The sequence below is a fragment of the Lithobates pipiens genome, unplaced genomic scaffold (genome assembly GCF_037356315.1).
Source record: "Lithobates pipiens isolate NorthernLeopardFrog02 unplaced genomic scaffold, aLitPip1_a1.2 Scaffold_8, whole genome shotgun sequence".
NCBI lineage: Eukaryota > Metazoa > Chordata > Amphibia > Anura > Ranidae > Lithobates > Lithobates pipiens.
The window spans coordinates 140,939,925-141,228,282 of record NW_027507903.1 but is presented as its reverse complement, the minus strand read 5'-3'; the positions used below and the strand labels follow the sequence as shown (position 1 = coordinate 141,228,282).

The 288,358-nt window shown below is 43.3% G+C and overlaps 2 protein-coding genes across 3 annotated transcripts in view; one reads left to right on the top strand and one right to left on the bottom strand.

Annotated features, from left to right (window-relative positions):
• Positions 1–104,284: 104,284 nt before the first annotated feature.
• On the top strand, positions 104,285–240,575 carry PODXL (podocalyxin like). The gene is made up of 8 exons (XM_077473266.1): positions 104,285–104,688; positions 194,331–194,762; positions 197,924–198,276; positions 199,664–199,732; positions 209,047–209,215; positions 212,503–212,549; positions 221,782–221,943; positions 230,636–240,575. The coding sequence occupies exons 1-8, from the start codon at positions 104,646–104,648 to the stop codon at positions 230,825–230,827; spliced, it is 1,467 nt and encodes a 488-aa protein (XP_077329392.1). The 5' UTR covers positions 104,285–104,645; the 3' UTR covers positions 230,828–240,575.
• Positions 240,576–280,383: 39,808 nt separating this feature from the next.
• MKLN1 (muskelin 1) overlaps positions 280,384–288,358 on the bottom strand; it is an 83,082-nt gene continuing 75,107 nt past the window's right edge. For both annotated transcript variants that reach the window (XM_077469257.1, XM_077469258.1), the window contains one exon: positions 280,384–281,060. In XM_077469257.1, the coding sequence (XP_077325383.1) occupies positions 280,939–281,060 (122 nt within the window). In that variant the 3' untranslated portion in view covers positions 280,384–280,938. The remainder of the gene's footprint in view (positions 281,061–288,358) is intronic.

Below are 288,358 nucleotides of genomic sequence, written 5' to 3'. Positions count from 1 at the left end.
TAATAATCACCATCCATTAGGGAGAGGGTAAGGGTCATAGATGCTCCAAAACTTAAGCAGAACGTGTTACTGCACAGGAAAGGACCTTTAAGTTGAGACCAACACTCCTGTGGACTAGGACCCCTCAGTAAGCATTGTGGACAGTCAACCATCCCAAATGGGACTTCATCCTATATCCAGACAGAGTCAATGTAAAATCTAATCACAGACAGGCAAGCCTAAAGAAGCAGCTTGATTCACATATACACTCCCCATGCCACAGCTATTATTTATGCCATTTCCCATGATGCTCCACTGCCAAAGAAACTCCAGGTGGTTAGCAGGGAAAAGATATGAGTTATGCCCCGTACACACGACCGGACTTTTCAACATCAAAAGTCTGACGGAATGATTCCGGCAGACTATTCGATCGTGTGTGGGCTGCAACGGACTTTTGATTCACAAAAGTCTGACAGACTTTAGAAATGGAACATGCTTCAAATTTTTCCGCCAGAACTCTGCCGGACCCAGAAATCCGCTCGTGTGTGTGCTAGTCTGACGGACTAAAACCGACGCTAGGGCAGCTATTGGCTACTGGCTATGAACTTCCTTATTCTAGTCCAGTCATACGTCATCACGTTCGAATCCGTCGGACTTTGGTGTGATTGTGTGTGGCCAAGTCCGTTCATTCGGAAAGTCCGTCAGAACTCTGTCAGAACTCCGTCAGAATTCCGTCGAAAGTCTGCCGGACTTAAGTCCTGTCATGTGTACGCGGCATTAGTGTTTACCACAAGGACCCCAGACTGTACTGTAATGGCAAAACTCATGATCAGTTGTAAACCAGGTGTGAACACTGCCTGTCCTAACAAAGGGTAATGAGAGGAAATTCAGCCTGTCCCCTCTTTTTTCCTCCCCTTTCACTTCAAAATTTTTCTGAATAGTTTCCAATCTGCTCTAAGGCTTGCTCCAAAGAAACAACCAAAAAGCTAAGATATACAGTATCTCCCAAAAGTGAGTACACCCCTCACATTTTTGTAAATATTTTATATTAACTTTTCATGTGAGAACACTGAAGAAATTACATTTTGCTACTATGTAAAGTAGTGAGTGTACAGCTTGTATAACTGTATGAATTTGCTGTCCCCTCAAAATAACTCAACACACAGCCATTAATGTCTAAACCGCTGGCAACAAATGTGACTACACCCCTAAGTGAACATGTACAAATTGGGCCCAAAGTGTTAATATTTTTTGTGGCCACCATTATTTTCCAGCACTGCTTTAACCCTCTTGGGCATGGAGTTCACCAGACCTTCATAGGTTGCCACTGGAGTCCTCTTCCACTCCATGACGACATCACAGAGCTGGTGGATGTTAGAGACCTTGCGCTCCACCTCCTTCCATTTGAGGATGCCCCACAGATGCTCAATAGGGTTTAGATCTACAGTATATATATATATATATATATATATATATATATATATATATATATATATATATATGTATTTTTTTTTAGGTATATTGTGGGAATGGGAACATGGCAATTATATAGTGTTTTTTCCACAAAATTTGACAGCAAAAGTGGAGCTACAATTTAAATTCAGATGTCTCAGCAATTGAGTTTCCTAGATATATAAGAAAATATTAGAATTATTAGAAATATCTACCATCTCTTGATTCTCATTTATGTACTGGATGTAAGTTTGTTTTTAAATGCAACTCGCATTGTCCTTTGAATATTATGATTGTGCTAAGCAAGATAGGTAAACGTTGGACTTGGCAGCTCAGACAGGTAATATGTCATTGGAATTTCCGTGTGAGGCATTAAGATTTGTGCCCCACTCGCACAATTCTGCTCCTTGGTCACAACACACACAAGCTAAAGAGTTGTGCAACATTGGTTACTTGAAACAAGCATCCACATGTAGTCTTCACAACTGACAGAGCCTATTTGCTCTAGAACAGTCACAACCATAACTACATACAGTATATATATATCAGAGCCATCTATTTATGGTGCAGCTAGCAATTATCCTATCACTGTTTTGCAGACACCTACTCTTTGTATCTTCAAGTGTCAGCTGAATAGCCACTTCCTACGTGAAACTCTTCACTCTAATATTATAATCTTATCTCCCAACTGTGCTGCAGCAATTAGATTTGTTGTTATCCCTGGCTTGTCTAAGAATACCGCACAGAAGTAGAAGTGGTACCATTACCTACTGCGTATCAGTTAATCCTATTTTTATTCCATCACACATTTTAACTAAAATCGAACAGCAGAAACAGGGAAATTAAAAATGTCACCACTATTTCAGTTTAATGTGGTAAACAAAACTGATTTTTCGAATAAAAATTGGGGATGTCATGAAACTCAAATAAACCTCTGAGCCCAACTCTCGGGCAGACCAAAAAAAAATCCCTTGCAGCATTACCTGGTTTGTAATCTGTGAGGGAAATTCACCTTAGACCACACTCTGGATCAAGTTAAGACGTTTTCTTTATTTGAATCGTAAAAGGAGACAAGTTACAACAAAAGGACAGATATTTGCCCATTGGTTCTGATCTCTATGACCCGTGCAATAGGGCGGCATACATAGAGTTCAGCCTTATGGGCTCCTATTGGACTTGTCTGTCTAACAATTGTAAAACTTGCATTTATATACCTTTACAAACCTTATCTTAGCCATCTCTCCTAGATATGATTGGTTGCTAAGATCTACATCAATGTAACTAAACATAAATCTGACAACTGTTCTACAACCAGACACTTATTCATTCCCAGAATCCCTATATGTTCATTAAAATGATTTATAACTGTTTTTGTCTTTACCCATTAAAATACTTGTATAGAGACAATATGGCACCCAGTCATGTTAAATCAAACCCTACTTATTCTGATAAGACTTCCCCAACTTCAAGGATAACAGATTTACAACTTTGGGAGAATGAACTTTCAATAACCCCACTTTATGTGTTATATGTCTCACTATATAATCCTATATGTATGTAATCATATATTGGTTCTACAAAAAGGTACTGCATCGTGTGTGTGTGTATATATATATATATATATATATATATATATATATATATATATATGTTACTTTTTGCTGTGGCCATAGAAACTGTAGCTATAGCTATTCAGGAGGATCCAAATGTTAAAGGGGTGTTCTGGTGTGACCAGACAGTACTTGGTCCCTACTCGCCTGGCCAGGATGTATGCTACAATTCCTGCAGAGTGTTTTTGAAATTTCAAACTGAGAGCCTCTATAATTAATATATGGTGGCAGTGCCCTAAACTTAGGGAATTCTGGAATAGTGTGTTTTTCCATGCTCCTAAAGCTGACTGGCTTGTCTATTGAACAGCTAAGTTTAGCATTACTTAACGAGTTGCCTCTTCCATTAAAGTGACTGGCGTACTTCATTATCCTAGCTACTAAGATTGTTATTGCAGGGGCATGGAAGTCACCCTCCGCGTCATTTCGAAAGTTGAAACATAAAATTTAGTGGTTTATGATAAAAGTATTGTCAATAACTGTCAGTCCCTCTTTGAACGCACTTGGGAACCTTGGGAAAAATATCTCCATGTTCCTATGTCTCAGGTCGCCAGTGTGGTAGGGTCTCCAGGCTCCACCTCCCCTTCATTGTCCCCCCTTCCTTCTTTTTCTGGTCTCTCCCCTACTCTCTGACCTACTCCCCCCCCTTTTCTTTTTCTTTGCTCTTTTCTTTTCATGTGATTTTGGCTTGCGAGGGCTTGTAGTTATTTCAGTGCAAAACCTGATGTTTACTGGGATCATCTGCATTTAATTGCATTCCTAAGATGCCATCTTATGTGATAAGTTTTTCTGCTACTTCAAGTCATGGACCTATTTTATTTGTTGCCACATTTCATTTCAGTGGTAAGTTTTTTTTCATAATGGGATTTCTGGACTCTCTGACACTACTACTAATGAATCTCTAATGTGTAAGGTACCTCTGCGCCAACCAAGTAAAAAGAGGGAAAAACTGCTGCATGCACTGGAAAGGGTTACTCCTACCCAATAAAATTATTGTCTATGTGTAATAGTGCCGCGCAGTGTATAGGTGGAGAAAGTAAGGAGGAGAGATGAAAGTAAAAAACAGAAAAGGAGGGAGTGGAAGAAAGGGTAGTTCACCAGTGGGATCAAAGAAAAAAGGAATAAATAGAGATATATAAATGAACTTATATTGCAAATATGCTGAATTATTGATCACCTCTTCAAACAAACATTCACTTTAAGTGTCACTATATAGAATGCGTGCTCAGACAAAATCATGCCAAACAATAATCCAAGTAAAGGGGGAGCTGGATACATGTGTACCAAAAAATTATCTTCCCTATATAATATAGGGTCATATGATGCTCCAAAACTGCAAAGAAAGTGCCAAGTGCCATATTTATTTGTGAAAGTAAAAAACACGTATGAATATATGTAACAGCTGATGAGCATGAATTAATTAACTGTGCAATTCATATGATACAATTGTGCAAACTCTCCAAACAAAAATATCAAAGAATAAAGTGCCAGTGCTCTATATTATCATGAGATTGAGCAGTTCATACAAAGTGTATGTGCAAATGCTGCCAGTGCAACCTTCAGAAACAAATCATTCCGAGATTTAGTTATGGTGCTGTATGGATCATGCAAGCAAAGAGGTGCAGCAATCCTTTCTTTCCCTCTGTTCGGTGGGTGGGTGGGTGTCCCCTTATCTTACAGCTGTAAGGTTACAGCATAATCCCAGTAATGGTAAGGGTCTCCTTGCGTCCCCAAACAGAGTATCTCAGGGTGGGTGTACCTCACAGAGCATAAAAAACGGTACTTGATAGTGTCGTAGTTTTGTACTTGAATTAATTTATTCAATAGTAACAGGGTACTCACACTTTGGAGCATAAATCAAACAGCAATATATACATGAGACGAGCGGTGAGCTCAGAGGTCACTTCCGGTGTCTCTCTCTCTTTCTGACGCGTGTTCGTCACCGTCACGTGACTTCATCAGTTCAATGAATCTCTGACACTACAAATTTATATTTTGTACTGTGTTACCTGGCACTGCGATGCCCACTTGTTGTTATTCTATTTTGCCTTGCTACAAATAAACTTTTTGAAAGTTAAAATAACCAGCATGTAATATGTACCTGCTCAGTGCAATGGTTTTACAGCCACCCCAAAGCCAATTGCTTTGGGGGCACTCATAAATACTCACTCCCGAGCCCTGCTCTGTGTCCATAAGAAGCACAGAATTGGGCTCAGCCCCGCCCGCGCTACTCATGATTGACAGCAGTGGAAGCTGGGAAACAGGTTCAGGGAGATAACTGGCAGAGCTGCAAGAACTGGAAAGAGAGCCTGAGAAGCTGGCCAGTACAGCAGGGAGGTTTGGTTCTGGTGGGAGAGCGTTGGGACGTCTCCTAGGCAAGCGTGTTGCCTAGGAGATGCCCCAATGCTCTCCCGCCAATCTGCTACCCATCCAAATTCTTCCTGTCTGCTGAAGTACCGAGCCTACATGCTGCAAACTCCAAGAACCATGCACATGTTCTTCACTCCAGAATCTGCAGAAATTCCCACTATACCTATCTCAGGCTCTCTGCACAGTACCTCTGCATTGTACTATGAACATGACACATAGAAAACAATTATTTCTATGCCTTCTAGAGGAAACAAGCATTTATCCAGTGCTGAAAGATGTCAGTCAATGCAAACGTATAGAAGGGTTATTCCTTTTTTCTGTCTGCGTCCCCTCTGGAAAACTTCCATTGAGGACACCTTTTCTGTTTAGAACTTTCCTGAAGAACCAGCCTGAAAATTTACTCAGTGGGTGGCCCTGCTAGCCTGTCTCTGTTCGAAGACTGACATTCATTTAATTGAATTTCATTGAAGGAGCCTGCTGGAAAACTTTAGGCTGAACAGCAGCTGCATCCAATCAGACGCAGCCAGCTTTCGCATATTTTAACAGCCGGGGGAGTTATTCATTCATTTATGCTGAAACGGTTAATTGTTTTGTTTAGTTCAGTCTGTAGGTGGAACAAAAAAATATAGGTATATGGCCAACTCAAGAGAGAGTTTCCTTTCAAGATATATACTGTACTGTGTCAAGACACGAATTGCGGAAAAACAAATAAAAAACTAACAGGGTTTTTAATTATTCCATATTTTATCCAAAAACATTAATAAAAAATGTAGATACAGGAGAATAATTCATCAAAAGCTAGTTATTTAAGAAAGAAGAGCTGAATAGTTTGACCTTTCAAAGGTGTGAGATTAATATATTTATCTGGACAGATTTGGCAGCATGTGAGCACACTTTTATAATTTCACTTTTTATAGCCTTTTTTGACTCTGAGTACAAAACAAGTACAGATAAGGAATGTTTTTTCAATTTTGTATCCTGAGTCCTCTTTTGCACTCTTGTTATTTGTCCTCTGTTTTAGGTTTTTCAGAATTCTACTTGCTAAATGGTATTCAGCTTATTTGATAAAATACCAAAGACAGTAAATGCTTTGCAAATGTCATGAATTTATGTTTGCATTACTTGTGTTTCAAATTTCTGCATTGTTCCTGTTTCTGTTCTGAGCTGCATTGTGTACACCGGAGGTCGCTTGCTTGGCATGAGCGCTATTCAGGAAACACTTTGCATTTTCTCAGGAAATGTAAAGCCTTCTCTGATTGGATTATGTGGAGATTTGGGACAGAGATGTTACAATCTCCACCTTGTCCACACAGAGAAAACTTTGTCGAGAAAAGGCAAAGTGTTCTCTGAATGGCGCCTACGCTGAGTAGGAACTCCCTATGTTCTGTAAGAAGCAGGGCAGCTGCTTGTGATGGAATCCAGAAGCCAGCAGCAATAGTGGTGGCTACTACAGTGATTTGCTGCTTCCACAGAGATGCCACAGAGATGGACCAATGTAAAAATTGCCAATCCTGGAATACAGATTTAAAGTAGAACTATGGTCTCCCATTAAGAAAAATAAATAAATAAATAATATATATATATATATATATATATATATATATATATATATATATATATATATATATATATATATATATATATATATATATATATGCAATAGCACCTTCAGTTCCTATGAAAAGTCCTACAAATACCTGTTGACCCTGCCAGTGAAGTCAACCTAATGCAGATTGCTGTGATGATCTGGAAACAATGCTGCACTGTTCCTTAATTTGGGGCAGAGTTGCCACTTTTATGTAGGTTGTATATGCTTGCACTACAATGAGATGAAGAAATGGTTGCAGGGGATGTGGCTGTCAGCAATGTCACTGCTGATTTACAAGCCTGTAGTTGTCAATCAGCACCTGTCCACACCTTGTGCTGTCCAAAGCTTTCTGGATTGACAGCACTGCCTCTTTTGCTGGCATACTCCCACTATAAGCGGCACTGTGTGATACACAAATTTGACCCAGTCAGGGAGGTAAACAGTTTATTTGAATTCTAGATTCGCTTAGCCTGTCTTACAGTAGCCTTTAACTGTACTTTAAAAGCGGAGCTTTACCTATAACAACTTGATAAAAATATGTTCTTTGGCAAGGAACATACATTCCACCTTAAATGGGTTGTAAAGGTTCATTTTTTATTTTCTAAATGGGTTCCTTTAAGCTAGTGCATTGTTGGTTCACTTACCTTTTCCTTCGATTTCCCTTCTAAATGTTTTTTTTCTTTGTTTTCTTTGTCTTAAATTCTCATTTTCTGTTCCTCCTCAGTAAGCTGTTCTGGCTGACTAAACACGGCTCGGATGATGGTGTGAAGTTTACTGAGGAGAAACAGGAAGTGAGAAATTCAGACAAAGAAAAAAAAGCATTTAGAAGGGAAATCGAAGGAGAAGGTAAGTGAACCAACAATGCACTAGCTTAAAGGAACCTATTTAGAAAATAAAAAACAAAGCTTTATAACCCCTTTAATAATTATGCTACCAAAATTAGTGTGTGCTATATGTTGCCTCCAGCATTTCTCTTGTTTTTTCTTGCCTGAGGCTGCCATTTTGCTGAAGCCCAGAGCCCCTGAACAAAGAAAATCATAAAGCGTAACGAAACCCATCAATTTAACGGTTTCAAAAAACAGTTACATTTCTGGAATTCTGGAATTGCTAGCTGTCACATTTTCTTGTGTCCTCAACCAAACTGTCAAACCATCAAATGGCTGGTGTCATAACTGGTCACATGCGCAACACCATGGCAGTTGTGGATCAAACAGAAGTAGCTTCTATGGCTGTAAAAGATAGGAGGGTTTAATTCCGCTTTAAGGCTGTCAGCAAATCTCTGCCTGTACAAATTCAGAACTGCCTTAAAAATAGAGAGCAACTGAGCATGTGCAGAGCAGGGTGAGACATGTGCATTACTAGATTTTAAACAGTATAGACACTTATTTTTAATATTTTACATAGCTATACCTGCAAAATGGGCCCTGCCTGAAGTGATCTAGCAGGACATAAGTTCTACTTTTTAGCATTCAGCCTGCTTACATTTGGCATATTTACTGTAAGTTATTTCTTAACCCAACCCCTGAAAACCCTTCAGAAGAGTTGAGTTTGTAGGACTCTATACTAGTAGTCTGAAAAATAATCTGAAAAAATATACTAAACATATTCACTATAATATTGAAAAATATTATATTTTTTAAATCGGGCAAAATTATATTCATTATAAAATATTTTACAAGAAACAATACAATTTGTTCTTTCAGAGACATTTGTGACTTTTAGGCATGAAGCCTCCCTTCCTTAGCTTTACAGTTCTGAAAGGCTTTAATATATTAGCACTACAATTACTAGCATCACAATTGGGTGCTATGGGCTGCTTTATCTACACGCTGAGGAAACACATTGATCTGAGCTCATATTACTTGGCACAGACCCCATAGTCTTAGAACTCTCTGTTTTTGCTTTCAACGTGCTGTATGTCTACCCATGAGGGAATAACAAACTATGGGAAAGTCACTGGAACAGGCTCACAGATAGTTTACAGATGAAGCTGTAGGTGTTGCTACAGAATTAATAAATTTGTTGTATGCATACAGTATCTAGTCAAAGCACATGAAATAGTGTGATAAGTAAATCTTTTAATGTACCGCAAAAAAAAAAAACGTATTACAAGATATAACTAAAGTCTATGTTGTAAAAAGTGCGTCAGAGGTTTATCAGTTAGGACACATGCCAAGTCTCAATCTCTGCATTTTACTACTCGTATTTATAGAAAAAAATATTTTGTCAAGGAAATCATGCAAGTACATGCAAGCCAGTCATAAGCCCCATGTTTTACCTTCCTGCTCCCAGCCCTGGTTCTGTAAACTGGGCAGAACTACAGAAGTTGCATAGGGCACAAATTTTCCCAGGTCCATGAGCTTACTGGACCCAGACAAAACTGTCCCTCCCCTTTATCTCAAGTGGTGTGTTGAAAATAAATTATTTGCTGAATAACAGAGCATTCAATTTTCTGCCACATCCTTTTTTATGTTCAGTTGCCGAGCCTTCTGAATGGGCTATTATGGAAATATACCGATCAGCCATAGTTTTATGACGACTGACGGGTAAAGTGAATAATACTGATTATCTTGTTACAATGATATCTCAAAGTCAGTGGGATACAATGGGTAAAATAAGTATTGAACACGTCGCCATTTTTCTAGGTAAATATATTTCTAAAGGTGCTATTGACATGAAATTTTCACCGTAACAACCCAATGCAATCCATACATACAAAGAAACCAAAAAAAATAGTTCAGAAATGAAGTTATGTGTAATAAAATGAAATGACACAGGGAAAAAGTATTGAACATGCTAACTGAAATGTATTTAATACGGCATATAAAATCCTTTGTGAGTAATGACAGCTTCAAGAAGTTGCTTGTATGAAAAAACTAGCTACATACATTGCTCAGGTGTGATTTTAGCCCATTCTTCCACATAAATAGTCTTCAAATCTTGTAGGTTCCGTGGGCCTGAACTATGATCTTTAGTTCTGTCTAGGGATGAGCCGAACACCCCCCGGTTCGGTTCGCACCAGAACTTGCGAACGACCCCCGCGTTCGGTACGAGCGTTAGAACCCCATTGAAGTCTATGGGACTCGAACGTTTGAAATGGAAAGTGCTAATTTTAACGGCTAATATGCAAGATAGTGTCCTAAAAAGGGTTTGGGGACCTGCCTCCTGCCTCAGGGGACATGGGTCACTGCAAAAAAAAGTTTTAAAAACTGCCGTTTTGGCGGGAGCACTGATTTTAATGACGATTAAAGTGAAAAAAAAAAAGTGAAATATTCCTTTAAATATGGTGCCTGGGGGGTGTCTGTAGTATGCCTGTGAAGTGCCACGTGTTTCCCGTGTTTAGAACAGTCCCTGCACAAAATGACATTTTGACAGGATGCCTGTGGCCAATCATGGCTCTCCTCGCTGCCGGCGCTGCGATTGGCCAAGCATGCGGGGTCACAGTGCATGCTTGGCCAATCATGGGGCAGCAATGCACTGCGCCACCGCAGTGCATTGTGGTCCGCGCGCGCGTCACTCGAATTTTGACGCGAACGGCCCAAACGTTCGGAATTCGCCGAACGGCCGAACAGCCAATGTTCGAGTCGAACGTACGTTCGACTCGAACATGAAGCTCATCCCTAGTTCTGTCCATAGATTTTCTATGGGATTCAAGTCAGGTAAAGCTGGGCCATTCTGGCAGCTTTATTTTATTTCTTTGAAACCAATTGAGAGTTTCCTTGGCTTTGGGTTTGGAATCATTGTCTTGCTGGAATGTCCACCTTTGTTTCATCTTCATCATCTTGGTAGATGGCAGCAGCTTTTTATCAAGAATGTCTTGATACATTTTTCCATTCATCCTTCCTTCAATGACATAACGTTTTCCAGTACCATATGCTGAAAAACAGCCCCACACCATGATGTTCCCACCTCTAAACTTCACTGTTGGTATCACGTTTTTGGGGTGACCTCCAAACATGGTGTGTATTATGGCACCCAAAGATTTCAATTTTGGTCTCATTTGACCAGACTACATTTTCCCAGTATTTTATACGCTTCTCTAAATGTTGTGCAGCAAACTTTAACTATGATGACAAATTACAGGCCTCTCTCATCTTTATAAGTGGGAGAACTTGCACAATTGGTGGCTGACTAAATACTTTTGCCCCACTGTAAGCCATCCAGTCCAGAGGAGCTCTGCCTTCGCCTTGGTCACATCACAAGAAACTATCTCCTGCATTCCTGTTTAAAGACTGGCTTTGCTGACATCTCTTCACGCTACAGATCCTGCTTGCTGTTCCATTACTTTGATCCCCGACTCCTGGCTTGGCTGACGATCTGTTACGGTTACTGAACTTTGGCTATGTTTTGACTACATTTGTTCTTTTTACTTTTATTATTAAACAAGTGTGATTAACTTTACTTTTGTCTCGGTCTGATTTCATGGTTTCTGACAGTAGGCGCAGGCCATAAATTCACAAGATACAGTCAATCCACTTGTTGGTAACATTTTTTCCAGATTGGATGAGCAAGACCACTGGATCAGTTTGCCATAGCATTACAAACGCTCCTGAGTCGCACGACTCACTTGGAATCTCCCACTGTGGCTGCGCCGGTACAATTTGAGTTGCAGGCCATCCCTGCTGCTGAGCCAGTATCTGCACAGGCACTCACCTCGTGTATTACCTCTATAAGAGGTATGTCTGGTTCTACTTCGCTTCCCCATCGATTTGGGGGCGATCCAGTTCAATGCAGAAGGTTTCTCAACCAGGTAGGTTTCATGATATCTTTACTTTCTGAGAGAGCCTTGGCCTGGGCAAACCCTCTATGGGAGACACAAAAACCTGTTGTCTTGAGTTACCCTGAGTTTGTGGCCTCTTTAAAAGTGTATTTGATGTTCCCGCATGCTCCGCTTCTGCTGCCAAGTGCCTCATGTCCATCAAACACAGTAGGAGAACTGTTGCTGACTACACCATTGAATTCTGTACTCTGACAACAGAGGTTGCTTGGACAATGAGGCCCTCGTGGCTGCTTTTTCTCATGGTCCCTCGGATTCCATCAAGGATGAAATAGAAGCCCGAGATATACCCACTGAGCTGGAGAAGTTGATCACGTTTGCCATGCTCATTGCCTCATTGGCTCCAGACTCAGAGAAAGACTCTCTTAAGGAACACTTGCGGAAGCCTCCTGTGTATTTGTCTCCAAGCTTTGCAGTCCCACCAGTGCCTCTCTCACCTCCCATGCCTCCTGGTACCAAGTCAGTCAGTGAAGTTGAACCCATGCACTTGGGCTTCATGCGTCTCTCTGCGGATGAGAGAACCTTTAGGAGGAGGAAGAGATTGTGCCTTTATTGTGGCCAGGCAGGTCACTTTATGAAATCTTGTCCTACCCATCCAGGGAACACCCCAACCTTGAGGTTCTGTCACGGACAAACCTTAGGTGGCGTTGTTTCATCCCCAATTATCCAGAAGGATAAGCCCCTGGTTTTGGTCACCCTTTCTTGGGCTGAGTCGTCCATCTAGATGCAGGCTCTAATCGACTCTGGGGCTGCAGGCCCATTCATTGATGCTGCCTTTATATCGAAGCACTCAATTCCACTGCAGCTGCGTGACACTCCACTTGCCATTGAGGCTCTTGATGAGAGACTCATGAAACGGTTTCATTGTCCATGGCTGCAGGGGCTCTTCACCATGAGATAATCCAATTCCAAGTTATTTCCTTTCCTAAGTTTCCGCTGGTTATTGGTTATCTTTGGTTACAGAGGCACAACCCCTCTTTGATTGGCTCCGTGCTGAGGTTCTCTCCTGGTCACCACAATGCAGTGAGGAGTATCGTGATTTTTGCGTAGACTTTGACAAATGTCAAGCCGGTAGTTTGCCTCCACACCGGCTGTATGATTGTGCAATTGACCTTCAACCTGGTGCCATACCCCCTCGTGGCCTGGTTTACTCTTTGTCGGTCTTGGTGGATAAGGCCATGGAGGAGTATGTTGCAGACGCACTTTCTCAAGGTTTCATCTGCAAATCCTCGTCTCCTGCTGGTGCTGGTTTCTTCTTTGTGAATAAGAAGAGCGGTGAACTGAGACCTTGTATTGATTATAGGGGTCTCAATCGTTTCACGATTAAGAATGCCTATCCAATTCCGTTGATTACAGAGTTATTTGACCGCCTCAAGGGAGCAACGGTTTTCACAAAGCTTCATATGAGAGGGGCATACAATCTCTTGAAGATTAAGGAGGGCGACGAGTGGAAAACTGCGTTCAATACCAGACCAGGCCATTATGAGTACCTGATAATGCCTTTTGGTCTTTGTAACGCCCTGCAGTTTTCCAGGAATTTATTAACCATGTCCTCTGAGATATGTTGCAGTTATGTGTGGTGGTTTATCTCAATGATATCCTCATATTTTCCAAGTCCCTGGAGAGCCACCACACAGATGTCTGCAGTGTGCTTCTTAAACTAAGAGAGAACAATCTCTACTTTAAACTGGAAAATCATGAACAGGTTAAATTCCTGGGCTATGTCATTTCCACTGCTGGTTTTTCGATGGACCCAGTGGCCCCAACCCGTGGGTTTACGTCCTCTGCAGCATTTCCTGGGCTTTGCCAACTATTATCGGAAGTTTATACATAACTTCTCGTCTCTGGTCAAGCCCCTGACTGATATAACCAGAATGGATGGTAACCCACAAAGTTGGTCCATTAAGGCCTTTGAGAGTCTCAAGGCTGCCTTTGTTTCTGCTCCTGTGTTGGCACATCCTGATCCTACGTTACCTTTTATCCTTGAGGTTGATGCTTCTGAAACTGTTGTTGGCGCCCTTCTGTCTCAACGTCCTACCTCTGAGAACGCTATGCATCCTTGTGGCTACTTTTCCAAGAAATTGTCACCTGTGGAGTGCAATTACGAGATTGGTGATAGAGAGCTGTTGGCAATCATTTTAGCAATCATTTTAGCCATGAAAGAATGGAGACACCTCCTCCAAGGTACCACTGTGCCCGTTCTCATTCTTACTGACCATAAGAATCTCACATTCTTGTCTGAGGGTAAACGCCTCTCTCCCAGAAGGGCACGATGGGCTCTTTTATTCTCAAGATTAAATTACATTGTTTCATTCTTACCCGGTACTAAGAATGTAAGGGCTGATGCCTTGTCACAACAATTTTCCTCCACTTCCAAGTTGGAGTCGGTTCCAGTTCCTGTGATTCCTCCTGATTGTATTCTGGCTACAGTTTGCCCTGGTCTCACTTCTCCTTTGGTTGACAACATTTTTTCTGCTCAGATCCATGCTCCTTCTGAGAAACCTTGTGACTGCTGCTTTGTCCCAGAGAGTCTCCGTACTGCCATTCTCCAGACTTACCATTCTCCCAAGGCAGCTGGCCACACTGGGAAGAATCAACTCGTTTGGGCCATTTCCCAAACAATTCTGGTGGCCTAGTCTACGTGCCGATGTAACTGCCTTTGTAGCTGCCTGTTCCGTGTGTGCTCAGAGTAAGACTCCACAACACCTTCCAGTGGGCCTCCTACAACCCATACCCAATGGAGAAAGGCCCTGGCCCACCTGTCTATGGATTTCATTGTGGAGTTACTCAACTCCCAAGGCAACACTCATGGTGGTTGGCCAGTTCTCAAAGATGTGTCATTGCATTCCACTTAAGAACTTGCCCACTCCTAAGGAACTGGTTTCCATTTTTGCTCGTGAGATCTTTCACTTACATGGGCTACCCAAGGTGATTGTCTCAGACAGGGGTAGTCAGTTTGTGTCCCGGTTCTGGCGAGCCTTTTGTGCACAATTGGTAATTCAGCTTGCTTTCTCCTCTGGGGCCCAGAACGAGCCAATCAGTCCTTGGAGCAATTCATACATTGCTATATTTCTGACCATCATAAAAACTGGTCAGACCTATTACCGTGGCCAGAGTTTGCTCACAACAGTGCCTTGAATTCTGCTTCCCGATTGTCCTCGTTTATGGTGAATTATGGTTTGTTCAGCAGAGTATTCCTGCGTTAGAGAAGCATCTCTGTGGTCTTCGTTCCACTTGGGCACAAGTCCAGGAGGCTTTGCGTCATGCTAATGATAGGTACAGACTCCATGCTGACCGCAGACGCCTGCCTGCACCTTCCTACCAGGTTGGGGACAGGGTCTGGCTGTCATCTCGCAACCTCCGACTTTGTGTTCTCTCACTGAAGTTCGCACCTCGGTTTATTGGGCCTTTCCATATTCTTTGCAGGATTAACCCAGTGATTTACGCATTAGACCTTCCTTCTAATATGCGTATTTTGAATGTATTTCATGTCTCCTCTGGTCTGAAACCGCTTTATCACTTCTGTGCCATGTTCACACCCTGTACAGGTTGAGAACCACGAGGAGTATGAAATACAGTGCATTGTTGACTCCTGTAGGTTCTGTGGGCGCATATAGTACCTGGTGCATTGGAAAGGGTATGGTCTGGATGAACACTCTTGGGTCCCATCCTCTGATGTACAGGCCCGTACATGCCCCTGTCCTCCGTGGTTTCCATAGATGCTTTCCCCTCAAGCCTGTGGTCCTCCAAGGGGGAGGAGTCGTTGAGGAGGAGGTACTGTCAGGGCTGGGCTCAGCCCTTCCTTCACTGAGCTGGCCGCTCAGCTGTTGGCTAATTGCCAGCTCCCATCTCTCTCCACAGTTACCCAGCTGTTGATCCCTCTCATCAGTCCTGCCTACTTAAAGAGGAAGTAAACCCTGATGAGTTTACTTCCTCTTTCATTCCCTGTAAAGGCAAAGCATAATGGACTACTATGCATCGCATAGTAGTCCATTATGTGTCACTTACCTGACACAGGAGCCAGCGAAGTCACCGCTGTCCCCTGTAGTTCCGAGCGTCCATCTTCTTGGTGGGTCTCTGTGGGTCTCGCTCCTCTGGCGCTGTGATTCGCCGGAGCAGCGATGACGTCACTCCCGCACATGCGCACGGGAGCCAAGACTCGCGGCATTGCCGTCATCGACGATGCCCCGCTCAGTGCGCCTGCGCGCCGCTGTCTACGGCGCATGCGCCGTAGATAGCGGTGCCCGTCGTCGGGCAAATATCTCCTAAACCGTATAGGTTTGGGAGATATTTCTTGGACCTACAGGTAAGCCTTAATCTAGGCTTACCTGTAGGTCAAATTGGTTTGTAAGGGTTTACAACCACTTTAAGCCGTCCAGTCCAGAGGATGTTTTGACTACATTTGTTCTTTTTACTTTTATTATTAAACAAGTGTGATTTAACTGTACTTCTGTCTCAGTCTGATTTCATGGTTTCTGACAAAATCACACTTGTTTAATAATAAAATAAAAAGAACAAACGCAGTCAAAACATAGCCAAATTTCAGTAACTGGAACAGATAGTCAGCCAAGCCAGAAGTCAGGTATCAATGTAGTGGAACAGCAAGCAGGATCTGGAGCCAGAAGGGAAATCTTGAACAGGATCGCAGGAGATAGTTTCTGTGATGTGATCAAGGCGAAGGCAGAGCTCCTCTGGACTGGACGGCTTAAGTAGGTTGGACTGACGAGCGGGATATCATCAACAGCTGAGTAACTTTGGAGAGATAGGAGCTGACAATTAGCCAACAGCTGAATGGCCAGCTCAGAGAGGGAAGGACTGAACCCAGCCCTGACAGCCCATTACTTATCCAGCCACAGGCCCATCCATCTAGTCCGTTAAGAGTCACTAATTTCATCAGTCCATAAAACTTTTGAAAAACCGATCTTCAGATATTTCTTGGCCCAGTTGTGACATCTCAACTGTTGTGTCTTGTTCAGTGGTGGTCGGGTTTCAGCTTTCCTTACCTTGGCCATGTCTCTGAGCACTTAGCTCCCCAAAGCACCTTGTCCCTATGTTGATGGGCCTCATTCCCACAACCCTTGCCCAGTGATTGTGGGGGTATGTGGGCAGGGGACTTATCGGAATCTGGAATCCCCCTTTAACAAGGGGTCCCCCAGATCCCAGATCTCGGCCTTTCCCCCATTTGAAATGGTAATGGGGTACATATGGACCCCTACCATTTCACAAAAAAAGTGTCAAAATGGTAAAAAAATGACAATAGCTGTTTTTTGACAATTCCTTTATTAATAATGTCTTCTTCTTTCCCCCACTTCTTCCTCCATATTCTTCTGGTCTTCCTTTGGTTTACTCCTTCCTCCATCTTCTTCTTCCCCTGCTTCTTCCTCCATCTTCCTCCAGCTTCTTCTTCCCCGCTTCGTCCTACAGACAATCTGCCTCAATGGGAGGCTCCCGATGTGTGACGCTTTTTCGCTACTGACAGTTCTTATATAACAGAGGATAGGGTCACCCCCTCTGACGCAATGGGGACTTCCCTATGGCTTTCCTGTGGCGTCAAAGGGGGGCGGGTCACCCATTTACTTAAAATCTGCCTCAATAAGCCCCCCACCCGCATACCCCCACAACCACTGGGCAAGGGTCGTGGGGATGAGGCCCTTGTCCCCACTTCATCACGGACAATCAAATGGTAAACAGCCATACCCAATGGCTGTTCATCCCCCTCGTGGTGAGCGGTGTCTCCGTGTCTCCGTGACACTGAAGGAACAGGGATGCGCACACACGATCGCATGCATTTCCTGTTTAAATGGACAGACGTCATAGGATACCCGCCGAACGAGAGCCACACTGCCTGGCCGTCATATGACAGCCAGCGGGCGGCAAGCGGTTAAACACCTCAATGCAGTGCACTTACACCCCCTTCCTGACCAGACCAATTTTCAGCTTTCAGCGCTCTCACAGTTTGAATGACAATTACTCAGTCATGCAACACTGTACCCATATGAAACTTGCATCCTTTTTTCCACAAAAATAGAGCTTTCTTTTAGTGGTATTTAATCTTTTGAACGGTTCATTTTTTTCTAGAAGTTTTTGGAAAATGTGGAAAAAAATTAAAACGCATTTATTTTTACACGAAGTTGTCCATTTATAAGATATTTCTAACACATAACATGTATATAGCAAAAACTACACCCCAAAATACATTCTGCTTTTGTTCCAGAGTATGGCGATACAACATGTGTGATACTTTTACACAGCCTGGCCACATAGAGAGGCAGGACATTGAAGTAGTACCTTCAGGCGAGCTAGAAGAATAAATTACGCATCTCATTTCATTCCTACCCATCACACTTTTGAAGGTCCAGGAGCACCAGGACAAAGCATTTACCTACAAAATGACCCCATTTTGGAAGTCAAACACCCCAACGTATATTCTATGAGGCAATGGCTGCAAATAGGTACTCGGGTACTCTGATGGGCTGGTGACAGGTGCTCGGGTACTCTGATGGGCTGGTGACAGGTACCCGGGTACTCTGATGGCCTGGTGACAGGTACTCGGGGACTCTTATGGACTGTGACAGGTACTCAGGTACTCTGATGGACTGTGACAGGTACTCGGGTACTCTGATGGACTGGTGACAGGTACTCGGGTACTCTGATGGACTGGTGACAGGTACTTGGGTACTCTGATGGCCTGGAGACAGGTACTCAGGTACTCTGATGGCCTGGGGACAGGTATTCTGATGGCCTGGTGCCAAGTACTCAGGTACTCTGATGGGCTGGTGACAGGTACTCAGGTACTTTGATGGGCTGGTGACAGGTACTCAGGTACTCTGATGGACTCTGACAGGTTTTCGGGTACTCTGATGGCCTGGTGCAGGTACTCTGATGGCCTGGTGACTGGTATTTGGGTACTCTGAAGGGGCGGTGATAGGTACTCAGGTACTCATATGGACTGTGACAGGTAATCAGATGAACTGTGACAGGTACGCAGGTACTCATATGGATTGTGACAGGTACTCAGATGGACAGGGACAGGTAATCGGGTACTCAGATGGACTGGGACAGGTACTCGGGTACTCTGATGGACTGTGACAGGTACTCGGGTACTCTGATGGGCTGTGATCGGTACTCGGGTACTCTGATGGACTGTGACAGGTACTGTGATGGACTGTGACAGGTACTCGGGTACACAGATGGACTGTGACGGGTACTCAGGTACTCAGATGGACTGTGACGGGTACTCGGGTACTCTGATGGACTGTGACGGGTAGTCGGGTACGCTGATGGACTGTGACGGGTACTCGGGTACTCTGATGGACTGTGACGGGTACTCAGGTACTCTGATGGACTGTGAGTGACAGGTACTATGATGGGTGGTGACAGGTCCTCTTTATTGGGGGGGGCAATCAGTGTGCTTAATGTGTACTGTAAGCGGTAACGAGATGTTACCTCAATCTCCTCCTCACACATGATCGGTGTGTGAGGAGGAGAACCCGGTAACATCTCGAATACTGCGGCTTGTTTACATTTAGTGATCGGCTGTGAAAGGATCACAGCCAATGACGTGGGTAAACAGCCGGCCAATGGCCAATCGGTGACAGGCACGACGTGCACGCGATCGCGCGAATGCGCCGTTCACAGTGGGGGTGGAACTATCTGTGATCGGCCGTGACTTCATCACGGCCGATCACATGGTAAACAGCCATAACCAATGGCTGTTCACCCCCCTCAGTGGCGAGCGGTGTCTCCGTGACACGCCGCCACCAAAGGAACGGGGATGCGAGCACACGATCACACCCATTCCCCATTTGACGCCCGGCGGTCGGCAAGCAGGAATATTTCATTTTTATTGTTTCATTTTAACACTTGAAAAAAATCACTTGTCCCTGAAAACGGCCATTTAAAAAAAAATATGTTTTCATTGATATATGTCCCCTGGGGCAGGACCCGGGTTCCCAAACACTTTTTATGACAATAACTTGCATAAAAGCCTTTCAAATTAACACCTTTGATTTTTCATGTTAATATCCCATAGACTTTAACGGTGTTCCGGCGGCTTTTGAATTTGCCCCAAACACTGCATATTGTTCGGTGTTCAAGAACATCCGAACAACCAAAGTTCGGCCTGAACTTATGCTCGGGTCAAACCATTCGCCCATCCCTATTGTGCATACAGTAGTGTATGGATTGCATGGGTTGTTACCAACATGTGGCTTAAATTTCATGTGAATGGCCCCTTTAGAAATATATTTACCTAGAAAAATGGTGACATATTCAATACTTTTTTTACCCGCTGTATATCAGACACCATCAAGAAACAACTTGTCCCTGAAGATGATGTTTTGAAAGCAACACAAATGTGCATAGCAGGTTTTTGTGTAGCCACAGGCTGGTCAGGGTGCCCATGCTGACCGATGTCCACAGCCAAAAACTCCTAAAATGGGCATGGAAGCATCAGAACTAGACCATGGAGCAATGGAAGAAGGTGGACTCTGATAAATCACATTTTCTTTTATATCACATGGATGGTTGGGTGCGTGTGCATCGCTTACCTGGGGAAGAGATGGCACCAGGATGCAGTATAGGAAGAAGGCAACGTGGCAGAGGCAGTGTGATGCTTTGGGCAATGTTTTGCTGGGGAACCAGCGATCGCGCTGCGCGTGCACCACGGCATGTTCCCGGGAACACTGCTTGTCACCGATGGTGGTAAACAGCCATTGGCTGGCTGTTTACCCACGTGATCGGCTCATTCATGTAAATGTGGTATTCCATGATGGCAGTTGGCTCTTTCAGCAGAATAATGCACCCTGCTACACTGCAAAAATGGTTCAGAAATGGTTTGAGGAACATAACAATGAGTTTGAGGTGTTGACCCGGCCTCCAAATTCTCCAGATCTCAACCCAATCAAGCATCTATGGGAGGTAGGGACGAGCTTCGTGTTCGAGTCGAACATATGTTCGACTCAAACATCGGCTGTTCGCCCGTTCGGCAAATTCCGAACGTTATGGGCCGTTCGCGCCAAATTCGTGTGGCGCTCACGGCCCACAATGCACTGCGATGGCGCAGTGCATTGCTGGCTCATGATTGGCCAAGCATGAACTGTGACCCCGCATGCTTGGCCAATCACAGTGCCGGTAGCGAGGAGAGCCATGATTGGCCACAGGCAGGATGCCTGTGGCCAATCATAGCTCAGGCTGTGTAGTACACGCCCCACACTATATAAGGCCACCAGCGCGGCGGCCTTGTGTAGTGTGTTGGCACCTGTAGCAGTTAGTGGGTGTTCTGTGTACCTTCAACACAGTATACACCGATCGTTATCGGCCAGATTTTTCGTTCTTGCTCTTCTGTAGTGGTTGTTGTCTGCGTGCCCTGACCGCAGTATACACCGCTATATTCACCTATATAGCTAGCGATATATATATCTTTTATAATAGAGCTTGCAGTCAGTGTTAGGAGCTTGTGCTTGCTGTCTGCGTGCTCTGAACCCAGTATACACCGCTATATCCACCTATATAGCAAACTATCTTGCTCGTTTTAAATAGAGCTTGTAGTCAGCGGTAGGAGCTTGTGCGTGCTGTCTGTGTGCTCTGAACCCAGTATACACCGCTATATCCACCTATATAGCAAACTATCTTGCTCGTTTTAAATAGAGCTTGCAGTCAGCGGTAGGAGCTTGTGCGTGCTGTCTGCGTGCTCTGAACCCAGTATACACCGCTATATCCACCTATATAGCAAACTATCTTGCTCATTTTAAATAGAGCTTGCAGTCAGCAGTAGGAGCTTGTGTGTGCTGTCTGCGTGCTCTGAACCCAGTATATCCACCGCTATATCCACCTATATAGCAAACTATCTTGCTCGTTTTAAATAGAGCTTGCAGTCAGCAGTAGGAGCTTGTGCGTGCTGTCTCCGTGCTCTGAACCCAGTGCACACCGCTATATCCACCTATATAGCAAACTATCTTGCTCGTTTTAAATAGATTATTAAAATAGAGTAAACCGCGCTAATCAACCCTAGGTGTTGGATCGATAAACAAAGGGGGCAGTAGGCTCAGGAAAAAAAAATATATATATATATATATATATATATATATATATATATATATATATATATATATATATATATATATATATATATATATATATATATATATATATATATATATATATATATATATATATATATGTATATATATATATAATTATATATAATTATAGGTTGCAGCCCCCCCACAAAAAGAAAATCCCCAATTGGGGTTTCTTCCAACAATAAAAACAATTTAGCAACCGGGGTAACTGGCGCTACCTATTTAGCACGAACAGATGTTAATTCTCAATACTGGGGAAGATGTATTTTAAAGGAAAAAGTCAGAACAATGCCAGCAAGTCCAGTAAGACCGGCCTATTTCACACCTAATAATTTTCATATATCAATTACAACTAAATAACGGAAAATTTATATCAAATACTTACCGTAATTTTCCTTTCCTGATAGGCTCCATGGCAGCATACGTGTGGGTAGCCCCGCCTCCACGATTACCCAATAGGACCCAACTCCCATAAATCTTTGCTCCTGGCCACTATCAGTGTTCCGTAACTAGCCGACTCCAGACATTTGGGAGGGAACTCCTGCTGCCATGGAGCCTATCAGGAAAGGAAAATTACGGTAAGTATTTGATATAAATTTTCCGTTTTCCTGAAAGGCTCCATGGCAGCATACGTGTGGGAAATAACTCGCCAAACACACCCGGGTGGGCAAAATGTCGAGCAAAGAACAAAAGTTTATTTAGCATTGTCAACCGACAAAACTTGCAAACCAAAATTAACAGAAGACAGAGCCGCTGGCTCTACACAGTAATGAGAAACAAAGGTATTAATAGAAGACCAAGAGGCCGCTCTGCAAATAACTTCAGGCGCCACATGGCGAGAAGCTGCCCACGATGTTGAAATACTCCGTGTTGAATGAGCTGTTAATGCCTCAGGAGGAGCCAAGCCCTTTGCTCTGTACGCCCTCTGAATGATCTGAATGATCCAGGTAGAGATAGATCTAGCCGAAGCTTGCAATCCTTTATTCTTGCCATGAGGGAGAACAAAAATAAATTTCGTTTGTCTAAAGGGAGCTGTGACTTCCAAATATTGTTTCAGCGCGTGTCCTACGTCCAGAGGATGAACATCCTGACTCTCTGAGTTTTTGAAAGTGGGAAGCACAATTTCCTGATTCTCATGGAAGACCGAGGTTACTTTGGGATGCGATCCCAACATGGGAATCAATACTGCCCTATCTGGAAAGAAAGTCAGAAAGGGTTCTTCCGAACCTAGATTCCTAATCTCAGAAACTCTCTTGGCTGAGGTTATAGCTACCAAGAAGATGGTCTTGAGAGTGAGATCCCTTATGGACAGAGGCTCCGTAGAATCCTTTCCAAGGTTTGAGAGAAAATCCAGCACTAAAGGGAGGTCCCATTTAGGAAACCTTGGTTTTCTTTGGGGTCTGAGCCTAGTAGCTCCCTTGAAGAATTGTTGTACCAGTGCATGGTTTGCCCAGGAAATACCCGTAAAGGCTGAAATAGCCGATACTTGGACTCTCAATGAACTGATAGCTAGAGGTAAATCAAGGCCTGTTTGAAGAAAGCTTAGTATGTCTTGTATTGTTGGAGAACTGCAAGAATTTTCTCTGGAGGACATATGGGCCGAAAACTTGGACCATATACGCTCATATACCCTATTAGTACTCCCGCGTCTGGAATTGAGAAGGGTTGGGATGACCTCTTCCGGACAACCAAGAGCTTCTAGCCTTTCCCTCTCAAAAACCATACCTTGAGGTTCAGACATGATGGGCATGGATGTAACCTTGTGCCTTGAGATAGCAAATCCGACCTGAGAGGCAGGGGAACTGGCTCTTGATAACTGAGGAGCAGCAGTAGAGGGAACCAAGGTCTGTTGGGCCAGAAAGGAATTACTGCGAGAATCTCCGCCTTCTCTGACCTGAGTCTCCGAAGGAATTGCAGGATCACCGGAACTGGAGGGAAGGCGTAAGCTGTCTGAAACTTCCAATGTTCTGTGAGGGCATCTATCCCATATGCCTGGGGATCCCTGAACCTTGAGTAATATTTCGGAAGCTTCCGATTGCACGGGGAAGCGAACAAGTCGACTTCCAGGGACAATCCTAAGGTCAGGAGCCAATCGAATACTTCCCGGTGTAGAGACCACTCGTTGTTGTCCAACTCGACACGCGATAGGAAGTCCGCCTGAACATTCTGCACCCCTGGGATGTAGACTGCAGAAAGGTTGGACAAATTCTTCTGAGCCCAATTCATTATTGGCTCCGTCTCCTGTAACAGGGACCAGCTGCGAGTTCCCCCTTGCTTCTTTACGTAAGCCACCGCGGTTGTGTTGTCCAACCTTAGCATGACCGAGGCATTCGCTGTCAGATGATGGAATGACCGAAGCGCCTGGAAGGCCGCTCTTAGCTCCAGAACATTGGAGACGACTCTCTGTGATGGAAACGTCCACCTGCCCTGAGCGACCTCCGAAAGGCAGTGAGCGCCCCATCCTCGGTTGCTGGCATCTGAAGTTACCGTGACCCATGAGATGGGAATGATTGAATGGTGGTTGCGCAGGTTCTTCCCCTGTAGCCACCAAAGAAGAGACGTCCTCATGGCTGGAGTGAGGAATATGCGCTGTGTCTGGCTGGATAAGTCCCACTGTTGTAGAAACCCCTTCTGAAAGGGACGAGTGTGCCACTGGGCCCACTTTACCATGGGAATGGTGGCTGACATTGTGCCAATCACCCTCAGACATTGGAGAGCCGAGAGATGGGATGCTGCAAGGGCTGCATGAATCCTGTCTCGTATGACTCCAACCTTCTCTTCTGGAAGGGCGATAGTACCTTCTGCTGTGTTGAACTGCGCCCCTAGGAAAACAAGAGACTGAGTTGGATCTAGGTGACTCTTTTCTAAGTTCAGAAGCCACCCGAACTCCTGTAGAGTGGAGATGACTAGGTCTTTGTGCTCCAAGAGCTGATCTTTGTTCTGGGATAGCAGAAGAAGGTCGTCGAGATAGTGATGGAGACGAACACCTTTGACTCTGAGAAAGGCCACAACTGCCAAAAGAACTTTGGAGAAGACCCGTGGGGACGTTGTTAACCCAAAGGGAAGACATGTAAATTGAAGATGTTGAATGCCTACTGCAAAGCGGAGGTATTGTTGAAACTCCTTTGCCACGGGAATATGGAAGTAAGCGTCCTTCAAATCGACTGATATCATCCAGTCCCCCAGATACACGGACTGCTGGATGGTAAGCAGAGATTCCATCTTGAACTTCTCTTTGCGAATGAAGGAATTGAGATGGGTCAAATCTATTACCGGCCTCCATGTGCCATTTTTCTTTTGAACCAGAAACAAAGGGGAATACATGCCCTCTCCACGTTCTTCTTCTGGAACGGGAACGGCTGCGCCTTGATCCAGTAAAGAGTTCACGTAGGTCAATAGGACTTGTTTCTTCTCTTTTGATTCTGGAAGATTTGTGGGAATAAATCTTAGCTTTGGGGTGCTGATAAAACCCCACTTGTGACCTGAGGAAATTGTTTTTACAGTCCAAAAATCCCGAATTGAGGCCGCCCAAACATGCCTGAAGTGGAGAAGACGAGCCCCCACCTGACAAGTTTGAGCGGGCCCAATTTCAAAAGGATTTCGCGGAATCCTGCTTGCCGGACGAACCCCCTTTTGAGGTATTTTTGAAAGAAGATTGCCTGGATCTCCATGACCTTGAGAATTCTCGACCAGGTCTATAGCTCCGCGCCTCCCTGGCACGATCAGGGCCTTGTCTTCTAGGAAATGGACGCCTTTGATTTTGAAGACGTCTGTCCTGGGGAAGAAACCCAGATTTCCCACCTGTAGCCCGGGATATGGCAGTATCCAGCTTGTTACCAAACAAAGATGACCCCTCAAAGGGAATACGGCACCAGGCCTGTTTGGATGCTGGATCCGCCAGCCATGGACGGAGCCATAACGCACGGCGAGCTGAGACTGCTGCTAACATATCCCGAGATATCAGGCGGATAACATCAATAGATGCCTCCCCCAAAAAGGCAGACGCCATCCTGATTTCTTGAATAGGGGAGTCTTTTGCTGATTCAATAGAAATACCCCTCAGGAATTCCTCTACAGAATCAGCCCAGGATTCTATGGCCTTGGATACCGCTGCCATTGCAAGCACTGGTTTGCAAGCCATTCCAGAAGTCAGATATATCCTCTTAAGGTCTGAATCGATCCGCCTTTCCAAAGGATCTTTAAAGGATACCGTATCCTCTAAGGGTAGGGTTACATATCTCACCAAACGCATGAGCGCTGCATCCACCAGTGGTGCTGACTCCAGGTGCTTCACATCCTCTTCTTTAAAGGGATATAATTTCAGGATTTTTGACTGCATGGAACCCTTTTTATCCACCTTGCTCCATTCCTCGGTAATAATGTCACCCAACTCTGAAAGGAAGGGAAAAAATTGTCGCTCCTTATTGAGCTGTTTAAAGAACTTTCTCTGCTTTGGTGGGGAAGTAACAGGGTCTTCCCACTTCAGAGCCTCTCTCACTGCTTTGACCAATGAAGGCACCAGTCCATAGTCAAAACCTAAACCAGGATCCTCACAGTCAGATTCACTATCTGAGATGGGAGCAGATAGGCGGCTTGGCTGAGAGGATTCCCATGTCTCCTGCAATGGGTTCTCTCCAGGTGGAGGAGCCAATAATTCTGACGGGGATTCACACAGCTGTAGAGCGTCCCTCTCCTGCAGAGACTCCTTCACAACCCGTCTTACTATTGACTCCAAACGCTGGTCTGCATCATCCCTTTCATCTGCAGCTTTGGAGAAGCAATGATCGCATAAGGATACGTCCGAAGGAACAGGCATCCTGCACCCCCAGCATGATTTTTCCGTACGCTTGCTGGAGTGAGCAGCAGGGGGGTGAGAATAATTCTTATTATGCTGTTCAGATCTTGACCTATGCTGGCTAGATCTTGAGGAGGATTTATGGCGGTGTGATCTTGATGATCCACTGCGTCTAGAAGTGTTAGGTTGTGGATCAGACCCAGAAGGGCTGTAAGGGTAAAACAGACAGAGAGAGAAAAGGATATACAGTCAATCCTACCTATGCCAAACACTCTCTCCAATATATAAAAAGCATAAATACTAAAGACCTACCTAACATGAGCGGGCTGGCCACTAGGAGGCAGTAAGGCGTCCATATTCACAATAAACCCACAGTTTAAGAAACACTGCAACTAAAGAGAAAAATAAAACACACATTTTTTTTTTTTTTTTTTTTTTAAAAGCATTTCCCCAGCCTAAGGGACACGCTCTTACCTTAAACCGCCGCGCTGACAGCCCCGGGAAGTCGCTGCGACCACTGCAAACATTCCCAGGGTTCTGACAGCTTCCAAAGCCTTTTAAATTTGGCGCCCGTGACGTCATCGCCGACGTCAGACGCGAGGCGCTCGCGCGCATGCGCGGGAACCAAGCCTCGGTCTCATACCGGGTTCGCACATGCGCAGAACGCCTGCATAACCCGGAAGTAGGAGAGAGGTTTGCTGGAACGCGGAAGCGAACGCAAACGGCATGGAGGAGACCGCAAGACAAACAAAAGAAATACACACAAATACAATGCTGCCATGGATAGATAAAAGGCTCACCACTCCACCAACGATCACCTGGCCGAACGGACTGGAACACACACGCCATACCTCCAGCAGATAATGGTCACCCATAACAACGGGACACAGACCGTGCGCACTCAGGTAGGAAATCCTTTCTTCAGCGCTACTCTGCAAATACTCTCCATACCCTGCTTAACAGTCAGGGCCTATCGGAGGAAAATTTCTCAGTCAATCAGCCAATCGATCGTCGTGAAGTTTTATTTCCAGGAAAGAAACCATCTGGTCCTACTGGGGAGGACAAAAAAGGAACACTGATAGTGGCCAGGAGCAAAGATTTATGGGAGTTGGGTCCTATTGGGTAATCGTGGAGGCGGGGCTACCCACACGTATGCTGCCATGGAGCCTTTCAGGAAAAAGATAATTACTCCTTACGGAAGGTAATAAATCCTTTAGAACCCACTCATTTCAGTCCAAACCAAGAAAGAACACAAAAACAGCTTCTGCCAAAATCGTATGTAGTCGCATAGATTACCTAATGCGACTCAGACATAGCCGTGGTAAGTGTAATTGTTAATAACCTTATTTTGAAGACTCAATATAATCCCGAAAAAAACCTTACATATATCCTGTAGAACAAAAACTAAATAACAAAAGATAGTGCTTAGTGCGACTTTACCTTAAAGTCGCATCAGTGCTAAACGTGTAATTATACCAACATTCTATAAGATAATATTTGTGAAAATCCAACTCAGTTAATATATGTGAAAATGGGTCTAAAAATACAAATTCTATTAAAGGAATCTATATATATAGAAGTGCATCAAAAAGTGCAAATGGAAAAACAAAAAAGTATGTAAAGAGACACCAAATTAATAACACCGCTCGTACCCAAAATCACAAAGCCTAAACAATGTGTATGTACTAAAAAATCACCTGTGAAAAAACATATATATATATCTATATATATAGATTCCTTTAATAGAATTTGTATTTTTAGACCCATTTTCACATATATTAACTGAGTTGGATTTTCACAAATATTATCTTATAGAATGTTGGTACAATTACACGTTTAGCACTGATGCGACTTTAAGGTAAAGTCGCACTAAGCACTATCTTTTGTTATTTAGTTTTTGTTCTACAGGATATATGTAAGGTTTTTTTCGGGATTATATTGAGTCTTCAAAATAAGGTTATTAACAATTACACTTACCACGGCTATGTCTGAGTCGCATTAGGTAATCTATGCGACTACATACGATTTTGGCAGAAGCTGTTTTTGTGTTCTTTCTTGGTTTGGACTGAAATGAGTGGGTTCTAAAGGATTTATTACCTTCCGTAAGGAGTAATTATCTTTATTTAGTTGTAATTGATATATGAAAATTATTAGGTGTGAAATAGGCCGGTCTTACTGGACTTGCTGGCATTGTTCTGACTTTTTCCTTTAAAATACATCTTCCCCAGTATTGAGAATTAACATCTGTTCGTGCTAAATAGGTAGCGCCAGTTACCCCGATTGCTAAATTGTTTTTATCGTTTTAAATAGAGCTTGCAGTCAGCAGTAGGAGCTTGTGCGTGCTGTCTGCGTGCTCTGAACCCAGTATACACCGCTATATCCACCTACATAGCTCTTCTCTATTTGAGCCATCTGCCATCTGCAGGAGTTAGTGGAAGTTGTGTGTGCCTCCAGCACAATATACACTACCCAATTGCTGGTTTTCCCAACTCCCTTCAGGCCATTACCATGTCTGGAAGGCCAGCAAGGAGAGGCAGACAGGCGCGAGCCGATAAAAGAGGGCAAGCAGGCTCTGGGTCTAGAGACAACAGTGCTGATCGTGGACGCGGTGCATCCTCATCATCAGCAGGTGGCCATGGGACACGCTTGTCCTTCTTTTCGGCAGCTGGACATGTTGAGCCGCAACATGCCAACGACTTGGTAGAGTGGATGACCAAGCCCTCTTCATCCTCCTCATCCTCTCTCACCCAGGCTCAGGGTACTAGCAAAGCAGCTGCCAACGCATCGTCTTCCCTCCTCTCAATGTCATCATCAGTGACTCCTTCCCTAGACCCACCACGTCCTCCTGAGGAGTCTCCTGAACTCTTTGAGCACAGTGTTAGGTACATGCTCCAGGAGGATGCCCAGTGTTTTGTAGGCTCTGATAATGATACTCAGCTAGAGGAAGGCAGTAGCGTGAATGCAGAGAGAGGGGATGCTCAAGAAGGACAGCAATCTGCCAGTCATGTTCCACAAGCTGCAGCATACTGCCAGGTTTGCTCTAGCGATGAAGAGGGAGGGCACATGTCCAACGAGGCAGGATGCCCTCCGGGGGCCAGCTTAGGGGTAGCACACCGACTGAATCACACCGCAGAGCTCCGACTGTGCAGGGCGCTGGCTCTGCGCGTTATTCTAAAAGTTCTTTGGTGTGGGCCTTTTTTGAGACGAGTGCATCAGATCGCACAGCTGCTATTTGCAACATATGTCTCAAGCGTATCTCGCGTGGCCAAAACATCAGCCGCTTGGGCACCACATGCTTGACCAGACATATGTTGACCTGCCATGCAGCTCGTTGGCAAGCGTACCTCAAAGACCCACACCAAAGAACAAAGCGGACCTCTCCTTGCTCCTCATCAGCTGGGATCTCCAACCCCATTAGAGCTTCAGTCCTCTCTGAAACCTGCTCTGAGAGGAATGAAGGTGTAGAATTAGGTGTGTCACAGCCAAGTGCTTCCGGGCACTCTGCTAGCAGTACACCCACGTCCAATTATAGCAGGCAAATGTCCCTGCCCCAGCTGCTGGACCGACGAAAGAAGTTCACTCCCAGCCATCCACATGCCCAGCGGTTGAATGCTAGCTTGGCTAAATTGCTAGCACTTCAACTGCTGCCTTTTCAGTTGGTAGACTCGGCCCCCTTCTGTGAGTTTGTACAATGTGTGGTTCCTCAGTGGCAGGTCCCAAAACACCACTTTTTCTCACGGAAGGCGATTCCGGCTCTCTACCGGCATGTGGAAGGCAATGTCCTTGCCTCGCTGGACAGGGCGGTCAGCGGTAAGGTGCATATTACCGCTGACTCATGGTCCAGCAGGCATGGACAGGGACGTTACCTGTCTTTCACGGCCCATTGGGTCACTCTTCTGGCAGCTGGGAAGGATGCAGGACAAGGTGCAGTAGTGTTGGAGGTTGTTCCGCCACCACGCCTTCAAAATGCTACTATTGGTTGTGACACACCTCTCTCCTCCACCCCCTCCTCTTCTTCTTCCTCCATGGCCTCTTCCAGTGCTCTGTCCTCAGAACCAGCGGTGCTCCGTAGGCGTTCCAGGGGCTACGCAAGTACGCAGGCAAAATGATGCCATGCCGTGCTTGCGCTGGTTTGTTTGGGGGACAGGAGCCACACTGGGGTGGATGTTTTGTCAGCTCTGCAGGGGCAGGCCGAGAGGTGGTTGATGCCACGCCAGCTTAAGCCAGGAATGATGGTTTGCGACAATGGCACCAACCTCCTCTCCGCCCTCCGACAGGGACAACTGACCCATGTGCCCTGTGTAGCTCACGTCCTTAACCTGGTGGTGCAGCGGTTCTTGGGCAGGTACCCGAGCTTACAGGATGTCCTGAAGCAGGCCAGGAAAGTCTGTGTGCATTTCCGCCGATCATTTAATGCCTGTGCTCGGCTGGCTGAGCTCCAAAAGGAGTTGAACCTGCCCAAGAACCGCCTTATATGTGACATGCCCACCAGGTGGAACTCAACGTTGGCCATGCTACAGCAGCTGCACACGCAACAGAGGGCCATCAATGAGTACCTGTGCGACTACGGAACTAGGACAGGGTCAGGGGAGCTCGGTTTTTTATCACCACGCCACTGGGGCATGATCAGGGATGCATGCACTGTCCTGTCACCGTTTGAGGAGGCCACAAGGATGGTGAGCAGTGGCAGTGCATGCATCAGTGACACTGTACCTCTTGTCCACCTCTTGGAGCATACGCTGCATGGAATAATGGACAGGGCACTTGAGGAAGAACAGAGACAGGAAGAGGAGGACTTCCTTGCCTCTCTAGGCCCCCTTTATCCAGACAGTGTTCCTGCTGTGCCACCCATCACACAGGAAGAGGATGAGGAGGAGGAGGAGGATGATTGTGTCAGCATGGAGGTGAAGGCTGGCACTCAGCATCAGCAGCAGCAGCAGTCTTGTAGGGATGATTTACAGTCCCAAGAAACCCGTGGACTTGTACGTGGCTGGGAGGAGGTAGCTGCGGATCATGCTGTCCTTAGTGACCCAGAGGACTCCGGACCGAATGCCTCAGCTAACCTACGCTGCATGGCCTCCCTGATCCTGCAAAGCCTGCAGAAGGATCCTCGTATTCTTCGGATCAAGGAGAGGGACCATTACTGGCTGGCCACTCTCCTTGATCCACGGTACAAGGGTAAGGTTACCGACCTTATCTTGCCATCGCAGAGGGAGCAGAGGATGAGACATCTCCGGGAGGCCTTGCAGAAAGGTCTGTGCAACGCGTTCCCAGAGACTGGGAGGTTACAAACTCCTGGTCCTGGACAACCTGTTGCTGAGGCATCAGTCAGAAGGAGCGGTGGAGAAGGTGGCCGTCTGACCGATGCTTTCAGACAATTTTTTAGTCCGCAGCCCCAAGGTATGATCGGTTCCAGCAACCATCGCCAGCATCTGATTTACATGGTGCAGGAATACCTAGGGGCAAGGTCAGACTTGGACACCTTTCCCCACCGAAAATCCTCTGGCTTACTGGGTCTTGAGGATGGATCACTGGCCAGAGCTTGCACAGTATGCAATTGAGATACTGGCCTGTCCTGCATCCAGCGTTCTTTCCGAACGCACCTTCAGGACTGCTGGTGGCTTTATTACCGATCACAGGGTGCGCCTGTCCACCGAATCAGTTGATCGACTGACCTTCATCAAGATGAATCAGTCTTGGATCACCCACAGCTACCAAGCACCTGAAGCTGATGTAACCGAATAATTTTTTTTGAAATATCACATCCCTTCAAGACTGCCTATGCTGATGCTGAGTGACTGTCCTGTTATGTTGATTGTCTATCCTCTTCCTCCTCTGCTGATATGTTGGAAGAACATTTCTGGTTCTGGGTGATGCCATCAGCCCAATTTTTCTGCCCCTGTTTAACAGGGGCGTTTAATTACAATTTTTGATGCAATGCTTTGCAGCAGGGCTAATTCCTGCACTACAACTAGAGTATTTGGGAGAGGTTGCAGTGTGGTGGCACCAGCACCAGTGCCTAAGGCCCAATTTTTCTGCCCCTGTTTAACAGGGGCGTTTAATTACAATTTTTGATGCAATGCTTTGCAGCAGGGCTAATTCCTGCACTAAAACTAGAGTATATGGGAGAGGTTGCAGTGTGGTGGCACCAGCACCAGTGCCTAAGGCCCAATTTTTCTGCCCCTGTTTAACAGGGGCGTTTAATTACAATTTTTGATGCAATGCTTTGCAGCAGGGCTAATTCCTGCACTAAAACTAGAGTATATGGGAGAGGTTGCAGTGTGGTGGCACCAGCACCAGTGCCTAAGGCCCAATTTTTCTGCCCCTGTTTAACAGGGACATGTAATTACAATTCTTGATATAATATTTCACAGGAGGGCCCGTTCCTGTGCCCACCCAGAGTAACTGTGAGGACTTATAGTGTTGTGGCACCAGCACCACAACCACCAAAGGTCAATTTTTCTACCACTGTTCAACAATGGCATGTAATTACAATTCTTGATATAATCGTTCACAGCAGGGCGCTCCAGTGCCCACCAAGAGTCACTTTGAGGGCTTACAATGTTGTGGCAAAACCAACACCTTGTTCCGCCATTTCTGCAGAGCATATAAGGCAGGCCCCTACTTTCAAACATCCAACTTACAAACATCTCCTACTTGCAAACGGAAGGAGACAACAGCAAGTGAGATGAAAAAAGATGGACAACAAAACAAATTATACAGGGGTGATAACCCTTCCCTATGTTTTCCAAAAAGCTTAAAAATAGTTTTTTTGACTGGAGCTACACTTTAAAAATGTACCAGTTGAAAATTACAAACAGATTCAACTTAACACAACAAACCTACACAGTCCCTGTCTTGTTTGCACCGCCTGTATACTGCTGTTCTGAGTATATAGGGCCTGGGGGCCACACGCATTTCCTTTTTTTAATATGGGTACGGGGTTCCCCTTAATATGCATACAAGACCCAAAGGGGCTGGTAATGGGCAGGGAGGGCTACCCATGCCATTTTTCTCAATGATTTTCAACCATATTGCAGGAACCAGATATAACATTAAAACCGCAAGCAGTTTTAAATTATGTTTTTTCCGTTAAATGTCATTTTGCGCAGGGACTGTTCAAAACACGGGAAACACGTGGCACTTCACAGGCATACTACAGACACCCCCCAGGCACAATATTTAAAGGAATATTTCACTTTTTTTTTTTCACTTTAATCGTAATTAAAATCAGTGCTCCCGCCAAAACGGCCATTTTTAAAAACATTTTAGGCATTGACCCATGTCCCCTGGGGCAGGAGCCAGGTCCCCAAACCCTTTTTAGGACAGCATCTTGCATATTAGCCATTAAAATTAGCACTTTTAATTTCAAACGTTCGAGTCCCATAGACTTCAATGGGGTTCTAAAGTTCGTACGAATTTGGGGTCCGTTCGAAAGTTCTGGTGCGAACCGAACCGGAGGGTGTTGGGCTCATCCCAAATGGGAGGTGCTAGAAAATCAAGTCTGAGCCATGGAGGTCTTACCTCATAACTTACAGGCCTTAAAGGATCTTCTACTGATGGCTTAGTGGCAGATATCACAGCATACCTTCAGAGATCTAGTGGTGTCCATTCCTTGATGGGTCAGTGCTGCTTTGGTGGCACAACAGGCTGTTTTGGAGGCAAAAGGGGGACCTACTTAATATTAGGTGGACAGTCATAAAGGTATAGCTGATCGGTGTATGGTTTGTACAGATAATTAATATTATAATTTATTTTTACAATTTCATTATTCAGGAAATCAACATATCTGTTTTAAATGTCTTTTTCCTTTTGAAATGAATATGTTATACAAGTGTAAGAAGACAGAACATGATTCTCAAAAGTTTTTGTATGACTTATCAGGGTCACTTACATATTTTTCATTAGGGCCCAGTGACATTTAGTTGTACCTCTGGCATGCATGCATCAGGGTTATATGTTAGATACTTGGCAGCAATGCCAATCCATGCTCTGCACTGTATTCCTTGCCATTATTATTACCAATAGCCAAAAGTAGTTTTATTGTAAATTCTCTACATGCCTTAAATAGCCATCAGTGGACTGCTGGCAGTATTTTGAATACATTCTGTACCATTGTTGCTGCCCACACAAGACCGAGTAAAAGAAACAGGAACATGTTCTGCATAAATCACTTTTATACCTATGCCTATGGCAGCAGGGCAGAGATGGGCTGTAAGAGAATACCATATAAAGAGTTTGAGTTTACTCTTTTCCTTCATCTTCCCAGGACAATTTTAGACACCTGTAGATAAATCTATATGTAGGTAAAACTTAAGAGGAAGAGGTGCAGCGATTGATGAGAATAGTCACAACACTCTCTGTAACTCAGAAGCTAACTTCACTTTTGTCCACTAGAATATTCTGGTTTGCTATAAAATACACTAAATATAATTAAAGACTGTACAGAAGTAGAAAATGAATTGTCAATATTTTTTGATACTGTGGTCTCTAAAGAATTGGATAATAGAAAGGTTGGTGGGGAGGTGGGTGGGGGGTATCCAAAATTTGTCATTCTGCTCTTAAGCCCTATACACACGATCAGAATATCATACAAAAAATAACACTTTTCGAAGCGATCGTACGATAATCTGACTGTTAGTATAGTACTTTCACTGGAAATTTTCTGAAGGGACAAACATGAAAATGTTTCTTATATGATACCGGATCTTACTATTTTTGTTTAATCAGTACAGTTTTCATCTGAAAATACAATACAACTACATTACATAACTTACAAATTTGTATTCTGTTGTACAAGCATTTTCTTACTTTGGTAACCTATTTGTGCAAAACAAAACAGACCATCATTTGTTTGATAATCTCATCGTGTGTACTAGGCTTTAAGCTCTGTATAATGCTTGTAGGCTCATATAAAAGTGGTTCCTAATATACTTTTGACCATTTCTCATTAAGCTTGTACTATTAGCCTTGGTGAGCAATTGTGTTTACAAACATATACCAAAACCAAATAAATTTACCAACCCGTACCTTGTAAGACAGGGGTGCCCAACCAGTGGCCTGGGGGCCACATGTGGCCCGCGGAGCCCTCTGATGTGGCCCGTGACATCCTGCTCTGGGGTGGCTGGTTGGCAAGCCCAGAGCAGCAGTGTTGTGAATGAAGCCGATGGTAGAGGAAGCCAGCAGTTGTGTAGCACAGTGGTCGTCAACCCTGTCCTCAGAGCCCACTAACATTCCAGGTTTGCAAGATACCTGAAATACTTCACAGGTGATATCATTAGCGATTGCAGTATTCTAGTCTGCATCTCTCCAAGGTAATACATAAAACCTGGCCTGTTAGTAGGCCCTGAGGACAGGGTTGATGACCACTGGCATAGCAGAGCCACATAAGACGATGCTTACTGTATAGCGTCACCTCCTGTCATAGGCAGAAGACCAAAAGACTGTTATTAAAGGTATGTTTATATCTATAATCAGAGTGTATATGTGGGCATATCTGTTCTGCAGTGGTTAACAGGCTGCTTTCAAACTGCACTGAGCCATAGACTTCTGTTATTACCTACTGGTTTGGTGCACTTTCAGAAAGTGCACAACACCTGCAGGATATAATAGAATTCTATGGCAAAGTGCAGCTAGCCCACAGGAAAGCCAGAGGTGCACTGCTCTGGGTAGACCACAGCACATCAGTGTGAAAGCAGCTTTAGGCCCCTTTCGCATTATTGGTCCAACCCAATCAGACCTTCTATTCACCTCTAAGGAGCAGCAAATGTAAACAGACTTGTGTCCGTTTACACCTGCATACCTTCAATCAGACCCGCTAAAAGAAAAAAAACAGAAGGGGATTTGTCTCCTTACATATTGGTGGATCGGAGGGCCCATAGAGTAGAGTTAGCTGTGCCCATGTCCGTGTCCGCTCTGCATATGCGGAGTGTACACAGACCTGTTTTGGTCGCCCACTTCGCTCATTGTGGCCCACGACTGGTTACCAAGTCACTTAAGTGGCCCTTACTCTTCAAAAGGTTGGGCACCCCTGTTGTAAGGCAACCCACAGTTTAATAGTAATGTGATGGGGAAATTTCTATTTCATATTTTGCTTACGCCAATTTACACTGGCACGAAGGCAGCAGTGGGCAAATGGGCATACCTGTACGTCCCCTTTAATTGGCGGGGTTAGTAAGCGTGACCGTGCCTGGGGGACCCGCGGACCCGATGTCTGCTGGTCCCGATTGTGTTTTACGGAGCCGCAGAATGGGGAAGGGCCTATTTAAACAAGGCATTTCCCCATTCTGCCTTATGACATGACAGAGATCACTGCTCCCTGTCATCGGGAGCAGTGATCGCTGTTATGTGAGTTGTAGCCCATCCTCCCACAGTTAGAATCACTCCCTAGGACACACTTAACCCCTTCCCTGCCAGTGTCATTTACACAGTAATCAGTGCATTTTTATAGCACTGATCGCTGTATAAATGACAGTGGTCCCAAATTAGTGTCAAAAGTGTCCGATGTGTCTGCCATAATGTCGCAGTCACAATAAAAATCGCAGGTGGCAATCAAGGGGTTACGTGTGTCCTTCAGAGTGATTCTAACTGTAGGGAGGATGGGCTCACTACAACATGACAGAGTTCACTGCTTCCGATGACAGGGAGCAGTGGATCCCTTTCATGTTGCTAGGCAGAACAGGGAAATGCCTTATTTATATAGACATCTCCCCGTTCTGCACTCCGAGACACGATCGCGGGACACGGACGGGCATCGAGTCCATGAGACCCGCCGGCACGGCCACGGAGTACGCTGCGGGCGTGCACCCACAATGCCCCATCTTAAAGAGGACATACCGGTATGCCGATTTGCGCAGCCATGCCATTGTGCTGACGTACATCATTGTGCGCTGGTCGGCAAGCGGTTAACCAACATGCTTTTTTAATATACTTTATTTAAAAGCATCTGTATAAAAAATGAAGAAGAGCTATCAGGAGTCTCATTTACAAGAATGCTGTTGACTCCCACACCCTACCCTCAGATTTAGGGAGTAACAAGCAAACCTATCAGGCTAGCATCCACCCACTCACTGCTTGTTGAAAAGGAGAAAACACATTTACCCTTTAACTTGTAGCAAAGAGAAAAGAAAGGAAATATAAGAGTGCTACGCTTCAGTACAGATACTGTATCTGTTTTGTACTCTCGCAATCAGTGGCGGCTGGTGTTTTTTTTTGTTGGGGGAGCGGCAAACAACCATCCCCCCATAGCACCTCAACCCAGGGCAACTGATAGGGCAGTACAACCAGCCCTGTTGTACCGGGCCCAGCCAGCAGGGGGGGGCCTGAGCAGTTTTTAACTTCTAGCTAAAAAAAATAAAAAATAAAGAAAAAGCGAAATAATTATATTAACCCGCACCCACTTGATTACCAAGGTATATAAGGAATATAAATTCATTTCCTGGGCCCCATCAGGTTACCAAAGGGGCCCAGGAGGTGAAAGCAGAAGAGGGACTTTTTTTCCATTTTCGGGTGCAGGGATACAATTCCGTGCCGCATGCTGCTCTCAGTATACCTGCACAAACTAAAGTTCTTCCTGCTCACTGTGTGCCTCTCCGGCGGATGGATATTACTGTTATACGGCTCCCTTCATTCAGTAAATGCTGCAGCTTGAGGGACTTATCACTGAGGCGGCTGAGACAGAGCAGCAGGAGTAATCTGGTCAGCGGCAGTGGTGCACAGGCAAGCAGTCCCCTGCACAGACACACACACTGACAGGTCACACTATTGTAGAATGTGCAGTCCCCAGACTCTATGTGCTCATGGTCATTATCATTATGATGATCAGGGCACAGCAGGTGCTGTATGGCTCTGTCAGTGTAACATGGCTGTGTGGTGCTGACTTTCCAGATATATGGCTGTACTGTGTGTTACAGACTATAACTCAGCACAGCCATAACAAAGTCAGCACCACACAGTCATGTTACACTGACACAGCCATACAGCACCTGTGCTTTTATCATCATAATGATAATGACCATGAGCACATAGTGAGATGCTACTTTTACCCATGTGATGGGGGGAAAGGGACAGTACAAACACACAGCCAAGCTGCATTTTTACCACCCCCAAACCACTCCCCTTTGATAACCTTTCACCCAAGCTTTGCAATTAGGTCCTTTTTCATGCAGACCTGATTGAAAGCTCGATGTAGGTTTACAGGTATGAACTGACTTGTGTGCATTTAGATCCACCTTCCTCCGTGTCCATTCAGGTGGGGAAAAAAAATTGGAAAAGAATATCCTTTTCTATTTTTCCAGACCTAAATGTGACACATCAGAGGTAGCCTGATGTAAATGCACACAAGTTGGTGGTGTATGAAGACACAAACTGAATGGGCACAGATGTCAAAACACTGACATCTCTCCCATTCAGATGCAGTTATGATTGGTGAGGCGCTGTAAATGTTAAATGTTCCAGCTTCTGCCTCCAGACACCCCCCCCCCCCCCACCCTGACAGCGTGGAGGCAGGGGTGGAAGGAGGGGCGGGGTTGTGGGTGGAGCCATGGTGGGTTGTGGGTGGGGTCAAGGGGGCCTCGTCAGGTAGGCTGTATGGGGCCCCATGATTTCTAACAGCGGCCCTGCCTCAACCCCCCCCCCCCCCCCCCCACTGTTTGATGGTCCACGGCACTTACATAATCGGCGGCATATTGGGAATCATCGGCACATCGGGCAGGGGGACAGGCATCTTGCAGCATCTTCTTCCCTTCTGAGATCACAGCGGCTTCCGCCATGCTTCTCCTCCCCTCCTCCTAGGCATCCAATAGGATCGCATAACCTTTTAGCCAGGAAACGGGTAACAGACCCTTGCTTCCTGATTGGCGAAGAGGCAATTCAGTGTTAGAAAAGCAAATATTAATTTGCTTTTCTAACATATCTGGGTGGACTCCAAGCACAATGCTCTGTGCTCCGAGTCCCCCCTATTTTGAAGCCTATTAGAGCCTATGGCTCTAATCAGGTGCTTTAAAAAAAACACGCCCGACATCCGAAAAGGGGCCTGATGCCTGAATAGGGGGTGGCAGTGGCAGCCATGGATAGTTCATGCAATGCATGAATCTATTCATTATGCATATAGGGGGGCGGCGCCCTTAATGCACAGGCCACCCCTGCTCGCAATAAAAGGGTAAAACTCTCTACTTCTTAAAAATATATATCTATAGATATATATATATATACATATCTATATACATATCTCTCTCTTTCTCTCTCTCTCTCTCTCTCTCTCTCTCTCTCTCTCTCTCTATCTCTCTCTCTCTCTCTCTCTCTCTCTCTATATATATATATATATACATATACATATACATATATATAAAAGAGCAGAAGAGGGATTGCTGCACAAACAAAAGTAAATGTATTGATAAAATTTACATCACATCAGGTATAATTCAGGTATTCAGGCCAGGTATGTGGTCATGAGGAAGGGCGATATCATGCTTAGCCTGAAACGTCACCTGAATACCTGAATTATACCTGATGTGATGTAAATTTTATCAATAAATGTACTTTTGTTTGTGCAGCAATCCCTCTTCTGCTTTTTTATATTGAATCTTTGGAACAGACTCGATTGCTGGCATACCTGTTTCACTGACCGTGTGTGCATCTCACCTACTACCTATACATACAGTGGTGTGAAAAAGTGTTTGCCCCCTTCCTCATTTCCTGTTCCTTTGCATGTTTGTCACACTTAAGTGTTTTGGAACATCAAACCAATTTAAACAATAGTCAAGGACAACACAAGTAAACACAAAATGCAATTTGTAAATGAAGGTGTTTATTATTAAAGGTGAAAAAAAATCCAAACCATCATGGCCCTGTGTGAAAAAGTGATTGTCCCCCTTGTTAAAACATACTATAACTGTGGTTGTCCACACCTGAGTTCAATTTCTCTAGCCACACCCAGGCCTGATTATTGCCACACCTGTTCACAATCAAGGCATCACTTAAATAGGAGCTGCTTGACCCAGTAAGGTCCACCAGAAGATCCTTAAAAGCTACACATCATGCCGAGACCCAAAGAAATTCAGGAACAATTGAGAAAGAAAGTAATTGAGATCTATCAGTCTGGAAAGGGTTATAAAGCCATTTCCAAAGCTTTGGGAATCCAGCGAACCACAGTGAGAGCCATTATCCACAAATGGCGAAGACATGGAACAGTGGTGAACCTTCCCAGGAGTGGCCGGCCGCCCAAAATTACCCCAAGAGCGCAGCGACGACTCATCCAAGAGGTCACAAAAGACCCCACAACAACGTCCAAGGAACTGCAGGCCTCACTTGCCTCAGTTAAGGTCAGCGTTCATGCCTCCACCATCAGGAAAAGACTGGGCAAAAATGCCCTGCATGGCAGAGTTCCAAGGAGAAAACCACTGCTGAGCAAAAAGAACATCAAAGCTCGTCTCAATTTCTCCACAACACATCTTGATGATCCCCAAGACTTTTGGGACAACATTCTGTGGACCGATGAGACAAAAGTGGAACTCTTTGGAAGGTGTGTGTCCAAGTATATCTGGTGTAGAAGGAACACTGCATTTCATAAAAAGAACATTATACCAACAGTAAAATATGGTGGTGGTAGTGTGATGGTCTGGGGCTGTTTTGCTGCTTCAGGACCTGGAAGACTTGCTGTGATAAAAGGAACTATGAATTCTGCTGTCTACCAAGAGATCCTGAAGGAGAATGTCCGACCATCTGTTCGTGTACTCAAGCTTAAACGAACTTGGGTTCTGCAGCAGGACAATGATCCTAAACACACCAGCAAGTCCACCACCGAATGGCTGAAGAAAAACAAAATGAAGACTTTGGAGTGGCCTAGCCAAAGTCTTGACCTGAATCCTATTGAGATGTTGTGGTATGACCTTAAAAAGGCTGTTCAATGCTCGAAAACCCTCTAATGTAACTGAATTAGGACAATTCTGCAAAGATGAGTGGGCCAAAATTCCTCCAGGACGCTGTAAAAGCCTCATTGCACGTTATCGCAAACGCTTGGTTGCAGTTGTTGCTGCTAAGGGTGGCCCAACCAGTTATTAGGTTTAGGGGGCAATCACTTTTTCACACAGGGCCATGATGGTTTGGATTTTTTTTTTCACCTTTAATAATAAACACCTTCATTTACAAATTGCATTTTGTGTTTACTTGTGTTGTCCTTGACTATTGTTTAAATTGGTTTGATGTTCCGAAACACTTAAGTGTGACAAACATGCAAAGGAACAGGAAATGAGGAAGGGGGCAAACACTTTTTCACACCACTGTATCTATATACATATACAGTGCCTTGCAAAAGTATTCACCCCCTTGGCATTTTTTGTGTTTTGTTGCCTCACAACCTGGAATTAACATGGATTGTTTGAGGATTTGCATCATTTAATTTACAGAACATGCCCACAACTTTGAAGATTTTTTTTATTTTTTTATTGTGAAGCAGACAACAAATAGCACAAAATAACATAAAAAGTCAATGTGCATTACTATTCACCTCCCTAAAGTCTAAACTTTGTAGAGCCACCTTTTGTGGCTATCACAGGTGCAAGTCGCTTTAGATAAGTCTCTATGAGCTTGCCACATCTTACCACTGGGATTTTTGCCCTTTCCTCCTTGCAAAACTGCTCCAGCTCCTTCAAGTTGTGAACAGCAATCTTTAAGTCTGACTACAGATTTTCTATTGGATTGAGGTCTGGGCTTTGACTAGGCCATTCCAACACATTTACATGTTTCCCCTTAAACCACTCGAGTGTTGCTTTAGCAGTGTATTTGTGGTCATTGTCCTGATGGAAGGTGAATCTCTGTCCTCGCCTCAAATCACACACAGAGTGGTACAAGTTTTGCTCAAGAATATCCCTGTAGGTAGCACCATCCATCTTTCCCTCAACTCAGTTTCCCAGTCCCAACTGCTGCAAAACATTCCCACAGCATGGTGCTGCCACCACCATGTTTCACTGTGGGGATGGTGTTCTTTGGGTGATGGGATGTGTTGGGTTTGCGCCAGACATAGCATTTTTGATGGCCAAAAAGTAAAATATTAGTCTGATCAGACCAGAGCACCTTCCTTTATACATTTTGGGAGTCTCCCACATGCCTTTTCACAAACTCAAAACGTGCCATTTTGTTTTTTACTGAAAGTAATGGCTTTCTTCTGGCCACCCTGCCATAAAGCCCCACTCTATGGAGCTTGCGGCTTATTGTCGTCCTATGTACAAATACTCCAGTCTCTGCTGTAGAACTCTGTAGCTCCTCCAGGGTTACCAGTGCTGCCTCTCTAATGAATGCCTTCCTTGCCCGGTCCCTGAGTTTTGGTGTGTGGCCGTCTCTTGGCAGGTTTGCTGTTGTGCCATGTTATTTCCATTTGGTTATGATAGATTTGATGGTGCTCCTAGGGATCATCAAAGATTTGAATATTTTTTATAACCCAACCCTGACTTGTATTTTTCAACAACATTGTCCCGTACTTGTTTGGAGAGTTCCTTGGTCTTCATGGCAGTGTTTGGTTAGTGGTGCCTCTTGCTTAGGAGTTGCAGCCTTTGGGGACTTTCAAAAAGGTGTGTATTTGTAATGACAGATCATATGAGACTTAGATTGCACATAGGCGGACATAATTTCACGAATTGTGTGACTTCTGAAGGTAATTAGTTGCACCAGAGCTTTTTATGGGCTTCATAACAAAGGGGTGAATACATACGCACGTGCCAATTTTCAGTTTTTTTTTTCTGAAAAAAATTGTTTTATGTATATATTTTTCTAATTTTACTTCACCAACTTAGATTATTGTGTTCTGATCCATCACATATAATTCAGATTAAAAAAACTTTGAACTAAAGGCTCTAATGTAACAAAATAGGTAAAAAGCCAAGGGGGGTGAATACTTTTGCAAGGCACTGTATATATCTATATCTATATATACATATCTCTCTCTCTCTCTCCATCTCTCTATATATAGATATATAGACACCCCATGATCATATCGATGCACACAGCTACTGGCTGAATACCTACATGACAGTTTCTGAATTCTGTTTGGCACTGCAATTTCACAGAAATTGTGGGAATAAATTGTATCCAAAATTTTTAGATGAGGCAGTCCATTTATGTCCCTACCTTTACCCATGGTCTTGAGCATTGGGTACTGTGGAAACAAGGCAAAGTTAAAGGATATCTGTTGAAGATAAGGTCTCTCCTGTGGATTGTTAGGCTTACTTTATGTGATAGGTGGATTTGCTGTCTGGAGTTGCCTTAGTAATGCTGTTACTACTTCAAAAATGACAGATCATACTTGAGGTGGCTTTAGGCATCTTATCGGGTGGCCTTGGGAAACTTTCCTATGAACTTTTCCAGACACAACCAGCTGGGAGGAGGCCTTGGATAAGGACCAAAATATTCTGACCTATACACCTTCTAGCTGAACTGTAATCATCCTACAGTCTCTAAGAAAACTGGAAATCCTGGCTAGGCAAAGGGTAACCTGGCTTATACAACCTGCTACCGCTATGACTTCTAAAGATACGAATCTGTGTGGATATGCTGTACTATGCATATAACAGTTATGAATATGGATAGACAGCACTTGATACAAATTGTAATAAGGTTCATATTTCTGAAACAGTACATGCACACAAGTAGTAATTAGAAATAAGTGATAATGACCATTTTTATTTTGCTGAAATCTCACTATATTGGCAAAATGCATTTCAACAAATAGAGAGGGAATAATTACCAACCGTTATCATGAAATCAGTAGCCACGTATTGAGCATTTTCTTGCTTGATCTGCAAAACACATGTTTATTGTTTGTAAGGGCAGTTGTAGAGTCGGTGTAAATTTCCATTTTTAGGCAAAAAATATAAGTCAGTGGACAAGAATGTTTTTGTGTTTGTTTTTTGTTTTGTTGTATTTTATTACCTGATGTTTTTAAAATATAGAAATAAATTATACTAAAAAGATAAGCAAACAAAAATGTGTACTGTCTCTCCGCGTACACACGGGCGGATTGTATGGCCTACTTAGTCCGTCGAAACACATTTCAGCGGACAGTCCGCTCGTGTGTGGGCTTCAGCGGACTTTTTCAGCGTGCAGTCTGGCGTACTAAGTATTTCGGAATTTCCGTAATACTGTCCGTCATACTTTGGTTTCAGCAGACAATCCGCTCGTCAGTAGGCTAGTTCGACGGACTAAGAATGGCGCATGCTCAGAAAGGATTTACACGGCGAAAGGTTGCATTGCTGTGTATTGGACTTCCTATTTCTAGTCCCGTCGTACGTGCTGTACACGTCATCGCGCAAGCTTTCGACGGACTGTTTGTGCATCCGTGTGTGGTCAAGTCCGTTCATTCGAAAGTATGAAGGACTGTCCGTCGGATTGTATGACGGACTAAGTAGGCCATACAATCCGCCCGTGTGTACGCGGCTTAAGTTGTTATTTGGACTCTAAAATGGATTAAACAAACCCGTGTTTTTTTATATTGTCTATAAATATCTCAAACAACAACAAAACACACCTTAAATGATGATTTGGATAACGCACCTTCTGTGCAGTAAATTTTTCTTGCAGGAGTGACCACAGGACTAAATGGGTGATAGAGACTAAGGTAACACTGGCAATTAAACACCCCGTTGCAAAAGTCCTTGATTAAAAAAAAAGAAAAAAGATTCCAGCGATGGTAATCCACTCTTGCTATCCAGCAATGGATGATCATCTCTCCGGTGTCCAGCGATGGCTGATCTGATCCAGCAATGGGTGATCTCTCCCTCCAGCGCAGCGCATCCATCCTCTGTCTCCACCGGAGACACTGTGGGCATCCGCACTTCTTCCCCTTCTGATGTAACGGAAACCTGCGTTCTTCTCCCCTCGCTCGCTGAAACAATTTTACAAAAACTCCAGCCTCCCAGCTGTGTCATCCATTCACAGTATTCTGTGAATGTGAAAACAGCCTTTGGGGCTGTCTACTTTTAGTTCTCGGTGAACTACCAGGGTGCTGTTGAGCGCTCTAGGTAGTTTGAGTCTTTCTGTCAGGGTGTAACTGCCTGTCTGTATGAGGAACAGACAGCTTACAGACTGTATGTAAGAATCCTGCATTGCCTGCAGAAAGATGTGCATTTATTATTTTTTTGCAAAGGTGAACTTCTCCTTTAAGAACATGAATGTGAATAGGTACTTTTTTTATTGTGTACTTGTTCCAGATCCTTGAATCAGAAAGCACTGAAGCCATTGGTTCAGCATACCAGCCAGTCCACTTACATTTTTAGAAGTTTGCAAGCAATACAGCCTCCATACATGATATACTTAAAGTATAACTAAAGGCTAGGGATGAGCTTCGAGTTCAAGTCAAACTCATTTTCAACTCGAACATTGCCTGTTCACCGAACAGCGAACAATACAATATATACCATATTGAATTTATATAAAATGATATTGATACTTATCCGGTTCCCGACCGGCGCACGCCGATGTACGTTGGCAGAATGGCACGGGCAGGCATATTGGCGTACAGGTACGCCCGATCTTTAATGCCGCCCTGCCATCGCGAGTGCGCAGCCAGTCGCGGGTCCCGCAGACTTGATTGCTGTGGGCATACCCGCGATCGTCTCACGGGGCGGCTGAACTGAGAAATGCCGTTGTAAACAGCATTTCCCGTTCTGCCTAGCAACTAGTGACGCTGATCTCTGCTCCATGTGATTGGAGCAGAGATCAGTGTTCACTAAATGAAAGCCCAGCCCCCCACAGTTAGTAACACACCCCTAGGAACACTTAACTCCTACACTGCCACCCACTGGTTAACCCCTTCATTGCAAGTGTCATTTAAACAGGAATCACTGCATTTATATAGCAGTGATTGCTGTATAAATGACAATGGTCCCAAAAATGTGTCAGAAATGTCTGATGTGTCCGCCACAATGTCGCAGTCACAATAAAAATCGCTGATCGCCGCCATTACTAGTAAAAAAAAAAATTATTAATAAAAATGCCATAAAACTATCCCCTATTTTGTAAACGCCATAACTTTTGCGTAAACCAATCAGTAATCGCTCAATTGTCTGTTAAAGCGACGCAGTGCCGAATCGCAAAAAGTGGTCTGGTCTTTGACCAGCAAAATGGTCCGGGGGCTGAAGTGGTTATACAGTTACCACTAGACTTTGGAAATCTGGCCATTCCTTTTTGCCTTCTTATTCCATTGAGGGTCCCCCCCGCACTTGATACACTATCAAGATACCTATTTTATGTATTCATTCCCAGTACCACACTATGTCTCTCTTCTTTTTCTCCTTTTTCAGGGTCCCCTGCCTTTTGTCGCCTCAGTGTATTTCCTGCCCCTTTCCAGTTCCATTCTCCCATCGATTGGAGTAGGGGAGGGGTGGTTCTTACAGGGCCCCCCTTTTTTGTTACCATCTTTTCTAATCAATGGAATTTATCAGTTACTGATTCACATATGGGAAGCCCTATACACTGGAAGGCCATGCCATTTGATTACTTGACTTAATTGTTTTTAATTCATAAGATACTGCATGTCTACTTTATACTCTGCTATTTAAGTACTGGGAACAATTTTTTGAGTAATTTGTATTGCTTATATGTCCGTTTCTTTTCCTAATATCCTGTAATTTGTGTTCTTTACTAGAATTATGTTTCATATACTCTACACCTACCCCTGATGAAGGAGTTTACAATTTCTCTGAAAAGTGTAGGGCAACAAGTGCTTTGGTCCACCTTATTTTGTATGGGTGCTCAACTCATTATAGACATTGCTTTCTTATTTTTAATTGCTTTGTGTTATACTTTTCTTACTGTTTTTTGTGATTATGTGTATACATATTTTGTACAAATAAAAATATAGTTTTGTACTTTACTATATGGTTGTACATGCCTCTAAAGTCCACCAATAGGGATTTCCTTCTTTTTTGAAGTCTTTATAGGATGTGGCACAACAAATTTGCACAGACATGCCAATCTATACCTTTGTTTTTTATCAGTAGGAAGTGAGCATTGGAAGCCTCCATGTATTCTCTCCATCGTCTTTAAGGCTGGGTTCACACTGCTGCGATGCGGGAACACTGCGAATCCGCTACGGGTTCCCGCATCGCATGCCTCCCAGCGGCAGTTCACACTGCCCTATGCGAACTGCTGGGAGTGTCAGTGAAAAGTTAATGACGCCTCCAAATCAGTTCGCATATCGCAGTGCGATCTGCAAACTTGGACAGGAATCAGATCGCATGGTGTAAACACCCATGCGATCCGATTCTGCTGCAGACCAAAAAAAGGGTCCTGTGCGAGTTTGGGCAGGATGCAATGTGAATTCAGCCATACTATCTGTATGGCTGAAATTGCATCGCACAGAGATCGCATGTGATTTGCACTGCAGTGCAGTGCGAATCACATCCGATCTCATACACCGCAGCAGTGTGAACCCAGCCTAAAGCACACCTGTCAGAAGTGTCACTTTAATTATATAGGCTCAGCACAGCTGCCCGAGGCCCACTGGTCCAAGTGGCTAACCAGAGCCAGGGCCATTTTTAGCCCTAGGTGATCTGTGGAGATCATAAGGTTTGGGATGTCAGGCCACATCTGGCTCCTGGAAGATTTTACTCAGCTCACAGCAACTCTAGTGAGATGGGGGGCCTTCTGATGTGAAAGAGAGCAAAATATGCATAAAACTACTGTAGCACTAACCCCCAAAAGAATAGCTGGTTTGATTGGGCTTACCATTACTTTCTTCACCTCGATTAGTGTCTAGGGGTTTCCCGTGGTAGATGGCCCATAAACTTTAGAGACTGACGACAGATCTGCTTAAAGGGATTTTTATTTGCAAAAAACATAGTTAACAAACAAAAAAATTCTCTACACATGATCGGAGTATGTCCGATCGGCCCAGTTGGTCGGGAAATATTTCCAAAATCTCTTAGTATAGGATCAGAGGGTTAGGAGGAAAGTCCAGGTACTCTTAGTGTCAAAGTCAATTTGACTAAATCCAGAGAATAGCCATTCACAGCTGGATGTTCACTCAAGTTGGATAGTCCCTCTCTCACAAGGCCTAGCAGCCAACAAGGTGCTTAAATCAGGAACAAATCTCTGCCACAGACATTGTTGTAGAACATGTAGGAAACTAGAACTTGTAGAACATTCGTGTGGTACCAGTATCTTTCAGCCAGTTCAGCGATACCCACGAGATTGGATTCACTTAGGTCCCTCAGCCTCACCAGGCTCTTGCTAAGAAGCCAACCCATATGTGGCCTTCTTCTGAAGAGTCCTCCCCTGGATAGCTACGAAGTTGCTGGGCCTCTCCGCAACCGGAGACGGCACTGGACCACCTCGGAATCCTTTCTTTAGTTTCCTTGCCTCGGGCTAGCCAGCCCCGAGACATAAAGTCGGGTGGATCCGCACCCCAGGCCATAGCCTTCCTGGGGGCTGGTCAGGAGGACCAGGACCATGAAGTCAGAACATACTTCTGGACCAGAACCCTGAACCACGTGACAACCGCATCTTAAGTCCCCTCTCCCAGAAAGCACAGCAAGAGTGATACTCCCACTGGGCTGGCTCAGAGAGAAAGTAACCTTAAAGCACCCAACTGGACTGTGGTTCCATGCCTGCCAGAAGAGACAGTGCCCCTATGGCCAGGTTGAACACTGTATAGTCCAGTCAGGCTGATGCTGAGGTCCAAATTTGGAATAATTATACCCAAATCAAACTGCAGGTCAGGTGTAACATTAAATTTCAAAAAACATAGCGCGTGCTCTTCAGGAGCCGGCGCTACACTACATTTTAATCAAACAGCCAGGTAAAATGTAAATAAGCAAACAGCAAGAAAATATAACAATTTGTATGCATTTCATTGGCAGGAAAACCATGTCTACAGACCAGAATTAGGACAAAAGTGATCTTCATATTAGTATTCCTAGACGCAGAGCATGAAGCAATGGGGAAAACACTTCAAGAATTCTTCAAATATTCAAGCTTAAAGAAGCACAGCCTTTTATAAAGCACCTGTACATCACTTTATATTTTATTGTATAATTTAAATAAATGCTAACAGAATTTTATATAAAATATCACCTATAATGACTATGTGGCTATATAACTATTGATATTGTTATGCTAAATGTAAATATAACCTCACATTTTGTTAGATGAATGTTCACGGTTTTAAAATGTCTGCAAGTGAATGTAACATTTTTTAATGAATGAATGGGGAAATCAAAAATGAAAGCACAATGTCACAAGGACAATTTATAACATCAAAGTATTCCAACAGTTTCCTGGCATTATAAAGAGATCAAAGGCACCCACAGCATGACATTAAACGTAAAGCTGTTTGGTCATTGCACCAAAGACACAAGACAGCTCTCATGGCTTTAGATCAAGGGAGCATTGCTTGTAATTAATATGTTTTATTTAATAAATCACAACTTTTAGCTTTAAAAATTATAACATTTCTTTTTTTTCATTTTACAAAGTTATTTGACGGCATTTCTTCATGTTTCTTCTATACTAAGGTTGTATTTTGACATTCCCAGAGTGTACAATGTTTCTTTATGGTAAAGCAGAGCTCCATCTTAGATAGCCACACACCCCTTCTAGCATTTAAAAAAATAATTTACACATGCAGTATATACACTATATTGTCAAAAGTATTGGGACACAAGCCTGCATTTATAGGCACCTAAATTTAATGGCATCCCAGTCTTAGTCCGTAGGGTTCAGTGCTGAGTTGGCCGACCCTTTGCAGCTATAACAGCTTTAACCCTTCTGGGAAGGCTGTACACATGGTTTAGGAGTGTGTCTATGGGAATGTTTGACCTTTCTTCCATTTGTGAGGTCAGGTACTGATGTAGGACGAGAAAGCCTGGCCCGATGTCTCCACTCGAAATCATCCCAAAGGTGTTCTATTGGGTTGAGGTCAGGACTCCCTGCAGGACTTGCTTTTTGCACTGGTCCAAATCCTTTGGTGGAGGGGGGGTTATGATGTGGGGTTGTTTTTCTGGGGTTGGGCTTGGCCCCTTAGTTCCAGTGAAGGGAACTCTTAAGGTTTCAGCATAACAAGACATTTTGGACAATTTCATGCTCCCAACTTTGTGGAAACAGTTTGGGGATAGGTCCATAAAGACATGGATGAGCGAGTTTGGGGTGGAGTCCTGACCTCAACCCATTAGAACATCTTTGGGATGAATTAGAGTGGAGACAGCTAGCCAGGACCTTCTTGTCCACATCAGTACCTGACCTCACAAATGTGCTTCTAGAAAATGGTCAAACATTCTCATAGACACACTCCAAAACCTTATGGAGAGCCTTCCCAGAGGAGTTGAAGCTTTTATAGCTGCAAAGGGTGGGCCAATTCAATATTGAATCCTACAGACTAAAGCTCCATACACACTGGGGGTTATTTACTAAAGGAAAATCCACTTTGCGCTGAAAGTGCACTTGGAAGTTCAGTCGCTCTAAATCTAAAGGGGTAGATCTGAAATGAGTGGAAGCACTGCTGATTTTATCATCCAATCACATGCAAGCTAAAATGCTGTTTTTTTTATTTTCCTTGCATGTCCCCCTCAGATCTACAGCGACTGCAAAGTGGATTTTCCTTTAGTACATAACCCCCACTATCAGATTTCCTGCTGATTTTTTCCTTCAGATTTACCAAAACCATATAATATGAGGTCAAACCTTAGGAGTTTCAATTTGTATGCAATCAGGCAGGCCCATAGTGTGTATGGGGCATTAGACTGGGATGGCAATAAAGTTTATGTGTATGTAAAGTCAGGCGTCACAATACTTTTGGTAATATAGAGTATATGTCAGCCCAAAAAACTTTTTTTACAAAGTTATATTTGTTAGTTTCATTACATCACCAGTCCTTTCACTTCTCCTGCGGTGGCTAAGAATGCTCTTATGCCGTGTACACACAGCTGGGCTTTGACAGCAAAAAGACAGATGGAACGAATCTGTCGGAAACAATTCGACCATGTGTGGGCTTCATCGGACCTTTCCTGTCGAAAAATCAGACAGACTTTACATTTAGAACATGTTTCAAATCTTTCCGACGGACTCGAGTCTGGTTGAAAAATTAGTTTGTCTGTATGCTAGTCCGACGGACAAAAAACTACCCTAGGGCAGCTATTGGTTACTAGACATGTGCAGAGTGAAATATTTTGTTTCGGAATTTCGTTTTCGTCCGAAAAATAAATTTATTTAGTTACTCCCGAAATTCACTTTTATTTATTTTGTTTTTCGTTCAAAAATTGCATTAGTCTGAAAATCCACATGAATTACGGTCGAATCTGTCTTTGAAGGCTTATGGTGTCTGTCAAATGTATAAAGAAGATTCAACGGAGCTGCTAAACTCTATATAGTCTATAGGCGGAGCATTTGACTCCGGAAATGTACGATGGCAGCTTCGTACAGTTTCGACGCTCCGTCGAATATTATTATAAACGTGTGTGTTTTTCGTTGCTTTGTTGAATCTCCGTCGTTCATGTCGAATGAATGGTCTAGGTCTCACAGTGTAAGGTGTCAGATAGTGAGTGACTGATAATAACGAAAATATGGTGGCAACCCATTGTGAGAGCTACATGGAGGCATTGGAGGACGTTCCTGGGCCATCTACAAGTGTTTCTGTATATATATTATATACTCGTTCAAACAGAAACTGGTGGACTGGTGATAGCGATCACTGATCAGACAGGTAACAAGATTCTATAATAATAAATCCTCCCCACAACACCGGCAGCCTCTGAGGCTATCACAACAACATTAGCAGGAACACTAGTATCACTATAAGGTTCTCACACTAACACAATAGCAGCAGATTATTAGGAAAAAGCTAAGTTGAACTGTAGCTTGCTTCGCCATTGTTCTGCTGCTGTGCTTATGCTTAATAATAATTCGGGTTCTCTGACAAGTGACAATTCAAACGGACCAGCTAAGATTGACTGTCTTCTGAAATGATTCAGTGTGTGTGTCTCTCTCTGCTAGCAATCATAAGTGAAAGTAAGTTGGCTGTACGTGTGTACTTAGTTCTAGCTATTTTACTGCTCCTCCTCTTTGGTTACAATCAGCCAATAACATTCATCGTCATCATTATTTTTATTTTACTTCCCCCACCCAATTCCGGAATCTTTTCTCTCTGTCGCATCTTTTCTCTCTATGTCGAATATTTTCTCTCTGTCTAATATTTTCTCTATATAATCTTGGACTAATAGAGGTAAGGTTAGGCACATTCGACCACAGCTTCAATAGACACAGACTGTTATTGTCAGAGTCATGTCAAATCTCCTATTCCATCGAACTGTTGTAAGAACAAAAACAAAAATAAAGCATTTATTTATGTCGGATCTTCTATCTATCTATCTTCTATCTATCTCCTATCGAACTGTTGTAAGAACAAAAACAAAAATAAAGCATTTATTTATGTCGGATCTTTTGTTTTTCAGATTCTGTGCTTTCATTATCGTTTGTGAAAACAAAAACGAAAATACCTGAAATTCGGACAAAAATGCATTCGGACGAAAACAAATGCACATGTTTATTGGTTACAAGTTTTGAACTTCCTTATTCTAGTCCAGTCATCACATTCGAATCCGTCCGACTTTGGTGTGATTGTCTGTGGCCAAGTCCGTTAGTTCGGAAAGAAGTACCAGGTACACGGCATTAGAATTTGGTGGGTGATCAGATTATTGAGAATGAACAACAAAAACTCAACTATATTTGAAAAAGCTAAGACTGGAAAATAAAAATAAAGTAAATAAAAAGGTGGAATGCAGTTAAAAAAAAAACTACTAGAACTAGTACTTCTGGCTTCTGTGCACTAAAATTGGGGAATTGCACATTGTTGAGGATGGGGTAAACTATCAGCAAAAGCCCAGGCACATAGTTTTAGATTGATTGGATAAAAGTATTTATAAATTGTGTTCAGTTGATCATTTTCACATTTGTCACAATATGGTAGAATTTGTTTAAAAAATGACCCAGAACAGCCTTGTAAATAGGCCAGACTGTCAGAAAAGATACATCCATTGACAAAACCTGCAAAATATCAACACTTTAAAAAAGTAAATATCAATTTTGGATAACTGTAGATTTAAATAAAAATAGATATCATAGGAAACTACTTTTGTCATGACTTTGCATCACTGCCTGCATAGACAAGAATGGGTCTGCTCGAAAGACCTGTTCAACTTCAGCTAAAAAATAAATGAAGATATTTTAAGTGGTTGTTTGTAATATAAAGCAGATGTCTGGGTGTCAGTGTCTTTCTCCTGCCTCTGACCCTCTGTATTCTCTCAGGTTAATTACCAAAGTATTACTCCCTCGGCTGCTATGACACATATCAGTGTTTATTTACATAGAGCTTTTAAGTTATATAAATGACATCTGAGGAGCACAATGCAGCCTTCTTAAAATAGAAAGGATCTGCATGGCTAAGGGGTTTCTCATCATTGTAGGATAGAGGCTACAAATCAGTCCTTAATTCCTATTAGTCAATTGTGAATTCAGCTTACAGCACAGAAAATCTTTTGAATAAAATCTAGTTTAGACTCAACCTAAGGCCCCTTTATACCAAAACAGGGTCTACAAAAATTCCGTATCAATAAACATTCAATGCCCCATCCAAACATAGCTTTATTATACATAGACAAAACAACAAGCAATATATATATATTTAAAAAAAAGATCTATATCATATTTCAATTTCATATAATACTGTTGTGAATATTATTATTATATTTAGACTAGAGCTCAGGAAGGACTTGTAGCTCAGATGAAAGTAAACACAAAGTATTTGGATCCATCCATAACATAGCTTACATATGATGATAAAAGAGTCACCAGGGCCCTGAGGTCTCTTTTTAATGTGTAGTTGAGCATACACACAAAAATGATAGATGATCTTTTTGGCCATACAATCCCAGGCTTGTGACCAATGGCTTAAAAGTCCCCGTTGATGAATGGCATCTCAATGGAATCCCATATTGTTGTGTTTAATAAAGGCATAGTCGACAAGCTGTTTGGAAGGTATGGTCTAGACTAGAGGAGAGCACAAGGAAAACATGATTTCACGATATACAGTATTCTACTTGTCTCAACACATATATATCCTCCCAAGTGCACTCTCCCTTGCACACCAACATAACATATGAGAGTGTTTCTCAGACACCGAAGGCAACCAGCTCGTAAATCAAGACAGAGAAAGAAAAAATGCCAAATGTGGTGTATCCAAGATAGAAAGAGGTCAATACTGCATATACATTAGTCCAAATAATTATTGGCAGAGTTTCAAAGGAGTGTCGGCATTATACTTAACCTCCTGAGTCCTTCCCCAGGTTAAACCCAAGTACACACTGCTAGTTCTTTTTTAGTTTAACCCAGTGGGCTAAAAGAAAAAACCTGACAGCTTAGGTCGGAGCTGCTGTACTAGCAATCCGAGCAATCTCCTCTGCTGTTCTATTGTATTCTGACAGGGGGGCAGCCCCCAAGCAAGAACACTTCGGTCAGCACACTCAGTGCTCAACCTTTTTCAGTCATGCCCCTTCGACAGAAGCCGGCCTGGCTGCAGTACACACACATTAAACCAGGTGATGCCGCCCCAAAATTTGGCCTGTGTTTACTGGGCTTAAGACTGGGCTAGTCATGCCCTAGACATTTATAATATGACATTTCTGGTTTGGGATTAATGGCTGGGGATCCGCCTCATCCCGGGAGCTGCGATGTATTGAGGACACCTCTTTTTGCTGCCCATGCCTACTCATGTGAGACATCATGTCTGCGCTCAGTGTGTGATGTCAGCATGTTTGTGGTGTCATCACACCGGTGCACCCTATTTCCATCCTGTTGCAGCTTGGAGAGGGATTGCGCTTGCGGCGCCATGTTGCCCATGTAGTGGTGGACGCTGACCTATTGAGTGCTTCCCCTTTTTGACTGCACACACATGGTGTTGGGAGGGACTGGCAATTGGCCCATGGGGATAAATAGTGGAAGCAGAGTGGAAGTAGATGGGGTTTTTTTTCTTTCTTCTTACAGGGTGCAGTTATATTATAGTTTACTGCACACTGACAAGCCTTACAAGTGTTCTGTATTATCTAATTAAACCAGCACTACATAAGGCTGTTGGTGACATGATGTAGAGGCAAAGTTCTGCTACTATTTGAAATGACATCTAAGCACTGCTGGTCTTTCAGAATCCTAGCAATGTCTTTAATGAATTGACAGAAACAGACAGCAGAGCTTGGCAAAAAAAGAACTAACAAGGAGCTAAGTATAATACAAGGCAAAGCTAGACAAGGAACACTAAAGGAATATTCAAGGAAGTAAAACAGAGCTGGGAAATAGGGGGAAAAAAAGCAGGAGGAAATAGTACACCCCATTGTGTACTTAAGAGCGGGGTATACCTGTAAGTAAACACAAAGTTTAGGAGAAGAGGAGGTTAACAAAGAAGGGAGCAAATACCACTATACAGTAGGTAAAACTAGAATCAAGTTAGAGACCAAGAAAACCAGGGCAGGGCAAAGCAAAGTAAATAACTAAGTTACAAAAATTACAAGAAAGGACCTGAAAAGACAAAATGGAGGCTAACAGACACATACTAATAAACAATAAGCGGTGTAATGGAAACAACACATGCTGTAGGTAAGAATGGGGCAGATTTGGACAGGAGACATACAAAGATTACAAAAATATAATTTTTCTTACAGCAGGAGTCTACATGGAAGTCTCCAAAATAATTGCAATTTATTTAACCACTTCAGCCCGGGACCAATAAACACCCTAAGGACCAGAGGTCTTTTTACAATTTCGCACTGCACTGTTTTAACTGGTAATTGCGCGGTCATGCAATGTTGTACCCAAACGAAATTTGCGTCCTTTTCTTCCCACAAATAGAGCTTTCTTTTGATGGTATTTGATTGCCTCTGCTATTTTTATTTTTTGCGATATAAATGGAAAAAGACTTAAAATTTTGAGAAAAAATTATATTTTCTACTTTTTGTTATAAGAAAAATCAAATAAACTAAATTTTAGTCAAACATTTAGGGCAAAATTTATTCAGCCACATGTCTTTAGTAAAAAAAATTTCAATAAGCGTATATTTATTGGTTTGCGCAAAAGTTATAGCGTCTACAAACTAGTACATTTTCTGGAATTTACACAGCTTTTAATTTACGACTGCCTATCTCATTTCTTGAGGTGCTAAAATGGCAGGGCAGTACAAACCCCCCCCAAATGACCCCATTTTGGAAAGTAGACACCCCAAGGAAGTTGTGGAGAGGCATGTTGAGCCCATTGAGTACGGGAATACCACATATGTGGGACTTTTTGGGAGTCTAGCCGCGTACGGTACCCCGAAAACCAATCACTGCCTTCAGGATTTCTGAGGGTGCAAATTTTTGATTTCACTCCTCACTACCTATCACAGTTTCGAAGGCCATAAAATGCCAAAATAACACAAAACCCCCCCAAATGACCCCATTTTGGAAAGTAGACACCCCAAGGAAGTTGTGGAGAGGCATGTTGAGCCCATTGAATATTTTTTTTTGTCCCAAGTGATTGAATAATGCCAAAAAAAAAAAGTTTACAAAAAGTTGTCACTAAATGATATATTGGTCACACATGCCATAGCTATATGTGGAATTGCACCCCAAAATATATTCTGCTGCTTCTCCTGAGTACGAGGATACCACATATGTGGGACTTTTTGGGAGTCTAGCTGCGTACGGCACCCCGAAAACCAATCATTGCCTTCAGGGTTTCTAAGGGTGCAAATTTTTGATTTCACTCCTCACTACCTATCACAGCTTCGAAGGCCATAAAATGCCAAAATAACACAAAACCCCCCAAATGACCCTATTTTGGAAAGTAGACACCCCAAGCTATTTACTGAGAGGCATGAAATATTTTATATTTTGCCACAAGTTGCAGGAATTTTACAATTTTTTTTTTTTTGCACAAAGTTGTCACTAAATGATATATTGCTCACACATGCTATGGGCATAAGTCAAATTACACCCCAAAATAAATTCTGCTGCTTCTCCCGAGTACGGGGATACCACATGTGGGTGACTTTTTGGGAGCCTAGCCACGTACGGGACCCCGAAAACCAAGCACTGCCTTCCGGATTTAAATATAAAATGCTACCAAAAAAACTGTTAACGATCGCAGGGATCAGGCCTGACTCTGCGATCGCTGCAGTTATGTGTTTAGTGTTTTGTAAGTGACAGTGATCGATCGATACTGCACTTGGGTGGGCAGGGCAGAGGGGCAAAACGCAGGTGCTAGCAGGTATCTGGGCTGATCCCGCTAACAATGCGTTTTTTTGGAACCCTAAACTGCTGGGGATGCTAGTATAGATCTGATCAGATCAGATATTGATCTGTTCAGATTCTATACCACTACGGGAGGTTTATGCTTTGCGTGTGGGTGTTAGCGGTACTGGCACTAACCTAGCGCTGTCTGGGGCGACGCAGACCCTGACCCTAAAACCTAATTGATATCACCCGCCGGGTGATCAGGGGGTTAAACCTTTATTGGGTAATAAATGGTGGGTGCCCTGATGCTATAAAAAGCAAACTGACCAGAGTCACCCTTATACGGTGATCACTGGTGAAAGGGTTAACTAGGGGCAATCAGGGGGTTCAAATTTTTATTAGGTAGTATATGGGGGTCCCTGGCGCTATATAAAAACCTGACGGGGAACCTAAATAACTAACTGGCTAACCAGCATCACCAGTGACACTTATACTGTGATCACTGGTGAAAGGGTTAACTAGGGGCAATCAGGGGGTTAAACCTTTATTGGGGGGTGATAGGGGGCTACCCTGGATCTAACACTAACTGCCCTGACAGTTTTTACTTTTACAACTGACACTGAATGCAGTGATCAGTAAATAAATGATCACTGCAATCAGTGACACTGTGACTGGGGGGGGATCGGGGGGCGATTAGGGGGGATCGGGGGGGGTTTGTGTGCCTGTGTGTACCTACATGTCAGTGTAGTGTTGGTGCACACTTACTTTCTGTCTTCTCCTCGTAGTCCGGTCAAAAAGACCGCCCCGAGGAGAATGACATCACTTCCTCCTTCCTGTGTATACAATACACAGTGGGAGGAAGCTTCTCATTGGCCAGGAGCGATCGAGAGGGGTTGGCCAGAAACCAACGGCCATCCCCTCATCACGGATCGCTCCTGCAGCAAACCGGACCGCCGTATCCAGCGGGAGGGGGTCCGATCGGACCCCCCACCCGCTGAAAGGCAGGCATGTACATGTACGTGCTTGTGCCTGCCTGTGCCATTGCGATGACGTACAATGGCAATACGGTGGTCCTTAACCACCTCGCGCCCGCCCTATAGCCGAATGACGGCCGTAGAGCAGGCGCGTTCGTCCGGGTGGTCGTCCCTGGGCGTCCTGATGTTTACTTCCGCAATGCACGCCGCCGCGGGCGCGCATCGAGGAAGTTCTGTGTTCGCCGTGTCCCCCGGGGACAGGCAAACACAGATCGCTGTAAACGGCCAATCACAGCGGCCGTTTACAGCGTGATCGGCGTGTCCAATGGGAGATGATCTCATATGTAAACATATGAGATCATCTCTCTGCGCCGCTCTCCCTCCTCACACAGACAGTGTGGGAGGGGAGAGATGAACGGCTGCAGCGGCAGCTGTTCTGCCTCGAGTAAAAAAAAAAAAAAAAAAAGTGCCATCCTCCCCCAGCAGTGCCATCCTCCCCCAGCAGTGCCATCCTCCCCCAGCAGTGCCATCCTCCCCCAGCAGTGCCATCCGCCCCAGTGCCATCCACCCCAGTGCTACCTGCCCCCAGTGCCATCCACCCCAGTGCTACCTGCCCCCAGTGCTACCTGCCCCCAGTGCCACCTGCCCCCAGTGCCACCTGTTGTCAGTGCCATTTGTCCCCAGTGCCATCTGTCATCAGTGCCACGTATAAGTGACATCTGTCATCAGTGCCACGTGTCATCAGTGCCACATAGTGCCATCTGTCATCAGTGCCACGTATTAGTGCCATCTGTCATCAGTGCCACGTATCAGTGCCATTTGTCATCAGTGCCACCTGTCAGTGTCACGTGCCATCTGTTGTCAGTGTCACGTGTCATCAATGCCACTTATCAGTGCCATCTGTCATCAGTGTCACGCGTCATCGGTGCCATGTATTAGTGCCACCTGTCATCAGTGTCACGTATTAGTGCCACGTGTCTTCAGTGCCACGTATAAGTGCCACTTGTCATCAGTGCCACATATTAGTGCCATCTGTCATCAGTGCCACATATTAGTGCCATCTGTCATCAGTGCCACGTGTCATCAGTGCCACGTATAAGTGTGATAATTGCCACGTATCAGTGCCATCTGTCATCAGTGTCACGTGTCATTGTCCTGGTGCTTCAAAAGTGTAATAAATAGTCAACAAGTTAGATGTGTAATTTATGTTCCTAGAACACATGATGGCGCTACCTGCATGTTGGGCCTCTCTATGTGGCCAGGCTGTGAAAAAGTCCCACACATGTGGTATTGTAATACTCAGGAGGAGTGGCAGAATTTTTTGGGGGTGTCATTTGTGGTATACACATGCCACGTGAGAGAAATAACCTATTACAATGACAATTTTGTGGAGAAAAAAAAATGAAAAATCTTAATTTTGCAAAGAATTGTGGGAAAAAAATTACAACATCAAAAAGCTCACTATGCCTCTTACTAAATACCTTGGAATGTCTACTTTCCAAAAAGGGGTAATTTGGGGGGTATTTGTACTTTCCTGACTTGTTCGGGTCACAAGAAGCGAGATAGGCCACCAGTACATCAGATGTGATCAATTTTGCGCGATTCGCACCACAGCTTGTAGACTCTCTAACTTTCACAAAGACCAAATAATATCCACTAATTTGGGTTATTTTTACCAAAGATATGTAGCAGTATAAATTGTGGCTAAAATTTATGAAGAAAAATTAATAATTTGCATAATCCTGTCACAGAAACAAAGAAATATGCGTTTTTTTTCAAAATTTTCCTTCTTTTTTCATTTATAGCGCAAAAAATAAAAAACCCTGAGGTGATCAAATACCACCAAAAGAAAGCTCTATTTGTGGGAAAAAAAAGGACAAAAAATTCATTTGGGTACAGTGTTGCATGACTGAGTAATTGTCATTCAAATTGTGAGAGCACCGAAAGCTGAAAATTGGTCTGGGCAGGAAGGGTGTTTAAGTGGCCAGTAAGCAAGTGGTTAAGTGGTTAAAGCATGACTGAACAATTTGTTTTTGTTTTGAACCCAGTAAAGAAGGTCTGCAAGCATGTTGGACGTCTAAAAGTGAGAGAAACTCGCTCCAACAAAACAACAGCAATTAAAACAGTTTTCTCTGTTTTTTTGTTTTTTTTTATGGAGTAGCAGGGGCTAGGAATTCCTTAGCTTCCTACTGCTGCCTGAGTGTTTGTCTCTATAGAAGATATTGTGTCGTTTTCGTTCCCAGTTACACTGTATTAAATGTGGATTTTTTTTAAATTCCTTATTTAACCACTTCAATACCAGACACTTAGACACCTTCCTGCCCAAGCCAATTTTCAGCTTTCAGCGCTGTCGCAATTTGAATGACAATTGCGCGGTCATACAACACTGCACCCAAACAAAATACAAAATAGTCAGTGCAACTGATCCCAAACTCTGCCTCTTACTAATCGCCCCTCACCACCACAGATCTTATCCCTATCCCCCCATGGGATAGGGATGAGATCTGTGGTGGTGGGGGGGTGGAATCAATAAGAGGCAGAGGTGGTGGTGGGGGAGGATGGCACCACTACTGCCACTGCTCCCACCCCCCACCACCACCGATCCCACCACCCCTGCCACTGATCCCACCAACCTCACCGTCACCACTGCCAGTGATCTAACCCCCCTCACAGCCACCACTGATCCCATCCCCACACCACCGCTGCCACTCATCCCATCCCATTCAACCCACCACCAAGACATATTATTTCTTCTGTTTTTGCTGAAAAGGGTTATTACATTTTTGTGAGCCGTATAACATAATTTATACACGGTGTATGCTGATGCATGGTTTGTTAGACTGCATCTTGCATAAAAAAAACCTTTTCTTGCATAGAGCATTGTATAAAGTTTTTTTGTAATAAAGTATTTTTAAGTGCATACTAGCCTCCTACTATTTCTACATTACTAAAAATACCTGCTTTAAAAAAGAATATCAGACTGTTCTCCCCTCTTCCCCAATTATAATCAAAAATACTACACCATGAGGGAAATTTCTTTTATTTGAGGAATCACTAGTGGACATAAGGACTTATCTGCATCTCTTTAAAAGACCTTGAGAAGGACCCGTTGAAGACACAACTGGACGGTGGAATCTTCGGATAAACAGGATACAGATTATAGGCGTGTAACCCCCTAGGGGGTGAATGGATCTGGTGAGTGGGGATCCTTGAGGGGGAACAAGCACGAAAGTCACTAATAAAGCGCAGGCACTCTCACGAAAGTCACCTTTCATGTATTCTGAAGAGGCGCAATTGCACATTGATACTGTTATAGAAGACGCACTGTGGACTGAAATATTTTTATGATATATATACTGTTTATTTCTTATATATACTGGTCTCATTTGACCCTTTCACATTTTCACATGCTTTTGGATTGGTGTATATATCACCGGATGTAATTGGACTTTTCACATTTTTTGTCTCTTTGAATTTTGTTTATTGTTTTGTTTATTGTTTTTATTTTATGATACCAATGTATGAGGAAATCTCTCGCTTCCTCCTTTCATATTTACCAATGTAGGGAGATCTGGTGTATCTAATAATTAGCACAAATAATTTGTATGAAAATTGGAGGAAGTTTTTTTCCCAATTAGAAAGGGTTTTTGCACTGTGTAACACTAAGTTTTTTTCTGGGGTTTTTTCTGTGTTCTTGCTTTTTTTGTTTTTGCTTGTGATTAGGTTTTTCTTACGGTAGAGGTTTTATTAATCATTTTTTATGTCTGTATTTATATAAATACGGAACACGGGTTTAATTTACGCAGCCCCTGGGGACACGTTAAGGTGATAGACATAAAAGGTTTGAGTAAGCAAAGAGTGTTAATGAAACTAATTGGTTGGGGGTAGCGCCAATAACCTATAATCAAGAACCATTCCACCACCAATGCCGCCACTGATCTCATCCCATTCCCCATCACTGCCACCACTGCTCGCTGCCACTCATCCCAGCCCCATGCTTCAGGGGGCCCATGTCTCACCCCTGCACACCTGGATAGGAGGGGCAGCGGGCAGCATATAGAGGAACCAATACCTTCCATTTTCCTCCTGAAGTTATGGCTGCGGGAAGAACATGGAGGGGATCGGGTCCTCTATATGCTGCCCCTGCCACTCTTCCTATCCAGGTGTACAGGGGTGACACATGGGCCCCCTGAAGCATGGGGCTGGGTCACCCCGGGGATCTGGGGGCCCCTAATGGTTTCTTGCACCGGGGCCCTGAAGGTTCTAGTTATGCCTCTGCATATAGGTCAATTTGATTGGTCGCTGGCTGGTCGGTAAGTTTGAGCTTGGAAGTCTCCATGTATTTGTTGACATGCATCAATCTTTCAGTGCTCCTTGCTGCAATAGACCAGATATAGCTGGGGGCCGTGGCCACTTGTTTGTATTATGATTGAGTATCATACAACCTAATTTTTTTTCCAAAAGAAAAAGAGGAAATTGAGGATTGAGAAGTGAGAAAGAAGGTTAAGTAGGTAGGAGTAGTTTTTATGGGTGAAGTAGTCATTATGCTTACCACTTTGTTACTAGAAGGGTAGGAAAAGAGCAAGAAAAGTACAAGTATGTAAGAAAGAGGGATGGAGAGAAAAGGAGGGGTAGGGGATGGGAAGAGGGGGAGGTAAAGGGAAAGGGAGGGACAAGGAGAGGAGAGTCTTTCCCTTGGGGGTCTAGTGAATGCAAGGCCATCTTTATTATGGATTTGACCCTGGGCAAACATTTTCTTGCCCCTCCCCCCATACAATTTAGTTCTCTACCTATTTACATAACAATGTAGGTTATTTATATGTAAACACAGGGTCTGCAGGTGAGTCATCTGTACACAGCAATAGGGCAGAGCTAAGCACATTAGTAACAGAACTTCACACTGAGATGTCGGGACACAGCACGGGACTAAAACTTCAAGGGATAATTTAAACTGAGATAGTTGGCAAGTATGAGGCAGCTGCTAAGGTCCACAACAATGATGGGGCCCAGGGCAGTTGCCTCCTTTGCCCTGCCTTACCCAAGACCAGGCAGGTCCACTGGGGCTAGCCAACCGAAGCATGTTGTGGAGAGACAAACGCTCCCGTGACCGGGACCCCGGTCCAGAATCAGGAACAGACCACTAAGGCCTCAGGAACGAACCTAGAACACGTGACTTCAACATCTTAAATACCCTTCCCCAGACTCCTCAGCGGGGCCCGGCGCACCCACTGATTGGCTCCAGGGAAGCTGATACCCAAAACGTCCAACCAGGCCTCGTTCTGAGCCTGTCAAGTGCACCTAACTGTACACATGACCAAGCGGAACTATAACACAGCCCAGCCAAACTGATGTCAAAGTTAAACCTACACAATTAACCCTCAGAATCCCTTTACTGTTCTGAGGCAAAAACTCGACTCGACTGGGAACACTCACAGCATGTAACAGCAATGTGTAGCAGGGCAGGTCTCAGGTGTGCCAACAATGTCTGTTTTAAAGGACAGAATGTGGCCTGGCTGGACTGAACCCCAGTGAGGACGTCTACAGAAGGATGGCATACTCCTATACCGTCCCTACTCATCTGGAACCATTCCCTGCCACTAATCCCTATCCCTGTCAGATGGGTGACCAGTCCATACACTACCCACACGCGAAAATGCGCATCAAGCCTGGGAGCCGGGGCCTTAAATAGGCTGTACCTGACCCAAGATGGCTGTTAGAGTCACATGGGGTAGAATCATCCAATCAGATAGCTTCCCCAGTGACCCTGGAATTCATAGCGGAAACAGGTTCTTCTTTACTTCCTCTCTCCCTGCAATTTCACTAAAGTTGAGCATCACCTGCAGTGGAGAAAGTAGACTGCACCTGCTTACAATTGTATACATGAGAGCCTGAGGATTATTAAAATAAAATGAGAGGTACCAAATAGCACAGGAGAATCAAGACCACTATCTTTAAATATCGGGACTTAGAAAAATGGGTATAGCTGAAAAACACCATGCTCAAGGCATTTTTTGAAACATCATAATAAGTCTACTTAGGGTCTGAGGGTCTGGGTCATTGAGGCCATATCCGGTGATCTCCCCCTGGCTGAGTGTTTTCACAAGCTGTGCCAGAGGGAGATGTATTGGATCTATTCCTTGGATGTTTTGTCTCCTGGAGGAGTAAATGAGGATTTTGAAATTAATGCGCTGTTTTGATTGTCAATTTCACATGATCCTTTTGTGTTTTTTCCTCATCCTCTACCTCAAGTAGGTTGCTAGAGGTAGTCGTTTTGTTTTTTTCAGCCAGTGCAGGTAAACTTAGGGAGGCCTGGCTGTGAGCTAGGCCTTTTTGTTTTGAACCGGGGGCTGGGAGTGGTTTTGAGGGTCACAGCAGATGATTGACATATATTAATTTCTCTGGCACCTCCTCTATTTCTGGAAAAGAGGCAGGGCAGAAAATTGGAGTGGAATGGAGTGTATCTGGGAGCTCTGACCAATCCCCAACTAGGATTGGCAGGGGACAGGCTTCCTATATATACTCATAGTCAGCCTGCTGGGGAGAAGTTGTCATTCGGATGGAAGAACTAGTGATGGAGTGTTAGGCTGTCGTGGTCTTGGAGGAATCCCCCTTTCTGGGGGGGGTGAACTTGGGCCTGGAGCTTGGGAGCTGGGAAGGAACCTATTCATACAATGCTATCTCGGGGTGTTCTGAACAGGAGCAGGAAGAGAACAACAGGGAGTATTGTCAGGAAAGTAACTAGGAGGGATCCATTCTGGGGTCAGTGAGTGACAGGCACAGTGAGAAGCTCTTGGAGAGACATGCCAGGAGTGGATGTGGAGCCAGAATAGAGACTGTGATGTCGCTGGTGTTAGAGTCAAGTTACTGCAGGCAGGAGGGTTGGCAGGACTTGCACAGGACTTTCTGGGATCAGTAGTCCACCAAGATGAAGTTAGCACAAAAGTACTTTTTCATCGCTATTGGTTGCTACACCAAAGGGGACTACAGACCCCTGCCAGCAAATTGTGGATATTGAACAGTTGGGACTTATTAAAAGTAAGGCCTAACCATGTTCTAACTGCGACAGGAATCTAGGATTGCGCAGTAGAGAAAGTGGAGTTGACTCAAGTAATGTGCTGGAGGAGGAAGGAGTTTTAGAGACTGCCAACATAGATCCAAAATTGTTTGTTCAATCTAACAAGATCAATTATCTGGGCATCCCATGTCCCCTTTCCCCATCCAAGTTAAATTCTCTCAATAAAAATAAAAAATAAAAAAACAAGCTGATGGATTGTTCATTGTCTGGCAATGTGTGACTGCCTGGCTGAGAAGGGTGACAGGTGCAACTACTATACTGTGCGACCCCACAGGGGCACCGCTACACAGGTTAATTTATTTTCTCATATATACTAGCGAGAGAATTAGGACATGTACCTGTACATCTACATACACATAGTTATAGTCCGTATATGTGGAGTATTTTGTATACGGTACATCATCTTGTTTATTTGCAGCCAGTACAGCAAACCCACCCCACCCTCCTTCCAGGTACCTCTTCAGAATCCTTCTGCGTCCCCAGCTAGACAGTATTAATTTTATTTATGTCTGCGTGCATGCAGATGTGCGTGGGCATGTGTATACACGCATCAGGGATGCGCATGAGGTCAGTGGCTGGTGATGCACTGGCTAGTATCAGAGCCAGATACACACAGGTCACATATTCACATGTTACATATTATTTAACCAGAATAAGGACTTGTTTTAGCATGTAGCATGTAAATGGCGTTCAAACCACACATGTGATTTATTGCCGTGAACGTTAGCGCTAGAGCTTCTCTAGGACTAGACCTCCTCTGTAACTCCAAACATGTAACCTGTAAAAAATCCTAAAGTGTCGCCTATGGAGATTTTTTAAGTACTGAAGTTTGGCGCCATTCCACAAGTGTGCGCATTTTTAAAGAGTGACATGTTAGAGATCTTTACTCGGCATAACATCACCTTTCACATCAGTGTTTTTTTATTTTTAATTAATAAAACGTTTGAAAAATTGCTGCACAAATACTGTGTGACATAAAAAGTTGCAACAACCACCATTTTATTCCCCAGGTTGTCTGCTAAATATATATATATATATATATATATATATATATATATATATATATATATATATAATGTGTGGGGGTTCTGAGTAATTTTCTAGCAAAAAAAATATGATTTTCACATGTAGGAGAGAAGTGTCAGAATTGGCCTGGATGGAAAGTGGTTAATTACCATAAGTAAGTAATTATATAATAATTATTATATATTGTTTTTAAGGTAATTTACTATATTTAAAAAAATTGTACTCAAGCAGGTGGCTAAACTGACAAATTACTATTACTGAAGTTTGAAATTATAACTTCAAACCAGTAATTTCACAGTAAATAGATAAATAATAAATTATTATGTTATAACATATAGCATAATAATATATTATTTGGCTTGATTAAAAAAGTACATTTTCAGCAGCACCAGTTTCCCCCTCTAAACTGTGTGAGAAAAATATGGGATTATGGGTAAATCTTATATTCATAAACCCATCTTTTTTCCTTGTAGTTAAGAGGGCTGGGCTGTAAGGGAGCATGTGTCTTTTAGACACATGCCCCCTTCTATGACACTGCAGTGAGAAGAGAGACTCCAGTGCAGCGTTTTTATTGGACAGATTGTGCCAATGGTACTTTACCATTGGTCCAAGGCTCCAAGCTGTCCATTGAGCTCAGTGCTACTGACAAGAAGTAAGAGGCACTGTGAGCTCATCCTCTCAGTCTGCTGCAAACAGAGTGTGCCAGCTTGTATTTAAACTGGCCAGGCTGTATGTAGCTTCTGTGACCCCCCGTGACCACAGGTGGCACACATGTATATTTGTATATACATGTATTTTTTGTGCATGTGTATGTACATGTGTGTGCTTCTTGTGGGTCGCCCACTTTCACACATGCGCAGACACATTTTGTTGACAATGCAACGTTTTCCCCAACATTGCTCCATATGCCCTGTATCAAGCTGACATTTGTAGCCCCATCTCATTCTATTTTGATATAGCTGTGCATATCAATTTGTCTTACATTGTGGTAATGTTTGTTTTTGTCATGCTATTATCTTTTGCCTAGTCATCTCAATTTTTTTGTTGTTTTTGTTTTTTTATGAATCATCTGTATGCCTTTTTATGCTTTCTTGTGAATCTGTATGCATTTTTTATGAATCATGAGTATGCATTATTATAAATCTCTATACCGTGCTGATATAGCACATATAATCCCGGGCTTTGGCTGTTCCCTCCCTTGTTTCCACCCATCGTTCCACCTTCAGCCTCAGCCCCTGTCACTATATGAAGCCATGCTCACTGGTTCCAGATTACTGGCATGAAGAAGAAGCCAATAGATGCTCTGAAACGCACCCCACCCAGGCAATTGAGTTTCACGCTGGCCCCGGTCCCCTTCCGCTGACGTCACACCCGGGTCCTGCAGTCCACGCTGGTCCCGGCAGCATGGATATCTTCTCTGGTGCTTTTTTTCTGTGACCCCCTCTCTGCTGGTCGGTTGGAATCTCTTTCACCCTGCTACACATTGGAATAGCCATGGGATTACCTGACGCTGGACTTCCCTTCTCAAATATTATGATGAGCCTGTTTTTATGTGATCTCTAATAAGTGTATTTTTTTATTTTGGGCAATAAAAGTCTTTTTATTCTGCACCTAGAGGTGCGTTGTGTTTGTTTTGTCATCACCAGAGATCTGCTTTACTTTTGAAACACTGCCCAAGTGTCCTGGGACATCAATTTGCCTGACCTGAATTATTTCACACTGTGGACATTATCTCTGATCAGTCCTGTTATTCAGAGCGCTCTACACTCGTTCACATTGGTAGAGAAAGAGTATTTGGCTAGTTTTAGAAGTTATCTGTTGGCAAAGAGGGCGTAGTTCTTTTTTCAGGCATCCCCGAAAACAGTGAGATGGCACAGGTGGATTAAAGGTATGAATTTTAGCTGGTGTCAAATACCACCTGTTATGCAGTTCTAAAACAGTTTCCTAAACCAATATAGATCTAGTAAATTTCTGGAGATTGGATAACGTCAAGCCTTTCTTCTGGGGAGAAAGATAAACCCAGGTCCTACTCCCAGTGGGGCATTGAGGTTCATTTCTAAAGAAAGGTTCATTTATTGAGGTTTTGATATTGAAGAAACAACTCCCCTGTCCCCTGGGATCCATTAGACAGAGCTGTTTGAAGTGAGTATAAGGTTTAGTTGGTGTATGTGAACTCTGGCTTGAGAATTTTTTTTTAATTTAGAGATATCTATACAGGTCCAGGATAGCCAGATCAAACTGTTGGGTGAGTAGGTCAATGGGAGCAAAGCCAGTGTCAGATAGAAAGGCTTTAAGGGTGGTACAAACACCAGATATCAAATTACCATTCATCATCAATAAAGGAGACTAGGGGGGAAACCAATGGGGATAAACAATAGAATAATTTATATAGGGATTACAAATGCACCCACTGGGCAACCATAGAGTTTTAGGGGTTTAAGTAGAGAAGGGTGGATAGATTTTAGACCATAGCAATCCCAGAAGGAAATAGGGCCAAGCTAAAGAAATTTTAAAGTGGGGTCAGGCTAAATGTGGATTTTTAAGCATATACAATCACAAATTTATTAGTATTATTTTGCATACCGTTAGAGCTGTCCTTTTTTTATATAGCCCAGCATTGTTAGAACGGTCGCTGAACTCTGAACCACTGAATTATTGAAAAGATACATTTGATATATGGCCAGCACTGTAGACGTGAGGCTTAACATCTACACCTGTGTTCCGCACGGGTGAGGCTGCAATGATGGACACATGTGAGTTTGCGCGAGTTAGGCTGTAATGATGGACACAGGTGAGGCTCCCCTTTCAAGGCTGCAATGATGGACACAGGTGAGGCTGCACCGGTGAGGCTACAATGATGGCTACTTAATTCTGCATAAAACATGTAAGTGTAATTTCATGAGAATTTATGAGGTTGTGTATAGGGCATGGTAGGGGTTGGGTGGGGCAACTGGTGGCGAGTAACCATTAAGACCTGGCTGTATTTATATATATATATATATATATATATATATATATATACAGCCAGGCCTTAATGGTTATACTCTGCATTCAGTGTAGCCTATATATACAGTGCATTCGGTAGTGTATAGTTTCTAATACACTTCAGGCGGTATACACAGTATATAATACAGGGTAAGTGATGTGGTCCCCCGCGCTACTAATTGAGTAAAAAGCAATGAAACTACAATGTGATAAATGAAACTGCTGCTAAATCTAAAGTGTTCACGAATAACAAACAATAATAAATGTACATATATATATATATATATATATATATATATATAGTGATCAGCGCGATTTCTCAACATAAACAGCAAGTGAATATTCAAAAGATGAATAAGTATACATTATATATATATATATAATATAGTGCAGTGTTTCTCAACCTTTTCCCAATCAGGGCACCCATAAAAAGTATTTTAAATCTTGAGGCACCCCAGTCCAAGGCTTGGTTCACGTTAATGTGTGTCGAGGAACACAAAATCATACTCGTTCCTGACACACAGACGAATGCTCTGCTCTTTAGGGGTGCCATTAATTCTTAATGGTACCCCATGCATTGGACAATGTGGGATGCTTTTGGTGTAGTGCAATTTAATAAAAAAGGTCAGGGACTTCTTTCCCTGCATTTTTTGTGGGAAGGGAAGCCCATTGAAATGAATGGGCTGCTCTTTATGCAGCACGCAGCCACACAGATGTGAATCAAGGGCTTGTTCACATGTCAGGTTGGATGTGCGGTAAGACCACATGGTTGAGCTGTTTTTACCACCCCTATTTTCTCCCCCTTTAGCAAAGGTAGCAGCTGGAGGTGTACACACACTGTGGCTGCAGCTGGAGGTATACCCAGGGTGAATGGGGCTGCACTGCAACTACCCCACAACTGTGTGCATTGCACGGTTGCTGTGTGGTGATGCTGCATTTATGGGCCTAAAACAGGTGGTGAGAAGGCAACATAATGCCTCTTTACCGCCTGTCAAATGCCTCTGAAAAGCGATATGTGCAGGAAGAGCAGTCCTTGCTGCTATCACAAACAAGCCCTACAAAAGCAGTTCTGATGGTACAGGAATGATGGGGAGTCAGGATTAAAAGTAACATATACACAGTCAAACACATGCATACACGCATTCAGACATACACACAGACACATGCATACACACACACACACACAGACACATGCGCACACAAACATGTACAAACGCACACATACAGACACGTGTACACACACGTACACACAGACACTCACACAGACACATGTATAAAGCCCTTTTAAAACAAATCTAGCTTCTAGTACAGTACCTTTCCAGTTTCTTCATTCATTCGGGCACTGCACTGGGAGGTGTCCCGCCAACTGCTGTCTCTTGGCTGTGACAGCTGTTATATAGGCAAGGGAAGGGCCACCCGGTGACGTATCCGAGTGACCTCATCCCTTCTGACATCATGTACCGTCAGAGGGGGCGGGGTCATCCTGGTACGTCAGTGAGTGGCCCCACCCTTGCCTATATAAGAGCTGTCACAGCCAAAAGACAGCAGTGGGCAGGATGCCTCCCATGGAGGCGGAGTGTTTTTTTTTTTTTTTTTCTATTTTTTGGATCCATTAGCACCATGATTGAAGATGGATGGATATTGTGGGACACTTTATATATATATATATATATATATATATATATATATATATATATATATATTTTGGTGAATGAGTAGGGGTACGATGTACCGGGAGTGGGCCGGGATCTGGGGGCCCCCTTGTTAAAGGGGGCTTCCAGATTCCGATAAGCTCTCCACCCGCAGACCCCCACAACCACTGGGCAAGGGTTGTGGGGATGAGGCCTTGTCCCCATCAACATGGGAACAAGGTGCTTTGGGGAGACCCCAAAACACCCTCCCTATTTTGAGGGCATGTGGCCTGGTACAGTTCAGGAGGAGGGGCGCTCTCTCACCCCCCTTTTCCTGTGGCCTGCCAGGCTGCATGCTCGGATAAGGGTCTGGTATGGATTTTGGGGGGACCCCCAAACCATTTTTTTCAAATTTTGCCATGGGTTCTCCTTAATATCCATACCAGGCCTAAAGGGCCTGGTAGGGACTGGGGGGACCCACGCTGTTTTTTTCAATGATTTTTTATGTATATTGCTGGGATCCAGGATTTTCCTTTAGAAATGTCACTTTTATGTGGTACTGTTATAAACACGGGAAAGATGCACTAGTTTTAAGGCAGACTAAGGAGACCCCTGGCACAATATTTAAAGGAATATTTCATTTTTATTGTTTCACTGTACCTGAAAAAACAGCCATTTTAGAATTTTTTTTTTGCATTGTCACATGTCCCCTGGAGCAGTACCTAGGTCCCCAAACACGTTTTATGACAATAACTTGCATATAAGCCTTTAAAATTAACACTTTCGATTTTTCACATTTGCCATATTCACATTTCCCATAGACTTTAACGGTGTTCGCTTGTGCGCACAAATTTTTTGTCTGTTCGCATGTTCTGGTGCGAACCGAAACGGGGCATGTTTGGCGCCTCCATACTCACAGGCATGGGAGATTTTTTTTCTCCCAGGCTCCAGTGGATGACATCAATGCCCTCACCCCCCCAGAGAAGCAGTACCCACTGCCAGCCAGCCACTTTCAGCTTCAGCAAGAGGATGTATGTGAGAATTGAGTTCACACAGAATCCATTGTGACAGGAACCAGAGAGAGGGAAGTGCAGTACCTCAGGCTTTTATCATCCATGGGTGCAGAGTGGGTCAGAGGACAGTGGGCCCCATCCCCTCGGGGGCCCATGTGCACTGCACACTTAGCACCCATGGATGATACTCCACTGAGTATCAACCAACAACATTATTGGTTGTTAGGACACCGGAGGCTGGAAGGTTGTAATGATGGACAATGAAAACCTGTGACTTTGTTTAACTCAAAGGCAGGCTTGATCGATCTTCTGTATACAAATTTTGCCAAGTCAACCCTGAAGAAACCTGAGGGCACTGTAGTGGAAAAAGACTGATCTACACTACAATCCTAGATTTACAAGCATAACCTACAAGGTCACAAAAAAAAAATAAAAAAAATACACAACTTACAAATTTGATACAATGATTGCAATATCAATATCTAGAAGAACACTCTCCAAAAACAAATGATAATAAATTACTAAATACAGCAGTAAAATGAGTCAATGCATCCTGTCATGGAGTGGCAAGGCGGTTAATAGAGAGTGAAATTGAAGAAGAATGTGTGGATGCTTACAGCTTTTATCTATAAAACAAATAGAGAATTCCTTCAGACTGCTGCTAGAATTAAACAATTAAACAATGATCCACTTGGGGGGATTTAGGCTGTTGCCATGGTAACCCAAAAGCTCTTCTAGACAGGTTCTGGATGGGTTGGAGGCTGGATTCAAGAGAGCAAGTGGCTTTTGTTGTAAATCATTTACATTTGGTGGGATTAATTTAAAATCAAGCTAGTATTATGCACACAGCAAACCAAAATAAACCAGGAGAGTATTAGCATGGCTTTTCTATAAATAACAGCTCCAGCCGATATTGGAAAACAAATTTACTAAGCTGCATAAAAGGAATACCTATACAATTATATCTCATTTTATTCAAATTTATGCAGATGGGATTATCTCATCCCTAAAAATATTTTTTTGCTGTTTGGCCTCAAATTTCACTGTATACAATTTTCTTAAACAAAGATATATATATATATATATATATATATATATATATATAAATAAAGGTTTCTTACCTGAAGATCCTTCCAATCCTGTCCCAGAATGAAAATGCTAGGCTAATGGCTCTACAATAACAGCAGTGTTATTAGTCTACCATACATGCACCTTCAGTTGACCATTGTCCTGCCTCAGGTCTGCAAGAGGCAGGGACAGACCTGATAGGCACTTCAATGGTCAACTGAAGGATATCACAGATCAGCTGCGGAGCTGATCTGTGTCTCACCTTTACTGCTGTGGGTCGGCTGGCACGCCTCCATCTGTTGCTTAATTATATCATTCCTTCCTGCTACTTCCTGTCCTGCCCCCCCCCCCCCCCCCGTGTGCTTCTCTATTAAAATTCCTTCCATATCACCTTCTGGTTGCTTGAGCAGCGCTTGTTTCTGAGCCCCTTCGTGTAACCTGCTTTAACCTGACCTCTCGTGAACTGATCTCTTGTGTACCGACTCGGCTTGTCCTGATTATGTTGTCTGCAGCCCGCCCTGACCTTGGCTCGCTATCCAGCTCTCCTTTGCTTCATCCATCCATCCTTGTCTGACTGTGTCTTCTGTCACTCCCCTAGCGAGCAGGTTGAACCTGGGGGTCGTGACCTAGGGTCAGCACGAAGCTAAGCCCAATCCCTTGTGAGGGGATCCCTGCCAGAATACTGGCTGGCCCTTAGACTCCACGCCCTGGGGGATCCCGTGTCACCTGCTCGCCCGTGGGCTCACTGTAGTAGTACCGTGACAAAGGAGTTCCCCCAGCAGGCTGACAAAGCTGCTGCTAATCGAGAGGCATTTGCTTAGTGTTGTCAGCCTGCAAGTTATGTTACTTATAAGATCTACTTAAAGTGGTATTAAACCTCAATACAAACATTTATTATATCGTAGCTTACCAATTCATAGATGTGGTGGCTGCATACGTTTTTTTATTTTTTTGGGCTTTCTTTCCTTTATGTTCGTCTGGTGATTAAGCCTGAAAGTCGCTTGTTTTGCAACAGAACAAGCTCTCTTACACATATATCAGTTAGAGCAGCCTTTTTCAACCAGGGTGCCCTCAGGTTTCTTCAGGGGTGCTTTAGCAAAATGGCTAAAAATTGCCCCACAATTGTAAACAAGCCAACAGATCGTTTAAGTCTGCCTTTTAGTTACACAACAGTCACAGGTTTTCATTGTGCACCATTCCAAACTTCCAGCTGCTGTCATCCTTACAGCCAGTCATGTCATCGATTAAAAAAAAAAGAATGTGGGGTGTCTGTACAGCATCCTTGTTTGCCTCTCCCCTGCCGTTCTCTGTCAGCACTGGGGTCACATTAATTGAGAGAGGGAGAGATAGATAGATTGCAATACTAGTCAGTAAGAAAGAGCTCCGGCATGTCCGCATACTCCATGTGTAGAGCCCGCCAGGAAGTCGGTGCAGCGCTGCGCTAATCACAGGCAGTGAGTCATTGCCCCGATACGCTGCTGCAGAGATCGGGCACTGTCTCACCGCCTGTGATTAGCACATTGCTGCGCCAACTTCCTGGCGGGCTCTGCACTTGGAGTATGCAAACACGCCGGAGCTCATCCCTACTAGTCAGTATCAGTGTGCAAAGGTGTATCTGCTTTGCTTTGGAAGAATAAATCACCTATAAGGTTGGGTGTCCTACGTGTGTGGATGTTGCTGCATTATGTAATATTATTATTTATTATTATTATTATTCACAATTTATATAGCGCCAACACTTTACGCATCGTTTTACAATGTATAGGGGGGACAACACAATTACAGTACAGTTTAATACAGAAGGGACACAAGGACCCTGCTCGTAGAGCTTACATTCTAAAGCGAGGGGGTGGTGATACAAAAGGCAATAGCTGCAGAGAATGATTTTATGGGGGTGATACTATTAGTTTAGTATTTTACATTTAAGAATGGGGTGACTTGGCATTGTGCATCATTATAAAGGGTGCCTTGAATGACAAAGGGTTGAGAAGCACTGAGTTAAAGTGTTGAGACAAACAATTTACCAATGATTGGTTTTTATTTATTCACGTAAAGCCTTTATCCCAAAAAAAAAAAAAAAAAAAAAAAGGTTCAACCTGCATTTAATGATTGTGTCCTAGTGGTAGCATTTACAGTTTAAAAAAATAAAAAGTGGTGTGCAGCTGAATTCATTTGTTTAACTGCTTGCTGACCAGCCGCCGCAGTTGCACTGCGGCAGCATGGCTCGGCTGTGATTCACCATTATGCTACGTCGGTAGCATAAACGGTCACTAGGGTGATGTGAGTGCCCGGTGGTCTCTATTGTCGCTGGCCTCCCGCGATCGATCGGTGCACACGGAGAACTGAGAGCTGTGTGTGTAAACACACAGTTTCCATTTTTCTGAACGGTGAACTGAAAGATTGTCTGTTCATACAGAGTATGAACAGCAATCTGTTAGTTTCCCTGCACAGTCCCACCCCCCCCTTCAGTTTGAACCCTCCCTAGGATACATGTTAACCCCTTCACTACCAGTGATATTTTTTACAGTAATCAATGCAATTTTAATCGTATTGATCACTGTATTAATGCCAATGGTCCCAAAAATGTGTCAAAATTGTCCAACGTGTCCGCCATAATGTTGCAGTCACGATAAAAAATGCAGATCGCCGCCATTACTACTGAAAAAATAATAATAATAATAAAAATGCCATAAAACTATCCCCTATTTTGTAGACGCTATAACTTTTGCGCAAACCAATCAATATACGCTTATTGCAATTTTTTTTTTTTTTTACCAAAAATATGTAGAAGAATATGTATCGGCCTAAATTGAGGAAAAAAATTTTTTTTTATATTTTTGGGGGATATTTATTATCGCAAAAAGTTAAAAATAATGTGTTTTTTTCAAAATTGTCGCTCTTTTTTTGGTTATAACGCAAAAAACAAAAACCGCAGAGGTGATCAAATACCACCAAAAGAAAGCTCTATTTGTGGGGAAAAAAAGGACGTCAATTTTGTTTGGGAGTCACGTCGCACGACCGCGCAATTGTTAGTTAAAGCGACGCAGTGCCGAATCGCAAAAAGTGGTCTGGTCTTTGGCCAGCCAAATGGTACGGGGCTTAAGTGGTTAAGTAACTGCAGTGTGAGCTGGAGTTTGGCTTTAGTTTGTGTATCTAAACCTGCCAGTACATCTAACACTCTCCTCCACACAGACTGACAATGCTGCCATCCAAAGGTGCCCCTGTGCTCCTTCATTCAGAATGGTGGCACTGTAATGCAGGAAGTGTGTTACCAGCCAAATCAACAAGTCAAAACGGAGGGCAAAGCCTAAAAAGGAAAAGGAATGTAGCCACCACATCTAAGGATTGCTGAGCTGCATTATATTACATTTTTGGTTTTGAGTTTAAAACTGCTTTAAGTCTGGGTATTTGAGAAACATATTCAAGCATGTATTGTGGCCATGGTAAAGATGTAATGGGTTAAAAATGTGGAGGGGTTACAAAACAAAGGTCCAACCAAAACTATTTTTCTTTTTGAATAGACTTTGGAAGAATACAGACACACACTTAAAGTGGTAGTAAACTTAGAATTGTTCAAATCTGTTGACAGGCAACTTTATATTGTCAAAGAGACTTTACTACCACTTTAGGAGATTTAACCCCTAACCCTCTGGCAGCAGGGAAAGAAATGAAGGAAGCAGTTGCCACTGAAACAAAAAGTAATAATAGTCTGACAGAGACTACAACTTTCTCCTGTTTTAATGAAAACATTTTTGTTTTAATCTGTTTCCCCAATAGATAGATTTACTATCAATTCCTGTTCCACAAAGCAGTAAGGGGAAATCTCTAAAAAGAGCACAACTAAAAACTGACAGAGGCAAAAAAAAAAAAAAAAGTATTAAATGGGGCTCTAGAAGTCAAGAACTCAAAACTATCTAGAAATGCTTCTAGCAGCTAACCCTCCTTTGGCAGTCCTTGCAGCTTTGTAAATCTGAGCAAGATAGAATAGTAAATTAAAAGACAAAAGCTAAAGGGCAATGGATTGTTCAGGACATTATTGAATTTATTATATATTATAAAGTGGCAAATTCATCAATCATCATATATTAATAGTGGCAATGCACTTACAAAAATCTCACTTGGGTCAGGCATATTAGAGATCCACAAGATGTCACTTCTCGCCACTTAGGTGAATGAAGAGCACTCTACACACTTCAAGAAGGAGTGCTGTGTAACTTGGAAGAGAATCCAGATCTGTGAGCATTTACAGTCTGTTCTAGTAATTTATAAGCACTCTCAAAGCTCTGTCTTTAACCACTTCAGCCCCAGAAGGATTTACCCCCTTCCAGACCAAGCCCTTTTTGCGATACGGCACTGTGTCTATTTAACTGACAATTTTGCGGTCGCATGACGTTGTACCCAAACAAAATTGGCGTCCTTTGTTTTCCACAAATAGAGCATTCTTTTGGTGGTATTTGATCACCTCTGCGTTTTGATTTTTTGCGCTATAAACAAAAAAAGAGCGACAATTTTGAAAAAAAAGCAATATTTTTTACTTTTTGCTATTATACCAACTATCCATGAAAAATATATATAAAAACACATTTCTTCCACAGTTTAGGCCAATATGTATTCTTCTACATATTTTTGGTAAAAACAAAAAACAAAACGCAATAAGCGTATATTGATTGGTTTGCATAAAAGTTATCGCGTCTACAAAATAGGGGATATATTTATGGCATTTTTATTAATATTTTTTTTATTAGTAATGGCGGCGATCTTCAATTTTTATTGTGACTGCGACATTGCGGCGGAAAGATTGGGCACTTTTGACATTATTTTGGGACCATTGGAATTTATACAGTGATCAGTGCTAAATAAAAGTACTGATTACTGTGTAAATGTCACTGGTAGGAAAGGGATTTAACACTAGGGGGTGATCAAGGGGTTAACTGTTTTCCCTCAGCATGTTCTAACTGTAGAAGGGATGGCTCACTAGAACATGACCGAGATCACTGCTCCCGATCACTGGGGATAATGTTGCTAGGCAGAACAGGGAAATGCCTTGTTTACATAGGCATCTCCCCGTTCTGCCTCTCCGTGCCACGATCGCGGGCCACTGGCAGACATCGAGTCTGCGGGTTCCATGGGCACTATCCCACAGCGTTCACGTGCCCACTAGCCACGGATGACGCAGCAACATACAGGTACAATGTTTTGAGCAACCGTGCCACTTTGCCGGCGTATATCGGTGTATATCGGCGTGAGGCGGTCGGCAAGTGTTTAAAGTGTAAGTAAGCCCCCCTATCATTTTCAGAAAAGGAAGCTGCCATCTTTGCCTCTGTTTAATCTACAACTGCCATGATGCTGCACATGTGATCAGTTATGACACCAGCCATTGGATGGTTTGACACTTTGGCTGAGAGCACAACCAATGGGAGTGGTACATTTCCGACACATACCGGAAATTAAACTTTTTTAAAACTGGTAAATGGACAGGTTTACTTCCGTTTTAGGGTTTGGTCAATCAGGCTCAGCACAGCACACCATAAATGTGTTCTAAACCCTGTGCCGAAGGCAAGAAAAAATTGGGACTTCTGGGGAAAACATGTGGCACTTATAAGATTCATAGGACCCCAAGATATGCTCATATAAATGGCATATACTGAGGTTATTGGTATTCGCTGCTCACCAAGGGGCTTTTTCAGCTGTAACAGCAACTTGGGAATGAGAAATTATTCCGACCTGGTATTAGGCAATATATTGATGGCATGTGTCTTACAACAAACAAAACTGGTTATAAATTAAACAACATTATTCAAGATTCTCCATGCTGGTCACTACCAATACTCAGCCTATCCATCTCCCCACTGTAGGATCAACATCCTTCTACAAGTACAAAGCCTAAGTTATTCCAAGTGTTTATAATTTAAGAATGAATACTATATACAAGTACATCATACGCATGCGTTATACAATATACAGTAAGTCAACACAGGCGGAGAAGGTTCTCTTTATGTAGACATAATAAAGCAACCTATATAGTCATTGGAAATATAGGTACAATTTATCCACCCTAAAACAAAACGGAACAGACCTAGAGCATAAACACCGGTGCTGCGCCAAACATTCCTGTTCTTATGGAAAGCAGTGGGCAATATATGCAAACATGAGTTTACATTAAAAAAATGCCCTTTTATTAAAATTAACCATACCCCTAATGCAAGCTACTCTGATAGATTTGAGTTGACATCCTGGTACAGGTTTTTTTTAATGATGGGGTCAGAGCTTGGCTTTGAGTTGAACTTAAGTCAAAACCAAAGCATAATGTAAAGAAAAAAGGGGGGAAAAAGCCTATGAGCCTTATAGGCCCCCCTTTACTCAAGGGATCTGAGGCAGTGGTAACTGTCTTAAATATATCCCAATAGTTTAGAAAATGGGATAAATGCATAGGCTAGCATGAGGTATCCAATACAATTATATACATTTTAAATTTAATATAGGATAGGTGAGTTAAATCAATTAACCCACCAATGAACACATGTATACTGCAAAATACTCCTATAAATATGGGCTACTGGTCATGGACCGTTGACAGTTGCCAGAAGAAAGTGAAGAGGACAGCTCTCCTGCCGTTTCTGTGGCATCTGACTGCTTATCTGGCTCTGTAGTCTCTGATGTTACAACTTCTTGAAAAGGCTGGTACCGAAGATGTGGATTGGTTAAAGGATTGCCTTTCTTTACCTTCTACTATGATGGTGCAAGAAGTTTTCGGCTCAGTGGCTGGTGTCTCTTCTATTCTGGGTCCTGTGCAGCGTCATCCTGTCAGTGAACAAGAACTGGAGATACCCAAAAGCATCGTACCAGCTGACCCTGTATTAGTGAATGACAAGCTGTCAGTCTCTGATGGCGGGACTAACAGCGTAAGTCTTGGTAAGAGGAGGCGCCTTCAGAGACAGAGCTACAGTCTGTCCCCTAACAGAGCTACATCACACCGATCAGCTGGGCTGGCCTCCTCGAAAGGTAAACGAGTGCCTGTCAGCTCAGCTGCAGTGAGGAAGACATCGGCGGTGCGGAATCAATTGACACTCTGTGATGCAATTAGTGGTGCCTCTTTTAGGCTAGCTAGGAAGGATATTGAATGCGGATCTTCACATACAGCTTCAGCCAGCAGTGTTTCTGAAGGCTCTGTCTGTTCTGTCAAATGCAGCACCTGGATCATCTTTTCAGAGTATTCCTGTTCTATTAACACAACAGTTTACACTTTGTAAACTTTACATTTATTGAACGATTTGTCTTCTTCTTGTAGCGCCGGCTCCTGAAGAACACACGCTATATGTTTTGAAAGTTAATGTTACACCTAAACTGCAGTTTGGTTTGGGTACAATTGTTCCAAATTTGGACCTCAGCATCAGTCTGACTGGACTATAGGATGTTCAGCCTGGTTACAGGGGGCACTGTCTCTTCTGGCAGGCATGGAACCACAGTCTGGTTGGGTGTTTTAAGGTTACCTTCTCTCGGGGCCTGCCCAGTGGGAGTATCACTCTTGCTGTGCTTCCTGGGAAAGGGTACTTAAGATGCGGATGTCACATGATTCGGGGTTCTGGTCCAGGAATATGTTCTGACTCCATGGTCCTGGTCTTCCTGACCAGCCCCCAGGAAGGCTTTGGCCTGGGGTGCAGATCCACCCGACTTATTGTCTCAGGGCTGGCTAGCCCGAGACAAGGAAACTAAAGAAGGATTCCGGTAGATGGAGAGGCCCAGTAACTTCGTAGCTATCCAGGGGAGGACTCTTCAGAAGAAGGCCACGTACGGGTTGGTTTTTTGGCAAGAGCATGGTGGGGCTGAAGTACCTAAGTGAATCCAGTCTCGTGGGTATTGCCAAGCTGGCTGAAAGATCCAGGTATCACATGAGTGTTCTACAAGTTTTAGTTTCCTGAAGGTTCTACAACAACGTCTTTGGCAGAGATTTATTTCTGTATGTTCTACAACGTCTGTGGCAGAAACTTGTTCCTGAGTTAAGCACCTTGTTGGCTGCTAGGCCTTGTGAGAGAGGGACTATCCAACTTGAGTGATCATCCAGTTGTGAATGGCTATTCTCTGGATTTAGTCAAAGTAAACAAGTCCTTCATTATTGAGTTTGACACTAAGAGTACCTGAACTTTCTTCCTAACCCTCTGATCCTATTTTAAGAGACTGTTCGTTGAGTACATTTTTTGCAAATAAAAATCCCTTTATGCCGGATCTGTCGTCAGTCTCTAAAGTTACTGGGCCACCTGCCACGGGAAACCCCTAGACACAAATCGAGGAGAAAAAGGTAACGGTAAGCCCAATCAAACTAGCAGCTCCTTCGGGGGTTAGTGCTACATTAGTTAGTGCTACATTCTTTATCTAATATTATTGCTAGCATTACTGTGCCCACCAATTGAACTGCTTCACATAGTAATGGTATTTCTGATTGTTCTAATTCTACAAATGCTTCTTCCAATAGGTCTGAATTATATGATAAAGAAGTGATGCCTTGTATACTTTCACCATTGGGTTTGCCCAAGGGTGCCAAAGAAAAGATTTGGAGTGGTGACTACATTGAGTTGTTAACTTTATTACCTTCTTCAAAAGACTACCTGACTAAACTGGATAAGACGGGCGATAGGCTAGAGGATGATCGTAAAAAGCCTATTGCCAAGTCAATTTTTAATTGGCTTCAGGCTTTTTACATTTTTTTCTACCATTATTTGCGAGAAGTTTACAAATACTTTTCCAACATATGGACATTGTTCTGGAAGCTTATCGTAACTTCAGTGGATATTCCTGGTTTACATATGATGAAGCATTCAGACATAAATTGAGTATTCATCCTATTTTACAATGGGGTGTAAAGGATGTGGGGATTTGGTTGAATTTATTCCTCCCTCCTCGACCAGTTCCATCTTGTCCAACCAATGTTTCTTCTAGTGTTTACTCTACTCCGCCTTATAAAAAGGGGATTTGTTTTGCGTATAATGATAGCCAGTGTAAATGGCTTCATTCCTGTAGGTACAAGCATGAATGTGCATTTTGCTCTGGTGCTCACCCTGTGCAAAATGTTTTCGTAAATTATCAACACACTCCCAACAACAACCTAGAGGCTTTACGGGTAAAAACCAGATCGCCAGTGAACATGGAAAACATGTTGCCTTGGCTACTAATTTACTCTGATTGGCAGCAAGCATTGCTACTAATTGAGGGTTTTTCGCATGGTTTTCAGCTTTCTAAATTTAATGGAGTTGGTTGTCGGTGCATAATTTACCTTCTGTTGCCACATCTTCTGTTGTTATGGATAAATTGTTAAAAGAAATTAAGGAGGGGAGAATTTTTCACATCCTCCTTTTGAAAATTTGGGAATTTCTCCTTTGGGGATTATCCCTAAAAAAGAACCCCATTCATTTTCGGCTAATCCACCATTTGTCATATCCTTACGGTTATTCTTTAAATGATCAAATGTATCCATCTTTGTCTTTATTGGCTAAAGCGGATGTTAAATCTGCTGTTAGGCCTCTTCCTCTTCCCTCATTCCTTTTGCTCATTAGGTATTTATTTTCAAGGGGAATATTATGTTGATAAATGCCTACCCATGGGGTGCTCTTTGGCTTGTTATTATTTCGAGGAATTTTTGACCTTTTTGGAATGGGTAGTTAAAACTGTATGTGGTTCGGATTTAATAATACATTATTTGGATGATTTTTTATTTTGGGTAAACACGATTCAGAAGAATGCAATTATTTATTGGATTCCTTTTTTAGTATTTGCAGATATTTTAATATTCCTTTAGCTGAAGAAAAGGCTGTTGGCCCTGTTACTTGTTTAGAATTTTTGGGTGTGACTATTGATTCTTTAAACATGGAATTTAGACTTCCTTTAGATAAATTTGATAACATTTTCCAGTTATTGATTACATTTATTGGACGTAAAAAAATAACTTTAAAAGAAATGCAGTCTCTGCTTGGGATGTTAGCCTTTGCTACTAGAATTCTTCCGATTAGTAGAATTTTTTCTAGATGTCTTTATTCTGTTATTTGGGGGTTAAAGTCTTTCCTCTCATGTGTGCTTGTCTGGAGAAATTAAAGTTGATATGTTGATCTGGTTGCAATTTTTACATTTAATGGTAAAGCCATTTGTCAATTTGACTTTATTTCCAGTGAGGCTTTTTCTCTTTTTCCTGATGCTGCTGGATCTGTTGGTTTTTCCGCTATTTGGATGACACACTGGTGTGCTTCCCATTGGCCTTCAAAATGGACTGTGCAAGGTTTTTGCAAGAACGTAGTGTTGCTTGAATTATTCCCAATCATTGTGGAGATAGAATTATGGGGACATTCTTTTTAGAACAAGAGATTACTTGTCAGTCCTAACAATAAAGGGGTGGTTTATGCTATTAATTGCCTTTTCTCCAAATCGCCACAGGTTAATAAATTGTTAAGGTATTTGTCTGTCATTAAATGTTTGGACTAAAGCTAAATTTATTCCTGGTAGAGAAAACAGTTTGGCAGACTCGCTTTCTCGATTCCAAATGGATCGTTTTTATCATCTGATGCCGGAAGCAGATCTTCAAGGTGTTCCATACCCCTGTCATTTAGGGAATCTAATATAATTTTCGACCATATTCAACATTCAACACTTGGCTAAATCTACTTGGTCGAGTTATATTTCCTCTTGGAAGTTATGGATGTCCTTTTCACAAACTAATAATTTTGTACAATTCTCTTTTGAAGAAGTTATAATATTGTTTCTTAGTTCTTTAATGGATAAACAATATTCATGGTCTCATCTGAATAAGGCCCCTTTCACACGGGCGGCTGTTCTGCCGCAGTTTATCATGTTTATTTTTTTCTACAAAAGTCAAGGCTCCAGGCACAGCGATCAGCTGCGTTTGCACAGTGCGCTTACCTGCGTTTACGTGCGTTTTTATGCGGTTGCGTTTAACTGCAGTTTTTATTCCCATAGCAACCCTTTTATTTATTTATGTTTTTGTTCCCTGGAATGTACCCATGATGCATTGCGGTCCTCTGTATTTAAACCTGTTTCTTTGTTCTCTGGCTGAGTGTGTGTTGGAGTTTTGCAGGGAGAGGAGTGCTCAGTTTTGTGCCAGAGTTTTTTGAAAAAATGAATGCAAATATGGGTAGTTTGCTTGCAATGCTCATTTTGCTGATGATGAGGATGAAGACAAGAAGAGCGATCCAGAGTAGGCGACGTCCTCGTCGTTACTGGGTCCATCCCTTAACGTCCCAGCGCCTATCGATCGGCTACTTTGCCCTCATGTTCGGTGAGCTGAGGACTCATGGGGACAAGTTCCATAATTACACAAGGATGTCGGTGGCGTGCTTCGATGAGCTGTTGGTACTTGTTAGAGGACACCTGACCAGAACCACGACCAATATGCGAAGAAGCATTAGTCCAGAAGAACGGCTGTTACTTACTTTAAGGTAGGTTTTCCATATGTTGAACAAATGCTTAAATTCATGTACATGCAGGCTTAGGCAATATTGGCAATAGTGTGTATGTGTATATATATATATATATATATATATGTGTATATATATATATATATATATATATATATATATATATAGATGAATCTATGACCTAATCTATATCACAACAGTGATTTTTCGCACATTACTACCATTACCATTATTTTTTATCCTTGAAAACTATCTATCGTGCCTTGCACAGTCAGTTTTATTTTTTGCAAATAGGAAACGTCATCAAATTTCAGTAGTTTCTCATTATGTAGGTGAGCTCTAAACACAAAGGCAGAATTTTGCATTAACAAGCAAGGTACCACCAAATAATATTTTGTACTAGACCAACCCACCACCAGGCTTCCTGTTTGGATGCCAGCACCTACTACCAGAGCCGAGGGATGTTTCATCTTTGGGCTGCAATGTGTTAAAAGTCATCAGCTTATATAGATGCTGATGTTTATTTGTTACCATGTAGAACTCCATATGTATATTGATTTTTTTTTTTGAATTTTATTTATTTTACTATATTTTATATTTTCTGAATTGTTATCAATTTTGTATTGCAGATACCTTGCCACTGGTGCCAGTTTCACCTCCCTCCATCATCAATTTCTGATGGGAATTTCCACCGTATCCACCATTGTGCACAATACCTGTCATATTATCTGGGAAGAACTGAGAACATCAGTCATGCCGGAGCCAACATCCAGTCTGTGGGAGGAAATAGCGGAGGAATTTTGGGAGAAGACCAACTTCCCAAACTGCATTGGGGCATTAGATGGGAAACACATCCGGCTCATCAAGCCTCCAAAATCCGGTTCCCGCTTTTTCAACTATAAGAAATACTTTTCCATTGTGCTTCTGGGACTCAGCGATGCAAATATGAAGTTCATCGCTGTGGATGTTGGAGCGTATGGGAGTTCTGGAGATTCTAGAATTTTCAGAAATTCCGTAATGGGGCGGCGGTTTCAATATGGCGAATTTCAGGTGCCACAGTCAAGGCCTCTCCCTGGTACTACTGGACCAGATCTTCCATTTGTAGTGCTGGGAGATGAGGCATTTGCCTTATCTACTCACCTGCTAAGGCCCTATACCAGGCATGGTCTCACTGCCAGGAGGTGAATTTTTAACTATCGACTCAGCAGAGCTAGAAGAATGGTTGAGTGCGCATTTGGCATTTGCACTGCCAAATGGCGTGTTTTGATGACAGCCATGCATCTAGAAGTTGATCATGCCGTCAATGTGGTTCTAGCATGTTGTGTTCTCCACAATTTTTTGAGGGGTAAGGATGTTGTGGCCACCGAAACCCCTGTTTCTGAGGATCCCATAGGTCATGTTACTGGCACTCGTCCAAGTAATCAGGCCCTACAAGTCCGTGAACATTTCACTGATTACTTTTTGAGTGAAGATGGACAGCTGCCATGGCAATTGGACTATGTGTAAATTTTTAACCGGTGTTGCATGGACCTTACATGTCAAAGTTTTCCATCACAGTTTTCAAGTTTTTGTGTCAGTTTTCACGTTTGCCTTAAATAAAGTAGTCAACAATTTTCAACGATTTAAATTGTTTTTATTTCTATCTTTTGCTATGCACAGGGTGTATAAAAAATAGACAAACCTTACAAAAACATTGAATGCTTGCAAGTATAGAAAAATGTTTTTTAATTCCTTTGGAATATATATATATAAAATCTCCTTTTAGTTTCAAGTATTGAATTTCAAGTTTCAAGTATTGAATTTCAAGTGCAACAGATGACGAGTACACAAAATATCCCCCACTACCCCCCTAAAAAAAAAAAAAAAAAGGTTACAGTATTCCTGAAGTGCTGTAAGGCCCCTTTCACACAGGGCAGATCAGTAATGATCCGTCCCGTGATGATCCGCTCGGCCGGCAGGGATCGTTCCATTGTCCATTGTCCCCACTGAGCCGGTGGCAGACAGGGCTGTCCCGGCACACTGTGCAGGGACCGCCCTGTGAGCTCTCTGTTCTCTTCTATGGGGATCGGAAGAGCACGGACCATCTGTCCGTGTTCATCCAATCCGCTCTGCAGACGGCTAGAAAAATTGGATTTCCCTCCGTCTACAGAATTGGACAATTGCGGTGGCACCCGATATCGTCCGCCTCCGCAACAGTCCGATTCTGCAGACGGAGGAAAATCCTATTCTATCCGTCTGCAGAGCGGATCGGATGGACACGGACAGATGGTCCGTGCTCGTCCGATCACCATAGAGGAGAGCGGAGAGCTGACAGGGCGGTCCCTGCACAGTGTGCGGAGACCGCCCTGTCCGCAGCCGGCTCAGCGGGGACAACGGAGCAATCCCCGCTGAGCGATCCGATCATCACGGGGCAGATCATTACTGATCCGCCCCGTGTGAAAGGGGCCAAAGATGGGCACTGAGTGCGGCAAACAGTTCTGAAATATTTGGCTAGATGGAGAAAGTGCAAAAGATGTCTCCATGTACACTCCACTGTGTAGATGGGGTAATCTCCCACTGGGCCAAGGCTCTCAACCTAAACAATGCTAGCACCCAATCAGAAAGTTCAGATATTGTGAGAGCAAGTGGGGCCAAGTAGCAACATGTATAAGCTTGGGACAGTGGGAGATTCTTCTGTGCGTACAGTTCAGTGTACATGGAGGAATCTGGGGTTGGTTGTAAACATTAGTTCGTGTAGGTAAAACATTAAGTAGTGTAGGTAAAACATTAAAAGTAACATTACACAACAAGAAAAATAAAACTGTCATATCACTGCCATAGGAATACTATAAGTTTTCATAAATTGGATAATTAGGGTTCCGCAGGGAAGAATGGCTTGGTTCACTGCCAACATCTACGGGTGATCCTGAATGGGAAGATGAGGGTGAAGACACTGGGTGTGGCTGCACATGCATCCTTTGGTAACCAGGATTAGACGGGTAAGGTGTATACAGTGGTGGGGGTCCTGCATAAGGGTTAATGGCAGATGTTGTGTCATGGCACTGCTGACTGGGCATTGGTCTACTGAAAGAGCCACTAGGTGAATTAAAACCCATAGCCCATGGCTGAAATTTAGGATATGGGCGTTGCTCTTTGCAAGCGGACACAATATACGTTAAATAGGCATGTATATCACCCCTGACCTCAGTGCGCTTATCTGCAGGAATCTCCCTGATTACACAAAGCAACATTCTCAAGAACATAACATCTGGGTCTGAGATGTTGAGGAATTCATCATCTTTGGCCTGGTTTTGTGATTGTTTTCTCATTTCTTCAATGATACGATTGAAATATTCCTCAAAAGGTGTCTCTTGTTGAGTACGTGTTCGACGGGTGGTGGAAGTAGACCGGACTCTCCTATCTGGATTTGCCTGCAATAGTTATAATATATAGATTATGCATCTGATACTGAGGTCACACTTTAGTGAACAGCATATGATGATGATAAGGCTTGTACAAATATTGCAGCACCTGTTTAGAATAGATCACACACAGGTACTTGTTTTGCCGCAAAAACCTGATCTCACTGAAGACCTCCAAAGCCAGAAGAACAAGTCACACCTTGCACAAAAATAAGCTGTTGTTGTTTCTCCAACATTTGTGCCAACACCAGCTGCCTTTTCAAAATGTAAGTAATACGTTTTTTTGTGGACAGAAATTGTGACATTTTTAAAATACATACCGCAGGTTCTTGAGTGGATGGATGATATTCTTGGGATGACACTGTCTCTGTGGTTTCTTGACTGGTGTCAGTGTCTCCTGATGGTGATGGCGACGAACTTTCGCGCCTTACGCTTGCTCTCGCAGGGACACTTGACACAGTTCTAGGTAACAATAAAGATTACACGTTTAAAAAAAAAGTGAACATGAATATGCCTTTACTGGTCACAAATCACTAAGTAAAATAAATGGATATACTTACGCGCGCATCTCAGTGGTGCGCCTCAAAAATGACAAAGCCTCTGCATGGGGGTTAGGCCTGCGACGAGTTGAGGGTGCTCCGCTTCTCTCCGCAGCCTTCTATTCGTTGACTTCTTTTTTGTAACGGTCGCGCAGGGACCTCCAACGTGTATAAACCTCCTTTCCTGCAATATATAAAAAACATAGAATGCACTTTTTGGTTAAGTTCTATTGGCAGATAGCATGTCTAATTTTGTGGAATTTGCAGCATTGTCAGTGACAAAGTGCTGTATTGCTATAAAATGGCCTGGTCATTAGGGGGTAAAATCTTTACTAGGATGCATGTGTACCCTGCTGCATAGACACAACAAACCTTGCACTCACCTCGGTTATCCTGTTCAGCTGCAGACATCTCGTCCCAGTTCGGTGTGACATATTTGTAGACTTCCTCCCACTTTGCTCTCTTCAGCACTCGGTCTGCATATCCTGGGCATTCTGAGTCCCATAACTCTGGTCGGGCATGCACCAGTGCGATGATGGCCTCGTGCGAGATATCTCTTGCCGCCATGCTGTCTTCTCCCCTTTCATCCCTCTCAACTTCCTGTGTCATTTCCCAGGTACACCTGCTGATTAGGATGTGCTTCCGGGTGTTTTTTTTCTTCTTTCACGCTGCTGGCCGCAATTGACACAAAAGACTGCGATTACCTGCGGTTATGTGCTTATAGCTGTGCTACATCGCACCTGGACGCATACAATTCTATTTTTTCTATTCGCACCGAACCGCACGTAACGAAATCGCAGTTAAACGCTGTGTGTGAACAGGGCCATAGGAAAGCATTGTGTGCCTTTGGCTGCGGTGGAAAACTAGAAAATCCGCAGCTAAAAGCACCATTCTATCCGCCCGTGTGAAAGGGGCCTAAAACGTTAGCTGGCGTTTCCTTTTTCACCCCCCCCCCCCCCCATGTCGTGGCTTTTTTATGTGGTTCATATCTTTGTCTTTGGGGTAAGTTTGTTTTGATTACTCAGAAGAGAGAATATTATTTAGGCTGAGCAGTAGTGGCTGGGTTTATTTATTGATCTATACTTTTAAGTGATGTGATAATAAAACTATTTGTAAATATTTTTTAAAATGTATTAAACCAATAATAACAGCCACGGCCAAATTATTTATCCAATAAAATATTTTATTTCAAATGAATTGCTTGTCTGGTTTTGATTTTATTATATATACAACATAAAATGCCTGCTGCCTTCTAACCGATGTGCATATGTGATTTGGTGTCTACCTGGTGGGTAAGCCATAATAATTTTGGAGGATTTAGAAGGTAGTGATCTTCAGCCATATTGTTAATCGAACACACTTAGACCCCTTTCACACTGCCAGCGTTTCTCAGGCGCTACAGAGATAAAAATAGCACCTGCATAGTGCCTGAAAAAAGAAGCTACATTCACTCCAGTGTGAAAGCCCTCTGGTTTTCACACTGGAGCGGTGTGCTGACAGGGCGTCACAAAAAGTCTTGCCAGCAGCTTCTTTGGAGTGGTGAACTCACCGCTCCTCCACCGCTGCTCCCCATTGAAATCAATGGGGCAATGCTGCGATACCGCCGGCAAAATACCGATCCGGCAGCGTTGTGTGAGCAGAATTAACCCTTTTTTGGCCGCTAGCAGGGGGGGGTTAAAATGGCCCCTCTAGCGGCCAAATAGCGCCGCTAAAATTAGGATAAAGCACCGCTTATGCCGGCGGCAGCTCGGTGTGAAAGGGGTCTTCATACATACATGACATTCACTTTGAATATTTTTCAAAAACTTGCCTATTTCTAGGTTATCCAAAATAATGCAGAACAAGATAAAAATGTCTCGCCGAGTAATATATCTTATCAGATATGCTGTTTGCAATAGATTTCCTGAACACATTGTTCTGAAAATAGACTGTGCATCAAACATTGTGAACTTTTTCAACTTTGATTTTAGATCTTTCAAATAGTAATATGTGAAAAAGTAAGAAAAAAATCAGCAATGCACTTTCTTGCTAGCTACCAACACTACCAAGGGCAGCCTTCAGGCAGTATTGTATCAAAGGCAGAAGGTCTAGGTAGGCTATAGACAGACATGTAACACAAATGGGATGGTTTGGGGCTGTAATCAGAGTAGCTTGGTTCAAGGGAAAAGAAGTGAAGGCGGGAGCTGAATCAGAGATGAAGGACCTATGAATGCCCACAAGAAGTTTATTGAGAGCCCTGGTTTCTTAAGCCCCATGTACACTATCAGATTTTCTGCTGATTTTTTTCCTTCAGATTTACCAAAACCATATAATATGAGGTCAAACCTTAGGAGTTTCAACATGTATGCAATCAGGCAGGCCCTTGCACTACATGGTTTTGGTGAATCTGAAGAGAAAAATCAGCAGAAAATCTGATAGTGTGTATGGGGCTTAACTGTATGTGCCCAAAAAAATGCACATAATAGATTCTGTCTCGTCTGTTGGTATTTAAACACTTTGGCAAATTGCTTGCATTGGCTGAAAGGCATGCAGAACAATTTTTAGTATCCAGGACCTTGTAAAAGTAATTTTTAACCTTTTCAGATACAACATTAGCTTAACCACTTCCAGACCGGTGCATGCCGATGTACGTCGGCAGAATGGCACAGGCAGGCATATTGGCGTACAGGTACGTCCATTTTAACATGCCGCCCTGCCATCGCGTGCGCGCCACCAGCGGTGCGCTCACGTGCCGGTCGGGACCCCCGTGAGTCCGGTCGTGGATCCTGCGGACTCGATCGTCGTGGGGATACCCACGATCGTCTCACGGGGCGGCTGAACATTCTGCCTAGCAACAAGTGACGCTGATCTCTGCTCCATGTGATTGGAGCAGAGATCAGTGTTCACTAACACAAAGCCCAGCCCCCCACAGTTAGTAACACGCCCCTAGAAACACTTAACCCCTACACTGCCACCCCCTGGTTATCCCCTTCACTGCCAGTGTCATTTACACAGGAATCAGTGCATTTGTATAGCATTGATTGCTATATAAATGACAATGGTCCCAAAAATGTGTCAAAAATGTCCGATGTGTCCTCCATAATGTCGCAGTCACAATAAAAATCGCTGATCGCCGCCATTACTAGTAAAAAAAAATATTAATAAAAATGCCATAAAACTATCCCCTATTTTGTAAACACTACAACTTTTGCGCAAACCAATCAATAATCGCTTATTGCAATTTTTTTTAATCAAAAATATGTAGAAGAATACATATTGGCCTAAACTGAGGGGAAAAAATGTTTTTTTTATATATTTTTGGGGGATATTTATTATAACAAAAAGTAAAAAATAATGCGTTTTTTTCAAAATTGTCGTTCTATTTTTGTTTATAGCGCAAAAAATAAAAACTGCAGAGGTGATCAAATACCACCAAAAGAAAGCTCTATTTGTGGGAAAAAAAGTGCGTCAATTTTGTTTGGGAGCCACGTCGCACGACCGCGCAATTGTCAGTTAAAGCGACACAGTGCTGAATCGCAAAAAGTGGTCTGGTCTTAAGCCAGCAAAATGGTCCGGTCTGAAAGTGGTTAAAGAAAAAGAAGGTCAGCAGGTGTACTACATAAACCCAAAAGCTCATGAAAAAAATGAATGGCGTCTGTCCAAAGCAATTAATGTCCTTTTCCTATTATTGTTTTTGGTTAATGAACATTATATTATAAACTCCCAGATTAGTAAAGACAAAAGCCCCTTATGGTAATTGGGTGTGACTATCAGAAGCAAAGGGTGCATATTCTTGACGTTTATTTTTCTACAGTCTCTGATATTTAAAGTCAAGCTATAGGCAAAACTTTTTTTTTTTTTTCATTTTGGATAGAGAAATGGAGGATTATAACCCCTGTTAGTTTATTTTTTTGCCATATGTGCCCCATGGTTAAAACAAGAAGTGAAAGGAAATCCCTGCAATTAATGGAATAACTTGGGGACCCTCTGGCTATCAGAAATAGTGCCCCCATTGGAAGATTTCCCCTCTACTACTTTTTTGAGGAGAACCCAAAATGTGGGTTTTACGATCACTTCTAATGCTAATGGTCAGGACAAATAGAGAGGATAAATTTCCCTAATGGGGGCACAGACTGCAATAAAAGCTGACAGGTATTCTAATCCCTCTTCACTCTATCCAAAAGTAAAGGAAACATTTTGCCTTTAGTTATACTTTAATACTAGCTAAACACAGCTTGGCAAGAAGGAGACCTGGACTTCAGCATAAATCCTAAATTCTCTTTAGGTTAGTCCTTTATATACTCTGATGCCACGTACACACGATCGGAATTCTCGTCGAAAAAAGCTCTGAGGGTTTTTCCTTCGGAATTCTGATGGAATTCAGCTCAAACTGTCTTGCCTACACACGGTCACATCAAATTCCGACTGCCAAGAACGCGGTGACGTACAACATGTACGACGGGACTAGAAAAAGGAAGTTCAATACCTAGTAGCCAATAGCTTCCATATCGTAGTTGAATCTGAGCATGTGTGAGTTTTTGCGTGTCAGAATTGCATACACAAGATCGAAAGTTTTTCCATTGGGAAAATTGAGAACATGCTATCAAATTTTTGCTGGCGGGAGTTCGGCCAGCTAAATTCCAATGGAGCATACACACGGTCGCATTTTCCGATGAAAAGCTCTCATCAGTCTTTTGCTGGCCGAAATTCCGATCGTCTGTACGCGGCATGAGCCTTGATTTTGGTAAATCAAGCTGGAAAGGGTAAACCATGCTATGAGGTAGTAGGGCTTCCTTTGTCTCTTGTGAAAGATATCAGAGAATTTTCAGTATGCTTTAAGCCCTGTACACACAGGCCAAATATCGGCCAAAATCAGCCGACACTAAAACCAGCCGACTTTTGTGTACAGCTGCCTATCTGACAGAAGCTGATCACCTGACTGGCTTCTGTCGAAAGAGCATGCTTGAAAACCAGCAGCCTATCAACATTTGATCAGTGCATGCAGCCAATGGCTGCGAATGCTGACTGGTGTGCTCTGGCGGCGGGGCGATACCCCTATCAGAACGCAATAGCACAGCAGGGGAGATCGGTGTACTAACATTGCATAGTTAGTACGGTGATCTATCAGTTTTATTTGTTTAGCTCACTGTTACTTAACCCAGGACACTACATTCACTATATTTGGTCTCCCATAGTATGGAAATGCAATTATTTTAGTAAATATTCACTGCTAAATTCCCTTTCTCATCAGCAGTATATAGCAGCCTTGTGACTTCTATCAGTGTCTGGCCAAGCACTGGTTGAAGCTTGTAGAAGGAGTTTTCATTCTCCTCTGATTGTGCCATTAAGGTGCATGACTCCTGACCCTCTGTCTGGACAGTGATGATTGGCCCTGTGCTGATCACAAGCACACTTCCAAAAAATAAAAAATAAAACCCTCTAGCAATACACACCAAACTGAGCATGTGCAAAGTGCCTCCAGGGCTCTGTACACTCGGCAAATGGATTGGGTACAGTAAAAGAAGGGGATGATCAGAAAAGATGGGCACAGAGGATTAAAGCAGAGTTCAGCACACAGCATACCGCTTCCTCCCTTTGTAGTGGCTTCCTCCTGTAAGTTGGGGGAGGGGGATGGGCGGCTGGGTTGGGAAGTGTAATGGGGATTTGGAGAGGGGGGATATGTGCTATAAGGAGGGTATGGTGGTGGGGGGTTGAGCCAGTAAGGGGGTGTGGGATTTGGGTAGGGTGGAAAAATTTGTGTTGGGAAGGGTAATTTTGAGGGGGTTGTGGTAGGAAGAGGGATTTGGGGGAATTTGTCCTAGGGCGGGGATTGGAGAAAGAAGATTTGTGCTGGGAGGGGATATAGGGGGAGGATTTGTGCCAGAAGGGGTAATAGGAAGGATTGAGGGATTTGGGCTGGCAGGGGAGATTTGGGGGAGAAGATTTGTGCTAGGATAGAATGTTTGAAAAGAAAGAGGATGTGTGCTAGTGGGGAGATTTTTTTGGGGTGAGGGAGATTTTTGCTAGGAGGGGAAATTAGGGTGGGATTTGAGCTGGGGGGCGGGATCATGAAGGGCAAAGATTTGTGCTGGGAGGGGAGATTTGAACGTGGAGTTGGGGGAATATGTGCATTAAGCCGCGTACACACGTAGCCGTCTGTCCGACGTACTTAGTCTGGCGGACGTCCGCCAGACTGTCCGTCGGAATTTCCGAACGGGCTACTTGCCCACACACGGCACTTTTTCAGCGGACTAATACGGCATACTAAGTCCGCCGTACTAAGTCCGCCGTACTTTCGAAATGAACGGACTCGCCCACACACGCGGAGGAAAGTCCGCTGATTTCGAGCGCGTCTCCAGGTAGGTGGGGCCCGCGAAGAAGACGTCGCTGGCCCCGCCGCCTGGTATAGACTTAAAGGGGAACCCCCAACGCCGAACAAAATCGGCGTGGGGATCCCCCCAAGTCCACAACATACCCTTGTCCGAGCACGCTACCCGGCCGGCCAGGAAAGGGGGGCGAGCGAGCGCCCCCCCCCCCCCCCTCCTGAGCCATACCAGGCCGCGTGCCCTCAACATGGGGGGTGCCTTGGGGAAGGGGGGCCGCGCGGCCCCCCCACCCCAAAGCACCTTGTCCCCATGTTGATGAGGACAAGGGCCTCTTCCCGACAACCCTGGCCGTTGGTTGTTGGGGTCTGCGGGCGGGGGGCTTATCGGAATCCGGGAGCCCCCTTTAATAAGGGGGCCCCCGGATACCGGCCCCCCACCCTATGTGAATGAGTATGGGGTACAATGTACCCCTACCCATTCACCTGTAAAATAAAAGTACAAAAAAAACACAACACACGAGATAAAATACTTTATTGCACAGCTCCGGGGGTCTTCCGTCTTCGGGGGTCTTCTCGCCGGACTCCTCCGATATCTTCTTGTAGCTCTTTTGCTAGCGGAGGAGTCCGGCTTTCTTCCTCGCCGCCGGCCTCTTCTCCCGACTTCGGGGGTCTTGTCCCCCTCTTCGGTTCTTCTGCCGGGCCACCGCGCCTTCTTATAGCTCTTTTACAGGCGGTGGTCTTTTATCTCCGCCGCCTTCCGTTCTTCTTCTTCTTCTCCTTCTTCTCCTGGAGATGTTGACTCGACGCTCTCTCCGGCCACAATGCCAGGGACGCGCTGCGCAGCCACTTATATAGGGACAAGAGGCGGTGTCACATGGCTTTATGTCACATGGGTTGGTCACATGGGTTGATGTCACATGGGGACTGTGACATCGTAAGGGGGGCGGGGTCACCACGTGACACCAACCCATGTGACATAAAGCCATGTGACACCGCCCCTTGTCCCTATATAAGTGGCCGCGCAGCGCGTCCCTGGCATTGTGGCCGGAGAGAGCGTCGAGTCAACATCTTCAGGAGAAGAAGGAGAAGAAGAACGGAAGGCGGCGGCGACAGAAGACCGGGCCACCGCCTGTAAAAGAGCTATAAGAAGGCGCGGTGGCCCGGCAGAAGAACCGAAGAGGGGGACAAGACCCCCGAAGTCGGGAGAAGAGGCCGGCGGCGAGGAAGAAAGCCGGACTCCTCCGCTAGCAAAAGAGCTACAAGAAGATAGCGGAGGAGTCCGGCGAGAAGACCCCCGAAGACGGAAGACCCCCGGAGCTGTGCAATAAAGTATTTTATCTCGTGTGTTGTGTTTTTTTTGTACTTTATTTTACAGGTGAATGGGTAGGGGTACATTGTACCCCATACTCATTCACATAGGGTGGGGGGCCGGTATCCGGGGGCCCCCTTATTAAAGGGGGCTCCCGGATTCCGATAAGCCCCCCGCCCGCAGACCCCGACAACCAACGGCCAGGGTTGTCGGGAAGAGGCCCTTATCCTCATCAACATGGGGACAAGGTGCTTTGGGGTGGGGGGGCCGCGCGGCCCCCCTTCCCCAAGGCACCCCCCCATGTTGAGGGTACATGGCCTGGTACGGCTCAGGCGAGGGGGGGGGCGCTCGCTCGCCCCCCCTTTCCTGGCCAGCCGGGTAGCGTGCTCGGACAAGGGTCTGTTGTGGACTTGGGGGGGACCCCCACGCCGATTTTTTCCGGCGTTGGGGTTCCCCTTTAAGTCCATACTAGGCGGTGGGGCCAGCGACGTCTCCTTCGCGGGCCCTGCCTACCTGGAGACCCGCTCGAAATGAGCGGACTTTTCTCCGGGCGGGAAAAGTCCGCTCATTTCAAAAGTACGGCGGACTGGCATACACACGGCCGGATTGTCCGCCGAAATGCGAGTACGGCGGGCAGATTGGTGTGCAACACGGCATTCTAAGTCCGCCGTACTTTCGGGTCAAAAAAGTATGCCGGAGGCTACACACGGGGGGATTGTTTGGCGGACTTGAGTTTGCCGGACTTTTCCACCGGATTGTTTGATCGTGTGTACGCGGCATTAGTGTTTGGGGAGAATTTTGGCTTGCAGATGGAATTTATGTTTTTTTTTTATGTATGCTGGAATGTTTGTGTTCACTAATAATAATTTTCATGTATTATTAGAGAAAATATTGTTTTGATATTTTTGCAGGTAGGCTGTACAGGGCCCCATAATTTGTAACAGCGGCCCTGGTCAGCACTCTATAGTATGGACCCAAATACATATAGAACATATGTACCCCAATACACTCAGAACTTTGTAGTAAGAACCCCAATACATATAGCGCTTTGTAACCTGTACCCCAATATACAAAGCACTGTATGTTGTGCATCCCAATAAACTCAGAATTCTGTAGTATAAACCCTAAGACTCCTTTCACACTGGGGTGCTTTTCAGGCACTTTATCACTAAAAATAGTGCCTGTGAAGAGCCTGAAAAGTGTTTCTCATGCCTCCCCAGTGTGAAAGCTCAAGTGCTTTAACATTGGGACGGTGTGCTTGAAGGATGGGGAAAAAAGTCCTGCAAGCAGCATTTTTGGGGCGGTTTGGGAGTGGTGTATACATCCTTCCCAAAATGCCCTGCCCATTGAAATGAATGGGCAGCACTGCCGAAACACCTGCAAAGCACTTTGGCAGCGCCACAACATAGGCGCTTTTAACCCTTTCTTCAGGCACTAGCGAGGGTTAAAAGTGCCCTGCTAGCAGCCGAAAAGCACCACTATAACAGTGGTAAAGTGCCGCTAAAACTAGCGGCGCTTTACCGCTAACGCCACCCTGCCCCAGTGTGAAAGTACCCTTATACATGATGCAATTTGTAACATGTAGCCCAATATACTAATTACTCCATATTGCGTACCCCAATACATAGCACTCTACAGTATGGTCCTTAATACATATAGTACTTTGTAACATGTTCCCCAATATACTAAGTACTCCATATTGCACACCCCAATAAACTCAGCATTCTGTAGCATAAACCCTAATATTATGATGATTATTATTATTATTACTATTATACAGGATTTATATAGTGCCAACAGTTTGAGCAGCGCTTTACAACATGAGAGCAGACAGTACAGTTACAATACAATTTAATACAGGAGGAATCAGAGGGCCCTACTCATTAGAGCTTACAATCTAAGGACTTTGTAACATGTACCCCAATATACTCAGAACTCTGTAGTATGCACCCCAGTACACTTATCAGACTGGACCACACACGCCAAATACACTCAGCACTCAAGCAAAGGGTGCATAACATGCACCCTTTTACATCCAGTTCTGTATACCCTGCTACATCTACACACCATCACAGCATGCATCTTATTACACTCTGCAATCCACAACATAAACCCAAACACACTAAAAAGACTGTACCATGTACTCTAAGAACTGACCAACATTTAGCCCAACACTCTCAGAACCCCCCTCCATTTACCCCCAAAACACACAATGCATATACTTATCACAACTCATACTTACTGTATCTCAGAGGTCCCAGCAGTGGATCAGAAGGAGGTCACATATCTGCAGCTCCCAGCCAATAATCTTCTTTTGCACTGGTTTCTCCCTGATTTTGCACCCAACATTTACACATTACTCCCCCTCTCACCTCTGTATGCAGTACTGGGAACTTAAAGTGATTGCAAAGGTTCTTTTTTTTTTTTTTTAGATGACAATTTTTGCATACTTACCTGCTCTGTGGATTTGCCCAGAGCAGCCCTGATCCTTTTCTCGTTGGGTCCCCCGTCATCTGTCCTGGCTCCTCCTCCCCTGCCAAATGCCCCTAATAGCAAGTCTCTTGCACACAAAGCGCGGCTCAGCCCCACTCCAGCTCTCTCCTCATTTTCTCACAATGGCTCCCGCTGCTGTGTCAGCCAATGAAGAGAGAGAATCCTGGGAGAGCTGATGCTCTCATGCACATCACTGGATCAAGATGGGGCTCAGGTAAGTATAAGGGGGGATTTGGGGGAGCTGTACCGAGTAGATTTTTTACCTTAATGCATAGAATGCATTAGGGTAAAAAAAAACCTTCTGCCTTTAGAATCACATTCAATATAAAGCATTCCAGCACTTGTTACCCAGAGGCGGCTCTAGGCTTTTTGAGGCCTTAGGCAAAACCTAGACATGAGGCCCCACCCCTGCCCATAATGGGAAAAATAATTCAAGCGATAAAAAAATGAACGGTACAAATTACATATATTAAGAGCTTTAAAGTGCTGGTGTCAGTGCTCTTGGTGCTGGTGTCAGTGCTCTCTATCTCAGTGCTGGTGTCTGTGCTCTCTATCTCACAGGTAATGTTAAACCGTTGCCGGTCTGAGCTTAATGCCGCAGCGGCATTGTTGTCAGCAGAGGCGGCTCTTCAATTAGGCTGTCAGGAGGCCCCTGTGAGTGCGAGGCCTTAGGCGACCGCCTTATTTGCCTAATTAGAGAGCCGCCTCTGTTGTTACCACTCTACCATAAACTGACTGGGACTCTGCCAAGGATGGGAGCCCTGAGCAGTTGTCCAGTTTGTCCTACCCTAATGCTGGCCCTGCTCCTTGAACTGTTTGTTCCCTAAATGAAATTAAAAACTCTAATCATCTCATCTCTGGATATGTTCTAGCTTATCTTTTTTTTATATAAAAGGGAGGTCTTCAGAACTGGACACAGTATTCTAAATAAGTTCTAACTAAAGATCCTGCTAATGATCATTTTAGTGATACAGACTAGAATTCTGGTCCAAGACCCAATTGGTATTTCCTGTCATAACTGCCTATCAGCGTTAATGGACAGTGAGCCATGCATGCACATCTCTGAATACATATAAAGCGGTTGTATATCCGCACAAGGAAAAAAAAATAACACAAAAAAACCTGTACGGCAAAGGCATAATGAGCTAGTACACACCGCATACTAGCTCACTATGAAATACTCACCTTAGAACGAGGTCCCTGGACGCCCACAGTGACAATTCCGGCGCCACAGGGAGGATGGGAGAAGAGCGGGGCTTCGGACGTCCGCATCGCTGAACCATGGGACAGGTGAGTGTCTGATTAATAAAAGTCAGCAGCTACACTTTTGTAGCTGCTGACTTTTATATGGGTGGATATTCATTTTATCTATAGCTAAGCCTTATTATAGGCTTACCTGCAGGTAAAAATCGCAGGTAAAAAACAAGATGTACAATCGCTTTAAGGTTTTTCACCTGTCACTCTCTACATTGGACAGATTGATTGCAGTGGGCGCCATTGGCTGTCAATCAAAAGCTGTAACACAGGAGCGGGGGGCAGAGCCTACATGGGTGCCCCCATGAAAATGGGCTTTCCGCAGGGGCATCTGATGAAGAGGAGGGGCCTGGAGTGCCAGCAGGGGGCCCCCCACAATAAAAGGTTTGGGGCTGCTCTGTGCAAAACCATTGCACAGAGCAGGTAAGTATAGGCATGTTTGTTATTATTAATATACAGTAGTTATATAGCGCCAACAGTTTGCATAGCGCTTTACAACATGAAGGCAGACAATACAGTAACAGTACAATACCTATTTAAGAACTGTCAAATGGCGGAGTAGGCATTTAGCAGTTAGCCTTCATCACGGGCGGAGCGATTTTTCTTTTTCGGGTCCTGCGGTGCGTCGGGCATTGTGATTGATGATGGATCTACATAGGGAGACATTGTTTTTTTACATTTTTTTAATAAAGGAAATGTCAAAAACTGCCTCCTGTCTTTATTTATTGTGTAAAGAGTAAACTAGTGCGCTCCACCTAATATGTCATAAAAAATATAAAAAATATATATAAAATTGATGCGCATAGGAAGCAGCCAGCATAAAAACAGTGATCTGTTTGAAAAAGTTACGTTCTGTAACGCAACGCGTCAGGGAAGGAATTTGGTGTCGGACCTATCACTTCCGGTTTACGGCCGAAACCGGAAGTCCGCGGTTGCTGCACACTCTGCTGTATTTGTGAATGTAAGTGTGGATTTTACCTTTTATTTCAATAAAATAGCGAAGATACTACACATGAAAGCCCTCTGTGTTTTTCCATTTTATATGGCTTGGATATCCTGGAGCTATTGGGAGGGCATATAATATATAACCTTACAGTGAAATACAAACAGCGGTGGAGCAGTGTGACTGAATGATTAAGAAGCCAGCAGTTACCCTTTTACACAGTGCCTGTTTACCAGCTATTGGAGGTGAGAGGCTGGGGAAAATAGTTGGTGCACCCATTAAGCACTGAAGTTTGCAGTGATTTGCCACTCTTGGGAATGGATTCTTCACATTTTTTTGCATGAACTTTATTTATATAATTTTTTTGCAATTTTATCAGTCATCAGTGCACTTTATTTATGGACAATCACGTGTGTATATTGATTATTTAAATAGTCACTACATTTGTTTCTTTCACGGATTTTCACTTTATATATTTTTATATATATTTTTTATATATATATATATATATTTTATATGTTTGTTTACATTTGGATTATCTATGCAAATTATTTCTATTTAATCACAGGATTGATAATTTTTCACGGACTTTTTTTCACTAATTGTTGCACATTTATTGCGTGCACGCGTATTTTAATTTGGATGATTTACATTGATTCATTTCTTATTATATCCATGTTTTATCTAGTCGCTAATATTTGATTTATATTGAATTTGGGATTATTATTTATTTCACAAGTTTTAGCACTTTTAGGTAGCGCCGCATTCTTATTAATCTATATGTCTTTATTTATTGTTGATACTTTTTTGGTGAATGAGTATGGGGTACAATGTACCCCATACTCATTCACATAGGGAAGGGGTCGAGATCTGGGGGCCCCCTTCTTAAAGGGGGTTTCCAGATTCCGATAAGCCCCCTACCCACAGGTCCCCACAATCGCAGCCCTGGGTTGTTGTGAAGAGGCCCTTGTCCACATCAACATGGGGACTAGGTGCTTTGGGGTGGGAGCACCCCCCCATGTTGAAGGAATGTGACCTCGTATGATTCAGGAGGGCACTAGCTCGCCCCTCCTTTCCTGACCTGCTGGACTGCATGCTCAGATAAGGGTATGGTATGAATTTTTCTGGCCGGCGCACACCGATGTATGTCGGTAGAATGGCATGGACAGGCAAAAAAAGAGGGTATCCACTCCCCCCCCCCAAAAAAATGACATGCCAAATGTGGCGTGTCAGGGGGTCACCTTCACTTAAAGCGAAAGTTCCATTTTTGGGTGGAACTCTGCTTTAAGGTGGAATAAAGGTGGGGGTTGTCCACTTAACCACTTGCCGACCAGCCGCTGTCATTTTACAGTGGCAGGTCGGCACGATCCCACGAACCGTTGTAGCTATACATCGGCTAGCAGCATCGGGTTAGCAGGCACGCATATGTGCCTACTGCACAGCGGGGGTGCCGATTGTCATTGCTGACAGTCGCGATGACCTCTGGGCAAGAGCGATCGTGAGCACGAGGAACAGGACACGAAAGTGTGTGTGTAAACACAAATCCCTGTTCTGTTCTGTGAGCAGTGACAGATTGTGTGTTCTTATTAACTAGAAACCACGATCCGTCACTTCCTCTAGTCAGTCCCCTCCCCCTTCAGTTACAATCACCTCCCAGGGAACCCCTTCACTGCCAGTGACATTTTTACAGTAATCAATGCATTTTTATAGCACTGATCGCTGTATAAATGCCAATGGTCCCAAAAATGTGTCAAAATTGTCTGATGTGTCCACCATAATGTCGCAGTCATGATAAAAATTGCAGATTGCCGTCATTACTAGTAAGAAAAAAAATAATAATAATAATAATAATAAAAATAATAATAATGCTATAACTCTATCCCCTATTTTGTAGATATTATAACTTTTGCACAAACCAATCAATATTTATGCTTATTGCGATTTTTTTTACCAAAAATATGTAGAAGAATACATATCGGTCTAAACTGAGAAAAAAATAGCTTTTTTTTAAAAAAAAGGGAATATTTATTATAGAAAAAAGTACAAAATATTGTGTTTTTTTTTTTCAAAATTGTCACTCTTTTTTTGTTTATAGCGCAAAAAATAAAAACTACAGAGGTGATAATATACCACCAAAAGAAAGCTCTATTTGTGGGGAAAAAGGGACGTCAATTATGTTTGGGTGTAACGTCGCACAACCGCGCAATTGTCAGTTAAAGCGGCGCAGTGTCGAATCACAAAAAATGGCCCGTCATTCAGCAGCCAAATCTTCTGGAGCCGAAGTGGTTATAAAAAGAAAAAAGAAAAAAAAGTGGAATCTCAATCTGGCAAATGTATAACTTTGTAGCAGATCAGCAAACTCATCACCAAAACACTATTACAGACTAAAATCTCTGCAAATTTCAACCTCTTCAGTTGCAAAAACAGTGACAAATAGGTCAAGGCACCCTATCACCATCCTTCCCCTGTTACCATGTGTACTGGCTGGGTTGCCCTAATCCTTTAGATCATTTTTTTTTATAGCAAGCAGGTTGTTTTTCTTGCTTTGTCTCTGCTGAGCTTGTTGCAGTTTACAGTATATAAAGTGTTTACTGACTGATGTTAGGAATTAAAGGGATGGGCTCTAGTTAATCCCACTTCATGTAACCCCCCCAGAGCCCAGCTGTCTGGTGCAGATTATCAGCATTTGGCAAACAGGGGATGCTCCTCACCAAGCACCATGGTAACAAGGGTTAATAAAGCAATCTTATTGTGTGCCTGGACTCTTCCAGCACCCTATCCACTAATGATTGTTTTAGCACAGGACTTCCTCGCCAATTCCTTTCATGGGGTCATTTCCATTGAATTCGCATCCTGCACATATCTTGGTCTGGGCTGCAGATGGAGGAGTTTCCTATGTTATTGTTTGGTGGGTTGGTCCACCCAACTTTTTCCTAGTGGAGAGAGGAGAGCCGATTTGTCCATGTCAAACCCCCACCTCCTCGTTAGAGATCAGTAATAGAGGCAGTGGGGGGGGATTTACAGCAACAAGTGCAGAACGAGCAGGGAATCCCAGAGCAGTGCACAGGGTGCTGAACTACATGCACACAGCCCACGGGGGAGAAGCTTTAGAGTGAGCAGACTGTGGGCAGCAAGCTTCATACTCTGGACTGGATCCCTACAGCAGCTTGAGTCAGTGTATGGGTGAAGCCTCTGGATAAGATTAGGACAGCCAAGGGCAACTTCATCAGCTGCTGAGCCCTGAGATAAGCAGAGCAGCTTCTCCTTGTGAAGTGGTCATCATCAGCTGAAGAAGTCGTGGGCATCATCAACTGAAGAAGTCATGGCCATCCTGTACCTAGTGCTGGCAGTCCTCTCTGTTGTGGGTGAGTGCATTGATGAATTCATGAAATCTTCCCGCTGTAGGCACCCATCCCCTCCCTTCCCTCCTGATGGAGTCACACGGTCCATGTAGGAATTTGGTGCACTCATTGTTAGGGCTTTTCTGCAATAAAAGGCATGTGAGAGCTCAATTCACACCCTGGAAGACTTCCCATTAAATGATGACAATGAGTTTGTTTAGTCAATACCTAGGTTTGTTATTATACATTGTAACTGATTTTAACACTATACATCGTAACTGATTTCAACTTGTTACAATGTGGAAACATTGTAGGTTATCCATTCATTATATTCAGTGAACTCCCCAGTAAGGTTGATTGATATAAAGTTCTTTGACCAAGTAACCTGCAGCATCCTCATATGTTCTTTGGTAGTTTGTGGTACCCTAGTGCAGGTTTGCTGTGGTTGGAGTTGGACCTATGGACCAAGTTCTGTGGTTGGAGTTGGACCTATGGACCAAGTTCTGTGTGCTTGGAGTTGGACCTATAATTCCACGAAAGACAGACTTGCAGTAATTTGGTACAAGTCGGTGTGGTGTTGTGTGATCTGCCTGCTGGGACCTATAGGTCCACCAAAGCCAGAGAAGCACCGCTGGTTCTCTGATGCATGCTGCTATGATATCATCTTGTTTGTTGGGACCTGTATTCCCACAAGCTAGAGAACCACTTGCAGAATTTTGAGGCAGGTTGCTGTAATATAGTCGCCTGCTGGGATCTGTAGTTCTACAAATGCTGTGAACATTCTGCAGCAGTCGATTAATGATTGGTGTGGTGTGGTTTGCTGGAATCTCAGATCCACAGCAGCTAGAGAACAGTTTGGGATATTAAGATATAACTTTCTGTAGCATCTTGTGCCTGTAGGTTGTTGTTGTATCTTCTGCCTACTGAGATATGTGTTCCTGAAATGCTTGGGAATCATCTGCAGCACTCTGATGATGGTTGCTGTGATGGAATGTGCTGAAATCTCAAGTTCCACAACAGCTGGAAAACATTGTGCAGTATTCATATACAACTTTCTGTAGTATATTCTGTCTGTGTACTGGGACATATAGTTCTACTAAAGCTAGAAAACCACAAATGGTTCTTTTTTACAGGTTGCTATGTCATCTTTTGCTTGTTGGGACCTGTGTTCTTGTTCAGAACATTCTGCAGCAATCGATTAATGGTTGGTGTGGTTTGCTGGGATCTCAGATCCACAGCAGCTAGAGAACCATTTGGGATACTCAGATATAACTTTTTGTAGCATCTTCTGCCTGTAGGTTGTTGTTGTATCTTCTGCCTACTGAGGTATTTGTTCCTGAAATGCTTGAGAATCATCTGCAGCACTCTGATAATGGTTGCTTTGGTGGAATCTGCTGAAATCTCAAGTTCCACATCAGCTGGAAAACAACCTGCAGTAGCAGATACGACTTTCTGTACTATATTCTGTCTACTGGGACATATAGTTTTACTAAAGCTAGAAAACCACAAGTGGTTCTTTTTTACAGGTTGCTATGTCTTCTTTTGCTTGTTGGGACCTGTGCTTTCACAGGCTTTCGGATGCATGCAGCTGTAGTATATTCTGCCTTCTGGGACCTGTAGTTCCACAAATCCCAGAGAACAATCTGCATGCCTTTGAATATGGTTGCTGTGGTGGGATCTGCTGAAATATCAATTTCCACAATAGCTAGAGAACCACCTGTAGTATGCATATATAAGTTTCTGTATTATCTTCGGCATACTGAGTCATATAGTTCCACAAAAGCTAGAAAATCTGATGTGGTTTTAATTTACAGGCTCCTATATCATCTTTTGCTTGTTGAGACCTGCAGTTTTACAAATTAGAGAATCACTTGTAGTACTCTGAGACAGGTTGCTGTAGTATGTTCTGCCTACTGGCATCTGCAGTTCCACAAAAGCTGGAGAGCCATCTGCAGCACTCTGATAATGGTTGGTGTAGCATAGTCTGCTGGGATCTAAAGATCTACAACAGCTAGAAAAACACTTTCAGTACTCTCATACAAGCTGCCTATTGAGATCTATGCTCTCAAATGCTGGCGAACCATCTGCAGCATTCTGATAATGGTTGCTGTTGCTGTGGTGTGACCTGCTGAAATCTCAATTCCCACAATAACTATTGAACCACCCATGCTACTCAGATATAAGTTTTATGTAGTATCTTCTGCCTACTGGGACCACAAATGTTTGAAAACCACCTGTGGTTTTAATTTATCGTGGTTCTGCTTGTTAGGACCTGTAGTTTCACAAGCTAAAGAACTACTTATGGTACTCTGAGACAGGTGAATGTAGTATCTTTCTGCTTATTGGGATCAGTAGTTCCAAAACTTTTTGGGGAACCATTTGAAGTACTCTGATAAAGGTTGCTGAGGTGTGGTCTGCTTGGATCTGAAATTTCACAACAGCTAGAAAACCACCCATGGTACTCTGATACAAGCTACGGTAGTTTCTTTTTCCTACTGGGACCAATAGTGTCACAAAAGCTAGCAAACTATCTGTGTCTCTAATTTACAGGTTACTATACCATCTTCTACTTGTTGAGCCTTGTAATTTCACAAGCTTTAGAACCACTTGTGGTACTTTGCATCTGGATTCACACCTATGCAGTTTTAGTGCATTTTGCAGATTTGCACTACAGAACGTGTTCCATAGGAAACCATGTTAAATGGACTGTAGTGCAAATCTGCAAAATGCAAAAAGCACTAAAACTGCATAGGTGTGAATCCAGCCTGAGACAGCTTGCTGTAGTATCTGTCTACTGGAACCTGTAATTCATAATTGCTGGTGAACCATTTGCAACATTGTGATAATGATTTGTGTGGCGTGGTCTGCTGAAATCACAAATTTCACTACAACTATATAACCATCTGTGGTACTCTGGTACTATACAAGCCGTTGTACCTTCTGCCTACTGGGACCTGTAGGTCGACTAATGCTGAAAATCATCTGCAGCACTTTGATAACAGTTGCTGTGGTGAGGTCTGCTGGGATTGAAAACTTCCACAACAGCTAGAAAACCACCTAGGATACTCTGATACAGGATGCTGTAGTAGCTTCTGTCTTTTGGGACCTATAATTCCATAAGGCTCCGTTCACACTTGTGCGACTCCAAGTGCAACTTTGATGTGGCTTCACACTCTCTGGCACTCAAGTCATATAAAAGTCACATCAAAGTAGTGCAAGAACCTTTCAAATACACTGTGACATTTAAGTTGTATAGATTTGAATCATTAGAATGGATGAGCTGGGACTTGTCATGTGCCTGTATGTGTTCAAAGTTGCATTACATGTTGCACAAGTGGCAATGGATAAAGCTAGAAAACCATCTCTATTTTACAGGTTGCTATACTAATTTCACAAGCTAGGGGACCACTTGATACAGAATGCTTTAATATCTTCTGCCTTCTGGGACCTATAGTATAGTTTCAGGTTGTGGTATATTCTGTCACATTTGTATTTCCACAAATGCTTGAAAATCTTCTACGCACCCTGGTATTGGTTGATGTGGTGTTATCTGCTGAGACACCTAAACTGGCTGCGGATTGCACAGCAATGCTGTGCATCCTGTTCTCCGTTTGGGACGAATCAGGGCAGAATCTTTGCCTGAATTTGGCCCTGAAACAGAGGCAAAGATGCACAGCGTTTCTGTGCAGTGCACTCCGCAGCTGCCCCGGAGACATGTGAACCGGCTCCATAGAGAACCGGTCATATTCTCCTGCTATGCGAATTGGATGCAGAGAAACCCTCATACACACGATCAGATTTTCCGATGGGAATTGTGTGATGACAGACTGTTGGCGGAAAATCCGACCGTTTGTTCACTCCAATCGGAAAATTGTCGGATTTTCCACAAATGTTGGATGGCAGGCTTATAAACTTTCCGCGGACAAATATCTGTTGTCGGATTTTCCGATTGTGTGTACACAAGTCCATCAGACAAAAGTACAAACACGCATGCTCGGAAGCAAGGATGAGCCAGAAGTGGTCGGTCTTGTAAACTCGCATTTGTAATGAAGAATTAACATTCATGATGCGGCAAATTATGAAATCTCGAAATGCAGCACACATTCTCTTCTTTAACCACTTGAGACCCGCGCTATAGCCGAATGACGGCTACAGCGTGGATCTCCTTTTCCGGGACGACGTCAATAGACGTAGTCCCGTGCACGAGTGGCCTGCGCGCCCCCTGAGGGGCGCGTGTGGTGCGCTCTGTGATCGGCGAGTCTGTGAGACTCGCCTGATCACCGATCCGTGCAAGGGGTCGATCCCGACCCCTTATCACGTGATCAGCTGTCAGCCAATGATAGCTGATCATGTGATATAACGGAGCCGGTAATCGGCTATTATTCCTCCTCGCGCTGACAGCGCGAGGAGAAAAAAAAAAAGCCGATCACCGGCAGCCGTGATCAGGACATCAGTCCCGATCACGGCCAGCCCTGCTAGTGCCCACCTGCCCCCTGCCAGTGCCCACCTGCACCCTGCCAGTGCCACATTAATAAAAAGTAAGTGCCCCCCTTCAGTGCCACCCAGCAGTGCCCACAGTGCCACCCAGCAGTGCCCACAGTGACACCCAGCAGTGCCCACAGTGCCACCCAGCAGTGCCCACAGTGCCACCCAGCAGTGCCCACAATCTGCCTCAACAAAGGTGCTGCACCCCAGTGCCACATATCCGTGCCCATCAGTGTCATCTACCAGTGCCCAGCAGTGCCGCCCATCAGTAAGCAAGTGGTTAATGGGATAATAATGTAGCTGCTTTGCTGATGATACTGATGGATTTATTGCAAACAATTTTGCAAACAATTTTTCAAAGACTTTTTTTTCTAGTAATTTCAAGAATAATATTATAATATAATATTATTATTATGCATGTTATTTTTTTTTAACACGCACCAAACTTTTACTAACACAAAATTAGCAGAAGGAGCCCAAAGGGTGGCATTAAAGAGCTGAAAAACCACATAGTATGTCACTACGTTCGTGTTTGTTGGCCGACAATTCCTTGACGTTTGTATAAAAGACAAGTTCATGGCCAATGCCCTACAGATAAAAGTCCAAGGTTTTGCCTGTGGAAAATCTGATCATGTGTACGAGGCTTAAGACTGACTCAAGCTGTTGTAGTATCTTCTGCTTACTGGGATCTGTAGGTCCATAAACACTGGAGAACAACCTGATACAGACAGGTGTGGTGTGTTCTACCTGCTAGGATCTGCAGTTTCACAAGCCAAGACTTGTCTGTCCAGGGATCATGCAATTTTGGCACCCCAGCCAATTTTTGGATCGGCTTTCGAGTGCTGCCACCACCATTCATGGTAAGGGAAATCGGCAGTGAAGCCTTTTGTCTTCACAGTGGGTTCCCTACTGGGCATGCACAAAGTGCTCTGTGCTTTCTAACTGGCCCAGCAGCAGAGGAAGAGGAGAGAGCTGAACTTCCGGGGGTACAAGTCCCCCCCCCCGAAAGGTGCCACCGGAGTGAGGGAGGAAGCATATAAGCGGATGTTCCACGTTTGGGTGGAACTCCGCTTTAAGTGGTGGTCAATCAGATTCAGATAGTTGGATTATTGTTTCATTGAATATATAACTGAACGGTGGCTGATCGGGCGTGTTCACCAATTGTAGTTATCAGGGGTTCTTGTCTGAGGAGAAATACATGGCTACTATTGCTGAACCCAGTAAAAAATACTAGATGCCTGGCTATTATTGCTGACCCACAGGCATCACTACTTTCTACTATATATATATATATATATATATATACACACACACACTGACAGTCAGTAGGGCAGTGGACAGTGTCAGTCTTTTTTTATTTTTATTATTTTATTTTTTACTATTTTTAAATTATTGATTTATTTATTTTAGATTTTTTTTAGCAGCTCAGTTAGGGGGCTTTGGTAAAATATCAGAGGTCCAAACGGGGTATTTGCGCCACATTGGGTGATTAGGGTGTGCCCAGGCACATCATGTGCGCATTCCTATGCTTAGCACAGGTTTCCCAAGTGTATAAAATACCTTTACAATCTTTTAGGATGCTTAACCCTTACAGCTACCTACACATTCTCTGAGTCCTTCAATGTGTATAAACAGCACTAATAGTTCATCCACAAAATACCAGCACTTGTCATTAGATCCATTCCTTTGGACCTGGAAAGCACCCTGCATGCCAGGCACAGTCAAGCTCTTACCCTTCCCTATACTGAGCCTCATCCTCTGCAATTCAACTGACAAGTGTCAGAGACATTACTAAACACAAATATTCGGGCATTTGAAAGTTGACTGGTTAGAGAGGAGTTTAGCACAGGGTCCTGTATAAAGCCTGTTCCTTAGATCCAGGGTCCTCTTCAGGGTACAAAATTTGGACATCCCAAGGTGCCTGCACACTATCTGTAATGGTAATTAATAGATTTTGATGGCCCTATATTCTTAGCACTCATTTTGGGTATCAGTGTACTTCAAACGCTTGCCAATCAAACATTTATTATTATTATTATTGTACAGGATTTATATAGTGCAAACAGTTTGGGCAGCGCTTTACAAGGATATATCACTGCAGGCTCTATTTTAGCTGGATTTAGCATTAAAGTTGAACTCTAGGCAGATATAAAACATATACATTATTGCAGCTCTGTAACCATTAGCACATTATTAAATATATATTTTTAAATGCAAGCATTGCAAATACAGGCAGTCCTTGGGTAACAAATAAGAAAGGTTCTGTAGGTTTGTATATAGCGATGGTAAGGGTTAACTGGCATAACTGCAACATGCAGTGATGTGGGCTTGCTGACAGGTCCACCAGACAGTAGGTGGCAGCATGCAGTGAGCAGCAAGATGGCCTCCTGGTGGTTTCAGGGACAAATGTGATGTCACCCTGCCTCCGTTCTTAAATATGAGTGATATGTAAGTCAGATGTTTGTAACTTGGGGACTGCCTATACCTGAATTGGACCTGGTATCAGCCTATAGAACAGAGCTGGAGTGTGAGAAGGAGCAATGGTACAAGAAGCCAATCAGATCATGTACTGACAAGATGTATGCTGATAGAAGAAGAAAGCAGAGTGAGTTCATCAATGTATTGCTTCTCACTGTCCAGCCACATATTAGGGGCGGGTTCAGAAGAAATTGGTTGAATGATGCTTGTAAGCAGGCTGCCCATCTTCTTTACACGCAACCAACACTTGCAGCTGGGTCCCATCTACACACAGGGTTTAGAGCTGTTTACAGCATTCTCTACCCACATCCGACAACCCCTTTATTGCTAGGAGCACTTCTCACGCAGGGCCCTGCACATAATTGTGGCCTAGATTTGGGTTTGGGGAGTCCTACCAAGCATCAGAGGCTGTTGTACACTGGGGGGGGGGGGGGGCCTGAGTCATTTGACATACGTTCCATAAGTGGGTACATGCTCACCTCTAGGAGGATGAGTCCCTTTCCCCAAAACCACTCACTCCTGAGCCAACCAGGTTTGCTCCAGTAAATAGTACTTTAACTGTAAATATAAATTTTACATCGTTCTAAACTTCTTCTTGTAGAAGATCACACACAGGCTGATTGATGCGAAATAACTTCTTTACTTATTAAAAGAATAACTGAGCATTCCATTCCAGTGGTAGTAGTAGCATTCCAAATCATGGCATTAAAGCGGAGGTCCACCCTAAAGTGGACCTTCCACTCATTGGAATCCTCCCCCCCCCGGCGCCACAATTGGCACCTTTCAGGGGGGAGGGGGGTGCAGGTACCTGTACAGTACAGGTATCTGCACCCACTTCCGGCATAGCTATCTGCGGAAAGGGGCGTAGATCTACGCCCCTTTCCGAAAGTCCCCCGCTGCCTGCTGGGAAACACACAGATCCCAGAGGCAGCGGGACCATCCTTACTCACGCATGAGCAGTAGAGAACCGGGAAATGAAGCCGAAAGGCTCCACTTCCTGATTCCCATACCCAAGATGGCGGCGCGGCAGCACCCGAGAGACGATCGAGAGATCAGCTTCGGGTGCCGACATCGCGGGCGCGCTGGGCGGGTAGGTGTCCTTATTTTAAAAGTCAGCAGCTGCAGTATTTGTAGCTGCTGCCTTTTAAAAAAAAAAAGCGGCGGAACTCCAGGCGGACTCCCGCTTTAACTGTTCAGCCAGAACACTATCACATTTTGTAGATGGAGGCAGGAAGCATCTCAGTACTCACATAGCATTCTATAAGTCTTCCTCTCTAACTCCTATTCCTGAACCTAAGCCCTGCAGTTCTTGCTCAGCCTCTCCTCCAAAGGGTAGAGCACACACATCTCTCTCTCTCTCTCTCTCTCTCTCTCTCTCGCTCTTTTTCTCTCATTTCGACCATCTTCTGCTGGCTCAGGGACAATACGAACAGTGTATGGCTCTGCCAGGATTCCAAACAGATGCCAGCACTGTTTGGGTATTCTGATAGCTGGTGGCATCAACTGTTAAAATACAGTAACCCAGCAGGCAGAATTTGAGTGATTAGTGAGGATGGAGGAATTTGTTAGAATTGCTTTTGTTTGGCCTGCAGGTGGAACAAAAGATATCTACAAGTGTATGACCAGCTTAATGACTAATAGGATTTGCACAGAGCGGCCCCAAACCTAATATTCTGGGGTCACCCGCCAGTGCTCTTGGCTCCTTCTCTTCTCTGAGTGCCCTCATGGTAAGCTATACTATGCCTCTATGGGAGCACTCATGCGGGCGTGCTCCTGAGCCAAGCTGTGCGTGTCCATTGGCACACGAAGCCTGGAATGGCCACGCCACAATCTCTCCTCACTGTTTTTTTCTGATTACAGCAGGAGCCAATGACTCCCACTGCCTTCAGAGCTTCTAGTGAGACCAGGAAGAGGAGAAGATCCGCAGCAGACGGGCACAGCGCAGGATTCGAGAGTGGACTCAGGTAAGTGTCTAGGGGGAGTCTGGGGGTGCTGATATTGAAAGATTTTTTACCTTAAGACTCCTTTCACACCTATTCTGCCTGCAATTCCAAATCACGGCAAAATGTGACGTGTTTGTGATGCTATTACTTGCCCAATTGCGGTGCGTCCCCGATTTGGAATCACAGGCAGAATCGTAGCAATTCCACCTGCAATTCACCTAGGATTGAATGGAGGCTTATGCCACATACACATGGTCGGACTTTCTGGCGGGAAATGTTCAATGTGAGCTTGTTGTCGGAAAGTCCGACCGCGTGTATGCTCCATTGAACATTTTCTGTCGGAATTTCCAGCCACAAATGTTTGAGAGCAGGTTCTCAAATTTTCACTTTTTTGTCGGAAAGTCCGATCGTGTGTACACAAGTCCGTTGCACAAAAGTTCACGCATGCTCGGAATCAAGCAGAAAAAGCCGCACTGGCTATTGAACTTTCTTTTTCTCGGCTCGTCATACATCTTGTACATCACTGTGTTCTCTCGTTCGGAATTTTGGACCAACATTTGTGTGAACGTGTGTATGCAAGACAAGTTTGAGCCAACATCCTTTGGAAAAAAATCACGGTTTTGTTGTCGGAAAGTCCGATCATGTGTACACGGCTTTAGGCAGAGAATACATTAAGCTGAAAAAAAATATTTGCCCTTAGAACCACATCTAGCATTAGAGAAAAGTACTGCAAAAGAAATCTCTGGATTGACCTGAATATTGCAGCAAAAGTTGGTTTTGTCATTTTATCTTTGAACATGCATATTCATTTTATCTTGTTATTTTTGGCAGGAGATTTAAGTAAAATGTCAGAATGTACTGAAACAAACCATCACTATAGATATGGTGACTTATCAGCAAGGGAGAGGAGCTGAAAAAAATAAACCAGTGTCATAAGGCTCAGGGCTCATGGCCCAATATGTAGCCCAGCATAAAAACCAACAATGCTAGAGAGTGTTCTTTTATGCCCTGTACACACGGTTGGACTTTCTGACGGAAATGTGTTGTGTGTTGATCGGACTGTGTGTGTGGGCTCCATCTGACTTTTTCTATCTGAATTTCCGACACACGAAGTTTGAGAGCAGGATCTAAAAAATTTTCATAACAAAATCTGATTATTTAAATTCCGATCGTGTGTAGACAATTCCGATGGACAAAATGCCACGCATGCTCAGAATAAATTACGAGATGAAAGCTATTGGCTACTGCCCCGTCCCGTCCCGTCATACGTGTTGTACGTCACCGCGTTCAGAACGATCAGATTTTCCGAATACCTTGTGTGACCACGTGTATGCTAGATAAGTTTGGGCCAAAATCCATCGGAAAAAATACCATGGATTTTGTTGTCGGAATGTCCGACCATTACTCTTACTGCTGGGCTACTGCAACCGTAGCAGTATGGCAACCTATTTTTTTATATTTGCCCAGTAGCTTATATATGACTTCAATTGCTATTAAGGACTTGGTAGTTCTCATTTTTTACATAAATTGATTCCAAAAAAGCGTGCCAAAGTGGATTCATGAGCTGGATTTTTTTTCACAAAACCTACACAAAGACAGAGCTATGTAGAGACACTGTGACGATAATGTCATCCACACGATCAGTTTGATGAATGATTGCAATATTACCTGTGTCATTTTGTCTGGGTACAATGAACAATTTTGTCTGGGTACAATGTTAAAAGCTTGCATTTACACTTCTGTCCATTTATACTGGGAAGGTATTCCCACAAACTTTTGCAGTTCTCTTTTTTTTTTGGTTAGGGGAGTGGAGAAGACAATTACTGGTGCCTGCAGCACTCCCTCTTCCAATCGCCATAGACATTTAACCCACATACAGTACATGTGTATATTTGTTAGAAAGACAGACATATGTACTGTATGAGCCCCCACCTAGTGGGGCACCGGACGCATGGATTTTAATGTTTTTTTGTTCTTGTTTTTTTTAAGCACACGATTAGAACCCAAGGCTCTAATTGGCGTCAAAAAAGGCCCATCCACTTGTGTGACAATAGCAAATTAATATTTGCTATCATCTTCCTGATTCCCCTTCCAGCCAATCAGGAAGCCGATTGGCCAGGGAGTCTGTTCGGCCATTGCTTGGAGAAGCAATGGACCCAGAACGAGGAGCTGTAGCCCGGATCCATGTCTGCCTGATCTGCCTCCTTCCTAAGGTAAGGAGGCCTCTGATCGCCGCCGTATACCCGTCCGTCTCCGCCGCATTCCTGTCTGTATTCCGCATTCGCGGGGGGAGAGTTTGGCGTTGGTTTGCCAAAATATTGAGCTCCAGCCACCACTGCTTCAGCTCATTTGGCAATGTATATATATTTGCAGTGCTTTTTATTTATATGAAACATTCTAGATTTGCTGTTAGATAAGTGGTGCAATTGGAAAATATTCAGTGTTTAAGAATATTGGGTGTATTATGCACCTCTGAGTTTAAGAAATGCCATCAATGAGTTGGTTCTACTGTTTCCAAGGCAAGACCATGGAGGTTACACATAGTTATAGCTAACTATGCCACACAACGTGGGAAAAAGATACAAATGTTGGGTTGCCCTGTTTCCTGGAAAAATGTCTGTCCTTCCTATGTCTTTCCTATTAATAGCAGTGATATCAGTCACCATTTTTACTAACCAGGCCCATCAAATATCTGTCAGGTGGTAACCGTGTGTGATCCCTGTGTGATCTTTCCATTGGGGTTATTATCACAGCTTATCTCATGTCATCCCTCACAAATTCCTTCCACAGCTGTAACTTTGCTCAGTCTGGCTGTAATGTATGAATCATATAATGGTCATCTACCACTTCAGTTTTCCCACCTGCTGTGTGTGTACGTGTCTGAACTTCCCATGTGGGCCATGAAGCCGGTAGGGTAGGGATTTCCTTTCTATTGTCTTGACTGTGTTTATCAAATGACTACTCTACAGTAAACTGTACTATTGAGAGGTTAGTGTCACATTTTTTTTCTTAGAGTAGAACTAAAGACAAAACTTTTTTTTATGATTTGGATAGAATGATGGGGAGTTAAAGTGACACTAAAGTCTGCTTTAAAATGATCTATTCATAGTATAAAAAATAAAATATTTCAAGTATGTATTCTTAACGCAGAATACTACCTTCTATTGCTCTCAGACTCCTCCAAATTTCCAAACTCCGACCTGACTTCCTTTTAGAGGGTGGCTATCAGGGGTGGACTGACAACTCATAGGGCCCCCGGGTGATAGGAGATTATGGGGCCCCCAGGCAATAGGAGATTATGGGGCCCCCAGGCAATAGATTATGTGGCCACACAGCATACACACACACACACACAATGTTCAGTCCGCCCCTGGTGGCTATGTTTGTTCCTTGTAGTACACTGTGTGTGTGTGGGAATATAGCCACCCTCTCTTTTTCCTTCCTGAGATGGACTAGGGACTATGTGATTTGTAATGTGCATAGAGCAGTGCACAGGACTGCAACTAACATGTGCTGCTCATTCCAAACAAACTGAATTGAAAGGGAAAAGGAGAGGTTCAAGTGGTTTTAACACCAAGGCATTATTTACCTAATTTCATTCCCTACATTCAGGTAAAAAATTTCCTAATAGCAGTATTGCCGCCTCCCCTCCTAAATACTCACCTGAGTCCTCACTCAATCCAGTGTTGTACCTATCTTGTAGAGACTCTCTCCTCTCTCCCTGCATTCACAGGAGAGAGCGGTAGCAGTGGGAGCCATCGGCTCCTGCTGCTGCCAATCAAATCCTGTGAGCAGAGAGTGTGGGTGTGGCTAAGCCACAATGTGTGCGTCTATGCACACACACACCCCGGCTCAGGAGAGTGCCCAAACATTTGTCCCCATAGTAAGTGGCTTGCTATAGTGGCAGACACAGAAGTAGAGAAGCCAAAATTGCCAGCAGGGGACTCCAGAAAAGGAGGCTGTTGAGGGTTGCTCTGTGCAATTCCATTGCACAGAGCAGGTAAGTATAACATGTTTATTATTTTGGAAAAATAATTTAACCTTTACAACCACTTTCAGGAGCTCACCAGACTAACATAGAAATAAATAATTTGCTAAAAAAATGATTATACCACCATTAACTAGTGGCTGTATATGGATTTTTTATGTGAAGAATAAGGATACTGTTTAGTCTCACTTTGAGCTGTTCATACACTGAGCGAACTTCGGCTGGTTCCTAATGACCTGGATGAAATTTGCTTAGTGGATGGTCCATCAGCCCTCAACAGAAGATTTTGGGGGGGGGGGGGGTCGCCTACCTGGGAGTTTTTTTGTACAGGCACAGATGACCTATAGGTATGACATTTAAAAATGTAATGTACTGTAGATACTCCATAGCATGGACAGTTTTATTGTAAAAGTGAACCAACCCTTTGAGAAACAATGAATATGACTGCTAGCACCAAGTGTGATAAACAACAAAACAGATCATTTTACTTTATTATAAGGTGCACATATTCTGATTCTGACACTAATGACACCTTGATTGACCCAGAGTGATTTATTAAGTGTAATCTCTCATTACAATGTTGAAATACGTTCTTGCAATAGAGCAATCTGCAGTGGGAGTGCCCCAAGTTCCAGATCTGCCCATCCTGTCTGGAGCTTGGGTTTTAAGATTGTCAGGATGCATGTGCTTAGTAAGTCGGATATCACCCCATAACATGAAAAAAGGATATGAGCAGATAGAACTATATTTGGAGATTATTGTTATGGCTAGTGCTAGTTTTCAATGCAAAAGTTTTTTTTTTTTTTTTTTTTTAAACAATAAAAGCTACCTTATGTATTAATCTATAACATAGCTTCAAAGTTCCTAATGTATTTTACATTGGAAAGTATTATATGCCCTGCTGGATAAACAGTGGCCAATCTTTGGTCTTATATACCTTTATCAAAATGTCACTTCTGAGATATAAATAATTGTAATCACATTAGATGGACCAGAATTCACAATATATTAGGGCTTATTTAACAAAATGATTGGAATAACAATTGTATGTGAATTGTATGTGTTACTCCATAGCTCCCAACTTTCCCTGATTTCCAGGGACTGTCCCTGATTTGGAGCAATGTCCCTCCATCCCTCATCCCTCCTCATTTGTCCCTCATTTTGGTCTGATCTATATAGATATATATAAAATTCACTTTTTATCTCTCAAAAAGTGTTTTCCAGTGCTAAGCCTTTCATGTGATTTCTAAATTGCTGCATTTGTAAATTCTAAAAGCCAATATAAGGGAATAGCAGTGGTAAAAAAGCACTTGTGGGTTGAACCAATCTTTTATTTTTTGTACAATTCTCCTTTAAGAGGGCGTGGCAAGGGTTTTGTCCTATGCCTGCATACTTTTGTTGATAGGTGTCCCTCAGTCCATCTCAAAAAGTTAGGAGGTATGGTTACTCCAGAGTAACCAGTTCAATCTTCTTTTTCATTTTAAACTTGTGCTGAAAAGTTGTATTCTGGGAATGCTTGTATTTAACACTGGAAAAAGAATAATGCCCGGTATCATTTAAAGATTTCAGTATTTCAGTACATTTCAGTATTTGGTTTGCTTGTATAATATAGTTGGTTATAAGTAATCGTATTGCAGTAAATAACACATTTGACAGAAGGGATTAGTTAGAAGTTTGTATAGAAATAATTTACTAAGTAAGTTGTAGACAGTACATAGGAGGGCGCTTAGTACTCTTGCAGTAACTTTCTATCCAATGCTGGATAAAGTTTTTAACAAGTAAATGTTGCTGTTGAAAACAAGTCCATTCTTGCCCACAAAATACTCTGTTGGGTGCACATCCAGCTCACCAGCAAGTCATATAAATCAAAAACATTCCAGGGTGATGGCACACCAAGCTCACAATGCAAATGTATTTATTCCATATAAACATAGGATATAACAAGCAGATTAGATCTCTTAGCGCATTTAAAGCATACCAGCGCATGATCGTGTTTATACCTGGATATCTGGGGACTTAGGAAAACTCTTTACATTCATTGACTGTGCAGACCACTAAAAATTAGAGCATGGGAACACATGTACTGTATAACAGTAGGGGCATATTTTCTAACACTTCTAATCCTGTTCGCAGGGAAAATTCTAATTATATAAATTATTATTATAATTAATTATTACTATATTAATTATATAAAAATATTTGTTATGAGACAGTCACACATCAGCAAAGAGGAAGGGGTTGTTATGGGATAGTCACGCAGCGGAAGGGGCCAAAAACTTTTTCCAGCAGTAACATAGTGTTTAAACTAAATTTAAACCCAATCCCTAAATTCATATTTATTCATGCAAGCTATCACATGTTAATATAATTTTAAAATCTGCAGATTTTATGAGTAATCATATACCTACTAATAAAAAATTTATTAATAGTAATAAATAACAAAATCCCTTTTGGTTCTCCGATGAAAGTCTTTGTTCAGACACTTCCTGTTAAGAAGTGGCAAAGTTTTGTCCCTTTTTTCCAGTTGTACCCATTGGTAACGACGCTCTGTGTCTCTTTCCAAGTTGTGTTCCTGAGTGACAATGCTCTGTCCCTCTCTCCCAATTGTGCTCATGGATGACAATGCTCTGTGCCTTTTTCCCAGTTGTGCTCATGGGTGACAATGCTGTGCCCTGCTTTCCCAGTTGTGCTCATGGGTGACAACGCTGTGCCCTGCTTTCCCAGTTGTGCTCCTTGGTAACATTCTGTCCCTTTTTCCCAGCTGTCCTCCTGTCTTGACAACCATTGTTAAATTGTTTTTTGATGGAGTCTACTAATGCCCCCTAGCCCTTGTACACACGGTCGGACATTCTGACAACAAAATCCGTCGGATTTTGTCCGAAACTTGTGTTGCATACACATGGTCGGACAAAGTTGTCGGAAAATCCGATCGTACGTAACGTGATGACGTTATTTCGTTACGACGGAACTACGTTCAGGCTAGTAGCCAATAGCTTTGGTCTAGGAATTTGATCTGAGAATGCGTGGCACTTTGTCCGATCAGAATTCTCTACATACAATCAGAAAAGTCCGATCGGATCATGTTGTCAGAAAGTTTTATAGCTCAGCTCTAAAACTTTGTCCATCGGAAATTTCCGATGGAGCCCACACACAGTCGGATTATCCGACAACACGATCCGATCGGACATTTTCTGTCGGAATGTCCGACCGTGTGTACAAGGGCTTAGACTAAATGAACAGAGTAGCGCTTGCAGTTTCGGTAGAGCTTTTCCTTCAAGAGAGAATTTTTAGGTTTCCTGGAGTTGGACTTTAATAATCCTTACATGTAGAAGTTCTGAAGAAAAAAGTTCTGTGATGGATTATAGCTGTCAAATTGTTTTGCAGGTGTCATCTTGGATCAAGGGCCTATTCACACTAGAATGTGCACATTCCTTCGGTTTTGACAGCGTATTTATTATGGACTGCCAAACATAACGGAACATGGAAAAAGCAGTGCAAGTTCTACTTTTTCAGATTGCACCACACAAAAACCCCATGGTACTGCAGTTGGGGTGCCATTAACAATTAACAGCACCTAGGTGCCACATAGGTTTCCACACCACATATGTGAAACGCACAAAACGCGCCTTTCTGACACCATGTTCCAGTGTGAACCGGTCCTTTAAAAGGACATCAGGGACAAGTATTTTATCTACAAGACACTTCCAATACAGAAGACCCATTTTTATTTGTCATCTGAAACTGTAATTAACATAATGAAAAAAAATACCAAACTGGTTTATTATGTAGACAGAAGCTATGACATTTGTATAAAGCATTTTATTTGATGTTTTGTTATTCTAGCGGTTGCATTTTTATCTTTGTCATTCATCGTTAAGCACTTCCAGAGCCTGGAATATTAGTTTACTGGGTCCTTTCTAATTCTACGTTTTTGTGTAGAAGTCTAGTGCTTCCATTCAAGAGCCCCATTGTGTATTTTCTTCAAATATTTCTTTTACAGCATCCACAAGCATCATGCATGTGTTCTCCATACATCTTCAACAAAGAGACAATAACCCTTTTTAGAGGACAGACAAGCAACTTGGAGTAAAACAAAGAGTGGCTGTACTTTACATCATTCTCAAAGCGGGCAACAAACTTTTACTGCTCACAGAGAGCGAATGGAAAAAGTCTAGAAAGTGTAATGTAAACAGAGAAAGCAGAACAGGGAAGTTTGACTAGAGTGACACATTCGGGTTTTATGGTGGGAGAGTGCAACTTAGGCGGTACAGTCTGCCACCTGCAACACGTTTACGTCATACACATCAATAAAAGACAATTTTACTGATAGATTTAAATGTGCTACAGTGCATTCTGATCGTGCTTCAAAAATAGTGAGACTTGTTGGACCTGGGCTTTGTAAGTGATTTCCATTGATACGTAACAATATTTCTGTGCAGCGGAAAACACTTCAAAGTAAACCTGTCACAAACATCAGCAAACTAAATTTAGAATATGATAAAAATAAATATTAATTTGAGCTTTAATAAAATATGATTAGTAAATGTAGATCCAGATATCTGATGTTTTACACAGATCTCATCTTTCAAATGTAAAAATCAGATCCACAGTAGGTAGTGTTGTCAGCGTCAATCAGATACTAATTTCAGAAAGGGAATGAGTTCCATTTTAACATCCCCCCCCCCCCCCCAACTGAATTTTTGACGTTTTTGTTTTATCTATTTTTTTTTGGAGTGGAGTGGAGTGGAGCCCATCAACCAACCCCCACCACGACCAGCCCTTGAGTGGAGTGGAGCCCATCAACCAACCCCCACCACCACCAGCCCTTGCTTGTCTGGCTGAGACCAGAATGATTTATCTCTGGTCCTCAAGACTCCTGGGATATTGACCTCACATCCTCAGGAGGCTGCAGGCAGAGGGAAGGCCAGCAGGTGGGCCTGGAGCATCATCAGTAGCTGGCTGCCTGGGCACCCAGATAAGGTAATCTCCTGAAGAGCGCCAAAATGGCAGCACAGAACCCAATGTTTCTCACTCAAACAGTGAATCGGCATGGGGCAGTGCTAGATTTGCTGTTCAGGTAAATACAGGGTTGGAAGAAAGCCCAGGAATATAAGCAAGAGGGAAAAATCATGGGATGGGCTAAGTACCACTTTACGCTAGCCATAGAAAGTGATATTTTAATCCAAACGCTCATACAGAAATATTGAAAGCTAGTTAATTAATTTGATAGACCTTAGAAGATAACTTATTTTTTTCAAGAAACTAGTCAATGCAATCAAGGGTCAGCTTTGTAAAATGTTTATTAGTCGTATTGCCATACCTATAGGCTATCTGGTGAATAGCCTGGCTGAAAAACTCCCAGGTAGTAACCCCCACATAATGCCTTGTTGCTAGAACATGAAAACCTTTGAACGTTCACTCTTATCATTATAGAAGCCAAAAACAATGATTTTTACATCCTAGTAAAGCTGCACAGTTTTCCATCCTGCTCCTGCAAATTTTCTTATCACTACGGTTGAAAACAAATGTCAGTTTGACCCCACTAACCATTTGTGGTCAAAAGAAAATTTCAAAAATTAAAACTTTCTAACAGAATTCAACTGATGTTTGCCCTGATTAATATTTATGCCCTGTACACACAGTCAGACTTTCCGACACATAAAGTTTGAGATCTGGATCTAAAATTTTCCGACAACGAAATCCGATTGCTTAAATTCCGATTGTGTGTATACAATTCCCAACGCACAAAGTGCCACACATGCTCAGAATACATTACGAGACGAAAGCTATTGGCTACTGGCCTCTTTATAGTCCCGTTGTACATGTTGTACGTCACCTCTTTCTGAATGATCGGATTTTCCGACAACTTTGTGCGACCGTGTGTATGCAAGACAAGTTTGGGACAAAATCCGTTGGAAAAAATCTGACAGGTTTTTCCATCGGAATGACCGACCGTGTGTAGAGGGCATTCGTCTTAAAAGGACTGTCTGATAAAAATAGAGGTTACAGCTCAACTTGAGTTCTGGATGCCCCGCCATGCTCACCATCAAGACCCTTAGAACACTCACGTACCCGGGCACTAGTGGGAATCTGGACCGCACGTAGTGATTAGAAGAAAGTTTGGCAGCCATATAAATAACTACTGCAAATACCCAACAAAGAAAAGGCCTTCTTCTATTTAGCACTGAACACAATATCAAGAGGACTCACTCTGGTCAGAGGTAAAAGTAGAATTCCTCCATAATTACAAACCTCTCACCAGAAGCAACACCAGCTGTTACCAATTGAAGGGGGTCTCCATGTATTTGAATATTTACACACACCTTTTAAAAGCCTAAAAGCTCCGATCACTATGCTAACGTCTCATCTATATACTTTTAAAGCATGTAAAGAGTCAGACAGAGCACAGCTTTAATGGACGAATTCTGATCCCACACTCTGGCACCATAGCAGCCATGTGAGCTGATAATTCTATCACTGGTTCTGGCCTGTGATTGGTTCTGTGATAAGGCTAATTGTGCTTGAGTCTGCTGTGAAATAATAATTAAAATGAATGTATGTTGATTTTCTACATTTTGTATATATTTCTTTTTAAAATTATGGTCAGGACTAAAACTTAACATATGTTTAGGCAGTAAACCATAAAATTTATATTTTAGATTTTAATTTGCAGAAAAGAAGGTGACACTTTTGGTACATTTGTAAATGTTTGCAGTTTCTCCTAAGGCCGCGTACACACGCGGGGACTGTTCGCTCAACTTTGTCCATCAAACAGTTTCAGCGGACAGTCCGCTCAAAATTAGCATGGACGGACTTGCCCACACACGACGAACGAACAGTCCGCTGAAACCGTGCGCGATGACGTGAACGGCACTTACGACGGGACGAAAAATACGACGTCCTATACACTGCAATGCAAACTTCGGCGTGTAAATCCTTTCTGAGCATGCGCGGAACTTAGTTTGATGAACAAGCCTACACACGAGGGGACTGTTCGCTGAAACAGAGTTTCAGCGGACAGTTTTTCGGAATTTCCAAAGTTGAGCAAACAGTCCCCGCGTGTGTACGCGGCCTTACTTTCTGTAACGACTGCTGTTCACAGAGCTCAGTAGCTCAAAGGTGAATATTCACACACAAGTGAATGAATCAGAGCAATGACTCATCCACACCCACCCCATCTATAAAGCTGGCCATAAATTATACAATTTTCTTGTTCAATTTCTTTTAGATCTACCTTCAACAATGTAGTGCATAGTTTGCATACAAAATGAAAGTGTTTAGGTTATGGTGAATCTAAAGGAAAATTGTACAAGAAAATTGTATAATGTATGGCCTGCCTAAGGCTCTGTTTGAGGTTTAATCAGAAATAGAATCTTTGAAAGGAAACAGGCTGTTCTCACTCTTTAGAAAACCCAGTAGTGCTCTGTAAATCCTTTTTCATTGGTGTACCCTGTATATATGATATATAAGTACCCATATATTCTAGAAACAAATCTGATTCAGACCTGCTTGATGAGTAATAAGTGACTTTTGATCAGCAACTAGAAAGAGAGGAAGTTATAACATGGGGTTTTGGAAGCAGACTGACCAAAACACATTTTCAAACAAGCCACAGGGGGCAGCATAAACAGACATTTGAGTCGTGGTTTTAACGCCCCCAGAAAGCCCACCTAAAGCCTACTATACAGCTGGGATGCTTTACATGTGGCCTCGACTTAGCACTGCCTGTCAATGTCACAATGTCATCTGTTCATGTCAAAGGGGCCACGCCACAATCTGCAAGCAAAATGCTTAGCTTGCAGCTGCAGCGCATCAGTCCCACTGCAATTTTCAGTTTGGCAACAAACAAAAGCAAACAAAAAAATAGACATTCAGGAGACAGCAGGACACTCTGAAAAGTAAACCTCCATGAAATGCTTTTCAGAAAAGAAGCAAGCATGATCCTAGTCTTGAGGAGCTCTATGAAATCTATCTAAAGTGGTTTATATACGTTAAGGTGATTTCAATGGACCCAGTGGCATTGCTGGGGGGAGGCAGGGGGGTGCAGTCTGCGCCCAGGTGACACATGCTACAGGCGTGACACTATCCCGAGGGTGACATGGCCGTGCCTGCTATGTGTTCTCCTCCTCCTTTCTGTCTCACTCCTGTGCTGCTGCTCAAGCCTGTCACAATCTGCTCTTCAGTCTCCACATAGGCAGCGTGACTGCACACTGTTCTCCCCTCTCCAGCTGCCACTTGGGTGTTCCGTGTACCAGAGCCACTCAAGCTGGTGCGGTAAGGGGGGTCCTCTGTCTCCGGAGGTGAGGTATGGGGGGGGGGGCCTTGCTAATGAGGTTGTTTTTTGCTGCTTATCACAGCTATATTATATGTAGGGGGTGGTATGTTTTGGGGGGTTTTGTCCTGAGGGGGGTCTGTACTAATGGAGGGGGGTGATTTGTCTTGGGGGGGTCTGTACTAATGGAGGGTGGTGGTTTGTCCTGGGGGTCTGTACTATTAGAGGTGGGGTTGTCTTGAGGAGGTGTCTGTACTAATGGAAAGGGGGTGGTTTGTTCTGGGGGGTTTGTACTAATGGAGGGGGGTGGTTTGTCCTGAGGGGGTCTGTACTAATGGAGGGGGGTGGTTTGTCCTGAGGGGGTCTGTACTAATGGAGGGGGGTTTATCCTTGGGGTCTGTACTAATGGAGGGGGGTGGTTTGTCCTGGGGGGCAGACTAATGGAGGGGGTGGTTTGTCCTGGGGTCTGTATTAATGGAGGGGGTGGTTTGTCCTGGGGGGTGGTTTGTCATGAGGGGGGTCTATACTGATGGAGGGGGGTGGTTTGTCCTGAGTAAGGGTTGGCCTATACTGAGGGAGGGGGGTCTGTAGTCAGGGGGAGGTCTATACTGAGGAAGGGGGGTCTATACTGATGGAGGGGTGTCTATACAGATAGAGGAGGGTCAGTACTGAGGGGGGTCTATACTAGGGTTGTCTATACTGATGGAGGGGGGTCTATACTAATGGGGGGGTCTATACTGATGGAGGGGGGTCTATACTGATGGAGTGGGGACTGTACTGGGGGGTCTATACTGAGGGGGAGGTCTATACTGAGGGAGGTCTATACTGAGGGAGGGGGGTCTATACTAATGGAGGGGGTCTGTACTGAGGGGCGAATATAGTTGGAGGAGGGGGGGGTGACATCATGTTTTACCGCACCGGGTGACACCAACCCTAGTGACACCACTGAATAGACCTAATCTAAGCTATGCACATTATATAAAGAAAATTGCATGAAATTACTATTCAATAACATCAAAATACATAGTTAAATAAATTTAAATATCAGTGATCTACTGACAAAAAAAAGATTGAGTTCCTATGGGACCTTTAAAAAACGAAGCCCTTTATTCTGGATACTTCCCAGAAGCCTTTTGAACTACAACCGCTTGGAAATAGAGACTGGAAAAAGTAACTCATTTTATCTGGGAATAATGGTGGGAATAGTAATAAAAATAACATGCCTGTGCTATCACAAATAAGGCTGGTGCAGTGTCAGACATAGATATGTCCAGCGTGACAAATTAGATGTTTCTGAAAATAAAGAAAAAAAGCTGAAATGATGAGATAGTTGGGAAGTTGTGAACACAAAGTATTTGATTTGCAAAATAAAACCAGGGTTTTCCTGGTCCAGCCTGACACCAGTAAAGAATTCTGGCTGCCATTTTCAGTTTAAGAGGCGTTTTCTGTGGGAGATGGAGAGCCATAGCTTAATCCACTAGAATAAAGGTGGATTTTCTGAACCAATCACAGAGGTGATAGTCCAGTTGGTAAAATGTAGTGGTGCAAAGTCTGTGGACAACATGAAAGTAAAGTAACAACTGCAACCAATAATACCTTAGTTTCACACAGTTAGAGCATAAAAAACGGGGAATTGTGATTGGTGTCTAGGACTTGTTTACGGTAGCGGCAAACTTTGCTGTAAAGTGGTCCATGGTGGTTGCATTGCATGCAGTTGCTGGCCAATTGTGATGTAGCCCTGAGTGTTTCGCATTAACCAGCGGTACTAGCCGTCAAATACAACAGGGTATCATTTTTGCCACGGCATTTGTACAACCCCTCCAGCTGCTGTGTTGGATTGATGGGGGTAGTTGGGGGGGGGGGGGGGGATTAAAAACTCGGCTGCAGCTCAACTGACTATTCTGAAATAGTTTTTGCACTGATTTGTTGAGTTAATTCAGGAGAACACCCATGACATTTGTAATGAACCGTAAAGCTTGGTAAGGTAGAGTGATCCTTTTTTTTTTGCACGTGAACTCTTCATTCTTCAGGGGGTGGGGTGGATATGTCCTTTGCCATAGCTTGTGCCAAAAGGTTTTCCACTTTCCCATCTCAGAAAATTGGGAGGTATACTGTAAAGCAGGGATGTGCAGTCAGGGGAGGCAGGTGAGGCAGAGAAAAAATAAAAAATGACTGAGCTTCAAGGGTTATAGCTTGGCAGCCTGGGGTTACAGAGACCCCATTTGGGGGGTAGGTAGCTGAACTCCTACCCTATCACTGGTCAAAATGTGGGCCTTGTGCAGCCTGTCAGAAGCTACATACAGAGCAGCCAGTTTAAAAACAAGCTGGCACACTCTGTTTGCAGCAGATTGAGAGGATGAGCTCACAGGGCCTCTCACTTCTTTTCAGAGGCACTGAGCTCAATGGACAGCTTGGAGACTTAGACCAATGGTAAAGTACCATTGGAACAAGCTGTCCAATATAAATACTTCAGTGGAGGCTGTCCTCTCACTGCAGTGTCATAGAAGGAGGCATGTGTCTAAAAGACACATGCTCCCTTCCAGCCCAGCCTTCCTAACTACAAGGAAAAAACATGTTTATTGGTATAAGATTTACCCATAATCCCATGTTTTTCTCTCACAGTTAAGACTCCTTTCACACTGGGGCCGCAGCCACGCTTGCGGTAATGCGCCGCTCCTTTTAGCGTTGCTTTACGGCTGTTTAAGTGGCGCCTTTGTGCCGCTTTTCAGCCGCTAGCAAGGTGCTTTTAACCCCAAAAATTGGGTTAAAAGCTCCCATTTTGCAACGCTTCCGAAGCGCATTCATTGCAATGGGCAGGGCCGTCCCAAAGATACTGCTTGCAGGACTTTTCCAAACATCCCGCAAACGCACCGCTCAGGTGTGAAAGCACCCATTGCAGAGAATGGGAGGCAGTTTTCAGGCACTTTACGGGCACTATTTCTAGCTATAAAATGCTTGAAAACTGCCTCAGTATGAAGTAGTAGTAGTAGTATAAAGGAGTGTAAGAGGGAGGATCTGCTGCTGTTGAAAAGGTACTGTTTTGATCACGCTAAATAGCATATTATTGTCCTATATTTTATAAGATAATAATGTATTATTTATCTATTATTCTGTGAAATTACTGGTTTGAAGTTATAACTACAAACTTCAGTAATTTGTCCATTAAGCCACCTGCTTGACTACACCTTAAAAACAATATATAATAATTATTTGTCTATTACTTATGCTAATTAACCACTTGCCATCCAGGCCAATTCTGACACTTCTCTCCTACATGTAAAAATCATACTTTTTTGCTAGAAAATTACTCAGAACCCCCAAACATTATATATATATATATATATATATATATATATATATATATATATATATATATATATATATTGTTTTAGCAGACAGCCTAGCGAATAAAATGGTGGTCTTGCAACCTTTTATGTCACACGGTATTTTGGCAGCAATTGTTTAAACCCTTTTTTTTTTTTTAAAGAAAATGTTTCGTGAATAATAAAAATAAATAAATAAAGTTAATCCGATATTTTTTTTATAATGTGAAAGATGTTACGCTGAGTAAATAGATACCTAACATGTCCCTCTTTAAAATTGCACACACTTGTGGAATGGCGCCAAACTTTAGTAATCCGATCATTCGGAATGAGGTGACGTTGGTTAGCTTTGGTCTCGTAATTTTAATCTGAGCATGCGTGGCACTTTGTTCATCGGAATTCTCTACAAACGATCAGAAAAAGTCTGATCGGATTTTTTTGGACGGAAAAAAATTAGATCCTGCTCTCAAATTTGTTCAGTCAGAATTTCCGATGGAAAAAGTCCGATAGAGCCCACACACGATCGGATTTTCCCGACAATATAATCCGATCTGACCTTTTCCGTTGGAATTTCCGACCGTGTGTACAAGGCATAACTCTTCACTCTTAACCTTCCATCACACTTTGGTAACTTAGGCCATCTGTGCCGGGATTCCTATTTTCTCATGTCACGGTGTCTCTTTTTTTTCTACTGATGCAAAGTGGCTGTTATATAGCTCCCAACTGTTCCTGATTTGGAGGGACTGTCCCTGATTTGGAACAAAGTCCCTCTTTCCTTCTCATTTACCCCTCATTTAGATTATAAAATGCACTATTTATCTTTCAAAATGTGTTTCTCAGTGCTAAACCTTTCATTCAATTTCTAAATTGCTACATTTCTAAATGTCAAAATCCAGTATAAAGGAATAGTACTTGTGGGTTTATCTAATCTTTTGTTTGCATAATTCTTCTTTAAGAGGACATCAAAGGAGGTGTGTCCTATGCCTACATACTTATGTTAATAGGTTTCCCTTATTCCCATCTCAAAAATTTAGGAGGCATGCTGTTATATTAGAAACTATGTACTTCAAGTGTATCTAACCCCAATATTTTTTTCATATATTGCAGCTTACAATTCCTTAAAGTAAACCCTCACATATACCTCAGGTGATACACAAAGATGAAACAAACCTCCTCATAAATAGTACTTGTTTATCTGCAGTCTTTTCTACAACTGACCAAAGTCCAAAATTAATTAAGCTTGTCTAAACTATCAGAAAAGCGGATGAAATTACACACTGAAGAGCTCAGCGATGAGAACTCTGATTGTCTGGGGGGAAGGGACACTCCCCCCTTCACACAGCTCACATGAACAGAGCTGATGCTGTCAATCACAGTCTGTGTGCTGTAGATCTCTCCCGTCACCTTTTTATCTTGGTGCCATGAAAGCTTGTCAGAAGTGACTCATGCAGATAGCAAAGGAATGGGGCAGCTGGCAGAAATGACACACAGTGTTCTGAATTGAGGCAAGTATACACCATAGAGGGATATCATTTTTCCACATTTCATGTTTACAACCAATATAAATGTGGTGGCTGCAATATTTTTCCATGTTTAGGCTTTGTTTTTAACTGGTGATACAACCGACAACATACTTCCTGTCTTAGGGTGGCTCCACTCTATTGAAGAGCAACACCCTTGGAAAGCAATTGTCAATTGGTGTAGAGTAGTGTTAGATGGACTTTGAAACACTAAAGGAAATGAACCCTCAAGGTACCGCCAAATATAAGTAACAATATAAGCAAGTGACCATCATTTTTCTCAAATGAATGAAAGGGGAAAAGGGAAGATCTCGTTGTGAACGATACATGTATATCTAAAAAATAAAAAACCTGATTAAGCTCAACTGTCCCTAATAAATGAAAAAATTACCACAGCCCGCTGTACATACCAAAAATAGCAAATATTTATTCATTTCAAAATAGTAAGGAAACACCTGCAATAAAATCAATATACAGACAAAAATGTGCATACTGATAAAACACCATGACCACCTCCTAAAACCGTGTAATAAAGACCACAAAAAGTAATAGTCAAAATGTTGTAAAGAGAATTGTACCCTTTTACTCACATATACGTGTGTATATATATATATATATATATATATATATATATATATGTGGCACTGTAGTATATGGCGATTATTACTGCAGAAGAAATAAATATGTTGAGGATCCTGTATATGGAATAGTTGGATACTGATTTCCGGGTTCCAGATTACACTTGCAATCTAGGCAAAATGGAGGCCCAAGGGGATAGTGGTGTGTAGCTAAGTGTGTTCAAAGTAGTTGCAGTGGTCCAGAGGAGGTACAGATGTCAGGAGTAAGATTGAATAGCAGAATCCACATAATCAGCTGTAAAACACTCCATATTCGGAGCTAACTCCCTTGCACTGTATCATTGGTTCACAACCCATGTCACAACAAGAAGCTACCAATTATGATCCCATGGGCCCTTCTGTAATCAAAGGTAGAGATGCATATGAAAAGAAAGAGTTCAATATTCAAAAAAGTGGTCCGGACCACTCCTGATCGAGCCACTGAAAGCAGCCAGCAGAGACTGGCGAAACTGGTGAGGCCATTTCACTGACCACCCCAAATGTCGTGATTTTCTTGTTAGCCACATTTTTGCACCAAAGGAATGGTAAACCCTGCTAAGAAAACTTTTCAAGGACAATGACATACTACAGGATCTGATAAGTACTCTCAGAAGTTTCTCTTTTTTGGATATGGAACTGTTTCTTTTTACATGCATATCTACCTTGGATTACAAAAGGGCCCCACGCTATCTGAATTGGTAGCTTCTTGTTGTGACATTGATTGTGAACCACTGCTACTACTTTGAACACACTTAGCCACAAACCACGTTATTTCGTTACGACGGGACTATGTTCAGGCTAGTAGCCAATAGCTTTGGTCTAGGAATTTGATCTGAGCATGGGTGGCACTTTGTCCGTCGGATTAGGCAACACATGATCGGAGTATGTCCGATAGGAGCATTTTGTCTGAAAATTTTACCGGCAAGTTGGAAAACTTGGTCCGTCGGATATTCCGATGGAAACAGTCCGATGCAGACCACACACAGTCGGAATATCCGACAAAACGGTCCGATAGGAAAGATTCCGTCGGAATCTCCGACCATGTGTACAAGGGCTTAGAAGTTACAGCAACAGTTTTTTTTTTCTTTTAAGATTAAAGATTTTAACTAAATTAATAAAAGTCAACCATTGGAAGCATATCAGTGTAAGAGGGTTTGTCTCAACCCTCCAACTTTTGCTGGCCAGCTAGGTTTGTTAAAGGAAGTTGAAAAAAGTTAAAACTTACTGACAGGTTCAACAGATGATCTGACTATGCTACATGGGTGACTCAGAAAATCAAAGACTGCTTTGTCAATACTACTGATAGACTGCATGTATTTTTAAAGGTGCATTTATTCGTTAAAATGTGGACATCGAATAGGCCAGAAGTATACACCTTACACCAGCTTGCAAGAACTTGTATCATGTATATCATGTTCTACTAAAGAAAGCAGCAGATATGACAGTTCTCTGTAAATATTTGTCTCCTAGTAGTCATTAAATAATATAAAAAATAATTTATTTCAGTTTTGTTCCACATGCACAGACCCCAGCTACATTCTTACTGGTTGAAATCTTTTTATTTTTTATGCCTTTGTTTCCTTAGTTTCACCTCCAGCAAGGGGCTGAATGATGATAAATGTATGGCTAAGAAGAGAGGAGGGTGTAGAGGACTGATGGAACTGTGACCAGTTTACATGGTTATATGATGTCTTTGTCTAGTAGTCTGATACAATGTACTGCTCTATTCCAGAATGTCTCTGTCTGCTTCCTTGTTGCCCCTTAATTGTCCAGCTACTCCCATCCTGACTCTGTCTTCACATACTATGTACAAGAAATTCTCTGCTTATATGTATTGTGGGTGTAGCTGCAAGTAGCAAGTTGAAGGCATATTTGTGTTTCCACTTAATTCAAGTTTGACTACCTGATATGAAATATCCCCCCCCCCCCTTATTTTTACTAACTTTAGTAATATCAAAATCAATTAGAAGTAAAACATAAGACTATATATGAACATTCATAACATTTAATTAGTACAATATACTGTAACTATATTGATAAAACAAGCTGATCATACTTGAGAATAAAAATATAAGGGTGCTTCCAAACAAAACCATAGCCCATTTATTGAAATCACCTACATTAAACTTCCCAGAGGCTAAAACCTGTCTGAATGGCATAATGATGACCATTTCAGAGGATAAGCATCATATGTTCCTAAAAAACATGGCCCCCCTGGTTAGCATAGCTCCCAACTGTCCCTGATTTCGAAGGACTGTCCCTCATTTTGAACAAAGTCCCCCTGCCCCTCTTTCCTCCTCATGTGTCCCTCATTTTTGGTCTGATTTATGTAGTTGTGTATAAAATGCACTATTTATCTATCCAAAAGTGTTTTTCAGTGCTAAACCTTTAATCCAGTTTCTAAATTGCTGCATCTGTTAGTTCCAAAAGCCAGGATAAATAAATAGCAGTGGTAAAAAAAAAAAACAACCAAAAAAACACTTGTGGGTTTAACCAATACATTTTTGTATAATCCTCCTTTAAGGGGGCATGGCAGGTTTGTGTCCGATGCCTACATACATTTTCTGATAGATGTCCCTCATTCCCATCTCCAAAAGTTGGGGGGTATGGGTTAGCCTATTCACCACCTAATCAGGGAGTCTTACATTTGTAATTTAAAATATGAAGAATAGGTTTGGTTTGCCCCTGGGGATAGGAATTGGCCCTCTTCTTACTGTAAAAGGGTACCTTCCCTACCCCAGACCTCTAGGATCTAAGGTCTCTTTTCTACCTTTTATTCTCCCCCCTCCCCCACTTTCCTTTTCTTCTTCTAGGTAGTGCAGATAATTGTAGTATTTAGTAATTTAGAATAGTCATTTGTCATAACTTTTGAACACTGTTACTCAGCAATTTACATAACAATGTTAACTACATACAGTACTTAATCATTATGAATTGGTTGAGCGTTACTTTGAAGCTTTATGTTTGATATGAGGATCTCTGATTGATAGGGTGTTTTTAAGTTTTAAGATATACACAAAATTGTCCTTTGTATTGTAAAACTTTAATAAAATACATTGAACAGAGAATAAAGAGGAAAGTCTTAGCCCTTGTACACACGGTCGGACATTCCGGCGCAAAATGTCCGATCGGATCGTGTTGTCGGATAATCCGACAGTGTGTGGGCTTCATCTGACTGTTTCCGTCGGAATATCCGACCGACAAAATTTTAGAGCTGGGCTATAAAACTTTCCAACAACATGATCTGATCGGACTTTGTCCGATCGTTTGTAGAGAATTCCAATCGGACAAAGTGCCACGCATGCTCAGATCATTCCTAGATCAAAGCTATTGGCTACTACCCTGAACGTAGTCCCGTCGTAACGAAATAACGCCATCACATTCTGAACGATCAGATTTTCCGTCAACTTTGTCCGACCGTGTGTATGTAACACCAGTTTCGGACAAAATCCGTTGCACAAAATCCGACGGATTTGGTTGTGAAAATGTCCGACCGTGTGTACAAGGGCTAAGAGATTAGGAAATTAGGGAAAAAAGGCAACAATGAGTAAAAGAAGAGGGAGAAATATAGGGTTATTGGACAGGGGTGAGTTGTCAAAATAATTGGGGCAATGTGGGAGAAGATTCTAAGCATGGTTTATGTTGGAGAACATTTTGAAGGTGTAAAAGAAAGTCCATGAAATGGCAGCAAGCAGTAAAAAAAGAGAAGAGAAGCAAAAGAAGAAATAATGCTTGTTATAGCTTAGTCAATGGAGAATAATGGTGGCTATCCATTTTTACTTTTATATTGCAGTCATTGAGGATGTATGGGCCTGGCGTTGCTGGGCATTTAGCTATGTAGTGTCTACCTCATTATTTAGGAAAGTGTAGATTGTCAGGTCCCAGGAGAACACTGGACACCAGTGAATTCCACTGTACATTCCACATATTCCTGTGCTTTTGTTCAACTTTTGCTCCCACTTCTGGAAGATTATTTTTACAACATATCCAGGAAATTAGTTCAGTTTGTTCCCTCCCTTTGGCAGACTCCCTTTAATTGTATAAAGAGTCAGCCATGCACAAAATAAGATTGAGGACCTCCCTTCTGTGAACAAACAGAGTTATTTTATCCTGGACACAACTTTTTAACCTTGTCTGTCATCTACCTATGGAAAGAACTATTAGGAAATATCTTTATGGCCTATAGTTCAAGGAGAACCCAAGGACTATTTTTGAATTGAAAATTGTTAACATAGCATTAAAATAGAGTCCCCAGGTATCTGATCAAGGTTATATTAGCCTAATGTGTCAAGCAATAGGGAAAGAAAAAAAAAACAATAAAAACCTTTAAACAAACAATTATTTTAATCATGCATATTACTTGAAACTTATATAATAAATTGTTAACATAGCATTAAAATAGAGTCCCCAGGTATCTGATCAAGGTTATATTAGCCTAAGATGTCAAGCAATAGGGAAAGAAAAAAAAAAACAATAAAAACAATTATTTTAATCATGCACATTACTTGAAACGTATATAATAAATATATATATATCATTTATACTTATTTAATAAACTTTATATAAATATATATAAATAGGGAACTGGTCCAACAGAAATATATTATTTCTGCCTGTGGCATTTGGGAAGAGTTCTTCATACTTTTTGTCTCCGATGCTGAATTTTTCCTAAAACAGAGGGCTATTTTTTACCTAAAGATACAGTACATAGACAATAGATGGCAGTCAGGCATATAAAATATCTATCCATAAACATTTACTTATGGCTAAGGCAAGCATGCATGTTTATGACTATGAAGGAGGAGAACAGCCAGACATCTTTGACACTGCTTTATCTAATGGATAAGCAATTGTAATTGGTCAACATGGCTGATTTTTTTCAATATTTCTACCAAGATCAGTGTACCAGGGATGTCCGCAAAGGTCTGCTTGTATACAGACATGTTATCAGATACAGAACAAAATATCCAATCATCTTATGTCAATGAATGAATACCTTTACTTCATCAGGTGATTTTCTTCCATGCAGTCTAATTAATATGGTATCAAATCCAAAAGCAAACATTTATTATATTATAAGTGGTAGAAGTGGGATAGTGCTGCTTAACGCTAAGAAAATCATTGTCTAAAACTTCTGTTTAATGTAAAGTGTCAGTGTCAATGAATAAATACCAAAAAGTATAACTAAGCAATTATAATGTGTAAAAAAAATCATACATAATCAGTCCATAAAAATGAAAATAAAAATAAAAAGAATTATAATTGTATAAATGAGGAATCTTCTTATAAACAGTGCACTTCAAGCCTCACTGTGAAAACTGTGCCTTATATTGCTGCTTACCGATTCTAAAGCCATTTTGAAATGGAAGGGAAGGGGGAATAAGGAATTTGGGACTTTACATGAGGCATAAGAAGGTAGATCTGATGCCTCCATCCCTGGTTGTCAATATGACTGAAAAAAGGGTTGAGACTTTAAATGAAACATGCAAATCAAAGGTGACAATGGGTACCTGACCAAAAAAAGTTGTAATTATGACTGTACATATTGGATCTAATTGTCACAGCAACACAGAACAATAATTGCATAAAAATAGTATTTATTCCATATATAATACATAATAGCTTTGAATCATAATATTAAATGATAATAACTTTATAAAAATCAGGCATGTAAATCCATATATCACATAATAGGTATATAAAATAATCATGATTGTTACAGCATAGTACAATAAAACAAGGTACATATGATGAAATTATTCCATATGGTGTATAGTGTAGAAGCATCAGAATGGCTCAACGCGTTCCATGGAACTCTCCACTCATCATGGACAGATGCTAGTGATATCTGAAATTGATAAGGTTCAACTGTTGGTAAGGGGTCTCTAATAGCAGGAGAATGAGGGGGGGGGGGGGGAAGTAATAATAAAATAAATTAAAAGGAATGTAAATAATACATATAGGGTGAAAAGCATCCACCCAAACTTACAGATCACCTATGGGTCTGGCTGAAAATGGTAAGGGCTTTGCACTGGCCGGACAAGTCATCAGTCCTGGGAGCTGAGGCGGCATACCCCAAGATAAGGTGTTGGAATAAACCCTCAGGAGACAGCTGTCCATGGGAGTAGGGGGTCCCATGGATACTAGTAGATAGGAGGTGGGTGGCATAACAATAAATTATCTAAAAAAGGGGGTGAGATGAAGTATGTAAGTAAATAAAATGAGTGTTTATGCTGAAAAAGAAAAGAAAAGGAAAAAAAACTCTAAGATAACTTCAAGGGATAAGTGGGAAAAAGAAATAATGTGATGGGAAAGTCCCATATAAAGGTAAAGCGTGAAGGGGAGAAGGTAGTGTCACCTTTGAATTGCATGTTTCATTTAAAGTCCCAACCCTTTTTTCAATAGTATCGATTCTAAAGCCAGGTAAACACTACAAGTTTTTTATCATACAATCCAGCGGGTTGAACGAAAAAAACCTGTCAGTACCGGTTCGGAGATGTTGTACTAATGATCTGACATTAGTGCAGCGATCTCCCCCGTTGAGCTGTTGTGTTCTGACAGTGGGACAGCCCCCCCGCCAGAACACTCAGATCAATGCTTTCTGCCATTGGCTGAGAGCGCTGATCGGGAGTTAGTCGGCTCTTGGTTTTCCAGCATGCACGCCCGACAAAAGCTGGCCAAAAGACCGACATACACACAGCTATTTTTTTTTTTTAACCAGCCGATGTTTCACAACATTCAGCCCATGTGTACCTGGCTTTAGATTTGATGACTTCATTAGTCTTCTTTTTTAGACTTTCTCTTTTCTATTTTTATCTGGTGATCCAGCCAGCAAGTCTGTAATTTTTCAAAAGAACAATCTCTCTTGCCGCTACATGCTGCTACATGAATGAGACAAACCCTTTAACAGTGGCATGGGTGCTTACAATTATTTATTTATGTAAAACCTTTATCCCAAAAGAAAAAAAAACGGTGGTGTAGTGTCTTATATATTATTAGTTGGAGTTTTATTTGAAATTGTTAGTGTATTTATATCTGCTAGTACATCCAACACTCTCTTTCCCCCCCAGACTGGCAATAGGGGAGATTTACTAAAACTGGAACACTCAGAGCTTGGTGCAGCTGAGCATGGTGGTCAATCAGCTTATAGCTTCAGTTTGTTCAATTAGGCTTTGACAATAAAACCTAGAAGCTGATGGGTTTCTATGCAGAGCTGCACCAGATTTTGCATGCTCCAGTTTTAGTAAATCTCCCTCCCACAATGCTTTTGTCCAAATATGCCTCCTGTGTTCATTAATCCAGAGTGGGGGCACACTAATACAGGAGGTGTGCTACTGGCCAGATCGCCAGGTGAAAAGAGGGAAAGACACCAAAAAAACAAACAAATGTAGCCACCACATCTAATGATTGGTAAGTTGCAATATATTACATTTTTGAGTTTAACCACTTGCTGACCGCATACTTTATAAAAACAATTCGGCTTTCCTGCGAAGGATCACGTACCTAGTACGTGATCCTGCTTTTCTGGGTCTTGGGCGCATGCTGCCGGCAGCCCGCTCCCGCTGTAATGAGACACAGCGAGAGCTGAATGGCGGGTACGGCAGACTCAATGTCCGCCAGCACCCGCTAATGCTTTGGTACACAGGCAGAACAGTATAGAAGGCATAGATCCTCTGTCTCTGCTAAGCAGGGGCACCGATCCACGTATTACACTAATACAAGCACCTCCCCCACAGTAGTAAAGCACTGGTCAGGCAACCATTTAACCCTTTGATCCCCCCTGATGTTTAACCCTTCCCAGACAGTGTCATTAGTACAGTGACGGTGCATATTTTTTAGCACTGATCACTGTATTAGTGTCAATGGACCCCAAATATTGTCAAAAGTGTCAGTTAGTGTCAGGACTGTCTGCTGCAATATCGCAGTCTTGCTATAAGTCACTGGTCGCCGCCATTATTAGTAAAAAATAAATAAACGTATCCCATATATTGTAGACACTATAACTTTTGTGCAAACCATCAATGTACACTTAGCCCTTGTACACACGGTCGGAGAATCCGTCGGAATGTGTCCTATCGGACCGTGTTGTCGGATAATCTGTGTGTGGTATGCATCGGACTGATTCCGTTGGAATATCCGTCGGATCCAATTTTCCAACATGTTGGAAATATTTCCCGACCAACTGGTTCGATCGGACATCCTCCGATCATGTGTAGAGAATTTTGATCGGACCAAGTGCCACGCATGCTCAGATCAAATTCCTACATCAAAGCTATTGGCTACTAGCCTGAACGTACTCCCATCGTAACGAAATTACGTCATCACGTTCCGAATGATCGGATTTTTCGACAACTTAGTCCGACCGTGTGTATGCAACAGTTTCGGACACAATCCGTCAGACAAAATCCGACGGATTTGGTTGTCGAAATCTCCGACCGTGTGTACAGGGGCTTAGTGGGATTTTTACCAAAAATATGTAGCAGAATATATATTGGCCTAAATTGATGAAGACATTTGATTTTTTTTTTTTTGATTTTTTTTATTGAATGTGTTTTATAGCAGAAAGTAAAAAATATACATTTTTTTTTTTCAAAATTGTCGGTATTTGTTTTGTTTATAGGGCAAAAAGTAAAACCTGCAGAGGTGATCAAATACCACCAAAATACAGCTCTATTTGTGGGGGGAAAAAATACATAAATTGTGTTTAGGTACATCGTCGCAGAACCGCGCAATTGTCAGTTAAAGTAACGCAGTGCCATATCACATAAAAAGGCCTGCTCATGAAGGGGTGTAAATCTTCTGGAGATCAATATCACTTTAATAAGCATTGGTAATTAGACCTAAAAAATTATTTACTTAAAAGCTGTACTTCTACCTACTCCGTCAGTTCATCCCTTAGTTATTACCTTGCAAACCATTTGCCCCTCCCTTTTAGATTGTAAGCTCTCACAGGGCCCTTCTACTCCTCTTGCATTGAATTGTATTTTAACTGTACTGTCTCCCTTTACTTTTATGAAGCGCTGCGCAAATTGTTGGCGCTATATAAATCCTCTGTAACAATAATAATCTCCCTGAAGATTTTGATCAATAAGGTTTTTGGAATAGTGAAACATTTTTTCTTTCTTTTGTTCTATAGAGACCCGGTGGAATTCACTTCCTCTCTGCCCTTTTTGTCAGGAAGCAGTCTGATGACTTAAGGGAGCTGATTTCTATGGGGCACACTACCTATTTTAGTGAAACAATATCCTTTTCAGATAATACACACCCAGCTTCCCACTAGTGTCTATAAGTCACTTTTAGATGTTTCTCTCCTGACACCACTTATGCTCCACCATGGCTTAACCTTTCAACTAAAACAATGAGGTATAGATAACTGGATGTGTATTTTTAGACATATGCATTACACATATCGGCCTCATTCTAAAAAGTGTCTGAACTAAGAGATGCTTGTACTATTTGTACCTACAAGTGGAAAGGAATGTTTGACTGTATACAGTTGTGCTTCTAAACATACAATACATCTATTAATACTGAGGTTTACATACCCTGGCAGAATTTATGATTTCTTGCCCATTTTTCAGAGAATTTGAATGATAACACAAAAACATTTTACTCATGGTTACTGTTTGGCTGAAGCCATTTATTATCAATCAACTGTGTTTACTCTTTTTAAATCCTAACGGCAACAGAAAATACCCAAATCACTCTGATCAAAAGTTTACATACCCTGGTGATTTTGACCTGATAACAGGCACACAAGTTGACACAAAGGGGTTTGAATGGCTATTAAAGGTAACCATCCTTACCTGTGATCTGTTTGCTTGTAATTAGTGTGTGTGTATAAAAGGTCAATGAGTTTCTGGACTCCTGACAGACCCTTGCATCTTTCATCCAGTGCTGCACTGAGGTTTCTGGATTCTGAGTCATGGGGAAAGTAAAATAATTGTCAAAGGGTCTGTGAGAAAAGATAGTTGAACTGTACAAAACAGGAAAGGGATATAGAAAGATATCCAAAGAATTAAGAATGCCAATCGGCAGTGTTCAAACTCTAATCAAGAAGTGGAAAATGAGGGGTTCTGTTGAAACCAAACCAGGTAGACCAATTAAAATTTTAGCTACAACTGCCAGGAAAATTGTTCGGTATGAAAAGAAAAACTCACAAATAACTTCAGATGAATGACAGGACTCTCTGAAAACATGTGGTGCGGCTTTTTCAAGATGCACAATAAGGAGGCACTTGAAGAGAGATGGGCTGCATGGTCGAGGTGCCAGAAGAAAGCCGTTACTACACAAATGCCACAAAGTATCTCACTTACAATACACCAAACAGCACAGAGACAAGCCTCAAACCTCCTGCCACAAAGTCATTTGGAGTGATAAGACCAAAATGTAGCTTTTTGGCCAAAACCTTAACACTTCATTTGGAGAGGCATCAACAAGACCTATGATGAAAGGTACAGCATTCCTACTGTAAAACACAGAGGTCGATCGATGATGTTTTGGGGATGTGTGAACTACAAAGGCACAGGAAATTTGGTCAAAATTGATGGCAAGATGAATGCAATATGTTATCAAAAATACTGGAGGAACATTTGCATTCATCAGCCAGGAAGCTGCGCATGGGATGTACTTGGACATTCCAACATGACAATGATTCAAAATACAAGGCCAAGTCGTCCTGTCATTGGCTACAGCAGAATAAATTGAAGGTTCTGGAGTGGCCATCTCAGTCTCCTGACCTCAATATCATTGAGCCACTCTGGGGTGATCTCAAACATGCATTTCATGCAAGACAGCCCAAGAATTTACAGGAACTGGAGGCTTTTTCCAAGAGAAATGGGCAGCTTTACCATCTGAGAAGGTAAAGAGCCTCAGCCACAAATACCACAAAAGACTTCAAGCTGTCATTGATGTTAAAGGGGGACAATACACAATATTACTGGGGTATGTAAATTTTTGATCAGGGTCATTTGGGTAGGGTAGTTGTGATTATGATTTAAACAGTAAAATACAGTAAATACAGTTGATTGATATCAGAATTCTGCCAGGGTATGTAAACGTATGATCACAACTGTATATTGTATAGGTGACTGGCCAATGTTTCTTAAATCTGAAGTTTAATCTGCTTATATTTTGCCTACCCTGGTCCCTTTCTCCCTCACCAACATAGTAATGGAATTTTAAAATAAACCTTTACATTTCCAGTGAAGACAAAACCAAAGAAAAGCCCCAGCTCAACTTACCGACCAGTCTGCAACCAACCAAAATGTCCTTTCTAACAGTATGCATTAAAATCAGGGTTTAGTTTGAAAACATTTGCAAATGCATGTGTAAGCTACAGAGCCACGTCAAGGCACCCAAGTATTTTCTGTAGTCCTAACTTTAAATCTTAAGAGCCTCCACAGTGGACGCACATGCATTATAATGTATAGGCTCGAGGCAGGTAGGCCTGGAAGGAGCCCACCCCTCCATAAGGCACAGTGGCGCACTGGACACCCAGCATATAGCACCATGGCAGCAAAGGTGTCCAGTGGGTCCCCCCATCAATATTTTAACAGTACAAACAAATGGCCACTGCCCCCACCTATAACTGGTCTTTGCAGCAAGGAGCACATGGAAGGGCAGCACATGCAAAACAAAACCAAAGAAATTCCCAGAAAATGCCGTCGACCACATGGGGGGACGCCTTGCATCCCTTATATCTGGAACTGGAGGATGGATAGAGATAAGGTATGTGAGGTGTCCCCCCATGTGGTCGACAGAATTTGTATTGCCCTGCAGACTTGTTTGCACTTTTGTCGCATTTGCCTTGGGTGACGTTCATTGTCAGGTCTCATTGGATCTCATTAGTTTGTCATAATTTAACATGCCACATATCTTCCTGGACTAAGTTATGAACATCACTGATTGTTTTTAACGGTTTCTTGGCTGATATATGCAAGTTTTTATTCTTGTCAACATAAGTGTTTGGCTCTACTAAATTTACACCCCTGATGAAACTAATTAACTTCTGAAATGCATTAGGTGTTTTCCTTGCTCATGCTGACATGGTGAAATCATCACAACAGTTCAGGGACTGGTTAAAACCCTCATATGTTTGACTCCTGCACCATGTTGACTTGTCTGTATTTCAGCCATTATTGCTGCTTGTTTCTTTTGTTTCTTTAACCAATTATTTAAATAAAATGTATATTTTTATATATTTTGTTGTCCAATCCACCTCTTGGTGATCAATATACAATACTACTAAAATGTCTGGACTGATAAACTCCCATTAAGGGGGATTTTTTTCCTATACCCAGGAACCATTGTATTCTGCCAACTGGGAAGGCTCCCACACGCCCCCACTGGCAGAATACAATAGTGCTGCAGGAGGCATTCCCCCATCAACACTAATGGGTAGTGATGGCCGAACGGTTCGCCCGGCGGTCGTTTCGCGGCGAATTTCCGACTTTCGCCGTCCGCGGGTTCGAACGCCTTTTTCCGTCGTTCGCCCCGGCGGACTTACGTGTTTAATGTATACAAGAACTTTAACCTTTCGTGACACGTTTATCATGTGTTACAGGACAACCAATTGAGACATGACAGCTCATGGACACTTGGACATTCCCCCTAACCTATAAATACACCCGATCCGGTGGCCATTTTACATTCTTTCTTCTGTCACTGTAGGGAAAGGATCCTGTGTGGAGTAGGGACAGAGAAAACGCTAGCTATTTGGTACACAAAAGTTCTTTTCAGGACTGGTATAGGTGTTAGGTCAGCAGCCTGAGTTTCTTTTGTCAGTTTAGATAAAGGGACAGAGCGCTGTATGCTGCTATTTTAGGGACAGCTCAGCCAGATTAGTCTTTCTTCATCATCATCATCATCATCATCATTAGCTGTTACTATCAGGTCCACAAAAGAGCTGTTCCAGCTAATCGTTCCAGCCTACTCTTTTTTGCCAATTTGTATAGGGACAGGCAGGAAGCAGTGTGTCAGGCAGTGAGGATAATTTTAAAGACTTGCTGTTACTATTAGTTCCACAAAGGTTCTTTTCAGGACTGGTATCAGTGGTACGGTAATAGGCTTGTACACGTATAATATTCTTTCTTCCAAATATAGAAAGAATATTATACTTGACTGCTGCCCTTCTGCTGCAGTCTGCTAATCATTCACAACTCACTTGTTCCACAAAGCTCTTTATCAGGACTGGTAACTTGGTCTGTCTAGGGTGCTACGGTACATAGGCTTGGGTGCGGTACAGTCTGCTGTTCTGTAAGGACCGCTATCGGTCCACAATACATAGGGTTGCCGTGCACTACTGCTGACCGCTGCCCTATACTGCAGCAGTCCTTCATTGGTATAGGGACTGACGTACAGTCTGCTAATCACTAACACACAACCTGCTTGGTCCACAAAAGTTCTTATAAGGACTGGTAACTTGGTATAGGGTGCTACGGTACATAGGCCTGAGTGCGTTACAGTCTGCTGTTCTGTAAGGACCGCTATCGGTCCACAATACATAGGGTTGCCGTGCACTACTGCTGACCGCTGCCCTATACTGCAGCAGTCCTTCAGCGGTATAGGGACTGACGCACAGTCTGCTAAACACTAACACACAACCTGCTTGGTCCACAAAAGTTTTTATAAGGACTGGTAACTTGGTATAGGGTGCTACGGTACATAGGCCTGAGTGCAGTACAGTCTGCTGTTCTGTAAGGACCGCTATCGGTCCACAATACATAGGGTTGCCGTGCACTACTGCTGACCGCTGCCCTATACTGCAGCAGTCCTTCATTGGTATAGGGACTGACGTACAGTCTGCTAATCACTAACACACAACCTGCTTGGTCCACAAAAGTTCTTATAAGGACTGGTAACTTGGTATAGGGTGCTACGGTACATAGGCCTGAGTGCGTTACAGTCTGCTGTTCTGTAAGGACCGCTATCGGTCCACAATACATAGGGTTGACGTGCACCACTGCTGACCGCTGCCCTATACTGCAGCAGTCCTTCAGCGGTATAGGGACTGACGTACAGTCTGCTAAACACTAATACACAACCTGCTTGGTCCACAAAAGTTCTTATAAGGACTGGTAACTTGGTATAGGGTGCTACGGTACATAGGCTTGAGTGCGGTACAGTCTGCTGTTCTGTAAGGACCGCTATCGGTCCACAATAGATAGGGTTGACGTGCACCACTGCTGACCGCTGCCCTATACTGCAGCAGTCCTTCAGCGGTATAGGGACTGACGCACAGTCTGCTAAACACTAACACACAACCTGCTTGGTCCACAAAAGTTTTTATAAGGACTGGTAACTTGGTATAGGGTGCTACGGTACATAGGCCTGAGTGCGTTACAGTCTGCTGTTCTGTAAGGACCGCTATCGGTCCACAATACATAGGGTTGCCGTGCACTACTGCTGACCGCTGCCCTATACTGCAGCAGTCCTTCATTGGTATAGGGACTGACGTACAGTCTGCTAATCACTAACACACAACCTGCTTGGTCCACAAAAGTTCTTATAAGGACTGGTAACTTGGTATAGGGTGCTACGGTACATAGGCCTGAGTGCGTTACAGTCTGCTGTTCTGTAAGGACCGCTATCGGTCCACAATACATAGGGTTGACGTGCACCACTGCTGACCGCTGCCCTATACTGCAGCAGTCCTTCAGCGGTATAGGGACTGACGTACAGTCTGCTAAACACTAATACACAACCTGCTTGGTCCACAAAAGTTCTTATAAGGACTGGTAACTTGGTATAGGGTGCTACGGTACATAGGCTTGAGTGCGGTACAGTCTGCTGTTCTGTAAGGACCGCTATCGGTCCACAATACATAGGGTTGCCGTGCACTACTGCTGACCGCTGCCCTATACTGCAGCAGTCCTTCATTGGTATAGGGACTGACGTACAGTCTGCTAATCACTAACACACAACCTGCTTGTTCCACAAAAGTTCTTATAAGGACTGGTAACTTGGTATAGGGTGCTACGGTACATAGGCTTGAGTGCGGTACAGTCTGCTGTTCTGTAAGGACCGCTATCGGTCCACAATAGATAGGGTTGACGTGCACCACTGCTGACCGCTGCCCTATACTGCAGCAGTCCTTCAGCGGTATAGGGACTGACGTACAGTCTGCTAAACACTAATACACAACCTGCTTGGTCCACAAAAGTTCTTATAAGGACTGGTAACTTGGTATAGGGTGCTACGGTACATAGGCTTGAGTGCGGTACAGTCTGCTGTTCTGTAAGGACCGCTATCGGTCCACAATAGATAGGGTTGACGTGCACCACTGCTGACCGCTGCCCTATACTGCAGCAGTCCTTCAGCGGTATAGGGACTGACGTACAGTCTGCTAAACACTAATACACAACCTGCTTGGTCCACAAAAGTTCTTATAAGGACTGGTAACTTGGTATAGGGTGCTACGGTACATAGGCTTGAGTGCGGTACAGTCTGCTGTTCTGTAAGGACCGCTATAGGTCCACAATAGATAGGGTTGACGTGCACCACTGCTGACCGCTCACCTATACTGCAGCAGTCCTTCAGCGGTATAGGGACTAAGAGTTTTGTCACAGGGTCATTTAAAAAATGACATGCAGAGGAAGAGGCAGGCCCTTCCGCAGGGGTGGTAGGGGTAGGGCAGGAGCAACAGGCTTGAGCCAAAGTGGGAAGTTGCAGAAGGTGCGTTCAATTACTTTAAAGGATGCACCAGACTTGGTTGAGTGGCTCGCTCAGCCTTACTCTTCTGCACCCTCCTCATCCTCTCGATCTGCACCCTCTTCTTCACTCTCTGCTATGTGCACCCCCAAAGACACTACCACCAACAACACGACCACCACCACCACCACCACATACCTTCCGCTTGAGTCACTGGAATTATTTTCCGATCCATATCAAGAGGACATTTCTGATGCGCAGCCACTCTTGGTATTGGATCAGGAAGAGGAGGTAGCAACAAGCGCTACTCAGCAGTCTGACGCCAGTACCCAGATCAGCCCAAGGAGGAGGTTGGTCCCCGGTGTTGCTGCCTACTCTACTTATAGCGGTGGGGAAGGTGACGTTGATGATGACGTGTCTAGTGATGTCACGTGGGTGCCCACAAGAGAGGAAGAGGAGGGGAGTTCAGAGGGAGATATGGACCAGCAGATAGGGAGGAGAAGCAGCAATGACTTACATTGCACAGCAGGGACAAAGCAGACTGCAAATGTATCAGGAGCGAGTCATCGACCATGTACGGTCACATCTGGCGCTCCCAGGACACCGGCACATGGCTCCGCAGTGTGGGCTTTTTTTAACGTGTCCGCTGCTGACAATAGCGTTGCCATCTGCAATCTTTGCAGTCAACGCGTTAGTCGCGGTAAGCCCAATACTCACCTAGGGACGACCGCCTTAAGAAGGCACATGAGCAGCCATCACCGAGCCCAGTGGGAGCAACGGAAAACACAAAGCCACACTGCAGGCTCTCACCGTCCAGCCTCGTCTTCTACTTCTCCTTCTCCTCTCTCCTCACAATTGTCCTCCACTCCACCTTCCATCACGCCAAGCTCACATTTTTCTGCAAAAAGGCAGGCTTCCGTGGGCCTAATGTTTGAGCGTAAAAAAATGATGACGCCGGATAACCCTCTTGCCCAACGGTTGGCGGCTGGCTTGTCAGAACTCATAGCCCGCCAACTACTGCCATATAAACTGGTGGACTCGGAGGCCTTTCGCAAATTTGTGGCCATTGGAACACCACAATGGAAGGTCCCAGGAAGGAAGTATTTCTCAGAGAAGGGCATCCCAGAGCTATATGGCCATGTTCAGCGGCAAGTGAATGTATCTCTGGCACACAGTGTCGGTGCCAAGATACATCTGACCACAGACACGTGGTCTAGCAAACACGGGCAGGGAAGGTATATCAGTTTTACTGCCCACTGGGTGAACCTTCTGACGGCCGTCAAGCATGTAACCCGTGGCACCCGTGTAGATTTGGTTTTACCGCCACGGATTGCATGCAGGCCTGACTCTTCTTCTCCTCCTCCTACTCCATCCTCCTCCCTCTCCTCCTCAGCTGCCTCCTCCTTTTCCGCTGCTAGCGTCTCTTCCACTGCACCGCCCAAGCTCCCCAGAACCTATTCCACATGCCAGGTGAGACGTTGCCATGCCGTGCTGCGTCTGTTGTGCCTGGAAGCAAAGAGCCACACTGGCCCGGCACTCCTTTCAGCTTTGCGTTCACAGGCAGATGAGTGGCTAACACCGCTCAATTTGACAGTTGGTAAAGTGGTGTGTGACAACGGTGCCAATCTGCTTAGCGCATTGAAACAGGGCAAAATCACGCACGTGCCGTGCATGGCACACGTCTTAAACTTGGTCGTGCAGCGATTCCTTGTCAAATACCCTGGGGTCCAGGACATCTTGCGGCAGGCAAGGAAAATCTCGGCCCATTTCAGAAGATCTTACACGGCCATGGCTCGCCTTGCTGACATTCAGCGGCGACACCATCTGCCGGTCAGACGTCTTATTTGCGATTGCCCGACGCGATGGAACTCAACCTTCTATATGCTTGATAGGCTGCTCCAGCAGAAACGTGCAGTTAACGTCTACCTGTATGAACTCTGCGAAAGAAACGGTTCTGGGGAGCTGGGTTTTTTTTCACCGCGCCAGTGGCTGCTCATGCGCGACACATGCAGACTTCTGCGGCCATTTGAGGAGATCACCAAACTGGTCAGTCGCAGCCATGGCGCCATCAGTGACATGGTACCTTATGCCTTCTTTCTGGAGCGTGCATTGCGTCGTGTCATTGATCAGGCTGTGGAGGAGCAGGAGCGGGAAGATGAGGAAGTCGCAATGCTGGATGAATTCCCAGGGGGGGCTACTCTATCTGAGACAAGTCAACAACAGGAGTCTGATGAGGAGTCAGAGGAGGATGGTGCCGGGGCGGATGAGCAGGAGCAAGAAGAGCATGCTTTAAACCTTTCTGGGATCCCTGTTGTGCGAGGATGGGGAGAGGAGAATGAAGAGGACGACATTATCCTGGATGATGAGCAGGAGCCAGGCCACCACACCGCTTCCACTTTAGTGCAAATGGGGGCCTTCATGCTCCAGTGTTTTAATAGGGACCCCCGTATAAAAAGCATGAGGGTCAAGGACCAGTACTGGGTGGCAACGTACTTAGACCCCCGGTACAAACACAAAATGGCGGAAATGTTACCGCCGTCGCAGAGGGCTGTCAGAATGCAGCACTTCCAGGCCTTGCTTCGAGAAATGCTGCATTCTGCTTTTGCGTGCGCTGGCAGAGGAGCAATTCCCACTCCCAGAGAAGGATTTGCGGGTACCAATCCAACAGCGCCTGCAAGAAGAGGCCGGTTTGAAGATGTGTTGGTGACTTCGGATATGAGGTCATTCTTTCAGCCGACCCATCGACAGGTGTCATCCGGATCCAGCATCAGGGAACGCCTAGACCGTCAGGTGTCCGACTACATTGGGTTAACGGCCGATGTGGACGCTCTGAGGAGTGATGAACCCCTAGACTACTGGGTGGGCAGGCTTGACCTCTGGCCAGAGCTTGCCCAATTTGCAATCGAACTGTTGGCTTGCCCCTCATCCAGTGTCCTGTCCGAAAGGACGTTCAGCGCAGCAGGGGGGATTGTGACCGATAAGCGTACTCGCCTAGCTCACCACAGTGTTAACTACCTCACATTTCTAAAAATGAATGAGGCATGGATCTCGGAGGAATTCAACACATGTGATCAGTAGACCATGTATATGTCTATAAACAATTTTTGGAATCAAGCACACAGACCTTCTTAATTCATTTGGCTCACTTCCCTGACCCAAAAAAGCACACCGTACTATATGCCCCTACCCTCCTCTTTGAAGAGGTTGAGCGGTGTCATATTTCTACTGGGGCTGCTTATTATGAGGGGTTCCCACCATCCCTGTGCTGTGCTGACTTCCTCCTGGGTGTTCTTATTATGAGGGGCTCCCACCATCCCTGTGCTGTGCTGACTTCCTCCTGGGGGTTCTTATTATGAGGGGATCACACCATCCCTGTGCTGTGCTGACTTCCTCCTGGGGCTGCTTACGGTGCTGCTGTCAGCGCTGTATGTCACGGAGCTGCTGTCAGCGCTGTATGTCACGGAGCTGCTGTCAGCGCTGTATGTCACGGAGCTGCTGTCAGCGCTGTATGTCACGGAGCTGCTGTCAGCGCTGTATGTCACGGAGCTGCTGTCAGCGCTGTATGTCACGGAGCTGCTGTCAGCGCTGTATGTCACGGAGCTGCTGTCAGCGCTGTATGTCACGGAGCTGCTGTCAGCGCTGTATGTCACGGAGCTGCTGTCAGCGCTGTATGTCACGGAGCTGCTGTCAGCGCTGTATGTCACGGAGCTGCTGTCAGCGCTGTATGTCACGGAGCTGCTGTCAGCGCTGTATGTCACGGAGCTGCTGTCAGCGCTGTATGTCACGGAGCTGCTGTCAGCGCTGTATGTCACGGTGCTGCTGTCAGCGCTGTATGTCACGGAGCTGCTGTCAGCGCTGTATGTCACGGAGCTGCTGTCAGCGCTGTATGTCACGGAGCTGCTGTCAGCGCTGTATGTCACGGAGCTGCTGTCAGCGCTGTATGTCACGGAGCTGCTGTCAGCGCTGTATGTCACGGAGCTGCTGTCAGCGCTGTATGTCACGGAGCTGCTGTCAGCGCTGTATGTCACGGTGCTGCTGTCAGCGCTGTATGTCACGGAGCTGCTGTCAGCGCTGTATGTCACGGAGCTGCTGTCAGTGCTGTATGTCACGGAGCTGCTGTCAGCGCTGTATGTCACGGAGCTGCTGTCAGCGCTGTATGTCACGGAGCTGCTGTCAGCGCTGTATGTCACGGTGCTGCTGTCAGCGCTGTATGTCACGGAGCTGCTGTCAGCGCTGTATGTCACGGAGCTGCTGTCAGCGCTGTATGTCACGGAGCTGCTGTCAGCGCTGTATGTCACGGAGCTGCTGTCAGCGCTGTATGTCACGGAGCTGCTGTCAGCGCTGTATGTCACGGTGCTGCTGTCAGCGCTGTATGTCACGGAGCTGCTGTCAGCGCTGTATGTCACGGAGCTGCTGTCAGTGCTGTATGTCACGGAGCTGCTGTCAGCGCTGTATGTCACGGAGCTGCTGTCAGCGCTGTATGTCACGGAGCTGCTGTCAGCGCTGTATGTCACGGTGCTGCTGTCAGCGCTGTATGTCACGGAGCTGCTGTCAGCGCTGTATGTCACGGAGCTGCTGTCAGCGCTGTATGTCACGGAGCTGCTGTCAGCGCTGTATGTCACGGAGCTGCTGTCAGCGCTGTATGTCACGGAGCTGCTGTCAGCGCTGTATGTCACGGTGCTGATGTCAGTGCTCTGTATTACGGTGCTGCTGTCAGTGCTCTGTATCTCCTGCACCCTCTTGTTTGCCTACCCTGGTCCCTGACCTTCCCTCTCCTCCATTGCCTTCATTAGCTCCATAGTCCTGAATTGTCAGAACAATTTCCCAAATAAAAAAAAAATGCTTGTAGTTATCGATCCCAAATTCACCTCATACATGTATTATGCTATTGTCCAGGTGGTGGGACTACGTGCTACCCCCTAATAATTACCCCGTGGCCGCAAATTCGACCTAAAGGTTTGCGAAATTCGCCTCCCATTGAAGTCAATGGAGCCCGCGGCGAACGGTCGTTTTCGCGAACGTTTGTGTCCGTTCGCGTTTCGCGTTCGCGAAACGTCCCGTCGGAAGTTCGTCCATCACTACTAATGGGAATCGAGCAATGGGTCTGTGGCCTGCCTAAAGGAACCTCTAGACTAATGGCTCTGCCAGCTGTCAAAATGCCTGAACATTGCCTGCATCTGGGATTCAGCCGAAAGTGTTCCACCCGACTTCTTCTATTTTTTAATCAAGGGATGTTAGGCTGGAGGAGGACAACAGGGCCAGTAACCGGAAGAAATTTGCTCCATGTGACTATTATTACCGTATATACTCGAGTATAAGCCGAGATTTTCAGCCTCTTTTTTGAGGCTGAAAGTGCCCCCCTCGGCTTATACTCGAGTCATCGCTGTCTGTCTGCCCGATCAGCGTGTCGAGCAGACAGACAGCGGCCATTCTAGGATTCAAAGGCCGCGCCTCCGTCTCCGCCTTCGCCTGTGATAGGCGGAACACTGAATTTCCCAGCAGTCTGTGTTCCGCCTATCACGGACGTCCTCTCATCCTCGTCCGTAGTATGAGGATGAGCGGACGTCCATGATAGGCGGACCACTGACTGCTGGGAAATTGAGTGTTCCGCCTATCACGGACATCCGATAGGCGGAACACTCAATTTCCCAGCAGTCAGTGGGAAATTGAGTGTTCCGCCTATCACCGACGGAGGCGCGGCTTTTGAATCCTAGAATGGCCACCGACGAAGAGCTGCGGGACGGGCCGGGACGCAGGCCGGGACGGGACGCAGGCCGGGACGCAGGCCGGGACGGGACGCAGGCCGGGACGGGACGCAGGCCGGGACGGGACGCAGGCCGGGACGGACACAGGCTGGACGGACACAGGCTGGACGGACACAGGCAGGCTGGACACAGGTAGGCTGCACGGACACACACACACACACACACACACACACACACACACACACACACACGGATGCATGCACACACAGGGATGGATGGACACACACGGATGCATGGACACACACACACACACACACACACGGATGCATGCACACACACAGGGATGGATGGACACACACACACACACGGATGCATGGACACACACACGGATGCATGGACACACACACACACACACGGATGCATGGACACACACACACACGGATGCATGGACACACACAGGGATGGACGACACACAGGGATGGACAGGCATGTCTCACCCTCGGCTTATACACGAGTCAATAATTTTTTCCAGTTTTTTGGGGGTAAATTGGGGACCTCGGCTTATATTCGGGTCGGCCTATACTCGAGTATATACGGTAGTCTCTTGCTGGGTGTTTACTGCTGTCAGGGACCCCAGTGACACATCAGAGATGGATTGAGGTTTGGACAATGCATATATTAGACCCACTTATACCAACAATTTATCAATTTATAATTCGTTTTATATTTGATCTGTAAAATTCAGCATTGATTTACCTGCTATGTCACTTTTTTTTATGTTTTAGTGTCTTCATTTGTTGTTTGCCATTTGTTCATAAGTTTTTAATCCTGTGTTCCCCTTTGAAAGGATTTACCGGAACACACAAATGCTCTGTTAGAGTTTAGTTGTGAGTCATATGGAGAAAGCTTTAGCTGCTTGAAACATTACTGGGCTAAGGGAATTTTCTTTTTGTATTTAGGAGGCTCTGTGTATATGTGATTCACAAAGGGATAAAGAGGGCATGGTCACAATTTTATTACAGAACTCATTAGATATGTTAAGCAAATATAAAGCTGAGATTGTTCTGTTTTGCGTCAGGAAGAGAATTGTGTCAGTAAAAGATTAAACCAGTTGTGGACTTGTATTTGAGATAAACCGATCCTCATAAACAATGACACAAACACTCCCACCGTCCACCCATAGTACTATAAGCAATTTTGATCCATGGTGCCATTATATACAGTACCTGCTTGCATCCTGATAACTGAACTGACATAAAATAAAGCTTTTTACATATTAGCATTTTTTTCATATTTTAAAAATTCTTTATTTTTTACCTGTGCATTGGGATGGATTTACATTGTGGGCAGTACAGTGATTTAGTCCTTACCATTACCAATCCTGCCTTGCAGCGCTAGGGTCCTTGATTTGAATCCTAACCAGGACACTACCGCCATGGAGTTTGCATGTTCTCCCTGTGCTTGCATGGGTTTTCTTTGGCATGTTGGTAGGTTAATTGACTCATGTCTAAATTAGCCCTAGTATGTGCATATCAGAAAGGGACCTAGGATTGGCAGCTCCTTGAGGGCAGGGACTGAATGTGTAAAGCGTAAATTGCCTGCATGCAGTAAATATTTGTAATAAAAATGTTGTATCTAATAGAAGGGTGGGGATTTCCGTGGAACTTTAAAAATATTCAGATTTTGGCAGCTATGGTTATCTGCCAGTAAGTTACAGCATTCTTAAAGTATGCCTAAAAGGCAAACTTATTAGGTTTTCATTGCTCAAGAGGGAAGCAGGCAGCCATGCTATAATTAAGTGATTAAACATATAAACATAGATAACTTGTGAACAATTATATATCACCCATGTGCAACAAAGTCCAGGTGCAAATACACTGATATGCTGATGAAGTTCACACAAGAAAGGAGAGTTCATGAAAATTTAAACAAGTCCTCCTATAGGTATTCAGATGGAGATAAAGTGCAGCAAATCACCAATAGGGTCTCCAGACCATGACACCACCCCATTATTCAAGATGTGGGCCTATCAGATTTAGTGGACCGTCTATTTAAAGATTCCTAAAATACCCTGGTCAGGGTGTTTTGGCCACACCCCCATCTGACCACTCTCTAAAGCAGTGTTTCCCCCCTCCCCCCACAAAAAATTTAAAGTGAGCAGCTACAAATACTGTAGCTGCTGACTTTTAATATTAGTACACTTACCTGTCCAGGGTTCCCACGCTGTTGGTACCCAGCTGATTTTCAGATCAGCTGTCAGGTTCTGCTGCCGCCATTCCTGGTAATGGAAACTGTCAGTGAAGCCTTTTGAGCTTCACAGGCGATTCCCTACTGCACATGCACAAAGTGCACTGTGCTTTTTAATTGGCCTGGCAGCGGAGGAAGGAGGAGGGGGCCAAAACATCTGAGAAGTGGGGAATCAAAAACAGATACCTGTTACCACCCCCCCCCCCAACCCCCCCGAAAGGTGGCAAATGAGGCACCGGAGAGGGGGAGGAGACAGGAGACAGTTCCACTTTTCAATAGAACTATGCTTGAATTAGAGGTTCCACTAAATCTGGTAAATTTTGGTTTAATGTACACTTGTGAGGAGCGAAATATGAAAGATGCAATTACTGACCACCTTATGAAAATGTATGCAGCCAGATTCCATCTGAGTCAAAGACCCAGAGTGTGAAATCTGGTACCTTTTATACTTGATTCATTCATGTCAGTGCCTAAAAGTATAGAACCATCAGCATGACAGCCAGGCAATTAGCATTTTCAGAGGAAGAATGTCAGCCTACATACTTTTCTTGTGAAAGATTTCCACGAACATTAGACTCATGCTTTTTAAGGAGAACTGAAGCTTCAAATGAAATATCACAATAATTCCAGACCATAGACTTAGAGACTAGAGCTCGCATTATCTGCAGCTAAGCGTCATCCACAATCTTATCTACGAAAAATCTAACCATTAAAACTGGTTGTGCTTGTTATTTTTGTTAGAAACCTGGTATGGTAAGGATTACTGGTTGTTTCCAATACTAAATATGTTTAACCTGAGAGCAAAAATGAATGAGTGTGGAATATATTTGTTATACAAATCGCTGCACACTTTTTAGAATCAATGGTATTTTTATACATGGTAGTTCAATCTGATGAGATGTTGATTGAAACCTATTACAATTTACGAAGCTTTATGTGGAAGGCTGAAAGAGCATGGTCTAAAATGTCAATTCTTCTTCTTCTTCAGCCTAAATTGTATTCTAATTGAATTAGGTAAAGAATATGGTTTGTATTCTCATGTGGGGGGGGGGGGGGCAAAAGGGGTTAAACTAATGGTGAGAGGGACTAGAGATGGGCGAACTGTTCAGGCCGAGCATCGGATGTTTTTTCTGCCGGGTGCCCCACAATGCACTACATGCTGCACAGTGCATTCTCTGATTGGCTGAAGCAATGGACCTGACCACTGGTCAGCTCCAAGGTTTTTCCCAACCAGGGCACAGAGCACACAGAGCACAATGAATAGCTGGTTGTTAAGGAGTGGGCTGGCAAGCCTGCCGCTGAATCATTAGCAACAAATGAGTCATCAGCTATCAGTGGGCTTTCCCACTGACAGCTGAGTGAAAAATAAATCATTGCCAGCAATACTATAATGTGAAAAAAAAAACGGCCCCTCGGGTCTTGTATGCATTTTAAGGGGAACTCCAGGACAAATTTTTAAAAAAGATATGCCCCCCCAAAATCCATACCAGACCCTTACATCTGGTAAAGGTTTTAAGGGGAACCTCCATGTCACAGTTTTCTTTAAATGGCATGGGGCCCCCACAAAATCCATACCAGACCCTTATCCGACCATGCAGCCTGGCAGGCTAGGAGAGAGGGAGATGAGCAAACAACCCCCCTCTCCTGAACCATACTAGGCCACATGCCTTCAACATGGGGGGTGCTGCGTGCTTTGAAAGAATTACGGTAAAAAAAAAAAATTTTACTTTTTTAGAATCACTTTAATGATCCTCGTGGCAGGAAATTATATAAATGTACAGTACAGTGTGTGTGTGTGTGTGTGTGTATAAATATATATATATATATATATATATATATATAAAAAAAGTCAACACGCCCCTGCTAAAATGTCAGGGCTCTGTGATGTAAAAAAAAAATTTATTTCAGAACTTTTTCCACCTTTTTTTGTGACCTATAAACTGTACAAATCAGTTGAAAAACAAACTGAAATCTTTCAGTAAAATAAAATAATATGGTTGCATAAATGTACACACTCTTGTAAGCAGTAAGCGTTTATTGATTGGTTTACACAAAAGTTATTGTGTCTACAAAATAGGGGATAGATTTATGGCATTTTTATTATTATTATTTTTTTTTACTAGTAATGGTGGTGACCTGCGATTTTCATTGGGGCTGAGATATTGCGAAGGACAAATTGGACACTTTTGACACATTTTTAGGACCAGTGACATTTATACAGCGATCAGTGCTTTAAAATGTACTGATTACTGTATAAATGACACTGGCAGGAAAGTGGTTAATACTAGGGGGCAATTAAGGAGTTAACAGTGTTCCCTAGGTGTGTTCTAACTGTAGGGGGTTGGGACTCTACTCCCCTGAAAGAACCGGGATGTGTGTGTTTACACAAACACACATCCCCGTTCTCGTTCTGTAGGGGTATGTAAACGTTTTATATCCACCGTATATATATAGATATATCTCTCTCTCTCTCTCTCTCTCTCTCTCTCTCTCTCTCTCTCTATATATATATATATATATATATATATATATATACACACACACACACACCTGTCCAGCGTATCACCACTACCTCACTCCCAGTAATGGTATGGAGCCCTGCCATGCACCTAATGCTGACTCCATACATGTACTTTACCTAACTCTTCCTCTTCTGCACCTTTGTACAGGTTGGGGACCCCTGCGGTGCTGATCTGCTCCCGTTGCTATGGGAGACGGACCTGCTCACAGAGAGAGTGCCGACAACAACTCCTCCTGCAAGAAGCTATCCCACCTTCCACATGTACATGCTTATGACAGGCTGCTAGAGAAATCCTCATTACCCTTTGTAACCACTTGCTTATACTTCACACTGTGATAACTCTGACACTGATGTATTCATACTACAATGTTCTTTAACTCAGTGGTCATCAAGCCTGTCCTCAGAGCCCACTAACAGGCCAGGTTTGTAAAATAACTGAAATACATCAAAGGTGATATAATTTGCTGCTCAGTGATTGCAGTATTCTAGTCTGCATCTCCCCAAGGTAAGACATAAAACCTGGCCTGTTAGTGGGCCCTGAGGACAGGGTTGATGACCACAGCTTTAACGGACCTGACCTGTAGATTAGGTGTGCCAATTACTTCTAGCGGGAACTCCAAACTCAGCATGGAACTGGCAATCCATACTCCAGCAATAGCAATGAGCAATTCCCACACATTCCTGTCTCTCCTTGGGTGTGGGCCCTTGTCCCTACACAGGACCAGAGGGTGGGACCCAAGAAAACCCACCAAGAAAAACACAGGAACATAGTTAATACTAGGCTTCCCAGCTGGGACAGCACTAAACTCCACCTGCTTACACGCAAACAAACCTGTCATTGCATTCAGTGGCTGATCCTTTGCTGCCTGTTATTGTCTTGGGCTAGTCTGACTATAATTTTGGTATTCATTTCGTTGCCAGGTCTTTTCTGTGTGTCCCGAGTTCTCTGTATCTACTCTCCCAGTTATCCCTATTTTGCTACCAGGGCTTTTCTTAGGCTCCTGAGGTTTGGGTAATCTCTGTCTACTTACATGGTTTTCCCTATTGGCTATCTGTTTGGTCTGGTCTACATTGTCTACCTACCACTCCACGGTGGAGGGGGCGGGAAAGGGTCTTTGACGGAGTGAAACTGAAATCTGGGGGTTCAGCCCACCCCAGCACCCCCTAGATTCGAGCCATGTATGGTCTGCACATAAGACCTGGGTACATCTGAATACAGAAAAAAACACATTATCAGAAAGGTGACTGCTGTGGGTAGATAGTGCTGTAGTACAGTCATAAATGTTATATCTCCTTGTCATTTAAATATTACTGGCACAATATTCTAGAATTTGCAATATACTATAGAGCCTGTGGTTTTCTTACTATGCAAGCTCAGTTAATCAAAAAATTTACATTTCCAGCTGCTGTTAAAAAAATCCTTTCGGGACCTTATATTCCAACCTATCACATAAAATAGTGCTTAGAACCATTCATTGGAACTCAACATCTAGGCACAGTCCTTTTTACATTCACCTATACAGATAATATGGACATTTTTACACATCTATAAATCTAGTATCTCATCCACGAGGTATAGCCATGGTTTTAAAACTGGACAAACTCTACCCCTATATGTAATTAGTTATGCTCTACCATAATGTATTTAAGCTGAAATATGTCATCAAGGGCTAGGCAGTGGCTCTTTCAACTCTTTCTTGTATGATCATGCATTATACTTGTAAATGTGTGTCCCATATCATCTACCAACAAATAAAAACGTGTTCCAATATGAAATAATTTGTATTAACAATAAAATGCTAATACATCTTAACATACCGTATAAAGAAGGAAAAAGAGTTGTACATTTTAAACATCACTAATATTTGATATCTAAATCCATATTTAAGCAATTAGGTTGTGACCTATTGAGTTTATAAATCATATAGGCTTCATTAAGAGAAAATTCTTGTTTACAACTAAAGCCTCTGTATTGAATAAAAGTAAGACTCTATTCAGGAGTTAAGATGTTTAGGGTGGCACAATGGTATTTAAAAATGTGCGGACAACACTATGTGCAAGTACAATATAAAAAATGTCAAGGCCTTCACCATCCAATACTTAAACAAGTGTATGCTAACTGCAGGGAAAAATAAAACTAATTAGCAAGCTAAAAAAAGAAAGAATTCCCGGTATGAAATCTGCAATAACCGCAAGTACTAATGAGATATTTTTTAACAAGATGTATGATATAAATGTAGCGCTAGCATTTTTGCCATGCAATGTTAAACTATGGACAATGCTATAAATTGGTATTTGGCTCCCTCTAGTGATACAAACATGAAATGGACTTTGTTTATTTCTAATTTCAAGAGCATTGGGAAAGCCTAACAGGAAGTGACTTAATTATTTTTTCTTGAGAAAAGGACTCACCTACCCACTCATCTTACCCATGAACACTGACTGGCTGAACTGCATGCTGGGTAGGTAATAAAAGGCCCAGCGAGGCCATCTTCTGTCTCTCTCTGGACGTGTGGCCTGCCTACAAGGATCTGTGAGGAGGTTTTCCAGAGAGATGCGGCCTGCTTGGTGCGGAGCTGCATTTGAAGCCACCAGAGACAGTCCACACAACAGCCTGCTGCAGCAGTGTGGTTGGATCGAGAAAGATCCAGAGACATCTCACGGAACCAGACAGAGGTCTAAGTCGTTGTGCGGAGCGGGGCACCATGACGGAGCTGACTGCGGCAAGACTGGGAACCAAAGGAGTAGAGGGCATCCATCTGTCTGGATCTGGTGTGGTGAGAAGGCTGTTGCCCAGAGGTTCTGTACCTCACTTCACACACTTAGACTGATCGCATTGTGTTGCTGGGACCAGTAGTCCCATGGAACAGTTCAGTTCAATAGAGTTACACGTACATAGGCCTCAAACCTGATTTTATTACCAAGTAACTGCCACTGGAAGTACATTCTGTTTTACACTACTTTACTGGTTGGAAATCCTGCAGATTATAAATACTGCAGTATAAATGGCTAGCTGAAGAAAAGAAGACAAGAGACTTTATCTGTTACTGTAAGGCCTTGCAGTGTTATTTTTACTTGCCATAAACTGTAGGGGGAAGTATTCAGTGATTATACTGCCTATCATCATGCACTAATGGACGCTGATGAGGTGGCACTAATATTATTATTATACACGATTTATATAGCGCCAACAGTTTACACAGCGCTTTACAATGTATAGGGGGACAACACAATTACAGTACAGTTCAAAACAAAAGGTACAGGAGGGCCCTGCTCATAGAGTTTACATTCTAAAGGGAGGGGGTGGTACAAAAGGTAATAGCTGCAGAGAATGATTTGATGGGGGTTATCCTTATGTTTATACTCAATACCTTTCAGTAAACTTGTTCTAACATCTACTTACAATACAGTGATTTTGTCTTATTGTAAGCATGGAACCCAAAGTGTCTGAGGTAAGGGTAGTCCTGAATGTCCGGGATAGCCAGTGAGAAAATGAACAATTCAGCAGCTCCCAAAGGAGTAGTGCTCTACATAAACAACACCTTTCAAAGTACAGAAGCTATACCATATATAAAAATAAAAATATAATTAAAGTAGAATTTTACTCAAAATATCTTCTTAGCTATGGATTGAGTAGGAATGTTTCCTATTCTGGTGCCTGGTTCCACCTGGGCGAAGAAGCAAGGGTTATTGTACACTTCCTGATCTTGGTACCACCCAGGAGAGGAAGTGAGGGTTAGTAGTGAACATTTCCTGTTCTTGGTACCACCTAGGAGAGGGAGTGACGGTTAGTAGTGAACATTTCCTGTTCTTGGTACCACCTAGGAGAGGGAGTGAGGGTTATTGAACACTTCCTGTTCTGGAACCACCTAGGAGAAAAAGTGAGTGTTGTAGAAAAAGAGAGCGATTAAAAACTTCTTTTTTTTTCTTTTTTTTACCAAAGTGTAGAGGGTTTAGAACTTCTGACATTCCTCTGCTTTCTTTTTCTTCATTGAGGAATTTGACTTTGCTTCTGTTACTGGTGAACTTTCCCTAACGGGGGCACTGACAGCAATCAAAATACTGAGGTTCTAACATGTCTCACTCTATCTAAGAAAGTTTTGGATAGACTTCTACTTTAAAACATAGAAAAAAATGTGTTTGTACTCTAGATGTCAGAGTCTAGTGTTATAACCAAATACAATGTGTAGAAATAAGTGAAACAATTGATATAAATTATCACATATTCTTTTGAAACCAACTTAAAGAGGAACTTCACCCTGCATCCCTCCTCCCTGTAAAAGAATAGGGTGGTGTTTTATCTTTTTTTGTTTTCATTTACTTTTTTTTATAAGGAGCTTGCCCCTCCATGCATGTCATTCATCTAGAACAACGACATGCACAGCACTTGCTGGGCCTTATGGGATATGCACGTTACATATCCTGCGAGGTCTTTAAACGTTCATTGAGTGAGGAGGAGGGGGATGGACTTAGGGGCATATCATCACGATGCCCCACTGCCTGAATTAGGAAGAGCCAATGGACCTCTCAATGATGTCAGAAGTAACTGGAGCACATTATTATTATACACAATTTATATATCGCCAACAGTTTACGCAGTGCTTTACAGTGTATAGGGGGGACAACACAATTACAGTACATTAATAGAGGCTTACTAGACTTTACTAGACTACAAAGTATTGCTGTCATTGTATGGATTTTGCATACTAGCTTACAGTCCATGTATCGTCACAGAAAATGTTGTACCAACATTTTTTGTTTTTACTTTTCTTAACTTTCTTAATTTTGCCTTACTGCTATAGCAATTGTATAAGGACTAAATGACTGCACATGTCCAATAGGCACCAGAGTTGGACCAAATGCACTCTAGAATCCAGGAGTATAGATAAGGGGGGACAGGGGTGTTCTACCCCCCCCCCCGGGACAAAATGAAATGCATGGTATCCCTGCTCTGCATCCACACATGGCACCAGCAACAGGCAGCACTGCAGTCAGTGGCACACAGAGTGTAATAATGCCGCTGCATGATAAAAACATTTATCATTCTCCTTCCACTTCACAATTATGTGCCACTTTGCGTTGGTCTATCACATAAAATCACAATAAAATACATTTAAATTTTTGGTTGTAACATGACAAAATGTGGAAAAATTCAAAGGGTATGAATACTTTTTCAAGGCACTATATGTGTGCTGTAGCTCCAACGCAGGCTGAAGTCCAATTTATAGACATTCCTATGGGGGAGCTACAGCACAGCACTGGTGTCAGGATCACCTGCTGGTGGCATTGTAATTCCCAGAGGAGAAATTTTTCCACCGGCAGGTGTCTCCCAGCAGCCAGCAGATCCCAGTAATCAGCTCCACCCAGTGCTGGCTGTTAGGAGGGTATTTTGTTTTTTTGATTCACTTCTATCTTTATGTTTTCTGGTATTTGGATGTTTTTTGTTTTAAAATTAATAAATTCATTTTAATATATGTAATCTGGTCACAGTTCCCTAGTGTAGCTTTGCAGATTTCGCCATCCTTGCTTACAATTCCTGACAACTTGGCACCACCTTCTGACTGGTCATTTATTATTGGGAATGAGCAGTCTGCATTGCAGGGCTCTGTGACAGATCTGCTGGCTGCTAGTAAACACGTGCTGCATCAGCAAAATGATCACACAATTTTACAATAGTAAAAGAACAGTCAACACTGCAGGGCTGTATGATCTATCTGTCCTTGCTGGGTATGTTTACTAATACAGTGGGGAAAATAATTATTTGACCCCCTGCAGATTTTGCAAGTTTGCTCACTTACAAAGAAAGTGAGGGTTTATAATTTTTATTATAGGTGTATTTTAAATGATATTGACAAAAAAAAAATCTCCTAAACCTGTATGGTTTAGGACAGGGATATGCAATTAGCGGACCTCCAGCTGTTGCAGAACTACAAGTCCCATGAGGCATTGCAAGACAGACAGCCACAAGCATGACACTCAGAGGCAGAGGCATGACGGAACTTGCAGTTTTGTTTTGCAACATCTGGGGGTCCGCTAATTGCAAATCCCTGGTTTAGGAGATATTCCCCTCACAATGAGCCGCTGACTGCAGTGGCGCACGCGCACAGGGGATTCTTGGCCGAAAGCCCGGCAGACTCCATACCCTGCCGTAAAGAAATCATGACAACATCGCGGCTCCGGCCACTCACAGCGCCAATACCCGGAAAACATGCCGATGGAACATGTCAGCTTCCTCGGCGTGTATTGGGTGAGATGTCTGGGCCTCATTCTAAGGTAAGTATTTCATAATGGGCTAGTATGCGGTGCATACTAGCTCATTATGCCTTTTTTCTTACAGGTCTGGAAAAAAAAATGTCAGCGGGTTTACTCCCACTTTAAGGTCTGGAGACTGGCTGGGCCACTCCATGACCTTAATGAGACACTCCTTTGTTGCTTTGGCGGTATGTTATGGGTCATTGTCATGCTGAAAGACCCACCCGTGACCCATCTTCAGTATTTTGGCTGAGGGAAGAAGGTTATCATCCAAGATTTTACAATATATGACTCCATCCATTGGTCCCTTAATGCGGCAAAGTCGGTCTGTACCATTAGCAGAGAAACAACCCCTAAGCATGATGTTTCCACTTCTGTGCTTGACTGTAGGGATGGCGTTTGTAGGGTCATAGTCAGCACTTTTCTTCCTGCTGCTAGAGACAAGTGCTGTCAATCACCTCTGATTAATTTATCATCACCTTGTGAGCAGCCATGGGACAGATCAGGACAGGACCAGGTGCTACCTGCACTTGGTCCACTGGGAGATTTAATACCATTTTTAAAGATTTGGTGATACTGCATCTTTAATTCTGTAAGATAGGCTTTAATCTGTATATACTATAAATATATGCATTGGCTCAATTTTTCTCATGGTGCACTTTGACTGTGCCCGTGTGTTTGAGTTCAGATGAGAAGATTGATCGATCGCTCTTCCAGAGTGCTTCCTTTCCTTGGCCAAACCTGTGTGTTGTTTTAATGCTACAAACAGATGCCAGTGGATTGATATGCACAGTGCAAGTTTTCACTTTTCCTGGTCTGTGACATTTCCTTTATTTTTGCATTAGAATTAACCTTGTGTAAAAACTAACAATGGCAAGTCACATTGTTTTTTTTTCTTGCTGACCCATGGGACACTAAGGTACAAAAAAACTTGAGCATGGAACCTGCAAATGGTCTGTATAAATATTTAGTCTTGATCACAATGCAGTTTTCTTGAGATCTGGGCTCTTGCCAGTTTACAGGGGGGGGGGGGTGCGGATTTCCTTACTTAAAGTAACATCTGTTAACATCATAAACTTCTTCTAAAATGAAACTATTCTTTGCAATTTAAAGGCCAGCTGTTACCACTAAAAGCATTTGTTACCCCAACACTTCATATTCCTGATATGTGCCTGCTGTGCCATGTACTTGTATGAGAAAGTATCCTGTTCTCTTTGTATTGCTTCCATTGTGCTTGTCTATTAAAAACTGACGACAGTTGCAGTTTTGGGCAAGTGACAAAGTTCTACGCCACTCCCAAAATGCAGGATAATAACTTTGATTTGTCTGTTAGTACTGCTGTCACCAAAACCTTTCCCAGAGTGGTTAGGCCCCCCTCACTGGGAATATACTGTATGTGCTCTACACTGAGCTAAGTAGTTCCTCTTCTGAAAACTGCAAAGGTGTAAACTTTGCTCAGCATAGCCACGTGTAAAAACAATAACAGGGAAATTTGAGTGATCTTTAAGAGAAGATTTTTCCTCCACTTGTTCAGAAGGTTTTAGAGAGCTCTCAGGTGATTCATGCCAAGACTTATATACCAGTTTGGACTGACTTCTCTAACCATGACTAGCTATTGTGTATTCAGGCACACTGACCACTTGAGGGCCTATACATAATCTTGATGTATGAGTGTGTGTGTGTGTGGTGGTGGGGGGGGGGGGGGGGGAGCATACAAAGTGAGGTTTCAAATTTTAAGATCAATAGGGAGAAAACGGAGATACTAAATATTTTTGCCCCCCCAAAGGAGAGAAGAGGACTAAAATACTCGGGAGTATCTTTATCAGCATCAACAGCAGATCTATACAAGGATAACTATTTGTCTCTCTTAAATAAAATTAAACAAGACTGTCATGGTTCAGTAGGATAAGCGTAATTAAAATGATGATCCTTCCGAAAGCTCTATACATCTTCCAAAGCCTTCCGATTAATATCCCAGAGGCCTATTTTAAAATCATTTGATCTCTGCTCCAGAAATTTGTATAGAATAGAAGGGGTAGTCGTATTTCCTTTAAAATAATGAGTAGATATAAAGATAATGGGGGGGGGGGGATACTCCCAGATCTTCAGAAATACCATGCAGCAGCAGTACTGAGGAGAATTTTGGACTGGATCCATAATGCTTCATGTAGAAATGGGTATAACTGGAAGATAATATGAGTAAAGTTGCCCTAGATCAGATTATTGGATTCCAATGGAATACAGAGGTCTCCCTAGAGAAATGTCCCCAATTACAACTGAAACATTAAGAGCACGGGACATGGTACTCAAGGGTACAACAGGGCAATATAATAGCCCCTTGATGCCCTTGACGGGAAACAATTATTTGCCCCCAGGCAAAGAAAATAAATTGTATTTAAAATGGACCCATACGGACAAACTGAGACTAAGAGACGTGCTAAAAGCAAACATTGTTTGCTCATTAGTGGAGCTACGAGAAAAATACGGTACAACACCATGGGATGGCTGGAGATACAGACAGCTCCAACAATTAATAGAATCCCTTCCAAAACCCCTTCTTTCAGCTAGTAGCTTAAATTATTGGGAAAGATTAGTTGACCAAGTAGACAGGGGATTTCCAGAATATATAGGATGCTGATAACTGCTATGGACAATGGGTTAATGTATCCCTTGGGGAGGTGGGAAGTAGAACTGAACCAACCAGCTCCGGAATTGTTGAAAGGAAAGGTTATGGACTATGTCCACTCCACCTCAATGGACACAAGGATAAAATAAATGAATTATATATTATTGACCAAGTGGTACTGTGTTCCATATAAAATGCATAAAATTAATCATGACCTATCACCTTTATGTTGGAGGGAATGTGGGAAGGAAGGAACCCTTGCTCATATATGGTGTTAGTGTAGTTTGATTCAACCTTACTGGGAGGAAGTGTTGGACTTAATTAAAAAGATTAATGGGACGGAAATAGAATTAGATCCCTGGAAATCTCTGTTTCATGCGATTGGCGGTTCTAGGAAGAGGTATAGAGCAGCACTTATTCCATGAGTACTTGGAAGAAATGGCTAGAATTTAAACAGTCTCCGATTTATTTGGGAATTATGGGGAATGGAGGGAGTACTTAGGGGCTTGTCCCCTGATGTCTTGTCTTCATCCCTCCCCCCTCCTTTATGAAGGAGAAAGGGAATAGGATTCCCTCCTCCCCCCCCCCTTTTTTTTCCACACAAATTGAAGGAGGATAATAATGGGGATAGAGGGATAAGAATTTCTCCTCTCTTGCCCTCAAAAGTAAAAAAAATAGACATGGGTAAGAGGAGAAAAGATTGGTTTATAATGGGGTAACGTAGTTCACAGAGGGACGGGGGAGGGGGAGAGGGGTAACTCCCTCTATCCCCCTCCTCCCTCCTTTTTGGTTTTTGGTTTCTGTTTTGTTTTTTGCACAATTTGAAGGTGGATAATATCGTTGATAGAGAGGTTGGAATCTCTCCTTCCCTGAAAGCAAAGATAAATAGACACAGGCTTGTGGGGATATTGATTTTGGAATAAAAACTATTTAAAAAAAAAAAACAGTAAGGACTAGGCATGAGATGAAATTTGGCATCCATATCAGCAAAAACAGTAGCAAGGCAGTGAGCAATATTATTATTATTATTATTACTATTATCGTACAGGATTTATATAGCACCAACAGTTTGGCAGCGCTTTACAACATGGGGGCAGACAGTACAATTCAATACTGGAGGAATCAGAGGGCCCTGCTTGTTAGAGCTTACAATCTAAAAGTAAAGTTTAATCTACAGAATGCTGGAACTATACTGTCAGAGCGCATTTATCATGGTGATACTAGTCCTAGACCGACTGCGTATGCACTGTCCAAAAGAAAAGCATGATGGTATTGGAGGGGGCAAGGAAACAAAAGGGGGATTGAGGAATAATTGCAGGAGGCCCAATCCTTTGAGATGATCTTCTGCCAGTTATCGTTGGGGGTGTCACAGCACTTCACGACAGTCCAAGTTAAACTGCATACAGAATACTTTCAGTACAGGTATGGTATAGTCTCAGCACAGGTGCAAGGTAGACGTACTTCAGATGCAGTAAAGGTTTGGTATAATGTGGTATAGGGTTGGTGTAGGTGCAGTCTAGGTTTGGAATAAGTGCGGTATAGGGTGCAGTGTGGCTGCTAGCAGCATCAGCAATGTTCAAATAGCCCTCTCACCAATCCCCAGGATGCTGTGGTGACCGTGCAGTAGGTATAGGGTTTGTATGGGTTGTTATTCCAAACAAGACAAGACAAGGAGCAGTCTAGGTTTGGAATAAGTGTGATATAGGTAGCAGTATGGATTGGGTACACTTAGCCCTCTCACTAGTCCCTGGGATGCTACAGTGACCTCTCGCTGCAGAAGATGGGACCCTTCAGCCTCTCCCTAAAAGCCTCCGGTCATCAACGGTGGAAAGCAGAGGGTGAGTGGATACTCCAGTTTCCCTGCGGCAGCAGTGCAGATGCTAAGATGTGGACAGTGCTGTGCTCGCTCAGGATGTACTCACTTCCAGTGTCAGGCTCAGATCTCTGCTGGTATGGCCTCCAGCTGACAGATGAATATTTGAATATTGAGACAGACATATTCTCTCTCCCGCTCTCTAATTCCCTTTGTGCTCCTCCTACTGCACAGTGCATATTGTAATCTGTAGTGTTGCCATTATATGGCTGCCATCTCAAACTATAACTCCCAGGATTCTCAGCGCTCTGCATAGAAGTGTATGGGTTGCTTGGCTTTGGCTCTCCCCCTGCTGGCAGGAGGAGGATGGTACAGTATAACATCAGTATTTCAGTAGAGGGAGAGAAGATTAAAGAGCAATGTCTCCATCTCCATATTGCTGTAGTCCAGCACCTGGCTACATAGCATTAAAAAATAAAAAAAAATGTAATATTTGTATTCATTTGAGACAGAGTTTTTTGTGAATGTAGAACACATTTACTCAGTTGTTCTGCACATGCTTTACTGTTATTCTTACAGCTAATCTCATGGCACACAGTCAAGTTACAAATAATGTGTTTATTATGCTGCCTGAGATTATTAAAAAAAACTTTAAAACAGCTTAGACTTGACTTCCTAATTTTTAGCTATTGTTTATATTCACATTTGCCGGTTTTCTGCCTCTTCAGAAAAACATCAATCTGTTTTGGTAGACACTTTGCCCTACCCTGATCATCAAACACAGAAAATAATATCTGCTTCCAAGACATTACAAAAAACATGATTAGAAAATGTATCCGACCCTATGAAAAACTTAAATATTACACATGTTGTAGATAATAAAAGCACATTTCATAGACTAACGCAGATCATACATGGGTCGAATTCTGAACCAATTTTCTTTAAAAAATATGAAATTTTGTGCGTTTTATGATTCCATGGTGTCACCATTGATTTCAAAATTCGACCGACCAACCTAGCCTTCAATTCCACCTCATATTGCTACAGAAAATAATTTTCGTGGATAGGAATCTTCTTTTGTTCCCAGGTCACAGCTCACGACTATTTCCTATTTCTCGCACAAATCGCCCATCATTAATTAGAAATGTATTTGTTTTTCAAAAGATTTCCAACATGCCAGATCACTTGAAAAAACTCAGTACAGCTTTTTTTTTTTACTGAGCTAATATACAGCTCAATTATTGTAATGTGCCTATGCACATAGGCACGTAAATCAGCACTGTGCCTTCATCAGGATATAAAAATATTTAAAAGTCTGCATTTTTGGTCAGTAATTTACGCCTCATGGGCTCAAATACACGCGATTGCTCGCAAATGTGAGTAAATGCTAATTTACATACTGTGCAGAACAAAAATGCGAGAATACATTTGCGTGTATGTGTGCGAAATTGCACAAAAATTGTGCCAACGCATTTGCTCGAAATTGCAAGCAAATACATACATACGAAAAAACAGGCTGAAAAAGTAGAAGCTGAAACAGGAGTATTGTGTGCAAGAGGCCTAATGGTGCTAAATTAGAACGAAAATTCTTATGCCGCGTACACACGGTCGGAAATTTCCAACAACAAATGTTTGATGTGAGCTTGTTGTCAGAAATTCCGACCGTGCATAGGCTCCATTGGACATTTTCTGTCGGAATTTCCGACAACAAAAATGTGAGGGCTGGATCTCAAATTTTCCAACAACAAAATCCGTTGTCGTAAATTTCCGATCGCGTGTAGACAATTCCGACACACAAAATTCCGCGCATGCACGGAATCAAGAAGAAGAGCCACACTGGCTATTGAACTTCAATTTTCTCGGCTTGTTGTACGTCTTGTACGTCACCGCATTCTTGATGTTCAGAATTTACGACAACATTTGTGTGACCGTGTGTATGCAAGACAAGTTTGAGCCAACATCTGTCGGAAAAAAATCCAGGATTTTGTTTTCGGAATGTCTGATCGTGTGTACGCGGACATTAGTTAGGATTTTCAAAAGGAAACTCTTTTGGAATTCGACCCATGTATGGCCGGCTTAGGTGTGCAGTTTTAAAATTGGAAGTGGAAAGCATTGCTTAAAGTGTATCTATGATCCAAATTTAAAATCATTATATTCATTTCCATATATAATTTCAATTATTTCTAACCTACGTTTAACAATCTGAATGATCTTCACTATGCCCTGTGAGTAGGCACTGCTGTGTCACACATTTCACAGAGCCTATCTTCTGAACTACAGAGGTGCTGAGAGGGGCAGTTTCAGGAGGCAGAGTCAGTACAGGAATAACTACTTGCAGGCAGCAAGATACCATTGGAAACTTGCCACAAAGTCACTTACCTGTACGTCATTCTGCTTCAAGTGGTTGTACCGGGATGATGCATCACCCTGGTACCATTGTTTAGGGCGGACGGTCGGCTTTCTTGGGATAACAATGATATGGCTGAGCAGCCACTCTATTGTTATCACAAGTAGCGGGAGGGGACGAACCCCCCTCCAGCTGCCTTCTGCCGCTCTCCCCCCGGGCTATACTGTCCCACTGAGAGGCCCAAGCGACCAGCCAGCATATCTGCCAGCTGCCCGAAGACCCGAACAAAAGCAGGAATCGGCTTTGCGCAGGTCTCGGATCTAGTAACCAGGAAGCAATGTCAATTCCAGTTTACTGGAGCCCTAAAGGTGCCAGATTTTTAAAAGAATTTCAGTATTCAACACAGCCAAATTTGGCATTTTGAATGCTTTTACGTGCAAATAAGACCCCAGATCCCTCCAAAAAAATACATGACATTTACACACCTTATGACAACAATAAAAGTGATTAAAAAAATTATTTAAAGGGACAAGGTAAAAAAAATGTAACGCGCCCGATCTCTCCATGTTTGCGAATGCATTCGTTAGTCACACCCGCAAATGAAACAGTGTTCAAACCGCACATGTGAGGTATAATGTAAGCAACAAGTGTCAGAAAAAGGGCTGGTGCTTAAGTGGTTAAAAATGGAAAGGAAACAGCGTTGAGAATCTGCAAAGCATGAAGGGAATCATGGAAGCTGTGGAAGGGGAATGCCAACAGACAGACAGCACATACAACATGAAATGAGATTCATCAAGTAATCTTATATTGTCAGCAATAACTCTGGCCAGTTCAGCATGGACCGACCGAATTTCAATCAATGCAGGGGCAGGGAGGATGTACAGAAGTTGATCCACCGATCAACTGATCAACTTCTTCACAGCCTAGCTGTTGGATTTTCCTTGCTCAATCAGCATTGCAGACTATAGCCTGCAATGCTGATCAGTGTATTCTGGGAGGAATACCCCAATCCACATCAAGTATGTGGATGAGGGGAATCAAGTTTGTTTTTTTCCTTCAACTCACTGGTTAAACTTAGTTTAAAAAAAACTGACTAATCTATGGGCTGCCTAACACTGTTAAAACAAAAGTTTATGCTGTGAATTCCTTTAACTGCCTTAGGCAGGCCATACACGGTTCTAATATCATCCGTTTCAGCAGGAACCGTCCAAGATTCAAACCCATATATAGACAAGCTGAATGTACCAAGTTGATAGATCAAACAACTTGGGTACAACCAGCATGCTGGATTCTCTTAGGAATCGACAGGAGTGATAATCATGTTTGTGTTGATTGGGGAATTGTGCAAATTTTTTTCCTGCAACCCATGGTTACAGGAAAGAAATTTGCACCGTATATGTCCTGCCTTAATAAAAGTGTTGTAAAATGTCAAACCTTAAGAAGAAGGTTAAACATTACTTGTTTATTGTATCAACCTTGTTTTTCTTGGTCTGTTAAAAATACCATGAAATGTGTTTGATAAATGCAAAAAGACTTGTTGATCTAGACAGAAGTGGTACACTGTTATATTGTTCTGAGGACTAAAGTACCCTGCCTATCACAGAGTGAGGTTTCTTTGCAACATAATGAAGCACTTAAGGCTTACTTTCATGACTTTGTCAATGTTCTCAGCTAGTGAATACGCCTAGTACTGTCCACCTGAGCTTGATGATGTGGCTTCCCCTTTAACCTCAATGAGCCTTCATGTTTTATTTCTGGCTTTCATACATGGGTATAGTCTACCGTGGTCACATTTTCCCAATGTAAAGAGGCTCCCTATACAAGGCTTCTTGTAAAAATGGGTAATTATAACATCACGTTATCTGTATTAATTATAGATCAATCTTGTTAAATGATTTATATGCAATAATAAATAAAGGATAATAAAGGATAACAAACTTCTGCAGAAAAGAGACATCTTTTGTGAACAGATAGTGTTTCTATAGTTCTTTTCTCAAAGAGAAGCAGTTATATTTCTCTGAAAGAATGGCTGTAAATGGCATTCAGCATGTCTTTTTAGGACAGGACATACTGCAGTGTCTTGTGGTAAATGTGTGCCGAACTGATAAGGATAGTTCCATTCAACATATGAGGAATAGATGTCAGATATTGTGGGGAGGAGAATATGAAGACTTATCTCTGTCATTTTGTAAACCAGCAGGTTGAAATTCCTTACAATCTTATATTTTCACGATCAGTTCTTCTCAGTATACATCCGTCAAATGACAACACCTTTAGACAACCCATTGCCAAGATAGCTAATATATGAGTTATTAGTGAACTAGTGATTGAAATCAGGCATTAATACAACCAGTTACCAGTGCTAAAAGTTTTGATCTACAGACAAAATAAAACCCCCTTGGGTAACTGTGAACAATTTTACCTTGTATGACTTTATGGATATAAGGTCATATGATATGAGCTGTATAAAAGCCATGCATCTTTTTAATTCAATTATTGCCATTAGTGAATTGCACTTATATATATAATTTATATATATAAACCCTCTTGCATTTTGAAACCTCCTCTTGGGGCACTAGGAATGAGGAAATTACAACATTTTTCAGTCAACTACTTTGCATTAAATGGGATGGTTGGGGACACACATGCTCATGAAAACTACATAACTTCCAGAATCCATGTCAAAGACCAGGAATACAAAATCACCTTATTTGCGGACGATATAATTTTGACATTAACATACCCGGCTTCCTCCCTGGTTCTGATACAGAAAATCCTGCATGACTTTAACTCCCGTTCACTATGTAAAGTAAATGAATCCAAATCCAATGTACTGAGTGTAATGATACCTGACAATACTAAGCCTTGTCTAAAAGCTATAGCCCCCTACAAGTGGGTGACCACCTCCATGCCCTACCTGTGAATTAATCCAACTACTCCATCCTCCAATCTGTATACAAATAACTACACCCCTTTCCTACAGACCTGTAAGAAAAACCTCCAAATGATAACAAACAATATCTCTCCTGGGCAGGTAGAACTGCTGCCTTTAAAATGCTTACCCTTCCTAAACTTCTGTATCTGTATAGAGCCTTACCTATCATCACACCCATACCCTTCTTCGCCACTCTTAAAAAAACACTTCGGGCCTTTGTTTGGCAAGGTAGAAAACCCCGTCATCCATACGTCTCCATCATTAAACACAAATCGGTAGGAGGTATGGGTTTCCCAGATGTATATGACTATCATACGGCAGTGATCCTGGACCAAATAAGACACTGGTTCACACCATCTTGTAACAATGGCAACACATTGAAAAATCATTCCTCCCTGAAGGTAATCTGAGCTCTCTCCTTCTAGCTCAGTCCTTCCCTACCAAAATCTAAGAAGTGAGGCACCCCACAATTTCAGCTGCGATCGCAGCATGGAAAACTCTAACCTCTAATTCCCCATCTTTATATGGCGACCACACTATACCCACTCTGATAGAAACCTTTAAGTTCCTTATACCAGATCTGTTCCTAAAACACTGGTCTCACGTCAAGCACCAACCAATCACATCGCTACTACACAACAAACAAATCCTAGAATTCCCAGATCTACAAACATCACACAATATATCTATACGGGGAATGTACACATACAAACAGATATCGGCCTACCTAAAAAAACATCCTACCCCATGCATTAAACTACGCCCTTGTACACACGGTTGGACATTCCGACAACCAAAGCCGCCAGATTTTGTCCGACGGATTTTGTCCGAAACTGTTGCATACACACAGTCGGACAAAGTTGTCAGAAAATCCGATCGTACTTAATGTGATGGCGTTATTTCGTTAGGACGGGACTACGTTCAGGCTAGTAGCCAATAGCTTTGGTCTAGGAATTTGATCAAAACCAAAGGAATAACCCTCACATACAACATTTTGCAAAACAAAGACCAGTTTACCAAAACATGAACCTACAAAAGATGGGAAAGAGACTTACAAACCACAATCACTGATCACCAATGGTGTAAAGTCATCCACTATAACCTGAAAACATCTAAATGCACCACCTACTGGGAACTCTCACAAAAAATCCATCACAGATGGTACCTTACCCCAGTCCAACTACATAAATTTGTAAATTTGTCCACATATTCTGGAATGCAATTTTTACCCTCCGACATAACAAGGTGTAAATCCAACCCTCTACATCACTAGGAATCCTTAGCCTGGGAATAGAGTCCTACCCAAAAGAGTTCAGAACCATAGTGATGCATATATTATTTACAACTAGATTGCTTATCATGCGCAAATGGTGATGCTCCCTAGCCCCAACTATTGCAGGCGTCAGATCCCAACTTACTTTGATTATAGAATTTGAATTTAGCTCCGCCCTATACAATGATACTGTCACAAAATGTAGTAACGCCTGGAAACCCTGGCTTCAATCTTACCCTACCTGAGTCACCTACAAATATTATAGGGTTATAGGTGAAGATACGACCAACAACATTCTTATTGCTGATTTAAACACTAAATTCCTTACGTCTCAAGGTTCACTGGACTGTAAGTGCTTGTAGATACTGTTCTTCCGTAGTGTTTTACCACTAACTGACATTCTAATCAATCTGAGCCTTCAACATACAATAATCTGTTGTGCTAAGTCCCCCCCCCCCTTCTCTGGAACACAGTTAGTTCCCGGATGGGGTGTTTGAGGATGGGGGACGAATCAAAGCAAAACCTGTACGCTGTTGCTCACTGTTATTTCATTTGAATATGTTTGTTACCGTTACTGTATGCTGTAACCATTACTGTATCTCGTTGTACTGTGACTACTATAACAAACAACGCTCAACTTTTACTTATGTATGTACTACTATTGAAAACCAATAAAACTTTAAAACATAAAAACTACATAATTTCCAATTTAGAACCAAGAGCTTCCTAAGGCCTCCAGCATGCACTAAAAATGTTCACTACACACGAACCAAAATGGCAACAAAGCCATCCAAAGCCCCTCTCTCTTAAAGCCATAGCGCATGGAAAAAGCTGCTCCCACCCAGGTTCACCAACTCGAACGCAAGCTTTCCCAGAACCACCCACTTATATATACAAAACCAATGTGTAAATTACTTCCAAAACAAATTAAGAAAATATCAGAAGGAATATATTTGTAATTTCCTTCACACAAGCTTATATAAAAAAACAAATTAAAAAAATACAAATTAAAATAAATACATTTCTGTGTTTAGATTACAATTGTTCAATGCACCAAATACAGCAACTAAGTGACATTTCCAGAAAGAATTCACATGGGAACTAAATTTGCAATTGAAAATTCCTGTGTACAGAATAAAATTCTCCCATACTCATAAATGGCGAAAATTCAAAAGTAATACAAATCTTTTAAGTGAACTCTTTCCACCTCCACTGTGTATTCATTCCACTACCATGAATTATAGATGAACCCTCACCTTCTTGGGAGGCCCACACAGCATATACAAGGTCCTAAACAGTTTTGCATAAACCAGGGCTTTAGGCACTTTTCTACAGCAGCTATATTTACTTCCTCTCCTCCTCACCGCCAGCAAGGTTTGATGGTCATAGTGTAAAATGCTAAATAATTTATTAGCAAGAAAAAGGATCCATATACATTGAAATGCTTAGTATAGCTCCTGTCACTGCCAGGAAGCTCTCGTAAATGCACAGAAAGTTCCACCCAGAGTGGTGACATCATGGCCCTCCCCACCTGTTGCCTTGCATCCAATAGGGACTTCTTCAAAGTGTGACGGACCATCCAGCACCCAGCTTGGGTGCTCCTGTCAAGATACAGCTTCCTTCAGTCTGGACCCAGGAACTATGCATTATAGCTGAGCAACCATGGATTAGACAACACTAGCTTAGGTGCAAACTGGAATTCACTACATTGAACATTCACACAAAATATATAGCACATAAAATCAGGTAGAGACTGATCACATTATCACACTGATTAACAATGCAAACTGTAAACAGATATATAATTAACATAGCTAAGGAACAACCAAGATAAACATATAAAGTATGCTAATTGACAACAAGCCCTGATTAGTCAGAGGTTGCCCAGGCAATCCAGAAAAGTCCACAACCCTGGATACACAAAGTACATTAGACATTATCATAAACATTAACACATAAAAATCCCACAATGGTTCAATAACAAGCTAAAGTGGACACAATGTTAATCACATCTCCAAGAGATGAGCAGGCAGACAGGAAAAAATAGACTCAAGTAACAATGGGAATTCACACCTAGGAGGCACACAAAGGAGCAAAGACCCTTAGCACATAACACCTTGAACAGATTATAGCAGGAGACCCCAGCATCAGGTTAGTATCACAGTCTAAAGCAGTCATTGCTGGTTTGGACACAAAGGCCCCAAATCTATGTCCATGTCCTAAGTTCCCAGAGTCTGTGTGTTTTGGGGAGACAAGGACTCAAATCCAAAGCAAGACCACTCCAAGGGTCCCCCAGGCACACATCTCCCAAGAATAGAGCCCCCTCAAATGCCAGAGCCCATAGTCAGGATGCAAGAGGCCACCCTGCAGTCCCCTCCAAAAGCTCCCGTCCTGTTTGGGTCTGTCACACAAAGACCTTGGTGGAAGGTATTTAATGCTTTGAAAACCCTTATGGGTGTTTGAACTCTAAAGGATGGTGTTAGATACTCATAAACTAGTAAGGGGATATCCATTAATGATTTCTTACTGGAGGGACAATGAAGTGCTGACTCCCATGCCTGAAGAGAGGCCTGTATAGAGGGGAATGTAGGGAGGCATAGCGTTTGGGCTGTAGTCTTAGCTAATAAAAGAGAGGGAAGGTCCCAATATTGACTACAGCTGTGACATTAATATTTTCAACCTTTTTTACATTTAAACCATTCAGTAATCTTAAAAGCTGAAAATCCAGCAGTGCCCTCTCCCCCGTTGGTCGGTGACATCAGCACCCCCCCTGCACTTACCCCAGCAGGCCCCAGCGGGCTTCAACAGGCAGCAGCGGGTTTTCGGGCTTCGGCAGGCAGTGGCTGGCTTTGACGTGTTGCAGGCTCCGGCATCAGCGGGCTTCTATGGACGGCGGATGGGCTACTGTGTGGCCCCTCCCTTCTTCTCCTAGGCATCCAATAGGATCGCCTGCCCTTTGAGCCTGTTGGGTGACGGGTATAAGACCTACTTCCCCATTGGCCAGGAGGAGGATCAGTGATGCAACAGTAAATATTCATTCGCTGTTGCAACACACCTGGGTGGGCTCCGGACACAATGCTCTGTGCCCCATGTCCACCCTATTTTGAAGCTTATTAAAGTCTCTGGCTCTAATCAGTTTGTCAAAAAAACACATCCCCGCCCCACCCTGTCATAGGAATTCATGCATCCAGCATCCTGAAAGGGGCCGGGTGCATAGATAGGGAGGGCGGTGGCATGGATTGGGGGGGCAGCGCCCCTTTGCCCACAATGGACAGGCCTCGCCTGAAATCTAGGCTGTCTTTTCTCTTTGTTTAATGTAGGTTTTCACTTAACTGTAAAAGTATTCTTAGGAACACACCTGCAGCCAGGCAGTTGACCAGTCAGCAGTTGGTCTTCTGGAACAGGAATAGCATTGATTAGCTGGCTGTAAAATGGTCTGCACTGCCTCCTCCTGTGCATGCTTCTCTCTCAGAAATGTCTGCTCTGGGTTGTTCAACACCATCCATTGTGTCCTTCTGGTCTGAAGACACTACAGAGTCCACAAACCTGTATCAACAATCCCAAATTGGCTGGGCTTCCTCCATGCAGGCAACCTGCTCCACTCCCAAGTATCCAGTCATAATGTTAGCTAGCTCATGTTTTTTGTGTTTTGGATCAGCCTCAGATGTTGACTGTATTTGTATTGACCTTTTTGGTTTGTTTTACTGATATCCTTACATTGGTTTTGACATTCTGCTCTAAATATCTCCAGCAACAACCTCTGGGTATCTCCCTCAACTCTGTTTTTTTTTTTCTCTTGCTCCCAACCCCAGTACTCTGCCTTGGTTTGCCCAACTATCAGTTGCTTCCCAAGAGGTGATCCCAAAGACCATACTCTGGGACCCTGTCTGTGCCACATTTCAAAAACCAAGTATTTTCAGAGCCTGCATCTTGGTAAGAAACCGTTAACATACCATGGATGCCTCTGAGCATTATAAACCATCCTATGTAGTCTACATGAATTGCAACCCTCTTGAAGTTTTCATTTTAAATCATAGCCTTGTCTGATTATCAGTCTAGGCATATACTGCTCTCAAAAAGTGTTAAACCAGCAAAAAAAGCAATATTCTAATGCATAAGCTTTCCAGTGCATGTACCAAAATAACAAATTATTTGTCCTAATATCCGACAAATGCAATTACAGTGATTACATGGTTAGCTTTTTGCTCTTGGATCTGAATAGGCGGGATGCCACAGAAGACCCAATCCAGTTTTTGCCAGGTACAGTCCCCACTAAACAGACTGCCCCCCCCCCCCCCAATACACACACTCCTTTCATTTCATCCTCAAACCCACCTTGTGTCATTTGTCTTTTCCCACATGAATAACCCTAACAGAAAGTGAATTATTTGCCAGCATTGTGCATGAAAAGTGTCTGCCTGCCTGTCTGAATGGGGTGTGTTTCCATAATTTCCTTGCATATTATTCTCACTTCCTCTTCTACTATTTATAGCCTTGACTTAATACAAATGATTTAGAATGGACAATGACAAGTCACACACAAAATGGAACACAGCTGGCTGATTTATTGTGTCAGGATAAACCTGGAAAGTAAAAATATGTTAGCTGATAATGTATGATTGTCATTTTTGCCAGCTGTCTTGAGTTTTTCAATTTGTCCTTGAGAAAGTCTTAACTTCTAAAGAATTTTTTTCCTCAGTGGAATCCTACATACTCAGGCTTTGTTCTTGGATAACTCCTAAGGATAGTACCATACTCTGTATCTATTGGGGTGGATATCCTGATGAAAGATGAGTGAAACTATCAGATCAGACAATAACTTTTTTATTTAGTTATGGTTTTATATTTATAATAATATTTCATTTTTTTTTATCATATATACACACACATATATATATATATATATATATATATATATATATATATATATATATATATATATATATATATATATAGTAAGATTGGGGTGATCAGCCTCAAGCGGTAGGTGCGTTTTCAGTGAGTGCACTAGTCCAAAACTGTATTTTTTAAAGGCATGGTAGGCCACTTTTATTTAAAAGCACGGAAAAGTTCAAAGACATCAGTAGCCCATGCAGGGGGTTTCACCATTACTGTATCTTTCACAATCAGTATATTTCATTCTCCTGGCTTACTCTCTTGCCACACGGCTACTTCAGGCCTCCAGCCTAGGCCTTAGGTCTAGTCCCCAGACCAAAAGAGTTTTAGAGTCACATACCTCCCAACTTTTTGAGATGGGAATGAGGGACACCTATCAGCAAAAGTATGCAGGCATAGGAAACACCCCTTGCCACACCCCCATAAAGGAGAATTGTAAAAAAAAAAAAAGGATTGGTTAAACCAACGAATGCTTTTTTTTTACCATTATCATTCCTTTATGTTGGCTTTTGGAATTTAGATTTTGAAATCAGAAGAAAGGTTTAGTGCTGGAAAGCACTTTTTGATAGATAAAACGTGCATTTTATATACATCTATATAGATCAGACCAAAATGAGGGACAAATGAGGAGGAATGAGGGACAGAGGGATATTGCTCCGAATCAGGGACAGTCCCTCGAAATCAGAGACAGTTGGGAGCTATGGAGTCAAGCTCTATTCTGGCTTACTCCCCTTGCTGCTCTGTCACAAACTGCATCTGCCTCCTGCAGATATACATGCTCTGGCTGCCCCATGCAGCCTCTGACTCCTGCAGAGGAATGGGAGTCCACCTAACTCCCATACACAGACCTCCTGTCTGTTGGGGGGGGGCCCTGAGCCATAGTCAGGCTACAACTAAATAGCCCAGAACACAGCTGTGCAATCAGCGTGCCTGTCGCTCCAAAATCTGGCATAAACCAGCAATCTTCCAGGTAGCACAGGGTCCCACTGACACATACCCTCCCCTCTTGTTTCGAAGCAGAGGGATGAACACATAAACCCATCACCATGGATGGGACACCTGTGTGCCAGCCATTAGCTGCATAGGCCTATTTATTTTTCCAGGAATGTTTCCACCAGCACTTCACCTTGGCACCTCTGTGCCAACTATCAGCAGCAGGAGTCCTAACCTGCCCAACCTTTTTTCTAAAGGGGCACTCCACCCACTTCTTCCAGGTGTGCTTCCACAAATACTTCTTCCTGAACCGTGGGCTCTAACTAATCTCTCTACTATACCTTCTACCTTCTGGCCTCGGGATCCTCCATTTATTTTTACCTCCCCCAGACCAACTCTCCTGGGACCCATCTCCAAGACACCTGTCAGGGACTGACTTTTCTCACTACCTGACTTAACACCAACCAACATCATCTATTTCTCAGGTTCACTAACCCTTGTTCTAGGGATGGGGGCTACACCCTAGCACCATATTTCAACCATTTTCATTTATCTTAAAATAGAACTTTAGGCAAAACATTTATTTTTATTTTGGGTAGAGTAAGGGAGGTTATAACCCATGTAAGGTTTATTTTTCCCATCTTTGTCCCATTAGGGAGATTTACCTTCACTTCTTTTCCCATAGCCAAACAGGAAGTGAGAGGAAATTCCTGCAAAGTAATTGCTTCCAGACCACCCCATGTACATTTACTGTGGCCCGGGTGCGCAAAATCACGTACTTGTACGTGATTTTGTGCACACAGTTTAGCGGGCGCACCCACGCCGCTCTTGTTGTGATTGTACACAGCAGGAGCCAATCAGCGGCCGCAATGGCCGCAGCGACCCGCTGATTGTTCACAGGACAAACAGAGCAGCGGTGTGCTGATCTGTCAGGGAGGAAAAGTGAGAGATTGTGTTTCAGCTAAGCTGAATCACGATTTCTCATTTCCTCCAGTGAAGCCTCTCCCCCCACAGTTAGAAACACCTCCGAGGGAACACATTTACCCCTTGATCACTCCCTAGTGTTAACCCCTTCCCTGCCAGTGTCATTTATTCAGGGATCAGTGCATTTTTTTTTAGCACTGATCACTGTATTGGTGTCACTGGTCCCCAAAAAGTATCACAGGGCACAGACAGCAATAAAAAATAACAGGTGTTCTAATCCATCTCCACTCTGTCCAAAAAAAATGTTTTGCTTTTAGTTATACTTTATACTTTAATGCAGAGAATGCATTAAGGTAAAAAAAAAATGTTAGGGCTCTTTCACAGAGGGCAGATCTGTGATGATCCGCGCCGTGGATATCTGCTTGCTCAGCGGGGATCAACGGAGCGATCCCCGCTGAGCAAGCGGATGTCCACGGGGCGGATCAGATGACAGGTCCGTCTCTGCACACTGTGCAGGGGCGGACCTGTCAGGGCACCGCTCTCCCCTATGGGAGTCACCCAATCCGATCCGATGACAGATGGAAAAGTAAGTTTTTCCTCCGTCACACTTTTTCGGGTCGAATGTCAGTGGACATGTCACCGCTGACATTCGACGCAACCGTTCAGGTTCGCCTGAAAAACTGACCGGCAGACCTGAACGGATCGGTCGTGTGAAAGAGCCATTAGACTTTAGAACCACTTTAAAATAAAGCAACATATTGAAATTAGTATTTCTTGGTAACTACTCTTCTAAAGAATTTATCACATGCATTAAGGCCTGACAAAGGCTCTGCTAGAGGTTTTATGACATTCATTTATGTCATTTATTTCAGTCATTTAACAGCAGTGCCTAATTAAAAGTCTCACGATTATTGCTGTCTATGACATGATTCCATTATGAGGTTTTGCAGATTATCATGGGCTAAGTAGGATTTATGATCCTGCCAGAAGCATAGCTCTCAATGGTCCCTGATTTCGAGGGATTGTCCCTGATTTGGAGCAATGTCCCTCTGTCTCTCATTCCTCCTCATTTGTCCCTCATTTTGGTCTGATCTATATGGTTGTATATAAAATTGACTTTTTATCTTTTGTGTCTAAATTCTAAATGGCTGCATTTGTAAATTTTAAAAAGCCAATATAAAGGAATAGTAATGGTAAAAAAAAGCCCTTGTGGATTTAATTAACCTTTTGTTTTTGGTTAATTCTCCTTCAAGGGGGTATGGCAGGGGGTGTGTCATATGCCTACATACATTTGCTAGTAGGTGTCCCTCATTCCCATCTCAAAATGTTGGGAGGTATACAAGAAGTATTGTTTATACAACCTGATCTGCTGGATCTGGTTGTGTTATAGTGTGGGGGTGATGAAACTGATGTCTAATTGCTAACCTGCTTATTTATAAGAGTGCACTGGCACTGAGACTAGTAGGGCTTCCTTTTCCCCTTAATCAGTTTTGGGTTCATCATACCTCATTATTGTCACACCATCATTTTATTTTTATTTTAGACAGAGCTGTGAATGGTCAGAACCTCTTCCAAGTTGTATTGTTGCCTGTCTCCCTGCTGGGCAGCTTTGCCCTTTCCTATTTGTCCTGGTGACCATTGTCACTGAGAAAGAAATTGATGGGAGATCAATAATTTTCCCGTTGTCACCAGGAATTGAGGTTATGGGAAAACCTCCAATAAGGACACCTGTTCCCATGAGGGGCCTCATTTAATAAAATTGGTTTCATTTGATGGGTGGTACTGCCCACCGACAGTAGCTGGGGAGATAAATTTTGCCACACCCAATGCAAAGAATTACAGCACCGGGATGTGTACATGTCTGTTCTCTGCCTTTGCAGCTTAAAGTGTTAGAAAAGAAGAGTTTAAAAAAATAAATAAAAATGCCGTCTCTATGCAGTGGTTTTTGCACAGAACAGCCCATATCTTCCTCTTCTCGGGTCCCCCATCAGTGCTTCTGGCCCCTCTCTCCTGCTAAGTGTCCCAAAGCAAATGAATGACACCCCAATGCACTGAATAATAGGGATGGGCGAAAGGTTCAGCCTGAGCATAAGTTCGGGCCCAACTTTCTTTGTTCAGTTGTTCGGCGAACAGCCAAACAAACGGGTCATTTGATCGTTTGTTCGACCCCCTGAACCGACCACAATGCATTGCAGCGCTGAACAGTGCATTACAAGCCCTGATTGGCTGAAGCAGTGAAAGCTTCAGCCAATCAGGGCACATAGCATTGTCAGAGTCATGAATGGACACTGTCATCATGACTTTATCAAATCATGACTCATTCGCGCCCCACAGTATAAAAGTATTCTTTCAATGGCAGCGATTGCGATTTTCAGTGTGATTTCGGCGTGGAGAGATAGAACAGGGCTCTGTTCAGTGCTATCAGTTAGTTAGTGTGCTATACTGTGCTATTTTGCTTCAATTGTCAGTGTAGAATATTAGGTTAGTGTCAGTCTAGGGATAGTGCAAGTGTAGTGAGGAGGACCATCATTCAGCTTTGCATAGTGTGCAGCTAGAGTTGAGACAGCTCAATAGTTTCACTGTAGTGTAGTGAGACCATGTCATTCATACATACATTAGTGTAGAGTAAGGACAGCTCAGATAGTTTCACTGTAGTGTGGTGAGACTGTGTCGGTAATCTTGACATGTATAGTGTATAGCTAGAGTAGGGCAGTTCAGATAGCGTCAGTGTAGTGTTGGTTTAACACCGTCTATTTGATTGCGTTACTGCCAGTTTAACTCCATTTACTTCTGTGTGCGTTACTGCCAGTTTAACTCCATATAGTTCTTTGTACGTTAACGCCAGTTTAATGGCATATAGTTTTGCGTGCGTTACTGCCAGTTTAACGCCATATAGTTTTGTGTGCGTTACTGCCAGTTTAACGCCATATCGTTTTGCGTGCGTTACTGCCAGCTTAACGCCATATAGTTCTGTGTGCATTACTGCCAGTTTAACGCCATATAGTTATGTGTTTGTTAATGCCAGTTTAAAGCGATATTGTTTTGTGTGCGGTACCGCCAGTTTAACGCCATATAGTTCTGTACGATGTCACTGTATGTTTAGTGCATTATATTATTATAGTGTATCCATGGAGTTTGTCTGTGTAGTGTGAGTACTCAAATTAAAGTGCACCATACACCTCTTTACATTGATTAAAGTGCATCTACGTACAGATTTCAAATTCTTCTTTACATTTGCTCATAAGCAATGCCCCCTCCCTGCCAATAATGTCTGAGAGGACAACAAGGAGAGGCAGATGTTCCCTTGGCACTGTAAGGGGGCCAGCAACAAATGTGTCCACAGGCAAAGGTGGGCGTGGTGGTCAGTCCTCAGACAGGGCATCATTTCCTCTGTTTAGTGAGTTTGCCCTTGCTATCCAGCCACAGAATGGACTGACTTAATAAACCTTCTTTATCCTCCTCATTCTCTGTCACACAAGTAAAGACAAGTGTGCAGTCCCCTGCAGTTGCCAGAGTGGATAAACTTGCACCCTTGTCCACATCTATTCCTATCATAGCCCCACAATCAATCATTGAGGAGTTAGCTGAGTTATTTGACCACAGCATCAGGCACTTGCTCCTTGATGATGCCCAGCCATTACTGGATTCAGATGTTGGTTCTGAGGTTGAGGATGACAGGAACATGAGCTTAGAAAGAGGGAGGAACACTGGTAGACAAATTGGCATTCATATTCCCCAAACCGCAGCTTATTGCCAAGTTGTCTCCAGTGTTAATGATGAAGATGGAGGAGATGGTGATGATGAGGATGATGCCACTGATGTGGCTTGGGTGCCAGATAGAGCAGAGGAGGAAACTGAAGGTGAGGCGGCACAACCCCAAGGAGGCCAACATCAAGAAAGAGAAGAGAGCAGCCGCCCTATTCCATGACATTCTGCAGCTGTTTTTTCCTGGCCCACTCCCCAAAGCTCAGCTGTCTGGGCCTTTTTGAGCACATCTGCAGCAGATCGCACAGTTGCTATCTGCAAACTCAGGCACATCAAACGTGGCAAAAACACAAACCATTTGGGTACCACATGCCTAACAAGGCTTTAATGTCCAACCACTGATCCCGTTGGCAAGAGCACCTAAAAGCCACACAAAAGGGGCATAAATCTGTCCCTCATCTTCCTCATCCTCCTTACCCACTTCAGCCTGCCCCTGCAATACTGAGTCATTACCTTTCAGCAGCCTCCACTGACAGGGATGATGGTATAGCACAGGGTGTCCCAGGTCCTAGTAGCACATCTGCCAGCAGCACACCACCAGATGTAGACTGTAGCTGGCAAATTTATTTGCCCCATCTCCTGCAGTGGGAAAGAAAATACAGTCCCTGCCACTCACATGGCCAGCGTCTAAATGCAAGCTTGTCAAAGCTGTTGGCTCTCCAACTTATGCCTTTAAGCTTGGTGGATTCTGCCCCCTTCCGTGAATTCGCACAATGTGCTGTACCACAATGGCAGGTTCCTAGCCGCTACTACTTTTCACATAGGGCCGTTTCATCTCTCTACCATCACGTGGAAGGGAATGTTCTGGCATTGTTGGGCAAGGCACTCAGCCATAAAATCCACCTTACTGCTGACACATGGTTAAGCAAGCATGGGCAGGGACAAAATATTTCACAGCACACTGGGTAACGCTGCTTGCAATTTGAAAGGATGCAGGACAGGGGTCAGTGCTGTACCATGTCTCCATACAGCTGGTGATAATGATGCCAGACCTGTGAGCTCTACCCCCTCCTCCTCGTTCATGCCCTCCTCTGCAGAATTGTCCTATGAACATCAGGTACCCCCTAAGTGTTCAAAGGGCTATTCCCAGAGCCAGGCTAAAAGGTGACATGCAGTGCTTCAGCTGGTGTGTTTAGGGGCATGAACAACACTGTAGCAGAGATTCCTGCAGCTCTGCAGGGACAGGCCCAGAGGTAGTTCACACCACGCCATGGTGGTGTCTGATAATGGCTCAAACCTACTGTCCACCCTTAGACAGGGAAAGTTGACACATGTGCCATGCCGGGCACATGTCCTCAATTTGGTGGTGCAGCACTTCCTAAGCACTTCCCAGGATTGCAAGATGTACTAAAGCTATAGGGTTATAGACATGATACAGATCTGCCACTTTGCAGGTAGACTTAGGGGACCCCCCAGGCACTATATTGGAAGGAAATTTTTTATTATTATGCTTTCACTTTAAAATAAAAAAAATCACTGCTCATTTAAAAATGACATTTTTCACAAACTTTTATTTTATTGATCCATGTCCCCCAGGGCAGGACCTGTACCGCTATTAACCATTGTATGCCCAATTACTTGCATATAAGCCTTCAAAATGGCCACTTTTGATTTTTGATGTTCGGGTCCCATTGACTTATGGGGTTTGTTATTCAGGTCTGAATTTTCGCTGTGTTCGAAAGTTCTGGTGCGAATCGACCAGGGGTCCGTTCAGACCATCCGTACTGTACAATACCAGGCAACATACAATGCACATCAACACACCAGAATACACATTAAAGGGGTTGTAAAGGTAAAAGTTTTTCACCTTAATGCATTCTATGCATTAAGGTGAAAAAACATCTGACAATACCAGCCCCCCCGTTATACTTACCTGACCCCTCGAAAAGTCCTGCGCTCGTTCCCGACATCCTCTTCGCCGATCAGCCTGGCCTCTGATTGGTTACAGTGGATGGATTGAAAGCAGCACAGCCATCGGGCTGCTGTCAATCACATCCAATGACGTGGCGCAGGGCCGAGTGATACAGCGAGCGGCTATAGCCACCGGCTGTATCACGGGAGCGCGCCCTGCAAGCACTTCTCACCATGCGCGGGAGCTCACATGAAGTCGTGGAGTCCTTGTGGGAGGGAGCCGAGACAGCCACCGAGGGACCCCAGAAGACCAAGTTAGGGGCCACTCTGTGCAAAACGAGCTGCACAGTGGAGGTAAGTATAATATGTTTGTTATTTAAAAAAAAAATCCTTTACAACCCCTTTAAGGTCGGCTGTGCTGCGAAAAAAAGAATCTTATACATATATTTTTTGGGCTGTTGGGGTGCATTGGCAGTATATTCATGATGAATGGATAGCCTTAACAGGATGCATGTTAACACGTTAATGCATGTACTTTAGGGCGCCGACTCAGATGGCTATTGTGTGCATCAGCCCTAAGTGTAGAGAGCCAGCTATTAGACTTTAGCATTTTTTTTTTTCAAACAAATCTATTGGATGATTGGAGTATTCCATTTACAATGGGAAGAGCATGCACAAATCGGTCCACTCACCCCACAGTTAAGCCACGTACACACGTAGCCGTCTGTCCGACGTACTTAGTCTGGAGGACTTCCCGCCAGACTGTCCGTCGGACTTTCCGAACGGGCTACTTGCCCACACACGGCACTTTTTGAGCGGACTAATACGGCGTACTAAGTCCGCCGTACTATCCGCCCTACTTTTGAAATGAACGAACTCGCCCACACACGCGGAGGAAAGTCCGCTCATTTCGAGCGCGTCTCCAGGTAGGCGGGGCCCGCGAAGGAGACACCACTGGCACCGTCACCTGGTATGGACTTAAAGGGGAACCCCAACGCCGAAAAAAATCGGCATGGGGGTTCCCCCAAGTCCACAACAGACCCTTGTCCGAGCACGCTACCCGGCCGGCCAGGAAAGGGGGGGCGAGCGAGTGCCCCCCCTCCTGAGCCGTACCAGGCCGCGTGCCCTCAACATGGGGGGTGCCTTGGGGAAGGCGGGGCCGCGCGCCCCTCCCACCCCAAAGCACCTTGTCCCCATGTTGATGAGGACAAGGGCCTCTTCCCGACAACCCTGGCCGTTGATTGTCGGGGTCTGCGGGCGGGGGGCTTACCGGCCCCCCACCCTATGTGAATGAGTATGGGGTACAATGTACCCCTACCCATTCACCTGTAAAATAAAAGTACAAAAAAAAAACACAACACACGAGATAAAATACTTTATTGCACAGCTCCGGGGGTCTTCCGTCTTCAGGGGTCTTCTCGCCGGACTCCTCCGCTATCTTCTTGTAGCTCTTTTGCTAGCGGAGGAGTCTGGCTTTCTTCCTCGCCGTCGGCCTCTTCTTCCGACTTCGGGGGTCTTGTCCCTCTCTTCGGTTCCTCTGCCGGGCCACCGCTCCTTCTTATAGCTCTTTTACAGGCGGTGGCCCGGTTTTCTGTCGCCGCCGCCGCCGCCGCCTTCCGTTCTTCTGTTCTTCTCTTCTTCTTCTTCAGATGTTGCCTCGCCGAGTCCTCCGCTCACAATGACAGGGAACGGGCACGCAGCGACTTATATAGGGACAAGGGGCGAGGGTTTCGGTGGATGTCACATGGGTTACGATGTCACAGTCCCGGAGGATGCTGGGACTGTCGCCATGTGACATCAACCCATGTGACATCAACCCATGTGACATCCACCGAAGACCCCACCCCTTGTCCCTATATAAGTCGCCGCGTGCCCGTTCTATGTCATTGTGAGCGGAGGACTCGGCGAGGCAACATCTGAAGAAGAAGAAGAGAAGAACGGAAGGGGGCGGCGGCGGCGGCAGAAGAACCGAAGAGGGGGGACAAGACCCCCGAAGTCGGAAGAAGAGGCCGGCGGCGAGGAAGAAAGCCGGACTCCTCCGCTAGCAAAAGAGCTACAAGAAGATAGCGGAGGAGTCCGGCGAGAAGACCCCCAAAGACGGAAGACCCCCGGAGCTGTGCAATAAAGTATTTTATCTCGTGTGTTGTGTTTTTTTTGTACTTTTATTTTACAGGTGAATGGGTAGGGGTACATTGTACCCCATACTCATTCACATAGGGTGGGGGGCCGGTATCCGGGGGCCCCCTTATTAAAGGGGGCTCCCGGAGTCCGATAAGCCCCCCGCCCGCAGACCCCGACAACCAACGGCCAGGGTTGTCGGGAAGAGGCCCTTGTCCTCATCAACATGGGGACAAGGTGCTTTGGGGTGGGGGGCCCCCCCTTCCCCAAGGCACCCCCCATGTTGAGGGCACGCTGCCTGGTACGGCTCAGGAGGGGGGGTGCGCTCGCTCGCCCCTCTTTTCCTGGCCGGCCGGGTAGCGTGCTCGGACAAGGGTCTGTTGTGGACTTGGGGGGAACCCCCACGCCGATTTTTTTCGGCGTTGGGGTTCCCCTTTAAGTCCATACCAGGTGACAGTGCCAGCTGCATCTCCTTCGCGGGCCCCACCTACCTGCAGACCCGCTCGAAATGAGCGGACTTTTCTCCACACGGGAAAAGTCCGCTCATTTCAAAAGTACGGCGGACTGGCATACACACGGCCGGAATGTCAGACGAAATGCGAGTCCGGCGGGAAGATTGGAGTGCAACACTGCCTTCTAAGTCCGCCGTACTTTCGGGTCAAAAAAGTATGCCGGAGGCTACACACGGGGGGATTGTCCGGCGGACTTGAGTTTGCCGGATTTTTCCACCCGCTTGTTTGATCGTGTGTACGCGGCATTAGAAACACCTCCCAGGGAACACATTTAACCCTGGAGCACCACTACTGTTAACTCCTTCCCTGCCAGTGTCATTTATACAGTAATCAGTGCATTTGTATAGCACTCGCTGAATAAATGTCACTGGTCCCAAAAAAGTGTCAAAAGCGTCCGATCTGTCTGCCGCATTGTCGCAGTCCCATTAAAAATTGCTGATCACCGCCATTACTATTAAAAAAAATGCCATAAATCTATTCCTTATTTTTAGACGCTATCAATTTTGTGCAAATCAATCAATATACTCTTATTGGGATTTGTTTTACCAAAAATATATAGAAGAATACATATTTGCCTAAACTGATGAACAAATTCATTTTTTTTTTATATTTATTATAGCAAAAAGTTAAAAATATTGTTGTTTTTTTTTTCAAAATTGTTGCTCTTTTTTTGTTTATAGCACAAAAAATATAAAAACCACAGAGGTGATCCGATACCACAGAAAGAAAGCACTATTGGTGGGGAAAAAGGGGTACAACCGAGGAATTGTCAGTTAAAGCAACACAGTGCCGTATCGCAAAAAATGGCCTAGTCATTAATGGTGTAAATCCTTCTGGTCCTTAAGTGGTTAATTAGGTTACTGTTAGCTGCTACCGTAGCTATTCATTAGATGTATTGATGATATTATTGTTTAAAGTTTGCATTGTCTAGGATAATGTGATCAATTTCGTATCTGATTTTGTGTGGTATAAATGTTGTGTGCATTTACAATAAAGCAATTTCCAGTTTGCACCTTAACTAGTGTCGTCTAGTTCTCAGGTACAATTCTCAACTATAATGCCTGATTCCTGGTTCCAGAGTGGAGGAAGCTGTATCTTAGCAGAGGTAGTACAGAGGAAAGTATTCACAGCGCTTCACTTTTTCCACATTTTGTTATGTTATAGCCTTATTCCAAAATGGATTAAAATAATTATATTGCTCAAAATTCTACCCACAATACCCCATATAATGACAACATGAATAAAGCTTGTTTGAAATCTTCGCAAATGTAACCACTTGCCGCCCGCCCACCGTCAAATGACGACAGAGCGATGCGGCTCTTGTTCTGGGTGGATATCACATGACAGCTTCCCAGAGCGAAAGCTCCCGTGCGCCCCCGTGTTGTAGGCCATGTTGCGCCCACGTCTCTTTAACCATGGGACCGGCTGTGTCCAATCACAGCAGGCCACATGTAAACATGGAGATGCCAGTAATCGGTGCTCCTCGACTCAAACTGACAGAGTGTGAGGAGAGGAGAGCCGATGAGCAGCATCTCCTCACAGGAGACAGCTAGGTATGAAATTAGGGAACTGATGATCAGTGCCATGATTACAATTAAGTGCCCACCAGTGTCAGCAATGATTGCCCACTACTGCCAGTAATCAGTGCCAACTAGTGCCCACAATTGCCACCAATCTGCCCACAAGTGCCAGCAATCAGTGGCCACTAGTGATGCCAGTCAATGTTGGCTATCAGTGCTGCCCATCAATGCTCATCACTGCTGCCCATCAATGCCACCCATCAGTGCTGCCTATCTTTGCCCACCAGTGCTGCCTGTCTGTGCCCACCAGTGCCGCCTATCTGTGCCCACCAGTGCCACTCATCAGCGCCGCCTATCAGTGCTTACCAGTGCCACATATCAGTACCCATAAGTGCGGCATATTCCGCAACTTCTCATCAGTGCCACCTGATCAGTGCCCATAAGTGCAACCTCATCAGTGCCCATCAGTGCAGCCTATCAGTGCCCATCAGTGCCGCCTCATCAGCGCCGATCAGTGAAGGAGAAAAACTTATTTACAAAATTTTGTGCCAGAAACTAAGAAAAAAATTTTTTTTATGGGGGGAAAAAATAAAAAACCCAGGATTGATTAAATACCACCAAAAGAAAGCTCTATTTGTTTGAAGAAAATGATAACAATTTCACCTGGTTACAGTGTAGCATGACCACGCAATTGTTATTCAAAGTGTGACAGTGCTGAAAGCTGAAATATGGCCTGGGCAGGAAGGGGGTGTAAGTGCCCTGTATTGAGGTGGTTAAAAATGAAAACAAAAAAAAAATGACAATGCAGTATCTTACAAGTGTGTACACCCCTCACATTTTTGTAAATTTTTTATCATACCTTTTCATGTAACAAAACTGAAGAAATTACACTTTGCTACAATGTAAAGTAGTTAGTGTATAGCTTGTTTAACATTGTAAATTTGCTCTCCCCTCAAAATAACTCACACAGCCATTGATGTCTAAACCGCTGGCAACAAAAGTGAGTACACCTCTAACTTAAAATGTCCAAATTGGCCCAAAGTGTCAATATTTTGTGTGGCCAGGATTATTTTCCAGCACTGCCTTAACCCTCTTGGGCATGGCGTTCACCAGAGCTTCACAGGTTGCCACTGGAGTCCTCTTCCACTCCTCCATGATGACATCGTGGAGCTGGTAGATGTTAGAGACCTTACGCTTCTCACCTTCTGAGGATGCCCCACAGATGCTCAATAGGGTTTAGGTCTGGAGACATGTTTGGCCAGTCCATCAACTTTACCATCAGCTTCTTTAGCAAGGCAGTGGTCATCCTGGAGTTGTGTTTGGGGTCCTTATCATGTTGGAACACTACCCTGAGGCACAGTCTCTGAAGGGAGGGGATCATGCTCTGCTTCAGTATGTCACAGTATATGTTGGCATTCATGATTTCTTCAATGAACTGTAGCTCCCCAGTGCCAGCAGCACTCATGCAGCCCCAGACCATGCCACTCCCACCACCATGCTTGACTGTAGGCAAGACACACTTGTCTTTGTACTCCTCACCTGGTTGCCACCCATACGCTTGACACCATCTGAACCAAATACATTTATCTCATCAGACCACAGGACATGGTTCCAGTAATCAGTGTCCTTAGTCTGCTTGTCTTCAGCAAACTGTTTGTGGGCTTTCTTTTGCATCATCTTTAGAAGAGGCTTCCTTCTGGGACAACAGCCATACTCAGCCTGTTCTGAGTGTAACCTGTCCTATAAACCGCTGTATGGTCTTGGCCACCATGCTGACAAGTCTGATATATCAAAGACTGAACTCTTTGGCCCGAATGGCAAGTGTTATGTCTGGAGGAAACCAGACACCCATCATCACCTGGCCAATACCATCCCTACAGTGAAGCATGGCGGTTGCAGCATCATGCTGTTGGGATGTTTTTCAGTAGTAGGAACTGAGAGACTAGTCAGGATCGAGAGAAAGATGAATTCAGCAATGTACAGAGACATCCTTGATGAAAACCTGTTCTGGAGAAGCTGGAAACTGCCAACAAAATAGGTGTGCCAAGCTTGTAGCATCATACTCAAAAAAACTTGACACTTTTTTTTTTTTTAAAGACCAAACACCTATGGCTTTTCAACGGCAATAGGTTGGTTCATTTGGTTCTGGCAAATACCATGGTCTGGGAATGTGAGCCGGTGCCAAAGGTGTTTCAACAAAGTATTGAGCAAAGGCTGTGAATACTTTTTTATTTTTTAATACATTTGCAAAGATTTCAAACATACTTCTTTCACTTTCATATGCCGCGTACACACGGGCGGACTGTATGGCGTACTTAGTCCGTCTAAACACATTTCAGCGGACAGTCCGCTCGTGTGTGGGCTTCAGCTGACTTTTTCAGCTTGCAATCAGGCGTACTAAGTATTTCGGATTTTTCTAAATTCTGTCCGTCGTACTTTGGTTTCAGCGGACAATCCGCTCGTCAGTATGCTAGTTCGACGGACTAAGAATGGCGCATGCCCAGAAAGGATTTACACGGCGGAAGGGTGCTTTGCTGTGTATTGGACTTCCTATTTCTAGTCCCGTCGTACGTGCTGTACACGTCATCGTGCAAGCTTTCGTCGGACTGTTTGGGTATCCGTGTGTGGTCAAGTCCGTTCAGTGGAAAGTATGACGGACTGTCCGTCGGATTGTATGACGGACTAAGTACGCCATACAGTCCGCTCGTGTGTACGCGGCAATATGGGGGTATTGTTTGTAAAAATGTTGAGGGAAAGAATGAATGTAATCTATTTTGGATTAGGGCTGTAAAATAACAAAATATGGAAAGAGTGAAGCGCTGTGAATACTTTCTGGATACACTGGAGGTGCAAGGAGAAAAGGGGGAAAAAAAGAAAGAAATGTGTCAGACAAAAATATTTTGGAAAATTATACAAGGGACAGACATAAAGAGGAGCTAAATACCAAAATCTGTAATAGTAACGTCTAAGGTGTCTTGTGTCTTAAAATGTATGTAAAATAATTTCTTTAGAAAATTCTTGTAAGAAAGTAGATTTGCTAGGTATGAACTGTTTATTGCAACTTTAGGCAAGCTCAAACTTTATTAAAATACACACAGTAAAGTATAGTAATAACTGACATAAACAAACATTAATTTTTGGTATGTTTCAGGTTCTAGTTCTTCGCAAAATACTCTGGCAACGAGTGTGGCGGCACCCATGGCTCCTACAAATATTTCCAATCAACCTACTAATGCTGCTGCTTCTGTCTCTCCTCCTGTTTCTCAATCTGGTACCACTGTCGCATCTGTTGTTAGCACTCCTGCAAAGGTAGACTCTTCAGTTACAACCCCCCAAGCTACTACCATTGCTGGTCAACAAGGCACCATTACCACACCATCAAATAAAGCATTCACTGGAGCATCATCAAGCATTGCATCTGTTCCAGCAACCAGCTCATTGGCGGGTCCCGTAACAGTCACAAAACAAACAGCCACCTCTCTAGCAGTGGCAACATCTAGTCAATATAATGCTAGCACAGTAGACAACTCTGTTACAACATCACCGGGCTTGACTAAACAACCTGAAGGAACTAATGTAACAGGTATGCATTGTTTTAACATACATTTATTTAAATTTTATTTCTGAAAACCAATGAAGTTTGTATGCTGTTCCTAACTTGGCATATTTTTTCCTCCTTAATTCCAGATACATTATACAAGAAACCAAAAATTTGGTGGGGAAGGATTACAAAGATTTGCCCTAACCTCTTGTCTTGCTGACAATCATTTCACATTACAGGAAGTTAGCAATAATCTACAACAGGGACCTAGGCAAAAATACAAAACTTGACTGGGGTTCTGCCCACCCAGTAGTCTACCCACTTCCAAGGACCCATGCTGAGCAGATGCCTTGCTGCATAGTAATAGCATACGTGCCTTTCGCATAATACCTTGTATTTTTCACAGTAAATGCAAGGCATTTTCTGATTAGACAAAGTGGAGAGGTGGGGTGGCAACCTCATGATCATCACTTCGTCCAATCAGAAAAAGCCTTGCATTCATTGAAAAAAAAGTGCAAGGCATTCTGTGAATGGCACCTGTGTGGAGAAAGCTACCCCACTGTGTTTGCAGCAGGGCAGTAATTCAACACAGGATCCAGAGATAGCAGTGATCACTGTAGTAGCAGAGACTACTACAGTGATTTCCAGCTGCCACAGGGATCCCACAGGTATGGGATATGCATATCTACTGTTTACCATTACTTTCTTGACCTCATATGCGTCTAGGGGTTTTCCGAGGTAGATGACCCAAAGAATTGTAGAAACTGACACTGGATACACTTTTTGGGATATTTATTTGAAAACAAGTAGACAAAACAGTCTCTCAAAGGAAGGTAGGGGGTTTGGTAGGAAGTTCAGGTACTCTTGGAACTGCAAAAGATAGGGAGTCTCTCACTATAGAAATCCAGAGAATTACCGCTCACAACTGGATTCTCACAGCTACCGGATAGACCTCCACTCACTAGGCCTAGCAGCCGATAGAGTGTCTAAGTAAAGCAAAGTCTCTGCCACAGAATTGAATGTACAACACTTGTGAATAAAGTCTCTGGCACAGACTTGAATGTAGAACACTTGTGAATAAAGTCTTTGCCACAGACTTGAATGTAGAACACTTGTGAATAAAGTCTCTGCCACAGACTTGAATGTAGAACACTTGTGAATAAAGTCTCTGCCACAGACTTGAACGTAACTGAGGGACGTAGATAAATTTAGAGAGCTATCATATGGTACCAGTATCTCGCAGCCAGTCCAGCGATACCGTATGAGTGTAGATTCACTTGGTGTCCTTAAACTGAGCCTCCAGGCTCCTTCTGAGAAGACAGCCTTATGCGTGGCCTTCTCCCGAAGAGTCCTCCCCAGGTTGCTTCTCCAGTTGCTGGGCCTCTCCACAGATGAGATAGCACCGGACCACCTTTGAATCCTCCTCCCAGTTACTTTGCCTCGGGTTAGCCAGCCCCGAGACTTGAAATTGGATGGATCTGCACCCCAGGCCATGAGGGCCATGGGGGCTGGTCAGGAGGACCAGGACCAAGCAGACAGAAAGATCTTCTGGACCGGAACCCAGAAGCACGTGGTGTCAGTACCTTAAGTACCCTCTCCAAGAATGCACAGCAAGATGACACTCCCACTGGGCTGGTTCTGAGAAAGTATGGCACTCAATACGCCTAGCTAAACTGCGTTCTCACACTTGCCAGTGGTGACAGCAACACCTGTGGCCAAGCAGAACCCAGTGCAATCCAGCTAGACTGGTACTGAAACCATAATTTGGTATAATTAACCCTAAAACTCAACTGTGGCTTTAGGGATTTTAAATAGAAAAAAACACATAGCGCATGCTCTTCAGGAGGTGGCTCTACTCCACGCCTAGGTAGGTGCACAGAACATAGACACTAAGTAAGGTGAAACCACAAGGTCATCACACAGGTTCCAAGTAAGTTCAGTAAGTTTATTATTAACCCCAGATGTAATAAATGTAGTCAATGCATTTTTGGGGTCTCACCAGTCCAAATCTTATGGGCTTAAAGTTGTGGAGAAGTTAAATGAGAATGATATACTGGACTCCAATTGGGTGCTAAGATACACTATTTTGGCAAAAGTATTGGGATGCCTGCCTTTACATGCACATGAACTTTAGTGGCATTCCAGTCTATATCTAGTAAATATCCCCCAAAAATAAATAAAAAATATAAAAGAAAGTTTTTACTCAGTTTAAGCAGATACATATTCATCCACATATTTTTGTTTTAAAAAATTTCAATAAGCGTATGTTGATTGGTTTGCGCAAAAGTTATAGTGTCTACAAACTATGGGATAGATTTATGGCATTTTTATTTTTATATATTTTTTTTTACTAGTAATGGTGGCGATCTTCGTTTTTTAGCGGAACTGTGGCATTGTGGCAGACAGATCAGACACTTTGGGACCATTGACATTTATACAGCAATCAGTGCTATAAAAATGCACCGATTACTTTGTAAATATCAGTGGCTGGGAAGGGGTCAACACTAGGGGGCGATCAAGGGGTTAAGTGTGTTCCCTGGGAGGTGTTTCTAACTGTGTGGGGATGGGATTGACTAGGGGAGCTGAGGATCTGTCTCTCCTCCCCCTGTCAGAATGGGGATTTGTACACAGAATGGGGATTGGCCATGCGTATCGGGTCCCAGGTGCCTACGTACACCTATAGTGATTTGAGGGAACGTGCCGTCCGGCGGCGGCTGGTCGGCAAGTGGTTAACGTTCATGTGCGTATAACGGCAGGTGTTACAGTACTTTTGACAATATAGTGTAACTGATTCTGTCCGAATATCCATCGGACCCAATTTTCCAACATGTTGGAAATATTTCCCGACCAACAGGTTTGATCGGACATACTCCGATCATGTGTAGCGAATTTTGATCGGACCAAGTGCCACGCATGCTCAGATCAAATTCCTACATCAAAGCTATTGGCTACTAGCCTGAATGTAGTCCCATCGTAACGAAATTACATCATCACGTTCTGAAAGATCGGATTTTAGTCCTTAGTCCGACTGTGTGTATGCAACAGTTTCGGACACAATCCGTCAGACTAAATCCGACGGACAAAATCCGACGGACAAAATCCGACGGATTTGGTTGGCAGAATCTCCGACCGTGTATACAGGGGCTTACTGTCATTTCAACATCATAATTATAAACATGTACTCGTATTATGACTTTCCACAGAAACTTCCCAGGCAAGCAATGCTACAAAAACCAGCTTGAAATCTACACCTTCAGTTACAGTCAATGAAACCACAATGGCAATCCCAGTTTCTGGGGCTCCTAAAAGCACCACGATACGTACACCAGGAAGTTCATCAGCGTCACCGCCTCCGAAGATGACGTCCCCCACCACAGCAGCAGAGACTAAACTGATTATGACCACTAAGCCCATAACAGCTAAGCCCCCAAGCAGCTCTCCTTCTTCAGTTCCCACAGCAGAAGCGGAATTAACTACTCATGAGGATATCAAGCATACCACATCACAGAAGACCACTGAGAATAATAAAGTAAAAAAGCCAATGAAAAATATTGAGGTAAACCAAACAAACCATACATATGTTATATTATATTTTATTAGAGGTAGTTCTGGGAAACCTGGTGGAGCCCCAGCGGATAACGCTCCAAAGACATCCTAGTAGGTTAATTGGCTCAACTGAGTGTGTCCAATATGGCTGCCTCACCACCTAAGTACTTTGAGTCCCCAGGGAGAATAAGCAATATAGAAAATGAATGAATTTACTTAATAACATTCATCCCTATTCCATTTTAATCTCTCACAATTCCTCACAATCCCAGTAAGCTCTTCTAAATTCTGAATATGTTCATAGATAGTTAATGGTAGGTACATACAGATGGTGATAGCTAACATGCAGCTTGGCAGTGGGCATCCTAGCTATCGGCACCTGTGTAGGGGACACGTTTCAGCCTCTTATAATGGCCCATAGAAATTAGACTGAGAGGAGGAGGAGAGCCACTAGAAGTCATTCAGCTATGTTACATGTGCAACAGTGAACATTCTGACAGGATGGAAGAGCAGAGAGTGAGGTTATCAGTCTTCTGCTGTTCCTTCGCCATCCGGTAACAGGCTGTATTGCACATCTGCAGTAAAGAGTAGTCAGGTCAACAACCTGCCTCTGCTCTCTAGACAGGAAATACAAACCCTGCAAGAGAGCAACTTCAATTTTGTATTTTAATTGTGTTTTTAGTAGATTGCCTGTTGAATAGGAATTGTAATCAGTTTATATAAACACTAATATGTAATTATTTTAGTATGACAAAGTCTACATGTCAAAATCAGTCACTGTATGCCTAGGCTTATAAGTGGGATTTAAGGTGATCATAAAGCCCTACTAAAACTGACTGGCCTCAGGTGATACACAGAGAAAAAAAAAAAAAAAAAAACCTCCTGCATAAGTTGTACCTGTTTATCTGCAGCCTTCTCTTCTCTAAAGCCTCCTCAAGTACACATTTTACACAGCATTTCTGAGCTCCGGGAAGCAGGGAGGATTTAATGTGTCATCTACTGCACAGCATGGAGCAGGGAGTTGAGTGTAATCTGAGACAAGAGTGGAGGAAAAGGACATTCCCCCTCTACATAGTCATATACAGGTAGGGAACATGCACATCTGAGGCTTCAATTATCTGCTGTATGCTGGAGTGGGGGCAGGGCCATCTCCTGGGATTGTCTGGTGTTAGCATAGATAGACTCTATCAGAAACGACTGATGCACATAGTAGAGGAATGAGAGAGCAGACACACTATAAAAAACATATGCTTTGTTCATTTTTCATTTCAGAGGTTAACAACCACTTTATTCACCTTTGTGAGCCAATACAAGCATTTACAACAAGCAAACACAAACTATCAGACTTTGCGTTTCCATAATGAAAATTAATAAAATACTGCTTTTTTCCCCTAAAGGTGAGATGCACAAATACAACAAGCCTAACATTAAATGTGATGATAAACATGAAAGGCTCAGCATTTTGCGTAAGTACCATAAGGGATATGTTATTCTTTTTTTTATTATCTAAAACTGTAACATTGAATCTAACACTGATTAAATGGATTTGTGATGCCTAGGTCAGTGCAAGCAAAAGTAATACTTTACTTTAATGCCGCGTACACACAACCGGACTTTCCGGCAGACTAGGTCTGACGGTCTTCCCGACTGACTTTCGGCGGACCTTCCGGACTTGCCCACACACAAACAGACTAAGTCCGTTCGAAAGTCTGTTCATTTTGAATGTGATGACGTAAGACAGGACTAAAAAAGGAAGTTCAATAGCCAGTAGCCAATAGTTTCCCTTGCGTCGTATTTGGTCCATCGGACCAGCATACAGACGAACGGTTTTCCCGATAGGAATTGAGTCCGTCGGACAGATTTGAAACATGTTCTATTTCTAGGTCCATCAGATTTTTTTAATGAAAAACGATCAGATTAGCCCACACATGATCGGATTGTCCGACGGACTGATTCCGTCGGACCTAGTCTGCCGGAAAGTCCGGTCGTGTGTACGTGGCATTAGTTGGAGGGAGTTTGTTGGGCTGAGTAAACCTCTAGCTAGTTATATTACCTAGCTAAGGCTCAATGCACACTAGCTTAGAAAAAAAACGTTCCAAGCAGCAGATTTTGAGGGGTTTTTTTTCAGCTTCTAGGAGCAAATAGTATTATTCTATGTGTCCATACACATTATTTTAGTCTCTAAGTGTTTTTAAACTTTAGCATTAAGTAGCAGAAAAATAAAAAAATCTATTTGAATTTTTGGGATCGATTTGCTGGCTCCTAAACTCTGCTAGCAGCTGCTAATTGCCGGTGCCTAGCATTCTTTTTACAGTGAATAACTGGGTTTTAAAGTATTTCATAATTCTAATATGTGCCTGCTGTACCATGTATTTATACAAGACTGTATTCTGTTCTCTTTGTATTCTGCTTTGTGCACTGGTACAAAATATTTGGTGGAGAAGGGATTATGGTGTGGGGTTGTTTTTCAGGGGTTGGACTTGGCCCCTTAATTCCACTGAAGGGAACTCTTAAGGTGTCAGCATACCAAGACATTTTTAGCAATTTCATTCTCCCAGTTTGGGGGTGGCCCCTTCCTGTTTCAACATGACTATGCACCAGTGCACGAGGCAAGGTCTATAAACACATGGATGAGCGAGTTTGGGGTGGAGGAACTTGACAGGCCCACACAGTCCTGACCTCAACCCAATAGAACACCTTTGGGATGAATTAGAACGGAGGCTGCGAGTCAGGCCTTCTTGTCCAACATCAGTGCCTGACTGCACAAATGTGCTTTTGGAAGAATGGTCAAACATTCTCATAGACACATTCTAAGCCCTTGTACACGCGGTCGGACATTCCAACGGAAAATGTCTGATCAGACCGTGTTGTCGGATAATCCGACCGTGTGTGGGCTCCATCGCACTTTTTCCTTCGGAATGTAAAACAAAGTTTCAGAGCTGGATATAACATTTTCCGACAACATGATCCGATCGGACTTTGTTTGTAGAGAATTCCGATCGGACAAAGTGGCACGTATGCTCAGATCAAATTACGAGACCAAAGCTGTTGGCTACTAGCCGCAACGTAGTCCCGTCGCAACGAACGAACATCATCATATTCCGAACGATCGGATTTTCCGACAACTTTGTCTGACCGAGTGTATGCAACATCAGTTTCGGACAAAGTTCATCGGAAAAAATCAGACGAATTTTGTGGTCGGAATGTCCGACTGTGTGTACAAGGGCTTAAACCTTGTGGACAGCCTTTCCCAGAAGAGTTGAAGCTGTTATAGCTGCAAAAGATGGGCCAACTCAATATTGGACCCTACGGACTAAGACTGAAATGCCATTAAAGTTCATGTGCGTGTAACAGCAAGTGTGCCAATGCTTAACAATAGAGTGTATGTATCTTTAATGTGGCTAAAGCATTATTCACACCCATAAACTATAAAAACTTCCGTGCTCAGGTATGAACGTGGCTGCTGCGTCCTCTGAAAAACTCCACAAAGTGAAGTAATGGTAATATATAAAGGTATAGAGAGGTATATGGCACTGCCAAATGGCTAACAGTGAAATGACCGTTCACAGTCAAATCATAATCCATGTGCTATAGTGCATAATCCTTCATAAATGTGCAACAGACTGGCAAAAATGTGCAAGTACTATATGTACCATAAAACCCGTATTGCCCTGATAAGATGAATCAACATCATAATTAGAGATGGCCTTGCGGTTCGCCCGGTGGTCGGATCGCTGCAAATTTTGCCCGTTCGCGAATCGCCAAACCGGCGGACTTCTGCCGCTGTTCGCGCGGCGGACATATGCGTTTACATTGGGAAAGAACTTTGACCCATGATGACACATCCATCATGGGGTACAGGACAGCCAATTGAGACATTTCAGCACTTTTTCATTGACAATAACTCGCATATAAGCCTTTAAAATTAGAACATTTGATTTTTCATGTTCGTGTCCCATAGACTTTAACAGGGTTCACATTTTCGTACACATTTTTTGCCTGTTCGCAAGCTCTGGTGCGAACCAAACCAGTGGGTCTTTAGTTATAAAGAATGTACTGTTTCTAAATAAGCTTTTACTTGGAGAGAAATGGATTATAAACCCTCACACATAAAAGTGCCCAATGAAATAACTATTCATATGACCCCTTTAGTGTTTTCTAAACAATATAGGCGAATGAAAAGGAGAGCCTGAATGCCAGCTTTTATGACTTCTGCATGAGGCTTACCCTACAAGTCAAGGTACATGGCTGTAACAAAGCAGTCGCACTGTGCTACACTGTCATCTGCTGGTTATAATAAGAATTTTCAGGGTAGATCTTATAAAGGTAAGGAATAAAATAAAAGTAAACATTAAATATCAGCAGATATAGTTTATGGCAGAGGTATATGGTATAGTGTATGCAATGCTTACCTTAAACATGAAACGCTGCATCATTTGTAGTAAATATATGTATGTGAGGACTCCTAAGAATTCCATTAACTCTGGTTAAATTGCACATTTTCAGGATTCACATTAGTAAGAAGTTGTGCTGGTGCTCTTTGCTGCCAAAACACATTTGATGATAGCATGAATTACTGGATGGATTCCAGGCCTTTCTGGGTGCTAAGGGTACGGCACTTATCAGTTGCTACATTATTACATATATAAAGCTGACCAATGACAGATTGTGAAAGTGACAGCTGTCAAAGTGTGAAGCTTTTCCACATACTGATCTTTATGGACAATCTGATATATCCTTACATAAAATCACATATGGTGTAATCAAATATTATGACCTTTTTACTTCAACAATCATGACATAGTATGACTAGCGTAAACTATTCTGACAGGTAAAAAGATATTTCCGCAGGAAACTTCTGACACTTTCTGTTCCCCCCAATATGCTTTCCCTTTCATCAACAAAATAGATTATATTGAGATAAAATATCAAATGCCACTAAAGTTATTCAAACATCTTAATTTATTGCTAATTAGCAATTTCTTATTGGCTGTCACACTGTCAGGGTACATCACATTTTCAAAACATGTGGTCTGTCATTATATCAGAATATGTCACCCGTCATAATAGCTGAAGTTAGATAACATTTCATTTAAAAGCAAGTTTCAGCCATAAATATACACACACCTATATACAGTTGTGCTCATAAGTTTACATACCCTGGCAGAATTTATGATTTCTTGGCCATTTTTCAGAGAATATGAATGATAACACAAAAACTTTTCTTTCACTCATAGTTAGTGTTTGTCTAAAGCCGTTTATTATCAATCAATTGTGTTTACTCTTTTTAAGTCATAATCACAACAGAAACTACCCAAATGATCCTGATCAAAAGTTTACATAGCCCAGTTCTTAATATAGTGTATTGCCCCCTTTAACATCAATGACAGCTTGAAGTCTTTTGTGGTATTTGTGGATGAGGCTCTTTATATCCTCAGATGGTAAAGCTGTCCATTCCTCTTGGTAAAAAGCCTCCAGTTCCTGGAAATTCTTGGGCTGTCTTGCATGAACTTCACATTTGAGATCTCCCCAGAGTGGCTGAATGATATTGATGTTAGGAGACTGAGATGGCCACTCCAGAGCCTTCACCTTGTTCTGCTAAAGCCAATGAAAGGCCGACTTGGCCTTGTGTTTTGGATCATTGTCATGTTGGAATGTCCAAGTACGTCTCATGTGCAGCTTCTTGGCTGATGAATGCAAATGTTCCTCCAGTTTGTTTGAGAACATACTGCATTCATCTTACCATCAATTTTGACCAAATTTCCTGTGCCTTTGTAGCTCACACATCCCCAAAACATCAGCGATCGACCTCCGTGTTTCACAGTAGGAATGGTGTACCTTTCATCATAGGCCTTGTTGACTCCTCTCCAAATGTAGCGTTTATGGTTGTGGCCAAAAAGCTCAATTTTGTTCTCATCACTCCAAATGACTATGCCAGAAGATTTGAGGCTTTTCTCTGTGCTGTTTGGCGTATTGTAAGTGGGATACTTTGTGGCATTTTGCGTAGCCCATCTCTCTTCAAGCGCCTCCTTATTGTGCATCTTGAAATAGCCACACCACATTTTTTCAGAGTCTTGTATTTCACCTGAAGTTATTTGTGGATTTTTCTTTGCAACCCAAACAATTTTCCTGGCAGGTGTGGCTGAAATTTTAGTTGGTCTACCTGATTGTGGTTTGGTTTCAACAGAACCCCTCATTTTCCGCTTTTTGATTAGAGTTTGAACGCTGCTGATTGGCATTCTCAATTCCTTGGATATCTTTTTATATCCCTTTCCTGTTTTATACAGTTCAACTACCTTTTCTCGCAGATCCTTTGACAATTCTTTTGCTTTCCCCATGACTCAGAATCCAGAAATGTCAGTGCAGCACTGGATGAAAGATGCAGAGGTCTGTCAGAAGTCCAGAAACTCATTGACCTTTTATACACACTAATTACAAGCAAACAGATCACAGGTAAGGATGGTTACCTTTAATAGTCATTCAAACCCCTTTGTGTCAACTTGTGTCCATGTTATCAGGCCAAAATCACCAGGGTATGTAAACTTTTGATCAGAGCCATTTGGGTAGTTTCTTTTGTGATTATGATTTAAAAGAGTAAACACAGTTGATTTATAGTAAATAGCTTCAGCCAAACACTAACCATGAGTGAAAGAAAAGTTTTTGTTTTATTCATATTCTCTGAAAAATGACAGAGAAATCATAAATTCTGCCAGGGTATGTAAACTTATGAGCACAACTGTATGTATACCTGTATCTAATATTTACTTCTACATGCCTGTGTATTTGTGTTCTTCTGTGAATGCCGACAGTAAAATGTTGGTAATGAGAAAGGAAGAATTTAAATTCTTGAGCTTGGTATGATTTGCAGAAACTGTCAAAAATAAATAGTCTACTTTGTAAAGCATGTGTGATGAAATGGCAGTTACATAACCTGAACAGATCTAATGTAACAATCTCATCTCAACTCAAATGTGGCCCTTGAGCTAGCCAGCCTTTGCCTTAATTCCTGCGGTTACCTCTGTTAAAAGGAGAATTAAAGCCAAAGCTTGTTTGGCTGGGCTTCTCCTATGGGTCACAGGAGTGCAATTCATTTTGCTTATAGGTTTTCCCAAGCTGCACTTACCAGTCAATGATATTGAAGAAATACCATTTACCGGTACTTGGCGTTTAGTCTAGGTTCACATCTATGCGGTTGTGGTTTAATGCGGTTTTCAGGCGAGTTTTGCAACACCCAGTTATGATGCATTTTAGCATGCAGTTTTTTTTCTCTTTAAACACACTATATATAGCTGGTTGCTAAGGAGCAGGCCAGGGAGCCAGTTGCTGTGTCCTTATCAACCGATGAGTCATCACCCGTCAACTGTCAAATGGAACCCTGCTGACAGATGAGGACTCAACGGTTGTTAAGGACGTGGCAGTTGGCTTCCCGGCCTGCTCCTTAGCAACCAGCTATACACAGTGTTTTCAAAGTGAAAAAAAACGCAAAACGTGTAAAAAAAATGCAACACTTGCATTTTGCTGAAGCTATATTGAAGTCTATTACACACAAAATGCAATCTGCTTTGGGAAAAAAGTCCCTGACCCTTTTCAAAAAACGCAGCACCGCAAAATGCAGAGATGTGAACTATATCTATAGGAAATCATGTTAAATGGACTGTAGTCCATTTCTGCAAAGTGAACCAAAAAGTGCATAGGTGTGAATGTAGGGTAGGCAGTTTTTCATGAAAATACACCATATCCCTAAGCATCGCCACTATTTTATTCTACAGTACCTCGGTTACAGTACACCCATATTACTAAAGAAACAGCGGTCACCACCATCTAAGTGTAGATTTATTTGAAAAAATGAAATAAGTTAAAATTGCACTCACATAGAGCCAGAGCAGGAAGCGGTGATAAGGAGGACCGTTGGTGGGAGCCAGCGTGGAGCACACCATCAGCCTCAAACCAAGAGCAGAGCCAGAGATACACGAGTAGGACAGTATGGGAAGGGGGATGTGGTTACCTCTTTCGGGGACACGCCCCTTTGTGAAAACTGGATAAGGGATTTGATGGGATGCTTATGAAGGAAGGAGCAAGCTGTATGCAAAGAGTTAATATCCTCAACTCATACAGAAGAGCTATATAATGAAGAATTTGGGACTTTGAATGAGGCACATGAAAAAGACTGGATTTTGGATAAAAAAATTGTATTTAATGAAAAAGTACATATCGCATAACATAGCAAGTACATATCGCATGACATATGACACATCAAGTCTATACATGGACTAATCTGAATAATTGGTTTAATTACACACCCATTACACATTGTAATAGTCAGGAAGGATTTACCCCTTTCCTGTCCAGAGCACTTTTTGTGATGCGTCACTACGTCACTTTAACTGACAATTGCACGGTCGTGAGACATTGCACCCAAACAAAATTGACATCCTTTTTTCCTACAAGTAGAGATTTCTTTTGGTGGTATTTGATCACCTCTGCGGTTTTTATTTTTTGCGCTATAAACAAAAAAAGAGTGACAATTTTGAGAAAAAAAACAAGATTTTTTACTTTTTGCTATAATAAATACCCTCCAAAAATATATATAAAAAAAAAACAAATGTATTTCTCAGTTTAGGCCAATATGTATACATATTTTTGTTAAAAAAAAATCGAATAAATCACAATAAGCGTATATTGATTGATTTGCACAAAAGTTATAGTGTCTATAAAATAGGGGATAGATTTATAGCACTTTTATTTTATTATATACATATATATATATTTTTTTTATTAGTAATGGCAGCGATCTGGGATTTTTATCATAACTGCAACATTATGGGGGACACATCGCACATTTTTAAAACTATTTTGAGACCATTGTCATTCATACAGTGATCAGTGCTATAAAAATGCACTGATTACTGTGTAAATGACACTGGCAAGGAAGGGGTTAAACACTAGGTGCGATCAAGGGGTTAAGTGTGTCCCAGGGAGCAATTATAACTGTGGGAGGGGATTGTCTCTCTAAGACATGACAGAGATCACTGCTCCCGATAACAAGGAGCAGTGGATCTCTGTCATGTTGCTAGACAGAACAGAGAAATGCCTCATCTCCCCGTTCTGCCGCTCTGTGACACAGTTGCGGGCCCCTGGCGGACATTGAGTCTGCGGCGGGTGCCCACAATGCCGCGATTTAAAGGGGACATACCTGTACACCCATTTGCCTAGCCGTGCCATTGTGCCGACATACATGGTCGGCATGTGGTTAAAGGGATGAGGTGGCAACCCTATCCCTCACCCCGATAGAGTCCTCATCCTGTGACAGTGCGGGGAGGTACCTCTCCTCTGCAGCCACTGTCACTTTTCAAATTAATTCAACTGTGTGGGACTCCACCCTCACAGTTGCATTATTTATTCACATTTGTATAAATTTGTCATTTGATTTGTGAATGAATAAACTACAAATCCCATCTACTACCAACACAGACAAACTTGTAGTTCTCAAATATTATTATTATTATATAGGATTTATATAGCGCCAACAGTTTGTGCAGCACTTTACAACGTTAGGGCAAACAGTACAGTTACAATACAATTTAATACAGGAGGGCCTTGCTCGTTAGAGCTTATAATGGATTAAGAGCTCACTGATAATGGACTACAAGTGCGCTTAACATTTCCTCCAGCTTTTTAACTGAAAGTATAAGCAAAAGGCTGGAGGGAGAATGTGCAAGAGCTGGAGACTGCTCTTGATATTTGTTTGAGCATTAAAGTTGCTTGACAAAATTCTGATACATCCAATCCAATCAGCTTCAATAAATCACTCCAATGGAGTTTTGGGATTTTACACAATTTGATCTGCTTAGTTGCATTGAAAGACTGCTTAATTGATCATATTGATATGTATGTGCCTACTATTAGGGTACAGAGAAATAAAATTACAGATTCTCATTGGACATCAATCTAATGTCTATGGATGGCCCCAAGCCCATCAACCAGTTGCTGTCGTACAGATGTAAAAACCTGCGCCAATCACCTTTGATTTCCCCTTTCTGGCTTCCTCCACATTGTTTGTCCCTTTGTGCCATAAACTTGGCTTTAAAAAGAGCGCCCTCCAGCAAACTGGCAATAGCACACCCTGGGTTCAATTGGATCTCACCTGTGTGATTACTGTCAGCTAAGGTCTATGAACAGATTTAAGACCCCTTTCACACCGAGGGCTTTTTGCAGGCGCTATATCATTAGAAATAGCGCCTGCAATCCGCCCTCAAACTGCTGCTCCATTCATTCCAGTGTGAAAGCCCGAGGGGTTTCACACTGGAGCGGTGCGCTGGCAGGACGTCAGGAAAAGTCCTGCCAGCAGCTTCTTCGGAGTGGTGAAGGAGCGGTGTGTTTACTGCTCCTCCACCGCTGCCCCCAATTGAAATCAATGGGGCAGCGCTGCAATACCGCCGGCAAAACACCGCTATTGCGGCATATTGAAGGCAGTTTTAACCCATTCTCGGCTAATAGCGTGGGTAAAAGCACCCCGATAGTGGCTGAAATGCGCTGCAAATCCAACGGTAAAATGCTGCTAAAAATAGCGGCGTTTTACCGCCGACGCTATGGGCATGCAAGTGTGAAAGGGGTCTAATACAATAGGGAACTGCAGCATTTGAAGCATAAATCATACTATAGTCACAGTTACTCTGCAGGTCTACACAGTGATTACAAAACAGCAGTATTTACAAAGAAATAAAATATAATAATTTGTAAAAAGTGTCCATTGGTGTCATGAAACATCTGTGTTTTTCAGGGCAATGATGGTCAGCGCACAGAAGATGGACAGTCAACAGAAGACACAATATCCATGGCCGTGTGCAAGGCTTTAAAGCCAGGATACCAGGAAAATCAAGGAAAATGCATTATTCAGCTGGCCAGGATTAATGAGAATCAGTTGGTCATTACTGAAGCTTTCATTGAAAGTAAGTACCGTAGCTATAAAATAATCCAAATATAGTATACTACAATATTGCATATGTAAATAATGAGTGCACGCAAAATATTTTGTTCTTAAGTATAGACATCGATTTGGAAATTTATTATTTAACTATCAAAACTGTTTTACTACATTGAAAACAAATTTTAGCCTTTAAATTATTCACTTTTTTATTTGTTTTTAAAGTGGTTTCATGGGTGTACACATTGGTTGTTCTTTACTCTGTTGATTATTCTGGTTTGTATACTTTGAGCCTGGGTTCACACTATAGCACGCTGCGGATAACACCGGAGCGCTGTGCGTCCCTGTTCCCCATTTCAGGGACAAATCAGGGCCGATTCTATACCTGAATTCGGCCCTGAAACGGAGCCAAAGACTCACATCGTTTTTGTGCAGTGCGCTCCGCAGCCGCCCTGGAGATATGTGAAACGGCTCCATAGGGTGCCAGTCACATTCTCCTGCTATGTGAATTAGATGCAGGGAAACACATGAACCCGGGCTGAACCTCAATAAACTATACCTTCGAGGCCAGGTTCATACTGCCACAATCTCATTTTTGATCTGACTTTCAGTGTGATTATGAAGTGCAACTTGGATGCCTCTTTGAAGTGGTTTACATATTCCATGGGGCCATAATCATGCTGGAAAGAAGATATACCTGTGCTCAAATCCCAATGGCTTGTACATGTATTTGAACTATCGGGTGCTAAAGCAGTGTGACCACATTTTAACACTACAAATTCTGGATGGACCCTCTGCACACTACTACACCCTTCCAAGCAAACTATTCAATAAAAAAAAAAAAAACAGGGATAATTAGTTTACATATATTGCAATACTTGTTTAAGCTGACCATGTATAAGCTATTGGGATTTGAGCACAGGCATATCTTTTCTTTTGCCGTGTACACGCGATCGGAATATTTCGACACAATTCGATCGCGTGTGGGCTCCAGCGGACTTTTTCTTCCCAAAAGTCTGGCGGACTTAGAAATAAGACTTGCTTCAAAATTGTCCGCCAGACACGGCTTTTAGCAGACAATCCGTTTTTGGCGGTGTGCTAGTCCGGCGGACTAAAACCAACGCTAGGGCAGCTATTATCTACCGGTTATGAACTTTCTTATTCTACGTCATCACATTAGAATCCACCAAACTTTTGGAGTGATCGTGTGTGGCCAAGTCCGTTCGCTTGAAAGTCCGACGGACCTCACCTTCAAATTCCGCCGGACAGTCCGATCGTGTGTACGTGCCATTTGTTGTAACGCAGGTCAGAGACCAGATCTGAATCTTGTAGCTCTCCCCCACCTTGGGTCTTCATGCCCAATGTTGGCATGGTGTCCACCTTAGCATTTGCCGTGGCAAAACAGTGTAGGACTGGCCAGAAGAGGGATTACTGGCCAGAAATGGGATAATGTCAGTTTAGACATGTATTGCAATATATATGAACTAAATATCCCTGATTTTCATTGCATAGTTTGCTTTGAAGGGTGTAGCAGTGTGCAGAGGGTCCATCCAGAATTTCTAATCATGCTGGAATCACACCAAAGTAGCACAAGAACCTTTTTCCAAAATCACAAAGTGCTGAGTTGCATTAATGTGAACAGGAACCATTGAAAACAATGATTTATATTGTCATGTGATTCTGTGCGACTCAAGTCACATCTGAAATTGCACTAGTGTGATCAGAACCTAATGCATTCCCTGCATTAATGTAAAAATGTTCCATTAATTGTATCCCCCCCACCTTCATCTCCACCTCTTCCTCCCAAACCCTTACCTGAGTCCTTTCTCGACACAGTGCTGTGCCTGTCTGCAGCAGCACCCTTCCCTCTTCTTGGCCTCATAAGAAACAGAGGCAGCAGCGGGAGCCATTGGCTCCTTCTGCTGTCAATCAAATCATGTGAGGAGGGATCAGGGCTGAGCCACACTGTGTGAGTCTACAGATGCGCACAGCCCAGTATGGACGTGCACCCGCACAATGGGGGCAGTTGCAGAAGGGGAGGAGCGGAGAGCTTCAGAGGGGAACTACAGGAGAGGAGAAGAAGTTAAGGGCTGTTCTGTGCAATACCATATTGGTACTGATATAGTTGCACATATTGATTTAAACAATTGTTTATTTGCATATTAATTAGTCAATGCAGTCAGAAGCATGATCCTTTACTTACATATTTTCTGCTGAACGGTGCCCCTATTTCTCGTTTCAAAAGCCTAGGAAGAATGCAACTGTGTGCATCTAGTATGTCCCACCACAGAATTGTGCTGTCTGTAAATGCTACATATTAAGTATTGCTGGGGGAAGTCTAATAATTCACATAGAAAACTGCTGCTACCCATAGCACTGAAAAGAGGGTCTCCACCTCCCAGCAAATATCAAAACAAAATATCATCCTAACATTGTGAAAGTATAAAAATTGGACTATCGAGGCACAACATTTTTATGCTTAAAATACACTATTTTATTAATTCATATTGAAAATATATTGTTATTGCATAAAATATTCCTATGAAACAATATATAACCATAAAAAAGCCAATATTGACAGTATGATGTGTCTTGTCCATATATGTGATCTGAAGTCTTGATGTGTTTCCTGGACCTATAGTCCACTTCTTCAATTTGTACAGCATACAATCTAAATAAAATAATAATTGATATCATCATTGACACATGAATAGTACATTTCTACACCAGCACCCACTACAAAAGCGGTCCAAGGTGTTCCCGAACACGCAGGAGGAGGGTAGAACCCACCAGAGAGGCCAAGTGGAAAACCCTACCATGCCTGCATCCCAACAGATATCCCTCCTCCCTGAGAAATATGCATAATTGAATGAATTTACTGATATAGCTATTTTATCTAAAGCTTAAGAGATTTCCTAAGACCATGCACAATTATATTACCTTATTGGTGCGGTGGAATGCCTTCACTGCTAAATCTACCAAGACTAGAAGATTTCCAATTTGTCCAAAAAGGCAGGACTTTTTTCAGCCAAAATAGAGCAAGTATAAAATAAAGCGTCACAAAGCAATACCCATTAACAGGTACCTAGACTCCAGATTTCAAGTTAAATTAACTCAGAATTACCTGACAAGATACACTCATCAGGAGGCCATCTGTGTTGAGTTGGTGCTTGAGTATATGAAACTTTACGAATTATATCTGGTAAGATGGGTTAAAGGTTTACACAACAATTTCTAATAAAATATGACGTTTAAAGTCACAACATATTTAATATAGCAGTTATATCACATTCTGTCTTTTTTCATCTTAAGGTCATCTTCAGCCAAAGGAATTGTACACACAACTGAAAAAAAATGGGGTACAGTATTTTCCTATGAAATTTCATTTATACAATTATCGTGCATGTTTTTTCTTTGTTTACTACTGCAGCCGGGTACTTAATTGCCAAAAGAGGAGCAGTTGGAGTCTCATTCTGTCTGCTTCTGCTTCTGTGTGTGTACCAACAAAGGATTTCTACACAGTCATAATAGAGACAGGCAGTGTTAATGCCACCCTCCATCTACTAGAGGGCACCTGGGAAACAATGGATTGCACCGTGGATTGCAATAGACTCTGAGGAGAAATGTTTAGGCTTCTGGGAAGTGTAGTTCACTGAAGAGACTCGGCCATTACTACAGGTTTGATGAAAACTAAAAACCCCAGAAGGGGAGCTGTAGTAGTTTTCATGGGCTGAAAGAGAATGATGCCTCTCTTTCTGCGGGAAGACTAGGACTGAGACAGACCGCAACCCAGCTGATAGCAGCGGAGGCAGTGAGTTGACAATTAGTAACTGAGAGTAGTGGAGCTTGAGCAAACATTATTCCGGAGCCCTGGGAGAGAGAGAGACCACTTTATCGAGTGGACAAAGAACCTCTGCTTACAAAGGAGCAGCCGCTCTACTCTAGAGTTTACTAAACGGGATAGATTTACCAACTAGGAACACTTTATTCTTGCATATATAAACTTTAACCACCTCAATACCAGGCACTTACACCCCCTTCCTGCCCATGCCAATTTTCAGCTTTCAGTGCTGTCTCTATTTTTTGCTAAACAAATAAAAAAAAAGACCTAAATTTTGAAAAAAAAAGTTTCCTGAAAGGCTCCATGGCAGCATACGTGTGGGTAGCCCCGCCTCCACGATTACCCAATAGGACCCAACTCCCATAAATCTTTGCTCCTGGCTACTATCAGTGTTCCTTTTTTGTCCTCCCCAGTAGGACCAGATGGTTTCTTTCCTGGAAATAAAACTTCACGACGATCGATTGGCTGATTGACTGAGAATTTTTTTCCTCCGATAGGCCCTGACTGTTAAGCAGGGTATGGAGAGTATTTGCAGAGTAGCGCTGAAGAAAGGATTTCCTACCTGAGTGCGCACGGTCTGTGTCCCGTTGCTATGGGTGACCATTATCTGCTGGAGGTATGGCGTGTGTGTTCCAGTCCGTTCGGCCAGGTGATCGTTGGTGGAGTGGTGAGCCTTTTATCTATCCATGGCAGCATTGTATTTGTGTGTATTTCTTTTGTTTGTCTTGCGGTCTCCTCCATGCCGTTTGCGTTCGCTTCCGCGTTCCAGCAAACCTCTCTCTTACTTCCGGGTTATGCAGGCGTTCTGCGCATGTGCGAACCCGGTATGAGACCGAGGCTTGGTTCCCGCGCATGCGCGCGAGCGCCTCGCGTCTGACGTCGGCGATGACGTCACGGGCGCCAAATTTAAAAGGCTTTGGAAGCTGTTAGAACCCTGGGAATGTTTGCAGTGGTCGCAGCGACTTCCCGGGGCTGTCAGCGCAGCGGTTTAAGGTAAGAGCATGTCCCTTAGGCTGGGGAAATGCTTTTTAAAAAAAAAAAAAAAAAATGTGTGTTTTATTTTTCTCTTTGGTTGCAGTGTTTCTTAAACTGTGGGTTTATTGTGAATATGGACGCCTTACTGCCTCCTAGTGGCCAGCCCGCTCATGTTAGGTAGGTCTTTAGTATTTATGCTTTTTATATATTGGAGAGAGTGTTTGGCATAGGTCGGATTGACTGTATATCCTTTTCTCTCTCTGTCTGTTTTACCCTTACAGCCCTTCTGGGTCTGATCCACAACCTAACACTTCTAGACGCAGTGGATCATCAAGATCACACCGCCATAAATCCTCCTCAAGATCTAGCCAGCATAGGTCAAGATCTGAACAGCATAATAAGAATTATTCTCACCCCCCTGCTGCTCACTCCAGCAAGCGTACGGAAAAATCATGCTGGGGGTGCAGGATGCCTGTTCCTTCGGACGTATCCTTATGCGATCATTGCTTCTCCAAAGCTGCAGATGAAAGGGATGGTGCAGACCAGCGTTTGGAGTCAATAGTAAGACGGGTTGTGAAGGAGTCTCTGCAGGAGAGGGATGCTCTACAGCTGTGTGAATCCCCGTCAGAATTATTGGCTCCTCCACCTGGAGAGAACCCATTGCAGGAGACATGGGAATCCTCTCAGCCAAGCCGCCTATCTGCTCCCATCTCAGATAGTGAATCTGACTGTGAGGATCCTGGTGTAGGTTTTGACTATGGACTGGTGCCCTCATTGGTCAAAGCAGTGAGAGAGGCTCTGAAGTGGGAAGACCCTATTACTTCCCCACCAAAGCAGAGAAAGTTCTTTAAACAGCTCAATAAGGAGCGACAATTTTTTCCCTTCCTTTCAGAGTTGGGTGACATTATTACCGAGGAATGGAGCAAGGTGGATAAAAAGGGTTCCATGCAGTCAAAAATCCTGAAATTATATCCCTTTAAAGAAGAGCATGTGAAGCACCTGGAGTCAGCACCACTGGTGGATGCAGCGCTCATGCGTTTGGTGAGATATGTAACCCTACCCTTAGAGGATACGGTATCCTTTAAAGATCCTTTGGAAAGGCGGATCGATTCAGACCTTAAGAGGATATATCTGACTTCTGGAATGGCTTGCAAACCAGTGCTTGCAATGGCAGCGGTATCCAAGGCCATAGAATCATGGGCTGATTCTGTAGAGGAATTCCTGAGGGGTATTTCTATTGAATCAGCAAAAGACTCCCCTATTCAAGAAATCAGGATGGCGTCTGCCTTTTTGGGGGAGGCATCTATTGATGTTATCCGCCTGATATCTTGGGATATGTTAGCAGCAGTCTCAGCTCGCCGTGCGTTATGGCTCCGTCCATGGCTGGCGGATCCAGCATCCAAACAGGCCTGGTGCCGTATTCCCTTTGAGGGGTCATCTTTGTTTGGTAACAAGCTGGATACTGCCATATCCCGGGCTACGGGGTTTCTTCCCCAGGACAGACATCTTCAAAATCAAAGGCGTCCATTTCCTAGAAGACAAGGCCCTGATCGTGCCAGGGAGGCGCGGAGCTATAGACCTGGTCGAGAATTCTCAAGGTCATGGAGATCCAGGCAATCTTCTTTCAAAAATACCTCAAAAGGGGGTTCGTCCGGCAAGCAGGATTCCGCGAAATCCTTTTGAAATTGGGCCCGCTCAAGCTTGTCAGGTGGGGGCTCGTCTTCTCCACTTCAGGCATGTTTGGGCGGCCTCAATTCGGGATTTTTGGACTGTAAAAACAATTTCCTCAGGTCACAAGTGGGGTTTTATCAGCACCCCAAAGCTAAGATTTATTCCCACAAATCTTCCAGAATCAAAAGAGAAGAAACAAGTCCTATTGACCTACGTGAACTCTTTACTGGTTCAAGGCGCAGCCGTTCCCGTTCCAGAAGAAGAACGTGGAGAGGGCATGTATTCCCCTTTGTTTCTGGTTCAAAAGAAAAACGGCACATGGAGGCCGGTAATAGATTTGACCCATCTCAATTCCTTCATTCGCAAAGAGAAGTTCAAGATGGAATCTCTGCTTACCATCCAGCAGTCCGTGTATCTGGGGGACTGGATGATATCAGTCGATTTGAAGGACGCTTACTTCCATGTTCCCGTGGCAAAGGAGTTTCAACAATACCTCCGCTTTGCAGTAGGCATTCAACATCTTCAATTTACATGTCTTCCCTTTGGGTTAACAACGTCCCCACGGGTCTTCTCCAAAGTTCTTTTGGCAGTTGTGGCCTTTCTCAGAGTCAAAGGTGTTCGTCTCCATCACTATCTCGACGACCTTCTTCTGCTATCCCAGAACAAAGATCAGCTCTTGGAGCACAAAGACCTAGTCATCTCCACTCTACAGGAGTTTGGGTGGCTTCTGAACTTAGAAAAGAGTCACCTAGATCCAACTCAGTCTCTTGTTTTCCTAGGGGCGCAGTTCAACACAGCAGAAGGTACTATCGCCCTTCCAGAAGAGAAGGTTGGAGTCATACGAGACAGGATTCATGCAGCCCTTGCAGCATCCCATCTCTCGGCTCTCCAATGTCTGAGGGTGATTGGCACAATGTCAGCCACCATTCCCATGGTAAAGTGGGCCCAGTGGCACACTCGTCCCTTTCAGAAGGGGTTTCTACAACAGTGGGACTTATCCAGCCAGACACAGCGCATATTCCTCACTCCAGCCATGAGGACGTCTCTTCTTTGGTGGCTACAGGGGAAGAACCTGCGCAACCACCATTCAATCATTCCCATCTCATGGGTCACGGTAACTTCAGATGCCAGCAACCGAGGATGGGGCGCTCACTGCCTTTCGGAGGTCGCTCAGGGCAGGTGGACGTTTCCATCACAGAGAGTCGTCTCCAATGTTCTGGAGCTAAGAGCGGCCTTCCAGGCGCTTCGGTCATTCCATCATCTGACAGCGAATGCCTCGGTCATGCTAAGGTTGGACAACACAACCGCGGTGGCTTACGTAAAGAAGCAAGGGGGAACTCGCAGCTGGTCCCTGTTACAGGAGACGGAGCCAATAATGAATTGGGCTCAGAAGAATTTGTCCAACCTTTCTGCAGTCTACATCCCAGGGGTGCAGAATGTTCAGGCGGACTTCCTATCGCGTGTCGAGTTGGACAACAACGAGTGGTCTCTACACCGGGAAGTATTCGATTGGCTCCTGACCTTAGGATTGTCCCTGGAAGTCGACTTGTTCGCTTCCCCGTGCAATCGGAAGCTTCCGAAATATTACTCAAGGTTCAGGGATCCCCAGGCATATGGGATAGATGCCCTCACAGAACATTGGAAGTTTCAGACAGCTTACGCCTTCCCTCCAGTTTCGGTGATCCTGCAATTCCTTCGGAGACTCAGGTCAGAGAAGGCGGAGATTCTCGCAGTGATTCCTTTCTGGCCCAACAGACCTTGGTTCCCTCTACTGCTGCTCCTCAGTTATCAAGAGCCAGTTCCCCTGCCTCTCAGGTCGGATTTGCTATCTCAAGGCACAAGGTTACATCCATGCCCATCATGTCTGAACCTCAAGGTATGGTTTTTGAGAGGGAAAGGCTAGAAGCTCTTGGTTGTCCGGAAGAGGTCATCCCAACCCTTCTCAATTCCAGACGCGGGAGTACTAATAGGGTATATGAGCGTATATGGTCCAAGTTTTCGGCCCATATGTCCTCCAGAGAAAATTCTTGCAGTTCTCCAACAATAAAAGACATACTAAGCTTTCTTCAAACAGGCCTTGATTTACCTCTAGCTATCAGTTCATTGAGAGTCCAAGTATCGGCTATTTCAGCCTTTACGGGTATTTCCTGGGCAAACCATGCACTGGTACAACAATTCTTCATGGGAGCTACCAGGCTCAGACCCCAAAGAAAACCAAGGTTTCCTAAATGGGACCTCCCTTTAGTGCTGGATTTTCTCTCAAACCTTGGAAAGGATTCTACGGAGCCTCTGTCCATAAGGGATCTCACTCTCAAGACCATCTTCTTGGTAGCTATAACCTCAGCCAAGAGAGTTTCTGAGATTAGGAATCTAGGTTCGGAAGAACCCTTTCTGACTTTCTTTCCAGATAGGGCAGTATTGATTCCCATGTTGGGATCGCATCCCAAAGTAACCTCGGTCTTCCATGAGAATCAGGAAGTTGTGCTTCCCACTTTCAAAAACTCAGAGAGTCAGGATGTTCATCCTCTGGACGTAGGACACGCGCTTAAACAATATTTGGAAGTCACAGCTCCCTTTAGACAAACAAAATTTCTTTTTGTTCTCCCTCATGGCAAGAATAAAGGATTGCGAGCTTCGGCTAGATCTATCTCTACCTGGATCGTTCAGATCATTCAGAGGGCGTACAGAGCAAAGGGCTTGGCTCCTCCTGAGGCATTAACGGCTCATTCAACACAGAGTATTTCAACATCGTGGGCAGCTTCTCGCCATGTGGCGCCTGAAGTTATTTGCAGAGCGGCCTCTTGGTCTTCTATTAATACCTTCGTTTCTCATTACTGTGTAGAGCCAGCGGCTCTGTCTTCTGTTAATTTTGGTTTGCAAGTTTTGTCGGTTGACAATGCTAAATAAACTTTTGTTCTTTGCTCGACATTTTGCCCACCCGGGTGTGTTTGGCGAGTTATTTCCCACACGTATGCTGCCATGGAGCCTTTCAGGAAAACGGAAAATTTATATCAAATACTTACCGTAATTTTCCTTTCCTGATAGGCTCCATGGCAGCAGGAGTTCCCTCCCAAATGTCTGGAGTCGGCTAGTTACGGAAAACTGATAGTAGCCAGGAGCAAAGATTTATGGGAGTTGGGTCCTATTGGGTAATCATGGAGACGGGGCTACCCACACGTATGCTGCCATGGAGCCTATCAGGAAAGGAAAATTACGGTAAGTATTTGATATAAATTTTCAGTTTTTCTTTTGTTTCTGTTAAAATTTTACATTTTGTAAATAAGTATGTTTTCCCTTCACTGATGGGCACTGATAAGGCGGCACTGACGGGCACTGATAGGCAGCACTGATGGGTGGCACTGATATGCAGCACTGATGGGCATTGATAGGCACTATGGGTGGCACTGGTGGGCACTGATAGGCGACACTGGGCACTGAAAGGCTGCACTGATAGGTAGCGCTGCTGGGCACTGATATGTGGCACTGATGGGCACTGATAGATGGCATTGATAGGCATCACTGATGGCACTGACAGGCATTGGGGATGGGCACTGATTGGCATTTCCCTGGTGGTCTAGTGTGGCATATCTGGTGCTCCAGAGTGGTGCCAATCCCTGGTGGTCCTGGCAGCATTCTGGTGGGCATCTGAGGGGGGACTGCACTGAAAAAATCAGCACAGACCCCCCCCCCCCCCGTCAGGAGAGCAGCTGATCAGACGCAAGTGAGGAAAAGCCGATCAACGGCTCTTCCTGTTTACATCGTGATCAGCTGTGATTGGCCTCCGTCAGAGGCACTTTACAGAGATCAGTGTAGCGGTGTGTCTGACTGACACACCGCGCCACAGATTGCCGCAATGCACGCCATGGGCACACAAGAGCGGTCGTTCTGGGAGGCCGTCATATGACATCCACCCAGAACGAGAGCCGCGCCACCCAGCCATCATTTGATGGCCGGTGGTAATTGGTTAAGTCACACTATCACAAGTGCTCCGACACAAAGTTTTGGGCTCCAACTAGTTGGCCAGCAGAAAGTCTACTGTGTCCGTGCACTTTTCACTGTGTCTGTGCAGCCACTGAGTTCTAACTGACATGAATAGAGCTGCCTGCATGGGGCTACATGAACAGCTGTGCATCCCCATGCAGATAAACAGTCCTCACACAGGCATGTGCTTAACCATTTCAATACCAAGCACTTCCAACCCCTCCCTGTCCAGTCCAATTTTCATCTTTCAGTGCATTTTGAATGACAATTGTGCGGTCATGCAACACTGTGCCCAAACTAAAGTTTTATCATTTTTTTCCCACAAATAGAGCTTTCTTTTGGTGGTATTTGGTCACTGTTTGTTTTTTTTTAAGTTTTTTTGCTCTAAATAAAAAAAGACAGCAATAAAACTGACAAGCATTCTAATACCTCTGTACTCTATCCAAAACTAAAAAAAAAGTTTTGCCTTTAGTTATACTTTGTTAGCCCATGTGAATGAGGCCTTTCTTTAAAAATACCATTTCTCTCTATGCTGTAGGTTTGCAAACATGTTTTTTTAAGACAGATATGTGTTTTACAATCTGATATTGAAATCTCTATTAGATCTGCCGACAACTATATCTCTGGCGAGGCCTGTTCTGAGTGGAACCTGTCCTGTTAAACCACTGTATAGTCTTGGCCACTGTGCTGCAGCTCAGTTTCAGAGTCTTGGCAATCTTCTGATAGCCTAGGCCAGTGATGGTGAACCTTGGCACCCCAGATGTTTTGGAACTACATTTCCCATGATGCTCAGCTACACTGCAGAGTGCATGAGCATCATGGGAAATGTAGTTCCAAAACATCTGGGGTGCCAAGGTTCACCATCACTGGCCTAGGCCATCTTTATGTAGAGCAACAATTCTTTTTTTTCAGATCCTCAGAGAGTTCTTTGCCATGAGGTGCCATGTTGAACTTTCAGTGACCAGTATGAGAGAGTGAGAGCGATAACACCAAATTTAACACACCTGCTCCCCATTCACAACTGAGACCCTGTAACACTAATGAGACACATGACACTGGGGAGGGAAAATGGCTAATTGGGCCCAATTTGGACATTTTCATTTAGGGGTGTACTCACTTTTGTTGCCAGGCGTTTAGACATTAATGGCTATGTGTTGAGTTATTTTGATGGGACAGTAAATTTACACTGTTATACAAGCTGTACACTCACTACTTTACATTGTAGCAAAGTATCATTTCTCCGGTGTTGTCACATGAAAAGATATAATAAAATATTTACAAAAATGGGAGGGGTGTACTCACTTTTGTGAGACATTGTATATAGCCGTTTTTAGTATCCATGAAAATGCACTCACTATAAGTTTAGGTTTAGAGCTCTTTCACATGGGCGGACTCCGCCAGCAGATCTGCCTGCTCAGCGGGGGATCTGCCGACATCCTCTCTGCCAAAAACAGACAGATGGGGGATCTTCCCCGTCTGTATGGTGGATCAGATGACAGTCTGTTTCCATCCGACCGCCTATAGAGGAGAACAGGCTGTATCCGTGTCAGCTCTGCATAACCAGATCGGACATGGACTTGTCATCCACCTCCTTAGCGGTAAACAGCAGACAGATTCTGCCCATGTGAAAGAGCCCTAAGCCTAAATTTACCTGGGTTTTCAATAAAATTGCCTATATACAGGTTCACTCCGCAAAATAGCTGTTGTATTATGTTTCAATGAAAAATTAGAAAATACCCTAGCTGTTACCAAAGCCTCAAGCTCCCATTCTACAAATACCTGTTCTGATCAACCAATTCATTTATTACAATATTTTTCATCTAAAGTAAAACCATCTCTCTGTGTTTAAGGCAATATATAGTCCCTTACTCCATTATAATTATAATAATACAGGATTTATATAGCACCTACAGTTTGTGCAGCACTTTACAATAGATTCTCACATTATTTTTTTCATTGTAAAGTCCACATTTAGAACACCAATTCTGAGTGACAAAGTTCTAAGCCCTCTTAATTAGTGACTGCAGGCGACTCTATTATAGTGCTTCATTATAATTCACAACTCATTCATTTAGTGTATTATACTTTTAGGTATAATTATTCCTCTCTTCTTTCACTTTCAGGAACATTTGAATTTGTTCAGTTATGCAGGGGAAGATCCAGAGGATGAAGATGTGGTGAGCATTCCCCTCATAAGTGCCATTGTCAGTTTGGCTGTGCTTTTGCTGATCATTGCAGCTGCTTATGGATGCTGGCACCAGAGAAAGGCTCGTAAGAGAGAACAGGTAAACCTTATTTTATAATCCCTTCAGTATTCACTCACAGTTGTTAAATGGAAATTATAGTGTCTTTGGGTCACTTTTATTTTTTTATACTGATCATTTTTATTTATACAAAATCTATATATTACAAGCAAACATTTAATACTAAGCACAAAAGATTCCTCTTAATGCACTGCTGGGGGGTGATGGCTACAAACCACTAGAGGCATACCTACCTCGGAAAAGTCATACAAATGTCTATGCCATGGTTTGTGAGTAAAATATTTATTTTGAAGTCAAAGGATTCCATGAATGGAAAGGGTTAAAATATGGCTAACAGACAATCAATGTTAAACATCATGCTTGATTATGAACCTTGATCTCACCAAACCTCGGCAGGCTAACTCAGGCATATCAGGGCTGGTGCTGGGGGTAGACAAAAGGACTCCAGACCATTGGATGGTGCAGCTAGTGTAGGCGGGCGGCATGCTGGATGTGACGTCACCAACATGGAGCAATGCGGAACGAACTCACCACAGCGAGGCTTGGGATGGAATGCAGATGCGGTAGTAGAGCAGATGGAAGGCTGTCAGCAGGCTGTAGTCTTGACAACACGTTTTGAGTGTCCCTGTAAGATTTGTTTTGCTGTCTGTCCCTGTTCAGAAGATTTACCCTCACTTTCTGTCCCTATGACAAATGGATTTTGAAAATTTTGGGCTGTTATGGAAATGAAGATTAGTGATAAAGCTTCAGTGGAAACACCATTTTCCCATAATAACTGTTACAGGAGTGAATTTCCCTTCCTAGGGGTAGATTTCCTCTAACTTCCTGTTGTCCCCCTCTATTTGTAAGTAGGAGTCGTTTGTAAGTCGGATGTTTGTAACCTGCATCTATTTGATACCTCTGTATAAATTGAACTATTGTGCTCTGTAAACAACATGAGCAGGTTAGAAGCTAAAAAACATAACTAGAAGCCTGAAGCTTCCTCCATTGGCTGAAAGTGGAAATGCAAAATTTTTAATAGTTACCTAAATAAAGATATATTTTTAAAAATATTACTTTTTATTCTTGCCCATAATAGGCAAATATGTATAAAACAATTATACATTCCCTTTAATCTTCAGGGGACAAAAGATTACATAGTTGATATCTAAGAATGTGACCAGCTACAACCTAAACCCATGTCTATTGTGATGAGTAATATCTAGATGCTCAGTCCAGTGTTTTATGAAAGCTCGGTCATTTGAAAGCAAATCTCACCCCTACTAGCTCAAGTTAAAGAGAAGCTTGAGTCTACCCTCACAAATACTATAGCTGCTGACTTTCAATATAAGGACACTTACCTGCCCCTGGATCCAACGCTGTCCTCACCCAAGCCAATTCCTCAATCAACTGCATTTTCAAATGCTTGCATCTCAAATAAGGGAAACCGCCACTGAAGCCCTGCAGCTTCACAACCAGCTGCACTTTGTGAATTGTCCCACAGTCTTCTGGGACCTGTGATGTATCCCAGAATGCTGCAAGGGAAGAAGGGGGGGTCGAACTTCTGCTCTTATCAATGCAGCAAGCTGATTGGAAGAGAGGAACTGGGTACCTGTCAAAATCAGGTACCCGCCCCCCCCCCCCTAAAAAAACTAAAACGCCAAATTTGAGGGCGTGTGTACACTTGCTTCAAAACATGGCTTCGGACATGCTTTTTTAAAGCTCTTTGAATGCCAGTCAATGCCCCTGTCACTAAATAAAATGGTTAGCTTACAGTCCTGCTTACAAGTTGCTTTTGCTTTGGCTTTGTTTCAAAAAATATACCCTATGTCACTTTAGTGGTGCTTGAAAGCCTCCATAGAAGTCTATGACAAAGCTCACATGCACCTGCATTTTTTGAGAGACTTTAATTCAGCTTTAGCTTCGCTTTATTTTGGGGGAAATTGCAGGTATAAGATATCAACACACACACACACAAGGCATCTGCCAAGCATCATTAATGCTTTAAAAAGGCACCACCGAAGCACCACCAAAGCATAATTGAAGCATTGCAGAAGCTTTAAAAACACATCAAAAAGCATGCTGAAGCTGTAGGTGCTTTAATGTGTGTTGAAGTTGAAGCAAGTATAAATGAGCCGTAAAGGAGGAGGAGAAAGAGTGGAACTTCCTCTTTTGGGTGAATTTGCGCTCTAAGTATAAACACAGGGATCATTACTAAACATAGATTTAAAAATTCTTACAAAAATACTGTCTGCCGGAGTAATTAAGGATTCCTTTGCCCTTGTTAAAAACACACAACATTCCTAAGTAAATTTAGGTACATATCTAGTTAAAAGCGAGCGTAAACCCAGTTTCAAAAAACACTTACATTCTCGGCATGCCAGAAATGCTAACTTTCACATTGGTTGTGTTCTCAACCAAACTTTCAAACTATCCTTTCATAACTGATCACATGTGCAGCATTATGGCAGTTGAAGAGTCATTAGAGGCCAAGATGGCAGCTTCCTTTACTGAAAACGATAGAAGGGTTTACTTCCACTTTAACCACTTGCCGACCGCCTCACGCCGATGTACGTCATCAGAATGGCACGGGCAGGCATAAGCACATATATGTACGTCCTTTGCCTCCCGCGGGTCGGGGGCCCGATCGGGCCCCCGCCCGGTGCCTGCGGCGGTCGGTTTTCGTTCGGGAGCGATCCCGGACGAGGGGACGGCCATTCATTCATGGCCACCCCCTCGCGATCGCTCCCGACGAATGGAAATCCCCGGTGACATCACTTCCTCTCCTGTAATGTAAACACAGGAGAGGAAGTGATGTATTCTCTCCTCCGTGTCGGTATTTTTCGTTCCGACACGGAGGAGAGCGGATCAGTGAGTTGCACCAACACATCCCACACACAGTAGAACATGCCAGGCACACTCACACCCCCCCTTTACCCCCCGATCACCCCCCCAATTACCCCTGCCCCCCAGTCACAGTGACACCAATGTCATTTTTTTTTTTTTTTTTTTTTTTTTTTGCATTGGTGTCATTTGTGACTGTAATAACTGTTAGGGCAGTTAGGGTTAGCCCCCTTTAGTTCTAATGTACCCCCCTAACCCCCCCAATAAAGGTTTAACCCCGTGATCACCCCCCGTCGCCAGTGTCACTAAGGCTGGGTTCACATTGCAGCGGTTTATGAGAACGAATGTGATTCGCACCGCACTGCAGTGCAAATCACATCCGATCTCTGTGCGATTCGAGTTCAGCCATTCGCCGCACCCGCCGCACCCGCCACACCCGCCGCACCCGCCGCAAATTCGCACGGGACCCTTTTTTTGGCCCGCAGCAGAATCGGATCGCATGGGTGTTCACACCATGCGATCCGAGTTTGCAGATCGCACTGCGATATGCGAACTGATCTGGGGGTGTCAGTAACATTTCACTGACACTCCCAGCAGTTCGCATAGGGCAGTGTGAACTGCCGCCGGGAGGCATGCGATGCGGGAACCCGCCGCGGATTCGCGGCGTTTCCGCATCGCTCCAGTGTGAACCCAGCCTAATAAGCGATCATTTTTCTGATCGCCGTATTAGTGTCACAGGTGACGCTAGTTAGGCAGGTAGGTATTTAGGTTCGCCGCAGCTTTTTATAGCGCTAGGGACCCCCATATACTACCGCATAAAGCCCCCTGATTGCCCCCTAGTTAACCCTTTCACCAGTGATCACCATATAACTGTTACAGGTGACGCTGGTTGGTTAGTTATTTTTTTATAGTTTCAGGGCACCCGCCATTTATTACCTAATAAAGGTTTAACCCCCTGATCACCCGGCAGGTGTCATTTGTGACTAATAACTGTTAGGGCAGTTAGGGTTAGCCCCCTTTAGTTCTAAGGTACCCCCCTAACCCCCCCAATAAAGGTTTAACCCCGTGATCACCCCCCGTCGCCAGTGTCACTAAGGCTGGGTTCACATTGCAGCGGTTTATGAGAACGGATGTGATTCGCACCGCACTGCAGTGCAAATCACATCCGATCTCTGTGCGATTCGAGTTCAGCTATACAGATAGTATGGCTGAATTCGTGTCGCACCCGCCGCAAACTCGCACGGGACCCTTTTTTTGGTCCGCAGCAGAATCGGATCGCATGGGTGTTCACACCATGCGATCCAAGTTTGCAGATCGCACTGCGATATGCGAACTGATCTGGGGGTGTCATTAACATTTCACTGACACTCCCAGCAGTTCGCATAGGGCAGTGTGAACTGCCGCCGGGAGGCATGCGATGCGGGAACCCGCCGCGCATTCGTGGCGTTCCCGCATCGCTCCAGTGTGAACCCAGCCTAATAAGCGATCGTTTTTCTGATCGCTGTATTAGTGTCACAGGTGACGCTAGTTAGGCAGGTAGGTATTTAGGTTCGCCGCAGCTTTTTATAGCGCCAGGGACCCCCATATACTACCGCATAAAGCCCCCTGATTGCCCCCTAGTTAACCCTTTCACCAGTGATCACCATATAACTGTTACAGGTGACGCTGGTTGGTTAGTTATTTTTTTATAGTTTCAGGGCACCCGCCATTTATTACCTAGTCTCACTAGTGTACCCCTAAATTTAGGGGTGTCTACTTTCTAAAATGGGGTCATTTGGGGGGGGGGGGTTTGTGCCATCTTGGCATTTTATGGCCTTCAAAACTGTAACGCCCTTAGAAAGCCTGAAGGCGGTGCTTGGTTTTTGGGGCCCCGTACGCGGCTAGGCTCCCAAAAAGTCCCACATATGTGGTATCCCCGTACTCAGGAGAAGCAGCAGAATTTATTTTGGGGTGTCATTTCACATATGCCCATGGCATGCGTGAGCAATATATCATTTAGTGACAACTTTGTGAAAAAAAAAAAAAGTTTGTAATTTTCCCGCAACTTGTGGCAAAATATAAAATATTCCATGGACTCAACATGCCTCTCAGCAAATAGCTTGGGGTGTCTACTTTCTAAAATGGGGTCATTTGTGGGGGTTTTGTGCCATCTTGGCATTTTATGGCCTTCAAAACTGTAATAGGTAGTGAGAAGTGAACTCAAAAAATTACGCCCTTAGAAAGCCTGAAGGCGGTGCTTGGTTTTCGGGGCCCCGTACGCGGCTAGGCTCCCAAAAAGTCCCACATATGTGGTATCCCCGTACTCAGGAGAAGCAGCAGAATTTATTTTGGGGTGTCATTTCACATATGCCCATGGCATGCATGAGCAATATATCATTTAGTGACAACTTTGTGAAAAAAAAAAAAAAAAAAAAAAAGTTTGTAATTTTCCCGCAACTTGTGGCAAAATATAAAATATTCCATGGACTCAACATGCCTCTCAGCAAATAGCTTGGGGTGTCTACTTTCTAAAATGGGGTCATTTGTGGGGGTTTTGTGCCATCTTGGCATTTTATGGCCTTCAAAACTGTAATAGGTAGTGAGGCGTGAAATCAAAAATTGACGCCCTTAGAAAGCCTGAAGGCGGTGCTTGGTTTTCGGGGCCCTGTACGCGGCTAGGCTCCCAAAAAGTCCCACATATGTGGTATCCCCGTACTCAGGAGAAGCAGCAGAATTTATTTTGGGGTGTCATTTCACATACGCCCATAGCATGTGTGAGCAATATATCATTTAGTGACAACTTTGTGTAAAAAAAAAAAAAAAATTTTTTTTTTGTCATTATTCAATCGCTTGAGGCAAAAAAATAAAATATTCAATGGGCTCAACATGCCTCTTATCAATTTCCTTAGGGGGTCTACTTTCCAAAATGGGGTCATTTGGGGGGGTTTTGTACTGCCCTGTCATTTTAGCACCTCAAGAAATGAGATAGGCAGTCGTAAACTAAAAGCTGCGTAAATTCCAGAAAACGTACCTTAGTTTGTAGATGTGACAACTTTTGCGCAAACCAATAAATATACAATTATTGACTTTTTTTTTACCAAAGACATGTGGCTGAATACATTTTGTCCTAAATGTATGACTAAAATTGAGTTTATTGGATTTTTCTAATAACAAAAAGTAGAAAATATCATTTTTTTTCAAAATTTGCGGTCTTTTTACGTTTATATCGCAAAAAATAAAAATCGCAGAGGCAATCAAATACCATCAAAAGAAAGCTCTATTTGTGGGAAGAAAAGGACGCAAATTTTGTTTGGGTACAACATTGCATGACCGCGCAATTACCAGTTAAAGCAGCGCAGTGCCAAAGTGTAAAAAGACCTCTGGTCATTTACCAGCAAAATGGTCCGGTCTGAAAGTGGTTAAAGCCATAGAAAAAGGTCCTTGATTTATTTGTTTGGAGCAATATGATCCAAGTGATCAGTAAATGTAAGAATATATTTAATTGCAAACTCTTTGCAATTAAAAGAGGTACAAGACAAAGGTCACCATCCTTGCTTTCACTGTTAATGGAGCCAATCGCAGATGCCCTTTTCAGTACCCATCATGTTAAGGTTTACCAGTGGGCAAATTAGATGAACTCCTTGCCATATATGGTGGATCGCCTCATCCCTTTTCTACAAGGTCCTGGTCCTTCCCTCTGCACAGCATTACAAATTTTAAATAACTTCTGTATTTACTCCTACATGTGAAAAATCCCAATTCATTCAACCCCAGTTCAGATATATATTTGTCCTTCAGTGGGTCAGCACTATTAAAGTCCAAAAATGTCCTGTGTGTGCAGAATTGTGCCACATGACTTTGCAGTGGCCTGAAGCCCTGTGGCACATCTGTGTCCATACAGAATCCAGGGGATTGGTGGGACAAATGTGATTCTCACCTAACACAAAAACTATATGCAGTTAGGAAATAAATAATATGGTTATATTAATATTGAAATAAGTGTTTTATTATCGTGAAGGTCTGTGTTAATGTGACCAGATAAGATAAGTATAAAACAAGCATAAAACACAAGCTTGGGAGCCTCCAAATAGAGAGTGGAGCAGTAGAGCATGGAGTCCGGAATTAGGTTTTAACCCTTTCACTGCACAGACTCCCAGCTGCCATAGCCGTAAAATAAATGTTAGTGTATTTTTTACTGAAAATATAGATTTCATGAACAGTGTTGCAATTATCAAGTGACTTACCAAGTAGGATTTAAAAGTACAGGTGCCTCCAGTTTATTCTGTTTTGGAGGTGTTAAGTAATCATTAGGTCTATAATGTGTATATTAACATGTGTGCAAAAAACTGAAAAAAAAAACAAAAAAGGCTGCAGGAAGGAAATTGTCAAATTCATGGACATCACGTTTTCCATATCAGTACTGGACTGTGGCCCCTAAATCTGTCTTCACTACTTGTAATGGCCAAAACAAATAAACTGCATAACTCTACCCCTGTAGGGATAAATAATTTAATAAAAGACTATTTGACACTCTACTTCTCTTTTCTTTCTTTCTTTCTGGCGACAATCTCTTCTCCTATTATCTGTATGTACATTTTTTTTGTGGTCACTTGGTACTATTGAATGTGGAAACTTTTTTTGTACCCTTTAATTCACTATTACTTGATCCTTTATGCAACAGCCTATCAATCCTCGGGTGTGCACCCCTAAAGGAACTACTCTAGATTTTTTTTTTTCATATGGCTGTTATGGGTCTTAAAGCGGAGGTCCACCAATTATTAATATTTTTTTAAGTCAGCAGCTACAAATACTGCAGCTGTTGACTTTTAAAATATGGACACTCACCTGTCCAGGGCGCCCACGATGTCGGCACCCAAAGCCGATCTGTCGCTCAGCTCTTGGGTGCTGCCGCCGCCATCTTCGGTAAGGGAATAAGAAACTGAAGTCTTGCAGCTTCACTTCCCGGTTCCCTACTGCGCATGCGCGAGTCATGCTGCACAATCTGGGTGGTCCCTGCTGTCTCTGGGACCCGTGCGTTTCCCAGCAGACAGCGGGGGGGGGGGGGGGGGAGAGGCATAGACTCCTGCAGGAGTCTGTGCCCGGAAGTAAGTGCAAATACCTGTATTATATGGGTATCTGCACCCCCCCTCCCCCTGAAAGGTGCCAAATGTGACACCGGAGGGGCGGAGGGTTCTGAAAAGTGGATGTTCCATTTTTGTGTGAGCCTCCACTTTAACTGTACTCAAATTCAAAGTACATGCTCTGTTATTTTGTTATCTTTGCCTTGCTAGGGAAGCCTGTTTATTTGAAACCTTATTAAAAAGATTGAAAAAAAAACTATAACCACTTCTCTTGTATATCTTCAAAAGATCCCCAATTTGGATCCCTCAAAAGACATACATCCAGCTTACCATGTAGCAGTTCCACCAGCAAAAAAAAAAAAACGCTGTACAAACAATCTGACATTAGTATAGCGATCCCCCCCCCCCCCCCCCGCTAAGCTGTTGTGTTCTGACAGGGGGGGCATTGGCTGAGAGCGCTGACCGGGAGGCGGATGGCCACTGTTTTTTTTTTTTTTTTTAACTTGCCAATGTCTTCTGACATTTGGCCGTGTGTACGGGGCTTTACTAAAGGAAGAGAGAATCTTCACTCAATATATTGTGTGGATATTCCCTTGAGTTTTCAATGTGCATGAAAAGCACTGTTCCCTTTAAATACCCAATCATGGTCAGATGAATGATGTAAGTAAATATGATTTTTTTTTTCACATGATTGGATTATTCAAGTAAATATTTATACAATTTATGACTTGAAGAGTCTGAACTCCTTTAGTAAATCAGCCCAAGAATGTATTCTCTTAATATAAAATGTGTTGTACCACAGGATTACATATTACTTTTACTTTTTCTAGAGACTCACTGAAGAGCTCCAGACCATGGAAAACGGTTACCATGATAACCCAACCCTGGAAGTCATGGAGACTTCTCCAGAGATGCAAGAGAAGAAGGGTGGCCCTAATGGAGAACTTGGGGACAGCTGGATTGTTCCACTGGACAATCTAACAAGAGAGGATTTAGAAGAAGAAGAGGACACACATTTATAAAGCAATTGAGAAGCAATTAGACTGAATGGGAAACCCAGCGCAAAGTGCATTATATGGCCATCAAGCTAAGATGGACTGCAGCCAACACACATAATGGAGTGCCAGACCTGTCAAGAAATGGCAGTTCCTACCTCCAGTGATATCCCATACACAAACATAATACCAAAGGTATCTTAAGAAGTGACCACAGGAATTAAGGTATATAAAGAATGTATAGTATGTAACTGCTTGGAAGTGTCTGGCCTTTAAAAAATTGACTCATTATGATTAGCTGACAGCAGAATTTTTTTGGCAATTCTGAACCATTTGTTATATAATTACAAGGAATTTTATTGTGCCCAACATTCTATTTTGTATCATAGAACTAAAAGCTTCACAAGTATCAAACCTTGTAATGAGATGAAAACAAAGTCCTGTCTATATAACCATGTGTCCTTGGCCATGGTAATGGCACCATCACACCATGCACTGACCAATAGCAAATGCGCCAACACTGTTTGTTAAAACAGTGTACTGACTAAGCAGTTACTGCCATCAACTTTGCCAAGTAAATGTGTTCTTGACTACTGTACGTGTTTCACTGTTTCCCTGAGCAAATACAATTTTCATAGACTTAATAACTGGAAACAATATTTAACTTCAATTGAAAATGTCCAGGTTTCATTAGGATACTCTTTACTATTCTGTTTTCAACAGGAAAATTGCCTGTATTGTATATATGTCTGTGTATATATTCTAGAGAGAGAAAGAAAGCGCAATATGGATGCAGATTTTCATTCCCACTCAAAGTGTATAAACCCTTACCATCAACAGCAAAGAATCAGCTTAGTGCCATTTTAGAGTAAAGCAATAACTTAGAAAGTGTCAGAAATCATCAGATAAAAAAAAAACATTGCATTTTAGCTTTTCACTTCATAGTATGTCAATAACTCTAAGATGTATGTTTTATATATATATATATATATATATATATATATACATATACACACACACACACACACACACACACTGTTCACTGGTCATGAATATTCCTTAACTGATTACCTACTAAAGAAATTAAACGGCCTGTGTTATCCCCTTATCTTACTTTATTTTAGCTGTAATAACCAGTATATTTATAAAGATAATAGGTCCCACTCATAGAGGTTAGAAGCAAGGATTCTGAAGACTTTTACACTGGCACCCTGCCAAAGTATTTTGGCACATTCTAAAATGCAAGAGATAACTTTTTACCAGTGCATTGGGGTTTTTTGCTTGCATCATTTTCTATTTCTACTAATGCACATATTCTAATGCATTTAAGTCAATGGTTCCCTTCCAAAACACGAAAATCCATTAACAAAAAAAATAAAATAAAATAAAAAGAAGTAAAAACTAAAAAATCACAAATGTGCACACATGCTGTGCCCAGGCTCTAAAACGGTATGTATCTTTGATCTTTAGGAATGCATTCTATGAATTAAAAGTCATTCAATGATGTAAGAAATACAGTATCTCACAAAAGTGAGTACACCCCTCACATTTTTGTAAATATTGTATTATATCTTTTCATGTGACAACACTGAAGAAATTACACTTTGCTACAATGTACAGTAGTGAGTGTACAGCTTGTATAACAGTGTAAATTAGCTGTCCCCTCAAAATAACTCAACACACAGCCATTAATGTCTAAACTGCTGCCAATAAAAGTGAGTACACCCCCAAGTAAAAGTGTCCAAATTGGGCCCAATTAGCCATTTTCCCTCCCCGGAGCCATGTGACTCATTAGTGTTATAAGGTCTCAGGTGTGAATGGGGAGCTGGTGTGTTAAATTGCTAAAATGTTATCGCACTCACTCTCTCATACTGGTTACTGGAAGTTCAATATGACACCTCATGGCAAATAACTCACTGAGGATCTTAAAAAGATAATTGTTGCTGTATATAAAGATGGCCTAGGCTATTAGATGATTGCTAAGGCCCTGAAACTGAGTTGCAGCATGGTGGCCAAGACAATACAGTGGTATAACAGGACAGGTTCCACTCATTACAGGCTTCGCCATGGTCAACCAAAGAAGTTGAGTGCAAAGAGGTTGTCTTTGGGAAAAAGACGCATGAGTGCTGCCAGTATTGCTGCAGAGGTTGAAGGGGTGGGGGATCAGCCTGTCAGTGCTCAGACCATACGCTGCACACTGCATCAAATTGGTCTACATGGCTGTCATCCCAGAAAGAAGCCTCTTTTAAAAATGATGCAAAGAAAGCCTGCAAACAGTTTGCTGAAGATAAGCAGACTAAGGGCATGGATTACTGGAACCATGTCCTGTGGTCTGATGAGACCAAGATAAACTTATTTAGTTCAGATGATGTCAAGTGTGTGTGGCGGCAACCAGGTGAGGAGTATAAAGACAAGTGTGTCTTGCCTACAGTCAAGCATGGTGGTGGGAGTGACATGGTCTGGAGCTGCATGAGTGCTGCCAGCACTGGGGTGCTACAGTTCATTGAGTGAACCATGAATGCCAACATGTACTGTGACATACTGAAGCAGAGCATGATCCCCTCCCTTTGGAGCCTCGGGCGCAGGGCAGTATTCCATCATAATAATGACCCCAAACACACCTCCAAGAGGACCACTGCCTTGCTAAAGGAGCTGAGGGTAAAGGTGATGGACTGGCTAAGCATGTCTCCAGACCTAATCCATATTGAGCATCTGTGGGGCATCCTCAAACGGAAGGTGGGGAAGCGCAAGGTCTCTAACATCCACCAGCTCTGGGATGTTGTCATGGAGGAGTGGAAGAGAAATCCAGTGGCAACCTGTGAAGCTCTGGTGAACTCCATGCCCAAGAGGGTTAAGGCAGTGCTAGAAAAGAATGGTGGCCACACAAAATATTGACACTTTGGGCCCAATTTGGACATTTTCACTTAGAGGTGTACTCACTTTTTGGTAGAGGTTTAGACATTAATGGCCGTGTGTTGAGTTATTTTGAGGGGACAGCAAATTTACACTGTTATACAAGCTGTACACTCACTACTTTACATTGTAGCAAAGTGTAATTTCTTCAGCGTTTTCATATGAAAAGATATAATAAAATATTTACAAAGATGTGAGGGGTGTATTCACTTTTGTGAGATACTGGGGGTTATTTACTAAAGGAAAATCCAATTTGCACTGCAAGTGCACTTGGAAATAAAGTCGCTGTAGATCCGAGGGGGACATGCAAGGAAAATAAAAAAACAGCATTTTAGCTTGCACATGATTGAATGATAAAATCAGCAGAGCTTCCACTCACTTCAGATCTAACCTTTAGATGTAGAGAGACTGCACTTCCAAGTGCACTTGTAGTGAAAAGTGGGTTTGCCTTTCCTAAATAACCCTCACTATACATTGTCATAAAGCAGTGACTGGAAGGGACATTTATAAACCATAAAAAACCCCACCACCATCTCCAAAGGTAACATAAACCCAAAAAAGGATATCCACACTAGGCACAATCATGCACTTGACTGGCACAATTGTACACCATAGTTCAATTCATGTATCTTTTAACTACTCTCTTATGTTGATGGGATAAGCACACTAATTTTTAGTGCGTCTCCATGTCCATGCTGTTTATTTTTATTTTTTTATTGCATGTACATACCTGTGATGCTTCCTTTTGAAGATCATTGCTATGAATCCTGCTCAGTGCCAAATGTCAAAATTGAAACAGGCCTGTCAAGGGTAGTGGAAATTAGTTCAATCCAATCCAGGATAAAAGTCAGTTGTGTTTGTTTCATAAACCAAACGTGCTTTATTTTCATACTTTTGCCTTACAAAAATTCTGCCCAAACAATAATATGGCAGACTTATGCAAACTGGAAAAAGATGTTGCACTGTTGTGTATAGTAACAAGGCACTTTTCTAGTGCTGTAAAAGGAAGTCTAGCACAGTCAGTAGCCAGAGGCTATAGCTGTTCCTGCGGAATATCACCATGCCACATAGTGGATAGGGAAGACGCATTAAATTAAAAGCTACATGGGATATATATATATATATATATATATATATATATATATATATATATATATACTCACTCTCAAGTCCATTTTACTAGGTACCCCTTGCTAGTACTGGGTTGGACCCCCTTTTGCATTCAGAACTGCCTTAATTCTTCATGGTATAGATTCAGCAAGGTGTTGGAAACACTCCCCAGATATTTTGGTCCATATTGACATGATTGCATCACCCACTTGCTGCAGATTTGTCGATTGCATATCCATGATGCAAATCTCACATTCCAAAACATCCCAAAGGTGCTCTATTGGATTGAGATCTGGTGACTGTGCAGGCCATTAGAATACAGTAAACTCATTGTTATGTTCAAGAAACCAGTTTGAGATGATTTGAGCTTTGTGACATGGTGCATTATCCTTCTGGAAGTAGCCATCAGATGGGTACACTGTAGTCATAAAGGGATGGACATGGTCAGCAACAATACTCAGGTAGGCCGTGGCAATTAATTGATGCTCAATTGGTACTAAGGGGCCCAAAGTGTGCCAAGAAAATATCCCCCACACCATTACACCACTATTTTTTTCTTTTTCAGACCATTCTCTGTAAACCCTAGAGATGGCTGTGCATGAAAATCCCAGTGATCAGCAATTTTTGAAATACTTAGACCAGCCTGTCTGTGACCAACCACCATGCCACATTCAACGTTACTTAAATCCCCTTTGTGCCCCATTTTGATGCTTGGTGTGGACTTCAGCAAATAATCTTCACTACGTCTAGATGCCTAAATGCATCGAGTTGCTGCCATGTTTTTGGCTAATTAGCAATTTGTGTTACCATGCAATTAAACAGGTGTACGTAATAAAGTGGCCGGTGAGCGCGTATGTATATATTATTAAAAAATATTAAAGCCCAACTCCAGAATATTAGCAACCCACCCCCTCTAACTACCCACTGGTATGAAGAAAAAAAAAATATCCAAAAGCCCATATTACTTAACTGAAGCCCCAGTCACATGATGATCCATTCTCTCTTCTTCTGTTTGCTTCTTGGGGTTCTTCTTTGGGTGTTCACATCACTGTCTGCTTAACATGTATACCTCCTATTGGTGGAAGCATCAAGGCAGTGGTCAGGTTCTCTCTCAAAGATCTCAGAGGCAGGAGAACTCATGGAGGATGCTGAGGTGACCAGTACCCAAGAAGGTAACAAGCAAGGAAAAATGTCTGTTTCCCAGGGCAGTAAATTAGCTTTTCTCATAGAGGAAACTGTGACTTTGATCCATTACACAGCAGGATGATTTAGGAAGAGGTGCTTATAAGTTGAGGACTAAGGCAATTGATGCATAATGCGCCATTTAAATTTTATTTTCCTGGAATTTGACCTATTGAGTCTATTGAGAAACAGAGGAATTTAGACTTTTTGGAATAATGCTGCCTACAGGAGAAATGAACACTGACAACAACAAAAAAGTTGCCCAGCATAGAATAACCCCACCCACAAACATCATACCTTAGTTTTGTGAAAATAAGCACAGAGGTATGGGACCCGTATTCTTTAATAATAATTTTTTTTTTTTTACGGTAAGAGAAAAAAAAATTCTCATCCTTTGAGGGACAGATTCATTTTTAGACTCTTGGGATATCCAAAAGCAGCGCATAAGAGGGGGGTGGGCAACATAGCATTAAAGGCTGAGAGATCCAAGAAAAAAATAACAGAAAACTGAGGGCTGCTTGCAGCTCGAAGAGCCACCTGAAGCTAGCATTAGATGAAGCTGGAATATGTGCCCGGTCTGCAAAAAAAAGCAGGAAACACTTACAGATCTAGGAAAGTGCTCCTTGACAGGAAAGGGTGGAACCCAATCTTTAAGACCATAAATATGGATGTTCGTCTGCTTGAGTCACCTAGAGATTTTGGACAGACAAACTGGTGTACCCTTATGGGATACAGAAGGTACAGTTAGGATCAGTCTTCCTGAAGAAGCAGTGGCTGAGAGACAGACTCTCAAAGCCAAAAACACATTCAAAGGATCAAATTTTCCTTATGGGGAACTGCAGCCAGAGGGATGTGTGAACAATCTCCTGGTTCTCAGTGAAAGCCAGTACTACCATAGACAAGAAGGAAGTACCTGGCCTCAACAGCATTTTGTCCCTATGCAAAACCAGAAAGAGTTCCTTGCAGGTAAGGGTTGCCAATTCAGTCAATTTTCTCACAGAAATGATGGCTACAAGAAACACCATCTTGTGGGTGAAAGTAGAGATAGAAATGTCTCTAATGGGTAATCTTTGCAGTTTAAAGAAAAACTGACTCAGATTCATGGGGTCACAGGGGAATGAACAGGAGGAGATACAATGAAGATTGCTTGTACAAAGGTATAAATCAAGGCATGAACCAACAGTCTCTGAAACAAGACAGATAAAGCAAAGTCCTGACCCTGGAAAGTGATAAGTGCCAAACACTGGTCCAGGCCCCACTGCAGAAATGAGATGCTTTATTCCACAGAGAAACCCCTAGGGTTAAAGCCCTGCAACTCACACCAAGTGAAGTATGCATTCTGTGTCCGATAACTGTTCATACAGGAAGTATTTCTTTAACTGTCATAGGAAACACAGATTGAGAAATACACTAACTAAAGAAAAAAAAGGCTTCCCTAATGAAGCCATTAAAGCCAGCATCTGTGAAATACGATGGCAAATCTGTCCTTGGGACAGAAGATCCTGACAATCTTACAATGCCCACAGAGCATCTGCCAGCAGTCTTATCAGGTCAGCTTACTACATCTACCTGGCAAGCTTAAAACTGCATCATGAGGTACAACTGAGAAGAATAGAAAAATATAACTAACCGTTTTCCTTGTATAGCTCAAGCAAAAATGAAGAGGAAGGCTCCCCATGTAACCAACTTGCAAAACGCATAAAGTAACAGAAAGAAAAGGAGAATTTTTATTTCCACAAAATGGCCAGTCAGTTACATTAAATGCCACATATGTAGCACCACACAGCAAGAAACTCAGCCCAGCATAAGCTTAGTAATCACTGGCAACAGTGAGTTGCAGAAACTGGGACAGGAAAACTGCCCCAGCTTTGGACTGATAAATTCATAAGAAATCCCCAGACATATTGGCTTTACCTAAATAGCAGAGCCTTGTGTGAACTGAAACATGGACAAGTAGTTACTGCCAACTGAAGGTCTGTTGCTGGGAGAACACCAATATGGATGAAGAACTAGGAATCTGTGCTGACTGAGGAGTTGTTTGGGATTTCCATATCCAGGCCGAATTAAAGTGGTAGTAAAGTCTTTTTTTTTTACTTTGCCCTACAGGTAAGCCTATAATAACAGGTAACATATCATATCCAGGTCGAATTAAATCTGTAGTAAAGTAATTTTTGACTTTGACCTACAGGTAAGCCTATAATAAGACTTATCTGTAGGTAAAAAGAATATCTCCTAAACCTGTACGGTTTAGGAGGTATTCCCCTTGCATGCAGCCACTGACTTCAGCGGTGCATGCGCTATGAATTTCTTGGCTGAAAGGTCCGGTGTTCTGTCAAAAACTGTCTGGCCATCAGATAGTGTCTGCCCCGTACTGCGCAGGCACAGTGCTTGCGCAGTACAGAGGAGAAGAAGACTCCGAAAATCTCAGAAGAACAGCGCCTGCGCACTGAGTCCAGGTGCAAGCCCCACCATCCAAGTGGACATACGGTAGCACATAGTAACAGGGCCCCTCGAGGGCTCACTTTGCTCACCACGCTTCGGGCATGGCCTTGCTTTGCTCGGCTATTTTTTTCAAAGTCTATGTCCACTTAGATGGTGGAGCTTGAACCTGGACTCACTGCGCACGTGCCGTTCCTCTTCTGAGACTTTCGGTGTCTCCTTGGACTCCGTATTGCACAAGAGCAGTACAGGACGGACACTATCTGATGGGGGACACTATTCGACACATCACTGGCAGACTCCGGACCTTGCTGGAAAGAAGTCTCCCGCACACATGCGTGGGAGTGACGACATCGCAGGCTCCAGCCACTCACAGCGCTGGAGCCGTGATACCCGGAAGACACGCCAAGGGAGCTGACATTTTCCCTCAGCGTGTCTTCTACCTTACCGAGGTCAACTGCCGATGCCTCGTTCTAAGGTAAGTATTTCATAATGGTGCATACTAGCTCATTATGCCTTTTGCCTTACAGATTTAAAAAGAAAACTGAGAGTTTACTGCCGCTTTAACTGTAGATGACTGGAGAATCTCTCAGAAGTCCAGGGCTGTCAAAGAAAGAATACCAGAATAAACTAGGAAAACCTGCACTCAGTGGCTGACTGGAGAGATCTCCAGAATTTAACATATCCAGCATAAATCTACCAGCAGCTGTTGATAGTAGAAAATCTTCCAATAAGACATAGAACAGCAGAGCTAAAGAAAACATGGCCACTCCCCTGAGGATACTAGCATAAAACTGAGCCATGATAGTTGGGAACAGGGTTACTCTGTGCTGGCCAATTTTTTTTTTGTTTGTTTCAAGTGTCCATTACTTCTGTAGGTGGCAGTATACCCTAACTGTGTAATATAATGTCCATGTAATAATGTCCCTCAATAGACAAGAAAGTAAAATGGATTCCTATTTTGTAAACTACATAATTAGCATGCGGTATTGAATGATTGCAAAATGCTCAAATTGTCTGCTGTTGATAGCTACGACAGGATCCTGGGTAGTTTTAGGAGTCATTTTTTTTAATCTGCTTTGTGACTGTTCGGCACCCTAAGCAATTCATTTTTTTAGCGATTTTAGTAGTGTGAGCTACTAAAAAATAAAATAAGGTTTGGGTGGCACAGTGGTGTAGTGGTTAGCACTCTCACCTAGCAGTAAGAAGGGTCACTGATTCAAATCCCAACCACGACACTACCTGCCTGGAGTTTGCATGTTCTCCCTGTGCCTGTGTGGGTCTCCTCTGGGTACCCCAGTTTCCTCCCACAATCCAAAGACATGCAGGTAGGTTAATTGGCTTCTGTCCACAATTGTCCCTAGTATATGAATGGGGACCTTGGATTGTGGGCTCTTTAAGGGTAGGGACCAATGTGAGTGTGCAATGTACAGGGACAATTGTAGACACTCACTCAGGTTGAACTGGATGGATTGGTGTCTTTATTCAACCTTACTAACTATGAAACTATGAAGGTTAATTTCTAACTGTAAAAGAATGGGGAATCTCTTACAACAACAAATGTGGATCCCACAATGTATCTTACCTGGGATTTGTTTGTTTTTTTCCCCAGTCAGGGAAAACCTGCACTGTACTACAGATTTCCCTATAACTTTTCCTGCAAGGGCCCTAGAGTTTGCATATTACTAAGTGCATTGAGCATCAATATATGTAAATGGTCAGGTTCAAATGTTAAGTTAATATAAAAACTGTGAAAAGTGGGGGAGGGGTTTAGTAGCAGAGGTCAAATTGTTATATTTTTCTTGTAAAACTCCTTAAACCGAATAGTCCAAGGTTTATTTTTTGCATTCTACTAGCCAAAATGTATGATCAGCTGCTTGCAAAATAAATAACACTTTGCACTAACTGTGTTGCTCATAAATAAATGTTGACAAAAAGGGAATCATCCAACCAACCCTTTACCTGTGGATTTTATTTTTAGAAATATTTGCTTGTCAATTACTGATGTTTTTGTATTGAGAACAGGGGTCTGTTACACACTGGAACTGATTGAACTGGATTGTTATAATAATTTCCTACAAAAGTATATTTTGAAAACTATGTAAGCAAATATTAAAACATTTGATCTACATTGCTTATGTGTTTCTATACATAAAACTGACAAATTCTGAAACTGTTAGGTTTTTGACTACAAAACAAACACATGTGCCAGCATTCCTTGGTTACATGAAACTAAGGAAAATGATATGAATACCTAAATTGTCTTCACATTGTAGTGCTCTTTTGGGGGGTTATGAGAAATGGCCCTCCCCAAACAGGATATTGCACTAAACCTGAAGGAAAAGAGGAGAACCAGGACCTTCACTATGTGGGAGAGTTGGTTTGATAATAAAGTTGGCAATGCCTCCACCCAGGACAAGGGCCTCTGTAAACAGGGAAATTTTCCTAGGAAAATTAATTTAATCTAAGCAAAGTAATTGGGAGCAGAACTGCTCCAACCAGCATATAATAATTAATAACCATAACATATAGATGCACACCAGTATATAAATAATGCAAGCTTTATATAGGAGGTGATTAATACCAATACATACATCCAATGTACGAGCAGGTATTATCAGCAAAGGGCCCAATAGGAGTCCTGCTGGAATTATGCACATGTACCCGTGTATATATACAGTATTTTTTAACAGAGATATCTCCAGTTGAATGTTAAGCATAAACAAAAAGAAGAGGGGCTTAATGAGCTACACCTCTGTACAAATGTGTGGGGAGAAATGACTTCCAGTTAAATCCACAGCTGGGACACCCATCTATGTTCAATTAAGAACTATTAACTTCAGCATATAATAAAAGTTTTTCCTCTAGTTGAATGTTGTGGCAAAGTCCAGTTGCAGGGGCCCCCCGAGGATAATACAGCATCTGTCTTTGTGTCGGAGACCTGAAGACAAGATCAGCAGTCACGGGGGTATCCTCCAACTATACGACCAGCCTAGAATGGGACTTCTCACCAGCAAGAATTATGGTGTGGTATTGGACCTCAGAGTCAGCTTATCTACTCTGCACCTTAGTCCCTCCCTACTAGTTTTTAATAGTGTCTTCTCGGTCTGGATGAAAATACAACAGCAGCAACTCCAAAGACAGGTCATATGCCTCAGCTCTCAGTCTATATCCTGTAAAATCCTCTTTATAAAGATATCAAAGTCCTCCAATCTGGGGTTTCTGACTAGCAGGGACAGAAAGTGATGAACACAAATAACTATGAGGCCCCTTTCACACTGGAGGCGTTTTTCAGGTGCTACAGCGCTAAAAATAGCACCTGCATAGCGCTTGGGAAAAGCCTCAGCTGCAAACTCAGTGTGAAGGCCCGAGTGCTTTCACAACTGGGGTGCTGCGCTGGCAGGGTGTCACAAAAAGTCCTGCCAGCAGCTTCTTTGCCGCGGTGTAGGGGCGGTGAATACACAGCTCCTACACCACTCCTCCACCGCTCCTGCCCAACAATGGGGCAGCATTGTGATACCACCGGCAAAGCGCCGCCGCAGTGGAATTTTGACCCCTTTTCGGCCACTAGCATAAGGTTAAAACCACCCTGCTAGTGGCTGAAGAGCGGCACTAAAATGCTAGTGGCTGAATAGCCCCGCTTTACTGCTGACGCCCAGGGTGGCTCAGTGTGAACGGGGTCTGAAAGTAAGAAGCACATCCACTTACAGACAGTAGAAGCAGCAGATCCCAACAACATATATCTATCACAAACTAAACACCAACAACAGATGTTTTTTACTTACTGTACATTTTTGTCCTATGGATTCATTGAGAGACGACTGTTTTTGAAAGAATAAGATTATAGAATTTTGCTAACATAAAAAAGAGCAAGAATGTGCCCATAAAAACTAGCAGGTTTTACATTTTAAAAGTTCAAAAATAAATCATACAGGAGGTGGACTTGCAAGCTTTTAACATGTTAATAGGTTTGCAAGAAGCCCATGTCTCTTAACACTTGTGTTTCAACATCCATGCTGTTAAATCCCAGCAACTAAGAAGCAGGGTAAAGACTGGTCCTTAAAGAGGAAGTAAACTCTCCCACTCTGATGCTTCTTTTAATTTAGTCCATTATAATAAGTAATTATCAAACTATAGCCACTGTAATCCAGCCCAAATCGCATATTACTCACTGTTTAAAGAAACTTTAAAAAACTTGTTTCCAGGAGTTAGGCAGTGCAAGTGTAAGTATTGTTTTCTGAGTCCACAGTAGAGTGTATTTCCGCCTTTACATTGAGCACTTCCTATACTGTTAACCAAGCCTCCTTCTCAAGCCAACGTTTCTATGGCAACCCTGCTTCCCTGTTCATAGCTGACTTGTTTTATTACATAGTATTTACTTGTGCCGTTTATCTAGTGTTTGCCTGTGTGAGTCTTATCAGCTTCAGCTGATAAGACTGCAGTAATGCTGTCCGGTGGCCAGGTTTACACTGCATGTGATGTCACATGGGGTGTAGGAGGAAGCTCTGAGTGATTATGAAGTCTCCTGGGATTTCAGTGTTGTGCCATAGGAAGTCCTGATAATAGATAGACAAATACACAGAGTGTGCCATAAATCATGGGAGATCTGGGCATGCTCAGTGACGTCACTCTAAAGAACAAAAACGATTACAACAATACTAAGCAAGTAAGGGGATATCTACAAGCAGTGTTCATTAGGGTTTTTTTATGCTGGGGGACAGTGTATACAACCATTTTAAGACAACAGATCTGGTCAATCTGGTAGTAGTCATATAACGTCTGTGAGTAGATAAACTGGAGTCACATACCAAACCATTTAACCTAACACAGAGTCCCAAGAAATACTGGAATGCCTTCCAATTGAATCATGCACAGTTGTGTGTGGATAGAAGCCTCAACAGTGAATGTGCATAAATCAGACTGTACCTGCAGAGCTACCCTAGCATTGCCAAGATACCACATCTATCCAAGTCTAATATGGCTTTCAGAAAACATGTCAACAGATAAAAATCCAATGCCCCCCTCATTGGGCACAGATCTATGGATACATCTCTGGGTGAAGAGACCAGTCCTGTGGATATCAACTTTGACAGCTAAAATATGCTACCTAATAATTGTCTACTCCTTGGATGTAGATTGTGGAGAGAGCCAGAACACATTTTTTTATCCGATGTGTCTTTTAAGGTTCTTTGTAGTAAAAGCAAGGAAGCAATAAAACCTATGTAGTGTAGTAGTGTGTTTACTAAACAAAATGCTATACATACAAAATATTTACAATGATAGGAATGCAATACAAGACTTACCGCTATACATACAACATCCATTCACATGCTACCTCGAATGAGCATGAAGCTGTGTACAATAGTTTATAGTGGCTTTGTGATCTCTGAAGGCAACCAGGACCCCAGGCTCTACTCTAGAAGCAGGAAATTGGGCGATAGCTTCATCCTCAGGTGAAATTTCTTCTGGAACATACTTCCTTGTCGTTATGCTGTTATGGAGTCCTGCAAAACCACCAGTTCCCTTCTGTCTTCAACACATGGCTATGTTGAATTCCTCATTTTCCTTCCCCCTACTTCCTGTAGGATCTTTTCCTGTCCTGCGCTCATGAACCAGTCCAATGAGTTATTAGCATATGTATAGGGGAAGCCTATCCTCAAAAACCAAACATGGTCTTAAAAATGTCATTCCATATTTATGCTTTAAACATCACTAAAATAGCCATAACAACACATAATATAATAATATAGGAAAAACTGAAACTTAGCATTCTCTGCAGCTCTATAAACCTTTGCCCAGAAAAGGGTGAAAAAACTCCCATATTGTAAAAGGGAAGAATAAAATTCCCTTTTGACCCCCATATGTTCTGGGCGATCAGACCTTGTCCCTGGAACAACTGCAATATTCCTTTCAGCAGGGTTAGCAATGTCATTGACAGTCTGTGTAACATGCATATAACAAATGCAAGGAAAAAATCCAGATGAAAGCCCATTGACCTCCCGATCATAAGGAAATGCTCATGAGAAAGTCCACTCTTTACTTAGCCATCAGCCATCATCAGAAAATCATCCCCATCTTCCTCATGCTTCCCCATCTTCCTCATGCTCTCATCTCCTCTTCTGTTCTGGCTCATCTTATCTGGCTTGGTCATTTACTCAGTCTGCTGCAACTCCTCAAGTTTGTTACCTTAACCTCTCCCCGCCCACGCTATAGCCAAAAGACGGCTACAGTGCGGGCCTAGATTGCTGGGAGGGCGTCCATGTATGTCCTCCCGTGCATGTGCAGCCTGTGCACTCCCTGCGGGGCATGCTCTGAGCAGCGAGTTCATGAAACCCGACTGATCACAGATTGGAGGTCGGGGCCGATCCCGGATCCTTACTACGTGATCAGCTGTCAGCCAATGACAGCTGATCACGTGATGTAAACAGAAGCCGTTAATCTGCTTTTTTTCCCTCACGCTGACAGCATGAGAAAACAAAAAAGCCTATTAACGGCTTGTGTAAATGAAACATCGGTGTCGCATAACACACACCCACTGCTGCTAAGCAGTGCCCACCAGTGCCAGCTATCAGTGCCACCTAACAGTACTCATCAGTGCTGCCAAGTGCCTCTTCATCAGTGCCACCTATCAGGACTGCCTTTCAGTGTCACCTACCAGTGCCTAATAGTGCCCATCAGTGCCACCTATCAGTGCAGCCTCATCCATTCCTCCTGATCAGTGCTGCCTCATCAATGCCACCTATCAGTGTCTATCAATGCAGCCTATCAGTGCCTATCAGTGCAGCCTCATGAGCACACATCAATGAAGGAGAAAAATTAACTGTTTGCAAAATTTTATAGCAAACTATGAAAACTGTTTTTATTTTTTTTCCAAATTTTTGGTCTATTTTTGTGATTAAATACCACCAAAAGAAAGTTACCGTATATACTCGAGTATAAGCCGAGATTTTCAGCCTCTTTTTTGAGGCTGAAAGTGCCCCCCTCGGCTTATACTCGAGTCATCGCTGTCTGCCCGCTCGATCAGCGTGTCGAGCAGACAGACAGCGGCCATTCTATAATTCAAAAGCCGCGCCTCCGGCTCCGCCTTCGCCTGTGATAGGCGGAACACTGAATTTCCCAGCAGCCTGTGTTCCGCCTATCACGGACATCGTATCATCCTCGTACTACGGACGAGGATGATACGATGTACGTGATAGGCGGAACACAGGCTGCTGGGAAATTCAGTGTTCCGCCTATCACAGGCGAAGGCGGCGGCGCAGCTTTTGAATTTTACAATGGCCGCCGAGGCGCCGACGAAGAGGGCACGGGACGGAGGCAAGGCAAGGCACGGCACGGGACGGGACGGGACGGGACGGAGGCAAGGCACGGCGGCAAGGCACGGAGGCAAGGAGGCAAGGCACGGGACGGAGGCTCGGGACAAAGGCTCGGGACACAGGTAGGCTGGACACACACACACACACACGGATGGATGGATACACACACACACAGGGATGGATGGATGGATGGATACACACACACACAGGGATGGATGGATGGATGGAGACACACACACACAGGGATGGATGGATGGATGGAGACACACACACACAGGGATGGATGGATGGATGGACACACACACACACAGGGATGGATGGACGGACACACAGGGATGGACGGACACACAGGGATGGACGGACACACACACAGGGATGGACAGGCATGTCTCACCCTCGGCTTATACACGAGTCAATAAGTTTGCCAGTTTTTTGGGGGGTAAATTGGGGGCCTCGGCTTATATTCGGGTCGGCCTATACTCGAGTATATACGGTATATTTTTGTGAAAAAAAATGATAAAAATGTTATTTGGGTACAGTGTAGCATGACTGTGCAATTGTCATTCAAAGAGTGACAGCGCCAAAAGCTGAAAATTGGCCTGGGCAGGAGGGGGGTTTCTGTGCCCAGTAAGCAAGTGGCTAGAGTAAAGGACAAAGCAAATTATATGATCCCCCCAACTGTGCCAAAACACATAGCTTACTGCTTATATTTCTCGATCTGCCCATTTCTGACTGTTCAGTTGATTCAACTCAGTCATCTCTATTTGATCAGATCCGCAGCTTCCAGTTTATTGGAAAGAACAGTGGCATGTGTCCTACTTCTTACAGGCTTTGGGCCTTTGCCCTTTGTTAGGACATCGATAGAATTGTTCATGAGGGGTGCAGACTGCTCATACAAAATGTTTAGCTCTGCATGCAGTGGTTTGAACATGCTTCAAAGCCACAGCAGGTTTGGCTTTGAGTGTCCTACTTTTTAAATCCCTTGCTTGTGGTGTCTTGAAAACACTTGGTAGCCACTGCAAGCTGCTCTTTCAATACGTCTTGTTCTGCGTCTGCCTTTCTCCTTATTTCAGAATGATGAACATGAAGGAAGTACAAACAAATTGAAGATACTGCCTGCTTCTCTCCCTTACTGAACCCAAAACTTTGACTATGCATGACTAAGGCCTTGTAGGCTGAAACACGCCAACTGATTTTATCTGTGTTTACAAAAAAATACTAAAATGTCACAAATCTATTCCCTATTTTGTAGACGCTATAACTTTTTAAGAATATAAGAATAAGAATACATATCTGCCTAAACTGAGAAAAAAATAGTTTTAAAAAAAATTGAGGATATTATAGCAAAAAGTACGAAATATTGTATTTTTTTTGTTTATAGCGCAAAAAATAAAACCGCAGAGATGATCAAATACCACCAAAAGAAAGCTCTATTTTTTTGGAAAAAAAAGAATGTAAATTTTGTACATAGTCGCACGACCGCGCAATTAACAGTTAAAGCGACACAGTGACGCATCGTAAAAAATGCTCTGGTTATTGAGCAGCCAAATATTCCAGGGCTGAAGTGGTTAACCCCTTCCTGACCAGCTGCCACAGTTATACTGCGGCAGGATGGCTCCCCTGCATGAGCCGTCATAGCTGTACATCTGCTCTTTAAGATGCTGTAGCAGGCACGCACGCACCACCCACAGCATACCGCCGGGCACCCACGACCGCTCGTGACAGATCGAGAACCAGGATCTGTATGTGTAAATACACAAATCCCGGTTCTGTCAGGGGAGAGGAGACAGATTGTGTGTTCCTACTAAGTAGGAACAACAATCTCTCTCCTCCTCTAGTCAGCCACATTACCCCCACAGTTAGAACACATCTAGGGAACACATTTAACCCCTTGATCGCCCCCTAGTGTTAAACCCTTCCCTGCCAGTGACATTTATATAGTAATTAGTGGCTATATTTACCTCTGATCGCTGTATAAATGCCACTGGTCCCAAAAAAGTGTCAAAAGTGTCCAATGTGTCTGCCGCAATGTTACAGTCCTGATAAAAAATAAAAAATAAAAATTCGCAGATCACTGCCATTACTAGTAAAAAAAATAATAATAAAAATGCCAAAAATCTATACCCTATTTTGTAGACGGTATAACGTTTGCGCAAACCAATCAATATATGCTTACTGCAATTTTTTTTACCAAAAATATGTAGAAGAATAGATATTGGCCTAAACTGATGAAGAAATTTGGGTTTTTAATTTTTTTTGGGACATTTATTATAGTAAAAAGCACAAAATATTGTGTTTTTTTCAAAATTTACGCTCTTTTTTGTTTATAGCAAAATAAATTTCTATTTGTGGGGGAAAGGGACATCAATTTTGTTTGGGTACAACATCGCAATTGTCAGTTAAACGACGTTGTGCCTTATTGCAAAAAATGGCCTGGTCAGGAAGGGGGTAAATTCTTCTGGGGCTAAATAGGTTAAGGCTTATATGCAAGTTACTGGCCATAAAAAGGGTATGGGGGGCCCAGGTACTGCCCTGGGGGACATGTAGCAATGCAAAAAAAAAAAATATTGATGTTTTTAAATGAGAAGTGATTTTAATAATGCTTAAAGTGAAACAATAAAAAAAAAAATTCTTTAAATTTAGGGCCTGTGAGGTCCCCTTAGTCTGCCTGTAAAGTAGCCCATCTGTACTGTGTATAGAACCTGCTGCAGCAAATATGACATATATAAAGAAAAAAAAGACATTTAAATTGAGTTTCCCTAAAAACTTTTTTATTTTGTGAACAGCTGGGGGAGCCAGTCTGTATGATGAAGCCACATTTTAGTGCACTTGGAACAAGATTAGAGATTTTTTTTTTGATAAATTTGGGTGTCTCTTTGGCAGACTTTTGATGGAAATAACAGTTTTGCACCACAGTGAGCAAGCCTCATGTGAAGAAGCCAAACTATAGTATACTCAGGCCAAGATTAAAACATTTTCTAGTTTTTTAAGTCTGGTGTCTCTTTCGCAGACTTTGTATAGAAGTAACAGGTAGGGAAAAATTGGGCCTTGGGTGTTGGTAGTGCTTTCACACCATAACCCTTCACAGTTATCCTTGGCAAACACAGGTTTGGATTCTGCTCTTAAAAATTATGTTACACGGGTGCCAAAAGTATTAGGCATTGGGTGTTGGTGGTGTCTGCACACCATAACCCTTCACAATTATCCATGGCAAATGCAGGATTGGATGTTGGATGATGTTGCACCTGGCTGTCACACAGGTGTAGAAAAATTTGGCTTTGAGTGTTGGTGATGCCTTCGCAATGTAACCTATAGATGTACTCTTGATGGAAGCAAGAATTGGCCTTGCTGTAAAAAAAAGAATATATATGCACCTGTCAAACAGGTGCAGAAAAATTGGGCCTTAAATGTCGGTGGTGCCTGTACATTGTAACCTCTCACAGTTACTCTTGAGGAGCGCAGGACTGGACCCCGATGTAAAGTAATTAAAATTATATGCACTTGTCACACAGGTGCAGAAACATTTGGCCTTGGATGTTAATTGTACCCATGAAACCTATACCAAAAAATTACTTAAAGATAAAATAAACACTCACAAACTATGCAGCCTAGACAGTCTTGCAGAGATTCCAGATCCCCAACAAATTTATTTAGCAACTTACACCTCAGGGGCTTGATGGCTGCTGCTAATCCAGGACTGATTCATTTTGAGAAATGTCAGCCGGTCAATGGAGTATGTGGACAGATGCACTCTTATCTGTGACAAAACCTCCGGCAGCACTGAATGCCTATTCGGAAAGCACCCTGGATGCAGGGCAGGCCAGCAGCTCAGTTGCATACTGGGCAAGTTCTGGCCAGTGGTCTATTCTCATGGCCCAGTAACCCAGTGGATCATCTACTGGAAAGCTCTCCGTGTCTGTTTTTCCCCTTAGATAATCTTCCACCATATGATGCAGATGTTGCTGATGAATCTGGAAGCTAACAGCCCTGGTCACTGAGGACTAAAAAAAATTTTTTAAATGCATCACTTAGGTGGCCCCCTTCTCCACCTCTCCTCCTTTGACCAACAGAAGCCTCAAACATACCTTTTCCATTACCACAGGAAAAACGGAAAATTCTATACTCACCTTTCCGTAATTTTCCTTTCCTGACGCATCTTCATGGCACCACACACTGGGTTGTGACTCCGCCCCCACAACCTGACAGGATTGGTTAACTATAAATTTGAAGGGGAGACCTCCTGCTGCATTCTCTGTAAATATCATCATAAACTAAACAAACGGGAGGGAATTGTGTGGTGCCATGAAGATGCGTCAGGAAAGGAAAATTACGGAAAGGTGAGTATAGAATTTTCCGTTTTCCTGACGCCTTCATGGCAGCACACACTGGGAAATAACTCGCCAGACGGGTGGGTAAATGCAAAATATATTTAATTCCTATAATGCCGAAGAGTTGGCTCTAATAACAGATCTACCAAAATCTGCCAAGGACAAATGGGCAGAATTCACTCTATAGTGAGAAATGAAAGTATGTTCAGAAGACCATGTTGCTGCCCTACAAATCGTCTCTGGAGAAACTCTGCAATATGCCGCCCAAGAAGTAGCCACTGCCCTAGTAGAATGAGCCCTGATGTCTTCTGGAATCGCCAAATGTTGCGTGGAATATGCCTTTTTAATGGCCCTCACCAACCAGGCTGCAATAGTGCGTGAGGAAGCTGGCAGCCCGCGTCTAGTTCCATGAGGAATAATTAAGAGAGAGTCGGTTTTCCTAAAAGAGGTCGTAGCTGACAAGTAGTTGGTGATGGTGGATTTAATGTCCAGCGGATGAGGATCTCCCTGATCGTCAGTGAAGGATGGAAGGACAATATCTTGGTTATAGTGAAAGGAAGAAGCCACTTTGGGTATAAAACGATCTGAGGGTCTAAGAACTACCCTGTCTGGAAAGAAAACCAGATAAGGCTCCGAAATAACCAAGGCTTGAATTTCCGACACTCTTTTGGCTGATGTTATGGCAATTAGAAAAGCCAGCTTCAAAGTCAAGTCCCATAGTGAAATAGATTCCACAGGAATAAACGGTGGACTAGAAAAAGCATGGAGAACTACCGATAGATCCCATGCTGGAAACATAGGCTTCCTAGGAGGCTTTATCTTCAGACTAGCCTTAAGAAATTGGATGACCAGGGGATGAAAAGCCCATTTTGTGCCTGTTTTAGCAGAGAGAGCCGAAACCTGCACCTTGAGGGTGCTTGAACTGAGGCCTTTGTTAATTCCCGACTGAAGGAACTCCAGAATTTGAGGCGGTCCCGGAGCAAGAGGGTTCCAACCTCTTTCTCGGGCCATAAGGCAGAACTTTTCCCAAATTCTAGTATAGATGGAATTCGTGGAAACTTTCCTAGCCTGCATTAAGGTAGAAATGACCTCCTGGGAGCAGCCTTGCGCCTTTAACCTAGACCTTTCAACTTCCAGGCCATCAAATGTAACCTCTCGGGAGCAGGATGAAGAAACTGCCCCTGTGAGAGAAGGTTTGGTTCTAGTGGCAGAGCAATTGGTGGCTGGACACTGAGCTGTAGAAGAGTTGTAAACCACGGCCTCCTCGGCCAGAATGGAATTACTGCGATTACTGTTACTGAGGACCTCCGAAGTCTGGACAGGAACCTCGCAATTAGAGGAGTAGGCGGGAATATATACCCCAACTTGAAACTCCATGGATGTATCAGGCAGTCTATTCCCTCGGCTGATGGAAATGGATTCCTCGACAGGAACCTGTGACATTTGATGTTCAAAGGAGTGGCTGCTAGATCTATCTCCGGTGTCCCCCAGGTTTCCGTCAGGAAAGAAAAAATTTGAGGACTCAAAGACCACTCGTTGTTGGACAACGGCTTCCGACTCAGATAGTCGGCCAATGCATTCTGCGTTGCTGGGACATATACTGCTCTCAAGTCTGCTAGGTGAACTTGGGCCCATTCTAAAATGGGACGACTTCCTCCATCAAGGTAACACTTCTTGTACCTCCTTGTCTCTGCACATAAGATACTGCCACCTTGTTGTCCATCCTGATAAGCACACTCTTCCCCGAGAGCAGAGACGTGAATGCCGTTAGGGCATGGAAGGCTGCCCTGAGCTCCAAAATATTGGAAACTACTCCTAGGGCTTGGAACTGCCACTGGCCTTGGACTGCTAGATCCTGGTAGTGTCCTCCCCAGCCGCTCTGGCAAGCGTCCGAAGTCACCACTTCTGGGTCTGGAGGGACTATTGGCTTGAATTTCTCTAAATTGTTCTGGTGTGTCCACCACCATACTGAACGTTTCACCGACTTGGAAATGACAATGGTCTGATGCATGGACACTCCATTCCACTGCTTGAGAAAGGAGATTTGTAGGATCCTCATGTGCCATTGGGACCATTGCACCATGGGTATGGTGGCTGACATGGATCCCAGCATACTTAGACAGACCCTGGCTGAAAGATGACTTGCTGACAGCAGTCTCCGCATCTTTTGAATTAGGAGCTGAATCTTTGCCTGTGGTAACTGAACTCTGTTCAGTTTGGTGTCCAGATGTGCTCCTAGAAACACCATCTTCTGCGTAGGTTGCTTTTTTTCAAATTGACGATCCACCCGAAGTTGTGGAGAGTTGAAAGAAGAATTTCCCGATGCTGAAGTAATAACTCTCGACTTTTTGCTAACAGTAGGATGTCGTCTAAATAATGGTGAATTCGAAGACCTTTCCCCCTCAGGAACGCTTCTAATGGTAGGAGAGTTTTGGTAAAAGTCCTGGGAGCTGACAAAATGCCGAATGGAAGGCATCGAAACTGGAAATGGGAATGATTGATGGCGAACCGAAGAAATTTCTGAAAGGCCGGATGTATTGGGATGTGAAGATAGGCGTCCGACAAATCTACTGACAGCATCCAATCGCCCAGATTTATTGCCAAGAGTATGGACTGGAGACTCTCCATTTTGAAGGCTTCTATTTTGATGTTTCTGTTGAGCCTCTTGAGATCCAGTACTGGACGAAAATCTCCTGTCCTCTTCTTTACCAAAAATAACGGAGAGTAGAAACCTCTCCCTCTTTGAGTTGATGGAACCTCCACAATAGCCCCCTTCTGTTTTAAATCTGCTACATATTCTATCAGGAGGTTTTTCCTGAATAGTGTGGAAGGCAGTCTGGTAGGCTGAAAGTGGTTTCCTGGAAGCCCGTTCATGAACTCCCATTTGTGCTCATACCTGATTGTGGACAGTGCCCAATTGCCCTGTATATGTCTTGTCCATATCTGAAGAAACCCTCTTAGCCTGGCGCCCACCTGGGCTGGGTGAGCGGGCAAACTTTCAAAAGGACTTTGGATGCTCCCCTGCGGGTGTAGCCTTGGACTTCTGCATTCTCAGAAAGGAAGGCTTAGTATTCTTCCAATCCCTCCTGAATTCTCTGCCGGGACGATAGGATCTGGACTCCCTATACTTGTCCGGAAGATTTCGCCTAAAAGAAGGCCCTTTCTGAGCTTTGGGTCTTCTGTCGGAGGGAATCAGACCAGATTTCCCTCCTGTGAATTTGGAAATAGCCGAGTCCAGTTTGGCCCCAAAGAGATTAGAACCATCGTAAGGGATCTTGCACCAATTAATTTTGGAGGCTGTATCGGCCATCCACGGCTTCAGCCATAGGGCCCTCCTAGCTGTTACTGATGCCAACATTGTTCTGGCCGAGGATCTTATGATGTCCACTGAGGCCTCTGCTACAAAGTCACCTGCCAATCTAATCTCTTGCAGAGAAGAGACTAATTTCTCCATTTCTGTACCTTCTAGCAGATCCTTCTCCAATTTAGTAGCCCATCCAGAAATAGCTCTTGCCACCGCTGCCGTAGTAATAGCCGGCCTGCAGGAGCCCCCTGCCATGGAATACACTTTCTTTAACTCCAAGTCCATTTTACGGTCCAGTACGTCTTTAAAAGAGACCGCATCTTCAATGGGTAAAGTGACATGACGGGCCAGGCGCATCAGGGAGGAATCCACTATGGGAGCATTAATCAAAGGTTTAACCTTTGATTCGTCCAGAGGATACATTTTCGCTAATCTGTTAGCTATGCTGGGTCGTTTGTCTGATTCCCATTCATCTTTAATAAGATCTCAGAGTTCCTCAATAAATGGGAAGGACTCTGGTCGTCTTTTTAAATTGGGAAAGTACTTGCGGGTTTTCTGAGGCTCAGAAATAATATCCTCCCAGCCGATAGCCTCTTTGACCGACCTTGCAAATGGTTCCACCAAAGAAAAATCAAACCCTGCAGACATTTCCTGGCCGTCATTATCTGAGGAGGATTCCGAAGCTTGGGAATGATATGTGTGTGCAGTGGATGTGCTAGGGCCTGTCACCTCCATAGCGGGTGCTGTTGCCAAAATAGATTCACGCACTGATTCCCTTATGAGGTCAGTCGCATTTCTGGCGTCTGCTTCCTTCTCTTTAGTTGCTTCATTGAAGCAAGAGCGACAGGCAAGCTTCTCCGGAAGGGCCGGTGCGCCACATATCCAGCAGGCGTTAGCTGCGGGTCTGGTGTGATGGCTGTGATGAGAGGAAGGAGACCTGTGGTCCGAGCGGCTATGCCGAGGGCGACCATGGTGGGAGCGACCATGTCTCTGACGAGATGAGGACCTGGAGCGACTTCTGTGCGATCTCCTACTGGAAGTGCGACTTGAGCCTCTTCCATGCCTGGAACTTGCTCCTCTTGATCTGGTAGGGCTGCAAAAAAAGCAGCATCTTTAGCAGTCGGCACTCTTTTTCCTCCCCTTCAATACTCACCTACGACGTGTAGAGCCCCTTACCTTTCCAGCTGTCGATGGTCTGCGTGGGCAGTGGACTCCATGAAAAAAGGTAGATAGAGTAGACTGAAGGGAAGAAAAAAAGAATTTTCCTTGCGATACCGATAGTAGATAAATAAATAAAAAAAACACACATTTTTTTTTTTTTTAAAGAAAAAAGATTTTTTTTTTTTTTTTGGAAACCTGCCCCTTTAAGAACTTAGCATTGAACAACAGCTTGGTAGAATACACACACAAAAAAAACTATGCAGATAGTATAAAAATAAAAAGGAATATTCTTACCTTATCCAGCCGATAATAGAGATACAGGGCAGTGTTTTGTAAACAGCAGCATGCAGAAGCATACAGCTGTGATTTTAAAAATGGCGCCATAGTGGCGCCGAATGACGCTCCGCGCATGCGCAGAACGGCTCGAGGATACCGGCGCCATCTTGGAAGAGGGAAAAACCCTCTCTTCAGGAAGAAAACCAAAAACCAGCTGCAAACAGACATGCGCAGAGCGACGAGGACACTAGCGGCGGCCATGACAGCTGTCTGGAGGACAGCAAGACCCAGCCACTCCTGCAGGGAAAAAAGGTATCTTTTTAAAAGAAAAGGATAGGATACATAAAGGGGAGCCCACTGCATAATAAAAGCTTATTTAAAGCTTATAAAAAAATTCCGTGAGATGTCCCCTGAGACCACCAGAACGGGGATTCCCTCCATAAAGCTCATTTAGAGACTGTACAGGAGGGACTTCCAAACAGGAGAGGCTTGAACCTGCTGGGGTGAGGCGGTAAGAGGCTTATTCATCTGTAGGTATCTTTGAAACTCGAATGCTCCAACCTGTCAGGTGAGGATAAAAAAGAGAATGCAGCAGGAGGTCTCCCCTTCAAATTTATAGTTAACCAATCCTGTCAGGTTGTGGGGGCGGAGTCACAACCCAGTGTGTGCTGCCATGAAGGCGTCAGGAAAATAGATTCTAATCCTGCACTCTCCAACCTAATCTTTCATGAATAAGGTTCACTCGGTTCAGATACTTTCCCAAAAAGATTACCAACAAGGTCTTGGCTGCAATCTGTAATGGAAGATAGGAAGGGAAAAAGACAGTAAAAATATAGCCAGAGTGATCCCATCCACCAAGCCGAGAAGTGCTGAGAACACTGAGGGAGATAGAGGCTGGCTCTGGATGGGTTCTTATCCTTGCGACCTTTTAAATTGTATAGTACTGCTGATGGACAGTTCACAGGTGTACACACCTTTACCCCTTAGAAAACCATCTGACTGCAAGGGGCTAGTGTCTCCTCCTGTGACTCTGAGCCAGTGTCTGTTTTAAGGAGATGGAGAAGCGCTACTGATTATGCCAGAAGAAAGAGGCCACGCCCTCAGAAACACATTGCAGCATCCATAGCATATCCATAACATACATTATTATTTAGTCTTATTCTTTTTTGCTTTTGCTGCCTAAAAACCCAATTTCTGGGGAGTTTTTTCCATTTACTGTCCCTCCTCCTTGATGCCACAAATTCAAGGGTAATTTCACAGGCTTTGAAGAATAAGGGAGCCTATGCACTGCAAGTTTGTGGAGGCATGAAAATCAGAGTCCTCTGGGTCACTGAAGATTACATTATCTGAAACTGCCTCCTCCGAACCACATACTACTCCCAAGGTTTCTGGAGACTGAAAACCATCTCTTAAAGATTCAAGTATGTCATCCTCTGCTTCAATGCCTCCACAACTGCCATAATCCTCCTCTTACTTCTCCTCTTGTGTGTTCTCTGGCCTTGCAAGAATGGTATCTGCATACAGTGGGCCTTGAGAAGAAAATAAATTCTCCTCTTCCTCCCGCTGCTCTGCCTTGAGTGCCCTATTGCCACAGAGAGTATTCTCCAGCAGGAGCACAAGAGGGATAGTGTCACTGATGCATGCATTGTCATGGCTCGCCATCCTTGTCACCTCCTCAGATGGTAACAGTATAGTGCATGAATCCTTTATCAGCAGCCATTGGCATGGGGAAAAAAAGCCAAGCTCTCCTGAGCCTGTCCTTGTGCCACACACAGATACTCATTGATGGACCTCTGCTGCATGTGCAGCCGCTGCAGCATTGCTAAAGTTGAGTTCCAGCTGGTGGGCATGTCACAAGTCAGGCGGTTTATGGGCAGGTGGAATTCCTGCTGAATTTCAGCCAAACACTGGCCATGTACGACTGCCTGAAATGGCTACGGACTCTTCTGGCCTACTTTAGAAGATCTTGCAACCCTGGGTATATGTTTAAGAAACACTGCACCACCAAATTGAGGACATGTGCCAGGCATAGTACATGTGTCTACTTTCCTTGTCGATCGGCAGACAGATAAAGAACATTAGTGCCATTATCGCACACCACCATTTCTGGCTCAAGCTGCCATGGCATTAACCACCTCTAGGCCTGCCCCTGCAGAGCTGATAGAATCTCTTCTCTGGTATGGCTCCTGTCCCCTAGACAGACCAGCTGAAGCACTGCATGGCGTCTTTTAGCCTGACTCATTGAATAGTCCCTTGAACGTTTAAAGGTACTGGTGGTTCATAGGACAAATCAGCATAGGAGGGCATAGAGGAGGAGGGAGTGGAGTTGACAAATCTTGCATCACCACCAGCTCTATAGGGATATGGCAGTAAAACCAGCTCCAGCACTGAGCCCTGTCCTGCATCCTTCCTAGTTGCATGCAGAGTAACCAAGTGTGCTGTGAATGAACTATATCTTCCCTGACAATGCTTGCTGGACTACATGTCAGCAGTAATGTGGATCTTAGTGCTGACTGCCTTGCCCAACAATGCCAAAACATTGCCTTCAACGTGATTGTACAGAGCAGAATGGGCTTAAATGCAGGGAAATAGCAAATGGGAAACTGCCACTGTGATACAACACATTCTGCAAATTCATGGAAGGGGGCCGAATCCCCCAGACTGAAAGGCAGGAGTTGTAAAGCCAGAAACTTGGTGAAGCTGGAATTTAGATGCTGGGCATGCGGGTGACGGAGTGTATTTTTTTCGCTACAGAAGCTGGGGCAGAGAAATGTGCCTATTATACGCTATCTGGTGGTGTGCTGCTGGCAGACTTGTTGCAAGGACCTGTGACACCCTTTGCTATACCATCATCCCTGTCAATGGAGGCTGCTGAAAGGTCATCATGATATATAGTAGGGATAGAGCTGAAAAGGTGAGGCGTGAGAAGAAGGCTATCCCTTGTGTGGCTTTCAGGTCCTGTTACCAATGGTCTGAGTGGTGCAAGTTAAACGCCTGGTCAAACATGTGGTACCCAAATGGCTGGCGTTTTTGCCAGGCTTGATCTGCTAGCGGCAGAGATTGCAACAGTGCCATTGGCTGCACGTGATAAAAAAAATGCCCGCACAGTGGAGCTCTGGAAAGTGGGTGGGGAGATAAGAGCTCTACAATCAGATGGAATAGGGTGGTTGCTCCCTACTGTTCCATGATGGCTGCCTCTGTAGGAAACCCTGCCTCGTTGGGGTTGTGCCTCCGCCCCATTTTCCTCTTTTGCGCTCAGGCACCCAAATGTCAGTGACCTTATCATCATTCCCTCCATCCTCATCACTGGTGCCAACTTGTCAATAGACTATGGCTGTGATGTCAATATGCAATGGCTGTCCTGTGCTGTAGCTGGATAGCAGAGTCAACATCAGTAAAGAGAGTTAAATGTGACTTGCCTAAAGGCAGACCATGTCCACCTTTGCCTGTGGACACAGGAGCTGCTGGTCCCCTCATAGTGGCATGGGAACGTCTACAGTACCTCTCCTTGTTGGCCTCCCAGACATGATGAGGGGCTTATTACACAAATTTATTAGATAATAGGAAATTATGTAAGACAAACTGCAGCTGACAATTTAAAAAACAAAACAAAAAAAAACAACTATAATTAACCACTTGCTTACTGGGCACTTAAACCCCCCTCAGTCCCAGACCAATTTTCAGCTTTCAGCGCTGATGCACTTTGAATGACAATTGCGCGGGCATACAACACTGTACCCAAATTAAATTTTTATCATTTTTTTCCCACAAATAGAGCTTTCTTTTGGTGGTATTTAGTTACAGCTCGGAGTTTTATTTTTTGCTAAACAAACAAAAAAAGATGCAAAAAAAAAAAAAAATCATGTTTTAATAGTTTGTTATAAAATTTTGCAAACGGGTCATTTTTCTCCTTCATTGAAGTGCGCTGATAAGGCGGCACTGATAGGCTGCATTGGTGGGCACTGATGGGCTGCATTGGTGGGCACTGATGGGCTGCATTGGTGGGCACTGATAGGCTGCATTGGTGGGCACTGATAGGCTGCACTGGTGGGCACTGATAGGCATAGTTAAGGCGGCACTAATAGGCACAGATAAGGCGGCACCGATGGGCACAGATAAGGCGGCACTGATGGGCAAAGATGGGCACAGATAAGATGGCACGGATGGGTGGCACGGATGGGTGGCACGGATGGGCACTGATAGGTACCACAGATAGATGGGACTGATGGGCACTGATAGGTGGCACTGATAGGTGGCTCTGATAGGTGGCTCTGATAGGTGGCACTGCTGGGCACTGATGGACGGCACTGCTGGGCAGCACTGCTGGGCACTGATGGGCGGCACTGGGGTGCAGCACCTTTGAGGCAGATTGGGTGGCACTGTGGGTGGCACTGTGGGGTGGCACTGTGGGCACAGACGGGGGCACTTACTTTTACTTTTAGTTCTACTTCAGGATGGCACTGCGGGAGGCAGGTGGGCACTGGCACGTGGCATGTGGTGCCTTGCATTGCTGGCCGTGATCGGGACTGATGTCATTAGACGTAGTCCCGGAAATCTAGGTCCGCGCTAATGCCGTCATTCGGCAATAGCGCGGATCCCAAGTGGTTAAAAAAAAAAGACGAAGTGAAAAACAAAAAATTTAATGTGGTGTATAAGGCACTATAAATAAACTGTGTACAATTGGAGACTGCAGCTGACACAAATTGAAAGACTAAAAAAATATATATATCAATAAAAAAGAGAGAACACCAGCATAGCAGTAAGACAAACTGTGGCTGAAAATTTTAAAAAAAGGGCCAGGGGAACACTGTATACAGCACTTAATGAAATGCTGTTAAACACTGCACTACACCAACAAGGTGAATGAACCCTGCTCTCCAACTTCAAGAAACCTTTTATAGTGTTGGGTGGGACTATGAGCTTTGTGCCCTGATTGGGCAAAGCCCTACATATGAACAGCGGTCAGGTGCATTAGTTCAGCCAAACAGGCACTGTTCGGGGCCATAAAAGACTGGAGGATCCCTCGCCGTGCCCTGTGTTCAAGGAATTGAGAGTTGCTCGATTATGTGGGCTATTTCATGTGCCGTTTACAGTGTGTAGCCAGTAGATTGACTCTGCACAGTATGGGCAGCAACAGGACATGTTCATTTGGACAACATGCTCCAAGTATTTCTACAGTGCTGTGAGTTGCTGGCTCTGCCTTGCCTGTCGTGTTTACTAACTTTTCAAATGCTGACTCCAATCTAACTTGCCTCTATTGCAATAGCGCTTGTCCTGGCTATTGTGACCGTGCTAATATCTTCCTGTGCTTAGCTTCTGCAAACTTCCCTCTGCTCTATGTTTTGCTGCTTAAACACTAATGTAAAGTCCATTGAAAAAGCATTCATATCCCTTGAAATTTTCCAAATTTTGTCATGTTACAACCAAAAACGTAAATGTATTTTAGTGGCATTTAATGTGATAGATCAACACAAAGTGGCACATAATTGTGAAGTGGAAGGAAAGTGATCAATGGTTTTCAATTTTTTTTACAAATAAATATGTGAAAAATGTGGGGTGCAATTGTATTCAGCTCCCCTGAGTCAATACTTTGTAGAACCACCTTTCACTGCAATTATAGCTGCAAGTCTTTTTGGGTATGTCTCTACCAGCTTTGCACATCCAGAGAGTGAAATTTGTGCCCATTCTTCTTTGGAAAATAGCTCAAGCTCTGTCAGATTGCATGAAGAACATCTTTAAACAGCAATTTTCAAGTCTTGACCCAGATTCTCAATTGGATTTAGGTCTGGACTTTGACTGGGCCATTCTAACACATGAATATGCTTTGATTTAAACCAGGGATCTCCAAACTGCGGCCCTCCAGCTGTTACGGAACTACACGTCCCATGAGGCATTGTAAAACTCTGACATTCACAGACATGGCTAGGCATGATAGGAATTATGGTTCCTGAGCAACTGGAGGGCCGGAGTTTGGAGACCCCTGATTTAAACCATTCCATTGTAGCTCTGGATGTAGATTTACAGCCGCCCCAGTCTCAAGTCTTTTGCAGACTCTAATGCCGCGTACACACGAGCGGACTTTTCAACATCCAAAGTCCGACGGACTGATTCCGTCAGACTATTCGATCGTGTGTGGGCTGCAACGGACTTTTGACTCGCCAAAGTCTGAAGGACTTTAGAATATGGAACATGCTTCAAATTTTTCCGAAGGAACTCCGCCGGACCCGGTCCCTTCGAAAAATTCGCTCGTGTGTATGCTATTCCGACGGACTAAAACCGACGCTAGGGCAGCTATTGGCTACTGGCTATGAACTTCCTTATTCGAGTCGAGTCGTACGTCATCACGTTCGAATCCGTCAGAGTTTAGTGTGATTGTGTGTGGCCAAGTCCGCTCAGTCGAAAAGTCCGTCAGAACTCTGTCGGAACTCCGGCAGAACTCCTTCGGAAGTCTGTCGGACATAAGTCCTCTCGTGTGTATGGGGCTTTAGATTGCCCTTTATTTGGCTCCATTCATCTTTCCATCACCTGTGACCAGTATCCCCGTCCCAACTTTGCCTTGGACAAGGGGAGGGTGTAAGGATGTTTTTCATTTGATTCAGCTTGTATTTGGTTTAGTTTCACTTGAAAAAGCTTAAAGGAATTGTAATGGGTCTTTTTTTTTTTTCTTTTAAATAACAAACATGTCATACTTACCTCCACTGTGCAGCTTGCTTTGCAGAGGGGCCCCAAACATCCTCTTCTGGGTGCCCCCAGCGGTTCCTCCCCGCATCAGATAACCCCCTAGGAGACACCCTTTCCCTCAAGGGGGTTACCTTGCAGGCGCACTCCCGAGTCCAGCATTTGCGTCCACAGACACAAATGCTGGACTCAGCCCGTGCCCCGCATCATTGGATTTGATTGACAGCAGCAGGAGTCAATGGCTGCACTGCTATCAATCTATCCAATCAAGAGCCAGGACCCTGTGCAGAGAGGGACAGCGAGGCCCCGCCAAAGAGATGAAGGGGCTCAGGTAAGTAAAGCGGGGGGGGGGGGGTGATATGACTGTCAGGTGTTTTTTACCTTGATTTATAGAATGCATTAAGGTGAAAAAACATGAGGGTACAACCCCTTTAAACTTTTAACTCAATCTGTGTTACTTTAGACTTTGACTGATTAGATGCTGCAAGGGTCCACTGAAAGGTGGTTCTTTTTTGGGGTGCTTTTGCCCCATAGCCTTTATTTGTTCTGTGATAGCTTTTCGAGCACCTGGATTCACACATTCCACAATTTTGTGGGTACATTCACAGATATATTTAATTCAGTTTTGCCTGGCCAATTTTTTGTAAATATTGATTCCAACTTAGAGGAGGAACGATTCTCCATTTTTAAAGTTTCATAAACAGCCAATTAAAATGAAGACCATTTCCCTCTTGTTCTGCCAGGGGAATGTCCTGATCCTCAACTTCACTCATTCTTTAAAGCCCAAGTACAAATTTAAAAGCTGAAATCAATACTGAGACACACTGTGAAAAGAGACAGAAAGAAGGCTGACCCTGCCATATCAACCATGCCATTTACAAAGGAGAGTGTCATGGTTATGCAATAGAGTTTGTCAGCTTACCTGTCTCCATGTGTTCATCTCTAGAGACCAGACAACTCTCACCTGACTGCTTTTATATCCCTCCTCGAACATGGCTCCACCCTAGGTCCTATCAGAGAACTCTATATTGACCTGTACACTGCAGGCCAATCCTGCTGATCAACCTTTGTGTGTTTGGCTCCGTTTCCTGCCTGCTGTGTGCTCTACATTTGTTTCTGTTACTGACCTTGGCGTGTTCTTTACTATTCTTGTCTGCTCGTGACACTGACCTTTTGGTGTGTCCCCGACTATCCCCGTTTGCCTGTGACCCTGAAATGTTGGTGCGTTCTCTGTTGTCCTTGTCTGCTTGTGTCCCTGACTTATTTGCTTACTATCACTATCCTCCTGTTGCCTACTGTGGGCGTGAGCTGGGGGATACAGCCTGGAGCCAGTTGCAGCCCAGTCCATCCTCACCACTAGAGGCTCTGGTGAACACCTGCTGGCTCTTAGACTCTGTGCCCTAGGGAATCTTATGCTTGAACCCTGGTCGGATCCATCTTGGTGTTCCAGCAGCCCTGCCTTCCTTACCAACTTGACTCCCATTCACAGCAGTCAGCCATAGGGTCCACTACCTTGCAGCGCACTCCTGATCTCAACCGTGTGCATCTGTCACCTAGCTTCAAGGTGACCCTGACAGAGAGCTTTTACAGTATGTAGAAAATCCTCCAGGATAATGGATTCTGTAGCTAAAAGAGGGAGGTGCTATATTTTTTATCCTGTGTTATTACACAACTACAGTGCACATCACCACATAAGAAGCCTGTCACTGCATACTAAGAGCAGAGATGTGTCATTCAATCTTTATTGAAGTATGAAGGAAACAAAATAACTATTTAGATGATACAGGGTGATTAAAAGGATCTAAAAAAATCCAGTCTTTTTTTTTACCAGTCTGCTGCTCATTTAAAATGTTCATGAAAAAAGAACCACAAATGTAGTGAGGTATTAAGTTAGTCCAACACTCTAATGTAATTTATAGTGAAAAGGTGAAATGTCTTCTCCTTATCCCTATACATGCCCCTATAACAACAAGCCCATGTGGGTACGCTCCTGAGCTGGGCTGTGTGCGTACAAAGAGACACACACACACACACACACACACACACACACACACACACACACAGTGAGCCCATACCCCCCCCCCCCACTCCCTCCTCACAGGATTTACAGACAGCAGCAGAAGCATATGGTATCCTGACTGGTGCAACAATATGCGTGACTCCTTGCACAAAAGCAGGTAAGGTGAAGCAATCAGTCTGAGGAAAAAAAAAAAAAAAATAAAAAATAAAAAATAAAAGACTTCTAAAGGGCTAAAAAAACTGACTTTTAATTGAACTCTAGGCTTGGCCCAGATAAACTCCAGATTGGAGAAACGCCAGGATGTGACCTCTAACAAGATTTAGAGGCAAAAACCTTGCACCAAAACAACACAATAAATGAAAAATAGGTGGTAAATTTTCCTTGAAGGCTTCCCAAGCCTTCTATAGGAGTTGGAATTACCTCCGTCTTACAAGACCCTCTCTTTAACAGCCATGGCATTAAGCCAGCAACAATAAGAAAAGCAAGGAAGACTGGAGCTTGCAATGGAAGGACGGGAAGATCAAAGGATTGACCCCTGACATTCACACTTTCAGAGTACCTAGCTCTCCTGGGCTAAGACCGGGGTTAGAAACGTGAACTCCAGTCTAGTGTAGCAGACAAGGCTGAAGCTATAATACCATAAAAAGACATAAAAAAAATAGGGAAAAACTGATCACCAGAGTAGTCACCGCAAACACTCAAAGATTCTTTGTCCTGGGGACATACCCGTCCAGCCAAGCATTGAACCTGGAAGTCAGAAGATGTGCATGCAAGGAGCCCCACCCTCAACAAAGTTTCCCAAACACCTCTGGGTGAAGCGCCTACTCTCCTGGAGACAGTTGATGGCTTAGAAAATATTCCCACCAAACTTCCACACCTGGAGTGTGGACGAGGGACAGTGCAGGGACCGTTTCCCTTTAAGCAAACTACTGGTGCCTCCTGGATGAAAAATGTACACCATCACAATGGCCTTGTCCAAATAGAACCTACTTTTAGCTGCTCTATATGCAGTCAGGCAAGGCCAAAAGCCCTCAATTCCAGGATGTTGCTGGGCAACAACCTTTCCTGTGGTGCCAAAGTTCCCCAAACTGAGATTTATCCAGAACTTCACCCCAGTCCACACGGTTGGCACCCATCATCATGATAATAGAAGCAATGATTTTCCCATCTCCAGTATTTGACGACATTGTTCTATGCCCTTAAGACCTTCCATTGGAGGGACTTGGAAGAAATCTGGGCAACGTAAGTTCACTAGGCTGATAAGCTTGAGTAAGGCCACCTAATACCAGAAGGACAAACATTTTTACCTTGTAGACACCCAGGTCAAGCCTGAATTTTCCAATATTGGGTCAAGGCTGATTTCTGTTAATTCAGTATCCATTTTCACCTCTCCAGTGTGCACTGTGTGAGACACATTGGTGTCCAGCTGAGAAGCAAATAGCTCTCTGTGAAGTCATTAAAAATATCCACACTAGCGATACCCTGGTAAGCCCCTCCAAAAAAAGTCAAAATCTTGGCAAGACTATGGGAGTCATGGATAGGGTAAATTACAGGGCCACAATTTAAAGTGGCAGTCCGCCATTGCAAATCGCAGAACCTTTGGTGAAGCAGAAGAATCAAAACATGCAGTATCTTAGATGTCCAGATGTTGGGAAACTCTCCTCTCTCAGGAGAGGAGGTTACCACTGACCGCTCAGATTCCATTCCAACCTCTGCACTTGCAGAATCTAGTCGAGTTTCTTGAAATCCAGGATAGAACAAAATACCCCCATTTGATTCCAGAACCTGTGAAAAAGTCTTGAGTGGAAATCTCAAAAACTTTTTGCCCTCTGGGATTGGAATGATCCCTTTCTGAGTTAGAGGACATTCAAGTGCTTTCAGAAGAGTAATATTTTTGTGGTCACCATGAAGGCCTACCGACAAGACTTAAAAAAGGATAAAGTTCACCTTTTAGAAAAAAATGCATGGAAGGACGACACGCCTGGGCGTTTTGATTTTGACTTTTGACTTTGCCAGCTGGGGGGGGGGGGGGGGGGGGGGGGAGGGAGAATGTGAAGACCCCCCTGCTGGCTGTCAAAACAAAGGATGGGGGGGCGGTGCATTGCTTTGTAAACATCCTGAATATTGGCGTTACAGGTAATATATGTTACAAAAGGTAAATTTATCCTTTCACCTTCTATTCTAAGGCGTAATCAAATACCTCTGCCCCCCATCACCTACCAGATAAAGCATCCAAGCAGGACTAAACAAAACAATCCCTTTAAAATGTGAATGTTTCACATGGTTTCAGCAGAACATTTACACTGACAACACTTCTGCCATCAAATCTTGCACAAGCATACGGAAAGGACGCCAGGACATGACAGTCACTGGATCCAGTCTTTTATAGTGTTAACAGAGCATCAAAATACACGTGGAACATCCTCCAGATTTTGGCTCTATTCGGTAGTTTCATTAGCAGATACCCTCCTCTCATCATATGATGCCCAGAACTTAATGTTTTAGCACGTGCCAACAGCTGAATGTGAAGCTGTTTGCACCAGCATAAACAAGGCCTAGAATTTAGCCTCCAGATATTTCTCAGAGACATCTTTAAATACTGGGACCTCATCCACTGGGCATATAAAAACCATTAACCAAATCCACCAAAGGCATACTCCATTTAACAGTGAACTCTATACGGGGTATTGCTGAGCAAACCTCTATGGCGAAGCAGACACCTCGGCAAGGTGACCCCAGTCAATCAGGATGTACAGGGAAGGACTATGGAAAATATCATTATCCAAATCCTACAAGCTTTGTAGTGCAGGATTTGGGGAGCAGAAACTTTAAACTAGTCCAACAATGTTCATGTGCAAACTCAAAAGGCCATTTAGGGCCTGAATTAAACCCTGTCCCTGAGGTACTTGGATGCAGATTCCACTGTGTCCCCTTCTGCCAGAACGTACCCATCTTGCTCTACTTTGCCCTCTACTCCATTAATTAGGAAGGAGGAGGAAAGGGAGAATGCTTCCATTTGTGACCAAGGTCATCCAAAACTAACAAATACCCCAGAAATCTGCTGCAGAGTTCAGTAACAGCAGACAAAGATTCCCTCTCCCCTTCAGAAGCTTCTGTTTAAAATATGCAATGAATCACCAAATGGTGATTCACACCACTTGGCCGCAATCACGGCCTAACGCAAGGTTACAAATGGAGTTAAGCTTGTGATCCAAAAGGGAGCAAGAGCTTCTTTTGGGTGACAAATGTGGATAGGACTGCCCACTGAAGTAAATAGGTTGCTCTATGCACAACATGGTCCACTCAACAGTTAAACATTATAAAACGAAAATCTTTTTTGGGTTGTTTTTCAAAAGAGCAGAAACATGTATGAAGAAAACATATTTGAAACAAAATAATTACTGCATACAAATTGGCAGAATTTTAAAACTATATACATTGTTTATTTTGCACTTACAGGCTAGAACAAAAATGTAGTTTGTAAATTGTGTTCAAAATACATTACGAAGCATTTTGTGAAAGCCAATGAATGTGTGGAATACAAAGAATGTGCATGATTAAAAAATAAAATAATAAAAAAGACTACAGCATTCACCATGGATTGAGAGGATTAGTATTGATATTATTATATAGTATATTGATACTATTAGTGATCTCATCTTTGCTAAATTAAGTATTCAGATGCAACAGACAAAAAGTAAACCTCTCAGAAAGCTGGGCAATTCGTGAGCATGTTATAAAAAGTACAGGTGGTAAAACCTACATGACACAATGACTATAAATATAGAGGTATAGGCAACATAGATTGTATATAAACCTTGACTTCTCCCACGAGAAAAATAAATAAATCTTGAGTTGCCTGTAAATGCCATATCTTGGTATACAGCACAGGACACAGGCTATTCGTGGACCCCAAGGTACAGGCCCTTCTCTACCCTAGGTGATTGGACACTTGCAAAGCTTTTGGGAGGACATGCCCCCTGGGTCCTTCTCCTATAGAACTACCCCACTTCTTGAGTCCTCAGTAGCAAAAAATGCAGAGTAACCAAATAATAGAAGGGGGGATGACCCATGACCTATACTATACTCCAAGATATGCAAGGAATTTGCAACATTGGCAAAAGGAATGTTGGGACTTTGTATGAAGCGCAGCCAAGAAGATAAAGGTTAAAATCACGTGATCATGGGCTCCAAACATGTAAACATTACGTCAAAAAATAACATAGTAGTATGGTTCAATAGAATCTGAGTAATTTAATTATACATGACATATTGCGTAGAAAAAAAAATATAAAATAATACAGAATGGTAATTATCGCAATATAAAATTCATGAACAACATGATTAAGTTGATAATGGTAAAATATAAAACCAGTCTATGGGTAATAGAAACATTGGTACACGATAATGTAATTATATTAATTCATAAGCAACAATCATGTAAACAGTAAAAAAATAAAGTATGAAAAAAAAAAAATAGTAAAAAGTGATAATGAAATTAATATCACTAATTGCAGAGTCTCAAGATCACATGATGTTGAAGATGTAGCATAAGGCTAAGGCTCTACGCGTTTCGTGGGGACTCCCACTCATCAGGAGCAGTAAACAGATTGTTGTTTATGAATTAAATTATGAATTAATATAATTACATTATCGTGTACCAATGTTTCTATTACCCATAGACTGGTTTTATATTTTACCATTATCAACTTAATCATGTTGTTCATGAATTTTATATTACGATAATTACCATTCTGTATTATTTTATATTTTTTTCTACGCAATATGTCATTATCATGTATAATTAAATTACTTAGATTCTATTGAACCATACGACTATGTTATTTTTTGACGTAATGTTTACATGTTTGGAGCCCATGATCACGTGATTTTAACCTTTATCTTCTTAGCTGCGCTTCATACAAAGTCCCAACATTCCTTTTGCCAATGTTGCAAATTCCTTGCATATAACAGGGATGGAGGTAGATGAAGTTACCCATTCGTTACCTCATATAAAGTCCCACTAACTTCACCCTTTCTTTTCTTGCCATACTCCAAGATATGAAATTTACAGGCAAGTCAAAATTCTTCTCACCTTAATCCTACAGTACAGGAAACAAGCTGTGCATTTATAGATATTCCCAAGGAACAAATGAGAAGGGTGGGTAACAACTAGACAAATAGAAATGTGCCAACAGACCCAATGTCAAGATGCTGCTGCAATAACCTTGTGGATTTAAGCTGCTTCAACATGAAATTACAAAGCTAGGTTACAGAGGCTTGGTGCTGTAATGCCCAGGAAACAACCACTGACTTGGTAGAATGGACACGTAAAAGCGCAAGAGGAGAATTGCGTCCAATAGAGTGTAAGCTCTAGAGAACAGTTGTCTTATTCAATCGATGGTGGACTTGGGAGCAGGATGTCCCTTGCGAGATCCTGAGAATAGACTCTGATTGCTCTGACTTGGGGTGCTTTGGAACAGGCAAAAGGATGGAGGACTAGGTCTTGTTGAGGTGGAAGAAAGGATGGATGTAAGACTACCTAGGTCATTGTGAAAAATGAGTAATGTCGCCTTATAAAAGGGAGAGCCATCAACTTAACATCTGCCAAATGTGATAGTAACCCAAAAGGCCACTTTGCAGGAGAGGTCATCTAAGGGGATATCCCTGCTGGTTTCAAAGGGTGGTCCCTACAGGGCAGAGAAAACCATGTTGAGGTCCAAAGGGAGCACAGGATGCCACAAGGGGGTACTAAGCAGCGATATACCTGGAATAAAAGGTCTAGACAAGGGAAAGCAAAGCCAAAGGTTTTGGAAAAAAGAATGGACAAGGTTGAAATCTAACCAGAGTGCCTAAAGCAGTTATTCACTGCATCTAAGTACCACAAATCAAAAACACAATTTAATTTATTTTTATTATTCAAAGCAAAACTCTCCCCATCCATCCAGGTCTCCGTGCTTTTTGTTGTTGAGAAATCACTTTGAAAAACACCCCCTAGCATTTCTGGCCATCCTAAATAAGGGCTTATGAGTCATGTAGCATTTACTTTGTGGAATCCATCTGCCCTTAGCTCAAGCATGTAGGCGGAAGGGTGTGCTTAGCTCAGAAAACCCCTCCTCCTCTCCTGATGACTTCTGGGATGTATGACATCATTTGCCTAAGCAAGAAACCAGGAAGTAACTGAAGAAAAGTTTAAAACATGTAAATATGATACACTTTCCTATTACCAATGCCATCATCATAAGGAATAAAAATAATGAATGTTGATTGGGAGACTGAAGTTCCACTTTAATGTGGTTGTAAACAATTATATATACCCAGTGAAGTGACTAGCCTCAGATGATACAAGGATGAAACAAACCTTCCTATATATGCTTTACCTGTTTATATGCAGCCATCTCTCTACAGACTCCTGAAGCAAACATTTTACACAGAATCTCTGAGCTCTAGAAGGCAAGGGGTTGGGATTTGAGATCACACAGTGCAGAGCATATAGCAGGGAGATGGCTGTAATTTGAGAGTTGAGGAGAAGATGGACACACCTCCTTCTACACAAACTCATAGAAAACATACACGCAGCTGAGGCTGTCAATCGCAGGATGTGTGCTGGTACTCCCCTCCCCTGGCCACCTCCACTTTGAATGGCATTACCTTTAAGAAATTAATCATGCAGATAGCAGAGCATGTGGGCAGCAGACAAATCACACAGAGCTTTGGATTGAGGCAAGTACACACTATAGAAGGATATACTTTGCTAAATTTTCACGTTAGAGGTTCACAACCTCTAAGACCAAATTCTGGTCAAGTCCTGCTTGCAGGAAGGCCAGAATGCAAGGCAGAGTATTCTCTGGGACTGAAGTGCCTGTTTTCACACAAGGCAAAGAAGGATTTGCAAGTACAATAATAGGTCCTTCTGGAAGTGGCAATTTTTGTAAGTTACCATGCATGCAGCTTAAGCTAGTGACTGAGAAGCAGGATGGAATAGAGCAGGGATATGCAATTAGCAGACCTCCAATTCCCATAAGGCATAGCAAGGCTCTGAGAGCCACAAGCATGACACTCAGAGGCAGAGGCATGATGGGACTTGTAGTTTTGCAACAGCTGGAGGTCCACTAATTGCATATCCTTGGAATAGAGAGTGAGGGAGTGAGAGAGAAGCCAAGGGTTCTCTCCTTGTAGTCTGGGTATCTCTGTACAGCAGATTCTTCTAGGCTAGTTTGGGCCAATGGGAATCATTGGCTTCCTACTCAGGAAATGATAGTGAAACCAGAGCAGGAACCTGGCATTTTGCAGGAATAAAGCCATTAGTTGTCCGAGAACTTCTGACATAGTTGCAGAAAAATTGTCCGTTGGCAGGTAGCTGCTTGTTGTAAGTCTGAAATAGAGGTAGAGGCAGATGCAGAGACCAGTGTTAAAATTTGGTTCTGCTTTGGTGCAAAGGAAGTATAGTTATTTTCAGGTTGAGTAGTGTGCAGGGCTTCAGCGGAGCAAATGTTCAGTTGATCTTTTGCTGTGGTGCCCTTTTACCTGGTTTTCCCCATAGCTATGGGTGAGAGTAATACCTTGTGGGGTACTCATGGTGTAGGGTGCAAAATATAGGGTAAGCATGACTGCAAAGAATATGTAGCAAGCTGGGAGGAAGTACTTCAATACCTTACGAAAGCTTTAGGCGGGAATTGCAGTAAAATGTGTGACCAGCGGTGTCACATAACACCTCTTCATCCACTAAGCACCGAGTGGTTGAGTTTTAGTGCCAAGTTTGAAAAGTTTGCACTGTAAAGTGAATGCATTCTAAACATAGCCCCAGTTTTTACACTGACAGAGATACAGGACCACTGTCTTAGCTGTCCACAACACTGGTCGCTGGAGTCCAGGCTTCGCCCATCACAGTGGGCATTCTCCCTTTCAGAAGAGGTCTGCATTCCATGAAAATTTCCCATGACCCCAGGATCTGTATAGCATCAAGGGGCTGAACAAAGTGGCAAGTTGAGCTCTCACACAGGAGCCAGTGCCGAAGCAACATTAAAGGCCGTCCCCACATCATATGGCCTGGATACTGCTCCCAAAGCTTTACTGAAGTTGCACCAGTCCGGATGCACTGCTTCTAGTGTGGTATTAGAGTACTGTAAGGAATCCAAAGATCAGATTTAAACCAAGAGTGATTTCTCTGTAAGGAAGAAAAGACCCATTAAGACACTAGAGAAAACCTACAAACTCATGGAGTGGGGTTATAGAGGAGGTGCCCAGGGGATATGGCCTCAAAAGTCCTGCCAGCATCCAATCACCCAAACATACAAGCCTCTAAGGGTATATGAATACTCAGCCTGTGACCTTTACTGTACCGTTAAGATGTTAAGCTTGGCCCAATTACCTAGTGAGATTTTCTACTACTACATTATAAGAGCAATTGGAGAGCTCAGGAGTTGGGGGGGGGGGGGAATCAATATTTGCATACGCATGCAGCCTACATCTATTGCTATGCTTATCTGGGTTCACTGCTTATTTATGTTTTTCTCTGAACCTCAGCTTATGCATTTTGTTTTCATGCTCATTGTGAATCAGTAATACTTGCATTAATAATGAACATGACCTTTTGTTTTAGCAATATTATAAATGGAAAGGCAGCTACCAAAAAAAAAAAAAAAAAAACCCACACAACAAACAAACGAACAAACAAAAAAAAACAACAGTAATCTGTCATTGAGGGGCAGAAAATGTATTTTCTATATGTTAAAGTCATAGTTATACAGCATCTTCAAAATGAATAACTTTCTTCAGCAATAAGTCAGATGATGGCTTTTGTGTCAAAATTCAAAAGAATGGGTACGCAAAGTGTGATCCTGGTAATAGTGTGCAAATAGCCTCACCAATAAAAATAACTTGCTATAATAGCAATGAAAGCCATCCTTTTATCATAGTGATCAGTTCCAACACATAACAGCAGGTCAGACAGTTTTAGAGGTAACAGATAATCACCCATTGGAGCATAAGTGATACCCCAGCTTGTATAGTTACAATTTACATTATTCTGAACTTAAAAATATGTTTATAGCAATTTTAGGTTTGGATAACCAAATTTTGCCACTTTGTTCACTTGTGTACTTATATCAAGGCATTGTGGTGTGTTGAAGAATATTCTCTCTCTCTGGGATGGTCAATCCTATGGCTCTGTAGAGCCCTCTTGGACCCTACCTAGGTGCAAACAGTAATCAGAGACCCACAAGTACAAGGAAGGCCCTTCAACACTATTCTTAGTCCAGCACAATAAAACATTAAATTTGAAATCACATAGGTGAATACTTTAATCCCTGCACACTATATTCAATAGACACAGATGCATTTCTTACAGCGTTTTTGGTATAATAGGCAGTACCTATAGTATAAGAATATACTCTGGTTTCAGTGAAAGCAATTCTAAAGCGCTGTTAGTGAATGATTTGCTTCTTGTACCTTTTCTTGAATAAGATCGTTCATCTCACATGTTAAATATTGCTATGCTTATGCTGTCCTTTAAAAAAAGGTTAAACTTCAAAAGAAGAATTCTAATTAAATACATTGATTTTATATGGATGTCAAAAGAAAAACTATCAACACACATGAATATCTCCGCAACTGCCTAAAGGCAACAAAAAAAACACAAAAAACAAGGCACTGACTTGTGTTTAAAGATGCATGACATCCGTATCCTTGCTTTACTACTTGGTGATTCACTGCCACAGAACAGAAATATTGAGTGTCGGTTCACATAAGTGCGCTCTGCGAGATCACATGTGCAAATCCCATGCGATGCAATTTCAGCCAAACAGATAGTATGGCTGAATTTGCATCGCATTTGGTCCAAACTCTCACAGGACCCTTTTTTGGTCCGCACCAGAATCGGATCGCATGGGTGGTCAGTTTGCAGTGTGATATGCAAGCTTAAATGGGGGGGTGTCATTAACATTGTATTGACGTGCCCATCCCTATGTGGTAGCGTGAACCTGCAGTGGATTGTGAATTGGCACTTGGGGTCCATCCATACTGCGCTTTTTTTTTTTTTATTTTTTTTTTAAGCACTTAGTGTCCATTTACACACATTTAGTCATGTTTAGTGTTTTGTTTTGTTGCCAGAAAACGTCTCGAAAACGCATTAGAGGTGGGGTTTTTTTTTTCTGCCGCTAAACACTGAACTCTAAATGTCCTAATGTGCATGGAAACATAGGATAACATGAGGTTCTTCCACAGACAGAACGTTGGTGGAAACATTCTTCCTTTCCTCCCCCTTCCTAATTAATGGAGCAGTGGGCGAGATACAGCAAGATGGGTATGTTCTAGCAGAAGGGGACACTGAACCCTCAAAGTATTCTACTCATAAAGTAACTCAGGGACAGGGTTTAATTCAGGCCCTAAATGGCCTTTTGAGTTCTCACATGAACATTGTTGGCCAAAAAGACCTCAGATCTCACATTTACACTAAAATGCAATAATAAAAAATAATAATAATAAAAAAAAAAAAACAAACATAAAAATGTTGCTTTAAGAGCTATGGGCGTAAGTGACGTTTTGACGTAGCTTCCGCACCGGCAATGGTATGTAGCCAGGTGGGGGCCATCTACCCCTCATTCAGCTGCATACCACAGAGGGGAGAGGACATGAGGCTCCAGTAAGTGGCGGAGGGGGGGCCCTCTGCCACCCCTGATAAAAGGGATCTTGTGGCGAATCTGCCGCAGAGACCACTGTTATCTGAAAACAGACTGGCCGCTGAAGAGGATACTGGGGTTATGGCAGCTAGCTGCTGCCATAACGATATTCCTATTCGAAGTACCGACGTATAACAATGACAGGCGGTGCTTAAGTGATTAAACGGACTTAAATTTACAGACCGAAGTATTTCCCCTTTGATCTAAACAAACATACTTTTGTTTATAGTCATCTCCCAGCGCTGACAATGTTGATAAACCGTGAGTAGAGAACATCTCTCACTGTATGAAAATCGAGATCGCAATTTAACGATTAATCGTTCAGCTCTAGTGTGTAGTAAAACAAGGAGAGTATCTCCAGTCAGGAGATATATATATATATATATATATATATATATATATATATATATATAATTTTTTTTTTCACTGCCATATTTCTTTGCCAACAGGTATTCTCCAATACCAGACAAATACATAAATGCTACTTTAGCTGGATTACAGTACTTCAAGAAATAAAACTTAAAAAAAAAAATATATAAAACTGGTTATCATCTGAAATCAGACCGGAAAAGAAGGGGTAGGGTATAATGAATAGCACTGTATTCCAAACAACTAGCTGGGATAGGGAAGTGGCTAGGAATCTGAAGAGTTGACATCCAGATTGTAGAATGCAGCAGAAAGCCAAGAAAGGTGTGTTGAGCCAGATGAGCATTCAAGCCAAGCAGCTGAACTGTAATTTATTTCTGTCAACCGCATACATGTAGAAAAATGTCATTCCTATAGAGTGGCTGTCTATTGGGAAGCATAAGAGCTTCTCTGGTTTTGACATACCAGTAAAAATTACTGTACAGTACAGGACCAAATATGTGGTCTTTAACCATGGGTTACTGTACAAGAGGCTGCTTAAGGTGGAAACTGGCAAACAGAAAATGCATTTAAAAAAACCCTGCAGGGATATTCCCCATAAAACCCCTTCCACTCCCAGCTAGCCACAGTTATCTAGCACGCAACCCAACTAAGGGTGGACAATGCAGCAAACAAATTCCAACAGACCCACGTAATAAGCGGTCAAAAAGGGCACAACAAACTCAATTACTAGGCCGTAGAAACTGTGAAATGGACGTCAGAGGCCTAATCATCCACTTGGTAAAACTTACAAAACGGTCAAACATAAGAAGTGGCAACCTTGCAAAATCTGAGAAACAGATACCAGATTTTGAAAAGCCCATGAAACAGATCTTGTAGAGTACACCCTAAAAAGGGAAGGGTTTAACCCTATACTTTAGACTATAAACTCAAAAGAGGAGATTCTGCCAATGGCTGCATGAGAAGCAGGAGGGTGACCTCACAACTGAGGTGTCCAGTGTTTGAGTGACAACCAAGTTGCCCCAAGTTTCAGCAGGTCGATGGCACTTGCACCGAAAAGGTCAGCCAGGACACCTCCTGAGCTCGATAAGTGGGCATCTGTCACGAGACGTTATCACGTTCTTGGGAGGAAGGGTTTCCCTGGTTGAAAATCCACCAATCCAGGGAGTCTATTCTTACAGGTCAGATGCATGAGGGGGTCCATGGATCTAGCGTTTACTTTGTTGTCCAAATGTTGTTGCAATAGTCGTCTGTGAAAAGAAACATACAGCACTACCGCAAAAAGGTCATTACCATCAAGCCCAAGCACCTCATGTAGAGAAAAATAAAATAAAAAATAAAAAGGGAGAGTCGATCCTGGGAATGAAGGGCTCAGGGAATTAGAGTGGAGGGTCAGATGTTTGTTCCAGGGCAGGAAGATCCTGGATATGGTCCTATCCAATGTCAGGCCCAGGTACTCCAATTGATGAGACATACTTCAACAGGTTAAGTATCCAAGTATCCAACCATATCTCTGCAAAGCAAGAGAACATCCAGGCCAATTCCATGTGGAAATTTTGAACCCACAGGAATAAGTGGAGTTTTCAGATAGGGAATGGCCTTAATGTCTTAATTTGGCTTGAGAACCACAAACAGGTTTGAGTGGAATCCCTTAGAGCATTCTGAATTAGGACCTAGGGCAATGACCATTGCAAGAGCAGCTTCTGAACAGCAGCAAGAAGATCCACTCGTTTTTGCTTCTGCTTCATGCTCTCAAATTTGCGTTTCTTTAGCAGAAGTCTGTAGGTTGTAGCTTCTGGGAAATGACACTCTTGACCCCAAACATCAGAATTCTGCCAGACTTTTTTGGCTTGGAGGCCAAAATCTTGCAACAAAATTGTAATCCAGATTTCAACTCAGGCTGAAGGCCTGAGGGAAACACCAGGAATGTTTTGCAGCCTTTTATTGGGGGGAGGGGAGAACTTATCCTCCTGTGATCTCAAAGGGCAGACGGTTGAGGTTTCTTGTGGACATTCTGCTGACAAGAATTTTAAGCTAAAGAAACCTCCATATGAACAGAGAAAAAAAAAGCTTGTTCTGAAGCATATCCACCGAACTAGTCATGCAGTAAGCTGAAGGGTCCGGGTAAAAGCTCTAGGTAGTAGTGAAAGGAGAGGATCCATTAAGATTGTGCTAGGGTCTCAAGGCCATGCACTTATTTGAGACTGAAAGAGTCCGACAAGCAACTAAAGGTTACATAACAGGGCACGTAAAGAATAAAAACAGCCTTCAAGGAGCCCGCAGAGAAAAGATTATGGACCCTTTTTAAACACAGGATTGTCATTTACAGGGTCTGTTAGCATCTTAAGACAAGACATGGTGGGGTCCAACACAGGGATTATTAGTTTTGCAGGAATCCCTCATAGAAAGGATATTGCTGAGCAAATAATTTTGGAGGACCAATTTTTCAGGGTGAGGGTAGTCACCTTACAGGACAGGCTCTATGAACAATTGAACTGAGACAGTCTCAGCAGGTTTACGCAATTTTAAGGAATACAAAGCTGGGCACCTTGGGGTGAGCAGACAACTGCTGCCTTAACACTAAACAAGAGCGTACAGGGTAGCAATGGTAATCTTATGCTTGGCTGACATTTCAGCTGAAGGCATCTCATCCTGATCCGATACCTCAGAAGAAAAGTGGAGGGAGATCTTCCTAGTCTACTTCCTTCTCAGGCAGCATGTCTGCAGCAAAAGCAAAGTCAGAGACTCACTTATGAGGGAAGACAAGACCCCTGTCATCTACCAGCCTCTGAAAAGTTGAAACTCAGCCCATTAAATCAGACATTGTAGGAGGAAAGCTGTGTGGTGTAAGGGCCAGTGGTGTGTTCAGAGGAAAGCAAGGGAGTCAGAATAAAGTCAACTGTCTGAACAGAGGGTACTGAAGCCCTATAGGCTACTGAACCCAGGCAGATGTCCAAAGATCACTGTGCTGTACTGGGTGGGGTTCAGCAAGCTTGAGTATAGTTCCCCAAGGGGCAACCGAGTTAACTGATCAGGAAGCTGCAGAAAGACACTGTGGTGGCTATGGTGCAACCAGGAACCTTGACAGAATCTTTAAACACAGACTCCACAAAAAAGGAGGTAAGAAGTCCACTGTCCAAGGACACGAGCAAAAAATATGAAGATAGCTGGAAATAGGAGGGGGTTATATAGGGGGGATGTCCCTGCAGCTATCTTTTTGCAAGCATCCAATTAGTGAAAGGTACCTGCATATAACTCACGGGGGTTAAAGACTAAAAAGCTTGTGTCCCGAACTGTATAGCTAAGAAACGAGCCTCCTGTCATAATTTAAAAAATAATGCACATAAAATAACGAAATTTACAATAGTCCTTTAATATATCTTAAGTTTCTTAGGGCTGTTCCATTGAGCAGTAAACGGTAGCTTCTACACACAATACAACCCAGCAAAAATATGAGATGAAGGTGAACAGATATGTGAAGTGTTTGCAGCATACTAAAAAAAAAAAAATAATCTAATCCTAGTATAAAAATTAAAAAAAGGGGGTCTTGTCCTGCAATTAAAAATCAGTCTCCCAAAGCAGAATAAAAATGTATTTCAGGTGAAGAAAAGCATTAGAATCGATAGCCCTAACAACAAGGGAACTTAATATATTAAGTTGCAACACCACATTTTTGTGAGCCAAAGCTCTGGCTTACGTACTGCACATTATATCCAAAGGGAAACAAGAAAGCCAAGTAAAAATTTGCCAATTCTGTTTATGTGGCACACAGGGTGAGTTACCTTGACATTTAGGACACCCTTTTAAGGTTAGTTTTATTTTTTTGTAGTGAAGACAAAGTATGCCGTAACCACATGGTGGTCTGAAGCCATCAACCCTCACGAGTGCTCTCTAATTCTATTGTCATGTTTCAGCTTAGTATTGATTGTTTATGCAGTGAACAGACAATGGGGTTGATTTACTAAATCTAGAGTGCAAAATCTGGTGCAGCTCTGCATAGAAACCTATCAGCTTCCAGGTTTTATTGTCAAGCTGAAGTTAGAAGCTGATTGGCTACCATGTACAGCAGCACCAGATTTTTGCACTCACCAGTTTTAGTAAATCAAGCCCAATGCTTAATGTCAGCCTCATATTAGCTCTGTGAGATCAGCAAGAATGAGGAAAAGTGCATACGTTAAATACTGATACAAACTTTTTAGGATCTGACCTGCCAAGTACTCAAACCAAAGAGGGTGAAGCCAAAATGCAAGTAAACGGTGTTATACTTTAACAAGTTGATGGACCAGAAATAAGGGCTCTGTATAAAGTTGGTCTGGAATTCTGGTGCTCCCCTGGCCTAAGATATTGCTAAGCCCCACTAATCCCCCTCTAATCAAAAGCCAATAAAAGAGCCTCTACTGACCACAGGGGCTGGCTCACAAATAGTATTTAAAAAAAATAAAAAAGTGGGCTTGTTTTGTGTGCTGCTCCCCCCCCCCCCCCCACTAACCTAAAAGATTCTTCCCTCCCACTGGCTGTGCCCGTTTCAGTGTTACCCTATATCAGGGGTCTCAAACTGGCAGCCCACCAGCTGCTGCAAAACTACAAGTCCCACGAGGCATTGCAAGGCTGCCACAAGCATGACTCCCACAGGCAGAGGCATGATGGGACTTGTAGTTTTGCAATAGCTGGAGGGCCGCCAGCTTGAGACCCCTGCCCCAATATACTTCTATAGGGCACATGAGCTTCTGTCTCGCACACGCGCAAACGTGGTCAGGGAGAGGGGACTTGCAGCATTTGAGGTCAACCACAGGATAGTGTGTTGAACCTCATTAAGTATGTGTCCACAGGAAAGGGAGTGGGTAATTCTTAGGTTTGCAGAGTGGGTGAGCTCAGTAACAACTAAGACCTAAGTACCTGTCCAGTCCCACAGAAAACCCACTGAGGATAAATAAACTTGCTGGCATAAACAAACATGATAATCTGATCAGTTTTGATCAGCTTAAAAGTGAACTTAAAAAAAAATAAAAAGCGAAAAGCAGCAATCCACAGCCTGGATTCACGCTTTATAATTTTGCAGGAGGGGTCTGCATTCTCCAATGTAAACTTAGTAATTGACAAAAGGATTATTGTCCCATCTCATTTTATAGATCTCACCAATGAAACACAATAAGGAGAGAAGGGCTACTTCACCATACCAGATTTCGCCAGCAGGTAGTAGTGCTGTAGGCAAACCTGGTTGTCCAACAGGTCTCTTGGTTAAAAGTTACAAAAGATCACTGAAAAGTCATCACAGTGTTTTGTTGGCTTTAAAGTGGTACTAAACCCGAAACCAAAAATGTAACACATTGTAGCTTCTCAATCAATAAATGCGGTAGCTGCATCAGTTTTCTTTACTTTTGATCAACCTACCTCACCGCTGCAAATACTACAATACATACTAGCGACTCTGTGATACTGTGGTTATGCACAATCAAGCACAAAACTTTACTTTTCAATTAGCATTATGCTATCCTACAAGTTAAAAATGTAGGATGCAATCTTTCAGTTTTATGGAAAATAAATCATGCATGTGGAGCTCGGAGACATTGAAATATATTGTGAGAATAGAAGACCACAGAGGACTGAACACTAAAGTACCCATCAGCCTCCACTCTACCAATTCAAAGGAAGCTTTAGATAACAAGGTGTTCAATATACATTGATTATTAATAAATAAGCAATAAGTCTCACTGCAGCTCAAATGAATACACAATGATCATTAGATTTGGCTTATACATCAATCTTACAACCCCTGACTTCATATTCAAAAGTAAAGGCTGTGAAAACTCAAAATAAAAAAAGAAGTATATTTATAATTCACATTCTTTATACAGAAAATACAGTAGCTGTACAGGAGGTCACTCAGTTTCTCAGTTCTTAATTCTCAAAGAATTTCTTTGTCATGCACGACCAAGCTTCACGTTCATATGTTACTATAACATACAGCTATGCCCCTTTAAATCTAGTGGAACATAAAAAATAAAAACTATATATATATAATTTCGGGGCAATGCTTATTATCAGCTTAAAGGCTAACCCACAACCATAGGAGGCCTTTTAAGAGAGCATGATATCATAGCATTTTAAATAGGAGAAAAATGCTACATTACATCATTTTACACATGTAAACCATTTTACCAAAAGGGGGAAAAAAAAAACAAACAAAAAAAACACTTCAGCCAAATTAACCTTTGGCAGCAAGAGGCAATCAACCTCATCCTACCGAGTTGAATTTTTACTACAAATGCAATGTTCATTCTGTTGTGCACAAATTGCATTCCAGCTTCAATTCCAATTATACATATAAACACAAAAGCAGATTACAAGGTTTTGCTCTTCGACAGTTCATCACAGTGTAATCAAGTCAACCAGGTTGCCTTTTGGTGGGGTCATACTGTCTGGAAAGAAGTTGACAAGTGTATCAAATAGCTGTGTTCTTTGAGCATATGTGTGGTCAACATCTGAGAAACCTAATAATAAATAAAACAAAATGAGGATCAGTGAGCATCAGCAACACAACAGGTCATGCATAACACTAGGTACAAAGGACAGGATAACATTTTTCCTGTCTCTAAATAGCCAATGCACCTTAACCACTTCAGCTCCGGACCAATAAACACCTTAAGGACCAGAGGTCTTTTTGCAATTTCGCACTGCGCTGCTTTAACTGGTAATTGCGCGGTCATGCAATATTGCACCCAAACGAAATTTGCGTCCTTTTCTTCCCACAAATAGAGCTTTCTTTTGATGGTATTTGATTGCCTCTGAGATTTTTTTTTTTTTGCGATATAAATGGAAAAAGAGCGAAAATTTTGAAAAAAAAAAAAAAGATATTTTCTTCTTTTTGTTATAAGAAAAATCGAATAAACTAAATTTTAGTCATACATTGAGGGCAAAATTTATTCAGCCACATGTCTTTAGTAAAAAAAATGTCAATAAGCGTATATTTTTTGGTTTGCGCAAAAGTTATAGCGTCTACAAAATTTTTTTTACAAAAAGTTGTCACTAAATGATATATTGCTCACACATGCCATGGTTATATGTGGAATTGCACCCCAAAATATATTCCGCTACTTCTCCCGAGTATGGGGATACCACATGTGTGGGACTTTTTGGGAGTCTAGTCGCGCACGGCACCCCGAAAACCAATCACCACCTTCAGGATTTCTAAGGGTGCAAATTTTTGATTTAACTCCTCACTACCTATCACAGTTTCGAAGGCCATAAAATGCCAAAATAGCACAAAACCCCCCCAAATGACCCCATTTTGGAAAGTAGACACCCCAAGCTATTTACTGAGAGGCATGTTGAGTCCATGGAATATTTTATATTTTGCCAAAAGTTGCGGGAATATTACAAACTTTTTTTTTTTTTTGCACAAAGTTGTCACTAAATGATATATTGCTCACACATGCTATGGGCATAAGTCAAATTACACCCCAAAATAAATTCTGCTGCTTCTCCCGAGTACGGGGATACCACATGTGGGGGACTTTTTGGGAGCCTAGCCACGTACCCCGAAAACCAAGCACTGCCTTCCGGATTTAAATATAAAATGCTACCAAAAAACCTGTTAGCGATGGCAGGGATCAGGCCTGACTCTGCGATCGCTGCAGTTATGTGTTTAGTGTTTTGTAAGTGACAGTGATCGATCGATACTGCACTTGGGTGGGCTGGGCAGAGGGGCAAAACGCAGGTGCCAGCAGGTATCTGGGCTGATCCCGCTAACAATGCGTTTTTTTGGAACCCTAAACTGCTGGGGACGCTAGTATAGATCTGATCAGATCAGATATTGATCTGTTCAGATTCTATACCACTACGGGAGGTGTATGCTTTGCGTGTGGGTGTTAGCGGTACTGGCACTAACCTAGCGCTGCCTGGGGTGACGCAGACCCTGACCCTAAAACCTAATTGATATCACCCGCCGGGTGATCAGGGGGTTAAACCTTTATTGGGTAATAAATGGTGGGTGCCCTGATGCTATAAAAAACAAACTAACCAGAGTCACCCGTAACACTTATATGGTGATCAGTGGTGAAAGGGTTAACTAGGGGCAATCAGGGGGTTCAAATTTTTATTAGGTAGTATATGGGGGTCCCTGGCGCTATATAAAAACCTGACGGGGAACCTAAATAACTAACTGGCTAACCAGCGTCACCAGTGACACTTATACTGTGATCGCTGGTGAAAGGGGGTGAAAGGGTTAACTAGCAGCAATCAGGGGGTTAAAACCATTATTGGGTAGTATATCGGGGTACCTAGCGCTATAAAAACCTGGCGGTGAACCTAAAAAAATAACTAGCTACCTAGCGACACTGATGCAGCGTTCAGAAAAAGTATCGCTTAGTGACACTGGCAAAAGGGGGTGAAAGGGTTAACTAGCGGAAATCAGGGGGTTAAAACCATTATTGGGTAGTATATCGGGGTACCTAGCGATATAAAAACCTGGCGGTGAACCTAAAAAAATAACTAGCTACCTAGCGACACATGCAGCGATCAGAAAAATGATCGCTTAGTGACACTGGCAAAAGGGGGTGAAAGGGTTAACTCTAGGGGCAATCAGGGGGTAAATCTTTATTGGGGGGTGATAGGGGGCTACCCTGGACCTAACACTAACTGTCCTGACAGTTTTTACTGTCACAACTGACACTGAATGCATTGATCAGTAAAGAAATGATCAATGCAATCAGTGACACTGTAACTGGGGGGGGAGGGGGGGTTTGTGTGCCTGTGTGTACCTACATGTCAGTGTAGTGTTGGTGCACACTTACTATTAGTCTTCTCCTCGTAGTCCGGTCAAAAAGACCGCCCCGAGGAGAATGACATCACTTCCTCCTTCCTGTGTAAACAATACACAGGGGAGGAAGCTTCTCATTGGCCAGGAGCGATCCAGAGGGGGTGGCCGAAAACCAACGGCCATCCCCTCATCACGGAGCGCTCCTGGAGCGAACCGGACCGCCGTAACCAGAGGGAGGGGGTCCGATCGGACCCCCCACCCGCTGGAAGGCAATCACGTAGATCTACGTGATTGTGCCTGCCTGTGCCATTGTGTTGACGTACATTGGCAATACGGCGGTCCTGAAGTGGTTAAAGTGGAACTTTAGTCAGAAAATGAAGTCCTGCTAGATCACTTCAGGCTGGCCTCATTTGCAGGTATAACTATGTAAAACATTAAAAATAAACGTCTATAACAGGGGTCTTCAAACTATGGACCACCAGTTGTTCAGGAACTACAATTCCCATCATGTCTAGTCAGGTCTGTGAATGTCAGAGTTTTACAATGCCTCATGGGAGGTGTAGTTTCGGAACAGCTGGAGGGCCGTAGTTTGAGGATCCCTGGTCTATACCATTTAAAACCCAGTAAAAATAGGATTTTTTGTACCATAAAATCCTTTTCTCTGTAATTCACCGACTGACAGCTCCTCTCTTTAGACCGTTGGGTTGTTACGCCACCTTTAGGAGAGGACTAGGCATGACATGTTAACATGCAATATAAAAACCAGAACAGAAGGGGCAGGTGCTGTGTCAGTCGGTGAATTACAGAGAAAAGGATTTTACGGTGAGTACAAAAAAAAAAAATCCTATTTTCTCTTATATTCACCGACTGACACAGCTCCTCTCAAGACCATTGGGACGTCCCCAAGCAGTGCCAAAACAAGGGGTGGGAAAACAGCATATATAAAAAAAAAAAAAAAAAAAAGTATGTACAATTACAATTACACAGCCGCCTGCAAAACTTTGCAGCCAAAACAAGCATCAGCCGATGCACTGACATCTACCTTGTAGAATTTTGTAAAAGTGTGAACAAACGACCAAGTCGCCGCTTTATACACTTAAGCGACAAACGCTTGATGTCGATAGGCACAAGATGTTCAGATTGCCCTTGTGAGTGGGCCATGACCAGAAAGGGGGGCACCTGCCCCTTCAAGGCGTAGGGCTGAACCACAATCTGTCTGATCCACCTGGAAATAGTGGCCGAGGAGACTGCCATGCCTTTTTTCGGACCAGCCACCGAAACAAACAAGGAGTCTGACTTCCGAAAGGGAGCCGTGGCAGACAAATACACCCTCAGAGCCCGAACCATGTCCAGGGAATGAAGGGCCACCTCCTTAGGATGTGTCAGCTTTGGACACAGAGATGGTAACACAATGTCCTCATTGATGTGGAATGCCGAAACCACCTTATCTTATCCTTGTGGATAACCAGATAGGACGATTTGCAAGACAAGGCCACCAGTTCCGAAACCCTCCTGGCCGATGTAATGGCCACTAGAAAGACCACTTTCTGGGAAAAAGTCAACATAGGGATCTCTCTGATATTTTCAAATGGCGGTTTTTGAAGCGCCCATAACACCAGGTTCAGATCCCACGGGGGTAACGGTGGATGCACCGGAGGAACTACATGTCGGACCCCTTGAACAAAAAAGTGTTCACTAGGGAGCGAGACGCCAGGGGTCGCTGAAAAAAAATAAAAAATAAAAAAAAATAAATAAAAAAAAAAGAAGAAGAGGAAGGACAGCCAAAGCTGATATTTGTCCTTTAATGGTGCTTAAAGCTAATTTCTGGTCTACTTCTTGCTGTAGAAACAGCAGGATCCTGGATACAGAAAAGGAGCACGGACGGCATCCTTTCTCCTCACACATTGAGATGTAGGCCTTCCAGGTACGATTATATATCTTCCGGAAAGAAGTTTCCGTGCCCTCAGCATAGTTGGGATCACAGAGTCTGAAAGACCCCAGCTCCTCAACACCTGGCTCTAAATAGCCGTGCCGTCAAGACCAGCGATGGTAAAGCAGGATGGAGAATCAGACCACAGAAGGTCTTCTCGTAACGGTAGTCGCCAAGGGGCATCTGCCACCAGGCGCACTAGGTCTGCGTACCAGGGTTGCTGGGGCCAATCAGTATTACTGGAACCCCCTCGGCCTCCACTCTGCGGAGCAGACGTGGTAACAGTTTCAGTGGAGGAAAGGCATAGATCAGCTGGTAATGATCCCACCAGCGAGTCTGCCCAAGGATCTCTTGTCCTGGACATGAATCTCAGCACCTTCTGATTGAGCCGGGAGGCCAAAAGATCCATGTCTGGTGAGCCCCATCGCAGGCACAGTAGCCTGAACAACTCCAGATGCTACGCGCATTCCCCTGGGTCCGGCATCTAGCGACTCAGATGGTCCACCTGCCAGTTCTACACTTCTGGTATGTAAATGTCCGACAGGGGCGGTACAGGTCGCTCTGCCCACTGAAGTATGTGAGCGACCTCCCATGCAGCGGACAAGCTTCTTGTTCCTCCTTGGTGATTGATGCATGCCACCGCTGTGGCGTTGTCTGACTGGATCCTGATCGGATGCCCTCGAAGTCTTATAGACCATGTGGAGAGGCATAGCCCGATCGCTCTCAGTTCGAGCAGATTGATTGGCAACTTGGATTCCTCCACCGACCAGAAGCCCTGGGTCGACTGAACTCCCATTACTCCACCCAAGCCGGATAGGCTGGTGTCCGTTGTGATCACTGTCCATTTCAGAGGTAGGAACGACTTCCCGGACCGAAGTGCCGGGGACCTCAGCCACCAGAGCAGGGAATCCCTGACTAACTGGCTCACCTGAATCTGCCGATCTAGTAACAATGGAGATTTGTCCCATTTTGTCAAAATATCCTTCTGCAGGACTCTGGTCTGGAACTGGGCATATGGTACTGCCTCGAAGGAAGCCACCATGAGTCCCACGACTCGCATGCAGAAGCATAGCGACAACACTTCTGGTATGTAAATGTCCGACAGGGGCGGTACAGGTCGCTCTGCCCACTGAAGTATGTGAGCGACCTCCCATGCAGCGGACAAGCTTCTTGTTCCTCCTTGGTGATTGATGCATGCCACCGCTGTGGCGTTGTCTGACTGGATCCTGATCGGATGCCCTCGAAGTCTTATAGACCATGTGGAGAGGCATAGCCCGATCGCTCTCAGTTCGAGCAGATTGATTGGCAACTTGGATTCCTCCACCGACCAGAAGCCCTGGGTCGACTGAACTCCCATTACTCCACCCAAGCCGGATAGGCTGGTGTCCGTTGTGATCACTGTCCATTTCACTGACTACACTTCTGGTATGTAAATGTCCGACAGGGAGAAACATTCTTGCTTCCATGGAGTCCAACAGTAAGCCTAGATACTCCAAACGCTGAGTCTGTACGATGACCAACTTTTTTAGGTTCAACAGCCACCCAAATTCATGCATGGTCTGCATGGTGACCGCCCACATCCTCCTAACTCTGGGGCGGAAGATGCTCTCAGGAGGAGATCATCTATGTATCCCACAATCACGATCCCGCGTTGCCGCAGCAATGCCACAACAGGAGCCAATACCTTGGTAAAGACTCGGGGGGCTGATGCCAAACCGAAAGGGAGAGCCACAAACTGGTAGTGGGCTTTTCCAACTGCAAAATCGCAGAAACTTCTCATGCCGAAGGCATATGGGTATGTGCAGGTACGCATCCTGGATGTTGAAGGATGCCAGGGAGTCCCCTTGATGGAGTGCAGCGACTACTGTGCGAACCAATTCCATTCTCAACCTCTGTACTTTCACAAAGTAATTGAGGGCTTTCAGGTCCAAGATTGGACGTACCCCTTCCTTTTTGGGGACTACAGACAGGTTTGAGTAGAACCCCCTGGAAACGTTCAGATTCTGGAACAGGTACTACCACCCCACGGCTCAGCAGGTCCCTTACCACCCCCATTAGGGTCTCCCGGCAAACCGAACAAGAATCTGTTTTGCACCACTGCTGACACTGAAGCCTTGGATAACAGGGGGAGGGTATCCAGGGCTACGTCACAAATGTACTTCAAGCCTTGCACTAGTTGGTCTGCTAGTTACACGCAGACAGGAGAAGCCTGTTGCTCTCCCAATTCGCGGTGCAAAAGTTCTGCCTACTCAGTTAGTGTCTGAGACACAAGTGTGGATGCCAGTACTGGTCGCATGGTTGACCCCACAACCATAAATGAGGAATGAGCCACTGCCTCGGCCTTCCTGTCCGTGGGATCCTTAAATGCAGGAGTTCCCTCTACCAGGATTGTGATTACTTTGGTCAACCTGGTTACTGGGGGGTCCACAACCAGATGTGCTGACCACATTTTGAGAAGGCTCTCCTCAAATGGGTAATGCACCGCAATGTAGTTGGGGACCGAAAAGGTCCGTTGTGGGCGACCCCATTCCCTGTAAATGAACTTCTCAAAATAAGTCAGATACGGGAACACCTTAGGTGAACAGGCTGGCTTACGGGACCCAAAAGGGCAGAGGGATCTGCTGGCTCCTGAATCTTCAGTGTATCAAGCACAGCTGTGATAAGTGCGCCCACAAGTACTTTGTCGCGCACGGACCCGAACTCAGCCTCACTGTCCGATTTGTCCTGGTCAGCATCATCTGAAACGACAGAGCAGGGGTCACCAGCCTCAGCAGGGCCCAAGTCTGCGTCAGAGCTCTCCCCGGAGGGGGGCAGGGGCCGTTTGTTACCACCTTTGTTGCCAAGATGGAGGCGTTTCGTGGGCACAAACGATTTGAAGACCGCCGGCAAAGAGTGCAGGGGCACTGCACAGTCTGCAGGCGAACCAGTTGCAATTGCCTGGATTTCGGGGGAAGAAACACCAGTTTCTGAAGCCATGTTGACACTACCCCGTCTGCCACCTGATGGGGACTTAGGACAGTGATGGTCCCACCCTCCTAACTGCTGCTGGCTGAGGGGCTCTTTCCCGCAGGACTCGCCACCCCGACTGGTTCTGTGCTGTC

Coding starts and splice junctions, on each gene's coding strand:
- PODXL (XM_077473266.1), top strand. CDS start 104,646: ATGGCCATCCTGTACCTAGTGCTGGCAGTCCTCTCTGTTGTGG. Junction 104,689..194,330: donor GGCAGTCCTCTCTGTTGTGG/GTGAGTGCATTG, acceptor GGTATGTTTCAG/GTTCTAGTTCTTCGCAAAAT. Junction 209,216..212,502: donor TACTGAAGCTTTCATTGAAA/GTAAGTACCGTA, acceptor TTTCATCTTAAG/GTCATCTTCAGCCAAAGGAA.